General features: G+C 48.2%; 41 protein-coding genes, 1 long non-coding RNA gene, 2 other non-coding genes and 1 pseudogene across 56 annotated transcripts; 27 read left to right on the forward strand and 18 right to left on the reverse strand.

Annotated features, from left to right (window-relative positions):
• Positions 1-5505: 5505 nt before the first annotated feature.
• Positions 5506-5578, forward strand: TRNAE-CUC. The gene has a single exon. It is a non-coding gene; the product is annotated as a tRNA-Glu (tRNA).
• Positions 5579-11070: 5492 nt separating this feature from the next.
• On the reverse strand, positions 11071-13991 carry LOC112891751. The gene is made up of 3 exons (XM_025958695.1): positions 13900-13991; positions 11239-12087; positions 11071-11126 (listed from the first exon to the last, which is right to left on the reverse strand). The coding sequence occupies exons 1-3, from the start codon at positions 13922-13924 to the stop codon at positions 11071-11073; spliced, it is 930 nt and encodes a 309-aa protein (XP_025814480.1). The 5' UTR covers positions 13925-13991.
• Positions 13992-16567: 2576 nt separating this feature from the next.
• On the forward strand, positions 16568-16640 carry TRNAE-CUC. Its single transcript has one exon. It is a non-coding gene; the product is annotated as a tRNA-Glu (tRNA).
• A 3465-nt stretch (positions 16641-20105) lies between these two features.
• Positions 20106-29251, forward strand: LOC112894152 (TBC1 domain family member 8B-like). The gene is made up of 18 exons (XM_025961775.1): positions 20106-20463; positions 20941-21010; positions 21103-21621; positions 21701-21886; positions 21974-22087; positions 22709-22767; positions 22880-22946; positions 23065-23116; positions 23213-23305; positions 23662-23745; positions 23850-24262; positions 24983-25044; positions 26253-26322; positions 26582-26662; positions 26745-26846; positions 27220-27359; positions 27561-27678; positions 28738-29251. The coding sequence occupies exons 1-18, from the start codon at positions 20420-20422 to the stop codon at positions 28993-28995; spliced, it is 2532 nt and encodes an 843-aa protein (XP_025817560.1). The 5' UTR covers positions 20106-20419; the 3' UTR covers positions 28996-29251.
• Positions 29252-33011: 3760 nt separating this feature from the next.
• On the forward strand, positions 33012-33452 carry LOC112891761 (vegetative cell wall protein gp1-like). The gene has a single exon (XM_025958706.1). It carries the CDS (start codon positions 33012-33014, stop codon positions 33450-33452), a length of 441 nt encoding a protein of 146 aa, XP_025814491.1.
• An 8780-nt stretch (positions 33453-42232) lies between these two features.
• LOC112895705 (zinc finger CCCH domain-containing protein 11) lies at positions 42233-46300 on the reverse strand. Its single transcript, XM_025963691.1, has 8 exons — positions 45934-46300; positions 45722-45806; positions 45218-45358; positions 45037-45125; positions 44281-44469; positions 44026-44156; positions 43850-43952; positions 42233-42757 (listed from the first exon to the last, which is right to left on the reverse strand). The coding sequence occupies exons 1-8, from the start codon at positions 46108-46110 to the stop codon at positions 42572-42574; spliced, it is 1101 nt and encodes a 366-aa protein (XP_025819476.1). The 5' UTR covers positions 46111-46300; the 3' UTR covers positions 42233-42571.
• A 2069-nt stretch (positions 46301-48369) lies between these two features.
• LOC112891570 (40S ribosomal protein S23) lies at positions 48370-50302 on the forward strand. The gene is made up of 4 exons (XM_025958466.1): positions 48370-48528; positions 49457-49612; positions 49693-49819; positions 49916-50302. Exons 1-4 carry the CDS (start codon positions 48524-48526, stop codon positions 50054-50056), a joined length of 429 nt encoding a protein of 142 aa, XP_025814251.1. The 5' UTR covers positions 48370-48523; the 3' UTR covers positions 50057-50302.
• Positions 50303-51482: 1180 nt separating this feature from the next.
• On the forward strand, positions 51483-53794 carry LOC112893171 (nuclear transcription factor Y subunit B-3-like). The gene is made up of 8 exons (XM_025960358.1): positions 51483-51642; positions 51752-51972; positions 52090-52219; positions 52369-52374; positions 52891-52983; positions 53055-53105; positions 53231-53283; positions 53491-53794. Exons 2-7 carry the CDS (start codon positions 51782-51784, stop codon positions 53249-53251), a joined length of 492 nt encoding a protein of 163 aa, XP_025816143.1. The 5' UTR covers positions 51483-51642; positions 51752-51781; the 3' UTR covers positions 53252-53283; positions 53491-53794.
• An 836-nt stretch (positions 53795-54630) lies between these two features.
• On the reverse strand, positions 54631-63334 carry LOC112893170 (V-type proton ATPase subunit a1). The gene is made up of 18 exons (XM_025960357.1): positions 62954-63334; positions 61894-61938; positions 60631-60753; positions 60403-60510; positions 59983-60096; positions 59730-59903; positions 59366-59503; positions 59097-59204; positions 58861-58968; positions 58615-58763; positions 58010-58163; positions 57264-57424; positions 56440-56646; positions 56170-56353; positions 55998-56081; positions 55591-55784; positions 55446-55505; positions 54631-55296 (listed from the first exon to the last, which is right to left on the reverse strand). The coding sequence occupies exons 1-18, from the start codon at positions 63092-63094 to the stop codon at positions 55092-55094; spliced, it is 2457 nt and encodes an 818-aa protein (XP_025816142.1). The 5' UTR covers positions 63095-63334; the 3' UTR covers positions 54631-55091.
• Positions 63335-66515: 3181 nt separating this feature from the next.
• On the forward strand, positions 66516-72472 carry LOC112895625 (interactor of constitutive active ROPs 2, chloroplastic-like). Of its 3 annotated transcripts, XM_025963604.1 has the most exons (5): positions 66516-66607; positions 66971-67084; positions 68062-68151; positions 69381-69519; positions 70901-72472. In XM_025963604.1, the coding sequence occupies exons 3-5, from the start codon at positions 68129-68131 to the stop codon at positions 72239-72241; spliced, it is 1503 nt and encodes a 500-aa protein (XP_025819389.1). In that variant the 5' UTR covers positions 66516-66607; positions 66971-67084; positions 68062-68128; the 3' UTR covers positions 72242-72472. The 3 variants fall into 3 exon arrangements, with proteins under 3 accessions (XP_025819389.1, XP_025819388.1, XP_025819387.1); XM_025963603.1 differs by lacking the exon at positions 66516-66607 and having other exon boundaries at positions 66888-67084; XM_025963602.1 differs by lacking the exons at positions 66516-66607; positions 66971-67084; positions 68062-68151 and adding an exon at positions 68682-69275.
• On the forward strand, positions 70114-70702 carry LOC112895627. Its single transcript, XR_003229238.1, has 3 exons — positions 70114-70157; positions 70238-70454; positions 70603-70702. It is a non-coding gene; the product is annotated as an uncharacterized LOC112895627 (long non-coding RNA).
• A 5327-nt stretch (positions 72473-77799) lies between the features above and the next one.
• Positions 77800-81679, forward strand: LOC112893640 (protein IQ-DOMAIN 1-like). Of its 6 annotated transcripts, none has more exons than XM_025961072.1 (6): positions 77800-78008; positions 79097-79218; positions 79312-79692; positions 80113-80334; positions 80502-80621; positions 80750-81679. In XM_025961072.1, the coding sequence occupies exons 2-6, from the start codon at positions 79141-79143 to the stop codon at positions 81443-81445; spliced, it is 1497 nt and encodes a 498-aa protein (XP_025816857.1). In that variant the 5' UTR covers positions 77800-78008; positions 79097-79140; the 3' UTR covers positions 81446-81679. The 6 variants fall into 6 exon arrangements, with proteins under 6 accessions (XP_025816857.1, XP_025816858.1, XP_025816856.1 ...); XM_025961073.1 differs by having other exon boundaries at positions 77800-78005; positions 79095-79218; XM_025961071.1 differs by having other exon boundaries at positions 77800-77984.
• A 584-nt stretch (positions 81680-82263) lies between these two features.
• Positions 82264-88491, forward strand: LOC112895798 (coatomer subunit delta-3-like). Its single transcript, XM_025963788.1, has 12 exons — positions 82264-82397; positions 83397-83454; positions 83643-83682; positions 84079-84302; positions 84641-84883; positions 85461-85593; positions 85890-86203; positions 86496-86682; positions 86753-86906; positions 87372-87434; positions 87523-87619; positions 88164-88491. The coding sequence occupies exons 2-12, from the start codon at positions 83452-83454 to the stop codon at positions 88251-88253; spliced, it is 1548 nt and encodes a 515-aa protein (XP_025819573.1). The 5' UTR covers positions 82264-82397; positions 83397-83451; the 3' UTR covers positions 88254-88491.
• A 433-nt stretch (positions 88492-88924) lies between these two features.
• LOC112895799 (ATP-dependent Clp protease adapter protein ClpS-like) lies at positions 88925-90119 on the forward strand. The gene is made up of 3 exons (XM_025963789.1): positions 88925-89409; positions 89552-89661; positions 89795-90119. The coding sequence occupies exons 1-3, from the start codon at positions 89076-89078 to the stop codon at positions 89876-89878; spliced, it is 528 nt and encodes a 175-aa protein (XP_025819574.1). The 5' UTR covers positions 88925-89075; the 3' UTR covers positions 89879-90119.
• Positions 90120-90476: 357 nt separating this feature from the next.
• LOC112893079 (serine carboxypeptidase-like 27) lies at positions 90477-95082 on the forward strand. Its single transcript, XM_025960240.1, has 9 exons — positions 90477-92023; positions 92136-92231; positions 92337-92429; positions 92529-92614; positions 92704-92964; positions 93771-93898; positions 93974-94069; positions 94494-94599; positions 94695-95082. Exons 1-9 carry the CDS (start codon positions 91663-91665, stop codon positions 94836-94838), a joined length of 1371 nt encoding a protein of 456 aa, XP_025816025.1. The 5' UTR covers positions 90477-91662; the 3' UTR covers positions 94839-95082.
• Positions 95083-95581: 499 nt separating this feature from the next.
• LOC112893081 (uncharacterized protein At4g08330, chloroplastic-like) lies at positions 95582-97677 on the reverse strand. Its single transcript, XM_025960242.1, has 2 exons — positions 96924-97677; positions 95582-96424 (listed from the first exon to the last, which is right to left on the reverse strand). Exons 1-2 carry the CDS (start codon positions 96977-96979, stop codon positions 95983-95985), a joined length of 498 nt encoding a protein of 165 aa, XP_025816027.1. The 5' UTR covers positions 96980-97677; the 3' UTR covers positions 95582-95982.
• Positions 97678-98081: 404 nt separating this feature from the next.
• LOC112893080 lies at positions 98082-100787 on the reverse strand. Its single transcript, XM_025960241.1, has 3 exons — positions 100343-100787; positions 99895-100240; positions 98082-98456 (listed from the first exon to the last, which is right to left on the reverse strand). Exons 1-3 carry the CDS (start codon positions 100672-100674, stop codon positions 98391-98393), a joined length of 744 nt encoding a protein of 247 aa, XP_025816026.1. The 5' UTR covers positions 100675-100787; the 3' UTR covers positions 98082-98390.
• Positions 100788-104715: 3928 nt separating this feature from the next.
• LOC112892148 (carboxy-terminal domain RNA polymerase II polypeptide A small phosphatase 1-like) lies at positions 104716-107722 on the forward strand. The gene is made up of 6 exons (XM_025959246.1): positions 104716-105176; positions 105985-106113; positions 106202-106322; positions 106413-106494; positions 107024-107177; positions 107266-107722. Exons 1-6 carry the CDS (start codon positions 104859-104861, stop codon positions 107398-107400), a joined length of 939 nt encoding a protein of 312 aa, XP_025815031.1. The 5' UTR covers positions 104716-104858; the 3' UTR covers positions 107401-107722.
• Positions 107723-107871: 149 nt separating this feature from the next.
• Positions 107872-110090, reverse strand: LOC112892147 (pentatricopeptide repeat-containing protein At5g39980, chloroplastic). The gene has a single exon (XM_025959245.1). It carries the CDS (start codon positions 110041-110043, stop codon positions 108061-108063), a length of 1983 nt encoding a protein of 660 aa, XP_025815030.1. The 5' UTR covers positions 110044-110090; the 3' UTR covers positions 107872-108060.
• Positions 110091-111226: 1136 nt separating this feature from the next.
• LOC112892146 (shaggy-related protein kinase theta-like) lies at positions 111227-116141 on the reverse strand. 2 transcript variants are annotated; one of them, XM_025959244.1, is made up of 8 exons: positions 115697-116141; positions 114756-115361; positions 113817-114111; positions 113446-113725; positions 113068-113175; positions 112471-112749; positions 112103-112246; positions 111227-111776 (listed from the first exon to the last, which is right to left on the reverse strand). In XM_025959244.1, exons 1-8 carry the CDS (start codon positions 115977-115979, stop codon positions 111603-111605), a joined length of 2169 nt encoding a protein of 722 aa, XP_025815029.1. In that variant the 5' UTR covers positions 115980-116141; the 3' UTR covers positions 111227-111602. The 2 variants fall into 2 exon arrangements, 1 of the variants encoding a protein (XP_025815029.1); XR_003228671.1 differs by having other exon boundaries at positions 111634-111776; positions 112476-112749.
• Positions 116142-130203: 14062 nt separating this feature from the next.
• LOC112891789 (probable 2-oxoglutarate-dependent dioxygenase At3g111800) lies at positions 130204-134466 on the reverse strand. The gene is made up of 4 exons (XM_025958749.1): positions 134315-134466; positions 133365-133916; positions 131829-132162; positions 130204-130780 (listed from the first exon to the last, which is right to left on the reverse strand). Exons 2-4 carry the CDS (start codon positions 133898-133900, stop codon positions 130508-130510), a joined length of 1143 nt encoding a protein of 380 aa, XP_025814534.1. The 5' UTR covers positions 133901-133916; positions 134315-134466; the 3' UTR covers positions 130204-130507.
• Positions 134467-138423: 3957 nt separating this feature from the next.
• LOC112894191 (calcium-dependent protein kinase 3) lies at positions 138424-144048 on the reverse strand. The gene is made up of 7 exons (XM_025961820.1): positions 143214-144048; positions 141387-141530; positions 141161-141313; positions 140280-140395; positions 139999-140166; positions 138986-139216; positions 138424-138894 (listed from the first exon to the last, which is right to left on the reverse strand). Exons 1-7 carry the CDS (start codon positions 143869-143871, stop codon positions 138745-138747), a joined length of 1620 nt encoding a protein of 539 aa, XP_025817605.1. The 5' UTR covers positions 143872-144048; the 3' UTR covers positions 138424-138744.
• Positions 144049-147007: 2959 nt separating this feature from the next.
• Positions 147008-150305, forward strand: LOC112895492 (selT-like protein). Its single transcript, XM_025963443.1, has 4 exons — positions 147008-147275; positions 147382-147452; positions 148786-149101; positions 149940-150305. Exons 1-4 carry the CDS (start codon positions 147099-147101, stop codon positions 150108-150110), a joined length of 735 nt encoding a protein of 244 aa, XP_025819228.1. The 5' UTR covers positions 147008-147098; the 3' UTR covers positions 150111-150305.
• Positions 150306-150995: 690 nt separating this feature from the next.
• On the forward strand, positions 150996-153590 carry LOC112893785 (probable phytol kinase 2, chloroplastic). Its single transcript, XM_025961279.1, has 6 exons — positions 150996-151366; positions 152366-152433; positions 152506-152637; positions 152730-152845; positions 153044-153158; positions 153234-153590. The coding sequence occupies exons 1-6, from the start codon at positions 151043-151045 to the stop codon at positions 153409-153411; spliced, it is 933 nt and encodes a 310-aa protein (XP_025817064.1). The 5' UTR covers positions 150996-151042; the 3' UTR covers positions 153412-153590.
• Positions 153591-156029: 2439 nt separating this feature from the next.
• On the forward strand, positions 156030-157928 carry LOC112894799 (ammonium transporter 2 member 2). Its single transcript, XM_025962613.1, has 3 exons — positions 156030-156701; positions 156786-157071; positions 157183-157928. The coding sequence occupies exons 1-3, from the start codon at positions 156030-156032 to the stop codon at positions 157737-157739; spliced, it is 1515 nt and encodes a 504-aa protein (XP_025818398.1). The 3' UTR covers positions 157740-157928.
• Positions 157929-158413: 485 nt separating this feature from the next.
• On the forward strand, positions 158414-160557 carry LOC112894318 (ammonium transporter 2 member 3). Its single transcript, XM_025961985.1, has 3 exons — positions 158414-159193; positions 159461-159746; positions 159950-160557. The coding sequence occupies exons 1-3, from the start codon at positions 158543-158545 to the stop codon at positions 160504-160506; spliced, it is 1494 nt and encodes a 497-aa protein (XP_025817770.1). The 5' UTR covers positions 158414-158542; the 3' UTR covers positions 160507-160557.
• Positions 160558-160879: 322 nt separating this feature from the next.
• LOC112894319 (BAG family molecular chaperone regulator 4) lies at positions 160880-164263 on the reverse strand. Its single transcript, XM_025961986.1, has 4 exons — positions 163686-164263; positions 162636-162898; positions 162396-162542; positions 160880-161265 (listed from the first exon to the last, which is right to left on the reverse strand). Exons 1-4 carry the CDS (start codon positions 163858-163860, stop codon positions 161068-161070), a joined length of 783 nt encoding a protein of 260 aa, XP_025817771.1. The 5' UTR covers positions 163861-164263; the 3' UTR covers positions 160880-161067.
• Positions 164264-168980: 4717 nt separating this feature from the next.
• On the forward strand, positions 168981-169652 carry LOC112895718 (transcription factor LAX PANICLE 1-like). The gene has a single exon (XM_025963715.1). The coding sequence runs from the start codon at positions 168981-168983 to the stop codon at positions 169650-169652; it is 672 nt and encodes a 223-aa protein (XP_025819500.1).
• A 4542-nt stretch (positions 169653-174194) lies between these two features.
• LOC112894735 (RING-H2 finger protein ATL66-like) lies at positions 174195-175164 on the forward strand. Its single transcript, XM_025962537.1, has one exon. The coding sequence runs from the start codon at positions 174400-174402 to the stop codon at positions 174949-174951; it is 552 nt and encodes a 183-aa protein (XP_025818322.1). The 5' UTR covers positions 174195-174399; the 3' UTR covers positions 174952-175164.
• Positions 175165-178549: 3385 nt separating this feature from the next.
• LOC112893798 (protein trichome birefringence-like 28) lies at positions 178550-184211 on the reverse strand. The gene is made up of 5 exons (XM_025961295.1): positions 183169-184211; positions 182885-183056; positions 182318-182517; positions 182071-182226; positions 178550-179215 (listed from the first exon to the last, which is right to left on the reverse strand). Exons 1-5 carry the CDS (start codon positions 183843-183845, stop codon positions 178846-178848), a joined length of 1575 nt encoding a protein of 524 aa, XP_025817080.1. The 5' UTR covers positions 183846-184211; the 3' UTR covers positions 178550-178845.
• Positions 184212-191196: 6985 nt separating this feature from the next.
• On the forward strand, positions 191197-193215 carry LOC112893799 (gibberellin 2-beta-dioxygenase 6). Of its 2 annotated transcripts, none has more exons than XM_025961297.1 (2): positions 191197-192158; positions 192660-193215. In XM_025961297.1, the coding sequence occupies exons 1-2, from the start codon at positions 191289-191291 to the stop codon at positions 193032-193034; spliced, it is 1245 nt and encodes a 414-aa protein (XP_025817082.1). In that variant the 5' UTR covers positions 191197-191288; the 3' UTR covers positions 193035-193215. The 2 variants fall into 2 exon arrangements, with proteins under 2 accessions (XP_025817082.1, XP_025817083.1); XM_025961298.1 differs by having other exon boundaries at positions 192714-193215.
• Positions 193216-195872: 2657 nt separating this feature from the next.
• On the forward strand, positions 195873-199961 carry LOC112893800 (zinc finger HIT domain-containing protein 3). Its single transcript, XM_025961299.1, has 8 exons — positions 195873-196093; positions 196992-197023; positions 197278-197343; positions 197863-197931; positions 198284-198394; positions 198938-199026; positions 199399-199449; positions 199559-199961. Exons 1-8 carry the CDS (start codon positions 196020-196022, stop codon positions 199586-199588), a joined length of 522 nt encoding a protein of 173 aa, XP_025817084.1. The 5' UTR covers positions 195873-196019; the 3' UTR covers positions 199589-199961.
• Positions 199962-200704: 743 nt separating this feature from the next.
• Positions 200705-203042, forward strand: LOC112893797. The gene has a single exon (XM_025961294.1). It carries the CDS (start codon positions 201007-201009, stop codon positions 202747-202749), a length of 1743 nt encoding a protein of 580 aa, XP_025817079.1. The 5' UTR covers positions 200705-201006; the 3' UTR covers positions 202750-203042.
• A 633-nt stretch (positions 203043-203675) lies between these two features.
• Positions 203676-207294, reverse strand: LOC112891351 (internal alternative NAD(P)H-ubiquinone oxidoreductase A1, mitochondrial-like). The gene is made up of 8 exons (XM_025958181.1): positions 206755-207294; positions 205685-205901; positions 205354-205514; positions 205205-205270; positions 204823-204986; positions 204527-204641; positions 204102-204281; positions 203676-204014 (listed from the first exon to the last, which is right to left on the reverse strand). The coding sequence occupies exons 1-8, from the start codon at positions 207181-207183 to the stop codon at positions 203862-203864; spliced, it is 1485 nt and encodes a 494-aa protein (XP_025813966.1). The 5' UTR covers positions 207184-207294; the 3' UTR covers positions 203676-203861.
• A 413-nt stretch (positions 207295-207707) lies between these two features.
• LOC112891350 (UPF0051 protein slr0074) lies at positions 207708-210987 on the forward strand. Its single transcript, XM_025958180.1, has 2 exons — positions 207708-209188; positions 210499-210987. The coding sequence occupies exons 1-2, from the start codon at positions 207779-207781 to the stop codon at positions 210715-210717; spliced, it is 1629 nt and encodes a 542-aa protein (XP_025813965.1). The 5' UTR covers positions 207708-207778; the 3' UTR covers positions 210718-210987.
• Positions 210988-211568: 581 nt separating this feature from the next.
• On the forward strand, positions 211569-214135 carry LOC112895851 (probable metal-nicotianamine transporter YSL18). The gene is made up of 6 exons (XM_025963849.1): positions 211569-211902; positions 212017-212183; positions 212273-212370; positions 212451-212585; positions 212709-212898; positions 212997-214135. The coding sequence occupies exons 1-6, from the start codon at positions 211569-211571 to the stop codon at positions 214107-214109; spliced, it is 2037 nt and encodes a 678-aa protein (XP_025819634.1). The 3' UTR covers positions 214110-214135.
• A 279-nt stretch (positions 214136-214414) lies between these two features.
• LOC112894353 (sorting and assembly machinery component 50 homolog) lies at positions 214415-218998 on the reverse strand. Its single transcript, XM_025962036.1, has 4 exons — positions 218437-218998; positions 216375-216857; positions 214981-215496; positions 214415-214876 (listed from the first exon to the last, which is right to left on the reverse strand). Exons 1-4 carry the CDS (start codon positions 218947-218949, stop codon positions 214793-214795), a joined length of 1596 nt encoding a protein of 531 aa, XP_025817821.1. The 5' UTR covers positions 218950-218998; the 3' UTR covers positions 214415-214792.
• An 877-nt stretch (positions 218999-219875) lies between these two features.
• LOC112891764 lies at positions 219876-221213 on the forward strand. The gene has a single exon (XM_025958715.1). It carries the CDS (start codon positions 219876-219878, stop codon positions 221010-221012), a length of 1137 nt encoding a protein of 378 aa, XP_025814500.1. The 3' UTR covers positions 221013-221213.
• A 7232-nt stretch (positions 221214-228445) lies between these two features.
• Positions 228446-229656, reverse strand: LOC112895278. Its single transcript, XM_025963222.1, has 4 exons — positions 229583-229656; positions 229405-229497; positions 228936-229037; positions 228446-228853 (listed from the first exon to the last, which is right to left on the reverse strand). The coding sequence occupies exons 1-4, from the start codon at positions 229637-229639 to the stop codon at positions 228458-228460; spliced, it is 648 nt and encodes a 215-aa protein (XP_025819007.1). The 5' UTR covers positions 229640-229656; the 3' UTR covers positions 228446-228457.
• On the reverse strand, positions 229641-230440 carry LOC112891778. The gene is made up of 4 exons (XM_025958735.1): positions 230242-230440; positions 229897-230144; positions 229686-229801; positions 229641-229653 (listed from the first exon to the last, which is right to left on the reverse strand). Exons 2-4 carry the CDS (start codon positions 230092-230094, stop codon positions 229641-229643), a joined length of 327 nt encoding a protein of 108 aa, XP_025814520.1. The 5' UTR covers positions 230095-230144; positions 230242-230440.
• Positions 230441-237644: 7204 nt separating this feature from the next.
• Positions 237645-238396, reverse strand: LOC112891788. Its single transcript, XM_025958748.1, has 2 exons — positions 238157-238396; positions 237645-238065 (listed from the first exon to the last, which is right to left on the reverse strand). Exons 1-2 carry the CDS (start codon positions 238394-238396, stop codon positions 237781-237783), a joined length of 525 nt encoding a protein of 174 aa, XP_025814533.1. The 3' UTR covers positions 237645-237780.
• Positions 238397-242660: 4264 nt separating this feature from the next.
• LOC112894643 lies at positions 242661-243736 on the reverse strand (annotated as a pseudogene).
• Positions 243737-247997: 4261 nt separating this feature from the next.
• On the forward strand, positions 247998-249957 carry LOC112894639 (serine/threonine-protein phosphatase 6 regulatory ankyrin repeat subunit A-like). The gene is made up of 2 exons (XM_025962406.1): positions 247998-248859; positions 249235-249957. Exons 1-2 carry the CDS (start codon positions 248107-248109, stop codon positions 249697-249699), a joined length of 1218 nt encoding a protein of 405 aa, XP_025818191.1. The 5' UTR covers positions 247998-248106; the 3' UTR covers positions 249700-249957.
• A 125-nt stretch (positions 249958-250082) lies between these two features.
• Positions 250083-254184, reverse strand: LOC112894640 (thioredoxin-like fold domain-containing protein MRL7 homolog, chloroplastic). 4 transcript variants are annotated; one of them, XM_025962407.1, is made up of 5 exons: positions 253418-254184; positions 252208-252292; positions 252015-252126; positions 250519-250691; positions 250083-250419 (listed from the first exon to the last, which is right to left on the reverse strand). In XM_025962407.1, exons 1-4 carry the CDS (start codon positions 254101-254103, stop codon positions 250591-250593), a joined length of 984 nt encoding a protein of 327 aa, XP_025818192.1. In that variant the 5' UTR covers positions 254104-254184; the 3' UTR covers positions 250083-250419; positions 250519-250590. The 4 variants fall into 4 exon arrangements, with proteins under 4 accessions (XP_025818192.1, XP_025818193.1, XP_025818194.1 ...); XM_025962408.1 differs by having other exon boundaries at positions 250083-250409; positions 250516-250691; XM_025962409.1 differs by having other exon boundaries at positions 250083-250412; positions 250516-250691.
• A 2391-nt stretch (positions 254185-256575) lies between these two features.
• LOC112894641 (protein G1-like7) lies at positions 256576-257651 on the forward strand. The gene has a single exon (XM_025962412.1). The coding sequence runs from the start codon at positions 256875-256877 to the stop codon at positions 257508-257510; it is 636 nt and encodes a 211-aa protein (XP_025818197.1). The 5' UTR covers positions 256576-256874; the 3' UTR covers positions 257511-257651.
• Positions 257652-266373: the final 8722 nt, after the last annotated feature.

The raw sequence follows: 266373 nt of genomic DNA on the forward strand, positions 1-266373 counted from the left end.
GCATGGTGAAGATTTCCTGTTCTCTGCAAACACACACGGGTCCAAGCAACAGACATTGTTAGCCGATCGAATTGGCCGCGAAAGGTAAGGGACTCCTAAAGCTTGACGTGATTCTAAGGCAAGAGAAGGCATGCCGGACGGCATGATGGGTTTACTGTTGGAGAATAGAAACGCTGGTCTGGAGCTGGAACGCCCTGTCGCTGCCGGCCACCCCAATACCCCATGTCGGAGCAGAAACGAAACGGGACGCATCGTCAGTTCGTCACGCATGCCCTCTGGGTTTGCTGAGGTGGGGATGCCGGGTGCCCGAGCGAGCCACGTGATCCCTGGCGCCGAAAAGGCGCGGGGCAATGTGATCGGGTTCAGGGAGAATTTGTCTCGCAGTACCTGTCACGGTAATTCCTGCTGGTACCTTGCATGCGAGTTCATGAAAACGTTGTCTGCAGCCAAGTATATATATCAGAATTATTTTTTACGGATCTGAAATCAGTGGGTGCGTTCTGCCTGTCAGGTAGCCTCGCTTCTTTTTTCAGTTTGCAAAAGCACCAGATGTGAAAGCGCCATGCGTATATGTATCATGTATGCTGCCGGTCGGATCGAGCTTTTGCGAAAGGCGCCAATGATCTGAAATCCTGTCTGCAATTCTTTATTTCAGGCATCTTTACAATGTACTACTATCATTGCAATCTCTGAAAAAAATGTGCTCCTACTAGGACAACTTTACCATGCATGCTCCACTCGTCGATGTCATCAAATGACAAGAATCAGGACCCTGATGAAAAACACATTTTTTTTCCTGCCAAATTTGCCTTGCTTGGTCACGAAGGTTGTTAGCTCACCAAATTTCTTGACCACTGGGGTCTCCAAAATGTAACACAGCTAAGAGCTTGCTTCTTCAGTCTTCGGCAGGCTGGAACCTGCATTCAACCCACAGCTGCTGAGTCTGCCGGTACGAGCTGAAGCTGTCGCCGGAGAGAAGCCGTGGACGTTCGTCCACCGCTGCGCCACATCCGCACGACAGTCAGCGGGTGGCCGTCGGCCATGCCGCTTTCGCGCCCACGACGGCTAGAAATGAGACACCTGAGCGCCGCCAAACGGAGGAATCGGAGCGAGAGACGGCGAGAGTTGCCGCCTGCTGGTGACTGATCGCCTTTTGCCTGCTCGCGAGCCAGTGGAGCACGCTGTCGGTGCGTCTCTATCACCGTCAGGTAGAGGGCAAGCTAGCGTCGCCGGCCTGCGAGGGGGCCTCGGTGGTTAGCCGCACGTGCTCCTCGTCCATCGGGGGCCCTCCGGCCTCCGGCCATGGCCTGGGCCTGCGTTGCTTTGCCGCTGCCCGGCCGCCACCCGCCAGCTCGACTGACAGCGAGCTTAACATCGGTTTGGAATTCCTTTTGCGATCAGCAATTCAGCAGGGAAAGGGAGATTATCATGAGCCTCCTTTTGGCCTAATAGAAATGCTGAGTGCGTGTAGAAATTAAGAAACTGCACCTCGAAATTCAGAGAACAATGCACACAGGACCTGTGATTGGTCGGGTTAGATAAAGCAGCGTTCACACTCGACCAAAAGATAGACGACCGAGTGATCACCACCTCGCAGCATCGTTTCTAGAACCCAGAGCCCGGCCTCCCTGTGATTAGGTGCTCCATCATTGCAAGGGCTTTCTTTATTAGGTGCTCGGATCTTCGGCGCCGGTTCACCGGATTCTTCAGTTACGCGGAGAGGCCGGAGGCCTTGTTAAACCCGCAGCCGTGCGACGGTGTGCTTGCCACTAAAGAAATGGCGCTGGGATAGAATGTTCCGAGCCACAGTTGTTTATACGCCAAGACTAGGATCACCACCGGCCTGCTGCAGCGGGGACGAACCGCCCGAGCAGTTGACAATCTCTCACGAGACGAGATCGGCGTGGCCGCAGCGCGAGAGAATGAGAGATCGCATCGCGGCCGCGCCTTGCCCCCCGCATGTCTCGCACGCCGCCCGATCAATCAGGCCGCGGGAGTCGTCGCAAAATTGGTGGCGAAGAACTGGGCCGCACGATGGGGTTATTGGGCGGGGGGAGAGAGGGAGACCAGACGCCGGAGTCAAGAGGCGACGCCACCTAGCTCCGCGGCGCCCAACCAACCACCCTCCCCCTCTCCTCGCTGAATCTCTCCCGTTTCCGACGGGGTTTTTCTATGCCGCGTACGGGAGCTGCCGCCGAAACCATAGGAAAAATGTCGAGCGCGTTCGTTCCTGCTGTTTCCTGTGTGCTTCGGCGACTATGTGGCAACTGGCAAGCAGACCGAACGATTATTCTACTCGAGATCAGACACACGGATCAGTAATCTATATCATACTTTGGATGCGCTAAGCACATGGCTGATGACAACTTTCTGACGGTTGTTTACCTGCTGCCCCCTGCCTAAAACCTAAAGGAGGCATTCATTCTGCACATCGGCGTCTGCTCCGTGGTACGATCGTTAGGAGGAACCGAGCTGATCGGCATTATGACTCCCATTTCAAATCATCAGTGCCCGACCGAGCTTCCGGCTGCTCTCCGCCGAGGGGGGACGATAAGGGTCTTGTCAGTGCGCTGGTAGCTCATCGTTTTCAGAGGTTAATGGGCGCTAACAAACTTCGTGACGTCCAGGTGTTCGTTCCCACATGTAAGAAAGGCTTGGAAAATCTCCTGAGCAAGATTGTACTGAGCACATCGACATCAGTACGGCTACGATGAGCGTCCTATCTTATAGAGATGGAAAGAAGGGAGAGGTGCAGGCTAATGCAGGGAGCACTGGAGCGAGCAGTACATGTAGCTGCATAATTTTGACAGCCACTGGGAGATGGTTAGCGTATCTTAGTCATACAGGCAGTGTGTGTGTAGGGGGGTACCACACGATTCATGGATGAAGTGGACACTTCCTTGCTCGCACACATCATCAAGTTGGGTTGGGGGCTACAACCATTTGAAGGAATAAACAATTATATGAGGCTGGCGTCAGGATACAATGCAGTCAGGTTTTGGCGTCTGTATAGCGGTTTTAGGTGTATATTGTCTTTTTGATCAGGTCAAGCCAGGACAGATTAAGACTCTCTAGTGCGTATGCATGGGCTACCTCTCTGGTCAAGCGTACAGTTCATTCCTGGCTGCTAAACCGTGTCCGATTCACCTTCCAAGGATATTTGCACGAAAGCTGTATCCAATCAGGAAATAAAGGTACAGGCTATCGAAAGAGAAGCTGTGATCTCTTTAGACCCTGTATTTTTCTCTGCATTTCTCTGCCTACATTCTCCCTTCTTAATATAAAGATGTACAAACCTTCTGCATATTTGAGGAAAAGAAAACCCAGACGTCGATTTTTGAAAAAAATAAAGAAATAATAGTTGACACGAACGATCTTCAGACTGTATGCGTTACTGACTTGCTGTATCGCCAAAATTTGAAAATATGAAGCAACATCGAATGGAAAGCAAGCATTATGCACGACCGTTACAGTCGTGATGGATGAATGCCAACTGACCAATGACTCTCTTTCTCGATTTTGTGGTGTGGCTCCACTATGGAAGCAGACACATTGCACCCTTTGATCCTCATGTTTGTTGTCTAGTCTCAGTTTTCAGATTACGCGTAAGATTCTAGTGGTTTGTGCATGTCATAATCACTTGAATTGGACTAAAGGTGTGCGATACTTGTTCAGCTTTATCTAAAAAGAATCCCTCCATGATGTTATAAAATTTGTCTTATAGTTGGCTACTGATCAGCTCCCTTGCCGCCTGAATAAATGCCTGGTGACCAGCTCCCTACTGTTCAAGAAAGCAGCTAGCGAACCCTTCTCCGTTCACTCTGCAGTAAACACCTGAAATCGGCAGCATCATTCTCTAGCACTTGAGGTAAAGAACTGGAATTAAAAGAAGCTGACAAGTACGCTGTCTTTGTTCCGGCACTGCTGCTGAGAGCAATCCGTTAGCGTAAACCTGCTTCTTCCTTATCCTCCGTTCGGCATCTCCCGCTAAGACTGTCTCCAGCAGCGTTCTGTAAAACGTTCTGTACTCTATATATAGAGAAAGATTCCGTTCTCTATTGCTCCAGCAGCGTTCTCTAAATGGTCCTCTAAAATAGAGAACGCTACAGGTTTCCTCTATATATAGAGATTCTCTCTTCTCTTCTCTATTTTTCCTTTACGTTTCAAACACTGAATTAAATAAAAATAAAATATGTCCATAGCGTTTGAGGTATGATAAATACGTACTTACAAAAATTTGGAACAAAATATGTTTCTAATATAGGGTTTAATGTATAGAGAATGAGATTTAGAGAACGTTGTTGGAGAGAAATGAGATATAGAGGAGAGAATCTTGTAGAGAATTCTGTAAATGAAGGATGTAGAGGATGGGATTTGGAGAATATCGCTGGAGACAGCCTAACACAGGTGGTTACGGTACAAGACACGTGGACTACAGCGACGCGAGCATGGAAAGCATTTGGAATTTGGATGGCCCGATCACACCCACTCGCCGTTGTCGCCGTCGCCGTCGCCGTCCGTCCCGCGACCTGTCCGTTCGCACGCAGTACAACCCGCGCCGTTGCTTTCCTTCTCGCGATCAACTTGTAGGTCAGGGATTCAGCTGGGCGAAACGCCATCCGGTCGCTGGAGCGACAGCATAGAACGTGGGACTAGCACTGTAATCTAAGGCTCTGATGAGACCTTGGCCAGAGCAGTCTGCGTCCGCACGTCCCTTTCCGAACAGAAGATTTCCTGAGCCAAGAACAAGGCACCCCCTGGTTTGTTCCTGGTAAATCCTATCCCTACCTTTCACGAATATCTTTGTTGTCTGCTGCAGAAAAACTCAGAAACATGCTGCCTCTCTTGTTGCATTCCTTAGCTGCTTTTTGCTGGCAAGTGGGATCGGGTTGTTTTCTCGCTTCTTTCTTTGTTTATTGTTTATTGTTTTTTTTTTTGCCGAGATTTGCTGTCCTGAGATGTGTGAGTTTCATGTAAGCAAATTTTGAGAAGCTAGTATGGTGGTATGAACCCTATCACATTTGACTGGCAAGGGTTTCTGAGGGCTCCCCTTTGCTCAAAACAATGATGCTGTACCGGTTCGACGAGAACCCGGCGCTACCAAGATGATCTGAACGTAGTGAAAGACTTTCGATCCGTTTGTTAGGAAAAGGGAGCTTCGATTAAGACGTCGATTCCATCCCGTGCCATTTCTTTATTTCAAGGAAAAGCTTAATCTCGCTGGCGCAGAGCAGCGAGGCACTGACAAGGCTTGACAGAGCTCGGTAGTGTGCAAAATGATTAAACTTTAGTAGTTCTACCGTTATCTCTAGCGGAGAGCTTTCTTTTCCCTAGTGGAGTGAGTATAATCGGGGTATCCTTTTGCTCCTTTTATTTGTTTATTGTTATTTTAAGGTGGATGGATCATCCGTTGATGCGTCCCTGTTTACCAAAAAGAAATGTGCTTGATACAATGGACAATAAGAGATATTGAGAAAAATATAAAACTAATCCAACGTAACAACATCCGTTGTAGTCTAGCTGGTTAGGATACTCGGCTCTCACCCGAGAGACCCGGGTTCGAGTCCCGGCAACGGAAATTTTTTGACTCCTTTTGCTTCCGTTTTATTTCTTTTCTTGGAACTGCTTTTGCTTCCGGCAGTCAGGGCGGCTCCTCCGTTGAACGCAGAAGTTCAGCCAAGGCGCCAAGCAGTCGAAGGCCAGGAGGTTGGCGGTGGCCTGGGAGCTGACGCGAAGCCAACGTGTACGACCGCTGTTGCTGCTAGTGTGCGGCGCAGGGATAGATGTTCGAAGAGTTCTGTGCGTACGAAGACGCTAGGAAAAGATGTGTGCTCACGTATCCCTCAAGCACGATAGGCCCACGTATCCCGCAGCAGCCCAAAACTTGACCAGCGCAGTAGCAAGGACCAAGGAGGCTTCAGGACAATTCGGTGTCTCAGGCAAATAATTTGGGATTTTACTTCACCAAGAGTCTGGATCTACAAGAGACCATCAACAGTCTGACACGTCCGAATACCGGACTGACTAATCGGATGATTAAGAGACGGGATATCTATTCACTATTTCTTCGCGTGCATACTTTTATGATGTGGAATGCAATGTGCTCAGCTGCTCAGCTTGGCTAGTTACCGATTAATCGCAAGTAGAACCGTACTTTCAGTCAATTTGTTAGTAAATTGCTTGCCTCCACTCTCCAATGTCTATAGGTACCTACAGGATCAGCAGAACAATTGCCCTCCCGTTCAAACCCCCTTTCCCACAGCAAAACTTTTAATGCATAATTGCATTCAAAACCACATTGCAAATTACCATTATATTTTGAACGCTTTCACGCATGACAGCGCATTTCAAATGCTCGCCAAAGAGCCCACCCGTTCGCAGAGCAAATTAAGCATTCATCGATTAAAAAAAACTGCCAAACATAATGCCGCCGGTAACGAATACTCCCTCCGTTCCAAATTGTAGATCGTTTTGACAAATCTAAATTAATAGATTTTGCTATGCATCTAGATATATTATCAAAACGAACTACAATTTGAAACGGAGAAAGTAGTTTGGAGACACTGCCGTTGCTAGACAGGAGAAGCTAGCTACAGTGATTTCCTTACTAGTGTAAGGAGGCAACAGCAACCAGCAGCATAACAGAAACGAGAGACCTCAGTCGAACACCTCGAGCGCGTCGTACTCCGGGTCGGAGATGGCGCCAGCCATGACGGTGGCCGGAGTGAGGTTGCCATCGGCCTCCAGGAAGAGACGCACCAGGTTCTTGGAGTAGCCGCTCACCAGTGCCGCGCCCTCCTGCGCTGCCACAACAGGCATCGACGCCTTGGACGTTCCCACGTTCCAGAACACCACCTCCGGCTCCGCGAAACCCTCGGCGCTGAACTGGTTGCTGATGCTCTGGTACTCCGTGACCCACGCCGCCGCGGGGCCGGCCCACCCGTCGAAGTCCATGTCGCTCAGCACGAACACCCTCTTCACCATCATGTCCTTGCGCAGCCTGCCCGCCACCGCCGTGCTCAGGATCTTACTGAACACGCCCTGCAAGTTGGCTCCCTTCTTGCGCGGACCGAGGGCCGCCACCAGCGGCTGCAGCTTCACCTTGAGGTTGGCGCCGTGCAGCTTGTGCAGCTGGTGCGTCTCCTCGAAGGTGATCACCCTCCCCTTCCACGGCTCCTGGCTCAGCTCCGAGATCAAGAGCCCAAGTGCCAAAACTTAATATTAGTGGCACGTTACTCAGAATCTTAACATAATCTAGTTCATGACAAATCAATCTAATGCGGAATAAATGGTAATCATTATACCAGCATTAGCAGTAGCAGCAGTCATTTACGCCTGATCCGTAGAGGAAATAGGCGTTCTTGTCGGTGTAGGAGATGCAGCAGCGAATCAGCGTCCTCCGGGCGCCAACGAGAGTGCTTGGTCTTCCAAACCCCTCCAGTGCCCTTAGCGATCGGACTAGCGGTGGCTACGGTTTTAGATTTTTATGATTGGGTGATTAAGGTGCTAACCACAACCTTATATTTACAAGCACCGTGGGGCTGGGGGCCAGCCTCTGGAAGCAGGCCTAATGGGCCTGCTGATCACAGCCCATTAGGGTTTTATCATTAGATTTCCTTAATCGCGTTTAGATGGTTTAAACGCTTTCTTAATAGTGAAGATCACAAATATTTTAACTGAAATTTATTTCCAACATTCTTCCACTTGATCGAACGGTTAAGGCTAATGTTCGTATCATATTAATGTTCACTCTTAGTAGTAACAGAAAGTACCAGACCAATGCGTCGTCAGTAGCTTGATGCACTACTGGGACCCTATTACCCACAGTCTCACTGAAACATCTCGGTAGAACGCTTATTCGTTAGTTGGGAGTTATAATGGCCCTAAACCAGGATCTAAAGACTATCCACCAAACCCATATTAGTAACGTGCTGCTTAAACACGTTCGGTGGTAAGCCTTTAGTGAGCGGATCCGCTAACATAGAATTAGTTCTTATGTGCTCAATCTTAATGGTTCGATCCTGGCATCTTTCTTTCACAACACGATACTTAAGGTCAATGTGTTTGGAAGCACCACTTGACTTGTCGTTACTCGAAAAGAATACTGTAGACTGATTATCGCAGTATAACGTTATAGGTTCCGTAATGCTGTCAATTACCTTGAGGCCCGGAATAAAATTCTTAAGCCAAACAGTCTGTCCAGTTGCTTCATAGCATGCCACAAATTCAGCTTGCATCGTCGACGCTGCAACTAAACTTTGCTTAGAGCTTTTTCATGATATAGCTCCACCAGCTAACGTGTAGATATATCCTGATGTAGATTTCCTACTATCCACACATCCAGCAAAGTCAGCATCAGTATAACCCACAACTTCAAGATTATCTGATCTTCTGTTTGTGAGCATGAAGTCTTTAGTGCCTTGGCAGTAACGTAATGCCTTCTTGACACCAACCCAGTGGACCTTTCCGGGATTTTTCAGATATCTTCCAAACATTCCGGTAGCAAAAAGCCAAGTCAGGACGCGTACAGACTTGTGCATACATCAGGCTTCCGACAGCTGAAGCATAAGGTATGTCCTTCATCTCATCTGATTCCAATTGGTTCTTAGGATATTGGGCTTCACTAAACTTATCACCCTTCGCTAATGGAACATGTGTGGCCTTACTCTTATCCATATTAAATCTCTTAAGCATTTTCTCAATATATGCTTTTTGAGACAATTCTAGTACTCCTTTGGTCCTATCTCGGTGTATCTCAATACCCAGAACATAAGAGACTTCACCAAGATCTTTCATATCAAAATTGGATGAAATAAATCCCTTTGTCTCCTGCAGCATACGCTTATCGCTGCTCGCTAATAGGATATCATCCACATAAAGCACTAGAATTATAAATTTACCACCCTTTATCTTAGTGTAGATACAATTATCCATATCATTCTCCTTAAATTCGAATTTCTTAATCACTTGATCGAATTTAAGGTTCCACTGTCTTGACGCTTGCTTAAACCCGTAAATAGATTTCTTAAGTCTGCATCCTAAATGTTCCTTGCCCTTCACAACAAAACCTTTCGGTTGTGCTATGAAGATGGTCTCATCCAAATCACCATTAAGGAACGCAGTTTTAACATCCATCTGATGTAGCTCTAAGTCATAATAAGCTACTAGCGCCATAACGATTCTGAATGAATCTTTTTTAGACACAGGGGAGAAAGTTTCATTATAATCAACCCCTTCCTTTTGTGTAAAACCTTTAGCTACAAGTCTTGCTTTGAATCGTTCGACATTCCCTTTAGAATCACGTTTAGTCTTGTAGACCCATTTACAGCCTACTGGATTGACTCCATTTGGAATATCTACCAGATCCCAAACATCATTGGAACTCATGGACTAAAGCTCTTTTTTCATGGCCTCAACCCATTTGGCAGAGTTCTCACATGATACTGCCTCTCTAAACGAGTTAGAATCATCAGCTTTCCCAATATCATACATGTCTTCACTTAAGTATGTCTCATAATCGGGGAAAACTGTCTGTTTCCTAGCCCGCTGTGATCTTCTTAATGGTTCAACGGGCTGAGGTGCTGGTTGAGGTGCAGTCTGAGGCACCAAGATAGGGTTCTCATCTCCAGCATTAGGCGCCATTTGCTCAGCTTGTTTTTCGCTCGCAGGCTCAGGAGCTACTTCAACATGCGGAGCAGCACTAGTACTCTGAACAGGAGGCGTAATCTGAACAGATGGTGTACTCTGAACGGAAGGGAACAAACAGCGGCACTAACTGAGGTGTTATTGTTTCTTGAATTACCGAGATGGGAAGCTCAACTCGTATTTCTTCAAGATTAATTTTCCCTTCTCGAAAAGCTCCCACTGATTCCTGCATTCTCTAGGAATACAGCCTGCCTGGTCTCAACGAACTTAATAAGGCAATCAGGATAGTAGAATCGGTATCCCTTAGACTTATCAGGGTATCCGATGAAATAGCAGCTCACCGTCTTATCTTCTAATTTCTTTTGCTGTGGATTAAATAACTTAGTTTCGGCTGGACAACCCCACACACGCAAATAATTAAGCGATGGTTTCTTCCCAAACCACAACTCATAAGGTGTTTTTGGCACGGATTTGGAAGAAACATGATTAAGTATGTGCGCAGCTGTTTTTAATGCTTCCATCCACAGATCCACAGAAAAAGTAGAATAACTAAGCATGCTACGTACCATGTCCATTAGTGTACGATTACGACGCTCAGCAACTCCGTTTTGCTGTGGTTCGCCCGGCATACTGTGCTGGGCCTTTATACCATTCTCTTCAAGATACTTAGCGAATGGTCCGGGTATTTGGCTGAATGGAGCATGTCTCCCATAATATTCACCACCTCGATCCGATCTCACTAATTTAATAGTGATATTATGCTGATTTTCCACTTCAGCCTTGAATATTTTGAATTTATCTAATGACTCGGATCGATCATGAATGGGGTAAATATAACCATAATGAGAGAAGTCATCTGTGAAAGTAATGAACGAGTCAAAACCATCAACAGACTTTACTGGGAACGAGCCACAAATATCAGTATGAATTATTTCTAATAGGCCCGAACTCCGAGTAGCTCCTTTCTTAATTATCTTAGTGAATTTCCCCTTAATACAATCAACGCATTGTTGATCTAAGTTTGAGAGATCTAATGAATGAAATATCTCTTCTCTTATGAGACGCTCAATTCTCCCCCTCGAAATGTGGCCCAAACGACAATGCCACAATTTTGAAGAAGTCTCATCATCATGCTTACGCTTATGCGATACATCATCCACATTCATTGCAGAATAAACATTATCAAGAGAGAGCAAATAAAGATCGCCTTGCAAATGATCAAGGCCTACACTTAAATTATGAAATTTAATGTTGCACACAGAGTTGCCAAACTCACAAATATGCCCCGAGTTATCTAAACGCGAAATAGAAATAAGGTTTCTCTTCAAACTGAGAACACAAAGAACATCATGCAAACTAAGGTTGAAGCCGCCTGGTAACTCCAAATCGAAGCTCCCAATGCCTTCAACCTTCACTTCATTGCCATCAGCCACTCTTAGGCTTTGCTCCCCCTTTCTTATAGTTCGGATCGAACTGAATACCTGCAGTGAATTGGAAATGTGCACAGTGGCACCTGAGTCAATCCACCAAGTATTAGGAGAAAATTCACTAAGAACGATTCATCAATAAAAGATACATAATCAGTAATTGTACCTTTGTTCTTAAGCCACTTCTTAAATCCATGGCATTCCTTCTGCTCATATTTAGGTGACTTGCAGAACTTGCACAGCCTCTCATTAGAGGTCTTCTTACGTGACACGGCCTTGCTCTTATGGCCGTTAAAATTTTTCTTATGCTGCCTGCTGCTGCCAAACTTAACCTGATGCTTAGGAGTGTTGCTCATGCTAACACGCCCAAAGCGCTCGCTGACCATGTTGACAGCATCCTTCATCCTTTCAGCTTTCTGCCTTTCTTCTTCCTCAACACAGTAGCTAATGAGCTCAGCCATGCTCCAAGTCGTCTTCTGAGTGTTGTAGCTTATTTTGAAGGGACTGTACTGTACTGGCAGAGAAGTCATGATGAAGTGCACCAGAAAACCATCAGAGATAGCCATATCCAGTGTCTTCAGCTTATTTGCCATGTGACACATGCTCATAATGTGCTCCCTGATTCCACTGTGCCCATCATACCGTGAAGTCAGCATTTTCATGATCAGGGTGCTAGCATAAGTCTTGTAAGAACTTTTAAAGTTCTCCTCCACCTTGGCAAGGTATGCCTTGGCGCTCAGATCATTACCATTCTGATCCTTATCAGAAATAGCACCACAGATGGCCGGAGTGATTGTGTTCTTAATGATCATGTTGGCCATCCTGTCTGATCTCTCCCACTTTTCAATGGCAGTACGATCACCATTGGAATCAGCGAGCTCTGCTGGCTTGTCTCGACGTAAGGCGAGATCATACTCGCACACAGCAATGGCAACATTAACATATTTATACCACCTTGGATAGTTGGTGCCATTCAGGGGCTCAATGGATTTCAGGTAGCCCGTCACAGTGTTCACTGAAAATCATCAGAATAATAACTTCATTAAACTCATAATTAAGATGCGCATAAGAAGTATGAAATTAACCCTACGATGGTCTGATTAAAATCATACATAAATTTCAATTTGCATCACCGATGGAGAAAACAAATGAAATTTATCACTAAAACTCATAATTAAATCAACGATGATCAGAATTAATTACAAGTGCTCTAAATAAATTTCCCGATGGTTCCATTTAAATAGAGTGCATCTTAATTGCTTATGGTGGATGAACATAATTTTCAGCGAATAAATGCAACTAAAACATGATTAAAAGCATTCACATAACTTATGGAAATTAATTAACATAATGCTGGTAATAATAAGTGCAACAGAAATAATTAAAGCCTTTAAACATAACAGCAATTAACTTGAGCTTTAAACATAAGAAACAGTAAATAAATGGCTTTAAACATTACCCGGGCTAAAACTCGTAAACAGCACAAAACATCCCCTCTGCACACGCAGCCCAATCTGCGCATTTGGCCCATTTGGCCCATCGCGTGAAAACCCTAATGCGGGTGTATGTGGACGGTCCATTCCAATCGGACGCTCAGGAACTCATGGCAACTCACATAAATACATTCCAGTCGGAACAAACCCTACTACGGCCTCACTTCACTCCATCTCTTTCCCGGGCACGGCCGCCGCTTAGGCACGCGGGTGGCGCCGCGCAGGCGGAGAGGCGGTGCTGCGCAGCACGGGCTGGGCGAGCGGGGCGCTGCGCAGGTGACCGGGCGGTGCGCAGGCGGTGCTGGCCAGGCGCGGGCGGTCAGTGCGCAGGCGGTACGCTGGCGCGCAGGTGGCCGGGCCGCAGCGTGCTCACGCGTAGGTGGCCGCCTGAGGGGTGCTGCGCAGGCGGGTGGCCGGGCCGCAGCATGCTGGCGCGCAGGTGGCCGCCCGAGCGGTGCTGCGCAGGTGGCGCGCGGGCTGGCGCGCAGGTGGCCGAGCTGCGCAGCGGGCCCTGCGCAGGCGGTGCAGGCCCCAGCAGCGCGCCGAGCGATGCGGGCGCGCAGGTGCTGCGCAGGCGGGCTCTGCGGTCGCGAGCGCCGCACGCTGTTCATGCGCGCAGAGCTCCGCGTTCTCATGGCCACACATGTAGTTTCTTCTTCAATCTTAATGTTAGGGTTCATCACGGGATTTAGGGATTTCTTAAATCGATCTAAAATTTGCATTCCCCTTCTTCTCAAATGCTTACTGATGCATCTAATTTCATGATTTTGGATCTAATTTTACGGAAATTAGACATGAACAGAGATCTAATTTGGGGAACAGATTAAGTAGAAGTAAGCCCTAACCTTAATTGCATAGCTTAATCATCAATTTGTCTCGGTTTAACCATGAATTAGTATAAATATTAAACATTTGCATCTAATCCGAGGCACTTTGCATTAACAGATCAAGATTAAACTTAAACTTGACATAAACCGAATTAGATTAGATCTAATCTCGTGATCAGAAATCTAATTAACCATGATTTAGATCTAATCAAGCATGATTAACACATAAAAGCCTTTCTGCAGGAACTAATTGCGACTAAAACATGAATCAAACTTAACTGTGCAATAGGATCTAATCTGCACAGCACTTTTGCATCTTAAACTGATGAAAATAGAGGCATAAACATGTCTAAAAAAATTGACCGTGCATGACTAGGTTAAGATGGCTCTTGATACCGATTGTTAGAAGTGCCAAAACTTAATATTAGTGGCACGTTACTCAGAATCTTAACATAACCTACTTCATGACAAATCAATCTAATGCGGAATAAATGGTAATCATTATACCAGCGTTAGCAGTAGCAGCAGCCATTTACGCCTGATCCGTAGAGGAAGTAGGCGTTCTTGTCGGTGTAGGAGATGCAGCAGCGACTCAGCGTCCTCCGGACGCCAACGGGAGTGCTTGGTCTTCCAAACCCCTCCAGTGCTCTTAGCGATCAGACTAGCGGTGGCTAAGATTTTAGATTTTTATGATTGGGTGATTAAGGTGCTAACCACACCGTGGGGTTGGGGGCCAGCCTCTGAAAACAGGCCTAATGGGCCTGCTGATCACAGCCCATTAGGGTTTTATCATTAGATTTCCTTAATCGCGTTTAGATGGTTTAAACGTTTCCTTAACAGTGAAGATCACAGATGTCTTAACTGAAATTTATTTCCAACACCAGCGCAATGGCGGCCGAGGTCGCAGGGTATGTGGCGGGACCAGTGAGCCCGCACACCGCGATGCAATTGTCCAGCCGGCCCTACGCGGCTAGCGCGGACACCATGCTGCGCCACTGGAGCTCCGCCGCCCCGTCGTGCTCCCCCTTGAGAGCCTCGGCGATCATATCGTGCGGCAGCACCGCGCATGCAGCCACCCTCGCGTGGCCCGTGCGCACCTCGTCGAAGAAGCCGCTCACGCGGGGCTTGTCGCGCTTCTGGAATGCCTCCTTGTACGTGTGCATCGCGACGGACGCCACGCGCGCGTTACGGAAGGTCGTCCCACTTGCCAGCGTTCATGTACACCTCCAGGAGCTCGAGCACCTTGCGAAGCGGCACCAGCACCTCGCGACGGAGCTGGTTGTGGACGCGGTAGGTGTAGTGCTTGTTGGAGAGGTTGAGGTACTCCTGGTTCGACTCGCGCGGGAAGATGCGGCGAGCGATGGCCTCACAGAGCAGGGTCGAGCGGTCGTAGGATGAGCGGAGCGACGGGCACCACTTGGCCTCGAGCCCGATCTTGGCGGTGTCCCCAGCGCGCAGGTGTTCGATGTCGGACTTGAGCAGCTCAGCGAACGTGTCGGCGACGCGGTCGTAGAGGTGGCGGAAGGCCTCGTCGGTGGCGTAGCGAGCGAGCGCAGCCTGCGCGAGCTGCGCCTCCTTGTTGAGCCTCCCCTTGGCAGTGGCCGTCGCCCTTGCGGTTGTCGTCGTCGCGGGGGCCGCGGAGGACGAGGTAGAGGATCTCGGGGAGGTCCTTGAGGCACCCGAACCTGGCGAGGTTGGCGGCGAGGGTGAGCGGGTGGCACGCACGCATCCAGAGCGCCGCGGCGTAGAAGCCGTCCCTGTCGGACTTGCCGAGGCCGCGGACGCCCCGAAGGTGGCAGACGAGCTTGAGCGCGGTGCGTGCGTCGCGGGACCAGGCTGCGTCGAGGAGCGCGGCGAGGTCGGCGTCGGAGGTGACGCCGGGAACGATCTGGAAGAAGAAGTCGACGCAGGGGTCCCCGGAGGAGGCGTACGCGAGCGGCCGCCCGACCTCCTTCTCCGTCGCCGGTCCTGGCGCAGGCGAATCTTCGTCCATGGATGAGTTCTTGTCGGACGGGTAGTCGGGGAACGAGCCGTAGGTCGGCTTCGGCTGTGGCTTGGGATCAGCGTTGAAGGCGACGGCGACGGGCGGGCCTACGAGGGTGGAGGCTGGGGCCATGGCGTCGGCCGCGGAGGGGTTGCGAATTGTGGTAGGGTTTAAGATCGAGACAGAAAGAGAGGCAGGGGTTGGAGGCTGGAAGAGTGGAAGGCGATTGGAGATGAGATGGCTGCGCCAGATTGGAACGAGATTTATGGGCGGCGCCTACGTGGGTGTGGCGAGCAAGAAAGGCCGGCGAAAACGCTGCGTGATACAACTGACTTCAAGCCTGGGATCCTCTGTGATGATGTCGGTTGTGGGGCCACCTAGTGTTTCCATTTGCTGTGTAGTTCCATCAAAAGTTTCGTTTCTTCAATAAGCTCGGCATTGTGCATGCCCGGCACCCGGGCTATTGGATCGCTGAAAAATATGGCAAGAGGATCCAAGATTTAGAAATGGGATTCAAGTTCTGCCGCGGTGATAAGTTTAGCATAAGAGTAAGTACATTGGAGCCTTCTAATAGACGGTCTCATATAATAATATATCATCTTAAAACGACTGATCTTAAAACGACTAAACAGACAACTTAATAAGTTGTTATTTTTATTATAGTAATATTATATCCCTTAATTTGTGAGATAAAAAAGAAAAAAAATATGGTGGGTAGCATGATAACAACAACTCGTATAATGGTGAGTAAACAGTTTTATTATTCTATTGTTCTTAATTTTAATCTATGAAATGATTATTTTACGAAGCAACCATCTCGTTTTCTCTCTGCTACCACTCTCCTCCACATCATCGAGACCGTGAGATGATCGAACCAATCCAACTGGCTAGCGAGCTGATCCTCCATATAGAGATGCAAACTATCGAGGTGAAATACTACACAATCAAACGGATACGCGGGTGGGATGTCTGCGAGCAACACCTACCGATCATCTTGACACACTTCGCCGCCGTAGACTCAGTCAAAGATACTAATCTGGAAGGCCTACGATCTGAGGTTGGACTTTGGACAGAAGTACAGAACTCAACTCGCAGTGCTGCAGAAGCGGCAACATCCAACCAACGAGTGCAGGCGATGAAATGCAGTACTATAAGAATGAATACTATTGAGAAACACATTGAACTAAAGCTTCCGTTGTAGTCTAGCTGGTTAGGATACTCGGCTCTCACCCGAGAGACCCGGGTTCGAGTCCCGGCAACGGAAATTTTTTTTAACTATGCTTTATTTTTTTCCTTTTTTCATCATGGCTGGTTCCAGCTTGCTGATGTCATCGTGGCTACAGCCGTTAACAATTGACCGTTCAGCCATACTGCAGCCTACTCAGCGGTGCGACCTGGGAATTGGGAAACTCTCAGGCTGTTTGGCGTGCCTATAGATGACAAAAAGGCCCGAGGCGCGACAACCCGGTCGGAAGCTTGAGTTTTTGGTCCGGCCTAAGCACGGCATGCCCGGATGGTTATCGTGCATGGGCCGGCCCGGCCCGGTATGGCATGCTGTGTTTGGTCGGGCCGTGACATGCTTGGTCGCCAGTGCAGCACGGCAGGCGGCACAGACACCGCTCAATATTTAAGATCGGCCTCTTAACAGCCCGCATAATACTTCAATCCTACCGGTCCACCAAATATCTTCTCTCCAAACCCTAACTGGCTAACTCCCACTCTCCCATGCACTTCTCATTTTTTGTCTCCCTTATCCGTTTTGTCGCATCCCGTCCACCGCCGTGGGCGCCTCGGCTCATTGCTCACCGGCCCGATCCTCCCCTCCCCTCCCCACCGAGCTCTGGCCTCAGACCCATCCTTTCCTTCTCGACTTCTCCGGCGGGCAGTGTGGCGGGCGTAGGCGGCTGCCAGTGGGCGCGGCGGCGTCGGCAGGCGCGGCGGTCAACGGGTGGCGGATGGCACGGGCATGACGGATGCCCCGTGCTTTTCGGGCTGGCATGATACGAAATGGGCCCGTGGACTTTTGCTTGGGCCGAGGACGCGGCACAACATGGCCCGATAGCCTGGTCATGCCGGGCCTAGCCCGATCCGTTCGTGCTCGGGTCAGCCCGGGTCCATGCTGGGCCGTGCAGGGTGGCCCGAATGGTCATCTATAGGCGTGCCCTGTCCTTGAGTCGATCTAGTTAAGGTCGATCCGATAAGCTCTCAGACTGCGGCAGCGCCTTCCTTTCCTCCTCCGTTTGCTCATCCTCAGCGTCCGTTTAGTTGCACGGCGCCTGCCGACAAGACCCGTAGAAATGCTCCCGCAGTCCCGATGATGTTGCCGGTGGCCGGTGCCGGACATGCACGTCAGGCCCGTATAACGCATGGCGCGAGGGGCTCGCCCCCAAATTTAAAGGTCCCATAATTAGCAATTAGTCTACCTAAGCCTCAATTACTTCCCACAAACCCACTACTTCAACATGCACATGAATCTCACCGAGATGCACGATGCGATCGACGGTAAGCGTGAGGGCCGTATCGCCGAGTACAGGTACTGCTGTCCTGAGGCTTCCTCATGCTGCGAATCAGGTCCATCAATGATCCGTTCTTGGAATCTTGCCGCGGTCATGCACCCTACTCTCATCTAAATATTCTAATTTCTTATTTCTCAATTATGATGCCACCGTGTCATGTCTAGCTTAATTTTGGCTTTGTCCTATTTGTGAATTACTTTGTCATGTCTTCTAGAGTTAAGAGATTGGAAGTGCTTGTGTAGTCCTCAAATCGCAAGAAGCATAAATGGATTTGAATTTTTCTCAAAGGCATGAATTCCCTATGATAGTTCTTAGGATTACAAAACGCATAAAGTTATATGATGAAATTAAAATGCATTTTTATTATGTATTTTTTAGATTTGGAGACTATATTTTATATTCGCACCACGGCCTCCAAAACTTTGGTACGGCCATGATGTCACCGACTCGCGACGGTGGTGCCGCCTCAAGGCTCGTCTCGCCGCTGCTACGGAGTTGCAAGCATCCACCAACGAGCACCGCCATATGGTACACCTCGAGTACACGCCGCGGGGGCTACCTCAGCGCATCATACATCACTGATAAACCGTGCTGCTCTTCTCGACGGGCAGGAGGAGTGCGGGGGACTCCTTGGATTTGGAAAGACAGAGGAATCACGACCAGCGCTCCTTTGTTCTACAAGCACGCTGCTGCAGGAAGCGGCCTTCGCCGATGCATCATCACTCGCACAAACAAAAAGGAAAAAATCATGCCGAGTGCCCGAAGCACGGCCGCTACAAGCCCCGAGAGAAGGCCGGCCCGGAGACCGGCGTGCCTAGGTGGGCTCTCACTTTCTCGCCAGGACGGCCGCTGGTCCACAGGTGTCCTGCCCCATGCTTGCTGGAGCGGCCAGTGATCTCCCATTCTCATGGGTTCTCTGTCTGGATCGCTGCTCATTTGCCAGTGCTCCGGTTAGCCTGTACGGAGTACGTTTGCCGTGCAGGTCGTGTGCTCGTGCAACATCGTTCCGTTAATAAATTATAAACGAGCGCGACAGGACGGGACTGGCTGAGAGGTGGAGTTTGTCCGGGACTTCCGGTGCCCAAATCCGCCTGCCAACGGACGAGAAGGGTTGGGACTTGGGAGCACGGTTCCGTGTCACACTGTAGTAGGTCACGGCACGCGCACGGTCCGGACGGAGTGGTCGTTGGAGCTGCCGCCTGCGAGCCTAGGGCCTGAGCGGTGGTTGGACCTTGGACGAGCACAAGTGCAGAACAGCCAGCGGCGTAAGCACGATCAGGTAACGTCCGGCTCCGCCATGACAAGTCGAACTAGCAGCCTGACACGTCGGATCTTACCTCTGTGGCTATATTTAACAAACACGACAAGAATGAAAATGACAGTGCCCGTCTGCTCGATAAATATAGCATCAAGTTCCGGATCGCGTCGATGGCCTCCCTCCCAACAGCTGCAGTGGATGTGGATCGTTGTTGTTTGGATGACGCTGCCGCAAGTAGCGTACGGAAAGATGAAAAGCGGTTAGCAGTTACAGTAAAATTGAAGACGTTTGAGGCGCCGAAAGTGGCCGTAGAGGCTGCAGTACTGCACCGCTAGCTGTGCCTGCGGCCTGCCTGCTTCAGATGTCTGCTTGCCTGGGCTGGGAGGACCCAGCAGTAGCCCTGCTCTCTCGCGTGATGGATCCCCCAGCCTGCCCCTGCTGCGGCAGGAGGCACGTACCCATCATTTGGATTTGGGACCGACATGCAAGCCAAGTGATTGTTCTGCGAGCTCACCGACGGGACTCGTCCGCAGTGGTGCGTGATCACCGACGTGTGGAGCCGGAACCGCACTTCAGTAACCCAACTGCGCTTTGAAGTACTGCAGAGGATCCTCTTCCCACCCTCACACGCACGCTGGAAAATACTCCAGCTATTTTTGTGTGAGGCACGTACGAGCATTGTACAAATTTTAACTCCAGAAATTCAGACCACAGAAACGAGCACAGCTACACCTGACACGGAGAATCGGGATCTCGGCGTGTCACTGAACACCGAACCCGCCCATGTCGACGAAGCAGAACAGGCCACGAGGGCGGCCGGGGTCACTCCCAAGTGCCCGTCTTCCCAATCTCCATGCACCCGGAACCCCAGATTAATTACAACCAAAGAGGCGAGAGAAAAGCCACATAAAAAATGGCAAAAAGTAAGGGGAAAAGTTGAAAAATATTTAAGGCGCTCCTCCGATTCCCCAACTCCCCAGTAGGCGGTAGCCAGGCGGGCGCTCCGCGGTTGCACGCTGCCACGCAGATCAAATCTCAAATCTCAGCGGCAGCGCTGCCGCAGTACAATAATCGGGGTCGCAGCCGACCCTTGAGCTCGAATCGCACTCCACTCCAGTCCTCACTCCCGCACCGTACGCTTCGCTTTTGCCCGCCTACGCCAGCACCACCGGCCGACGCCGTCGCTGAGTTCGCCGGAGGCAGACGACCAGGAGGGTGGTGGTAGGGCGGGGGGTACGGCGCTGGGTGGCCGACGCCGCGGGAGAGGAGATGAAGGCCAAGGCCCTCCCCTTCATCGCCTTCGAGCACAAGCGGTTCGTTCCCGACTCACCCAGCCCGCCAGCCGCGCGCATCTCGGCGACGCGTTGGTTGGTCTATGCTGCTTCGGGTTTTATTTTTTTTTCGCGGAGTTCCTGCTCGAGACTTCCGCTCGTGTGTTTCGGAGATATTTTTGGCTTTCGCGGGGATCTCGATCCGGGGCGAGATATTAGGGGGCCGAATTTGGGCAATGCAGCGCCTAGATCTCCGCATTTCTGACTTGATGGATTACTTTTGTTTTCAAAATGTTCGAATTGTGGTTCTGTGATGCTTTTGCAGGATCTGAGTGATGCGAAAATGTCGATTACTTTTCCATACTAGTACAAATGAATTCTTAAGCTAAATTTAGTGGGCGTGATGGGTTTTAGCAAATTGATTTGTCCCGGGTCTCTGATAAAGAGCACTGTACTTCATTGTTGCGGCATTGACTATCACTAGTACATTTCTGACTGACGCATTGGGTGGTGGTACAGGGACGCTTATGGTTTTGCTGTGCGGCCACAGCACCTGCAGCGGTACAGAGAGTATGCAAATATCTACAAGGTGGAAGAGCAGCCCCCCTGCCGGATTCCTACATTTTGCACCATGTTATTTCATCTTGCTGAGTTGCATATATTGTGCTGTTGGCTCTGCAGGAGGAGGAAGAGGAGAGGTCCGAGAGATGGAAGAATTTTCTGGATCGGCAGGCTGAGGATGGAGAATCATCTGGAGAGGACGTCAAGGTTGCACCTTCCAACGAGGATGATGGACCTCCTGGCAAGAATGCTGAGGATGCCAGGCCAGATGAGAAAACATTGAGGCAGCAAAGACCACATAAGATCCAGATATGGTCTGAAATCAGGCCCTCTTTGGGCCACATCGGGGAGATGATGAACTCACGTGTCAAGAAAAAGCAATTTTCTTCTGTTAAAGAGGGGTACACGGGGGATGAACTGCACCCTGATAATCCTGAAGAGAGCAAACCATCGGAGGATTCTGATGATGAGTTTTATGACGTAGAGAAGGTTGATCCTAGCCAAGAAGTGCCTGCAGCTGACATTGCCAATGCTGACTCAGGTACAAATAGAGGTGCAGACCAAGAAGATTATTATCCTTGGAAGGAAGAATTAGAATGTTTGGTCCGGGATGGGCTTCCAATGGCTCTGAGAGGAGAGGTACATATTGCATTTTTCTAGAACCAGAATTGATGTATTTTCTACTAAAATAACAAATCCTTTTGATTTGTGGAGACAGCTGTGGCAAGCTTTTATTGGTATTGGAGCTCGTCGGGTGAAAGGGTACTATGAGGGTCTCCTTGCAGCGGATGATGAAAAAGAAGACAGCAAATGTTCCGATTCTCCAACTAGGGAGGGTGGTAATGGAAAACCAAAAGCATCTCAACCATTTTCTTCTGAAAAGTGGAAAGGGCAAATAGAGAAGGTATGTGGATCATTATGATTTTTTTTACTCTAAAGGGAATACAATATTTCATTTGTTAATGTCATCTTTTACTGTGGAGCCTTTTAGGATTTGCCTAGAACATTTCCAGGGCATCCCGCACTAGATGAGGATGGTAGAAATGCATTAAGACGCTTGCTCACAGCTTATGCTAGACACAATCCATCAGTTGGTTACTGCCAGGTACATCTCTTCCCTAATGCTTATCGTATTGTTTTTCATGTCAATGATGCTGTAAGCTTGTTGGGGGAGTTTTCAGGTGTAATCTCATCGAAATATTGGTATCTGAAGTCTAAAAACATGGCCCACCGTATGGACTATGATAGATATACCCTTCAAACTTTTAATGAAAAAGCGAAATCGATCATGGCTAAATCACATATAATCTTGTATTTTTTTTGAAATAACTTGTTTTGTTGCTGTTACTATTTACTCTTTCTTTTTCTCTCAAACTGGAAGGAGAACTGCCTGCCAATATATTAAGAAGAAGTAAAACACAATATCAAAGTACAAAGCCAAAACCAGCTTATAGACATTGGGCCCACTTTGGCTCGAACCCGGGTGACGCATGTCATGGGTCCACCTCCCTGTGCAATGGTTGCAGGGTCCCAGGCTGCCAAAGAAGCAAGCCCTGGTGAGCTTCCTGCCCTTGACAGGTTTAGGTGGGCTCATGCTTAAAGCTAAATCAGGGGGGTGTCCTCCCCCCCGAGTCTAGGGTTTTTTATTTTATAATATAATCATCAAACGTTTGCACTCGCATGCACTGACTACTCAATGCTAAAACTAGTCCTAAAAATAATGCAGGCAATGAACTTCTTTGCGGGTTTGTTACTTCTACTGATGCCAGAGGAGAATGCATTTTGGTAGGTTCTGTAGTACAACTACGATGTTTCATGTTATTTCAGCTGAAATATTGATTGCATAATTGTACTGCTGAACTAAACTCCTTTTTGTATGTTTTCATGGGGTCCACAGGGCATTGACAGGCATTATGGATGACTATTTTGATGGTTACTTCTCTGAAGAAATGATCGAATCTCAGGTATTATAAATTTCCCTTTTCTTTATTATAATGCTTGCATGCTATTGGGTGGTTCACTGGTTTGACCTTTAATCTTCTTTGTTTATTTTACATTATCTGCATTTTGGTTTCCCCATAGGTGGATCAGCTTGTTTTAGAGGAGTTAGTCCGAGAGAGATTCCCAAAACTAGGTGACTTATTCCTTCGATATTTCATTATTTTACCTTATGGCTTAATGATATGTTAATAACACAAGTTTCACAAGAACATTCATGTACTTTTTACAGTAAATCATCTTGATTACCTTGGTGTACAAGTTGCATGGGTTACTGGACCATGGTTCCTATCTATTTTCATGAACATGCTTCCCTGGGAAAGTGGTAAGCTTTGTTTTGTGCTTTTCGAAACACTATCCTTTTCTTTTCAAAATGATATGTCCTCTGCTCTTGCAATATCTATGTTTCTTGAGAATCGCCATTCAAACTATGGGACCTTTTGAGAGATCACTAGTGCTACTGCAATACTGTCACAGTGTCACTTTCTACCCTCATTAGTTGCAGTGTTCCATTAAATATATCTGTGTAAGGTCTACCACCAACTTTTTCCTAGATTTGGTGTCTTCTTGATCTGTGCCACTAAGCTTGGACTAATATTCTGTATTTAGAGTGCATTATGAGTTTACTATTATCTTCTCTATAATCATGCTAACCATTTTGTTGCTATTTAAAACTTTCAGTTCTTCGTGTTTGGGATGTGCTTCTCTTTGAGGGAAACCGTGTGATGCTCTTCCGGACAGCCCTTGCACTGATGGAGTTGTATGGTACTGGGGTCCCTCTTTTGCTTTATTGACGCCAAACCTAACAAATATCTCGGAAGTTAGGTCATGGATGGAGGCTTATTAGTTATTACCAATGCTAATTGCAGGTCCTGCACTTGTGACAACAAAAGATGCTGGGGATGCTGTAACCCTTTTGCAATCTTTAGCTGGCTCTACTTTTGATAGTAGCCAGCTTGTTTTAACAGCTTGCATGGGATATCAAGCTATAGGTGAAGCCAGGCTGCAAGAACTGAGGAATAAACACCGGCCATCTGTTATCTCTTCAATGGAACAGAGAGCAAGAGGCCTTCGTGTCTGGAGGGACACCAACAGTCTTGCATCTAAACTATATAATTTCAAACGTGAAACTGAACCCTTGGTGTCATTATCAGAAGAACAGTCAAATGACTCAACAGATGGCGATAGGAACCAAGAAACCAGTTCTGGTAATATGAATGATATGTATCGTGGTCTCACTATCAACTCTGAGATTGATTCTTTGCCTGATCCTAAAGACCAGGTATCCTTCTCATTATACTAAACTTTTTTTTTTCGTCTCCAAATTGTAAAGCTGTGCTTTCATTGAACTTAAGCGACAGACTAATAAAACATTTCCATTAGTTACGTTATTCGTTGTTCAGTCTATTTATGCGGAAGTTTATATGGTTCCATGCACACTTAGCCTTTGAGAAAGCTGTTCACAATTTACATCCATCCTTTTTTTTGTTTTTGCTGGATATCTTATCTGAACGATAAGATGGGTGGTCAAAAAAGTAATAGATGTTACTTTTCACTTTTGTTAGAGCAAACTGCTTTTTTATGAAGTAGGTGACTTAACTATTCCTGAAATAAAATTGAATGGCATCCAGTAGTTTACATATCCAACAAGGACTACTGTTCATAATCTTATAGTCTATCCTGCATTTTCTTGGTATGATAATTTATGCAAATGCATCTGGGCATTACCGGCTTACCGCAAAGCGATAGAACTCCTGGCCCAATTAATGTAGTTCTTATAGTTAGCATGCTACCGGGCACCATATCCCCGGGGAATTATAGTTACAGGTTATGTATTGTGTGAGCATTTTGTAGCAACTTTTGCAACCTGTATACTCCATCATTGTAAAGAAATATGTAGATCAGTCTTGATTTCCTGTCTATTTTTCTCCTTGAATTTATACTTAAATAGTAGCTTTTTCCTTAAAAATCTAAAAATTTATATTTGGTTGTATTTTCTCAGGTGGTCTGGCTGAAGGGAGAATTGTGCCAATTGCTAGAGGAGAGAAGATCAGCTGTTCTGAGGTTAGTTTCAAATATTCAAGACTGTGACCTTTAGGTTGCTTGAGTCATTTCCTGTCCATAAAAATATGAACAAACATTACATGCACCATTTTAAGTAATTATTTTTGGAACTTAGGTCAATCAGTGATGGTTCCTGTCATATTTACCACTGGCTGGCTGCACGTCATTGTTCTGTAGCTAAACCTTGAATTTTTTTTTCTCACCGCAATCACCATGCTCTAGTAGCCCACTAGTGAGAGCTCATCTAGATGTATTCTACATATGTGCGTAAGTTAGTCAAGTTTGATGATTTTTTCAGTCAAAATTAGTTGAGCTTACATGTTTATTTTTCTTTATCGAACACATGGAAGATCTGCGTATCTTTGTATTAGAGAGAAGCTTACATGTTTATCATGGATACTGTTATTGTAAAATACTATAGTCATGGACGTACTCAAAATCATCAGAACTATATACTATAACTCTAGTTGTGCCGGTTTGTCTCCTAAAGTGGTAAGAAAATGGTCCTTGCATATCGTTTACTTGCAACCTTGGGTCCACATGGCCACTATTTCATGGGTTAACAGGAGAGGGGGACGAAGATGGGGCATATGTTCCTTAGAAGTGATCTTCAACTTTCTTCCATGAAAGCCTTTCACCAAGGGATGGTGAAAATAGAGGATACAGGGCACTTTTAGATGTAAGTGAAGGTAAATAGGGAAGGTTTCGTGATATTGTACTTGGGAAATATGTTGATTACTCAATGTTGTGATCAAAATATTTATGCCAAAAGTCCTTGTTCTATAGTTGAGTAGGCTACATCATCTGCTTTACAAAATGGTCTTGATCATCACTGGTTTGCAAGCCAGAAATATAGTCTGCATCTGTTGTTCCATTAATATCAATATTTCAGTAACTAAAGAGTAAAGTATACTAAGGATTCATGGACAAGGTCATTTTATTGGCGCAGAAAAGGTGGATATGTATGCTCTTCCTCATTGTCAGGATGCGTTTATGTTTTTGTTTACCAATTTAGAGTGGAAAATGCAATCCTTTCTATGCGGTGGTACAGAAAGAGTCATAGCTATATCTTCATACAGTGCCTGCCCCATTAGTGTGCCCTGCATTTTACAAGAGTCAGTCTCTTTGGTCAGTACTCACAAGGATTAAACATGAGTGCTTATTTACTTGCATATTGAATTAACTTTTTTTTAATTATCTTTATCTAGGGCTGATGAATTAGAGACAGCACTGATGGAAATGGTTAAGCAAGATAACAGACGTGAACTTAGTGCAAAGGTAACTACAAAAGATGTTTTTTCATCTCTGTTTGGCTGTGTTGATTTTTCTTTTTGAGACCATGTTTGCTGAATTTGTTGGGATCTTGCATGTTAAACCTGAAGTTTGCAAAATAGTATCATATCTTTTCGCAGCCAATTTATCTGTTAGAATATCCTGTTTAATTAACAGTTATTAGTAAAGTAGCTAACCTTTCTAGATGAAAATTTCTTGGTTCCTTGGAATATAATTGTTTCTATATTTGCCTGTCAATTCCTAGGTCGAGCAGTTGGAACAAGAGTTATCAGAGCTAAGGCAAGCTCTATCAGACAAGCAGGAACAGGAGCAAGCAATGCTTCAGGTACAATTCTTATCCATATGCTGCTCTAAACCTTGTTACCACTATATCATATGCAGCTACCCACCAACTAGGTCAATTGCAGATCCTGATGCGTGTGGAGCAAGAACAGAAAGTCACAGAGGATGCCCGCATCTGCGCTGAGCAAGATGCTGCTTCTCAGAAATATGCTGCGCATGTTCTCCAGGTTAATTCCGTTTGAGCTAGAATCCATGCTGTTGTGTTTGCATGCTTATTATATGTCTTGATCTGACTGCCATGTTTGCTTGTGTGACAACTGGTCTTTTTTTTTTGTATAGCAACTGGAAGATAGCTTTGAGTTTATAATAGCCTTTACAATACCTTGCTTTTTCCTGCTCTCGAAAAACTGTTCCTACTGGATTTGTTGATATTTATATGAAGCTATGCGTTGCAGTACACATGCTCTGATATCTAGGTTCCTTTAAAAAGCTACAATGGCCTTTGCCATAAATGGTTTTTCCTGCTCTGAAGAATAAAGCAAGTCAATTTTCTTTGTTCAGCTTATAGTTTGCTGCTTGTGTACTTGGTTATGTGTACAGGAGAAGTACGAGGAAGCAATGGCTTCACTTGCACAAATGGAGAACAGAGCAGTTATGGCGGAAACAATGCTAGAGGCAACGCTTCAGTACCAATCTGGTCAGCAGAAAGCACAGCTGCCGTCTCCTTCTCCTTCTCCAAGGTACCATTGACCAGATCGGTACTCATAATGACCAATTTGTTGAACTTGTCCATTCCCTTTTTTCAATAAGAATTTTTTTCCCAAATGCAAGTAAATGTGATTTGACCTACTAATCTTTCCTTGTGAAATGTTCCACTCATTTTCTGTTGTGGTTCTCCACTGCTAACCTTACACTGCTGCTTAATTTTTCATTCCTTGAAGAACCCCAACACGAGATGGATCACCTGGTCAAGCGAACCAAGATTCATCACAGGAGTTCCAGCCTAGAAGAATAAGTTTGCTTGCTCCATTTTCCCACGGCTGGCGAGACAAGAACAAGGTACTGTCTTTTGGTTGGTGGATTATGATTTACTGGATATTAGATAATCCTTTTATTGCAGTGCAGTATCACACTTATACTAGTAAATTATTTACTCAAACTCCTAAGTTGGGGACATCAAAATCTCACTCCTCTAACAGTTTTTTTTCCTTTTTTCTGTAAAGATGTCAGGAGCTCTGCATTGCGTTAATTAGAAGAAAGCAGTTGCGACATAAAAAACAAACAGTAGCATTGCTAACTAAAGCAAAGATAACGACACTAGAAAAAATAACTAAGGGATTAATAAAACTAAACACAATACACAATAACCGACCAGAACAGCAACATAAGCTAATCTGAGAGTAGAAAAACTCTTTGCCTGTTCCCCACATGCTCGTTGATACGGAAGAAAACCTGATCCGTGACAGGGCATTTTCGTTTTGGGAAATTTTGCTCAAGTCTTAAACTTGCTGTGAGGAGGTAATAGTGTGATAAGGTACTAAAGTTTTGTGTGTCTATCACTCTATTGTCAGACTGATCTTCCAGCTGACTGCAAAAGGAGTAAAACATTTCACTGTCTTGTTTCTAGAATTTGTGAGCCCAATAGTGTGGTACCTGAAAGATGCTGTGAGTGTTATATCTTCCTGTCATTAAGAATGTCGTTCAGAAAGATAGAACTTGCCATGAGTTGTCTTGCTGCTTGCAATCTAAAAAAATTATGTATGCTATAAGATAACTTAAACTGTAATTTTTATAAGTTCAGACTACTATTATACTGAAGTTCTTCCAAACTGATTCAACCTGCTATTGACCGTGGTGAATATAAGTTTGGACTGCTATTATACTGAAGTTCTTCCTACCTCCTGGTAAACATTTTAGAGGGGTTGGCTTCTGCCATATTCTGGAGAAAGGCCTTTGCTTCTTGTTACTTTTCTTCGAGATTCTTGGAGTGTTCTTATATATTTTGATTTGTCACATATAAGCTTTAGACTTTACCTCATCTAGGATAATTGGACTTTTGATTTGTCACATACTTTGCCTGATTTGAAGTTATTTGTACCCTGCCTTGGTTCGTCACAGGGCAAGCAGAACGGCACTGATGAGTCAACAAATGGCAAGCTGAATAATAACACTGGAAGGGTTGAAACACCCAAGAAGTACGATGAAAGGCAGGGTGACTCGCCAAAAGAGGATGAAGAAAGAATAGAAACACCCAAACGAGAGAGCGAGCCCAGATTAGAGGTGCCCAAAATGGATGGCGATATACCAAGTGTGGAAAGGAGCACAAAAGATATGGACGGGCAGGAAGATCAGTTGGAGGAAATAAAATTGGATTGACGTCCTCTGGCTGGTCTGCACCAATGTTGTTAAGTCACAACATAAGGTGCCATTTTTAAAATTATGTATTGGTGTATTTAGTTTCCCCCACTTTTACCTTCTTTTAGGTTTATAGATTCTTTGGACTGTCACTTGAGGGGAGAGAACGAATAAGTTATGTTTTGCCTGTTAATTTTGTCGATTGGCTGTAAGTTATCAATACACATGAAAGAAACGCACCAAATAGAAGGTAAATTACAAAGCAGTTCATGGAACATATTGCTCTCGGCTGTAAACACCTTACAGAAAGCGTAGCGTTGTTCTGGTGACTTTCTGGCTGCCTTTATCATTTTGCTGGCTACTGCATCTGCACTGATGTACTATGATCGGGGCTCTGCCTGTCTTACATGACTGGTAATGTTCTCACTTCTCCCCATCTGTTTTTTCCATTCGGTACAGGCAACTGCGTGGTTCTATGTAAAGCACGGCGTGGCGATACCATGGTAACAATGGTCGCCGCACGAGCCAATTGCACAAGCGTTTGCTTTACTCTATCGTGCTTCCTTTTAAAAGAGCACTCGGAATACTTTTTTTTTCTTAACAGGTTCACTGTCAGATGTCAATATCTTCGAATGTAAAAAATGATGCGGCATCCTGATTGAGCATGTGCCTTTCGTGCGTGCGTGCGTGCATTCGGACGAGTGGTGTCACGTCCTGCCAGCACTTTCGTGTCCGGGCTGGGCTTTACATGGACAACACGCCAGCACAACGCCCCACCTGAAAGCTCCTCATACGGGGCACCAGTCGCCACTCACCAGTGGCTAGTCCATCCAAGGTGCTTCAAGTTTCTTTCCGTTCCCATTGATCACTTGTTTTGTAAGTTGTAACCAATCGAAAAGCTCTTCCACGTACATTTCCAGGTTAAATGCTGTAGATACCGTAGTAAATAGTATCAGGGCAAGACAAGGTTGATGTGATGCTTTCATATCTCTCTGAGCACAGACAACATCAGGAAGAACTTTCTTGACTAGAGGTGGATTCACAAGCATTCCATTATTTCCCTTTTACATACTACCCCGTAAGAAAACAAAGCACTGCAAAAAGTTCAATACGCACCGATCCACAATTTGAAAGCTAGATTGCCTTTCGTCTCCGGTGCTGCCGCGCGTACAGAAGATGACAACGACGTGGCCACGGTTCCTCGAACGGTGCGGAAAAACTTCGCGTCCCACCTGACCACACCGATCGCGACGCCCACGCGGCTCCTGGCAGTACTACCCTACCGTGCCGGGCGTGCGGGGCTCACAGCTTCACCCCACTCCAAAAGGGAGGAGGCGAGGAGCGCAGTCGCCGCTCGCCACGCAGGACGCAGCAGCAGCCTGCTCACTCACCGATCACCTTAAATGCACCCAAAATAGGGGCCACCGCGGCACGGCCACCCCACCCGCTCGCACTAGCGCTGGTAATCGAGTGCCCCCCATCCATCCTCCAACCACCTCCTCCAACGCACCCATCCATTTTCGCCATGTGATGCATGCTCTCCCAACAAAACTGCCGCATCCCCTGCAGGTAGTCTGACAAAAAAGGTTGTCCCGTGCGACGCGGGCTCTGAACGGCAATAATTTCGCCATCCGCGTCCGACAGGCTCTGTCAGTGGCCACATGTGTTGCTGCTCGCAGCCTTTAAGAGTTTCAGGCAAAACCTATAACAGCGTCCCAATTAGCGCATTAGTTAACGCAAAAGCGCTGTCACCACTTGGCCAGTCACAGCACAAATCTAGTCCAAGAAAGGGGCGCCGTAGCATCTGCATTTGCCAATTTGCCATGAGGCTAATCCATCCATAATAATCCTGTTAGCTGCTCACTGGCCCGCCTGTCCCTTCACGGATGCTTCAGAGATTTTTTTAACCGCTGCTGCCTCATGCTGGAGGGAGGGAAGAGGCAGTGATGAGTTGAGGAAATGAAGCGTGCTGAGAGAGTGAGAAACTGATAGTGAATTAGTGATAGTGATGCTCCTCCCACTCGCAACGAGACGAAGGCAAGCACATGGCTGAAAACAAAACAAGTCTTGCAACTTTATTCCCGGACCCCAGCGCCTGGAGTAAACATTAGAACGCGCGTTCCCGCATCCCAACGCAACATGTCTGAAAACCCCGGCTATAAAATCCAGACTCATCCCTCCCTCCCCAACCCAGGCATCCTCCATCCAGCTCTCGCCTTCTCCACTCCACCAGCAAGCAGCAGCGCAGGCCACCAGGAGCTAAGCAGAAGCTCACGAGCTAGAGAGGAAGGAGGAGGAGAAGAAGCTAGCAATGGAGTACGGGTACCCCTACAACGGCTGCGGCGGCAACAAGGAGAAGAGGCCGCCGCTCAAGCGGGGGCAGCTCAAGCTGCAGATCGCCAGGACCCTGCTGGGCAGCCTCGTGGCGCCGGGCGCCAAGAACAGGGACCGCACTACCGCAGCTTCGGGAGATAAGCAAAGCAGAGCAGTGCTTGCAGTGGCCGCTATCTGAGGATATGCATCCCGTGGCCCTTGACATAGGATTGTGCAGACTGAAGAGTTTTTGGCTTTCTCTTTAATTAGGTGCCTGTTGGTGCTAAGTTTTGCCCCCTTTAGGTCTTCTCCCCCTTGTGCTCACCTTCAGGTTCTTAGCTGCTGGAACGCAGCTCAGAACTCTCCTCTTAGTGAACTAAGCAATGCAAAGAGAGAGGTTACTGTTCATTGTTCTTGTGTATGGACTGCGAAATCCTAACACTATAAGATGGTTTTGGTGTTAATTGGCTGGGTGCGTTACTTCAGAACTGCATTTTAGCAGTTGAGTTGAAGGCAAACAGGCAGGGGATCTTCCCCCTTTTCCCCTGTGTCTGTCTCCGTCGTCCAGCTGCCGAACTGAGTAACTGTACAAGTACTTGTGCCTTCTTCGGCGCTGAATGGTGCGGTTCAGACGTTCAGTTGGCCGCATCACCCACAAAACGCGCCGGCCTCTCCGCCTCCGGGCCTCTCGGCACGGCCGTCTGAATGGATGGATGGATGGCCATCACTCATCAGAGAGCTGTGAGCTGACACGACCGACTGGGTTCTCAGCAACTGGAACTAATTCTGCTTATCTGATGATTGCAATAAACTAATGCTGTGCACATAACAAAAGACTAGGGTACCTGGTGTGGCTTTTCTGGCGATGCAGATCAACACGCATTTGTTGTAACAGCGTATCTAACCATTTTGTTATTGAGATGCAAATCTTATTGTAGAGATCTCAACAGTGCGAGGATAATAGCATCTAAACTGCACCATGTTTGATTTGTTCAGTGCTACTGGATCTAGTCTCTTTTAGAACATTCACAAAGCCTATATAAAAGAGAGCTCAGTCTCTTTGACAACATTTACAAAGTAAACTAAACTAAAATAAAAAAAGAAGCATTATTCTTTTACGAACCTAAGTGGGGCAAGATGTCCGCCTGAAACTCATTATTCGATCAATCGAGTGCGGTGCGTGGCACCAAATTACGCGCGATGCTTTTTAGGGCAAGCACAGGCCAAAAAAATTGACATTATTGAAATGTGTTTTGATAATAAACGAACTAATGACATCCTCATGTGTCAAATCTAAACGCTTTTATACATATATTAACACTTGAAGTAATTGTGTAAATATTTTCTAAAAAAATGCAGCTAGTTATTTTCAAAACACTCAAGATTTGTCACAAGCCAAGAGAACATTGTGAGAAAATTCCTTATTTAATGACTCAATTTCTTTCTTGGTCCTGAAAAATTTCACTGCCTTATATGACCTCCAATTTATCTTTTGTTCCTCCTACGACACTACCATGTGTTTGATACATGGACTCCGTGAAGTAGACTGAAAATACTAATTTGCCCTTCTAATCAACGTGAACTATTTTTCTTCCCATTTTCCTATGTTGGTCGGGAGCATTTGGCCATGGCGCCATTCGGACTGCCGGCTCGGGAGCTCCGGCCATGGCAACCGCGGCTTCCGCGCCGCCGGCCATGGCGACCCCGGCCTGCGAGCCCCAGCCATGGCGTGCGCAGCCTCTGCGTCGCCGACCTGGGTCCCCCGGCCTACACGCGCCCCCGGCCTGCAGCCTCCGCCCTCCGCTCCGCCGGCCTGCGAGCCCCCGGCCATGGCGCCCGCGGCATCCGCGCCATCGACCTGGATCCCCGCGGCCTCTGCACCAACGGGTGGGCGCCCACAGCCTCCGTTGCCGGCTCGAGCGGCCTCCACTCCGCTGGCCAAGGCACCCGCGGCCTCGCGCCGCCGGCCTGGTTCCTCGCGGCTCCGCGCCGCCGCCGACCCGAGCGCCCTACGCCCGCCGCAGCCGCCGCGCTACCGGCAGCCGGAGCACCCACCGCGGCCGCCGGCCGGGGCGCTCGCGGCTTCCACGCTGCTGGCCAAGGCGCTCGTGGCCTCCGCATCCCTGGCCTTGGACTCGGGTGAATCTCATCGGCAAGGCCTCTAGTCGATGGGGTTGAGTGTGCTCAACTGCTCAGGGGCAATTTCGTCCATTTTTTAGATTCTGACATGAGCCCCGTGGAAACTAACAGAAATATGAGATGCAGTGGACGGCAGCGAGGAACAAAATCAAAATTCAGGGTCGTGCAAGGCAGCGAAATTTTTTTAAGCTCAACGAAGGAATTGAGTCATCTTTTGATGTCAAATAAGAAATTAAGCATGTGGTTGATGGGACTCGACAGTTGACAAATCATGCCGTTATCTCTACTTTGAACCTGATCGGCAGAGATTGCTATGCTACAGTTGTGGTTGTAGCAGCTAGCAGCCATCAACAACGCTTGTCACGCTCTTTAACTTATTTCAAATATTACGCTGTCCTTTAACACCTGCGAAGTAAAAAAAAAAGAATTTTTTACCATGCAGTTATAACTTATTTACTCAAGAGGGTGAACGTTTCGGATTTGCAAGGCCATGCGAAAAAGGGAAAAAAGGAACTGGCGGTTGTCGCTTCACTAATGAAATTCGAAATATCCCGTCCTAGAAAAAAGAAGTACGAGAAATAAACTCCGGAGCACGTAGCACTAGCATAGCACGTAGCATGAGATTAATTTTCTTAAACTCTAACTGCCACGAGGCCAGTCCCTCCCTAATCTTCTTGGTTGCTCATTGGCCTGCCCGTCCCCTTTATGGATGCTCTGCCGGATGAGGTGAGGAGAAAGGCGAATGGGAGCCGAGAGTGAGAAGGGACGCTGCAGCTAATCCCACTCGCTCACAAGTTGCAAGAGAGACAAGGACAACCACCATATACATGGCTCAAAACAATGTGAAATTTTATTCCCGGACCCCACTACCCCAGCACCTGGCGTGAACAAAGGAGAACGCGCGTTTCCATCTTCAAAAGCAACATGTCTGAGAACTCCGGCTACAAAAATGCACCTCCACGCTCCTGCCTCAAGGCAAGCAAGCAAGCAGCACCGCAGGCCACCGGGAGCTAGCAGGAGCTCACGCACTGACCGAGCGGTCAGCGGTAGAGGAAGGAGGCAAGCGGAGGAGCGATGGAGTACGGGTACCCCTGCAATGGCTGCGGCTGCAACAAGGAGAAGAGGCCGCCGCTCAAGAGGGGGCAGCTCAAGCTGCAGATCGCCAGGACCCTGCTGGGCGGCCTCGTGGCGCCGGCCGGCGCCAAGAACAGGGATCGTAGCTTTGGGAGATAAGCAGTGGTAGCAGGAGCAGCTAGCTTAGCTATGTGTAGATGTATCCATCTGTGGTGCTTGACATTAGGGATTGTGCAAACTGATGAGTTTTGTTCTCTTCGATTTGGTGCCTACTGACGCAAAGTTTTGCCGCTTCGGTTCCCCTTCCCCTTTGGCTCACCTTCACTTCAGGTTCTTGGCTCCTGGAACACCCAACCAGCTTAGAGTCCTCTCTGTTCTTGGGTGAAGCGATGTAGAGACAGAGAGGTCTACGATTCCGTGATGCTCTTGTGTTAGAAGCTCCGAAAGTTGCTGTGCGATAACATGGCTCCGATGGTAACTTCAATTGTGCTTAATTTCAGAACTGTATTGTAGTTGAGCCGATGGGACTTGCTTTCCCCTCCGCTGCTCTCTCGTCGTGCTGCCCAGCTTCGCTGAACTGAGAATCCGATGTGGAAGTGGAAGTGGGGAACTGCTCGTCTGCTCCCCTCATCCTCTGCACCCAAGTTTGCCGGCGTCCGCCGCGCCGAACCATCAGATTCATTTGGCCGCGGAACAACGGCTCCGGCCTCCATCCTGCCGCGCGCCAGGGCAGGCACGCGTGCCTCACTGTTCACCTTAATCCATTCTCAGACTCGGGAGCATGAATGAGACTTGCCGGGCGCTGCCCCCTGCCTCGTGCCTGGTGATCGGCTGCCAGTGCCACCCGTGCCCTGATCGTGCGGCCCTGGACCTGATCTGGAATAGTGTAGCGTAGCGTATCCAGGTGATCCTGTGCAATCCCACTCCCACCACGCCACTGGATCTCGATTCTCCTCTACCAGTGGAGCCACCTCTGCATACTTCCATGGTGATCTTATGCGTATCTAATCATTTCATATCGAGTTCGAAATCTTATGGGGCATCAGTGCTAGATACTACTGTAGATAGTACCCGAGATCTCAACGGTGCAAAGAAATCCCTCAAAAGCGAATTTCATATCTGTTTAATCTGATACTGTCGATACTGGAGGGCTTAAACAAAGCCGATATGTCCCTAACTCGGTCACTCCCCTGCTAATCATCGTCCAGAGATCGAAGCTAGGAACAGCGGGTGGTGCCTGCTCTGGAAAATTCGCAGGCCACAAGAAAAATCAGGATAAGGCGATAGTTTTCCGTATAAATACAGCAAAGTAATGCGACGGTTAATCATTAACCATCATGTATCACATCGCCACGCAGGAATATCACTACTGCAACCAGAGCATGGCGGTAGGAAGCTGCAACTAGTGTAGTGTCGTTGGATCTTAGTGGCCGCTTTGAGCAATGATTAGGATCACGAGTTAGGCTAAAAGATATCGACATAGCCTAATAGAACATTCACTGGAAATTACTATGAAAAGAGCATGGCGTTTCGAATATAAAAAATACTTGTATGTTATGAAAGCAAGTAATTTTCATCATGAATCTCTTTAAGCCAATCGTATTCATGTGAATGACAAAAATTTCTAAAATGACTTATATTTAAGGTATGTGATAAAATATAGTATATATGCACTTGCGATATATTTTATATATTTTTTCCTCTTGTCTCTCCTACATGGTATCTAAAACATTTAAAATATCTATAAAATGCACATCAGATCATTAAAATACATGTAATATAATCCACAATGTTTTTAAGAGAAATATTTAAGTACTTTACATGTAATGTGCTGGTATTCATGTGACCTTCTCACAAGGTTTGGTTCGGTTACTGCAGAAGAAGGTAGCAGGCAATTATCCATTCAAAAATACCAGGAGGGTTTTAATTTTTAAAAATGAATAGTTTATCAATAATTAGTCAAACTAAAGTTTATTTAGTGTAGAAAACTATTCTTTGCACACTATTTAAATTTTAACTATAAACAATATATTATATCAGAAAAAAGGGTCAAAGTGTGACCTTGAAAATCACCAAAAAAAATTCATATTCTCTTAAACGAAGAGACTAGCACTAGTCCTATAAAGAGGCGCCTGAGAGCATCATGTGCTAGCATTGGCATTTATCATGACATTAGGTCGCCTAATCTCTAATTGCCATGAGGCTAATCCCTCCCTAATCCTGTTTTTTGCTCATTGGCCCGCTTGTCCTTCATGGATGCTTCGAAGATCTCTGAGCATGCGAGGTAAAGGTAGTGGGGAATCAGAGCTGCGAGTAAGTCAAAGTGACACCTTCCCCACTAGCAACAGAGACCACCACATGCTCAAAATAAGCATGCAACTTTATTCCCGGACCCCAGCAGATGGATATGATTAACAAAGAAGAACGCGCGTTCCCATCTCCCAACGCAACATGTCTGAAATCTCCGGCTATAAAATGGTCGCTACCCTGCACACTCCATCCCAAGCCAGCCAGCCAGCTCTCGCCTTCTCCACCAGCAGCGCAGCGCAGGCCACCGGGAGCTACCAGAAGCTCACGCACAGAGCGAGCGGCCAGCGAGAGAGAAAGGAAGCCGAAGAATCTAGCAATGGAGTACGGGTACCCCTACAACGGCTGCGGCGGCAACAAGGAGAAGAGGCCGCCGCTCAAGCGGGGGCAGCTCAAGCTGCAGATCGCCAAGACCCTGCTGGGCAACCTGGTGCCGGCCGGCGCCGGCGCCGCCAACAGGGAGCGCAGCTTCGGGAGATGAGCAAGCTGCTGCTAGCTGATCGATACTTCAGCTGTATGGTGTGTTGCGCTTGACATAGAGAATGTGCAAACTGATTAGTTTTTAGTTTCCTTTCTTCTTTAATTTGGCAGCTGTTGGTGCCAAGTTTCGCTCCTTTGGTTTTCCCCTTTTGCTCACTTTCAGGTTTTAAGCTGCTTGAGCGCAGCTTAGAGCTCTGTTCTTGGGTGAAGCGATGTGGAGAGAGATGTGCATACTCTTCGTTGTTTCATGTATGGTCAGAAGCAATCTATGGTAGCATGATTTTGATGGTAATTGGGCTTTTAATTTCCAAAACCGTGCTGAAATTCAGACCGAGTTGGCTGGTAACCGTTTCTGGACCGTTCGGCCATCTGCTTAACGGGATTCATAAACAGAGGGGTGGCTGCTCTGAACTGAATTCGGAAACACAGGGGTGACATGAGCCTGCCGGGCCCGCGGCTCGCATCACCAATCAACCTGTTGATATACTACAGGTCAAACACAATTGGGCATGGTCAGCGTTTAGCCCAACAACGGAAGCTAAGATGACGTGGCATGGTCAGCGTAAAGCCCCACGCCTCGGAGGCGGCGGGCCTGTAGGCAGGCGAGCGCGGCAGCGACGCCGGCCGGCGACGACCGCGGAGGCATACAGGAACTCCATCTCCTCGTCCGCGTCCGCCGCCGACTTCATGTGCAGCAGAGCACCACCATCCGCCGCCGCGAAGGTTCTAGAAGCTTCCACTTGCTCGGTGCGGTGGCCGGTGGGAGACCAGGAAGGAGAAAAGGGCGCTCCCTATACTACCCTGGGCGCTAATATCAGCCGTGCAAGTGTGATCCGACGGCCCGGAACCACCCAGGGGTGGACGGTATTTCATTTACCGTCAACCCCCGGGGGCGCTACGCCACCGGCGCGCCGCCGCGTTCCGGCCGCTCCATGCGTGGAACGGTGTTGAGCTCATCGCCGACCGGGCGGAGGGATCATGTGCGGTGGCGGTGCCTCGTAGGAGACCGCGCGCTCGGCCGTGTCCGAGAGGGGGAGAGGGAGTGCACGCAGACGGAGGCCGCGCCCGTGCGGGATGTTCTGAGCGTGCTGCAGCTGGAGAGCGATTGGAGAGCCTCCTCACCTCGGCCTCTCCCATGCTGTTCGTCCGTCGCCACCAGCGGCCGCCGGCTGGCACCTGTTCTGCACTGCAACGCCGGCAAGGAAACGTTGCAACGCCCCTGCTAACGGTGCAGGCACTGACGGACGAGTCTTCCCTGACTTTGCCCCGGTCACTAACACATGGGCCTGGCCCCGCGCGTCAGTGAATCCCAAATGCAGAGGGACCAAAGTCAGAGGAACCTTTTCCGGCACTGACACGCATGCTCACTCATGTTTCCTGAAGAGGAAGGTGTCCTTCGATTCGGTGCATGTGCGTCCTGTTCGACTACGGCAGCCGCCCTTGCGCGGCCTCGAGGGTTGTGACTTGCTTGTAATTCATACCCCGGTGACCCGGTGCAGTTCAGAACTTCACTGTTCCGGTGGTCTCTATGCTCTACAAGTGTCAAGTGGTATGGCTGGCCTTTGTGTTGATGTTAACCAACCTGCACTTGTCTGTATCTGATATGATAATTAAACATTGTTCTGCAAATCTTATATGCAGAATCTCAGCAGATCTTTGATATGTACTAGATATCGGAGATCTCAGCTGTACGAGAGAGAAGGGAAAAAAATCCATCAAAAGCTCTTCATATTTGTTCGATATTTGGTTGTAGACATTTACTTGTGAATGTTCAAGATCGAGGTTTTTTTTTAATCTAAAAAAAATGTTCGATATATGGTACAAATATATATACTACTGTTAATCATTAACCATCATGCTAACAAACTTGGCTGTTATCATGTAGTATCACGATGCCAGGAAGGAAAACAACTTTTGTTGGATTAGGATTTAGGAATAATATGCGCAATGATTAGGAGCACTAAGCTAGGCTGAAAGATAACTCAGGGTGATATATGGAGATGCTAGTGAAATCTGCGTCTGTGATAAAGATCTTGTAATATCAACTATTTGTGATTCTCGGTTCGCATTATTCCCTCTTATCTCTTTTACTTGTATCATCCACCGCATCAAAAAAGGTCCCTAAAAAGTTAAAAACACCCCCCTTTATCATTACCTTTTGAAATTACATGGTTATCGTTTTGGGCAAATGTGACTAAGCCTTTTCTAATAACTTAATCACATTCACATGAAGTCTATATACTTTTTTCATAGCCTACAGTATACTAATAATAATATGATCATATATTCTGTCTCTAAGCCTCGGCAACAAACCCATCATATATGATCAAATAGTGTAGAACCCACATGATGTTGATTATAAGTTATGAAATTATAAGCAGTTGCCACTTGCCAGTACTAGTATCTTTTTTTTTTTCCTTTTGATGAAAAATAAAATCCAGCACTACTATCGTTAAGGAAACAGAATGGCATCTGGGAACCCAACCCACTGGCTGAAACCCATGTTGGCTTGTTTTTTCCCATTTCCACGGGCGACGATGACACGGCAGCATGTGACGCCGGCCCGTGAGGTCACGCGCACGTCGTACAATCTCTCCGGATTAGCACACTTTATCTGGGAAAGATTTTAGCTGCAAGTTTATTGAAGCACCCCCAGCCGGCCTTCTTCCTTTCTCGGTTTCTCTCGAACAGTTCCATGGTACTGTTCAGAGAATCCGAACTAACGCACTGCGAAACATGAGATGCGCCGAACCGGCAAGTCGGCAACCGCGACCGGCCACGCACCATGCTCGCCGTTGACGGCTTGACCAATGACCAGCACCCCATTGTTCCTCATCCGTCCACCTTGGCCGCCGCCGGCGGCGAATCGGCGCGGCGAGGATCCGAGGCTCGCCAGGCGTGCACTCTGCGTCCCGTGCGTCTCCCCTGCCTTGCCTTTTCCTCCCTTATTTATACCCGGCTACGGATGGGGGGTTAGTGCCAGGTTGCAACTTTGCAAGAAAGCCAGCCAGCTCTTCACCAAGCACACAGCACACTGCTCCAGCTTGCTGGTGTGGTGCTCGTCGCCACTCAGTAGACCACGCCTGCAGCAGCTAGTGTCTTCGTAGTGAATGGCAACTGCTAGCAGCGATGCCGCTCCGGCCATCAGACGGTGCATCAGCAAGACGCCGTCAGGGAACCCGCTGCCCCGGAGGGGAAAGGTCAAGGAGAGGATCGTCAGGGACATCGCGGGTGCGCTGGCCACGGCGGCGGCCCTCGCCTGCGACAGGACGGCCGTCGCCGGCAAGAAAGACGCCGGGGCCAAGAAGAAATAATCAGAGACAACTAGAGAGACAGGAGTCTGCTAGTCGTAGGTGCTAACTGTACGTAGATCTTGTTGTGTCGAGACCGATGCTCGCAGCACCTGGTGGTTAACCGGGCGGGAGGTAAGGTTGCCTTTTTGTGTGCTTATCTGTTTAGCTAAGAAATGTTTGGTTTTGGTCAGGGAAGTGCACTTGTTACGGTGGTACGTAATAGCTAAGAAATGTTTAGCTAGTAATGTGCTGAACGTGTCTTCTGTTGGGTGTCCAAGCAAGCTTATGGTTGATGGTTGTTGTGTCAAGTTGAGTAGCTCGTAATCAGGGTGTGTGTTGTGTGTAACTGTGCAAGTACTAAACAGGAAGGGTCGACGAGCATTATGTTCTGATATTTCTTGTGTTTTATATGTATGTAACCAAGCATGATAACGAAGATGTTGTTGTGTGTCTAATGCTGTGGCAAGCATAACAGTTGAGCTGAGACTGATGATGACCTGACGAGACGAGCAGAGGTTCTGATGAGATATAAATCATCATCGCCTCAAAAAAGATATAAATCAGCAGGGCGACGGCGGCATCAATTACCGCTGGACCGGAGATTATATCAGTTGGGGGTGGGCGACGGGATTTGGGCAGTTCCGTCGTCATTTCGCTTTGCGCGGGTAGGATCAGGATGCAAGTTATATATATTTTAATTATTGGATCGATCTAAAAATTTAATAAAATAAATTAGAATAGTATCATGCATAAATAAGAAATAAAATAGAGTCACATGCTATCATAATTAATTAGCTGATAAAAAATAATATTAGATACCGCTCGCATCGTTAGCAGTGCCGCACGGTCAGTTAGGTGGCCGACGATAGCTGCCCATGCCCAGGGTCCAAGATCTCACGGTCACGGCCGCCGTGCTGCCGGTGCCGGTGCGTGATATCCGTGGCCCTGGCCCGCTTTTGCACGAGCAGCATATCCTCCAGTCCAACCGGCCGGTCGGTCGGGTAGCGCCGGCCAAGCTGAAGCGCATCTCCAACAGCAGAGCCCAACACCTTTCTGCAGAATTAACCATCACACGCACAGATTGATTCGAGCCGGAATCGAGACAAGTAAATTCCTTCATTGCCGAACACAGGCAGCTATCCTGGAAAAAAAAAAATAAAGCGCCGACTCAGAGGTCCTCGCATCGAAGTTACTACAAGCTTTGGCCGTGTCGTGCCTATCCGTGAATGGTTCGGCAAATCGACAGGAGCAACATGCAGGCGTTGACGAAAAAGGAGATCTATGTTCCGATTATCATTGATGCGAATCATCAGCCTGATCTTATCAGCAAAATCTTGTGCAAGTCAAGGTTCGCAAGATCAGCAAAAACGTCAATGCTATATATCTTAGAATGAGGCAGCCAATTTGTTAAATACTTCAATGCAATAGGAATTTACATAATCATTTTTTGGACACAATGGATGGGGAAAATGTATACAAGTTCACAGCAAGAAACAGTACGTGTTCAATTAAAAAAAAGCATTGTGATGCTATTTTTCGCAGAAAGGAAAAGGATAATCAGAATGGGTTGCTGATAAAAGACAGTGCAGAGCTGCAGATTACTCACGTCGCCGACTGAAAAAAAATCAACAAACTAACTTCATTGTGACTCATCACTGTGTAACGATCGGATCAAAATTTTGCTCACGAGTCCAAAGTCAACAAAAATAATGTAGTCCTGTTATTCACAAGTAGCAGCATATCTCCCAAAAGGGTTACAGGATAAAAGGGCACACGGCAAACATCAATTGTCATGTAATCATAACACTGGGCGTCATCCGTTGATCATTGCTCCCTCGAGATAGCAAGTGAACATTGACACATTGTCTCCTAGAAATCAATTCCACTTGCATCTATGCTCCACCTCCTTTCCGTTTCCAATAGCAACTAGATTGGTTTGAGGAGCCAAAAATAGAGAGCACTTCTCAACAATCTTCCATAATACTACTTGCTCAAGATGATGTTCCCTCGCCAGGCTCTCGGATTTGGATGGAAGTTCTCGAGAGGCTTGCTTCAAGTTCATTTAATTCATCAATGTCCAAGTCGTCATCAACATCGATATCTTCATCATCTGGTTCCTCAACCTCCTTGCCATTAGAAGTTGATGAACTTGGACCTGCATCCTGACTTTTCTTGCTCTGTCGTCACATGGGAGGCAAAATATATATTAGAATAGATCTATAGAGAAAATAGACATTGTGCCAGTTTGCAAACCAGCCTTCATATAGATATACTATCAAAGCATCTGTCAAATTCCATGCTAAAACATGCAGCCAATGCCAGGTATGAAAGCAGTTTGCCTTTAACTAGAAATTAGGTAACAAGGACAATTTCACAAAAAAAAGGTAACAAGGATAAGAAAACGAAATTAGATAACAAAAGTTCCTTTTCTAGAATACACATTTCAATTCATTAAGCTGACATAAATGTGATATCAGATCCATGACTTGATCATCTTTCTGATATAGCTTGTGAAAATTATCAAAGTAGTAAGACATTCTATCTGAGAATAATATCAGGTGTGAGAAAAATAAATCTCTGTGCAGTCCATAGAATCTGTGCAGAATAAGATGCTGGGTTACTTCTAGTTCTTTGATTCTTAAATGCATCCGAAGATTATGTACCAAACTTCTATATGAGTCTTCACAAATAAATGGCGACCTGTGGATTTGTTTGGTGCTCACTATGAACAGTTACAGAAATTAAATTTCCTGAGTCTAGACACTAATTACATAGATCCATTTCAGATGTTTTGATCATCTATCACATGGAGAGCGAAGGGGAAAAAAAAAGAGGGGGGGGGGACTTCCAAGGCTCAGCTAAGACCAATGAACTAAGTCTAGATCTGAACCAGCAACATCCACTTTATGTTTTGAACATTTTAGAGGTCAAGATTATGCATGGATATAGGATGGATATGGTAAATCATGTGAGGACCAAGAAAGGTTTGTTTCTTGAGCAGTTGAGCCTACTCATTCTTGTGTTGCTCCATTAAGATACAGAACATGTCCATGATAATTAGTTTCAGCGGAAACCGGCATGACATATACCACTTTGCATCCGTTTGGGTGGGCGGTGGGATAATTTGTGTTTTGTGGGCAAGGGGTGGGGCAAGGACCAGGTGCTTAGGTCTTCTTCACACAGTCAAATTATTGTCGTACTAACCTATCAGCACTTTGACCATGCCTACTAAAAATGGAACAAATATCATCAAAGGAAGGTAAATTTACCGATTCTGCGTTGGCCTCAGACTCTTCCTCTCTCTCATAAACTTCATATGCTTCCGCATCATCAACGAACACACTTGCATCAGCCATGAACAACTCACGACCGCTGGAAACAAGTACAGCCACATTTAGTACATCAAGAAGGGCAGAAAACAATTAGCTAAAGAAAAAGAGGTTACCTCATGCGATCATTCTTAGCCCTCTCTGCCTTCAAGGCAGCTTGGCCAGCTTCTCTTTCTTCTGCCTTCTTCCTCTTCCATTCCATGAATAATTCCGTGGTCATAGGGGTGGTAGTCTTTGTCTTTTTACGCTGAGAAACCAACACGACAAGACAATATGTAATCACAGCATTAAAGGAATCCAATTACACAAAAGAAATGGGGGAAACAGGAACTTCAAAGTTCCAGAGAAGATGCCTATTACAGTTCATTTACCTGATCTTCAATCTCATCTTCAATAGCTATCTTTTCACTCTCTTCCTCCAGTAAGGCCTTCATTTGGGATTTTAGTATATATCCAGGCGGAAGGGCATGCCTGTAGTGGCAATCTTTACCACCATTTGGGCAAACCCAAAACCAGCCGTACTGTTTCTTCTCCACGGCATCAAGGAAGTACTTACAGACCTGCACAGAACAAACAAATTACCAAAAATGCGTTCCTATTTAACAACAGTTTGCAGACCGAGTACACAAGGCACTACTGTAAATGAATTACCAACTGATGCCAAAGAAACAGTTGTAATACCACGTTTCTAGAGAAAACAAACAACATCATATAAAGAAACGAAACGCTGATTATGAAAGCTATAGCTCAGTCACAATAAAAACTGGAACACTAGTTCAGATGTGCCTTTACATTAGATATCATGGCATGGTAAATCTTTTCAAAATTGCACTCATGAAAAATATATCCAGTGCATATACATTTGCATTCAGTTAGTCAGCATATCACAAATATGAAGCTTTTCTACCAAATGGCAACCCACTAGTATGTTAAGTCACTTAATTATGATTTCAACTCATGAATGTTTCAGACGTAATAATCAAGATGGCTAACAACAATTCTAACAAGTCTAAAACTTGAGAAATTTAGATATGAGCATAACATGCAAAGGAACATAGAAGGGGATGCATCATTTGACAGGAATGAATTACAGACTGATTCCAAAATAGGCTTAGAGTAGTGCGTACAATATCAGTAGGTTTGTTCTGCTGATACTCTGTCTTCTTCGATTCAACAACCTTCTCGAGAGTCTCCTGATCCCAGTCCTCCATGGTTTCTGACCATAACAAATAGCATATGAATTTATCCAAAACCATTTGAATAGAAGAAGGTGATAGCCTAATCATGTTTGAACGTTTGGTCCAATACCTGCATCACGCTTGTCTGTGTAGATATCAATCTTTTCACCCTTCCTCTGGACATTCAGGTCATGTGAGAACTTACACTTAAAACCCTTCTGGCACTGGCCAGCCTTGAAGAACTCGCACAATATTGACTTGGGATCAACACCTGCAGGACATATTTTGAGGCATCAGCATTTGTCGGACTGTCACCAGCATAGCAGCCACAACGCGTAAAACACTAAAACTCCCAGTTGCCCTAATAAATTGCTATGTGTTTGTCCACCCTACAGGGCATGAAAGAGCCCTAAGGTGTTGGGATTTCACAATGCACAACTTACACTGAACAAATTAAGCAAACCCTTTCAAACAATGACGCTAACATTGCGCAGACCACTTTTTGGTACTAAAAGTGACATCAAAAGGAACTGTGTGTCATTCATTCCATCCACATGTAAACCGAAACGAACTATACATCATATATAGGATGGGGCTACTCAAGACGCCTAAGCGCAATGAGAAGATGCCTTACCAACTGGGACCTTGGGCTGGCTGACGGCGACCTTGAACAGATCATTGAGCTCCTTCTCGCGCGCCTTCTCCTCCTCCTTCTTTTTCTGCACACAAACATCCACATCCACATCCACATCAAAGAAAAGAAGAAACATCAAGAGAGCTAGGCAATCGGAGGAAGAAGCGACGGAAGCGCCCGCGAGGGCTCTCGATCTGAGCGTTCTCTGGTACCTTGGCGGCAGTCTTGGTCGGGTCGGGCTTGGGCTGGACGGCCTGGTGCAGGGACTGGACGTACTTCTGGACGTTCTTGCTCTTGTTCTTGTTCTTGAGCCCGAAGGTCTTGTCCTCCACGACCTTCTGCTTCTTCGCCAGCTCCGCCTTCGACGGGGCGGCCTTCTTCGGCGGCATCCTGTCCCGCGGCTCCGATTCCCGCTGTCGCGAAGGTCGGGTTGGGTTCGGGAGCGGGTGGCGGGAGGAGGAGGAAGCGGCGGCGAGGGAAGGAGAGGAGGGTTTCGTGGGTTTGGGGCTGCCTGTGAGGAAGGGGAAGCCGGAGGCGGAGGCGGAGGCGAGGAGGAAGTTTCTAGAGATGGTGGAGGTCACGTGGCAATGTGAGGAAACGGGATTGGATGGTGGTTGTGGATATTGGGCCGCCCGGTGAGGGCTTCTTGACGGGCACGCTGGGCCTTCGGCCTTGCTAGGGTCAGAACGAAGTGTACATATTTTCAAATTTCTCCGTTTTTTTAACGGCTTGCCATATTTATTATTAAAAAAGCCCTTATGTTTTGCCACTGCCCTGGCCTTTATTGGAGGTCAAAACTAGGCAGACGCCTCAGTAATCAAAGCTAGGACTTAGAGGATCCAACCCATTGACCCTCTCACTGAGCTAACGCTCAGTTTCTAACAGCTTGCCATATTGAAATGTTTGCCCGCAGAAAATGGCATTTGTCGTGCTATAGGATTCAGCGGTAGGGTATAGCATGCCTTTTCTACTGCAATAGGCAGCGGTTCCGCGAAACCGCTATAATTCCACTATAGCACTACTATAACCTGCTATTTAAAACATTACTTTGACAATATATTCCGATTTACATGTACATCATAATTTTTTCATATACACTCTTGTAAAAATGCTTACTTGAGTCCACATTTGAAAAAACATAATACATATATGCACAGTCGTTCCTATGGTCACATTCACGTACACCCTACTCCTTTTAGCATCTATAAGAGATTGGGTCAAACATGATTTTCGGTGCAAAATCATTACCAACATCTCACAACCGATTAGCACATCACCTATCACTTTAAGAATTGCACAATTTACTCCTAGAATAAATTCAAGACTCCGGATGGGCATGTGATCCATGCACTCGTATCATAATTTGAGTCCACATTATATTTGTATACAAGCGAAAATCCCATCCATCATGTACTATTTCTAGAGTCAAAGTGCAAGCCTTGGTGTCAAAGTGAAACACTCATACCCATGTTAAAAAGAGAACAATTTCGTCAATGAGGAAAGAAAATAAAATATTAATTAATTGGCCTATCCTAAATGATATATATTTAAAAATAGAGAGAGTATAATTCACTTATAAAACAACTAATATTATTTTAGATCTAAAGTGGCATATGGGGGGGTAGTAGCGATATCTTTCCTGATCAAGAAAAAACGGTGCTATAACACTTTAGGCATTTTTGGTAGGGCTTCGGCTCCTAAAAAATAGCTCCGGTTCCGGCTTCTCTGGTAGAGCTGAAACCATTTTGAAAAAATACAAAGAAAGTATGAAATAACCACAATACCCTTCTTTTTTATTCTTCTTATTTATTTTCCTTTCTTCCCTTCTTTTTCTATCTTATCCTTTCTTCCCTTCCCGCCCGATCTGCATCCTCCCCACCCCTCGACGTCCGCGGGCTGCGGCAGGCCGCCTCCTCCGCCTCGGGCTAGCACCGGCGGCCGCCGCCTCCTCCGCTATGGCTCGCCGCCGCCCGGCTTCCCTCTCGCCCCGCCACGCCCTGGGCCACGGGCTCCCGCCGCTACCCGGCCTCCCGTCCCGCCCCACCGCGCCTTGGGCTCCCACCGCCGCCTAGCCTCATACAGCCGGCGCGGCGGGCCGAGGAGTAGTGGCCGGCCGCCGTGAGGAGGCGTATGGTCTGTTTGGTTGCCTGCCGACAGCGCCACACCGCACCTAAGGTGCGGTGGCCGATTTGACCACCGCACCTGCGGCGCGAGATGTGTGGCGTGGCGCGGCGTCCGAGGCAGGCAACCAAACACGCCTGTAGTGCGCGCAGGGGGAGAAGGGGAGGTTTAAAGGTATTAGGCAAGATGGAAGAGCCGGAGACCGTGCGAAGCCACCTATTGTGGCTTCTCCTTCACCAGATAAAATTTTGAAACTTCATCACCGCAGCCGCGTGCGTGCACCCTGTTTGAGAGGGCTCGAGGAACCGGTTTGGTGGAGGCCTGCTGCCAAAGGCTCTTTTATATCACGTCCGCGGCGCTATTCACCACGAGCCAAATTTCAAATCCGCAGGCTGGCCCACAAATCCAGAGCCTTTCTGTGTGTCGACGTGGCAGACCAGGTTCACCGCGCCAATCAGCCTCCACTCAGCATCGGAACCGTTGGTTCCCTAGAAGCACGGATCACAAAGCAGGAACCAGCACAGCCAAACCCTAAACACCAAAGCCGCCGCATATAAATTTTGTCACCTCCCCTCTTCTCCCTTCTCTTGCAGCCGCCGCCGCTCCCAGCCCGTGCTCCGCTCCTCGCCGCCGCCGCCGCCGCACCTCCGCCGCGAAGCGCTTCGGAACACTTCCGTCAACATGGGGTAGCTCACTCTCTCCTATTCGCGCTCTTTTGATCTCTTCGTGTCACCGTCTGTTTTCTGGCCTTAGCGATTATGAATCCAGTGTGGTTTGGTGTGTCTGCACCTAGTAGCGTGATGTGTTCTTGCCCTGATGCGCACTATACTACGTGATTTCCATGCTTTGTTGCGGATTTTATCCCTGTCTGACTGTGTATTGAAAATTAGTTGATTATTAAGTCCGATGAACCAAGCTTATTGACGGTCCAGTGCTGATCAGATTCAAAAACGTCAGTGCTAAACATACTCATAAGCGATAATAATCCGTTGCTGCCGTGTAGAGATATCTTTCTTGATCCGGTTACTTGGATCTGGGAAGTTATGCGTGGTAGCATACACTTATTTCTTCTGTAACATTTCACAAAGTCGTCATTGGTGCCGTGAAACATTTTGTATGTGGTTTACCGAATTTTGTCCTTGAAGAGTTCAATCCATCCAAGAGTCAACCATTAGGCAATTCCAGTAAAAATGTAGTAGTGGTGGAGTGGTGCTCTTTAAGTTTCGTGTTCTGAAGAATTATTCTATTGTACAGTGAGGTGATAGAACTTCAAGTCTCTTTATTAAAACTATTATTTGTTGGTAATTGGTTATAGATAAATGTGGCAGCATCTGGAGTTTTATGCTTAGATACAACTTTTTTGCTCATTTCAAGCTATGCCAACTGTTGATTGATTCTGATGTTGTGATCAGGAATTTTGACCAGGGCTTTTTTCTGTTATTGATTATTATAACTATTGTGTATCAACCTGATGGACCCTAAAAATGCTTTTTCCTAGCACACTGCTATTAGGTATTTTGCTTGGATGGACTGCCAATTGTAGCATGGTAGTATTTTTGTGGTTGTGCTGTCTGCTTTAGCTGTGAATATTCATGTTTAAGTTGTCTTATACAGGAAGACGCGTGGTATGGGAGCTGGGCGCAAGCTCAAGACCCACCGCAGGAACCAGAGGTGGGCTGACAAAGCATACAAGAAGAGCCATTTGGGCAATGAGTGGAAGAAACCCTTTGCTGGGTCATCTCATGCCAAGGGCATCGTTCTGGAGAAGATGTAAGCATATGCTGAAACTTTGTTATTTTTTACACCTCACTTTGAATGCAACTGAGCAAATGACACTGATTCAATTGCAGTGGTATTGAGGCCAAACAGCCAAACTCTGCTATCCGTAAGTGTGCTCGTGTTCAGCTTGTGAAGAATGGCAAGAAGATTGCTGCTTTCGTGCCAAATGATGGTTGCTTGAACTACATCGAGGAAAATGTATTCTTCATCCAGAGCTCTTTAAGTTTCAATGCTTGTCTCGAAACCTATGGTGCATCAAAAATATGACTTGTCTTTCCTTGTGTCTCTGTCCAGGATGAGGTGTTGATTGCTGGATTTGGTCGTAAGGGTCACGCCGTGGGAGATATTCCTGGTGTCCGGTTCAAGGTCGTCAAGGTCTCGGGTGTGTCTCTGCTTGCCCTTTTCAAGGAGAAGAAGGAGAAGCCAAGGTCTTAGATTGCTCTCAACACTCGATATCAGCAAGCATGGAGTAGAAAGTTTGAAGGCTTTAGATGTTTAAGAATGGCTGCTTGCTATGTTTACAGCGCACCCTTGCAGTTGTTAACCTAAGATTGTGTTGGTGAAAACTTCCTGTCAGACTTTGCTTATGTTAAGAGAATAGTACTATCGTGAGTTTTGTTCACCGAGAATGTTGGTAGCTTGCCTTATTTGGACACATCCATATCTGGTTTTTGCGATCCATATCTGATCATTTTGCGTTGAGGTTACATTGCTCCCTGGTTCTCAGCGCAATTCGTTCCATTGCTTGTACTCGAACCGGTGCTCATACTTTTCCTGTGATGGGGTGCCTATGTTGTGATAAAACACTGTCTGGGATGCAGCTTATGGTGTGATAAAACAATGTCTGGGATGCAATGGTGATTTCGCAATAGGGAAAAATGCTTTGCACCTTGAGGCTCTAACCATAACAATTTTTGTTCTACTCGTTGAATTCTACTAATGATTGGATTGTGATACATGATTATCTTGAAAGCTATACAGATGTTTGGATGCAAGTGACAGCTTATAACACCACTCCTGAAATTCACCTTACAACAATCCTGGAAAATTGGGGCTTGCTAGGTTACAACCATGTCTCTCTATCCTTGTCATACTTTGGTGACATTACCTCGGACTCTAACCCTAACCTTGCTAGATTCGAAGAATATGGAACCCAACTTGAATTTCCACGTTGAGGGGCAGCCTAGAATTTAGAGTGTGTGAATTGAAGAAAGTACTGAAATCATTGAAATTAAGTACAAGTTTTGTTATGACACTTCATCTGTGGAACGTTGGGTTAGAGAAACGAGGCGATGCATCATCGTTTCGCTGCTAACAATTTTGTATGGTTTTGGCAGTAGAATAAACTGATTCATCACCATATCATCCCTCACAACACAGTTAAAGTCTAAATTAACGAGGAATAGATTCATCCCACTAAAAATCAATGGATAGCTGACCATTTCATTATAGATAAGTTGATTCCTCATAAGGCATTTGGCTGATTGGTTCCATAGACCTTGACTCCTATTCAAATTTGCTATAATGATGCGGAGAATTAGCAAAATAATCCTGTCAATTGGTATGGCAAGTCTTTTAAATTGTTGTGCGGTTCAATCTCTCAACAAAAATTATTCAAAACAAAATCTCTCAACAAAAATTGACATGTTCAATTACATTCCAACCCTGCAAAAAACAAGATATCACAATCCAAAGTTTTCTCATTTTTCTTTAAAGAATTGAAATATTTTTTTGAAAATAATAAAAAAACTGCTATAGCATCTAACCCCGCGGGTCCATGGGCATATCTATGGGCCCACCGGCCCAGGGCCCACTCCCCTCCTTGTCCCTATTTGCAGCTGACGAACGGCCCGGATACCCCGGCCTCCTCCATCGAACCCACCCGGACCGCCTCCTCTTCTCCAGCGTCCGATCACCATTCCCCACCTCTCCTCTCTCCGCGGCCACCTCCTCCCTCACTCTTTCTCCTCCCTTCTCCCTTCTCTCCCCTCCTCGCCTCCCCGCGCGCGCGTTTTTATAAGGTACGTACGGCGCGTCAACACGCTGCCCGCCCGCCACCTGCCGATTCCCGGCGGCGCCTCTGAGCTCTGACGCGATCGATGCCGTGTGGCTTCGTCTTGGTGGATCTAGGGTTTCGGCGGAGGCGCCCGGTCCCAGGCGATGGCGGACGACGGCGGGAGCCACGAGGGCGGCGGCGGCGGCGGCGTCCGGGAGCAGGACCGGTTCCTGCCCATCGCCAACATCAGCCGCATCATGAAGAAGGCCGTACCGGCTAACGGCAAGATCGCCAAGGACGCCAAGGAGACCCTGCAGGAGTGCGTCTCCGAGTTCATCTCCTTCGTCACCAGCGAGTGAGTTGACACGGCCCGGTAGCGTAGCCCCTCGGCCTTGTATCAGGTTGGCTTCTCTCCCTTTTCTTCCGAGATGATTCTGATTTGTGCGGCGGCGGCGCCGGTGGGTGCTTGCAGGGCCAGCGACAAGTGCCAGAAGGAGAAGCGCAAGACCATCAACGGCGACGATCTGCTCTGGGCGATGGCTACGCTCGGATTCGAGGAGTACGTCGAGCCCCTCAAGATGTACCTACAAAAGTACAGAGAGGTCAGTGGTGGCTCCTGCTCGCGGTTGTGTAGATGGGGATCTTCTTCTATATCTTTTTTTCTTCTTTTTTTTAATGTTTTTGTGCATCTGTCTCATGACGCTTCTCTGTCCTCGCATATTATCTTCTGGGGACCGGCTGGTGACTGCAGATGGAGGTATGTGGTCTTCATACGCTTATTTAATTTATCCATCAAAGCAGCACTTGTTTGCCTTTGCTTCCGCTGAACTGTGTAGTCTGCACAACCTATTCAGGTTCAGGTTATTGAGGTACAACCTCTTAGAAAATATTTGGCAGTTGGCAGGAAATGCACATAACTAGCTTTGAGGAATGCAAACTAGCAAGCATTACACCTGAATATATCCTTATCGTGGTTAGTATGCTGTCTAGGAAAGGTACCTGATGGTTTGTATGCCGTCTAGTAAGGTACCTGCAGGCAAGAAGCCAATAATATACGAGCAATAAATTGTAGATGCTAGTTCTAAGAAAGATTGCATAGATGATCTATTTGTTTTTGATAAATTGCCTATTCTTTGTTGGGCTGCTTGGGCTACCAAGCAAGCTTCGTTGCTACTAGTATGGTTGCTGTGAGCAATTTTATAGTTTCATATAATATTTGCACATCCAAGATGCAATGTAATACTGATCACAATTTCTCGCTAAATTCTGGTAGGGTGATAGTAAGTTGTCTACAAAGGCTGGTGAGGGCTCTGTAAAGAAGGATGCAATTAGTCCCCATGGTGGCACCAGTAGCTCAAGTAACCAGGTTAGCATTTTTAACTTGTATGGATCTCCTCCCAGTTATTCCCGAAACTGACCTAATCATGTTACCTGCAGTTGGTTCAGCATGGAGTTTACAACCAAGGGATGGGCTATATGCAACCACAGGTAATAAAATATATCATTCTTTCACTTGTCAGTAAACACTGCTAGTAAATATCTGATACTAAACATGGCACAAAATTTTAACCATTGCATTATTTCACTGACAATTTTTCCATGTACACACTCAGTACCATAATGGGGATACCTAAAGGGCAAAAACTGAAGACAGCAGCAATTTATGGTAATTTTATTGCCCCCTGAATTACCTGTGCATTTTTTTTTCATGACATTCACAAATTTTTTATTCTCTTTTGAAATCTGTATTTGTTTAACAATGGAACCTAAAGATGCATCTTTCAGCTCTAAAGCAGAAAATTCTCTTGACACCCTTTGCATAAATCCTGCTTATTTTCTTGGATCTGACAATTGCTTTTCTCTCTTTCTCCAGTGGTTATCCATCATCTAGGGAAGTCGCCGCATTGCTTCTATGTTTATTGGCAGAAAATTGAAGGCACCTAAAAAGGGTGTTTAACTTTTGCTATGGCTGCCTATCAGATGTAAATTGGCTTCCTTGAGAGTAGTTCGCCTATAATGGTTGAGCGCTTGCTTTTGTCTGTATATTCAGAATGATTTGACCGTTGCTATTTTGGCAGCCTTTTACATTCACAGATCTGTATTGTGGAGCATAAATATAATGTAGTAGTCCTAGGAGCAAATAATGGTGATTAACATACAGGTCTGCTATCAGCCTATGCTCATTTTCTGGAACCTTATTCCCGCTAGGTTGTCCCTCCGATCAGAATGTGAGGCTTGCCTAAATCCTAGTTGACGCGGCCGTGAGTTCTATGATGTGCGTTGCAGGGCTGCTATAAGCATTTCCACTGGTGGCACTGGGTTTTTACGGCAGAAGTTTAGGTGCTCCTGCAACTTAGTTCTCTACCGTGCTACCAACGCCTCTGAAAGTGAATAAAAATTTCCAAGAAAGACATATAAAGGAATATATCATATGCTCATCTATGTCCAAGCAGTTTTGAGCTTTATCCCTTCTTGCTCACCACCTACAGTCTAAACCTCCCATTGCGCTAACCCATCTCTAAAGTGGTGTAAGAAATTTCAGGGACTGTAAGTGCTTGAGGTGTAGGGGTTTTAAAAACTTCCCTAGCTTGCAGTGTTTTTTTTTTTGCCAGTTTTACTTTACTAGACTATTTTATAGTGGTATAGATCGGAGCAAGACACGTATATTGTGGTATTTAATCCAACCATCGCTAAAATTTGCAATGTGACAACGTTCCTGTCACGCCCGTCCCGGAAAGACGTCAGCCACGCATCATGGAAATAAGGAAAAAAATGTTTCCCAATAACTCTATAACTTAAAATCCACAACATACAGTCCAATTTTGAAACTTTTCAGTGAAATGTGGCCGATATTGCCATCCCTGTTAAGATGCTGCTGCTCAGCAGCTATACAAATAATACAATGGCGGGCATCAATATTTCTAGGTGATATACAGAAATGACAGTTTTGCGACTGAAATGTGAATACTCAAAAATTAAACTTCCAAACAATACAGCAGACAAACGAGCAGCGTTTAAAAGAATAAGCACAAGAATAAATATTTATTTGAATCGTAAAACAATACAGTAAAATATTTGTCATGCCTTTCTTCCAGCCTCGGCGCAAGAATGGCCAAAAAAGTTGTTTCCATTTAAGTTGTAAGGGCCAGTCACTTCGATAAAATTTAAAGCTAAAAGTAGGTGGGGGCAAATCTACATTTCTATCCTTTCTGTTAGCAACTATAATCTGCATCTCCGTTGGAGGAACTGTACGATGAACCTGCCCTCTACAATATGGCTGTAAACTTACAAAACCTCCTTCCCGACGCTGGCAATCTCAATGACGACTGCACGCATGTGCTGGGAAGAAGTCCGGCGGTCTGACAAAACACTGTGTATTGGGAAAACCCATCTCGCCCACAAAGTTCCACTGCCGTGCTCCAAAAATTTGCAAGAAACGAACTGAATCTCCTTACACGCTGAAATTCAAATGCATCAGTCTTCGTCGTCTGCTAGCAGAGCAAATGAAAATGGCTTGAACTTGTAGCCATCCCCATGGTAGAACTTGTTCATAAATTCAACCCAGTGCAGACGCAATGCATGCAGAAAGGCACTCAGTGTCTCCATCATGAGCAATATGAAGGCAGTAGCAAAAGCAAAAACTACGAGTCCCGCTGACTTCACGATAAGACTATCATACCTATGAATAATAAAGAATCAAGAAGTGAGCGATCATTAAATTTTGTGCATCATGCCAGTATAAATAAAGAACTTTGATATAAGGTTTCCACATATGAGATGCAGACAATATATATGGAGTTTGTCCGAGTTGAGGAAGAAGGTGCTTACCCCCAGGCAAGTAGCAGCAGCTTCTCATAGAAAACTGTTGACAGCTCTGAATGTGCCAAGCTGGAACGGATGAACAATACACAGAAGTGAGCAGTAGAACTGGGAGAAATAAAAATTTGGTCGTAAAACATCACAAGAGGCAAACCTCAGGGCCCAAAGTCGAAGATAAGATGCAGTATTTGAAACTGCACCGAGTACAAACTCAATGGAATGTATCATTTGATGCACAAAGACTTCACTGAAATTGAAATCATCATGACGTGCTCGGGCTGAATCAGGTTCAGAATCTGGATCCATTTCAGATGTCCCTAGGAAACGATAGGTGTGACCTTGAAATCTCTGCATCCAGGTATGAAAATTAGTAATTCACCTTGCATACTTGAAAAGAGAAGGTATTTCAGTTTGGTTCTCATAAACATTGATCATTTACTTTGAATGTTTGAGAAATTTTCGGGATGCCCTAATTAGTTGGCATGGTAAAAAAGGAACCTAGTATAGAAAGTTGCCAATATGTTACCCAAGTAAATTTTCCATGTCACTATATCAACATACCTCCTTGTGAAGTTTCTTCAAGATAAAAGGCTTTGGGAAGAGCATCCATGGGACAGCTACCAAAGCCATAAGCAACAAAAGTATCTGAAAGGGAAAAGCAGATAAGTTATCACATAAAGGGTGTTGGAAATACAGAGTATTCTATTCTAAGGAGGAGGGCATTTTATTGAACCTGGAGTTCCTTTTGGCCCCAAAACAGTTGATTTTCTCCAAGATCTCCAGCAGGATCAAGGAACATATATATCATTACGTGATAAAGATCAGCTTGAGAGCCCGTGCACCATTTGATGAGAATCAGTAGTGCTAAGTAACCAAAAAGGCTATTCAGAAAAATCATCTGTGGTATGAATTGATACCTGAAAAATGTGAATAGTTAAAAATACTGCAATTTCCCCTCTAATCGGTTACATCTGAACAGAAGATACAAAAGAATATACAATACCTTATGTCAAGGGCATTTCCATGAAACCGCGCATCAAAATAACTTAATACAATTCCCAAGTTCATCTGGGCAACACCCATTAGTATAGACATCTTCATCTTCAATGAATTTAGAAAGGGTAGCTCAGACCGACTTCCACGCCAACTTGGGTCCACCCCAAAAGGATAGGGATCACGGACTTTGATGAGACCAGCAGTATGTGCATCACTGAAGCACACAGGTTAGGAGTTAGATCTTCCAGAACAAAACATTTGGCACATGGTTATCTCACACCATTACTCAAGGAGGTCCAACATTTCATTAACTACGAGGCTACATTCAGAAAAGGAATAAACAAGCGCATAAAACTCTACAAACATGCAACAAAACAGCATTGACATAAAGTGATTAATGTCATTGCAACATGGGGACAAAATGAAGATACAGTGATTATTGTCATAGCAAGATACTGTGACCCCAAAAAGTAGGGATTTAGATCATCCAGCAACCAGCAAAACAGAATACGATGGATTTTCCTTTTACTAGAAATCTCATTGATGTGAGTATTAACATGTAGAATGTGACTCTCTCTATCCTCGTTCTATTAATCCACTTATTTAAAGATCTCAAAAACAATGAAGTGAAGGATTTGATTACTCAATATTAGATTGGAATGTATTCACAGTAATTCTTAAAAAAAAATCTACTACGAAGTCCAAGAGAAGAGAAGCCAATGCTGACTCTTAATTAACAAATAGTATAGCTTAGGTGATTTCCCAGCATTTTTAGAAACTCCAGAGAACAATTGTCCCATTAAAACTTGAACACACAAATAGCAGACATACCTGCAGCTTTTTTCCCGGCACTCATAGGCAGATTTGCCAAATATATGGAATGGAACTGAGAAGAACTCATTGTATATAAGGCCACAGTATATTGAGAATATTGCCATCAGAAGAATAACATATCGTCCACCAAATGCCATCTCCATAAAGCTGCCAAGTTTCTGAAATAAGTAATTGACAGAGGTTAAGCAAACTCACATACACAATGTGGAATAAATGGCAAGATGCCAAGCTCAGAGTAAGTTTCTCAAAGATACACTTAAAGCAACCAATAGCTTCCAAAAAATATCATATTTATTAAGGAAACTTTTTTAATGCACAAAATTATACTAAGACTTTAAACAGACAACTGTCGCCCAAGCCAGAAGCCCCAGAACACCTATTTACTGGGTTCCTGCATGCAGATATGTTGCACTGGATCTCGTCTACATTATAAGAGGAATTTTCTTGACTTTTATGAAAATATGTCAGGTTATCTGCCATATTTCTGAACGAGTCCTTTGACATAACAGGTCCCTTGTGCCTTTATACCACTACTATCAGAAATGAGGTACATGTCCAAGAAACAATAGGGAGTAGACTATTTTTCCATTTTAAGAATATTATTCAGTTGCTCAAATTCCTTTGTAATATTTGCTCAAACTAGAGATTAAGAAACTATTTCATACAGTAATAACACGATACAAGATTTGTTTCTAATGGCTATGCAAAAGAAAGAAAGAAGGACCAAATTCAACCGAGTATACCTGTGAGGAGAGTTTCTTCTCACGAAGTATAAGAACCAAAGCTCCTAGTAACAGACATATCCCATGACCCCAATCTCCAAACATAACAGCAAAAAGAAATGGGAATGTCACAACAGAATATACAGCTGGATTAGCTTCCTGATATCGAGCAACACTGCAACCAAAAATATCACAATCAATTCAGTGTGGAAGATTCATGGTGAAACTATCATAACAAGTATTTCTCTTTCATAAGAGAATGGTAAACAAAGATTAAGTACATAAAAGCATTCCCAGACAAGAGCAATCACATCAAGCACATATTCAAATAACTCCCAAGGTTTCAAGAAATAATAAGCCTTGTAAGATCAGCAATACTGAAAACTCTAGGAAAACACTGAACACTAACAACCTCAATATAAGCCAAAAAAAAAGGGTCCTGGCAATGCAGCAAGTATACCTGCTTTCCAAAAGGTAAATGAATTAATTCTTAGCATTTACTTGATAACTTTAATTTGTTTTCTTAGCATTTAGTGATAATTAATAATCAAGTTCCAAAAGGCCAAAGGCAAAAGAACAACCAAAAAAAATATTTATCATGCTGGTCTTGACATCTTTGTACATACCCATATGCATCAACAATTTCCTGGAAAGCATTGGTAAATTTATCAGTTCGAAAATATGTAGGTGGTGATTCAAGGGTGTCCATCTCATGAAATATTGTTCCAACTTGTGAATTGCTGTGAAGTGTTGCACGCTGCAAACAATCCTTGATCTGAAACGCAAGTTCAAAGTAAGAAACATCTTCTAAAGCTTTTGTTCTGAAAAAAAGGAATGGCCACAACAATTGAAACAAATGTATAGTTGCTGACCTGAGATTTAGCAAATATAGGACACCATCCTTCTCCAACAAGGCATTTCTTTGTCACATCAAAGTTTAACATGTTCAGCGTGTCATATACAGCTTTCTCCTTTTTAACCTAAAAGGAATACAAAAATGTTACGATTCACAATTCTTCCATGTACCAGCACGGAAAAAAACCATAGACCTTATAGGGGTGAAAAGGTACAGAAAGAGAAAATGAGAAAATGGCATTTACTTTATTACCATGATTGTCCACCTCCACAATTGTGATCCTACTGACTCGAGCGCTTTGTTTCTGTGTTGGATTCCAGCATCTAAGGTAACTTCCAGGTCAGAGAGGCGTGCGGATACCTGACAGAAGTCATAAAATTGTAAGTTACTATCATCGAAGGCTCAAAACACTCCAATGATATAGTATGAGGGAGAATAAAATAAAACATCAAATGATGTGTTGCATTTCAAATTGCCCAAATGAATTGATGAACCAGGGTGCAAACAGGGAACTAAAATACCTCATTGAAAATCTGTCTCTGCTTGATCATCTCCTCAGGAACAGGGTAGCAACTTGCTCCAAATGAATCACAAATCTTTAGTATCTTTGCTTTTGCTTGTTCCCCAGAAAAGAAAACTACAAAAACAGTTTTCTCTACCTGTCAAAACATCAAAACATTTTCAGATGTTTTGAAGGTATCAAATGAACTGCACCACACAAAGTTGGATTTCTAAACTAGAATATGTATTGATTTGGGCAGAACCAAATGAAAATTTGAATAGAGCGCAGCTAGTGCAATCAGTAAATAATTTGAGACAAATTTAGCAAAATATTTAACTCAATATACACAGGAATTAGCAAGGGCAAACCATGATTAATCAGACCTCTTCACCAGATATGGGATCAGTTACAGGTTCCCCTGCAGGCGCCTGATTGAATAGCATATTTCCTCTTGTAGCTCGGAAAAGCATCCGTTCAAAAGCCAGTGCCTTAGACTTCAATATCATCCCACTAACAAACCTCACCCCAGAATTTCCAGAAGATCCTTGATGCACTCCCTGGCAACAGTTTGGTTTATGATAATGGAACAGGAAAATGGAATAATGCTAACTTTATGGATCAGAGCAGAAATAAGACCTGTTCGAGCAAATAGGCATTTCCCTCATCCACTTCCCTGTCATATATGTTTTCATCTAGCTCCTGCTCAGCTGAAGCTGCATGGTTGTGAGAAGAAGCAAGGATGCCACCTGCCTGCAAGATGTTGTTTGAGAAAACATGGAACAGAAAGAAGAGCAAACACACTATTTAAATCAAAGTCAATGTTTTACTGGCAATTGATAATGAAGGCATGCTCGCCAAGTAATATTACAGTTCATAGGTTAAAAAAAAGGCACCAATACGGTATTTTTCTGGCATGTTTCATCTGTTCACAAGAAAAATCACTAGGGCTACCAATGCGGTCATAAATATACTAGTGCAGATCTTTTATCTCCATTGAATATACGTAGGAAATACATGGATTGATAGTTCCATATTCAACAAGAATCGAGATACAACCTTTGTCAAGACCAGCTTGAATTCAAGAAGTTCATTGTATGTCTGTTGTAGCTTATCACTGTTGGTAATCATCTCAAGCAGCTCATGCTCATGCTCACCCAATCTTGCCTAGAGGACCAACAAGAACAAGTGTTTATTTCACCAAAGCATACTATTTATTGTCAATTAGATCAGCTACTTTTGAAAAACACATAAGATTTTCTGTTATAGGGAAGATTATTAATGCACCTCTAGCTCCTCCAGATCAATATCAGGTTCAAGTGCAGGTCGAACCGAAGATCTTACACCTGCCTTGTTGATCTGGTCACTGAAAAATCTTAGTTTACGTGACATTTCTGCACATCTCTTTACCTGTAGGGGAATTATGGAGGTTTGTCAATATAAAAAAGTTATTCGGAACCAGATATCTTTTTTTTAGATGGGATCAGGAAGTTGGTGTACATGAAAACTCTATAAAGGAAAGCAACAGCCCAAACAAAAAGTTACATTATTGATCATTTCATCATTCTAATTGTGCTAAATATAGAAAAGAGTACTTAGTGCCATGAGCATACTAACTTTATTGGAAATAATAAGTTCCATTACTGATGACTTCATCATCCTATTCCAATTTTCCATCATCTACTCAATCTGTACTCTGTGCCATTAGCGTACTTCAAAAGACAACTCGAGTGGACATACAGTACTCATAATACCAAATAGAGCCATGGCTTATTTATATAATAGTATCCGTAATACGATGACATGTATTTTTTATCCCTTCCCCAACAAGATTCATGTCTCATATATATAATACCAAAATCCTTGTTTTATTAGTTGCTTCCAACAGTTCTCAAAAACAAAAAGGGAAAGAAATATTAGTCAATATAATCCTATATGTTCTCTATAGTTGTCTAATGAAAAGCAATATTCATTGTTAATATTTTAAAAGTAAAACACCCAATCCATGATGCTTGCTTGCACTTGTACTAGAGAACAGAATGATCATAATTAATGTGCCTCTGGGGTGAGGGGGGGGGGGGGACAAACTTAGCTGATGATACTTATTTTTCAGGGAAAGAAACTAACAAGGACACAGCTCATAGCATGGCTAACAGCAAATTGCTTTCTATTTAATATTTATTGTGTTCCATTTAAATTCCAACAAATCAAATAAAACTTGCCAAAAATATTTCTCACTATGTAATTCCCTTGTAATGCCCCATCTTGTTAATTCTTAAGAAACTAGTAATCTGACTGCACATCGAATAGTCTGAGCTAACCAAAGCAGTGCTATCTCAGTAGTACATAATCATAACACCCAAAGTAAACATCATTTTCAATAAATAAGAATACATGCTTGAAGAATAAAACAAAATAAAATATGATTTCCAAACTCCTTGTTCAAGTCAAGGAATTTCTGCAGTAGAATAAAAAGATAGGTGCAGGCAAAGTAAGGTCATCAACACAAAAATGAAAACGTGAAACGAAGAATACAGTAAGCTGGAATACCTGGTTGACAAATATACGCTGGAAAGGACTCTTATCCTCATTCAACTGCAGCAGATAATAAAATAAATCAGCAAAACCCATTATGGCAGCAAACACAAACACAAACAGACTTAAAAAAAAGTAGGCTCTATCCCCACCCAGTGATGGCACCATATACAGTAACAAAGTTTTCTACAGTGACATCATAACAACAAAGTCAACAAATACTGCCTCTTCAAATAAAGCCACTAGCTGAAATGAATTAACAAGGAAAATATCGTTTTGAAGCCACCCATCCTTCTAATTAGCCCCCTCAAACAACATTGCAACAAATTAATAATGCACCTGATTCCTCAAAATAATAATCAAGCATGATGGTAATAGGCTGGTACATAAAAAGTTTGTAAAACTAAGAAAGTAAAAAAAGCTTTACGCATACATGGTTTGAACACCCATTCTCAAAATAGAAAAGGGACGCCATTACTCATTTCATTGAACCAGTATATCAGTATGATTTGCTCTATTTCAAGGCATGCAACTATGTTGTTCATAGTATTGTGTTGATGACCTCTAATGATTTGTTTGTGCAGACTGTCACAAAAGACACAGTGGCAATTCATTTGCTTACACTGGCTCAAGTTAGTACAGACGTATACTATGAATATTCAAATGAAGCTAAAGCACACTGATCCAATGCCACGCTTGTCATGAAAACCTCTGCAGCTCTACCACATTAACCCATTCACGTGAACCTGAGGCCTCAACGAGACTGCCAGGTCCGTGCCCTCCAATAGTCCAATCTAAAACAACCACCCACGCTAACCGATCATTGCAGGTGCACAAACAAGCTCAAACATGAAACACGCGCCAAACCGGGATCCAATGACACCCGAGATCAAACACTATCCCTCCAATTCGACCACGGCCTAGAGCTGGATCCAACAGACCGCATAGCGTGACGCGCGCGGGCGGGGTCTGGAGAGAGATCACGACTCCCGAGGCTGGATCAGGCAGATCCGAGCGAGAACGCGAGAGGCGGAGAGGCTAGCGAGGAGCGGCGGGAGCGAGGGAGGGTACTCACGTCCTTGAACTGGAGAAGGCCGAGCTCGCCGAGGTAGGTGACGGCGACGCGCGCGCTCTCTGCAGGGATGATGAGCTGCACGAAGCACATCTTCTCGGACCGCAGGTGGTCCATCGGGGGCAGCCGGTCGAACACCCCCATCCCGCCCGCCCGCCGGAGCGGAGCGCGCCCTCCCGAAGCTTCCAGAAGGCGCCGCGAGCGCTAGGAGGACGACGACGCGGTGCGGTGGTCGGGTGGCGCCTCAGATCTGAGGGGGTCGGCCAAATTCTATTCTCCACTCTATTCTACGAGTGCGCAACTGCCATGAGACCCATCGCGGGGGAGGAACGGGAGGGAGGAAGCGGCTCGGAAGGGAGGCGCGCCGTGGCTGGCCCGTGGGCCCGACTCTGGTGGGCGCGGACCGGCCGGTGTTGCATTCGGTTGGTCGCTCGGCCCCCCGGGTTTGGTGGTTTTTACGCGAGTGACCCTGTCGGTCCCGCGTTTCTAGGACTGGGCCTGCCTACTCAAAGTCGAGGCTAGACGACGACAGGCGTGAATGGAACGCAAAGGCCGAGCTGGCGAGCGCGATCCAGATGGGTTGGGCCCTGCCGAATAAGGTGGTGATCTTTGTTGCGAATATGGTGGCGGCCCTGTTGTGTGTGGCTAGTGGGCGGAATATAATACGGGCCGTATCAGATTCATTGAGATTGGTTGGCCCATTTGCAGATTCTGGCTTGAGAATTACGAACCCGAATCTGGCTGCTCCGTCTGTCCATTGTCGAACGATGAACTGAAGCGTTCTCCGACGCAAAATCTGTGAGTTGATCACCCAATTTGAGGCGCCCATTCGTGCAGGACGGGGCATCCTCGACCTCGACGTCTCGGTTCACGTTATGTCGTGTGTGTTAGTTACAAAATTGCTTTCGCGGCGTCTCCTCAGTACGTTCCGGTTAAGTTTTTGACTAGAGGAATTCTTACGAGGTGCTCCGTTGCTCCGGTCCACATTCTCCGCTGCTCCCACTGATTGACCATGATGGTTCTGTGGCTCCCTTGTCAATGCGTCTAGTCCAAGCACAATTCTCACTTTCACGAGTCTATGTCAGGAGTTCAGGACCGTTCAATTTTCACCACTTGGCCGGCAGCTCTGCACTAAACTGGTGGCACCAGTTCGTCTCTTCCTCGTCTGAACGGAAAACCGCAACGTCAAGCCAGAAAAGGCTCTGAGCCTCTGACTTGGAACGGGATGTGCTGCTGGAACCTTACCGTCTTAGGCTTTGAGCAGATACTCTCCCCGGACGGAATGACCACCTCGCGAAAACGACGCGCGATTCGCCGATGCAGTGAGCAACGTAGACAGACGAGGGCCGCCGCTGCACCCACTGCCTCGCCAGTGGAGCTCTAAGCTGCACGGGGGCTCGAGGCTACAGGCCCGAGCGACGTCTGATGCCGACCCAGCAGCGATCGAAAGCCCTTGCTCACGACGCCGACGTACTACTAGTCTACTACTACGTGACGCCGACCGTCGAGCACGTCCGCATGATTAGCTGAGTGCCACGCCGCACGCACGCCGGCCGGCCGTATCTTCTCCGCCATTACTCCGGTGGTTGCTAACAGAGCGGGAGGAGGGGTCGGCGTCGCGATGGAGACACCGCGCGCGAGCGGGGGCGGCGGGCGTATTGAATGCGTTCGTCCGCGGCACGCGCGGGCGGTGGTGGGCGGCGACGGAGCGAGCTGGACGGACGGACGTAGGTGTCCGCCGAGCAGTGGATACGACGGCAAGCAAGTCGAGTACGACGCGCACCCGCTGCCGGCAGCTGCGTGGTCGACGCGATCCTGTGCTGGGGATGGAGACCGCGGCCAGGCAGAGTCGCTTTCAGATGACCGTGTAAAGGGCATGTTTCTTTTCTACGCTCTACACTTTAGACTCCTCGTATCAAAGAGAATCTTGATATTTAGAAGTATTAAATAAAATCTGTTTATAAAACTTTTTACACAGCTGGGTGCTAATTCGCGAGATAAATTTAATGAGCCTAATTAATCCATAATTTGCCACAGTTATGCTACAGTAATGATCCGCTAATCATGGACTAATATACCTCATTAGATTCGTCTCGCGAATTAGCCCTGGGGTTCTGCAATTAGTTTTGTAATTAGACTTTATTTAATATTTCTAAATGATAATATTCTCTTTGATGTGATCACTCCAAACTTTAGGCGCCTGCGAACGAGCGCACCCGAAATCGATCCCAAATTCTCGATGCGTATCGGCCTATCGGGTATGATCAGTCAGTAAAAGCATTGCCTTCCGTCTGCAGGCAGCATGCCGTGCGACTTCAGATCGGCGCGTAGGTGGAAGAGGCCACTAGGTAGAAACACGCAGGTAACTTCATCGAGGTCAGTACATCTCGGGAATTCACCCCGTGGAGTCACGTCCGCCTGTAACTAGCGACACGGCCGGCCCCGGCGTGCGCTTTTCCGAAAGGATGGCTCGTCACAGGCGCGCGGGACTCTCCCGCGACCGGCGTTCACATGCGCGCCGGCCGATCGCGCCGGCTTGGCGCCTACCCCCGCACCCGGCCGCGCGCCGCGAGGCACGCCGGGGGCACCGGGCGATCGGGGCACGGGCCCCCGCCGCGCGCGTCGCTTGTACGCTAGCCCGATGCGCCGTCACGCGCGCCTGCTGCGACGAGTGGTCCGCCGCGCCGAGCGAGCTCGGAAGTAAGATACTTGTCGTGTTACGGACGCGAGCTGGGGGTGCTCTTGGCTGACTGGCTCCCTGCTCTGACCGGTCTCCTTGTCGCCCGCTCGTGTGACCGTATCGTACCGGTGGGGGCACCCCCGGCACGCACGCCAGAATGCTAGAGCACAAAACCGTGGATTTGCTGGTCCTTTCTGGCGGTAAGAATGCCACTGTGGATCTAACAAAGAAAATAAACTACTGCTGGATAAAAATGTCACCTGCTGGTTCTTTTTTTTTTTATCTCGAATAGTACCTGCATTTGCCATCGGGGACGTGACGACGTGTGTACATCGCGGAAAACACAGCAGCGAGATTGCACCTACGCTCAGGATTCAGGAAGGAAGTGTTGGAGATGGAACCCTTGTGTTAACTTTGATCATTTCTTCAAAAAAAAACTTTGATCACGCCGCTGCCACGTGCTGCGGCGGTGCGGTGCCAGCTTACACGCTTTCCCATCCTTTGAGCCGTACGCCACAAAGCATCACCAGTCATCAAGTGGCCAACACGGGCCGATCATTATGATCAAGCGACCTCTGAGGGAGCGCAACGGCAGCATCGGCGAGCGTTGAAGTTCCTCGCAAAATATTGGCACAAAATCGTCAGGTAGGGATACGGATACCTCGCGCTCCATCTGATTTTCTCTCACGGGAGAGGGAGCGCGGAGCGGAACGGAATGATTGTCTCTCGTCTCGCCGCTGCAGCCTTCTCAGAAATCCTGACGACCTGTCTGCTATCCGACTTACTTAAAGAAGATGGCATCCTACATCCCGGACCTATGCAGCGCAGGTGCCTCCAATGCCTCCTATCCACACCTCCGTCTCCTTTGGGCAATGGCTTCCCGGTCTCAGAGCATGATATAGAGGCGGCGGCGAAGAGGAAGGAGAAGACGAAAGCCGTCTTCGTCGAGTGTGGATTTTCCACTCTGCAGAAGTGAGGTGAGGCTGCTGCTTCTTCCATTAGCCATGTCCAGAGTCACTCCTGAGCATGCATCCCATCACATCATGGGCGGTTGCACCATGCAAGCATGGCCGATCGGCCGATCCAATGAATCAGGCCCCGGATGCTCGCGTTGCGTTGCCACCTCTCTGCTGGAACTGGTCCAAAAGTTCAGAGCTATAGTTTGCCATCCGGTTCAGAATGCATCCTCGTTGGAGGAACCATCTCCACTTTCACTTTCCTCACAAAATTAACCTGTCAAAGTCTCGCACCTACTAGGCTACTACCTGCCTGGCTTAGCTCACAAGCTTACAGCGTACTCCTCCTCCTCCTCCTCCTCCTCCTCCTACTTATCCATCCAGGTACAGACAAGCTGTAAAGCTTTGGATCATCGCCAAGCCTTTGTCTCATCGCCTCCACGCATCCGAAGCTAGCCCAGCTCATGCGCGTGGCTATCAAGAGTTAGTTATCCAGAGGTACGTGAACCTAATACAGCAGCAGCAACTCGCGTCTCTTCTCCTGGCTGTTTGTTGCGGTGCTTCTGTTGATCAACAAAAAGGTAGCCGTATCCGGGGGCGTGGTTGCCAATTCGGCCATCTCAAAGCAGACTCCCAAGTCCCAACTACTTATGCACCAGCATGATTCCAGGCCGCGGTGTCGAGTGTGGCCGGCGCCGCCTGCCTTTTGTTTTGTGCGTGTGTGGGGCGGCGTTGAGTAAGGGGAAAGACTAAGCGAGCGGGGGAGCGGGAGGGAGGGAGATCGAGAGCGAACAAAAGGGGAAGCCGTGGAGTGGTGGGTTCTCGCTTGCTTCAGGCCTACCTTTCTGCAGCCTTAAGCTTGGTGGTTGTAGTGGCGCGCGTATAATGCGCTAGCTATCCTCCGCCGAGGGACCGACCGGACCGGGCCGGACCATCCATGCCCATGCCATGCCCATGTACATGGCCTCTCCCTCTACAGAGCTCTACTAGTAGCAGATAGCGATCATGGGTCATGAGCCATGACCAGAGTCCAGAGCCAAGCCACCACCCGTGGCGAATTGGAGCTTAAAGAATCGGATTGCGCGCACGGCCAACCTCACCATGTGTTCCCCGGTTTAAGGATGCCAGTCAGTTTGGTGCTAGGATTTGTTTAGAGGCCACACGGCTGTCCCTGTCGTTGGCTAAGTGGTTGGAGGACTAGTTAGTGCCAGATTAGACGGGCAAGCCAGCAGCCAATTCCACCGTGTTGTCCATTATTTAGTTGCTTTGCCTTTGCGCGCGTGAAGATAGGTGCAGACACAGGCAGAGAGAGAGAGATAGCTAGCTAGCTAGCTCCGCCGTCGCCATTGCTGCTGCATAGCTCCATAGCTCGATTGGCTTCTCTGTCGTCTCTCCTGCCGGCGCTCTAGCTCGTCCATGGCAGAGAGAGCGGGAGCTAGCTGACGACCCCGCTCTCGTGTTTTGTCCCCTTGCAGCTTTCCTCCTGGAGCCGTGGTGGCGCAGCGGCTCTGAGCCTGAGCTTCGGGAATAAAAGATATCGCCATGCAGGCAGCGGCCAAGGCAAGGTTCGTCCCGTTTGCCTCATTTCATCCCCCTTCCGTGCTAAATTCCATGTGCCCTCTGATGATTGCTGCATATGCATGCTTTGTTTATCCCTCTCCTTTGCATCAATCCTGGCGATGTTAGATTCTCCTCTCCAAGTCAATGTGTTTGCATATGCACCGTGGCTCTCTCTCTGATCTGATCACCACACTTCAGTTTGGCAATTAGTCCCATGTTCTATTGGAGCACGCACGAGCTATGAGCCTATGACTGTACACGTCTCACAAAAGTTCAGGGAGAACTGTTCATACTCGATACTCCTTGCTCAATGATAGCAAAAGAGGAAAAAAGAAAAAGACTCCGAGCAGCCGCAGCTGCAGCACTGAGTTTACCAGCGGCGAGCTGCGAGATGGAATTATGCCATTGGGCGGCTCTAAACTACACTCTCCCCCTCATCACCATCTGTCTGTCCTGCCTTTCCATTTATTTTTATCTTTTCACGGAGCCGAGGAGGAGGAAGCGACCAAGTTTTCAAATCAGGGCCGCATGTGACCGTGACTGTTCGCAGATAGCTCCATGCGCAAGGGCTGTCCCGTTCTTGAGCTCGGAGCCAAGGACGACAGGCAGGTCCACTTGTTGCCTAACCCGCATCTGTAAAGCAAAGCCTGTCCTCCCTCTCTCATCTCCCTCTGCCCTTTTGATCCCGCCCGTGCTTGCCTACCCGGCGGAGGGGATTATGTTAAGCTAATGCGGCGGCCCCCTTTCCTCGGCTCGGTGTTTGCTCCTCCCCTCCTCTTCTTATCGGCCTCTGGCGCTTTCCGGGCCTCGGATTCTTTGTTGCGCTCCCCCATTGCGCCCTGCTGCTTCTTCGCTTTGCATCTGGGTTGAGCTGGAGCATCGATCCGCCTTGCTCGGCGGAGGCGGCTTCAGCTAGAATCCACCGCTCTTTGGTTTGGTTTCCCCCCATCAGAGCTTTGAATCGGTTCTACTTTGTTTGCATTTTGGAGTCTCCCAAAGCAAAAGTTTTCCCCTTTTTTGCTTGCATTTGACATGAGGAGAGACGCTGAGATTTCCCACCTGTTCTAAGCATGCTATCCCTGAACAAAATGCATTTCCTCAAGTTGTATTCCAGCAGCAACAGCTCCAGGTAATGTTGCTGCTTCGGGTTGTGAGTTTGCCTTGCCTGCCCTTGTGTGATTTCTGAGGTCCCTCTGATTCAACATGACGCCGTTGTTTTCTTTTGGCTGCGAAGGAATGGCTCCGCGGAACACCCCACCCGGACGTCCTCCCAGGGAAGCAACAAGGCCGGCCGGACGGGGAGGATGGCCGAGTCGCCCACCGGGCTCAGCCCCAAGGTCGACCGCCGCTCGGCGATGAGTGCCGAGAGAGAGGTAAAATGGCGAAAAAACCCTGCTCTGAAGTTGCTCGATTTCGGAATGCGGTTTCATTAAGTTCGCCTGGAAAAAGATAAAGCAAGCTTAATTGTTGCTGTTTGGTAGTACTAGTACGTCGGTGGTGTCATATCAGGGGCACCGCCCAATTAAGTTCGTGACAAGTTTTTGAAATGCCGTTAACTGTTCTTGAATGCCTCGAATTTATGTACCATTTCTCATGGTTCATTTGATTAGACAGTACTGCTACCTATATCCGTCTATCTCTGATACTCCCCGTCTCAGGATGCGTTGGTTTCGCAGGGTATAAAGTTTAGTGGTGTCACGTCAAAGAGAATCTTGTCATTTAGAAGTATTAAATAAAATCTAATTACAAAACTAATTGCAGAACCCAGGGCTAATTCGCAAGACGAATCTAATAAGATATATTAGTCCATGATTAGCGGGTGATTACTGTAGCATCACTGTGTCAAATTATGGATTAATTAGGCTCATTAAATTTGTTTCGCGAATTAGCATCCATCTATGCAAAAAGTTTTATAAACAGATTTTATTTAATACTTCTAGCAAGATTCTCTTTGATGTGACGGGTCTAAATTTTACGGGAGAGGAAACGAACACACCCTCGCACACCCTCGGTAAGTAGCAGTTGGGGTCTTGCTCGGTCTCTCTGGATGGAGCAAACTGCCAATTAGACTGAAACTGACATGTTTAATAGGTACTTAGCTGAATCAGATGGTCCAGGATATTGAATGGCTAGCAAATCCTTAGAAATAATGGAAGCTCGTCCTCGTGTTGCTACCAAACTGGCGAATTATGATGAGTTCGTGGTACCAGTTCTGCTACCAGTCGTGTCTCTGCAACCAACGGCAAAACAGGCGTGTCTGAACTGATGCAAACTCTTGTTCGGGACCGGCAACCCGTAATTGACACCGGTGTGTGTTTATTCTATCTGTACTGATTATGATCCTGACAAACGCCCGGAAAGTAGGCGGACTATGTAGATGGTTGCACATTTCAAGCACACTGGTAGGTAGTTATCTGTGCTAATATGCCATCATGCTAGTCCTTTTTCTGGTGCAGAACACTAATCAGGGTTATCAGCTAGCGTCTGGTAGCAAGATTATTGGCAAATTCCCAACATTTGGGGAACTACGATCTTGTCTAGATGCTAGAGAAGGGCTAGAAAGTTAACACACAAGCAGGCAAGCAGCATTTCTCACAACCACTGCATTTCTCACTAGTGTCTCCCTGGCTAAACATGTCACTGAGGAAATCAGATCATCACCCTTCTTTTTCAAATGGTTCTCCGGGAGTACTACTGTTACCATAAGTGATATTGTCGGCATTAATTTGTCCTTGTATGTAATGAAATCACCAGAAAAGGAGGCCACCGACGACGAAGCTGTCAGAGCTGGAGTCCCAGCTGTCGCAGCTGCAGGACGAGCTCAAGAAGGCCAAGGAGCAGCTCCACTCCTCCGAGGTCTCCAGGAAGCGGGCCCTGCAGGAGGCCGACGACGCCAGGGCGCAGGCCACCGCGGCGTCCGCGCAGGTGCGCAACTCCGAGGCCCAGCTCGCCGAGCTCTCGTCGGCAGAGGAGGCCCGCCTCCTGGAGCTGCGCCGGCTGTCGCAGGAGCGCGATCGGTCGTGGCAGTCGGAGCTGGAGGCCTTGCAGAAGCAGCACGCCGCGGACTCGGCCGCGCTGGCCGCCGCGATGGGGGAGGTGCACCGCCTGCGCGTGCAGCTCGCGGCCGCGGCGCGCGCCGACCGCCGGCAGGACGTGGTGGATGCTCTGGCCACCATCGACGAGCTCAGGGTCAAGCTCAAGGCGAGCGAGGAGGCCGAGGCGCAGGCGCGCGCCATGCACGAGGAGTGCAAGCAGCAGCTGGAGGCGAGCCGGGCCACGATCGACTCGCTGCTCACCGACGGCTCCAAGCTGATGGACTCGTTCAGCCTCGTGGTCAAGGAGCTCGAGGAGTCGCGCGCCAAGGTCAAGGCTCTCGAGGAGGAGGTCGCGGAGGCGTCATCAAGGATCGCCAGCGAGCGCTGCAATTGCTCGGGCTCGGAGGCCGCCGAGCTGAGGTCGGAATTGGAGGCCGCGGAGGCCAGGTATCAAGAAGAGAAGATCCTTAGCACCGTGGAGACGCAGTGCGCGTACGAGCTCATGGATCAGATAAAGACCGAGTCCGACCTGCGGCACGGCAAGCTCGCCGCGGCGCTCGAGAGCGCCAAGTCCGAGGTCATCTTCCTCAAGGCGAGCCTGTTCGACAAGGAGTCCGAGCTGCGGCGCGCCCTGGACGCGAACAAGAAGCTACAGTCCGAGGCAAGAACGGACAGCTCGGCTGACGCGCTGAAGGAGCAGCTGCAGGGCGCGCTGCAGGAGAACGGGCAGCTGAAGCAGGAGCTGCATCAGTACGAGTCCGAGAAGGGCTCCGCGGCCGCGAGGACGCCGGAGGCCGACGCGGTGGAGGCGGCGAAGAAAGGGGAGATGGAGACCGAGCTGCGCCGCCTGCGGGTGCAGGCCGAGCAGTGGCGCAAGGCCGCGGAGACGGCCATGGCGCTGCTGACGGTGGGCAAGGGCGGGAACGGCAAGGTCGTGGAGCGGAGCGAGTCCTTGGAGGGCGGCAAGTACGCGGGCCTGTGCGAGGACTTGGACGACGACGCGGCGGCGAGGAAGAACGGCAACGTGCTGAGGAGGATCAGCGGGATGTGGAAGAAATGAGAGGGGCGATCGGCCAGCTGAGCGGCGGCGGCGGCAGCGGCGGCGTGGCTTGTACTGCTGCTCCAGGGAGCCCTGGGTCTCTCAGGTGTAATCGTTTTGCCGGTGCGTGTGGTGTAAAAAACATAGTACAGTGCTGTACTGGTTGGGGTAAACGTGCTCATAGCTGTATTATACAACGTGGTATATGGAGGATCAATTCATCCGGGTGTGCAGGTCGTGGTAGGGGTCTCTTATAGTTGCATTCAAAAGTGTCTAGCCATCAAGAATTCGATTGATGTTTTTTTTCCTTTTGAAAATGGAAATCCCATTTATTCACTTCGATTCACGGGTTCTAGTTTTCAGAAAGAGAGGATCCTTTTTTATTCGTGAGGAGAAATGGTTCGGCCCAGCTCATGTGTGCATCACCGCCCATGGGCCGGCACAATTGTCCACTACTTACCTAAGGCCTGCATCCCCCGCAGTTCTGGAGAAAGGGGCCCAAAGTTTTCATCATCGTCCCCGACGGCGCACGCACGGACAGTGACGCCCTCGTGCCATGATGGCATGATGCTGCCATCAATCCATCATCATGATTCACGAAGCGTACAATATGATGGTACTCCTGGACCGAGCTCTGTTTAGTTCGAAGGGCTAAATTTCAGTTCTATCATATTAAAAAAAATTTGCTATTCAGAAATATTAAATGAAATCTGTTTATTAAACTTTTTTTACAGATAGGTGCTAACTCACAAGACAAATTTAATAAGCCTAATTAATCTATAATTTGTTACAGTGATGCTACAGTAGTCATTCGCTAATTATAGATTAATATATCTCATTAGATTCGTCTAGCGAATTAACCAATAAGTTCTGCAAATAGTTTTGTAATTAGACTTTATTTAATGCTCTAAATGACAAAATTCACCTTGATGTGATGGGCTAAACTTTAGACCCTATTTGATCCGGCAGGGCTAAACTTTAATCCTGTTACATTAAATATTTAATTACTAATTAGAAATATTAAATGTAGATTAGTGACAAAATTAATTGCATAATCCATATATTAATTCGCGAGATGAATCTATTAATTAATTCATGATTAGCCTATATGATGCTACAATAAATATATGCTAATCTTGAATTAGCTAGGCTTAATAGATTTATCTTGGGAACTAGTTCTAAGCTTTTGCAGTTAGTTTTATAATTAGCTCATATTTAGAGCATGCTTGGAGGAACTGAAATTGAATGCTAAATTTTAGCACATATTAGCACTCATGCACGTGCTAGAGTTTTTAAGTATTAGGTAAAGTTTAGTCCACCCCATTAGCATTTCTGTTTACATGAGGTAGTGCTAAAGTTTAGCACTTTCACTGTTAGCACTTGGATCTAAAGTAGATTTTATCCTTCTAATTCGTATCGAAACATAAGATAATTTGACTGGGATAAATTTTAGTCCTTATAATCCAAGCAGACCTAATGCTACCCAGCGGTCAACTTCCACCAAAAGCAAACACCCAATTATTCTCTTCCCCATCATAGATGATTCACCAGAGCAGCAATGACCGTCTGTTCTTTGGGCAGAATGATCGACGATTCGACGAGCCAGGATCACCGCCGCTCCTTTCGGGGCTTTGGTTGGAGCAATCACTAGGGGACAAGTCTATCACTGCTAGGCTGCTAGCCGAGCACTGCAGCAACAGTGCTATGAGCTGAACAGTCTACAGCACGTAGCTCCCCCACAGGCCTCGGCCCCGCACCCAACGACCTCAGGAGGAGCTCAGGAGGCAGGAGCGGAAGCCCATGGGACGCCCTGCTCCGCCCCGACACCTGCAACGTCCTGTCAGATGGCTGCACCTGATCGATCCAAGTGGATGGAGGCGCCCCGTCAGCGAACAGTTCGTAGTGGCGCGCCGTTGGTGGTGGCGGTACGTGGTCTCACATGAAATCCATGGCCCTACGCTCCCTACCCTATCCAGTGAGTCAGTGACCAGTGCGGCTCTGCTACTACACCCACGGGATCACTGATCAGTGGACGGACGGGCTCCTTTTTCTGGAGAGGTGGTTGTTGGGCGCACATGCTTGGCGATCTTGGGCTGTTGATCTGAATTGTTCATAGTACCATGAAACGGTTTGATTATTATAGCTGGAAAACTGCGATTTTTCTATAGGGACGATACATCTGGACTCTTCCGGATGAACAGATCCTAACTTGAAATTAATCTGAAAAACAGAAACAAAGAAAGTTCCTAATGAGTTCTCGAGATAATGGACGTGATCTCACGTTGAACAAGCTGGACCACCTACTAGTCACCATTTTAATCTTAACGCATGTCATCTGAGGGTTTCAGCCAAGATGTCACGAGAATAATTTAGAGAGATGTTCTGAAGACGTAACAAGCTCATAATGCAGTTCAATATATTTATTTCTAGCTTCAAATCCCCGTCTCCTGTAGCTGTCGTCACCGTGCATCGGTTTGAATAAGAAGACGTCAAAAGGAAATTTTGTTAGCGCACGAAAAAAAAAGAATTATGAAACAATTGGGGTCGAAGAAATCAGAGTTCCTCCTGTGGGCTGGCCAGTGAAGCTAACAACAGATGGGACTGGAGCACAATGTCCCCTTTGCCACTCCACCGGGGACACATGCCGAGAATTCTGCCATCCAACGTGATCCCTAGCCACATGCAAGGGCACGTACAAACTTTCTCATCTTGCTCCCACAAGTAAGGATGGGAAATGGATAGTGGATATTCGAATTATCCGATATTCGTATCCGTGGATATCCGTATTCGTATTCGTTTCTAATATGGAAGGTAAAATGGATGTATTCGTATCCGATTTGCAGATCTGGATTCGGATCCGGATATCCGAATTTCAGACGGATACAGATGTGAAAGCGGATACGCAGCCTCCCGCCGTGCTCGCGCACTCGCGCCGGCGTCGCTGCGCTATTCAGGGTTTCCCGCGCTGCATTCCCGCCCGGCCGTCGTGCGCGCGCGAAAATCTGACCTTGCGCACCATCACTAGCCCATCCATCCGGCCGTTCCCATTCAACCATTCTATTCTCCGGTTCCAAAATTCCCCAGCCCTTGCAGCTCGCACCCTACCTGCTCGGCGTCGGCGACGCCTCAGCGCGCCTTTGCAGCTGTTGCTGGCACCTCTGCTCCGTGCTGGCGTGCTCCCAAGTTCCTCTCCCGGTGGCCACAATGGTGGGCCGCGGCTCCACTCCCACAGCAACCCTCCCCCTTCCTGCTGTGACAGTCAAGAGCATAGCGCCAATTTGATTCGAGGTCGAGGCCAAGCCTGCTTGAAGGCCTATCGAGCATTGGTGGCCCCTCCTCCCGCTTCCCCTTCAGATCTGCTGCTCAACCAGCAAAGGTGACTTTCTGATTTTATTATTGCTTTTGGGTGATGACTACTTCTCGGCCTTGGGAGTTGGGACTAGCAAATAGCAATGTAGCATCATCTTGCAAATGAATGCTATCTGACGAACATAAAAAATATAGAGAGATATTTGGAGTAGGCAACAACTAGTCTAATTTTTATTTTCTCTTTTCTTTTGACACCGTTGTTTTGAAGAAATTTATTTCTTGAATTAGCTGCCACAGTATTGTTCGTTGATATATTTTTCTAGATTGAAATTAGCTACCAGCGGATGGTTCTTGTACCATTGATTGCATTCTGTAATAGACTTTCTCATCTAAATGATAGTAATAATATTTGATCCGATCTATCTCTCTATTGTCTAACTACAGATTCAAGCTCATCAATAACCATGGTTTAAAGAAGGGCGAGGTCATCGAGAAATAAGCAGGTGTGTGAATTCCAGTGGAGTTAAGCATGAGAAAGTGAATTTATGAGAGTTTGTAATTTTTTTCTTGCAGTCTACAAGTAATATCTAAATCCGATTCCATACATATCCGATCAGCTTCCATCCTTACCCACGAGTTACGTGACTCGCGTGCAAGACGAGTCACGGTAACAAATTGCTAGGTAGCCTCCGTTAGCTCCTGGCCACGTTGCAGACAATCATCTGATCACCTCCATACTACCGTGTCGCTTTACGATCCTGGTACGAAAAAACTCGATTTCTGAACAGCCGGCTAAAAGTAAAAATGCCGATGTGCATGCTGTATTTTAAAAAGACACTGAATCTGACCAATCATCAACACGGCCACACGGGAACCACTATCACTCGCTGATTGAGTAGCCGAAAGCTGCGCCCCGGTGAACGGCTCCCTAGCCTAGCAGATCGGCGCCGAAGCCGTGCACTGATCTGACGGCACACGGTCACGTGCTACTGCTACCCCGGAGGCCCGGACACCCCGGCGCCGCGTACGTGTCGCTCCAGAATCTCCCTCAACCACTGGCCGTCTGGCCGTCTGGCAGGGCAGGCCAGCCGCCCGCCCAAACGATCGCGCGCGCGTACGAATACGCAGTAACGTACCCGTGGACCGATCGGCGTTTGCTCCGGCGGCCTCCGCGGCGGCGACGGAACATGAAGGTTCGGCGACTCGGCGGGCGTACAACGGTGAAAAGGCGCCCGCGGCCGTGGGGTAAAGAGTAAAGGTTGCCGGGCGGCCGCCACCCAATCTGTCATTCCGCACGTGCGAGCGCACCGGGAACCGAGGGCGGAGGGCAAGAGGCGACGGCCGCTCGAGTTGGCAAGATCCGGCATCCGGGTCACCGCGCCGAGGCTGGCGGGCGGAGTAAACAACTCACGCAAGCAACGGATCTCATCTCATCTCATCCTCAGTCCTCACTGACACCAACGCTATTCTAATCATATGATGTGCCATCGCCGCCCGTTCCATCGGCTTTGTCCTCTACTCCTCGTCTCCTCCCGCTCGGCTCTCGAAAGTAAAGGATGGCAGGCAGGCAAAAAACTGCGAAACGTACAAAGGCCAGCCAGCCAGCAGCGTTTTACAGGTACTGCATGTCTGCATCAACTGATAAAGCTGTAAAAAACGGCCGAGCGAAGCCTTTTCAGGCTTTTCCAATCCGGGGACGTTTTGTGACCGAGTTGTAAATGCCCTCATTCAACACGGCATTTAACCGGAGCAAGTTGGAACGGTGCCGGTGGGCCCCTTTGACCGATGAAAATACGTAGCCGTGCATTACAGGTGGGTCTTGCTCGCAGTTACTAAGTACTTGTGGGCGCCTGGGGGGTACTTCCGTACCGTGGTTGCCCGCTACACGGTGCCGGAGCAACCCCCGCCTGCGTCCATGACGCGTGGGCCACGAGCCGGCGGCCGGCCAGCTGCCGCCGCGCAGCTGGGTTGAATCCGACCAGCCGGAGCCACAGCGCACAGCCAGGCGGCCATCGGCTGAGCCAACGTCTTCTGGTCGTACTACCACTCTACCAGTCGTCGCAACCGGCTAACGTCTTCTGCCGCGACCGGTCCGCGGCCACGCGGGGCCCACCTGTCATGCTCCCCTCCCCGGGGCCCGCCACGCTGCCAATAAGAGGCAGCAGGGACAGCGCCATTCGGCTGGCACCGGGAGCGTGAGCGTGACCATCACGAGCGGGCGGGGAGCCGGGGGAGAGGAGATCGAGAGCGGCCCGTCGCGCCCCCCCCGCCCCCCCCCCCCCCCCACTCCGGTTGCCGGCCTCCCCCGCCGCCGTGGTACGCGGCTGCGGGCGGGGCCACGCGCCCGGGCGGGGTAAACAGCGCGGGACGGGGTCGCCGTCGGGGCGGTGGGGTGGGCGAATCGATCCTGCGTGCGGGGTTGGGCTGGCAGATAAAAGGGGGCGCCTTTGGACTGGTGAGGAAAGTGAGAAAAAAAAAGGTTGGGCTGCTTGCCCTTCCTTGCCTTTTGGTATTTTCTTTCCGTCTCCGGTTTATTTTTCCTTCGTCCTTGGATGGATGCGCTGGTCGCGGGTTTGATCTGACCAAGACGTAGAGGCGGTGGTAGAGGTCCGTGCGGTGGGGGGTGGCTTGCGAGGGAGACCAGAGTTAGGTCCATGGCGCCTTCAGTTGGGTGAGGAAGGTGAGGAGCTCAGGGCTTTCGGTGGCTTGTTGCTTGCTTTCGAGGTGAAAGCTTGCCTTTCCCGCGGTAAAAATCGGATCTTTTGGGGTTTTGCGCGCCGCTGTTTGATTCTTCTTGGCTGGCTTCGCCTGCGGCTTTGTTTTGGGGTTTTGCTTGCTTGGTTTCTTCGCGATTGTGGAAGAGGGGTAGCGGCGGGTGCCTCAGGTACAGCTGCGAGGGTTTCTCTGGGTCTGGGGCAACATCCACTCTTATCGTTTGTGATTCGACCTTCTGATGAGTTTTTGCGCCTGCTAAACGATCGATGGAGTTCGAGAGTCGAAGGGTAGGAAGCGCCACACGAAGCTTGTTTTGTGTGCAAAACAGGCGCCTTTCTTTTGTAAGGAAGTTGCCATTTATGGCGAAGAATTGTGCGTTGGCGAATGTTTTGTGTTCATTCTCTGTTTGTAAACCTGTGGGCTCAATACCGTCTGTTTTTCTCCTTGATTCAGTTAAGTCTGTGGTGTGTTGGTGTCGGGATCCCGTTGTTATCCTGCTAGTTCGTGGTGAATACTGGATTCTCTTTTTCTCTTTGTCTGTTCGACATCTGAGCAGCTTCAAGCTGATTTTGTCGTTGATTTGTGGTTGAACCTCTCTTATTTAGCATATCTTTTGGTATTATGAGTTTTTGTTGAATTTTACTCCTGATGCATGAATTATGGTACAGCGAGTAGAAGAACACTTAATAGAACTGCTGCTCTTTAGTATTTTACTACTGATCTAGCCGTGTGCTCGATCATGTTTTTGTTTTATTCCAAAGATTAGATTCCGCTGGCCAAGTATTCTAGTTTCCGCCTTATTTTTTAGTAGAGTCAATCTTACTGAACATTTGATATGTTCTGTACTTGCAGGCTTGCAGCCGAGACATTGAAGACACAGTAATAGAACGCAAAGAATGGGTAAGAAGGGAAAGTGGTTTAGTGCTGTGAAGAAAGTCTTCGGCTCCTCCGCTCCAGATGGAAAGGAAGCAAAGGTATGTCAAAATTCCCTAATTCACAGGAAAAATGATCCACTTGTCATCAAAGTCTTATCATTTCGATCTGTATGATCTTTGGCTACTACGAAGGCTGAGAAGGCGGACAAGTCAAAATCCAGGAGGAGATGGCCATTTAGAAAGTCGAGGCACTCTGATCCTTCTACCTCAACGGTGTCCGGGACTGCTCCAGTAGCTCCGTTGCCGCCGCCACCACCAATACAACTTACTCAGCCACACTCTCAGGAGATTAAAGATGTCAAGCCAGTTGAAACAGACAGTGAGCAGAACAAGCATGCATACTCTGTTGCCCTTGCATCCGCTGTTGCTGCTGAAGCTGCTGCAGTTGCTGCCCAGGCCGCTGCTGAGGTTGTCCGCCTCACAGCAGTTACCACGGCAGCACCAAAAATGCCTGTTACTTCAAGGGAAGAACTTGCTGCCATCAAGATTCAGACTGCCTTCAGGGGTTATCTGGTAATTCATCTGCACTTGTAGGTCATTTACTACTTGCTTCTGTTATCTTGTCAATGTTGTTGGACTAGCCATATAATAAGAAAATAAGATCTTGTGGCTGCTGTGGGTCACTGTCTTGAACTTATCGGCACATGAGACCATGCACGTGAGCTAACCGTTGGGTTCATATTTTGTATGACATCTGATTTGGTTGGTAAAGTGTTGCTGTCTAATTCATCATTGTGTCTTATGCGGACATCTAATTCATCATTGTGTATCTGTACGATTTGTTCTTTTTTTAATACAGCAAAGATTTTGCTTGTGGGTCATTTTCAAAGTTATATTTGTTTGATGTTTCCAATTTTATGGTACTTGAGAGATGTTAATACCAATGTAACAGCTGAAAAAAAGTTACTAAATTTGGTAAATATCCTTTTTTAGGCAAGGAGAGCATTGCGGGCACTAAGAGGGCTAGTTAGATTGAAGTCACTTGTCGATGGAAATGCCGTCAAGCGCCAAACTGCTCACACTTTGCATTGCACACAAACGATGACAAGAGTTCAAACTCAAATCTACTCTAGAAGGGTGAAGTTGGAGGAGGAAAAACAGGCTCTTCAAAGGCAGCTCCAATTGAAACATCAAAGGGAACTTGAGAAAATGAAGGTGAGCACACTATTCTGATGCCACAAACTTTTGGGAGGGAGTTAACGTTATACCGTAGTAATCAGAAGTAGATCTTTTCTTTGGATAGAGGATGGTAATCAAAATTTTGCAATCATAGAACAGTAGTCCTGATATAACAGAGCTGTGACACCTAACTTTCGTATCAGATTGATGAAGACTGGGATCACAGCCATCAATCCAAAGAACAAATTGAGGCCAGCCTAGTTATGAAACAAGAAGCTGCACTAAGACGAGAAAGAGCACTCGCATATGCATTTTCTCACCAGGCAAGTTGCCTCTTTCCTATATTATTTAACTTGTTGTACTAGTTCTTAATATTTGTAGCTGCATTGGCCTGTTCAATACATGTAGTTCTGTATCTCACTCTTTCGCCATTCTGTTTCTTCCCATGCAGTGGAGAAATTCGGGTCGAACAATAACCCCAACTTTCACGGAACCTGGGAATCCTAATTGGGGCTGGAGCTGGATGGAACGCTGGATGACAGCAAGACCTTGGGAGAGCCGATTGGCAGCATCAGACAAGGATCCTAAAGAGCGTTCTCTGACAAAGAATTCCAGCACCAGTTCTGTTCGAATGTCTGTACCCCGTGCCATCTCAATCCAGAGGCCAGCAACACCAAACAAGTCGAGCCGTCCACCAAGCCGGCAATCACCTTCAACACCTCCATCGAAGGCACCATCTACCTCAGGAAAGACCAGGCCTGCAAGTCCAAGGAGCAGCTGGCTGTACAGGGAAGATGACCTGAGGAGCATCACGAGCATACGCTCTGAACGCCCAAGGAGGCAGAGCATAGGCGGAGGCTCAGTCCGGGATGATGCAAGCCTGACTAGCACACCACCTCTCCCCAGTTATATGCAGTCGACAGAGTCTGCGAGGGCAAAGTCTCGATACCGCAGCTTATTGACTGAGAAGCTTGAGGTTTCAGAGAGGGCACCTCTGGCCCATTCGGTTGTTAAGAAGCGCCTCTCCTTCCCGATCATCGACAAACCGAGCGGTCTACCGGTCGATAAGCCAAAGGAAAGAGTGAGGCGCCATTCAGACCCTCCGAAGGTCGATCCTGCAACGCTGAAGGATGCCCCAGTTGCCTGATCATGCCCTTGTGATTGTTAGGTTTCGTGCTGTTTTAACTCCATGATGTATTTTCTAAGTTAGATTGTTCTCTCTGTGTAATGTATGATCTGTCCGGGTTGATTTGACAATCGAGACAGTTCTAACTGTGTTTGCAGACATGGTTTTCTCCCTGTAGATTGATACTTACGTGTGATGCTAATAGTGTGTGCGATTGTCTTTCAATGTAGCGACAAAACGGTTTTCGATAGACTTTCTTAACGTGTGAAAATTGCAATATTTATCCATTCCAAAGAGCCATTGCCATTGCTATATCTGAATGTTCTTTGTGTAAGATATTATATGTGTGGTTTCGATGTACTAACTTGCGCGCGGGTGGCAATCCATGGGTTCCTGAACAGAAATCAATCTGATTTCTTCTGTATTAGCAGCAGCCACCAGATCGAAGCTAACAGCATCATGAGCAACGAGCGCTCTTCTGAAGTGGATTACATACAGCCATCTTCCCTGTTATGGATTTGGTATCCAAGCGATTCCCTGAATTTAATTCAAAGAAAGCAAGAACATCGTGGTGAGTCTAAAGATTCATCAGACCCAGATTTCACAAGGTTAGGAATTCCGTTCGCAAGTAACCAAACCTGAGCTACGAGCCTACAACGACGACGCATCGGAAGAACAGGGACGATTGAAAAAGAAAAGCCCAAGTCTAGTGTAAAGCCCATACTAAACTTGGGCCAACGCTATATTGGGCCGACATTACTCGTGCAGCTATAACGAATCATTTGATCATTTATTTATTTATGGCTTCCGAACGAAGCAACTTGAGCGCCAGCGCCAGCGCCAACGCCAACTGACGCGGTCCGGCGCGACCAGCTCGCCGCCCGCGGATAAATTCCCCACCCGCCAACTTCGCGGGCAAATCTCTCCGACGATCTCCGCCCCCGCGCCGAACGCGAACTCCGTCTAGATCCAGGTATGTTCGACCGCCAACCGCTCCTCTCCCCTTTCTTCTGTCGTCGTCCACCCCTGACCGGTGTGGGGTGGAGATCTAACCGGACTCGGGTTGATTCCTCCTTCTCTCGTTTAGGCTCGGCCTACTGCTTGGACGAATCGCTCGTTCCTTTTGTTTTGCGAAATTCTAATGTGTTTGATGGGACGAATGAGGCCATCCGGATTTGTGTGTTGCGTCGGAGTGCCAGTGCCTGTCTGTATCCCGTAATTTCCGTGGGTTGAGCTGAACCACAGTGGCCCCCACGTTTAACTCCGCCGATGATCCTGAAGCCCGTGCGCTGTTTGTTGTGTTATCGGTAGCTTCAGAATTTTGACCTGGACATTCCAAAATTTTGATATGTTGGTTTTGTGCTCAGAATTTAGCTTTAGTTTTGTAGGGGCTGTTGTATCTGACTTTTTTTTTATATATTGAAATGATATTGTATTTAGAGCCTAACCAACTAAAACCTTATTTGATTAGGGCATGATAAAACCAGCATAACATAATGGAAATCAGTTTTGCTATTGGTTAAGGTATGTTAAAACCTGGGAAACAAGAAGAAAAATCAGTTATGCTAAAACTCAAATTATTGGCTATATGAAAAAACTACCCCTACAATTTACAAATCCTCATTGTTGAGGTATATGACTATCAGTTATTCTCATGTTGTATTTTTCAAGGAACCATTCTCGTACTGTTGTAATTGAGATTTCTAAAAACTTCATTGGTCGTTCCCAGTCTTTCTTAAAAAAACATAGGCCCTGGAAAATATGTCAGCTTTCACTTATATGTTAATAATGGTTCACTCTTGTTGCATTTTACCAAGTTATGTGGTAGCTACGTGGAAATTGCATTAATTTTTATATGACTAAGTTCTCTGAGTAGTCTGAATGTTGTGTTTCTGCAGTTCTCATGAGTCTATCTGTTATATTGTTGAACATGGCTTTTTGTTGATAGAACTAATTACCCTCTTTTTTGCAGTTCAATTACTCGTTGATTCAGCTTTTATTATTCCTGGGTGACAAAACCATTGAAAATGGTATGATTGATTTGACGTTATATTGTTTTTTTCGTTATAACTAATTCACTTTGGTCCTGGTGCCTAGACATTCAGAGAGGGCATTGCACTGATAAATATGCATCATTCCTATAATCTTTGATGCATTTCGTGTTTTGGTATCCATAAGAATCTGATTGTTCAATCTTTTTCCTTTTTATGTATTACAGGTGGTCCTTGCAGCCTCTATAGTATCAAAATCTGGAAAAGGTAAGCGGCTTAGAATTGCCCGTTTATTAAATTTGAATAGTAATATATTATTGTTGATTCATAAATGCTATATCTTTGTTCCTCAGTACTTAACATTTTTTTGGTAACTTTTGTACCTGTAGCATATATCTTCTTCCTTGAACATTTAGCACTCTATTTACTTTTTAGCTATAGCATATTTGCGTGCGCGCGCATGTGTGTAGTCATGAGTCTATAGTTGTGTGAAAACAACACTTAATGGCCTTTCCCCAATAGGATTTATCCAGTAGATTTATGGGTTTCCTCTTATGCAGTTATTTTTTGTCAAGCTACCACCAACAATTTTTCTTTGTATTGTTTGCCCGACGAATTTTTTAATAGCAAATAATGTGTTGTCTCTGTTTTCTTCAACTGCAGCACTTGTTTCAAGACAATTTGTTGATATGTCTCGGAGCAGGGTCGAGGGACTGCTCGCAGCATTTCCAAAGTTGGTGGGAACTGGAAAGCAACACACCTATGTTGAGACTGAAAATGTCCGTTATGTTTATCAGCCTATTGAAGCCTTATATCTTCTAGTCATCACAAATAAGCAGAGTAACATTCTTGAAGACCTGGAGACACTGAGGCTGCTCTCTAAACTTGTATCCTGTCCCCAATTTGTGTTATATTCATACCATCAGCGGCTAGTTTACTGCTAAAAGATTTTGTAGTCAACACCAGAAAAAGGATTTATTTTTGCCATCTCTGTGTCATTTATTTTTGCTACACGGCTGGCATTATACCCATGTGTTGCTTTTGGAAAATAAAAGAGAAGATTATGCATGAACATACCCACCCTTTCGGTTTTGGAACAAAGGTCAAGGCATGAATCACTGTATTAGCACCAGTTGTCCTTGCTTATGACCTAACTATAAGCTTATAGCATTTGCATATTCAAAATGCTAATTCAATTCAGTGATTTCCTTGAACATATACAAAGGTACCTGAATACTCCCCCTCTTTGGACGAGGAAGGTGTCTGTAGAGCAGCATTTGACCTTGCTTCTGCTTTTGATGAAGCCATTTCCCTTGGAAACAAAGAAAATGTTACTGTTGCCCAAGTGAAACAGTATTGTGAGATGGAGAGCCATGAGGAGAAGCTGTACAAACTCGTCATGCAGAGCAAAATAAACGAAACTAAGGATCACATGAGGAAGAGAGTTACTGAGATTGAGAAAAGCAAGGTTTGCCCTATTCTATTTCCTAAAACATACACGCTTCTCTTAAATCTTGAACATCGAGGGATCTTTTTTCTTCTTGTAGACCTTTATACTGTTAAGTTGAAGTTTGGTAAACATTAGCATGAAAATTCTAAAAGATTTGAGTTCACACAAAATCTTTACTTATCTAAAAGCTAGTTAAAGAGCACGGTAGTCAGTAGTCACACAAAATAGCATGGGATTTAATTTAATAATAACTGTTTTCTACTAGATATATTCCAGTTCTGTAGCTGCTGATAAAGCACTGAAAGATAGGTAGTATTTCTCCCATCATTGTCGCATTCTTTTATCAAAAACATTGCCCTTTCTGTTGGTCTAAGTTTTCAATCCTGTAAGCATGGCAATAGCCATTATAACTTTCACCACTTTCATGCTTGCAATCCAGGTACTCTAGAAAAATTTAATATCCTCCAGCAGAAGTAAACATAGAAAACTACATGTGACTACCCGTGCTCTTTGACTGACTAGCAATGGTATGAAAACTTTTATATGCTAGATTGTGACTAGTATATAATATTGGAACTTGTTGGAATCTCTACAGATTGATAGAGGCAAGAATGAAAAAGCATTTGGCCCCCTGAGACCTCCAAACAGTTTTAGTGACATGAGCACTAAAGGCACTGGTCTAGGAGGAGATCCTATATTTGCTGACTTGTTCGCTCAAAAGCCCAAAGGTTAGTACCCAAGCAAACACATATGTAGAAATTCTGGTGCCGTTAATTTTTTTTATTGCCGGCATTAATGGTTATATAGTAGTTCTGATTTGCATTGTTGAGAATTGATGATAGTGGATTCTGAATTTTGTATCTTTTTTTTTAAAATGGTGTGAACTCTCAAATTCATCACAGAACTTTCAGGTGAATTCAAGCTCTCAGCTTTTAAGTGGATTTTGGAAAGGAACCCTCACTAATGAATGCATCTATTATGAGAAGCTATAATTTTATGTTGATCACTTATGATATTTGTACAGGGCTTCCTTCTGCTCCTGCTCCTGCTCCTGCCACTAGTAAAGTGGCTGGTGGTATGAAATTGGGCAAGGCAAAGAAGACAAATCAGTTCCTAGAATCTTTGAAAGCTGAAGGAGAACTCATTTCGGAGGACGCTCAACCAACTGGAATTCAGTCAGGACCGTCATCTATCCCACCAAGTGATCCTATCGCAGTTGCAATTGAAGAAAAGATCAATGTCACTGTTAAAAAAGATGGGGGGATTCATAATTTTGATATTCAAGGAACCCTTGCTCTCCAAGTTCTGAATGACACCGGCGGTTTTATCCAGTTGCAGGTCATTTTCTATACTTATTTTCTGGACCTTCTATTCGCTGAAGCTCTCTTTTTGTTTCTTCTTAATTGTACAATATAAAATGTTTGTTGCAGAAATTGTACTGTTTGTTCCATATGCCTTGAGATTCTTTCAAATTTATTTGAAATTTGTTGTGTATCCCTGCTATCATAAATATCATGTATATGATCACTATTACCTGCTTCCAAGGCCGTGTTTTGGTTAACAATATTTTTTTCTAATTAATAAAGTAGTTTTTAATTGGTGGATCATACTATATTTGCATGGTTTGCAGATTGAGAATCAAGATCTACCTGGACTTAGCTTCAAGACACACCCTTATATTAACAAAGAGCTGTTCAATAGTCAGAAATTTGTTGGGGCAAAAGATCCAAACAGGCCTTTCCCCAGTGGTCAAAATGAAACCCCTCTTGTGAAGTGGAGAATCCAGGAGTTGGATGAGTCATCTCTGCCGTTGTCAGGTATGTTTCAATTGTTTGCTGTAATTACTTGCAAATTTAGACTTGTATAACCTGTTTTTGCCACTTGCAGTCAATTGCTGGCCTTCAGTCTCTGGAAATGAAACATATGTAAACATTGAGTATGAAGCTTCTGAGATGTTTGATTTACATAACGTTGTCATTTCTATACCTCTGCCTGCACTCAGGGCGGCTCCAAGTGTTAGACAGATAGATGGAGAATGGAAGTATGTTTCAAAACCTTTACCTTCCTGTTTTAAATATTCTGGTAATGTGTATGTCTCAAGAATAACCTGTACAACCCAAATAATGCTAAGAGCTATAGGTTAAACGGCGCATCTGAAAGAAAACACATCCAACAAGTCTTTGGGTGCAAACATGGAGTTTAGGTTATATAAGAAAGGTGAAGCTGTTTGTTTTACAAGAAGTTGGAAGGCAGGTCATTACCTGTTTGTAATTTGGTATAAGTTATCTTTTTGCTGATTGAATACTGAGGTCCACAAAACTGTCTGTAGCCTCTGTTTACCATAATAATTCCTTCTAAAAGTGTTACAACTCAAAGTTTGCCTCTTTGAAACTGCTCTTTCTGGATTAAAATTTATCTCAGCACTCAGATGGTCTCTTTGTTTGCCTATTTAGCTGTTCTCTAGTTGCATATATTAACTTTTCTCTTTCTTTTTTTTTCTACGCAGGTATGACTCAAGAAACTCAGTGTTGGAATGGTCAATTATTCTTATTGACCAATCCAACCGCAGGTATATGATGCAATGCTATCTCACTATTTTTAGTTTCATGCAATGTCCGCAACGCTGTTGCTAATACTTCCTGTCCGTTCGTTTCCAGTGGTTCTATGGAATTTGCTGTTCCTGCATCTGACCCATCAACATTTTTTCCCATCTCGGTTGGTTTTTCTGCATCAAGCACCTTCAGTGATTTGAAGGTTGGTTACTTCTTGTTTCCATTGCATCTACTTGTTTACCTTCCTGATGATGTATGATATGGTTAGGAGCATAATGAGAGAGAAATTGGGGAGACAATCAGTTAGTTTAGAATTACATCTTGGAGTATAGAACATTACCCGTGGAGGCCTGTACCCACTCACTCAATACTCCATAAAATAGCACCTGAAACTCTTCCTTACCTTACACCAGATCCCCCCATTACTTTTGCCTTGTTTAATACTGCATAAGTGCATAACCTATACAACCTAAATAATTTCGTGGTCCTTGGCACCCAATATGGTCTGAGGAGGTTGAATTTATTGTTTAAGCACCAAATAAAGATCTCTTACCAATCCCCACTGCTTTGATGTCATGCTTTCTGCAATACAGTGTTCTGGTTGTTCACTGTCATTCTTTTTTCCCAACTGTAAACTTGATAAACTGTAAAGAGCATTTGTGGACTGTGTACTCTAATTCCTGAATTTTATGTTTCTTTCCCTACAATGTATAGTTCTCTTAGTTTTCTCCAAAATATCGTTTCAGGTTACTGCTGTTCTTCCGCTAAGGGAAGGTAGGCCTCCAAAATTTTCACAGAGGATTCGTTTGGTTACTGATAATTACATAGTCATTTGAGGCTGAGGGGTGGCTGCCTTCCAAACCTGAAGTCGATTTGTTTGATGTAATCGCGCGTAATTAAAGTGTATAGAAGCTAGAAATTTCTGCTGTAACCTTGGGCAGTCACTATGGATAAAAATTTGTTATACATAATGCATTTTTGTATCTACTTATTGCCAAATGTAGCACCGTGGTGGTATGCACTGGAACACACCTTTCTTTTCTTGAGAAAGTCACGACATTGCATTTGCCTTTACGCCTCTGATTTTAATCCCTTATGCCAAACAATTCGCACTTGATCGGGACTGCTGTGTTTGATTATGTATACATGTGGCTTCTGGAACTTCCATGACTCAGAAATTCACCCTGGCTTTCTTCGTCTCTGTCCGGAAGGAAAAATCATGGTCCGGTCTTTAACTCTTAACCAGCCAAGTGTGGTGCTTACTATGGTCGTGGCAAACGGGTGGCCACTCAGACATGAGCGCCTTGCCCTTGTTTTGTAGTATGAGTTTTTTGTACACTTGCAGTAATTGTACCACGGAGAGAGCAAGGCGTGAAGAATTGTAATTCCAGTTTCACTGATGCAATGCAATCCACAGGATCTAGAGTCTTCTCAAACGCTCCACCTGCCATTTTTTTTGGCATTATGTTTGCTTGAACCCTGAATAAATCTCGACATTGTCAAGCAAGAGCTTCTGCTTCTCCAAATCATCTCCCCTGAGCAACTACAGAGCAAGAAGCTTTCTGCCTAGGCTGCCTACATTGCCTCTCAACCTTATCGCTGCCTGTGTTCCCGAACACGAGGGCGTCGCCTGCTGGTTTGAAGTCTTCACGCTGGCAATGGCTATCAGCGGCCGAGCAGCCGCGTGCGCCGCGCTTGTCTTCCCGAGCACCGCGACCACCAGCACCCCGCTGCCCTCCACGGTCTCCGTGAACCCGAGAGCCCGGCATCGGACGATGGCGACTCCGGCGGGTGTTGCCGCGGTGCCGCACGCGAGCGGCGCTGGCGGCGCGGTGCTGGAGCGGCCGGCGTTTGACCAGTCCCAGCTCGACGCGCTCCCCGTTGCGGAGGAAGGAGGGGACCCCGGGAGGCTCAAGGTCGGGAGGCGCTCCGGGAGCGGCGACAGCTACAAGGTCTTGCTCGTCGACGACGCGCGCCACACCGAGCAGCACGGTAAGCACGCTGTACCCCCCGGGCCCGCCCTTGTCCTGAAACGAATCCGCCGCGCTGTTCTGGATTAATCCCAAGCAAGTCTTCTGAGCCCGAACTCACGTCTGCTCTCGACGCCGCCGTGCTCGCCTGTGTCTGTGTGCAGTGGAGAAGGCCTTGCCGCAGGTGGTGCCATCCATTACCGCCGAAGCCGCGCGGCAGCTCTTCCACGAGTCCCGCCTGAAAGGCGTCGCGGTTGTCATCGTCGCCGTCAAGGTATTTGCGAGTATCCACAGCGCAGGTTTCCCGGAGCTTCCGCCTCACAAGGATTCAGTATTGGTTAACGTTAACCTCGTTGCACCTGGTTATACGTGAAGGGATTCTTATTGCTACTTTGATGGTTGAACAGGAGCACGCCGAGTTCTACGCGCAGATGATGGTTCGTCAGGGACTCCGCTCTGCCATCGAGCCAGAATCGGACCTGGCGAGCTGAGCGCCCGTCGTCTGCTGTAGTAGCTTCCGTTGCTGTAGCCAGTAGTACTTGGAAGGAAGAAACAGTCGTACATCTGGAGTAGGGACGGAAGGAGTAGTTCGCTCTCTGTTTTTTGTCAGCCAGTTTCAGACATCCAAAGTTCTGCAGATTTTGTTACTTAATGTTGCAGCATTGAGGATGGTGTACCTTAAACAGACCGTTATTAGTTGCATCTATACACATTTTATGGGCTATTTGGTTATCCTCACTTCCGATGAACATTAACACGTGGTGTTGATTAATTTGTTAAAGGCTCATACAGCCATATATAGCTGTACTTAGCTCAATTTGCTAACAGATTAGTTCCCTGCTTCAAACAAAAAAAAGACAGAGTAACTCAGAAGGTGAACAGGTATGCTTAAACTAGCACACGAACGGTTTTAAAGGCTGTTTGGATGCCTGCCTAACACGCCACGCCACGCCACACATTTCGCGCCACAGGTGTGGCGGCCAAATCGGCCGCCGCACCTTAGGCGCAGTGTGGCGCCTAAGGCAGGCATCCAAACAGCCCTTTAAACTGAAATATCTAGCGTGGGGCTCGCTTAAAAGTTGAACAACCCATGCTTTTCTGACCGATGCAATGATGCGGAGTCCAGTCAGTGTCGCGACCGCTGCTCTGCTTCTCGACATCATCTCACTCTCCAACGCCTTGCTCTGTGGCTTGCATTACTGCTGCTCCGGCCTCCGGCTCCGGGCAATAGAGCCCCCGTCGCCTGAAGCCGCGAAGCGACCCTTCCTCTCCTCGTGTCGTGCTCCTCGTGGAGCTGGGGCACCACCTGCCTCGAGCGGTCGGACGAGACAAACAGCTCACGATCCCTCGCGTTGCTCAGCAGCCCGCGTGTTCGGTTTGGTTTCGATTAGTTTGCTCTCCCCCTTTTCCCAGCCTCCACGTTCACGCGTGCGCACGCGACGACATGGCGAGAGCAGATGCGATGCGATCCCCGGCCCTGCGAATTTTCAGCCGCCTCCCGCCCGGTTTCCCTCCAACCCCCACCCCCATGTGCCCCATTTCAGCAGCTCGGCTCGGCGCGGCTCTGCTCTCCCACGCGCCACCACCGGCACCGCCACAAGCACCACCGCGCCACTACTACGCCCTCCGACACCCCACTTGCCGCGCTGTAACACCTAGCAGCCTAGCACGCCGCGCTGGTGTGGACGCCGAGTTTTTTCTCCTAGAGGCGCGCGCGCGGCCAGGGCCGCGATACGGCGCGCGCTCTGATCCGGCGCTTTTGGCCCAGGGCGCGGCGCCTGAGCTGTACCCGTGCCAATCAATCATCGTGGCGGGTGAGGAAATCTCGGCACATTCGGCCTGTACTTTTCCCGCAACCACCGCCTTTCCCGGCACCGCGCGCTGGTCAGAGCAGAGCAGAGCCAGCGGATGAGGTCAGCTGCCTCCCTCCTCCTCCTCCCTTGACGATTAAGGGGACAACGCTCGGGCTCCCTGAGCTGTCCTCCGGTCAATGGGAGTGGCGGAGGGTGGCGTGCGGACCCAAAATCCCCACTCAAATCAAGGCAGCAACAGGGCAAACAATCCCCCTGTCCCTGGTCAGCAGCAGCAGCAGCTGTAGCTGGAGCGCCGTTGCGTTTGCGTAGTGGGCAAGTGCAGAGCACTGTGCTGGGTGCAGCCAGGCTCAGCTCAGCTCCGCTACTTCTCCAATCTCCAGTGCCTGAAGCTGATCTCTCCCGGGGGGGAGCTGCACTGCACTGGCAGCTTGCCTCTGCCCAGCCATTGGAGCTTGCCCCCAATGGCAATGGCTCGCGCGTTGGTGCTGCTGCTGGTGGTCTCAGCGGCAGCGGCGGCCGTGGCCACTGGCACCGCCGACCAGGAGAACGACCGGATCCGGGAGCTCCCGGGGCAGCCGCCCAACGTGGACTTCTCGCAGTACTCGGGCTACGTCACGGTGAACCCGGCGCGGGGGCGCGCGCTCTTCTACTGGCTCGTGGAGGCGGTGCCGGCGGCGGGGCCCATCGCGCCGCTCGTCCTCTGGCTCAACGGCGGGCCCGGGTGCTCGTCGGTCGGCTACGGCGCGTCCGAGGAGGTCGGCCCGTTCCGCATCAGGCCCGACGGCCAGACGCTCTACCTCAACCCCAATTCCTGGAACAAGGGTGGGTACATGTTCTTGAGCTCCGTTCGACTCTCAAGTCTCAATGTAGAGAGCAAGCAACGATGCAATGCTGGTGTTGGAAGTGGCTTATTTGTTTCGGGATGTGCTTGCAGCGGCCAATTTGCTCTTCTTGGAGTCGCCGGCCGGCGTTGGCTTCTCCTACTCGAATTCGTCGCTGGATCTGTACACCGCAGGAGACGCAAAGACAGGTAAAACTGAATCATGGCCATTCCTGCGCGAGCTGGGGCTGCTCACTTACCTTTGTTGATCAAGAATTCAGGTACCAACGTCTTGTACTTGCCTTTGTCTTGTAGCACTGGATTCCTATGCTTTTCTGGTGAATTGGTTGGAGAGATTTCCACAGTACAAGTACAGAGAGTTTTATATTGCTGGAGAAAGTTATGCAGGTAAAGTTTCAGTAAGAGAAGTTCTGAATTCTGTTTTGATTAGCTCCATTTAGGGTGAAAGAGTTCAATTGGGTGGCCTCTGATGTTTGCACTTTGCAGGACATTATGTTCCCCAATTAGCCCAGCTCATATATGAAAAGAACAAGGGCATTCAGAATCCCGCAATTAATTTTAAAGGATTTATGGTACACCTTTTGAGCCTTTTTTTTTTGCTTGTACTAGTTTTGGTTTATTTATGCTGGTTTCTGAAATTTGGTGGTTCCTGAAAATTAAGGTGGGGAATGCGGTTATTGATGACTACCATGACTACCTTGGCACGTTCGAGTTTTGGTGGACTCATGGTCTGATCTCTGACAAAACGTATCACAACTTGAAGGCAACATGCTTGCTTGAATCCTCACAGCACCCTTCGCCTGACTGTCTCAAGAACCTAAATCTAGCCAGTGCTGAAGAAGGCAATATTGATCCTTATAGTTTGAATACAAAGCCATGCAATGACACAGCCTCTCTCAAACTTGGCTTGGGTGGACGCTATGTAAGTGCTTTTCTGTTTCCTTTTCTGAGCTTCCATCAAGTAACCCTGTTGAAATATTGTTTCACAAATCTAGTTCCGGACTCCAATGTCTTAAATTGCTAAAATAAGTGATCCCATTTGCGTTTTCTTTTTTGTGGGCAGTGATCCCATTTGCTTATTAGGTACTATTTGCACTCAGCAGAAAGCAATGCAATATCAATCACCAGATGCTTACTGAAACTAACAGATGATCAAGCGTGGATGCAATTTACTTCAATATGATGTAGTAGCTCCATTTGAATATCAAATTATCGAGGAGACTGAATTAATTTACTGTCAATCCAATTGGTTCACTGTTAGTCTTGGGCTTTTTTTTTTGAAAGCTGTTAGTCTTGTGCTGTAGTAGTTCAGAAAAGCGTACAGAACAGTTATAGGTCCAACACAAAGGAAAACATTTTTTTTTGGCAACATCCACTGACAAATAAGTTACTTGGATGGAGTAAGCACATTCGCTAACTAGGAAATATGAAGTTTATGATTTCTGATTTAATTTTGGACAAGCTTGCATTTATGCACACAGTACAGTTACCAAACTCTGGCATCAACCTTTTTAAAAAATAGTCTGTGTCATCCGACACTTCACTTGGAAAACAAGGGTATTGGTCATTTTACGCTAGATATACATCTGTAGAATAAATGGATATATTTCTGCAAACTTCTATTGTGCATGAAAATGTGCCTTTTTTTTCCAATTCCCGTTTATTAACATTATTTCTATAGTTTGGCTCCTTTCTTTTCTATGTCTAGTGACTTATTTCCATCCACAGCCTTGGTTGTCCAGAGCTTATGACCCTTGCACCGAAAGATATGCAAGTATTTACTACAATCGGCCAGAAGTGCAGAAGGCATTACATGCAAATACAACCGGAATTCATTACCCTTGGCAAACATGCAGGTAGCTCACAAAATATCCCATGTAATTGGTATTCCTCTTCTGTACATGCTAACTCATTTACTCTCTCTATCACAGTGATATTGTCGGAACCTATTGGGCAGATTCCCCAAGATCCATGCTTCCAATCTACCAAGAACTGATAGCAGCTGGTATCAAGATATGGGTTTTCAGGTGAGTATAGTTTTAGCATCTTGTATCGTGTTGCATTACAGAGGAGGGATTTACTGAGTGTCCTCACATCTGGTACATGCTTTGGTCAGTTCAACATAAGTTCTATCAGTAAACATAGTTATTATATAGGTGCTTTCATGTTTTGTAATTGTACTTGTATTATCATCTACCATTTTATACTGGCATTGGGATACTGGTATAAATGGATGTTTTCTCCGGACATTTTAATTACTCATTAAAAGGGAGTCAGACGGATGAAAAGTCCTTGTTATCCAACTTTGTACCTGTCTCTCTTCAAGGAAAAACAACCTTTAAACCTTCCTTCGAAACTAAGTTCTCATAGCTGTAAAAAAATGCTTTGCGTAATCATGGATTGCATTGAACTATTGACTTAGCTATGTTTTTCCTTTTTAATCTTTTGCAGTGGGGATACAGATGCTGTAGTTCCTGTAACTGCAACAAGGTACTCGATAGACGCTCTCAAGCTTTCAACACTGGTAAATTGGTACCCTTGGTATGACCATGGGAAGGTCAGTAACAAGAGCATTTGACTTTATAAGCAAATTTTGTAGCAGAATAAATATTACAACTTAATATTGATTGTTAGTTTTATCTGATATTGCAGGTAGGAGGTTGGAGTCAAGTTTACAAAGGATTAACTCTCGTGACCGTAGCAGGTGCAGGCCATGAAGTCCCGTTGCACCGGCCTCGACAAGCTTTGATAATGTTCAGACACTTTTTGCAGAATAAACCAATGCCAACACAATAGCCATTTGAAGCAGAGTTACATTGTAAACTATCACAGTAAATTTTTTTCAATTTCTTTTTTTACTTGATTTAATTGTTTAACATATTATTCAATTATCTCGATTGAATGTATGTATGCCTTTTAGCTTATAGGGATACCTGAGATTTGTACTGCAGAAGCTTAAGAGCTCCTCTGTATATGATAATGATTTTTAGCAGTACCTCAGTCTTAGAATTTGCTTAAGAATATAATTGGCTTTCTGCTAGTTCTTTATCAATTTTTGTGTTTCTATATTCTTATGAAGAGCATCATCATTTGATCCAACTGAGGCACTACCTGTATGAACCTTCCTGGCCCTGAGCCCCTGATTGCATAAGCTTCTAGGGAGCATATCTGATGAAAACTAGCTAAGTGCTGGGAACTTGAAATTTTCAACAAAAATCATATTTGGAAGTTTTCAAAAATCTTGAGAAACTCACCATCCATAGATGAGGTTATGCCATACAAAAATTTCAAGTCCAAATCCCACTTGTGGAAATATGATGCTATACATATTTGTTTTCACGGGATAACCGTCCATGCTTCCAAGTCCTAATTTTCAGTGAGCTGGTGCATATCATAGTAACCTTGCTGGACAAATAAACTTAAATATTGTTTCGTGGGCAACAAATCTGATTCTACGATGCCACAGAAAATTCAAATACTCCTTAGTAAATTATATCACTATACTAATTCTTGCTCTTTTTTCCAGAAAGGAAAATAACTAGAAAGATAAATCATAAGCAGTTGATACATGCAAGTGAAGCAAGACTCCTCAAAATTGCAACCGTGGTGGATCACGAGTCATGACACAGTACAGATTCTATGGGATCAACTGACATACAGCAAACCTAATCATTTCCTAATACCAAGCAAAATTCAACAACCATGTCGCTGTACACTTCACAAATTTACAGAGGAAACGAAGAGCGCTACTGACAGCAAGATGTCTGAAAACAGCATGCAGTTTGTTACCCTCTGAAAAGTTCTCAGCTGTGACAAGCTCTTCCTTGGTGTATTTTCTCCTGCACTCACAAACTCACATCCCTGATAGCACAAAAATCGAATTCAACCAAGCTGGAAGAAAAGCACCCGGCAGCAAGCAACCCGACGCCATCTATCTTCATCATAGTGTGAAGGCAACAGCATCAGAATCGTCTGACGACGGCTGCAGCGCGCTGATCTTGATCACGTAACTCCTCTGGCTCGACGCGCTACTGCCGCTGCCGCTGCCACCGGAGCCCGAGCTCGCGCGCAGGTCGTCCGAGAAGGCGTCGCCGTCGCCGTCGCTGAGGCCGGAGTCCCTGTCTTCCTCGTCGTAGGCGTCGCCGATGCGGCCGCCGCACTTGCGGCAGAGCAGGCGCGAGCGCTTCCTGAGGAGGCCCCAGGCGCGCCTGGAGCGGAAGTAGGGCATGCAGGCGACCTCGTCGGTAAGCGTGAAGCGGCTCTCGTCGACGACGACGAAGGCGACCACGCCCTTCTTGATCTGCTTGCGGTACTTGGAGCCGATGCCCGCCGTGTCTCGCGCCGAGGAGCTCAGGTTCAGCGCGTAGCCGCAGTACCCGCAGCTGCCAGTGACATGCTGCCAGTCAGGAAAGGAAACCAAACATGTTGCAGGTGCAGAGAACGGGAATGCTGTGGCTTGACTCGAACACGTGTCGATTGTGCAAGGAATTAGGCAGTTGTATTACTCGTTTACTCTAATTAAAACCTTAGTCCTTAAGCGTTCGAGAAAACCCTTAGTCCTTAAGAAAAGAGTGAGGGCTTCCGCTTGCTCTTAGCAAGCCTGCAGAGCAGAGGCCAATATCGAGCGAAGGCAAATGATTGCAACCAATTCGCGATCAAACCGGACATAAGAATCGGATTATTCCACACAGTAAATCGCCAAACAGTACACAGCGAATCCGAAACAAAGCAAAGAGAAGGAATTGCAGTGAAGGCACAGTGAATCACAGTTTCAAGTGAGGATCGATCAAGAATGGATTCGAAGTTCTCTGACCCAGCGCGCACAAGATGAGAAGCGAGCGCGGCAGGAGAAACCGGGCGGGGATCGTGGAGGCATCGAACCTGTAGGTGACGTCCTTGATGGTGGAGGAGTAGCTGCTGTCGAGAGACCTCTCCATGGCGAGGCGAAGGCGACGGTGGCGCTCGCTTCGCTGGATGGTCCACTTTTCCCTCCTGCCGATCGGAGAGACAGAGGAGACGTGGGGGGAGGGAGAGCGGGGGCGACGAACGGCCGGGCTGGCTAAAAAGGCGGGGCGGTTGTTTGGTCGGGTCTCGCCAACGGACACGGGGGATCGGCCGTCTCCTGCCGCGCGCTTTTCCTCGGCGATTTGCTTTCGCGTGTGCCGCGGCTCATTGTATATTTGTATGCTCCACCTGGTGCTAATTAATCAATTATTTAATCAGGATCCTAGTCGATTAACTAGGCGGCGGCCAATCGGAACCGGCCAGCGCGCGCTGGGTTTAGCATGGGCGCTGGTGCTCCGCTCTGACCAGAGCGCCGTGTGCGGTGTGCTATTGCGGCGACGGCCGGGCCGGGCGGATATGGATGCCGAGGGCGGAGCGCGGGCGGTCCACCTGCATATCGAGCGCGCGCGCGTGCGCGTAGCGGAGGCGTGGGCGCGTGGCAACGTGACGTGAGTGCAGCGAAGAGAACCGAAGGGCACGACCGCACGACGCACGCTTATGCCCGGGGCGTGGCCGCGCGGCGCTATCCTCGTCGCGTCGTCTGCGCAACCGTGCGGCCGCGCACGCGAGACAACCGCCCCGGGGGCACGGGGGCGAGGCCGCCGCGAGAGTTGGGCGGCACGGCCGCGCCGGAGATCGTCGGGCTGACAGGCTCGAGGGGTCAAGGGCGGAGCGGCTGGAACTGTCGAAACCCACGGCCACGACGCGGCGGGCAGATCGGCACAGGCGCGACCGTGCGCCGCCAATTATTGGCGCAGGGGCGAGCTTATCGGCGTCGTCATGTGCGGAAGCGCGATGTGGTTGTGACTTGCTGTGGTTGGTGTGGCGAGAGGCTGAGGTGCCCGGTGAGGTTTGGCCAGCGTCTCCGTTTTGTCCCGTCAGCATCTGGCGCGTCGACGTTTCGCGATTTTCCTGCTCAAGTTCTCAGGCTTGAGCGTCGCTGCTGTTGCTCAAGATTGAGCATAGCATGGGAACCAGTCCTCGTTATGAGGAATGGTCAAGATACTCGACCCCTTCTTCCTAGTGGCAACATCATTGGGGGGTAGTAATCATTTCAAAGATGTCTCAGTTCCATACATCTATAAAGCGGAAGTGGGAGTTTTTGCCTTTCATTTCGGTGCTGACAGAAACAGAAGGCGCAGGTTCGGACAACGGGACAAGCACCTCAGCCGTGCATTTCGACATAACATTTGCATGTTGGCTGCTTATTACAGACTCGGAGAAGATCAGTGCGCTATCTTGTAAAGTAAACTGGGGGTTCATACAAACTCGGAGAAGATCAGCAGGCGGTCTTGTAAACTCGTATCTGCTGCTCAACAACGTCCACGCATATTGCAGAATGTCTCAGTCCTCGACCACGAAGATTATCCCATCATGTTTCTTTAAATGGTGAGTAGTGCGATCAACGACCTGCAAATGCACAAGTGCAGCTAGGTGAAGCAAATGCCACATTACGCACTGAACTTCAGATGTACAATGAAATGGGAAATTCCTCGTTCTGTCAATGAACACTAAGTGGCATGCAATGCAACGAGTTTATCCATAAAACAATGGAACAGTAAAGCCACAGAATTTCATTTCATCTCATAAGGATTTCACATCCTTGGCGAGTTGGCATATATTGGAAAACCAATAAGTAATGAGGATGTTTTAGTCCAAACGAAAATCCGAATTATACTGCAACTTGGGAGAAATAACAATTCAGAACCTTTGGTTGTGTTCCAACTTCAGCAGACAATAATTCAAACTAGGTTGTCGATCGTCATTCAGTTGCCGTCAGAATAGTTGGGACTCCGTCAGGTTTTCTGACTTGAGAAACACAAGAAATCTAGGAGTGGCACATTCTAGCTCGCATTAATTTACTTTGATAACGATCATTGTAACTATTAACACAGTATGAGCCAAGTGAAGTCTGTATTTAATTACGATACCAATACCTAAAATGCAGATAAGTGAAATATGAAAAGAACCAAGTATATTTACTGATAGATAGATAGCAGGCTATTTTTTTCTTCAATTGATTTATTATTCAGCCCGTCAAATCCAAGCTTACTTGCATACAGATACGAGACAAGAAAAAGTAATTTAAAACATATATGTGAAGGCTGAAAGAAAATAGAAATGAGAATATTGAATAAACAATCTACAGAAATGCAAAATCATCCTAATGCTTGCTGAACTGTCCAAAGAAATGTATGTTGCTTGAACAATATACGAAAGCACAAAATATCAAGAACTGCTAGATGAAATCTACAAAACAGAGACATTCATCTCACTTTTATCTATAGTACCGTATGAGCTACTTTTGAAGACACTTTGTTAGCACAGAGGATGGTGCATCCCAAGCAGTGTTACATTGTTACTGATGCCTAGGCTCGGTAAAATTCATGAGCATAGTACTGGCTCTGTTCAATTTTCGTAGGCATATTAGAATTTGGAAAAAAAAAAATCTTTAGAGGTATGCATTGACTATCAAGTTCTCTTATAATATGTCATCAATTGCTACAAAATCAATTTCGTATTACAATATATTTGAAATATGAGTCTATCGATAAGCTTTTATACATTAACCATGTATATAATTTGATTAATTGTTAGCCAACGATTACGAACTTTTCAAAATCCTAATACGTCTACTAAGGAGTGGATGACTGAGTACCGACACGTTCCTAGTTTTTTCTGGCCTAAACTCTATCACAGCTTCAAGTTATGTAACTTGTTCGCTACTGAGTATTGACACTAGAGAACTGCCAAAAATTTATAAAGAATAATGAGTAATGCACAATCCTTGTTCTCCCAGGATCAAAACGCAGCAACTGAACTACTAATTCAGTAACTTAGCACTCACGTTGGTGTTGCTCAGCTCCAGATTATAGAAATCCACTGCATCCGCCTTGAACAGAGGCCCGGCATGCCAAGTCCCCCTGTTCAGCTTGAGGAACTTGGGGCCGGAAACCCGGAAGACGCAGACCTCGGCTGGATCGGGAGGCAGATAGCAGTGACCTGCGGGAGACTGCAATGGTTTCCTCCCCTCCTGACCACTCTGGTCAGACGGCCCATCCACGATCGATGGCTTGGCCACTCCGAGGTACCAGTCCTGGCCACCGATGGAGCCCAGGCACTGGGTCACGCTGGCGTGGTGTGTGATGGTCGAGAACTTCAGCGGCCGGTCCTGCAATCGCATGATGTAGAACCTGCGACGGGAAGGGGCAAGGAAAAAAAAAAGCTCGAATCTCTGGTCAAGTCCGGACGACACGATTCGAAGTGGGTTTCGTGCGGAGATGCCGTGGGTTTACCTAGGGACGCCGCGGCTGAGGTCGAGCTGCGCATCGTGCGGGCTGAACTCGTCGCCGTCGGGGGAGGCGGCGATGACCTGTCCGAACGGCGCGAAGGACTCGGGCGTGGCCTCCACCGCCCGCAGCTTCACCACCCTCGCCGGCTCCTCCGCGTGCGCGCGTTCCATCTGCGCGGGCTGGGCGGCGCTGGCGCGCACGGCGGCGATGCGGGTGCTTAGCCTTGTAGCGTTGCGGGGGCGGGGTGGAGCCGGAGCAGAGGGAGAAGCGGCGGTGCGGCGGCAGCGGCAGACATGGAGGGGGATGCACCCGCGGCCCAGGCCCAGCGCCTGCATCACGGGTCCTTTTTGTGGCGGAAGCGGTGAGCTGCCCCGCCCCTGTGGCAGCCTACCGTGCCAGGGCCGGAGGTTCTCTGCTAGTTTCTGTGGCAACCGTGCACGGCGTGCTCGTGTTCGACATGGAACGGCTCTCTCCCACCCGTTTAGTCCTGTCCACTCATCTCTTGAACGCATCCCAAATTGCAATTTTGTGAACGTCTCGTGCGCCTGCGCCATGTGAAGAAGAACAGTGGTTTGACTGACCAGAATGGCCAAGAGCCTGATAGGATTTCAGGCCGATCAGTTTGATTCATTCATTTGCCAAGATTGTTTAAAAGTGTTGGTTCTATATCTACAACCGATCATTGATGTGCTGATTTCAACTTCTCAAAGTGGGTTCATTAAGAAGCGGTGTATACAAGATAATTTCCTGTATATCAGAAATCTTGCAAGAGCTTACCATCGAAAAAAAAAACACCAGCGCTAAAAATGGACATCTTCAAGGCATTTGATCTGATTTCCTGGGAATATTTGTTTCAGCTACAGGAAAAGAGGGGTTTTCCGTCAAGGTGGAGGGATTAGCTGGCTCTTATTTTCAGCTCCTCGACTTTCTCTGTGCTTCTCGATGGGGTTTCAGGGCCCACAATTGAACACAAGAGGGGCCTTCGTCAAGGCGATCCGCTGTCATCTTATCTTTTAATTTTGGCAATTGACACACTTCAAAATATTTTCAAGCTGGCAGCATATGAGGGCTGTCTTTCACCCATGCGTGGTCGACATGCCAAGCTTCATTTGTCACTTTATGCCGATGGTGCAGTTGTCTTTGTCAATCCAGTCAGAGAAGAGGTGCAGATGGTGGTTGAGATAATGAAAAAATTTGGAGATGCCACAGGACTAAGGATTAATTTGGAGAAAAGTTCGGTAGCGAGCATCTGCTGCCAAGACCTCGACATGGATGATGTTCTAAGCTCCTTCACTGGCCAACGAGTGGGGTTCCCGCTAACTTATCTGGGACTACCCTTAGTTCTCGGAAGACTTCAGCTTGTCCATGTACAGCGGGACAAGGCCCTAGCAAAATTGTCCGGTTGGCAATGCAAGCTATTGAACCCAGTGGACGAAGAGTGCTGGTTCGGTCCGTGCTTAGCTCCTTGCCTGTTTACTTGCTGACAGTGATCAAACCACCGAAGCAGTTCTTCAAAGCTTTCGATAAGGTGCGCAGACGGTTCTTATGGCCGGAAACCACAGCTGCATGAGAGTAAATGTAAAGTAAGCTGGACGCGGCTGCAAAGACCAATCAACAGAGGTGGTCTTAGGATCACTAACCTGAAAATTTTCAGTCGAGCCCTTAGGTTAAGATGGTTATGGTTTCAATGGAAACACCCAGATTGGCCTTGGGTAGGTAAGGAACTTCAAGTAAATAATGGTCACAAAGCAAGTTTCTGGCTGTCAAGCTGAGTGCAAGGCCTGGCCCCGGCACTCCTCTTTCCGGCTCTGTATAAGCACAACAAACGGAAGAATCGGACTGTCGCGGAAGCCTTGACCAATGATCAGTGGATAAGAGATGTGTCTCACGATTTAACTGTCCCTCTCATTGATGCATTGGTCCAGTTATGGGGTATGATTGAAGATGTGCCTTTTGACCTAAATAATTTGGAGCTTGACATGATTTTGTGGATAAGGACAGCCTCGGGAGATTACTCTGCTAAGTCTGCATACGAGTTGCAATTCAAGGGGGGGTATACGAGTTGCAATTCCAGGGGTTTTTATCTCCAAGTTTCCACATTTGGTGTGGAAGGTCTGGGCCCCTTCAAGATGCAAGATGCAAGTTCTTTATGTGGTTGCTTCTTCGGAACCGAATTTGGACAGCTGACAGGCTGCTTGCTCGAGAATGGTCAAATTCCTATTTCTGCCCTTTATGTTGGAGAAACCTATAGACAGCCCAACATCTTTTTCTGAGTGCCCGGCCTCGTGCTTTATCTGGCGATCGGTTGCGGCATGGATCATCTTCGGACCCGGGCAATTGGAAGGGTGACCTGGAGATTCTCTATTGGTTTACAGCTAGGTGCTCGGGTAATCCAAGGGAACAGTTCTGCTGCTCAATCCAAAGGGCTTGCCGTTTATTAGCGTCCCATCACGAGATGAGTGGACGGAACTGTAGAACCAATGAGACCGAGACGTGACGTCAGAACGGTTTTGGTCTAATGGTCTCCTCCAACTCCATTGCAGCTACGACTTCGTGTGGTCGGAGAACGTATGCAACCAGGACACGTCTAGTTGGTACTAGTTCTCTTTTTAAAAAGGACAAACAGAATACGAAAGCAGCCTCGTGCAATCAAACAAGCATCTGTACCACAGATTAAGAAATTCGGTATTTTTCAGTTTGCTAACTTGTCCAGCTAGTGTGTGGTGTTGCATGGTGCACTTTTAGGGGAAAAAACAGTGGGTTTGTCAATTGCCATTTTTTGGCACCAATAGTAAGAAACATTGTTTGTGTAGCATTACTGACCTTTTTTTACTTATTAGACTAATAATAGCTACTAATATACTAGGGGAACATATGTGTAGACAATGAATATGAGAACACGTAATGAATGTAGTTGAGGACCATATCAATAAATTCTGAATTCAAACACTTTTTCTAAAAAAAGGAGAATTCTCACTGCAACAACTTCCTCCATGGACATGAGCACTTCTGTTGAGTAGCCGGATTGAAGATATCATGGATATCATTAATCATCTGAAATAAGACTTGCAGTGGGCTATTTCTGCATTTTTTTTCACTTTACAATAACACGTGGCGGATGTTACTTGATCCCAGCTAGATGAGGTCCTCTGTCCCTGTCCAGTCGGCTTTGGTTAGGTACTTCGTGTGGCTGTACCAAACAACCATTTAAGTACTTAAATAGTATCATGGGCCCACACTTGTTCCTAGAACACAGAGGGGATCAAAGGTGCTTTGATATACTCTCCACGAAAAGAAATGTTGAGAAAGCAATGCTCTTGGTTCAGAGCACGTCATGTTCAGGGGAGGGAGAAAAGGAATATTTGTGCCGTGCCAGCTAAATTCTGTACTACTACTTGATTGTAACAATCATTCCTCCAACTTTATTGTTACAGGTTCATTTCCGAGGTGAGTACTCTGTATTGTTTGAACGGTCCAGCCTATCATTGGCTAAAACTTTTTTTTATTTTTTTCGAGGAGACTAAACCTTTTGTAATGCATGCCGTTAGTCCTGCAAAGACAATGTCAATCTTGATTGCTTTGAAGTTTAGCATATAGTACAAGACAAAAACATGTTACGGAAAATCAAAAAACTGGATTGAATTCTCTAGCATTTCCAGCTGTACGAACAAAATGGGTCAACATCACTGTACCACCACCATAGATATTTCCATCCATCGTAGCAAAGCGAATAACGCGGGAGAACATCGTGTTATAACCACTTAGTGTGCTACCGTGTTATCATTTTAAATTTGTGCATCTACGTTGCTAAAAAATTTCTAACAAAAATATGAATGGACAGTTCATGTCACATTCTACCATCATGCAAAAATTAAGATGCAACGGAAACTTATACAAGATGCAATAAAAATAAAATCAGTATGTCGGGTTGCAACTGTTCATTTCAGACCCGTAACCCGCTACTATTCATCAGGCTGATTTCTCTTTTTTATTTCTCATCGCACAAGTTTCAATTGCATCACAAATTTTGCATGATGGTAGATGCTTGCATACTTTATCCATTTATATTTTTATTAAAATTTTAGATGCACGTATAAAGATATTATCGTGTTTGATAACACTTAACACCGGAGATGTTCTCATAACGTGGAGGCAGAGTCGTAGGGAGAGCAGAGGCATCAAGCCAGAACTCGTATCAGCGAAATGCGAAAAAAAAAAACTGAAAACTGCGCGTGCGCGTACGATAATTACCACCCGCGGCACCTCGGCGGTCCAGCTGTACAATCCCTGACAGGTGGGGCCGCTGAATCTACCACCAATCACCAGTACTCTATTCCGCTAAGCACACCCGGACACAAAAACACCACGTACACGGGCGTGCGCGCGGAGACCGACCACCACCACCACCTCCTCCGGTTGCCTCCGGCCTCGCCTCCCCCTTCCGTCCCTCCTCCTTCCCCGCTCGAGCCTCAACGACTGCCCGCCCCCACGTGGGCGCGAAAGCTCGTCGCCGGAGGCCATGGCGGCGGCGGAGGTGTACTCGCCGACCGCGGCGGCGGCGGCGCAGCAGCAGCAGCGGGGGAAGGCGGCGTCGCAGGCGTGGCGGGCGGTGGTGGGGTGGATCGGCTTCGTCCTCCAGGTCCTGCTCCAGATCCTCCGGGGCACCCCATCCTGCGCCCAGCTCCTGTCCTTCGTCGGCTTCCGCTACCCCCTCCTCTCCGGGCCCGCGGCCTCCGAGCCGTCGCCGGAGGTGGCCTTCATGCCGCTCCGCTCCGAGATCCCAGCTGACGTGGCCCCTGCACCAGAGGCTCCACCTGAGCCTCTTGGCCGCCTCACGGTACGAAGATTCGGTTTTTGATTGGATTCGCTGGAGTTTTGGGTGTCTGGGGTGGGGAAAATGGCGCCTTTGGGAGGTATATGGGTGTCAATTGGATACTATGGTTGACTTGGGACGGTGGGAAGTGCCTGCTGATCTTATTGGAGGATGCTTCGGTATTTGGGGATGATTGAGAGTGGTTGATTGAGGTTAATCCAGAGGGTTGACAGCTTAATTCAGGTAGTTGAATTGATTGTGTTACTGTAGAATAATTAGTATCTCGACTATGTAGCAGGCCTTCGTTGAGGATTATTATGTGTTAATGACTTGCTAGCATGGGCAATTAGTTGCTGCAATTGCAAAACAAGTTCTTGCTTTATGGTAGTACGGTTGCATTATCTCCTCTCTGAATTGGGGGTAATATGTTTCCCATGATCTTCTTTTGAAGCTTTGGGAAATAGTTTCAGAACACTGGTTCTCTGATTTTATGTGTAGGTGGGTAGATACTTGAACTTGCCATCATTATTAGACATCTTGATAGGAGCTGGATTATGAGATACTATCATACCAGCTGCTTATGGATGATCCAATACATGGGCTGTTATACTGTAAGATATGCTCATATTGGCAAAGAACTTTAATCTCACGCCAATGTAAACGATTAAAGTTATACCGGTATTGCTTCACATAATGGAGCCAAAACTGAAATGATAGTTATATTAATGTTAAGCAGTACTACCTGATCGGTTTGAAATAGAGTCTGTTTGAACAATTTTCTCTTGTGTTTCTGCATCGAATATTTCTGACAACGTTAGGGTTATCCGTGTAGGTAGTGCTTGATTTGGATGAGACTTTAGTTTCTGCATATGAATCATCTAGTCTTCCGGCTATTGTACGCACCCAAGCTGTTGAAGCAGGATTACATTGCTTTGACATGGAATGTATATCATCTGACAAGGTACCAAACTTCTACCTTTGCTACCTCGCTACGCTTAATCATTTGAATCACAACTCATAAATGAGCTTTGCTTGTGTAAACTTTAAAGGATGTTGAAGGAAAACAGAAGGTGAATCACGTGACTGTTTTTGAGCGCCCTGGTTTGCATGAGTTCTTGCAGAAAACTAGTGAATTTGCAGACCTTATCCTTTTTACAGCAGGTTTAGAAGGTATGTTGGCTGCTCTTATTTTTCTTCACCAAATTAGTCCGACCAATTTTGGCACACAACCTCACTCAACCTATCCACACTTGTCCTCAGGTTATGCTAGACCTTTAGTTGACCGCATAGATGTTCACAACAGATTCAGACTCCGTCTCTATCGGCCATCAACTGTCACCACGTATGTTACATTACCTTTTCTATCAATGCAAATCATGTGTACCACCTCTGTGTTATTGTTGCTGCATATTCATGCGTTGAGAACTGTTTCCTTGCTTATTGGGGATGTGTGCAAAATTAGTTAGCACTCCAGCACCTTTCTAAATGGAAAAAAAAAGTAGATCATAGCCATGCTTGTACACAGCTATTAATGATGATTTTCATATTATGCACACCAAGTGTTTCTACACTCCAAAAATTTTACAACATGTGCAATGTGCTCTTGGGCTGTCTTCATCTATCGTTTGTTGCCTGTGTTTTTCATCATTGTTTCTGCTAAGTTGCTTCCTGAGATTGTTTTAGAAATGAACCATGGATGCTTCCTTTAGCATGCATTGTTGTGTTGATTCACTGAATTGCTCAAACGTAATATGCCTGTTTCTTGATCTTCTCTCTTCCTGCTTGACTCATTATATTGGTCTGGACCATACTTCTTTGCCAATAACCTTAACAGTTATTTTTTCTTATATCAATGGGTTGCATGATTGCAGGGAATACAGAGAACATGTGAAAGATCTTTCTTGTGTGTCAAAAGATTTCTGCAGAATCGTGATTGTCGACAACAATCCATTCAGTTTCATTCTTCAGCCTTTGAATGGAATACCTTGTGTTCCATTTTCAGCTGGACAGCATTCTGATGATCAGGTAACTGGTGATGAGCACCGATCCTTCAGTGGATCTGAACTTCAACTCTCTAAGATTATACTGATTTTTCCTTGTTTAAACATTTCAGCTCATGACGGTTATATTTCCACTTCTGAAGCATCTTTCACTCCAGAAAGATGTCCGACCTGTATTGCACGAAAGGTTTCATATGCCAGAATGGTTCCAAAAGCATGGGATCCCCCAAACTAATCAGGCAGTGTAAGTTCTGTTGCCGCCCTATGAAACTGTTTTGATGAAGGTTGAAGTGACTACCACGCCATAATTCCCTTAAGAGGGGGAGCACTTGTACATTATCTATATTCATTTAGGGTTCCTGATAAATCGAGTCACTGTTCATATGGAGTTGCCACATCCGAAGATAAGAAAATTGTAATGTAGCATAACGTCAGATTTGTATTTGTGTAGTGGAGCATTTTTATATCAATTAATTGTTGTATATCAGCTCTTGTTGTAAAATTTGATTGCTGACAGTTCAGATAGTCTAATGAACAGTTCATGGGTCAACGACATCAAAGCTTACACCATGAGAACAAATGTCCTGGACATTTTTATCACCATTCCATCCACACTAATGTATTTCTGAATCTAACTATTTGGTATGTTATCATAAATATTAGTCCAAGCTCAACAATTAGTGCATATGTTATCATAAATATTGGTCCAAGCCCAATAATTAGTGCTGGTAGCATGTTGGATCCCTGTATTATTCATTCACAAAAGGAAGGAAGAAAGAAAACAAACACTAGGAGAAGCTACATACGCCAATTACAGGCAACTTTTTGTCAGTGCTCTTTAATATTTTATCTGAAACATTGTCGTCAACAGATTCTCTGGACGTAATAATAGCGGGACATGGAGCATTTTATCTGAATTTCTGGACATCAAAACCGTTGGGGCTCCTTATCTGGCTGATTATCTGGGATGCCTTATCAAACTTGTATGATCTCTCGTAGATGCCGGCAGCCACAAGGTAAAGCTCCCTCTTTTCGATGTTTGGGTCATGGCTAAGCTCGCCGACCAGCGTCTCCAGCGCCTCGAAGTCCTTCTGAGCTCCAAGAAGGCTGATCATCTGGAAGTGCACCCGATCTGAGAACACGCAGCCTTCCTCCCTCATTGCCTGGTATAGTGCCGCGGCCTTGTCGAATTCCTTCAGCTTACCATAAGCATTCATCGCGGTGGCAATCGTCTCCGAGTCCGGCAACTGGCCCAACTTCCTCATTTCATCAAACACCTCGATCACATTCCGGTGCCTCCGGTTCTTGGCAAACAAGTCCATCATGGCTCTGTGCACCGACGAGTCCTTGATCTCGCCGGTGCTGGCTGCACGACGGAACAGCCATGCGGCCTCTTCCACGCGACCGGCGCTCGCCAAGATTTTGATGGCTGTCTCCTTGGGGATGCTGTCCTGGTCTTTCAGGTCGCGCAACAACCGCTTGGCCTGCGAAACAAGCCCGGCACGCTCATAGCCCACTACCATTGTCTGGTACAGCACCGGGTCGATCTCCGTGCCGGCTTCCCGCAGCTTCTCAAACAGCTTGGCAGCGCGGTCGAGCTTCCCGGCCTTCACCCATATGGAGAGCATGGTGGAGTAAGTGATGGCGTTGGGCTGGACGCCGTTGGCCTGCATGTCCTGCACCAAGCTCCCGGCTTTCTCGTCCTCCAGCGACTTGCCGTAGATGGCAATCATGGTGTTGTACGTCACCACGTTCGGTTTGACGCTGTTGCCAGCGCCACCATTGCCATCGGAAGCGATGCGCATGAGACTGAACAGGTGAACCGCCTCGCCGAACAGCCCGGCGTCGCCGTAGACGCGGAGCATGGTGTTGTAGGTGACCACACTCGGCGCCACGCCGGCCCGGCGCATGTTCCAGAACAGCCGGTCCGCCTCGCGCGCGAGGTCGAGCTGCCCGTACGCGTTGAGCACGATGTTGAACACCGAGAGGTCCGGCTTGACGCGCGCCACGGCGCGCATGTGCGAGAAGAGCGACACGGCCGCGAGGTGCCGCCCGCGGCGCGCCAGCGCGGCGAGGATCGGGGAGTAGGACTCCGCGTCGGGCGCGACGCCGTCGGCGGGCATGTCGTGGAGCAGCAGCCGCTTGGCGTCGCGGAGCAGGTCGGACTTGCAGTAGGCGGCGACGGCGGCGTTGTAGGCCTTGCGGTCGGGCCTGATCCCCGCGCCCCGCAGCCGGGAGAAGAGCGCGAGCGCCTTGGGCGCGTCGCCGCCGCGGAGGGCAAGGTGGATGAGGTTGGAGAAGAGGATGAGGTCCGGGGCCACGGCGTCGTCCTCCATGAGCGGCAGGAAGGTGAGCGCGTGGTCGAGGTGGCCCGCGCGGGTGAGCGCCGCCAGGAGTGTGGAGTAGGAGAACGCGTCGGGGGTCACGCCCCTGTCCCGCATCTCGAGAAGGAGGCCGGAGGCGAGGCGGAGCTTGCCAGCGCGGCAGGCGGAGCGGAGGAGGAGGTTGTAGGGGATGAGGAGCGCGGGGGCCGTGAGGTCCGGTGCGAGGAGGTCGAGCAGCGCGACGCCGCGGCGCGGGTCGGGGAGGCGGGAAAGGAGCGCGCCGAGGAGGCGCGCGGAGACGGGGCGGTGCGGGGCGAGTACGGCTGCCAGGTCGGCCGCCGTCCGCGCGGCGGAGAGCGCGGCCACGAGTGCGGGGACGTCGAGGGCGCGGTCCTCGTGCTGGCGCTGCTGGAGCTCGGCGGCGGACTTGTGGCGGTGATGGAGGGGGTGGGAGGTGGGGAGGTTGGGGTTCAGCCAGACGGATTTCGCTGCCGGGACGCGGCGCGGGGAAGGGGAGGACAGCGCGGCGGCTGTGGCCGTGGCCGCAGACGCAGCAGTGGGAGGCATGGGCCGTGGGCGTGCGCAGCCTCGTGGGAGCGGGAGTGGCGGTGGCGGTGGCGCGGCAGGGGAGAAACGGATAGGAGATTTTTGCCGTTGGTGGGGACGTATCGCATCGGCAGACAGAGTAGGATTTTTATTTACAGAAAACCCCCTAAACTGGATTTTTATTACATAAAACCCCTAATCGGATCGCGATTACTGATCGCGATCCAATTATTTACTGAAACCCCCCAAGTTGGATCGCGATTATTAATCGCGATCCGATTATTTGCATAAACACCCCTATTTGTGGCCATATTTTTTACAAACTAGTCCCTTCTGTTCTCTTCTCTCACACGGCGACGCAGCGCTCTCTTTCCCGTCCGCCGCCGGCGAGATAGATTTGCTGGCAAGCTGCGCCCAGTGGCACCTTCTCGTCGTCGTGGCCGTACTCATGCTCCGTCACCCAACCTTCCTCCTCTCCTTCGCCCACTCCATGCTCCACGCCCTCCTCTCCTCCTCCCCTTCTCCGCCCCGGGCGGCGGCGGGCAGGCGATGCGGTCAGGGGTTTCGACGGGGATCGAGAGCTAGCGCCGGACAGCTGGATCATCAGTTTAGTGGGGAAGCACCGGAACGCCACGGTGGTCGTCGCGCGGTTCAGCCACACCATCGTCGTGCGCCCCGTGGTCGACCACCACGCCCCCGCTCGCTGGAGCTGCCCCAACTTCAGGTCCGACGACCCCGCTGCGCTTGAGGGCCGCTGTCTGGACGAGGCCGCGGAGATCCTTCGGAAGCTGAGGTAACATTGCACATTTTAGTTTGGTCATTGGTCTAGCGGAAAGGCTTGGATTCGAATGTGGGCCCTTTGCTTCCTTGCTTGCGTCTTGGATTTGATGGTAATTTAGTTGTTCGGAACATTGCGGGCTTGCGGCAACCTCGAAATTATGAAATTAGAGATCCAATAATCTTTTCAGATAAAAAAATTGAGGGCCATTCAGATGATTTTGCGATGCTTCAAGACCATAAGATGTTATGCTTGGTTTAAGTTCACCATATGTCGTTGAAAGGTAGAGGTTTAGATTAAAAACGCCGAGGTCACAGGATCAATGCCATGAACAACATACAGCAGGTCTGCCAAAAACGTAGAAGGCCATCCAAAGTTCCAAACTGTGGAAGCGCAAATGGACCATGGACTCGATAGAGGCACCAATGATGAAACCTTGGACAGTATTTTCTCATGTTATCATTAACGAATCAGATGGAGTACAAGGGTGGGCTTTCAACTGTACAGATACACACCGTGGAAAATTTCTGATATTTACATACACTGGTACACTCAGGAATCACTCACAGGGCAGGGGTTCCACGCCGAGAATTACCCTGAAGACAAAAAAAAAGAAAGAAAGAAAGAAGGAATCCTGTAACCACAAAGGGCTTCTACAGCAAAAGGAAAAGAGTAATGTTTCATGTTAAGGGAAACGAAATTTCTCAGGAACTTTACGAAGGCTCCAAATTAGGAGAAACACAGACTCATCCTTATGTGTGAAGAAAGCTGTCCCAAAGTAGAAGCAACGGACGGCTTCTCGTTAGTACGCAAAAGAAAGCCATGGATGCTGTAGTGCTTCATCGGCTGTTGGTCTTTTCCTGGGGTTTATTTGCAACAAATAGGATAGAAAATCAACAAATTCTGAATCAGGACATTGCAAGTGTCGTCGCAAGGAGGATTTCTCCGGGATCAAGTACTCTAGCTGATCTGTCTCCTGGATATAAATAAGACAATGCATGGATGTGTTAGCATCTACTGTTGTACAACCACTAGTGATCGATATCCACATAGTGAAACTTAAATTATAATGAGACTCCTAGTTCTGTAATCACTTAAACTGACAAAAGGCCATATAATTATGATTTCAGTGTATCAAACAAGAAGCCACATAAATATAAAGCGAGTTCAATATTTGGTTAAGCCAGGAAAAAGTGCAACTAAAACTGTGAATGTGAAGGAAATAATCAGAAGCAATTTGTCAAATATAGATTATTTGATTTCATAGGCTGGCAAGCAAGGATGAAAAAATAAGAATGTTACCTCATTCTTGATAAAAAGATCATAATCATCAGTGAAATACTTCTGCGTCTCCTGTCCCAGTTCTAGCATTTCCATGTCGATTGGACCGATTATACCAATCATTTGAGTAAGCATCATGGGCACAGGCTCATTAGGAAATAATACCTGTTGTGTGTAAAGACAGAAGTCATAACTCATCCATGGAAAAGAATAACCCCAACACTAAAAAAGGACATAAATTTCATACATTTCTAATTCAAGTTGCAGTTATATGTTGGTATAGTATTCAAACAAGATAGGAGGCTTTAAAATTGCCAAGATACTATAAAGACCAGTGCGTATCAATCCTATAAGCTGCCAAGCGTATCAAGTAAACAAAACATACTTACCTCACCAGTGTATAGTTCAGCAAGGATGCAACCAAGAGACCAAATATCAATCCTCTGATCATATGGTAGGCCCAGAATGACCTCAGGAGCTCGATATGAGCGTGATTGGACATAGAGGCATAAGTTATCTGTCAAGAAGCAACTACTTCCCAGATCAATGACTTTAATTTCACATCTGCTGTAGCTTTTGATAAGAATATTCTCTGGCTTCAAGTCACAATGAATGATATTCAAATGGTGCAAGTAAACCAACGCATCTAAGCATTGCCGAGCTATAACCTACAAGAAAGGGAAACTTTCAAATTGCTAGAACTTTATAACTTTCCGGATGAAACTTAATAATACTCGACACTCAAAAGTGCTAGTCATATTTAGCAAAGCTACCATTTCAGGGTATCAAATAAGTTTGCTCAGTAACAGTCCAAAAGTTAAAAAATTGTGTGTTTAAACGTGTGACTTGTTAAATGGTTTTGGCTAAGGGGCTGACTACAGTGTGGAATGCAAATGCTTATTATGTACAGGCATGATCTCATTATAACTTTATAAGTAACTTCATGGAGAAGTAGAGAACATCTCAATGGAGGACGGATAACATACCTGTATCCTAGGCAAAGTAAAATACACCTCACCACCAGATTCCTGATTATATTTCTGAAACTCATAAAGATTTGCTCGTAATAGTTCAGTGACGATAAAGAGGTGTTCCTGTCAATATTTGCTTGCTGTCAGCACCACACAACGTCATCAGGATTGAAAAATTCCACTAAAATCTGCCACTGAACATGCTCACAAATAATCAAGTACACTAGTCAAAGTAAAAATGGTATATTGTCACAATAGATCCTTTTTAAGATACTGCAATATTCTCGAGACCTAGTCAACTAGAGTATATCCCTTGAGATGCCTTCTAAGGATCCAAACATGTTAAGTCAAAGGGAGTAACTTAGCCAATTGTCTCTCTTAGGAGGCATGTACCTGATGGTAGAAGTAGTCATAGAGGCGCAATACATGGTGCTCGTCTAGTGGATCATATTTGTTCACAAACTTCAGGAGTTTTATCTCATCCAAACTTTGGTCGAAGAAGTCCTTATCATTTTTAATTATTTTAAGGCAAACGTCCATTCCTGTCTGAAGATCATGTGCTTGCACGACCTTGCTGAATGCAGCCGACCCTAGATATTCGGTGACATAATATCTTCCAGCAATAACTGAATTCAAGACGATAGGAAAATCTTTGTTTTCTTCAAAGCCAGTCCTGCAGTGGATGCCTATTATATCAGTATAAAAATGGATCAAACAACATACAATTTAACAAAGGAAAATCAAAGAAAAAGGAGAGTGTGAACCTGTTCTTGCGGTGGATAATTCTCAATTCAAATACCTCATATTCTCGGTGAAAATTAGAGAGAGCAAGATCAATATTTGTCTCTAGATCTTCCTCAGCTTTAAGAGCAGTTGAATGTTGAATATCTGAATTTAACGGCCCAATATTTTGAAACTCATATGCATCATCACCACTTTCAGGGAAAGGTTGTACCCTATGACCTTCTTTCAGATATTCTTTATAACTGCTGCTTTTCAGATTTTTTTCACTGCTATCATCAAGCTCACCCTTGTCCGTGAAATCATGTACACCATGATCTATGAAATACATCAAGAGAGTTTGACCAGCACATGAGCAAAAGAAAACCTTTATCCGGGAGACCAGGATAAATGGACAACTGACACTAAATTACACACAAATACAGTGATGGACAAACATCATTTTAACTTGATTGATCAAATAGCAGGTTGGGCCTAGCTATGTTATGAAACAAGACCATCCTATTTGTATTGTTGGCCATCCTAGTTAGGTTCCAAAATGAAGAGCATTACCAGCGTAGGAAAACTCTGTTTCTCTCAAATTTCCAGATATCATTCCGAGAAGCATAATCTTAAAATCCATACCGAGGAACAGTAAATATTGAATATAAGAGCTGCTAATGTCTAGTATAACAACGTAAATATTACATTAAAGGGGCTGCTAATGTCTAAAATAGCATTTTTTTCTCCATTTATTAAACAACACATTAACCAAGTTGCAGCAGAGATTTGGCTATCACAAGACAACTCCTTGGTATCTAACCTCTTCATAAATAAATTCACATTATCTTCGGCCGTAAATTGGGTTAAAATGGACGAACCATTAACTGTATTGGCACCTAAGTTCAGCTGGAACCCCCAAATAAATGGAGTACAACTAGCTGAAAAGAGGAACTCTAGTTGAAGGCTTGAGAAGTACTTACTCGCAACAGCATCATTATCAAATGAACTGAGCATTTGAAGCTCCTTCTCCACAACACTCAGCTCTGAATCATCATCTCCTTGCCCAGGATCCCTCGACATATCGCACTCAAGCGCCACATCTCCACTCTGCTTGAACTGAAACCCATCCTGGGCACAATCATCCAGTATCTCTGTCTGGTCATCCATGATCTGGTATCTCCCGTACACGGTGGAGCTTGAGCTCCTGGCTACCTCAAGCCCGTCAATCTTGAGTCCCCCTCCGCAGCAACCACAGAGTGGCGATGAGCATGTGTACACCTCAGCGCACCCCTCACAGCGGTCACTGCCGATGTGTTCGTGACGGTGGCTGTGGCCTGCACCAAGCTTGCCTATTTCTACCTGTTCTGAGCCATCGTGAGCCCCGAGTACAAACTTGTCCTCCTCTTTGCCTTCGTCGTCCTCATCGTCCAGCTTGCTAGGGAAGAGGTGGTCGTCGTAGAGCCAACCCTCTTGGAAGAAGAGGTCGGTGGTGTCGTACTGGCGCGCAGTACCAAACTCCATCTCCGATGACGACGCGTCCGACTGCGAGTGCCGCGGCGACCATAGCCCATAGGGGTTCAACAGCCCTAATCGCCAGAGCGAATTTCGTTCAGAACAGGAAAAATGTGCAGAAATTCCGAACATTAAACGATTTACACTGAACCAAGCACAGAGACGGAAATTAAAGTGGCTCAGAGGTTTAACAATTCTCCTACAAAATCTAAGATATGAATTATGCTATAAAATTCATCCGCGCAGAAAAAACAATTCGTTGCTCCATCCATCAGCTCCGAATTGGGCCCAGAGCAAACCATAGCCGCGGAAATATCGGCGCACAGATCGAGACTGCGCGAGACACCCACGGAAAACAAGGAGAGGAGGGTTTAAGGCTAGCGACAAAAATGCCTCGTGCCTCGGGTACCTGAGGGCGTGGAGCGCATGCTGACGAAAGCGGACGAGGACGCCGAGCCGGAGCTGGAGCCGGGGCTCGCGGGCGCCGGCGTGCTAGCGCCGCCGCCGCCGCCTGAGGCGGAGGCGGAGCCGGGCATCCGGAGCGGCGGGAGCTGGGGATCTAATGCCGCGTGGCGGGCGCCCTCCCCGGCGGCGGCGCGCTCGAGGACGTCGTCGCGGAGCGCGGACGCGGCGCCCGCGAAGCCGTGGTCGGTGAGGAACGCCATGACCTGGTCCAGCCCCGGCGCCGCCATGCGCCTGCAGGGCGCGCGCGGTCGGTAGGGGTGGGGGGCGGTCTCGCTCAGGCGCGTGGGCGGCGCCGCGGTGAGGTAAGCGGTTGCGTCGCCATTGGGAGGGGCGGGCTTGGAAGCGAAGCGAGAGAGGACAGAGGAGTCTTCGAGTGAGAGGACCGGGCGAGACGGACGAAGGAGCCGAGGCAGGCAAGTCAGAGGGGAGAGAGAGCGAGCGAGGCGCACGGGACGGGATCGCACCTGCCGCGCGTCCTCCGCATAAAAAGGTCGCTGCGGTCGCGTTTCGGCCCAGCCCCTCCGCCGGCCGGCGGTTGGCCATGTGTAGACACACGCTAGACAGGCAGTACAGTATTGTTTAGCCCATCAGATTCTGTCACCCCGGGACACCTGTGTGTTGCTTGATGGCCAATTCCGCCATTATTAGTCTTAGTTAAGGTAAGGTTTTGCGACTTGAATGATTACTAAAGTGGTCTCGGAAAATTCAGCATATTTTGTAGAACAAGCTAATTACGCAACGTATTGGACATTGGGGGATTCAAATTGTAATTTTTCACGAATGCAAACGATGTTTTGAAATCAGAATGTTTTCGTTTTCTCTCCCCTGCGTGGATGGACTCTTTTTTTGAGGGGTTGCCAAATGCCAATCGCCAATTTTTTTTTGAAAAACCAATCACCAATTTCCAAATTCATCGATATAAATAATAGATGCGGTGGGGTTACTTGATCCTTTTGCTTTTCAATTTTTCAACGGGGGAAAAGGGAGAAGAGTCCGCGTGGAGCCCCTGCCCCCTATCGGCCTGGCGACGGGGGCCCCGTTCCAGTGGGCCTGCAGGAAAAGCCAACTGACCTGGCGGGGCCGCCCGGACGCCGCACCACCGGGCTCGGCCCCTCCCTCGCGCACCTTTCCATTTTTCCCCGCTGCCCGCGCCGGTGGGCGCGACGCGCGCGGGTGGTCGGGTGCAGAACGCGACGCGGGAGGAAAAGCGAGGCGAGGCCACCGCTCCGGCGCTCCCCGCGCCCAAACCCACCGCTCGAGCTCGGCAGATCCCCCGCCCCCTACCCCCGCTGCTACCACCACTTTTCAGGCCTTTTCACTGTGCCCGCCCGCGAAAATTATTAACCAGCGGCCTCACCGCACCGGCACTCACCCCACTCACCGCTCGACCTCGACCGCTCCCCAGACTGGAGAGCGAGCGCGGGCTCGGCACCGGAATACCGCATCGCGCTGGAGCAGCCCGTCGCCGTCCCCCTGGTCACGTACGCCACTTTTCCGTGATCTGCCTGCCGGGCCCGGGGTAGGGGACCAGACCGAGACCGAGACCGAGACCACCAACACCAATGCTCCGCGGCGCGCGGGCCGGCCGGCCGGTCGCGGTCGGGCTGGCCGCGACGCCAGTCACGCACGCAGGCCGGATCCAGATTCCGGACGCGCCGAGGTGGCCGCGGCCCGTGGGGATGTTGCGCCACTAGCGTCTCTAGCGCGTTGTCTGCTCTCGGCTTCAGTGCGCGAGCGATGATTGGCCATCATGCTCTCTCTGGAGTGTGAAGTGGCTACGATTGCTTCGGCTACCGCATCTCCATGTGAGCACGGAAACCTTGGCGCATGGCGGCACATCTCGAAAGCTAGTTTTGTTTCTAACCTAGTGTTCCGTAGCAGCGCGTGTCGCCATGCTTGTGCAAAAGTTTCACAGAAGCTGGTCTTTGATTAAACCACTGTGGTCACTCCCCCTTTGACGCGGCCTCGATAGCTTAAACATTTAGCCACAGAACAGAGTCTCTAAACTTTCTTTTCTGCTGAGTGCTGATGCTTTTATCAAGCTGCAGTCATTGTGACGAAACTACTAGCACTCTGCACTTCCCCTGTAAACTTACTTCTGAAACGTAAAGCAAACTTTGAGTGCAGCGACACCACCTGCTGCTTTTTCTTACCACGTGATGCGTGCTACATGTCTTCACTGCGTTTCAAGCACTGTGTTGGAGGGAGCACTTCTGGAGTCTCCCTTTCCACTCCCCGGCCCATCTTTTTCAGTGCAAATCCCAATCACCTGGTGCCGTCAGTGAGTGGGTGCTAAACATCCGATGGGATGGACTGTAGTTTGTACTTGTGTGTACACAACAGCAACTGCAGGCGAGCAGGTACGCATCATCAGCGCCTTGCGAGAGTGAGGCCATGGAACTTTCCGAGAAAGCAGCCTCGCCGTTGATGCTGACAAGCCCACCTAATGGCGCCCCGTATGCACCATACATTCCCATTGCTGTTGCTGGGAAGTGAAGCGATGACTGGCCGTGCAAGTGTAAGCAGGTGTGATGTCGGCGCGCTGCGATGACTGGGAAAATGGGAAAAATCCAGAAGTTCATCCTGGTGGTGATCAACAGAACTCGCATCATGCTCTAGTCAGAAGCAGAGATGATCAATACAGACCTAAGACCTTCTGATTTACGCTTAATTGGTTTCGCCATTGAGGACATTGGAATAAGGCAAGAGGAAGAGCTGCAGAAGATGAGGACACACATCGGTAGTGAACACTGAGAAGACTACAAAACATGCCGATCAACAAAGATCCACGGGTGATCATCAGCTAACCATCTGGATTCTGGAGGGTGTTAGGCGCACCTTCCTCAGACAGGACATCGGAAAGCGATAACTAATTGGCGCGGTAGTTGTGGAAAGAGCTCCCTTTTTCTTTCGATGCGAACGATTAATTAGAGAGTCGCTGGCTCACTTCTGCTTACCTCAGAGTCACAGTTTCAGGAGAATTTTTTTAAAGAAACTCCCATCATAATAGTGTCTCCTAGGCATGGATCAACGGATCTCAGATATTAATATTGAGATAAACAACAGGGTTCAGGGAGGGAGAAAGAGAAAAGAAGAGAGGTGGAGAAGACAACCATCAGTCGTGGTGGAGGTGCAGCTGGCCATGTCGACGGCGATGACACAGTCGAACATCGAGGTGGCCAGCGAGTCGGTGTACTGGATGCAGGGGCGGCGGGGGCGGTGCAGGGGTGATGGCGTTTCCCTCCACTTCAGCGCTCCTTAGATTTTTAGATTTTTCAATGGGTGAGTGGAACACGACGAACTTTGGCATACGTGCCCCTTGGCCCCACCTCTCATTTATAGCGCTATGCGACGGGGCCCACCAACCATATTTGTTTGGACGCCCTCGATCAGGGCACGATCAAGGGGTCCGGCTCGGTCCGCGACTGAGTCGGATGAGATCAATACTAACATTCTCCCCCTTGATCTCATCTTATACTTTCATACTTATTACTTATTTATTTTATTACTTGTACTTTACGTCTACTTCTCAATGAATTGATATATAGAGCATGCTGCATCATGATAGTTACTTCCGTACCATCAGACCCAACGACTACGATGCACCCATCCATCTCAAAATAAACACTAGGTCTCTTTGTAATAAAAAAATTATAGGCTCTACCATAGACCCATGTCGACTAAGTGTTCTCTGAACACATTAGGCGTTAAGCTTTTGGTGAGCGGATCCGCATGCACTTGCTTGTCCTTATACGTTCAATACTTTCAGTATGATTCTGCATTTTCTTCTTGACAATGTATCTCTTGATATCAATGTGTTTCGCAGCGCACTTGACTTGTTGCCATCGGAGCGAAATACTTAATTCCGAGCATGACTTTATCAACTTTAAGTGCCTGCTTGGTGGCCTCACATCATGTTATACTATAGCTATGCATCATTGATGATGCCGCAACTGTCTATTTGTTTTGTTTGGAGCTTTTCAACAATAAAACTCCAAACTGCGAATGTTAGCAACTACTGTGGATTTTACTACACATTTTGCAAAAGATGTGTCTTTGTACTCACAACTGTTCGAGAGTACTTGTTCTTCTTAACTTAGCATGAGGCCTGTCATACTTTGAAAAATTGCAAGACATTCTTAATTCCATTCCAGTGATCATAGCTGGACTGGACTTATCCCAAAACTGCCCGGATACTTGACCTACGTAAGGGTAAATTCTTACTTGAGCACTCTCTAAGCTTCGACAGCTGAAGCACATTATATTTGATCGATCACTTCCTAGTTTCTAGGACTTTAAAATTTCTCAAATCCATTACCCTTAGCTATAGAAGCAGACGTAGGTTTACTCGCATGCATACTATAGAATCTCTTCTAAGTATGCCTTTTGCGATAGTCTTAATACCTCTTTTCTTCTTTCTCGGTGAACTTCAATTCCTAAAATAAAAGAAGCTTCACCTAGATCTTTCATATCATTATTCAAGGATAAAACTTTTTCTTCTCCAAAAAGCAGATTAACATCACTACTAACGAGTAAGATATCATCCACAGACAGGATGAGAAAAATAAATTTCCCATTCTTAAGCTTTGCATAAACGCAATTGTCCTCCTCATTCTCCTTAAAAACCCAAATCCCCTTATCGTTTCATCAAACTTTAAATACCATTATCTGGAAGCTTATTTTAATCCATAAATAAATTTCTTTAGGCGGCATCTCATATGTTGTTTTCCTTCCACGATAAAACGTTTAGGTTGCGCCATGTGAATATTTGCATACAAATCCCCGTCAAGAAATATCGTCTTTACACCCATCTGATGTAACTATAAATCATAACGCGCCTAACGCCATCATAATTTTAAAAGAATCCTTGCGTAAGGATGGAAAAAAATCTTATTATAATCTATTTCTTCTGTTTGCGTGAAGCCTTTCACCGTAAGTCGCGCTTTCTATCTTCCGACATTCCTTTAGAGTCATATTTTTGCTTTGCAGATCCATTTGCAGCCTACTGTCTTGGCTCCTTTTAGAAATATCTTCTAAGTCCCCAACATTGTTGGTACTTATGGATCTTATTTCATCTTGCATGGCTTCAAGCCATTTCTGCAAATGAGCGCTTCTCATGGCTTCTTCAAATGAGGTGGGATCACCTTCCGTTTGAATTTTCTTGTTATTAACATGGACTTTTCTAACACTTTGAGACCTTTCGGGACCTCAACCTATGGCACATATTCCATATGGGGCTGTTGCAGCTCTTTCTTATGTGCGACAACAGTTTCTATCGGCTCCTGAACGACAGGTTTCTTATTTTCATTCATTGTTCCCATGTGAGAACTATCAACAGGTGTTGTTACTTTAGTGTCTTGCACTTTCAATGTAACAGCAACAGGTATCGAGAGGAAACAACTCTTGAATCATCGGAGTGGGAAAGTGTACCCGCTTCTCTTCAAGGCTAATTTCTTGCAGTCGCTCCCTCTGACCATCTCATCCTCCAAGACAGCATGTCTCGTTTCTACAAACAATAAAATGACAACTTACTATCTTGAAATCTAGCTTTCCAATATTTTGGGTTACATACTCGATTGAGAATATGAATGCCAGTTTTTTTATGCCTCCATCCACAAACTTAGGAGTAACTTATCATACTTCTCACTATATCCATATTGGTTGTGTCTTTCAGCTATTCCATTCTGTTGAGGCACATCCAGTATAAATACTGGCCAACTACGCTATCTTTCTATTGGAACTGTAAAAGGATCCAGAAATTTAGCTATTTATTTGCATAGGGATATCAATATCATGACCGTTGTACTCCCCCGACGGTCATAGTCATTGTTTATTGATCATCCTTCTCTTCAATACATATTATGCATTGCATTCTATCTAAAGTACAGGGGAATGAAGAGTGTCTTTTCTTAACTGATCTCACGATGGAGAGTATCTTTCTTAAGTAATCTCACAATCCTCCCCTTGGAAACATGGCATAAACTTTACTGCCATAATTTCGAAAACTATTCAAAATTCTCGTGAACGAGGAGATATTTATTACTTACTTCATTCATACTCTTTACTCATTCCACTTCAAGGACTTTATAAGGTCCTTTATTATCGATACTTCTGCAAGTCATGCTCGTATATTTTTCTTATCTTTTGATTTGTATACCACTTCCTTTTTCCTGAAACTCATTCCAGATCAATATGATACTACAAGGAAGGGATCGAATAATTCATTTATTACTGATGTGCTCAGCTCGGTTGATAGATTCAACCAGTCAAGTATTAATATATCCCTTTCTTTTCAATCCATGTCTAATGACTCCATCTTAGTAGCCATATTATGCATTCAAAGAATGTTCATTCTACCATTACTAATTACTAGATTACTTCGCAACGAGCTACTCAATTAGAGTGCCCTCATACGTTTGTAAAGAGTCAGTTGATTGACTCTCCTCCTTAAGATTTAGCAATGGTGCAATTTGGGATTGCTCCTCTTATGTCCTTAACCCATTGAGTGCTTAATGACCATGACACAATAGAACTGTACGGTCGATTATAGGATAGCATGAGAGCACCCTAAACTTCTCTCGCTGTGTGGGATATACTAATAGCACATGAGTCGTCACAAACTTCTCCTGGCATGCAGGATATGAATAGCAAGGACAATGCCAAAACTTCTCTCGCCATGCGGAAAAATTCCTATACGGAACGTAAAAGCCAGAATTGGCTCTCAGGACATAGGCAGTGTTTGAAAATCTAAGCCATCCAAATCAGAAATAAATCCAAATACTTTGTAAAACACATGTTTAATCCAACATTGGTCAAATTAGCCATGCATCTGACTATTGCAACAAACTTTAGTCATAATGATAGAAACATTCACTTACACTTCATTTTCCAATTAAATCTTCCAGTTGGTTCCAATTTAATCAGAAAATTAATGAACTAACAATAGTAAAATCATACTAAACTTATTATGGCCCCAAGGCCCTTTTCATGTACCCCAGCAAAATAGCCCTTTGGCTTGCAGCCGAGTAATCTCAAGCATTGATGGAAATCAACGGTTGCCCGTCATACAATATTCTTCTACATTAATTCTACATCACCGTTGAGCAGAAATAGAACTAATGCGTTGTCATTTTCTCTTGAGTAAACATACAATGTTCTTCACCGATGAGCAGAAAAAGGAATAATGCATGAAAAACTCATCAATAAAACTTATAATACTACTATTATCAATGTTGGTTAGAAAATAACAATATCATAATTAACTTGAATAAACTATAACTACTCTTCCAATTAAATTGACCCGTTGATTCTAATTTAATTGAAAAATTAATCATAAACATTATAGCAATGGAAACATGAAAAAATTCTGAGGATAAACTTGTTCAGAAACTTTTCTAACTTATCTACTCTCTAGATAATTTACCCAGTTGGTTCAAAATTAAATAGAGATCGGCCCTTTGCGCCCGTGCAGCTCGGCGTGCAGCCCAGCCCAGCGGCGGCGGCTCGCGCGCTCGGCTCAACTCGGCTTGGCGGCCCAGCAGCCGCTCGGCCTGCCCGCGCGCCGCGCGCTCCCGCGTCCCAGGCCGCAACCTGGGCCTAGGCCGGGAAACCTCTCTTCCGTCTAGACCCCACCTGGGCCGAGCTTGGGCCGGAAGCAGCCCAGTGGCTCCTGGCCGCTGATCTCGATCGGACGGCTGTCCGGCTTCCTCGCCGGATCAAAACCCAGTCGGTGGGCCGGCTCCCCAAACCCTAGCTCACTTCTCTCCTCTCCCCCTTTCTCAACTCCTCTGTGAGGCGAGTGGTGGCAGAGGGAGATTACGGCGTCGCCGCAGGCCCCCTCGCCGGCATGCGCGCTCACACGTGCGTGAGCGCGCCGCCGTCAAGCGGCCTTGCGATGGTGCCCTGGCCCCGAGCGCGGAACCCCGAGTCCTGAGCCGGTGCGCCGGCGACGCGACATCGAGCAGCGGCTCGGCTCAACTTCCCACGCGGCGTCGAGCGACAGCCGGCGGCGACATAACCAAGTAAGTCCCGCTGGTCCTCCCGCCTTCTAGGGTCAGGGTTTGGTTTACTTTCTTTCTTTCTTCTTTGATTTGGATCGAAATTTTCTTTTGTCTCTGTTTCTTTCGATTCGAGATCGAATCCCCTTTCTTTCTTCCCCGAGTAGATCGATGCACCAGGGAGGCGACTGATACCAATGTTAGAACTATTAGGATCTCATAGGCATGGATCAACGGGTTTCAGACATTAACATTGAGATAAACAACAGAGTTTAGGTCTAGATTACATAACCGAGGGAGGGAGAAAGAGAAAAGGAGAGAGGCGGAGAAGGCAACCACCAGTCGTGGTGGAGGTGCAGCTGGCCATGTCAATGGTGATGACATAGTCGAACCTCGAGGTGGCTGGCGAGTCGGTGGAGTGGACGCAGGGGCGGCGGCGGCGCGGTGCAGGAGTGACGGCGCTTCCCGCCGCTTCACCCCTCCTTAGATTGGTAGGGTTTTTCGGTGGGTGAGCGGGCACGACGAACTTTGGCATGCGTGCCCCTGGCCCCCACCTCTCTTTTATAGCGCTGCGCGACGGGGCTCACCAATCGTGTTCAGGTTGGGCGCCCCCGATCAGGGCGCGATCAAGGGGTCCATCGACCCAGTCGAATAAGATCAACAGTAACAAATAGTTGTATCAACCAAGGAGAAAATAATGCACCGGGAGGATAATGATTGTACTGGCACCGCACTGTCCAACTGAAGAAAACACGCTCAGCTTTGGCCCTGTGGTTGGTGATGAATGATGGATGGGGAGTGCACTTAATTCTAATTCCTTGTTTGGGCCACTAGCCTCCAGGGCTACCTACGCGCATTTTCAGGTCCCATGTACCAGTTGTAGTGAATGCCAAAAGCGAGGAAAAGAGGACGTGATAGCGTTGCTCTAAAGTTCTAGTATGCGAATACAGAATACTGGATGTTAGCAATGGGATCGTCAGGCACTTTGCTTAATTGGTGCCTGATGCTTTTTTGTGATCCAAGTACCTTTCGGAGACAAAAGCGAATCTACCCTCGAGTTCCTAAAAATGCGAACCATTTCAGTCAGGTCCTGAGTGTATCTTTTTGGACCACGCAATAGTACCAGATACTAGATCCTAGCTAAGGTTCCAAGATTCATGCGTGGCTGCATTGTGTTGGAGAAATAAATGCGAACTCAAAAGGCAGCTCGTGGAATCGCCTCAACTTTGGGCTGACCGAGACCAGAACCGTAAAGATTTTCAAATTCCAACTCTTATAAGTCTCGATCAAACAGAAACTGGAACGGCAATTGCTTCATCAGCGGATAAAAACATTTTGGTTCTGCTACATAGTAGCTCAAGGGCAGGCTGCACTCGGCTCGAACGAGCTGTGCGGCTCCTGGCGGCGGCGGTCGTGTGCGCCAGAGAACGACGTTGAAGTCCGCGAGAGGTGACGTGATGCGGAAACAGCAACGCGGTTGCGGCACGCCCGAGCACCGGCTGCGGCCTGCAGTTGAATCGGCGAGGCACGGAAACCGGGAGGAAATCAGATGGAGAACGGTGGGAATGGTCGCCCGAGACGTTGGGGGTTCTCCTTTCCTTGCAAGGCCCGATCGCTCTGGAGCGGATTTGCTTTCAGATGACGAGGAGGAGGCCGCGAATTGAACCAAGGAAGTGAAGGAAATGGGCAGTAAGTTCCACCGAAAGTCCGAGGCTGTTGGCTTTTGCAATTCCCTCCTGATGCTCATATCCTGTTACTGCTACTTTTTACTTTATTTTGTTGCTTGAATTTCACTTTCACTTTCTTGTTATATTGTCTTTACTCTTTAGTGTAGTCGTACTAACGGACAAGTTAATAAAGTAATAAAAAGAAGGCTACAAGGTCCTTATCCCCTGAGATTTCTGTGGCCTTGAGGCAAACGTGGGACGAAGATGCAGCGCAGAATGGTCCTTTCTCGGACAAGATCGCATGAGTGCACCTTATAACTTTTTGACCCCCACCACCCCCCCCCCCCCCCCCCCCCCTCCTCCTGAATAATGAGCTTCGCAAGGTACAAGGTCAGAGTTCACAAGGTATCTGGGTCAAGATTTTACGAAAGAGAGATCGGATATATCTGAGGCTCTGATGTGAACTACACCTAAATTAAATACTAAAAGGTGTACTAGACGTTTCCATGACTGACGATCAGCAAATAGCCATTGCAGGAAAGCAGTACTGGTCTTTTTGAAGAGTACCACAGCGTCACAATCGAAGCGTTTGCACGGACAGACAGGAGAGTATAATGCATTCCGAGCAGTAGATGGGGTTTTCTTGCCTACATTTTTTGTTAGGAGATACTCCTAGATCTGGCAGATGAGTTGAGTGCCCAGATGGAATCTATGGCCTCAGTGTTTTACCGTGCGCAGTCCTGCTGCTTTTTCTTTAGAAAAATGTTAACCACGTTCTTGGGCCGGAATTTTTGGCCCAATTGTCAAATTTTAGGCACAATTTCAGGCTTTGTTTATACTTAGGCTTACTATGTTTGACCCAATGTAAAATGCGTATGTCCAGAGACCTTTTCTCTAAATTCACCGACTATATACATACACACAATACAAGCCGCGGTGGCTATATGTCAGGCGCGTGATAATTCCACAAGTATCACTGAAGGATATTATACGGGCTAATTAGGATAATTTTGGCCCATGTAAACGGATTGGTTGCTGTTGTGCGGGCTGACTGCTATTGTTGGTGCTACTCTTGCTTGCTAGCGATAAAGAATAAGCAGGTCCATTCACATACATGTGCATGAGTGCTATCAGGCTAACTATGAGATTGACGCCATGTTAGATTATTAGTTGTTTGCACGTTGCATGCATGCAAATGATCCACCTTTTTTTCTTTTTATGTTTTATTTTTCTTTTCCATCTATTTTTCTACTTCCTTTTGTTTCTCATGTTCTTCTCTTCTATTTCCTATAAGCATGCTTGTTCATATACATATGCGTATGCATACGTATTATCAGGCTAAATAGATATTGACGTCATGTTAGATTATTAATTATCCATGCATGATGCATGCATGCAAATGATCCGTATTTTTTTCTTTTATGTTTTATTTTTCTTTTCTATCTATTTTCTATTTCTCTTTATTTCTCATATTCTTTTCTTATATTTCTTATTTCTTTTTTCTTTGAAATTTTCCTTTACTTCTTTTCTCACTAATCCATTACGTATTTGTTTATTCATTTATTCTCTTCCTTTATTTTATATTTTATATTTATTTTCTTTGTCTATTTATTTCTCTTATCTTTTCTCTTTTCTATCTCCTCCTTCCATTTTTATTTCCCTTTCTTTTCTAATCCTTTGTATCTATTTATTTATTCTCTCTTCCTTTCTTTTTTGATTATATAACTTATGTATATAATCTTTATTTGAATTTATAGTTTATTATTTTTATAATTTATATCAGTCATGTTTTTTATATAATCAAATGTCAACAGATTTATACTTACGTATTACTATAGTGTAAAACTATTTGTTCACATTTAAATACGAGTTATCCTTGACTTATTTAGCGCGCGCGCGCACACACACACACATATATATATATATATATGCTTATCAAAATAATTTTTTGCAATATTGATGCATTATTATTCATGTAAATTTATTTTTCTATGTGTAACTAATTTATTCGTAATACCAAACTATTTGTTCACTTATATAGACTAAATTGTTCGGTGATATTGATTCATTTATTTGTTATATTCATTTTCCATTAGTTATCCTATACAATATTTAATATTTTATTCATAGTATATTATTATTTATTCATTATGTTTAATGTTTTGGTCGTACAAAATAATCATTTGTTCATTTTGTTAAAATATTTATTTTCAGTAGTCGAAATTAATTAATATTATAAAAATATTATGTAAATATAGACAAGTGTGGTCTTATTTTGAAGATCGTGTTATAAGAAAGATAATAATCTGTAATAAATAGGCCACCTTCAGCCCATAACATCTTAGCGGGGAGCGGCAGCTTCAGGCGATAGAGGTGGTTTGTATGATCTGGAGTGATGCCTAGCTACCCCAATACAAGAGCGCAAAGAAGAATATCATCGTGGACGAGAGAGATACAACTCTTGTGATATTATGGCCCATAGGCCTAATAATATACCTAAACGGGCCTGTAAGCCCATGAAAGATTCAGCTAAGAAATAAGAAAAAGCCACGTAGAGAGAGAGAGAGTTCTATTGCCATATTATTTAGCAAAGCATAATAGAGGCTTCTCCACCACCAATAGTAATCTCCAAATAGAGGTCCCATTTCCTTTTGTTTTCTTCTTCTCAAGATTTTTTTCCGCTTTCCCCTCTAAGCAACTTCTTCAAACATGGAGTTCAATCGTTGGAGATCAACTCATCTTGAATGAGCTGCAAGTTGAATGGCCTCTGTTCATTGATCAAGTGAATACGGCCCGTGTAAAATTGAAATAAATACATATAGTTTAAGTTCTTAGGAAATGGCTATTGGAACTAAACTCCTCAACATTTAAAATCTCCCTCAACTTCAACGAAAAAGACTTGGGTCCAGATCATACTAAAACGAAGTATAACAACTATCAGATTCACTAGCAGAGAGACAGAGACCAATCAATAAGTACCGATGATTGGTCGAATTGGATTAACAATGTCATCAACTAATAAGGCCTTTTTGGTCTTTGACGGAGGGAACTAAATGATTATTTGGAGTTACTAAATTTCAATTCCAACCAAAAGCTTTGAGAAAACAATTGCAATCCAACCCCATGCTTGCAAAAGGCAATACGAATTATCCAACGGAGGAGTGATGTGTGCCTGTATGATGAATTGCTACATGGCCAGCACTTCGGTGCTTAAAAAAAAGAAAGATATTCTTTTGTCCTACGTTGAGAAGATAGCACCTAACTATAATATTTTCCTCCGTTGAAAAACTGATGAAACGAACCGACCTGTCATCTTTTTTTTATTACCACAAGGTACGAGCAATTATGAGACAAGAATATTTTCGAATCATCCCCGAATTTGCGGTGCGTTGGGCAGACGGCCGGAAAACAGAGTTTCCTCAGGAGCTGACCACCGATAAACTAATGATCGCCCACATCATGGTGACAAGAAAGCGCCACGATCTATCGCACGGTGCGGTGCGCTCGGGCGCCGGCCCGCTGGCGTGCGCGATGACGCACGGCACCGGCCGGGGAGGTCGGCGTGGGGGTTTGGTCAAACGCTTGCCTTGCCTCAACGTCACACACAGGAGTGTTTCTGCTGCTGCCGCCGCCCACGTGCAGGGCGGCGCACGTAAATCCAACCCACGCCGCTCGAGCGTGATTCTAGCAGCCGCGAGCGCGCTGGTCGACCGGCCGCGCGGGTGCCCGAACGACGATGTTTTGGGGCCCGATGACGACGAGCCACGCATTTTCCCACTTGAGCACGTACGCATCTGGTTTGGAGGCATGCACATTTCATTCCCACTTCACTGATGGAGCTGGCTGTGGGCATGGGTGACAGTAGTGAGACTGAGCGAGACTGTGAGAGCTACTAGCTCGTGGAGGTGGCCAGTCGCCTGTCTGCCCGGTGCAAGTGGTTTTCGATCGAGTCAGGATAGACGCACATGTGGAATTGCCGCTGATGGCTGACTGCTCGAGCCAACTACTGGTATTGTTAGTAGTAGGGCCGCCGGCCTGTAGGAGGGGAGAAAGGATAACAGGCCGGCAGGCGCATTCCGTAGAAAGCGGATGCTCTTTTGGCCGGCCGGCCGGCCGGCCGGTGCGTTCTTGAGCTGCTGCGCCGACGTGGATTCGTTGCCTAACCCAACTTTAGCGCCTTTCCACGGTCTACCTCACTGTGTGTTGTCCGTACCTCATCAGCGCTCAGCTCCAAATCAAAGCCTCTCCAGTCTCCACTGTCACCGGCCGGGCATCGTTCCTATACTCATCATATTCTCCATGTGTGGGCACCTCTGACTTTGATCGATCGGGACCTCAGCGTCAGCAGCATGCGTCCCATCGATACCTCCTCCGATCCATTGTCGAGAACACGTGCTGCAACTAACAACTCCTGTGAAGATATGTACTACCACCACGGTACTAGCCTAGCTAGCTAGCTATACAGAGGGAGTCAGTCAGGAGCCCCTGCATGACCTCGAAGTGCATGCATGGCAGTTGAAACGGATCGGAATATATGCCAATAAAATAAAATGTTCCAAGTGCAGGGGCTAGGCATGATATGACGTGCGTTCCAGATCAGTGCGCGAGGCATATAATCCTGAGCCGCTCATCAAAAGATCTGGATAGAGTTGATCAGCCAGCAAAAGCATATTATTTCATTTCATTTGTGTATATGCATGCATCGATATTGCCCAGACGACAGCAGTGTTACGTGATCCAGTAGGTCCAAATGCACGTGACAGAAAACTGGCCACTGCACCATCGAGTAAATGAGGAACCTGATGCTTCGATTCAGTTTGCTGACCAACATGCACATACACAGTGTACGGCTACTGATGCAGCAGCCAGCAAGCATACGATTATAGTAAGCGTGGTAGCAATGGTAGGTCGGGTCGGTCTTACACATGCGTTATTACAATCAGATTATACACACGGGGCCGGGGCAGAGAAGCTCCGAATTAATACTAGTTGCGACGATTAGGATACATACACGCCGTTGATTATTACTAGTAACTGGGATCGAAGCATGCAGCGCTACTAGCTAATTAAGCTGGCCAGTCGTCGACCTAGCTAATTTTCTGGCGATGCCTGGCCCTTGAGAGCCTCGATCTGCGCCTTGCCGTTGGCGCCCTTCTTCCTGATGTAGAGCCTGTACTCGTCGAAGGTCATCGGCGGGTAGAGCGGCGCCGCCGGCCCGCCGCCCGCGGCCGCGGCCAGCTCCGGCGCCGGGGAGATGGGGACGTCGCCCTTGGGGTTGTAGAAGAGCGCGAGGGAGATGCGCTCCTCCCTGGCGTTCACGATCACCCGGTGCTCCACGCTCTTGTACAGGGAGTTGCTCAGTATCTGTACATGAACGGATTTAATAGTAATTGTATAATAATATGAACAGTAACATGCTTACATTGAAACCCAACAGGAAAGTTGAAGTATTTTTATCACGTAAACAGTAGCATGCATAATTCAAATTGGAAGTAGAGGATTGATCTGGTCTGGAGTTGAAGTTTGTTTGTTACGCGGTTACAGTACATGTGTACATGTGGAGCAGGGACTAGATAACTGACCCTGCATTCAAGTGGAAATATCTCTAGGGGGCTACCGGCCGGTGCACGGGACGACCGGCGATAGATGAACTGGCGCTGCGCCGGTGCATGTGCTTTCGGCCGGTGGCGCGATCCGTCGGTCGCCGCCGTAACATGCGTGCGTGTCTGCCCACGGTAGCTCGCTGCTTCATCAGCACGGCAAGCCTATACGATTGCGCTAGAGATCACCGCCCATGCATGTGTTCTCATGCATGATGGCGTCGGGGCTGCGCGAAAGATCGCCGGCCGGCCGGCCGCCCGCAAGAGTTGAAGCCCATCATATCTAATACTATCTGTTGGAAGTCAACTACTGGAGGAATTAGTTTAAGGTTTTTTAGAGCAGAATGAGTGCTGTTCTGACATACACATATGTGTAGCCAAGATCCATCGGATCGTTTCACTCTTTAATTATATTTATTTCGATCTTAAATTTCAACCGGCCGGGGTGACCGGCGCCGGCGGTACGTGTACGAGCGCAGCACGCGCGCGAGAACCGATACAAGACAAATGCTTCACGTTTGTGCGACGCAACAGGTAGGTATTCGTGACGGTCACGATCACGATCTTCGTCGCCGACTAGCACTGCCCCTCTAGGTGGAGCTACATGCACGACTAGATCGAGAGGGGTGTCATTATTATTGAGCTCTATTATTTCTAGAAGCCGGACGACGACGCGCGCGCACGCTATAGTAGAAGTAGAGATAGCTCGATCATTAGGCCAACGTGCAGCAGGTGCGTGCACCGCCCTTAGGAGGTATCTATCCTATCTACTTGTAGCAGACAGTAATAGCGGGGCGCGCGCGGTTAGTTACCTGGACTTGGTCGCCGACGTTGACGATGAAGGCGTCGCGGACGGGCTGCACGGTGACCCACTCCCCGGCGCCGCGGCGGACCTGCAGGCCGCGGACGTGCTCGTCGGCGAGGAGCACGGTGAGGACGCCCGGGTCCGAGTGCGCCGAGAGCCCCAGCGTCAGGTCCGGCTGCGGGCACCGCGGGTAGTAGTTGGCGCGCAGGGTCGCGCCGCACCCCGCCCCGCCGAACGCCCGCTGGAGGTGCGCCTCCTCCAGCCCCAGGCTCACGGACAGCACCCGCATCAGCAGCTCGCACAGCCGCACCACCGACCGGCCGTACTCCTCCGACACCTCCCTGCACATATATAAATATATATATATATATATGCATCCATCAGTACAAATAACATACACGCTGGTGCTGCTGGGCGCTGGCCTGTTTTTACTGCAGTGATCGAGGTCGATCGGTACATGATTGGCAGTTTGGCATGCATGGAGTGACTAGCTACGAGGAGCACGCACGGTCTACCACGACAGGGATACCCTTCTTTCTGATTTTAGCATGAGCACGACCGTCGGTCCGTGCAGGGCTACTATAGGCTTGGAATTGTATTCGCTCTGTGGCTCTGGACATTTTGCATGAAAGCACCATCGACCTACCTTTTCGTTTCATGCACGTGCTGTATTTCGGGTGCTGACTCATCACTGTGGTGTCACTTATTTTCAATGGAGCAAGTGTTATCTACTACATTTTTGGGCTCCACGCAATGACTAGGGAACGGTCGAGCTGCAATGGCCGGAGAGAAGCACGGCATGGGCAGGGACAGTTATATTTATTTTTCAGAACAATCAGTGCACTGTGTTCTGTGGTAAAACATGGCCAAAATGCAATTCAACGTACATATATATGTTTTATGAAGGCTAGCAAAGTTCTTTAAGTATAGTTGTGTGATTTTCACGGTGTTTCATTCAAAATCATTTTTATTTTGTTTCTAGTGATGATTTCCTTTTCTTCCACGACATGCTTCCTTTTTATTAGTATATGCAAACAACATATTGTGAATATTAAACAAAAAGGTCAGCAGTAACAAGCCAATTATAACTAGGTTTAAAAGCATACTCTATCTATAGAAAAATAATAAATTATGTGCTCGTGCCCCAATCACGAATTATTCTATCTGCTAGCAGATGATTGAAAATTTGGACTAATTATCCGCGTAATCGTACGAATTACTATAAGGTCGTCCAAATTCCGAGTTCAACTCGATCCATATAACATGCTCAAAAACAAGAAAAAAGTTAATCTCAGACGTCGCACGGTTCAATTCATCAAACCTGCTCTTCCTAAGGAAAAAATATCGATTTAGGTTTAACTCTTGCTTGAATCCAGAAATTATTTCATGTGTTCTAAACGGGAGGTTCGTGTTACCTAGCCCCTAGAGATGAACGCAGCATGTGCACGACAACATCGCAGCTAAATGCACATGGGCGAGCTATAACTAGCAGCTGCTTAGGATCTGGAAAAATGAGTATGAAAATAATGCAGAGCACGCATACTTGCAGTTGCCGGGGTTGGCCGGCCAGAACTTGGGCGGGCTCTTGGCGGCCTCCGGCGCGAGGTGGAGGAAGAAGTAATCGCCCCAGTCCAGGACGGCGCCCTTCTGGACGCCGAGCCGGCTGCCGTAGCCCTCGTACGTGCGCGGCGAGTTGGCGTAGCGCTGCTTCTCCGCGAGCGAGCGGCGGAAGAAGCCGCGCCAGGCCTCCCGCGCCGCGCGCATCAGCTCGGGGCGCACCCCGTGGTTGACGACCTGGAAGAACCCCCACTCCCGGCAGGCGGCCGCGACGGCCTCCGTGACGGCGCTGCCGAGGCCGACGGCGGCGCCGTCCGCCAGCAGCTCGCCGAGGTCGACCACCGGAATGCTGACGTCGTCCGAGAGGTCCTTCTCCAGCTGTGCTTCCGCCGCCGGCGGCGGCGGCACGGGGCGGTCGCACGGCTGCTTGACGTAGCAGCGCGGGATGGCGGAGAGGCCGCTCTCGGCGAGCGCCTGCACGCGCACGACGGGCTCCGGCCACTCCTGCATGCAGTCCGCCATCTCCGTACGCCGCGGCCTGCGCAGCAACAGCGACGAGAAGAAATTAACGGTCGGCCCGGCCTGATCGACGACGAGAGCGATCGAGGGGGTACTACAGTGGCAGCCCGATATATAGCTACAGTGAGAAACGAGCTGACTGCATATGTGTTAGTTCCACGCGCGCGCGCGCGCGGAACAGGAGTGGGGAAACACGAGGGGACCGGTCTAGACGACGACGATCCCGGCCGTTAGCTCGCGCGACGCGAGGAAATCAGACGGGACAGGGCACGAGATGGGATCATGGGAATGCCGGCGACCACTCGTGTGGGGTGTGTGGCGTAGCGAGGGTGGAGGTATGGACGCGTGCTGTGCCAACAAGAACACGGTCGATCGAGCTAGAACAACACAAGAAAGGGTGGGCTGCAGAGGACGTACTGGGACAGGTAAACCTTGATGAGTTCTATAGCTGATCGAGCTGAGCCTGCGGCTTGCTGCTTCGATCGCTTAGCGAGCACCAAGAGAGGGGTATATATAGCCGGGATATGGAGAGAGAGACATCTTCGAAATGAAATGCCAGATAGAGAGTGGGGGAGATGAGAGAGAATAAAGGGGGGAGGGGGAGGGAGAAGCGAAAAACTTATCTGGCTGTTCTGCTTTGGTTTGCTTAATTTGTTTTCTGTTCTGGCCGGGCTGACAATTCGCTGCCCTCACCTCACCTGGTCTGGTCGACCGGTTGGTTGGCCGTGGCCGCGGCGGGGGCGCGAGGTGCACAGCTGGGCACCGCAGCGACCGAAAAGGTGGAAACGTGTTTTTTGTGCGGATTTCGGTCCGGATCCGCTGCGGCTGATGCGGACCGACCACTGTGGGGCGCAGCTGGACTCGGGTACGGTCTCTCCACCGGCCCGATCGAGGCTTCCACGGCGAGCGCGTGTATGTACGTGCTGCTTCTGAGCGCGTATCTCTACATCCTGCCGCGTGATTCGGACACCTTGATTGCCTGCAGCTAGCATGCTCCTCTAATGTATTGTCTTCATATGTCCAAGACGGTGGTGGCTTAAAAAAAATTGCAATTTACTATGTAAAGTACATATACATCGAGTCTGTCCGTAGAAGGATAATTGAGCCAAAAATTTGTGAAGTGGCGCTCATGTTTGTCCCAAAATCGTTTCATGGAATCCTAAAATCACAACTCCACCGTCCTTGCATGCCACCACACATAACTATTATTTCTCAGCATGTCATCTATTTCTTTTATCCTTTAATTTTTAAATCAATTATTCTAATACGTCATACATATACCATACTCCCTCCCTCCTGTAATATAAGATATAAGATATTCTAGCAATTCTAAGACTGATTAAAGGAGAGAACAAGCAAAAGGCATGTAGTGTAGTGGTCACAAGAGCCTCAGTGTTCGAAGATGCTCATAGAGGTAAGGGTTTGCGTACGTGTATTCATCAGGGTGAGTGTTCGTGCGTTATGAGTATCTGAGTTGTACCGTGTAATTAAAAAAAGATTAAGAGAGAGAACAAAATGCGCATGTACCCTTCGAGAGCTCTTTATTTCCTAGCCATAATTAAAGTTGTTTCTAAGATTAAGCAAGGAGGAAAGAATAGAAAAGATATGCAACTAAGAGCTAAGGAAAATTAAATAATTTTCTTTAATATTTATCAAAAATTATAAAATACTTTATATTAGATTATAAATTTTAAACCATTCAATACTTTATATTTCACAATAGAAGGAGTATTTAATGTTTGTGGGCCACGCATACACACGTATTACCATTTCGACCGGGTGGAGTGTATCCATCCTTTCCAATTAGTGCCTGGTTTGCCGCGGCATGCATATCCATCCTTCCCAAATTGATCGGAAGCGATCGCATTCCGCACATACTGCCCCATTCTGGTATTCTTGTGATCTTATCGTGTTGCCTTCGGTCGTCGTCGTGATCCCCTTGCCTGCTCGCCGCATGGGCCGAGTGACGGTTACATTAATGGATGTTATGGAGTTGCTTAATTAGGAGACACGGAGCCTCCTAACTGACGGCGACACCATCTCCAATTCTCCACATGGCACATAGGAACTGTACAGAGCTACGGAGAGCAATCAAAGGGCCAAGCGCCGACGGAGTTAATGGCGGCCGGCCGGCCGGCCGGTCGCCGCAATGCGCTGTAGGCTTTGTCTGAGGACGACGGACGAAGCTTGGGGATAGGTGTAGCGCGACCGAGACGACAGGTTGACAGAAGCCGCCAGCGGCAGCGGGAGAGCCGGAGTGGAGAGGCAGGAGCGGCGCCGTGGCGACACGTGGATGTGACCCGTCAGGGTTTTTGTCGCGGTCCCATGCAGTATTTCGGATTTGTGTGCTGATGCGGCCGAGCTGTCCGGTCTACTTCATAGCCCTGATTCCTATATACCGTCGGTCCGCCGCAATCGCAAAGCTATTTGCTAGTATCAGACAAAACAGGCCGTCGGCAGCCTGACGAGCTTGCCCCGATCGGAGGAGATGGAAGCTGTTCCGGGCGCGAAGAGAAAATCCTGAGCGTATCCATCGTGCATGATCGAGCACTCTTCGACCCCGTGACACGCGATGGTGATCTCGGTTTTGCGCCAGCGGCGTGGCATGCTGCGTGTCGCTGCCCGGCCGAGAGCAGCGCGACTGAAGCATGGCGTCCTGTTCCGGCATGGGCAGCCGTGCGTAGCTCCTCGTGCGACAATTCCCCGGGAGATTGGCACGGATCCGACCGGGGCCGGGACGATCAGTGCATTGAACTCGCTCAACGCGACCGGGGGTCGAACTTAACGCAGCCATGCCCCGACCCGTCACGTTTCGACAATGGGCGTAACTGCCTCGCCGATAGGCATCACCGGTCGGCCGCCACATGGCGCCGTGCGGGCCGGAGCCACCGGCGCCGCTGTTAACCTGTCGGCAAAGATGACAGCAGCCGCATGCCCGCATTGATTCAACCGGGGGCCTCTGACGACGACCGGATTGATTGGTAGCAGGCTCCTCCGGTCCCTACCCCATTCATGTACCGTCGCATCCGCAAATGCATCTTATATATTCGTGGCAGGCAGCCGCAATGCGTAAGATATAGTAGCGTCCGCGGCAAAGCGGGGCGCACCGGACGGCGACGCGCCGCGTGGCCTGGCCGCTCGCGAGAGAGAAAGCCGCGTCCGCCGGTGGCATATGCAGCGGAGCCAATGGCGGCGCGGCACCAGCGGCGGCGGCAGCGAGTATGAGCCAGCCAATAGGCGCAGCGCCGCAACGCGCGCCGCCGCGGAGCCCCCGTGGGAACGGAATGTGCACGATTGGCTGCCGACAACCCGCGGACGAAGCGCGCGCGCGTCCACTAGCCAAGCCCACTGGCCGCTGGGCAATTCCTTTGCCTTTGGGGAATTAGGGGCGCGTTCTGGCGGCGCGCCGCACGCACGCACAGGCGGCCGGACAGGCACCGCGGGCCAGTGGGCCGGTCGCTGCCAGCGCCAGCGCCAGCTGCGTCGCCGCTAGGCGCCAGCTCTAGCTCGCGCTCCCGGCGCACGTTGCGGCTGCGGCCTCGCGCTTTCCCCCCTCCTCTGCGATTTGACGTCGGCCGGCGCGCGCGGCAGGGGAGGCCCGCGCCGCTGCCGCACGACGCGCTGTCTGCGGGCGCTGTGCTGACGGGTGGTCGGGTGGAGGAGAGCGTGTGGTGGATGAGGTAGTAGCGCCAGTGGCGAGTGATGACTTCACCCCGAGTCAACTTTTACATGGCTGACCGTGCCACTCCGAGGCCGTGCGCGCCGGCCTGCTCGTACAACCTCCCACCTTCGTAACACAGGTCGCGGCCGCTTTTTGACGGCGGCGGTAGCAGATAAGTTGATGATACTACTACTCGTGCTGGCGCAGATGTTCCACGATAGTTGGTACGGTGCGGTTCGAGTAGGCAGCCACATCCCACAGCCTGCTTGCTGCCGCTCTGCAGCGGCGTGGCACGGCACGGCAGCTCGGGTCCGGTTTAGTTGGGCGCAGCGAACAACGAACGGCACATGGATGTTGTGCCGTGGTGGAAAAGCATTGAGCGCACACGGATTTGTCCGGCCATGGGTGAAGGACGGAGTTTTTTTTTTTCTTTCAGAAAGGGGTTTTCCCCTGGCCTGCAGAAGTGCAGATGCCTGTCAAATGGAGCCGTATGCTTCCCGCCCGGAATTCGGCCACATTGGCCTTACCAAATTATGCTCCACGGCTGGTGCGGCCAGGGGTTTGTGCACTCCAGCATGGTGCACCAGTGATGAAGCATTACCCTGAGGCGGAATTCGTTCACGTGTCTGAATGCCGGCGGCCATCGGTCACCGGCTTCTCGGTCACGAGAGCATCAGGGTCAGAGCAATTTGCTTGGCAAATAGAGCGGCATCCGATATTGTCTGCGTTCTGCACCCGCCCAGCGTACTAGGTGAACATCGAATTGCATCATATCTTACTTACATTTCGGCATCACATTGCGGGTAGGCCGCCACTCACTCGCACATTCGGCATTTGCCGATGCAAGCAGCACATAAAAGTGAACTTTGCCACTGCCATGACGCTAGGTCAACAAACTGCATTTCAAGACTGTAAAACATTGTGTTGTACAACACTCGGCATCAGGTGCCACGGGATCAAACTGGAGAAAGCAGGCGCACAGCATTTGGTACAACATTCGGGCTCGGTGCTCGTCAGCGAAACCGGGAGGGCTAATTACACAGGTAAGCCAATCAGGAGGGTTCACCTATCTAAATTTTCACGCAAGATGATCATGGGAAAAAAGGAGGGCCAAAGATCTGCTGCTTAGTGGGGGCGGCCAAGGGCCTAACTACATGCACACATATATGGATGCTGGTCGCAGTTTTCACTCAACACCCAATTTTACCGAACCATCCTTTATAAGCTTCATGCTAAGGCTGTTAAATCTTCCTCTTGAGTAGTGCCGGGACGCCTTTCTCCAATCTGTACCAGTCTTCATCATTGCTACGAATTCGTCATAGCTAATCTTGCCATCCTGCATATGTAATTAGAGAGGATACTCATTCAGATGAAGGGAGAACCAAAATATGGTAGTATCAGATATGAGAGTATAATACTATAATGACCTTATCAGTGTCAACTTCGTGCAATATGTCATTCACCACTTCCATGCTATCAGCTGCTCCATCATCCACTAGAGCCTCTCGAAGCTCCTCAGGCTCAATGAAGCCATTGCCATCCTTGTCAAAAAATAGGAAAGCCCGCCGAAGGTGCTCGTCATTTGCCATCCTTTGCAAATGAAGAGAGACAGCCAAAAATTCTCCATAATCTAGTGCCCCCCTACCATTTGTATCCACCTGAATGCAACAACAGTTGTCAAAGATGTGCAGTGTATACAACTCAACAGAAGAAGTGCAGAGTGTACAATTCAACAAGTCACAATTCAATAATCTACCCTCCTCTTGCTACCTTGTTCCTGTCACATAACGACCAAGCTACATCAATACAACTATCAAACCAAGACAAGCCAAAGATCCTCACGTGATATCACAAATCATTTGGATCTATTATCGAACTGAATGCACCAGAGAACTCATAAATCAACTCCCACAAAAAGAACCTTTGCAGATGGCGTTCAAGGAGGTATTGGAGCCAAAAGTATATAACGAGTAAGGTGACACTCTCAACTTCTCAATTCAACTACCAATGAGTGTGCAATAACTTCTTTTAACTACACGAGCAAAACACATTGGTTTGAGACAAGGACATTCATCTCAGAAAATAGCTGTTTGACAGAATCGTCCCAACTTGCCTGAACCCTGCAATAAGCAGTCAACTAGTTCCTATACGTTGGCACTGGCATTACTAGCTGAACTAGTTCAAACGGTCTATTTGACCTCACTAGGGTATGCTCGGGTCAGATGGATATTTGATACTATAAAGATTATGAAGTTGGTTCAATATGTCTTTCTGTGAAATTACCTATCATGTCTGTAGTTCTTCAGGGTATACATATTTCTTATACCATTTTTATTAACATTTAGTTTGTTCACCACCTAAAGATTCTTCCATGGAAATACAGAATTCTAATCTTGATTGTTTCTATGAAGATGGGAGGAGGATTCTTTGAAATACTTACAGCTTCAATGAGCATCTGCACTTCTGATTCCGCAAGATGAGAACCAAGTTTTGCTATTCCGGTCTTTAGTTCTTCATAAGATACAATCCCATCATTGTCAGTGTCCATAGTCTTGAACATCTCCTTTATGTCTTCAACTTCCTCAGCAGACAAATGATCAGCAATGACCTGGTGAAATACATAAACCAGATCTTGTCAGTCAATTTTTCATTCCTATGGTTGAGATAAGAAAGAATTGAACTTCCACTAGGATGAAAAGGCTAAGTGAGCAAGATACAGACCCTTAGAGCCCTTCTTTTGAATCGATTCATCCTAGAAAATTGTTTGAGCCTCGACTTCACAATATCACCAAGAGGAACATTAGGAGCCTTCTTTGCATTTTGAAGCCAAGGATGTTCTGTTATTTTTTTTAAAAAAAGAAAACAATGTCAAGGTTCCTCAAAGAAAAATGACAAAATAAGGCTAAAAAAGTATTTATACCGTAACAGCATATTTACGGCAGGAAAACAGATTAAAAAGGGTCTAGAAAAATTGTTAAAAAAACATGATTTGTGCTACAGATATTGTCCTACTCAAAAAGATAGTTCCATATAAACATCAAGCTGTAAAGAGCACCTCCCTTTTGATCCAAACATTTCTTAGGTTTTAGGCTTTTAGCACTAATATTCATAAAAAGCCAAAGCAACGACAGTGCACACCATGACTAAATTTGGCCCAAGTCTAACATATTAAATGTTCAATATGTCATAAACTGTCTGATAAACAGAAAAAGGTTGAAGCTAATTTACCATGTTCTAAGCATAGTTCATTCTTTTACATAACTTGGCATGCTATTGAATTGGAATACCTCTTTCTTTTCGGGGAAAACGTTGAATAGAATACTACTGTTTCAAAGTTAATGCTGCAAACATTTCAATCAGATCCTGCAGAACAGCCGGACATAAAGATAACCTAAGCCTAGCTACCACCTCAGCAATGGAAATGATGTCAAGTCAAACTGGACACTATCACAGTGTTACACTGTTGGAAGGAACCACAAAAAAGAAAAGTAGTGAAAGCTTTATGCTTCACTGATTAAAGACTGATGAACCTGACCATTTCAAGTCATATTGGAAATATAGAAGTAGCATATTAGGGCCTGCTTTCTTTAGTATGGACATACCAAGAACCTGCTTTGCAGTTAACCTGAGCTTTGGATCAGGCTCCAACATGTGTCGAACTAGATCTTTTGCATTGTCTGAAACATTAGGCCAGGGTTCGCGCTTAAAGTCAATATTTCCACGAAGTATGGCCTGTGCCACCCCTTGTTCAGTCTCTGCAATTTTTCAAGGTCAGGGTTGTGACAGAGAGTAAATATAAGAAAATTACTAGTTCAACAAAGAAATTACCAGCCCAAAATGGAGGAACTCCACATAATAAAATATACAAGATAACTCCCGCACTCCATATGTCTATCTCTGGCCCATAGTTTCTCTTCAATACTTCGGGAGCCATGTAATAGGGGCTTCCCACAATTTCTGAGAACTTTTCACCTAAAAAAGTAAAACAATAAGATAAGGTAAGACAAGATAAACTAGAGTTTGGTTGTATGGTAGACATGCGTGTACAGCAAGTTTGTAAAATCAGCAACACCGTAATTAGCGACATCCCAAAGGAGGGCTATACCAGTAATGAGGTTTAAATGCATACACTCTATCGCCTTTTCAATAAGAGATAAAAGAAACACTTTATCTTAAAGCTTAGTCAGTGATTAGGCACAAAAATCATAATCAATGGTGGCATGTTGAGATCCTCAACTTTCATGAAGTACTCACCGAATAGTTCCAAGATGTACAAACGTTCCACGGATAGGTAGAAAGTAGAAACAAATGCATAATTTCCAGTAGCCTCTACTGTGTGGGGATGGGTAATACTTTTTACAGTAACTTAGAGATGTTCCATAGGGAACAGAGCACATAAAAAAGAAGCAAGTGGAAATGGCATCATGACAATTCTGTTGAATAATGTATAGAAAGCAAGCTAATATCACAGCAGAGGGGGGAGGTGGAGCAGTGAAGATCATTGCATGAAAGAGGGGACTGGAGCTGGAATATCGGTCGAAATGGGGAAGAAATATCAGGTTAAGAGAGAAGGGAAAGAGCTCATGGGAAAGGACCGCAGGGAAGGGCAAAATTGTCAGTGTTAACAGCATCTAGACCTAAATTGAAACTTGACAGGAGTGGAACAAGATGAACTGATATAACTTTAGATGGTATTAGAGTGTACCAACCTCTTTTAATGATACATAACCTGAAGAGGTGATCTTTCAGTGGTTTTTCCTTAAAACAAAGTGTGTGTAGTAAGAGATAAATCTGTTCCAAGAGCTGACTACTCGAATGAGTCAGTTAAGTCGGAGTAGACAGTTCCTGGTGTGTAGGAAATGGAGGTTTAGCTGCAAACCTAGATAGTAACAATAGCAAAATAACCATTGCAACTGTATTCGGAAATTTCCATTGATATTAAATACTGCTAACTGCGTTATGAATTATTATCCTGAAAGTGTAAGAATGTACAGCACATCCACTCCTAAAATATATTTACTAAGTGCTCACATGCACATTGGAGAAAGAGTGTTTTGGTAAAATGAACACGATAGTAATAACTAAATTTCACAACAAAGGCACCACTAGTTGGTCATCATAATCCCCAAAATGGTGGACCACACTACAACCATCCTAAAGCCTTGACATACCAACCAGGACCAACCAGGCAACCACTGAGCCCACAGCAATATGTTCATTCTTCAACAAACCAAAATGTTCTGTAAAGGGAAGAAAGGGCACGATTGAACTAATGTTCTGTAATATATCATCAGCACCTTCAACATATCCTGATAAAAGGAGCTGTTAACAGTATCCCCTGGAGTACTGGACCACTCTCGATTCTCAAATCTGCCTTCAAAAGTTTTACTTTCGAGGCTATTCACAACTACAGTTGCATTCACTACCCTGCTCAAATTGCTGCTGCTAATCCAGAGATGCCAATGAAAGAACTGTTTCGCATTACACAGCTAACTAATCACATGTTTCCTGAATTCCAGCTTAGAAACTGCATTTTGCTACACTGAACTCCGCTGCCCAGTTCTCCCCGAACACCCCCACTAAAATCACAAATCCCGGGCGCGCGCACGAAAAATTCTCCCAAATCGGGAAAGGATCTTGGTTGGGGTGACTCACCAGGCTTGAAGAAAATGGAGAGGCCGAAGTCGATGGCCTTGAGCGGCGAGTTCTCCTTCTTGTTCGCGAAGAGGAAGTTCTCGGGCTTGAGGTCGCGGTGGATCACGCCGTGGCGGTGGCAGAGCTGCACGACCTCGACGATGGTGCGGGTGACGTTGGCTGCGGCGCGCTCCGTGTAGTGCCCCCGCGCGACGATACGGTCGAAGAGCTCGCCGCCCTCGCAGAGCTCCATGACGAGGTGAACGGCGCCCTCGTCCTCGCACGCCTCCCGCAGGGACACGATGCTGGGGCTCTTGGGCAGGTGGCGCATGATGGCGACCTCCCGGCGCACGTCCTCGACGTCGACGGCCGTCCGCAGCTTCCGCTTGGAGATGGACTTGCAGGCGAGCAGCTCCTTGGTGTCCCGATCCATGCACAGGTACGTGACCCCGAACTCCCCGCGCCCGAGCTCCCGGTCCAGGACGTACTTGTCGTCGATCCCGGTGACCTCGCAGCCCTCCTCGCCCAGCACCGCGAGCCGCTTCTGCCCTCCGCCTCCCCCGGCGGCGCCGTTCCGTGGCTGGTGCGGCTTCTTCTTCGCGTTGTTGGATGCGGGGAAGTGCGAGGAGCTGACGTCCTCCCGCGCGACGGCGGCCGGCGAGCGGCAGCAGTTCCCCATGGCCGCGCGAGATCAGGAGGCGGGAGGCTAGGGTTTGAGCGGCATTGGGGCGCTGGGGTGGTGGGGGAGAGGAGCAAGGAAGGATACGGCCTGCGGAGAGAGAGAGGGGAGGCAGAGGGGGGGAGTAGAGGAAGAGAGTAGAGAGCAGTAACTGTGCGGGCTAACGGTATGGACAAGGCGCTGGGGACGGAGCGCTGGGGACGCGGAGCCGGCGGCAGCTTTTAGGCCGAGGGGGGCGGGACGGGGGAGGCCGGAGGGGAACATTCTCACGTGGCATCTCGGCGTGTGCGCGGAGGGTCACTGCCATGTGGGCCCTGTGTGGTTTTGTGGGTGCGCTTTGGGTGGTGCCCTGGTGGAGGGGAGTTTGGCTGCGCTCCGGGGCTCGGACGGCGCGGGCGTGGCGATAGCAAAGAGGGAAATGGCGCTACCCTTTTTTTCTTATTATTTTTTTGAACTTGTAAAATAAAATAAAATAAACCTCCTTGATAGTTACTTGAGAATACATTGATTATAATTTTTATAGTTGGTGTACTGTATTTTAAACTGACGTTTCATCAAAAGTTAAATTGGGCATTATTTTAGAGAAGAAAGAATCATATGTGCTCTCCTATCTCTCCATCCCCATGTAATTTAGATCAATAATGCGTGGTGCTTGCTTAAAGACCTGATTGATGTCTGCGGACGTTGTCTCGCAGAAACTACCCTATCCAGGTGGTCTTATTCAAATGGACACTGCAAGATAAAAAAAAAATCCACTCATGCCACCATCCTTTCAGAAAATACCAAAAGTCGTATTTTTCATGCCACTTAGTCACGGAAGAAGGCACCCAATTTTTGTGATCGAAATGGCGTGTGCGACTTGTACGCCAAAACTTTGGCTTACTCTCTAGCTTATCTACCGCTTGACTCAACCCCTGGACGAGAGGATTAGTTTATGCTATCCTATGCTGTAGATTCAGACTCCTTTGTTGGAAATGCCAAAATCCCAACAAATCCATGGACCTTTTCCAACCACCAGTAGAAGCTTCTTCCCCGGGTAAACTGTAAGGCCTCGCGCCAAATTTCAATGCATCGTGACGAGCAACAAAAAGACAAGGTGTGTTTTTGCGATTTTGTTTCCTAGTACAGTGCTAATTAAGAGAGTTTCACGTGTGTTGCAGTACAATACATCTAAACACCTTCCCTCAGCTGCAAAACAGACCAGGGAGTACCGAAGCACGCAGCTGCACTGCGCAGGGAGAGGGAGAGGAGAAGGAGAAGGAGAAGGAGAAGGCGAGCTCCGACTCCGGCCAAACCAGCCACGTTCCCGACGCCAGGGGGCGAGAGCGACGGCTCGACGAAAGCAGGCCACGCTTCGATGCCAACTCCTCTCTCGGTAAAGAAAAAGAAAGCACTGCAAGAGCAAAGGGGCAAAGCTGTGTGGCTGCCATGGCTATCTTGGCCGCGGGGGCACACAGCGAGATCCTCGAAAGCAGCGTGGAGGCGTCGCCGTCGCTCACCCGGGTGGGTGGAATTCAAAAGCAGGATCGGCTGCATCCGTAGGCAGATTCTGCGCGTCTGCGGCGTCTGGGTGCTGGCCTTGTATGAACACGGCACCGCCAGGCCAGGACCAGGACCCAAGCCTCGACGCCGGAGGCAGCAGCAGCACTCACATCTCTATCGGGGAGAAAGAAGTCAAGACGCCAAGGCTGCTGCTGCTGCGCCTTGCCTTGCCTGTGTGTACAGCAGTCAGCAGGGGGGCAGCCGGGCAGGCTAGGCAGGTGGCAGCAGGATCGGTACTGGAGGTGTGTGGTCATCTGATTCTGAATTTCTGATCAGTTCCCGGGAGCGGCAGGTCAGCAGGTGACGGCCAACTGACCAGTAACCAACCGGTCGTAAGCAGGCTCGTACGTAGCTCGCGATGGAAATTGGATCTCGGCGAGAGGAAGGTCCGTCCGTCCTATCTGTATCTGGCCTGTACCAACCTTTGCTTAAAAGCAGCAGGCTAGCTGCTGTTGCCTCTGGCCGGGGCTCCACTTTGTGCTCCCTTTTTCCCTTGGATGCCATCATGCACGCAGGCTGCAACGCAACCCTGTTCGCCTACTAATCTACTCCTTCACTAGCTAACCTCTACCAAGAGTCCAAGACCCTCTCCTCTTTAATCATTGGCCGGCCCTCTCGGACGCAACGTGGCAGGGAACTCGCATCCTCCGCCGTGCCATTCTATCATGTCAGACCAAAGGTTCATGCCGGGTGCCGTTGCAGTTGCAGCTCAATCAAGTGAAGAAACGGCAGGTAATAGGAGAGGGACCGGAGGGCGCGCATCAAATCTACCGTTCGGTCGTCCACCGGAACAAGGAGCCGGCCATGTGCGCGATCGTGAACCGGGGCACTGTTCCTGCCCTCCGTGCCCGGCAGGGTGCGCCTCACACTACACGGCAGTACTGGGCTACGGCCTACGGCCGATTCTTGGCACGCGGAGACGATCAATGCCGTGCACTTGCGTGCGATGCCGCGTACCCAAGGGTGGGGCGCGCGCGCGGCCATTGAAGCCGCCGGGCTAGAATGATTGGGTTGGTGCCTCTGCAGAGCGCGGCGCTCTGTCACGAGGTTGTCGAAGGCGCTGCGTAGTGGTACGTAACGGCCGGTGCTGCCTGCGCGTGTGGCCCATGGGAGGACGTAGTAGCAGCAGACAATGCTGCCAGCCCGTGTGAACGGAGTACGTACCTACGCTTGTCGATCGCGTCTGGGCCGTGGTGTCGCTGTCCGTGCTAAGAATCCGGGTCGCTGTAACGTCGTGAAAGTTACAGTGACGATCGGTGCGGCTCGGCTCTGCTGACTGCTGAGCAAAGTCAAGTCCTGAGATTGCTCACCTTACATTTTTTTTTACACTTTACCTTTTTTTTCAGGGTACTAGATTGCCTTTTTTAAAGGGCTCCATCACTTTGTGCAAGTTAGGCCGCTTGCGGGTCGTTGTCTGATTTTCCTTTTGGGCCGGGCCATCAAGTTAGGCCGACCCGAGGTGACTACTAACTAACCACTGGGCCAAGACTGGATAGACGACTCAGGCCTCCGTCTCTCCTCCTCTCTGGGCCGAAGCCTCGACCGTTCTAGCCCGGCCCGCCGCGTCAAAATTCCTAGCTTCCTGTGGTCGTCGGCTCGTCGCCAAGTCCGTTCGTTCCCGTTCGTCAGTTCTCTTCCTCTTCTTCCCCCGGGGAGAGGAGCAGCAGGGCAGCAGCGCAGCCGCGATGGACCGCGTCCAGCTCGTGCTCATGGGCCTCCCCATCCTCCTCTTCTGCTCCGACGTCGTTACCCTCTTCGCGCCGCTGCCGCCGGCGGCCCCGCAGCCCGACCACCAGTCGCGCCCGGGCCCCGACGCCGTCCAGCCCGGCGACCCCTCCGCCGCCGACGCTTCTGCGCAGGCGGTCAGTATCGGTCCGCCACCTGATTCGGTGATTCGGTTCCCGATCTGATGATGTGAACTGGCGCGACTCATGTGGTTGTTCCGGCTCTCTTTTTACCCCATCGCAGGAGCCGCAGGTGGATGGACCTGGCTCCGGCACCACCGTCGACTTGAAGTTTTGCGCCTCCTGCTCGTACAGGTAATTACATGCACATCTTGTTACTGTTGAGTTGCTGAATTGGCATGGGGTTGGGGAAATGGATGGTGATGGTACATGGTAGTAGTTACTGAGTGGGAGGTCAAATCCTTGATATTTTGGTTGATTTACTAGGCTGGAAGGTCGTATAAGTATGCAGGCATGCTTAACGCCGTTGACCATACTGAAATATAGTTCTTCAGACCACTATACCCGTTAAATTCCATCTGGGAATTTTATTGTGCAATTCCCCAAGTCAAACACATGACAATTAAGCTTGTCTTTGTTGGAGCGATGTGTTGATCTCAGGTCTCAAAGGCATCATCATCTCGGGAATGAGCTTGGCAGGGCTAAGATCACTACGCCTGGTGGGCATGCCAAAATTTCTTAAATAGGTCTTCAAAGAGAACTGGAATTAGTATTAGGTCTTCAAAGAGAGCTGAAAATTGGTATTGTGTCACAAGTTCTATTCCTGTCTTACCTTTGGCTGTATTCTTTTAAGACAATATAACAGTAGCTGATGGCTGTGTTAGATATGCTTCCCAGCTGATACCGGCTAGCCAGGCTACTGATTTACATGCATTCATCTCACTCTCATACCTGTTGTGCTCTTCAACCTGTTGTGGACATCAGACATATTATGTCTACGAAATTTCTCTAGAAGTCCATAAGCATGAACTACTCTCAGGGAATGGAATACTTCTTAGGTCTAACTCTTGTTCCTGATCTTATTTGCATCCAACTGCACTGTTGAATTATATGGGAGCCAGGTAAAACAGTAAATGCAGTGCACAACTACTTGATCCAGAAACACTAAAAAAATTGACAAGAATTATAACATTTTTATGGACTTATTGGGGCTTTTGGCCTTGATGGTGCATACTGTTCTGTACTTCTGTTAGAAAAAGGTAATCGGACTTGCATTTGTATACCATTAATTTCTTCGTTCCATGCCCTAATTGTGATCTGCATGTAGCTAAGAGAAAATCTAATAAAAAGGTACAATATGTGTGCTGAATGTATCTTCTCATGCCATCCCTTGGAAAGAACATTGAACCTTACTTCGGTATTATAAACAGGTGTACATATGTTGGGTGCAAAACCTCTTTATCCACATGCTTTAATAGAAGTCTACTAGAATGTGATGTTATGATATTTGCAGTTATGTTTCTATTATTTTCTTTACTCTTTATCATGCTCTTTCTTCCAAAAAAAAAGAAAAGCCACCATGCTTTGTTCTTGAATGAATGACTAAATTTTCTTGCCCTTGCTTAGTTACCCCTCCTATGGATTGATTGTATAAGGTAGGTTGCTGATTTCAAGTCAAATTGTGTAGGGGGACTGCAATGACCATGAAGCGGATGCTGGAAACCTCATTTCCTGGGATTCATGTTGTGTTGGAAAATTATCCTCCACCATTCCCCAAACGTGCACTCAGCAAAGCTGTTCCTCTTCTTCAAGTTGGAGCCATGGCAACATTAATGGCTGGTGATCAGATCTTCCCTAGATTTGGAATGGTTCCGCCTCCATGGTACTACTCATTGCGTGCTAATAGATTTGGAACCATGGCATCAATCTGGCTGTTTGGCAATTTCGCTCAGTCATTTCTACAGAGCTCTGGTGCCTTTGAAGTTTATTGCAATGGGCAGCTGGTAGGTTCCCTATGGATACACCTAACTTGGATGGACTGTTATTCAGCATTATTTTCATGTTATTTGCAACGTTATATTGTCTCGTAAAGCATTTTGAGATATCTTATTTCCTTTTGATAGAAGTTGGTAACATTCTCGAACCTTCAATGTTAAAGTAAGACCTGAGTTAAACTAGACTATCTTGCTGAATCCCTGCATTAAAATGCAGAGGTTTGGTAACATTGTGGCACAGTTATCAGTTGTTGCTAGCAAAACTTTGGAAAAAAAAGTCGAATTACTTTAGACAAAAAAAGAGCATGTGTGTTACGTTGGTTTGTATCCACATCTGTGCCAAGACTCTCTTCAAGTCAAAGTACTAATCTGTCCAAATTTTACTATGTCATCATTACTGAAGTCTGCTATAGTTGCACTTATGTTTTGTCTAGTACTGTAGTAGTTGTCAACATGAGATTGGAATCGGTACTGTAAATATAACAAACAAAGAACTAGGGTCAATTGTTTAGATGAGATTGGAATACGTTGGATCAGTAATAGCAGATACATGTTAGCCTGTTCTAAAATGACACAAGTGAATGCAATGGCCTGCAACCATGTTTTCCCTTCATATAAAACTGCAAGCTTATTAAGGAAGTTTATTTTTCTTATGCGGTCCACCTGGACCATTCATACAAGTATATGATGTGCAGTCATAGACTTGGTTCTTTTAAATGGAACTATAACCTTGCTCTGCTTCTCATAGTTGGAGCGGTTCATAATTTTTCCTTTTCCGAAACTGATTTTCTTATGCAGCCGATTTGGATATGCCATGCTTATGCTAGCGTTTTGCTCCAATTTTCAGGTTTTCTCAAAACTGTCTGAGCAGAGGTTTCCCAGTGAGCTTGAGCTGCAGGAGCTCATTGGCAGCAGGATACCAGATTCTCAGGAACCCGTTGGCAACAAGAAACCGGATTCTCAGGATCTGGTCTTAGATGATGGCAATGATGATGATGATGATCCCGCTATACTCTAGTTTCACACATTTTGTTACTAAATAGACATAACTTATTGAGAGTGTCGCAACTTGTTCCCAAACACACAATGTCTTAGAATTCTAGACTTTATTTCCCCCACTTATGTACATGTTATACCGTGGCTATGTAATAACAAGGTTGAAGTCATGTGAACTCTGAACTACCCGAGATTGCAATGACGGAAGTGTGCCCAACTCCCTGCATATTCCTGGAGTTCGCAAAGCCCTGACGACTACGCTAGCTCGGTTCAAACTTCAAACACATGTTTGACCGATCTTGTGCTCGCGCTCGCGCACGCCTCTCCTCGTCTGCTCTGCCGAGCACAATCGCGACCAAGCGTTTAAGCAAAAAAAAAAAAACAATCGCGTTCGCGTCCAAGCCTCCGCCACCGCGGCACACATTGGCACAGGATGGCAGCATTTTCCTGGCCATACTCCAAAGTCCAAACACATGTTTTACTTCGTGGGCAATCCACTGGCGGCGCTAAGTTTTCGTTTTTTTGGACCCAGCGAGCTCATCGTGCCCGTCGTCTGCGCAGAAATTATGTTTTGGAACCATACGTTCCAGCACAAGCGGGTCCCTTCCCTTCATGATAGATGCCTTCCAAAGTTCCAATTTATGTTGAGACCTTTGTTTTCAAGGCCGAACTAAGCTACACACATTTCAACTCGCAGCGAAGCTGAGGATTTAAATTCAAACTGTGTTTGCGTGTTTATGTTTAAAATATTATAAACAAGGCACATAAACTTCCTATTTCCCCCGTAAATTTTGGCAGTAATTCGTGGTCTCTGGCTGCTACTTTTTCCTCGCCACGTCCTTGACTACTCTGGAGTACGGCGGCGTCCGCGGCTCTGCCCATAACTCCAACGCCAGGGTCGTCATCACTCATCAATCATCAGACAGACCGGCCGCACGAGGGGGGCCGGGAGGGATGCTCAGTCTCGGCGCCCACGTCTCGGCGCTGCCCCCCTGCCCGCCCCACGCTCCCCTCCTCTACTCCAGACGCCTCTCGCCGTCGCCCACCGCCCCCCCCGCGGCCGCCGCCTCCGCGCCTCGCTCGCTCTGCTTCCTCCGCCGCGGCCGCAGCCGTTTCGCGGCGGAGCGGACGCGGAGGCCCACCATGGCCGAGGCGATCCCGCTGGAGGCCGCCGGAGGTCTGGCCCACGACCTCGGGTCCGCAGCCGTCACGGCGAGCGTCGCCCTCGCGCTCCTCAAATTCTTCGAGGAGCTCGCCAAGCGCGGCGTCTTCGACCAGGTAACCGCCCGTCCGTGTGACTGACCCCTCCCTCCTGCGCTCATCTTCGCCAATTTAGCGCGTGTACGAGACTACCAGTACTAGTGTCAGAATTTTCAGTTACTGGTGCTAGCAGTAAGGAAGCCATGCTGCATTACTTTGATAAACGAATTGAACAGAAACGAGTTGAGAATAGTTCCTATTCTGTCAGTTCTGCTCGTCTGAAGTACAACTTGCATGTTCAAACTACACAGTGATTCATTCGCTTGTTGCTGCTAAAGTTACAGAAGCTGTGAGTATCACATCATCACCATCAGTCCAGTGACGTACCACGGTACTCGAGCCAGAATCTTTTGTAACCAGTACATGCAGCAAGGAAGCCGTTGTTTCATTGGGTTGTATTTGTAACTATGCAGAGTGAGTTTTTTTTTTGAGGGCACTATGACGAGTGAGTTGGTGGGAGTCGGTACTGTCCTGTGAACTGTGCTTGTCAAAAGTGTAATTTTAGTAAGTATGGATGAAGTGAGTCATTGGTCCGTGCTTTTACAGAATTTTAAGAGTATCACTGCAATAAGGATTTGCAGATTTGAAGTGGACGCAGGACAGGAGCCCTACACTGCCAAGTGCTTAGTACTAGCTGTGCCTTTCAGAAGTATTTGTCGAATTGTTACTGTGAGGTAGGATATTTTAGGTGGAATTGTCGATGAACTAGTAGCCAAATCCCACACAAAATGCCTATGGTAGAAAGATATTGTGTAGTGCTGAACGATGAGTTTAGTTCAATATATTTTTAGTTAGAACAAGAATACGAAATGACAGTTCAGCAGTTGTTATTCATTAATCACATTTACAAAGAGTGAAAAAAGTTCAAATTATATTGTTGCAAGAAAAAAACTTTGAGAACCTTTGGAGTTACACCCAGTTTTTTTTTCGAACGACGCAGGACACCCAGTTTTTCAACAGTCCAAGGCTGACTCAAAGTGCATTGTGTATTGAAAATTTTGCTTTAATTTTGTGTAGAAACTCAGCAGGAAACTTGTTCATATAAGTGTTGGGCTGGTGTTCTTGCTCTTTTGGCCTCTTTTCAGGTAATAACATTCTCAGATGCCCAAGTACGGTATATCGTCATTCTGGTGTTCAGATACTGACATTTCATACAGCTCTGGAACATATGCTCCTTTCCTTGCTGCGCTAGCACCAGGGGTTAACATTATAAGGATGCTTCTACTGGGGCTGGGACTAGTGAAAAATGAAGCTATGGTTAAATCAATGAGCCGCTCTGGAGATCATAGGTTCAGTTGCAACCCATAGTTGGTCATTGATTTGATTTCTGCTCACACCTGTTCTTATTTTGATGCTTTAACTGAATTTCACTTGAATGCAGGGAACTTCTCAAGGGACCACTGTATTATGCTACCACTATAACTTTTGCCACTTCTGTCTTATGGAGAAGCTCACCAATTGCAATAGCAGTTATATGCAACTTATGTGCTGGGGATGGTATGCCCATAGATCTGCATTTGACTCTTTACATCCTAGAGTAAACCTATCTCATGCAGCATAGTTGGGTAGCTCTTTCACATTGTTATTGTAATCTGTACAGCATTAATTTCCTCCTTTGTTCTTGATAAAAGCTGATATTCTAAATAGTTTAGTGCTAACCAACATGAGATTTTGCCCCTATATATGCATTCCCAGGTATAGCTGATGTATTGGGGAGACGTCTAGGTAAAGAAAAGCTTCCATACAACCCCAACAAATCATATGCTGGAAGCATAGCAATGGCGGTCGCTGGTTTTCTGGCTTCAGTTGGGTAATGTCTGATCAATTATTGAATTCTCCGTTGCATCTGCTTCTTTTTTTAAACAATCAGACTCATATTATTCAGGTACATGCATTACTTCCACACTTTTGGTTTTATTGAGGAAACATGGAACATGGCGTTAGGCTTCCTTGTGGTGTCTATAGCTGCAACACTCGTTGAATCACACCCAATCAGCACAGAACTGGATGATAATTTGACTGTTCCTGTGACATCATTTCTAGTTGGTAGCCTCATTTTCTGATGTTTAGCCTCAAAGGGCAGCTGAGATGGTTTTCTCTATCATGTTCTAACATGTAAAAGATTACGGACAGTTGTAAATTGTGAGAATTGTACTTTGAGTACGGTGGATATATTTTATATGGTGTCTATAGCTGCAACATTCGTTGAATCACACCCAATCAGCACAGAACTGGACAATAATTTGACTGTTCCTTTAACATCATTCCTAGTTAGTAGCCTCATTTTCATGATGTTTAGCCTCAAAGGGCAGATGAGATGTTTTTCTGTGTCATGCTCTAACATGTAAAAGATTGCGAACAGTTGTGATTTGTGAGAACTATACCTTGAGTACGGTGAATATATTTTCTGTTTATTAACTAGAATTGCACGTCTTAATATCTCAAGTCACACTGGTCACAAATTCTTTCAATAGACATACATGTGTCAAACTTTAAAAACTTTGATTTCTAACTTTTTTTTTCAAAATATTTAGATTGTGAACATGAAAAATCATGTGTATATTTGTTTCAGAAGTATCGGTTTTTATAATTATATTACAAAAAAAATAGTGATCAAAATTGCTTCCTAATGCCTCATTGCTATCGAAAATGTCTTGCAATTGTGACCGGAGCGAGCATACACTACTTCCTGTTCAGATGGCATGTAAACTTATAAAGCATATGATCCTTTGGCATGTGTATTTTTCTTGTCCACCCAGACAGTTCATTACATATTTTTCAGTTGTAGTTCATTACATGTCTCCAAATGAACAATATCAAATATTTATTATTGTTGCACTAGTCTCAAAAGGTTAGACACTTTTTACATCATTGAAGTAAGGAAACCAAACATAATTCTCTTGATGAGCAATGTTATAATGTTATTCCTGTTTGGCGAAGCAATGTTGTCAAATGATCCATGCACGGATGTACCCAAATGGTGCACTGCATCTGTTCAGCTATTATCAGTTTACCTGACCAAGGAAGCTAGGATTTTGTTATCCCAAGTGGCAAGGCTCTTTCTGCCGCAAGATATTAACGGTTGTAATCAGTTCCTCTGCTCTGATAACTCTGAGGTTTAAACTTTAAACCCACTTGCTGGGATGTTAATCCGGGAATGCCGTACAAGAGGTGGACATCCCTCCCAGCATTTCAGCAACCTGGCTAGCACCGAGCGTGCCTTATCACTTCTTCTGAACTCCATGTTGGCCTGTTGGGACTTTACATCTGCGTATTTCTGTTGGATCGCGGATCAAATCATTACCGTATTGAGTAATTTGTTCCTTGGAATTCGGCACAGCATACATTTGTGCGCCGTATACAGTCCACATAACCCAAGTTGTGGTTACAAAAATAGAACGGTGACACGCTGGTAACAGCCAGAGGCCGTCGAGGGCCAATCCTTGGCTGTTTCTTCATGCTCACCCTAACACTGCCTCCAACTCCAATGCTTTTACGATAAAAAAGATGAAGCCTCCATTTCGAGGACCTTTGAACTCCGATAAAAAAAACCAAAGGATCTGGAAGGATGTACAGAGTGTGTTGCACCTCATTCTAGCCCTGGTGCAAAGCTGTAAGTTGCTTTGCCCTGCAGGGAATCTGCAAGAGCTGGAGCTCTTAACAGAAAAGCTGAAACACTTGGCTCAACTTCCTGGAAGTTTAGCAGCATAGCTGGAGAGCTGCAGATGGAGTTGATGGCCTTTCTGATGGCGACTGGAGTCAGGCTCCATCCCACCTGGCTGGTTTGCTGCAGAAGATCGGTACCGGCCTCCTGGAGAGCTGATCCAGTTCCAAGACAAACACCTTCACCTGAAGTTCGCCGCCCAACCGAAGAAGCTGAACCTGAAGGGGGGATGCCCCTGGCTTTCTTCTGTAATGTTGCGTCGTGTGCCCTGCGCGGCCTGGACTTCTTTTGAGTTTGTTCTGAGAACCTGATGCTGTAACCGCTTAAACGGTCCTGCTTTCTAAGTATGGCTGGGGTGGGACCACCCTTTAAAAAAAAACAAAGGATCTTTGAACTGGGAATATACTGAATGGTCCGATCGCATCACCCTCCCATGGCACAAATCTTCAGACTTAACGAGCTGTGATTGTGACTAGTCCAATTGCATCTCTCCGGCTTGGCTGGTTCCTGCTTAAGCCCTGAACGTGAAAACTTGAGGCCGCTAGGACGCAGCCATTACCATCAAAACCACCCTCCTATGCCTCATACTGTTCAAGCCTCCTGAGAACTTCACAAAAAACTGTTCGATTCCTACAGGATCTTTTTTTAAAAAAAAAGAAACCCCGCCGGCACATTTACAGTATTTATCCATATGCGACCTCAATGAACAACATGTCCCAAAAGTTTAATTCTAGGAAGAGAACTACAGCCCACTAGGCAGAGGTAGAGCTGCCCGGTTTGACCCGGAAACAGGCTACGGTTCCCCACATCTCGTCCCCACCAGACGTCGTCGGTTCCAGCGCGCGTCCCGTCTCACGAGCTCTGGCTCAAAGCGTATTCAAACCCAACCTGCACTAGATTACCCCAAAAAAATCACCGTCTCAGCTGGGGGCCGAGCGCTATTAAACGCCCACTTTGCGCGCCATTGTTCATCACGTACCCCTCGCGCAAAGCTTCTGCTCCAACACGGACCAGCCGATGCACGTCGCGTCCACCAGAATGGCGTCGCCGCCGGAGCCGGGGCCGTACATGCCGGACCTCCCGGGGGTGCCGGCGTGGCTGAACAAGGGCGACAACGCGTGGCAGCTGGTGGCGGCCACCTTCGTGGGCATCCAGTCCATGCCGGGGCTCGTCGTGCTCTACGGCAGCATCGTGAAGAAGAAGTGGGCCGTCAACTCCGCCTTCATGGCGATGTACGCGTACGCGTCCACGCTCATCGTCTGGGTGCTCGTCGGCTTCCGCATGGCGTTCGGCGAGCGCCTACTCCCGTTCTGGGCCAAGGCCGGGCCCGCGCTCACGCAGGACTTCCTCGTCCACCGTGCCGTGTTCCCGGCCACGGCGCACTACGGCCGCGGCGGCGTGCTCGAGACGCCGCGCACCGAGCCCTACTATGCCGAGGCGTCGCTGGTGCTGTTCGAGTTCGAGTTCGCCGCCATCACGCTGGTGCTGCTCGCCGGGTCGCTCCTCGGCCGCATGAACATCAAGGCCTGGATGGCGTTCACGCCGCTGTGGCTGCTCTTCTCCTACACCGTCGGCGCCTTCAGCCTCTGGGGCGGCGGCTTCCTCTACCAGTGGGGCGTCATCGACTACTCCGGCGGATACGTCATCCACCTCTCCTCCGGCATTGCAGGCTTCACCGCCGCTTACTGGGTAGCTAACCTCGTGCACACTTGCTGCTGCGTCCTAACTGTGCACAGCAACTATCTGCACCAGTTCACAACGTGATACTGACAGGTGGGCCCGAGGCTGAAGAGCGACAGGGACAGGTTCTCGCCGAACAACATCCTGCTCATGATCGCCGGCGGTGGTCTGCTGTGGCTGGGCTGGGCCGGGTTCAACGGTGGCGCGCCGTACTCCCCCAACGTGACCGCGTCCGTGGCGGTGCTCAACACCAACGTCAGCGCCGCGACGAGCCTCCTGACCTGGACCTGCCTCGACGTCATCTTCTTCGGCAAGCCCTCGGTGATCGGCGCCGTGCAGGGCATGATGACCGGGCTTGTCTGCATCACCCCCGGCGCAGGTAGCGAAGCCTAGTTTCATCTCGAAATTGAACACCGTGACGTTACGTGTCCGCCATTCGAAGACAAGCGCATGATCTGGGTGTTGGCCCTTTTGCTTTTGCATGGCGCAGGGCTGGTGCACACGTGGTCGGCGATGCTGATGGGCGTGTCCGCGGGCTGCATCCCGTGGATCACCATGATGATCCTGCACAAGAAATCCTCCTTCCTCATGAAGGTCGACGACACCCTGGCCGTGTTCCACACCCACGCCGTCGCGGGCGTGCTCGGGGGCGTCCTCACGGGCCTCCTGGCGACCCCGGAGCTCTGCGCGCTCGACTCCCCCATCCCGGGCGCGCGCGGCGTCTTCTACGGCGGCGGCATCGTGCAGATCGGCAAGCAGCTCGGCGGCGCGCTCTTCGTCACCGTCTGGAACCTGGTGGTCACCAGCGCCATCCTCCTGTGCATCGGCCTCTTCATCCCGCTCCGCATGCCCGACGACCAGCTCATGATCGGCGACGACGCGGCGCATGGCGAGGAGGCCTACGCGCTCTGGGGTGACGGCGAGAAGTTCGACCTGACGCGCCCGGAGACCACCAGGACCGGTGGTGCCTCCGGCGCGGCGAGGGAGGACACCGTGGAGCAGCGGCTCACCAGCATGGGTGCCAGAGGCGTCACCATTCAGCTGTAGCTCTATCTATTTCTATCGCTTGACTGGCCATTGGCCCTCGTCTTTCTGATCTACAACAAGCTTGTTCCTTTGATGTTCAGTGTTAGCAGATGTACGCCATCGTAATTGCCTTTCCTGTTAATTAGATTAGTTTGTTTTGAATGAGCTGAACATTGATAAGCATCAGTGTCCTTCGTCTTTAACTATGGCTCAGGGCTCGTTAATTTCTCAAGATCTGGTGTATGTGGTTTTACAAATTTGGGTACTTTTCTTAAATCATGAGATTTCATTACACTATAGAGCAGTTTTCTTGCAGATTTGAAAGATTATAGTTGACTAGTCGAGTAAAATTCTAACGGTCCCAGTAACAGATCATTGGAATCTTTCTTTTTATTAGAGATCATTGAAATCTTAAGAAAAGAAATGGACAGCTGGAACAAGAAGACGACTGTAAACAATGTGGAAAATAGCATTCTCTGCCTCATGAGTTCTCGACAATGTCAGGAACTTTTGGGGAAATCAGGAGAGAGAGAAAACCATGAAGAAGAGAAATTGGACACGGAAGCTAAAGAATATAGGCCACTTGAGCCTCCTGACTGACCCGCCGGAGGCCCCGATTCCCACCGGCCTGCCGTTGGCGTTGGCTCATGCGGCTCACGAACTCTCCCCGAAAAATTTCACCAACCACCTGTCACGGGCGTCGCCGCGTCGCGTGCGTCTATTAAACCACGCCGGCGAGGAGCCGCGTCGCGGTGCGCACCTCCGTCACGCCGCGGCTCGCCGTAGAGTTTCATCGGCCGTCACCCGTGCGCCGGCAGCCGGAAATGGCCGCGCCTCCTCAGCCGGGCCCCTACGCGCCCGACCTCCCGGCGGTGCCGGCGTGGCTGAACAAGGGCGACAACGCGTGGCAGCTGACGGCGGCGACGTTCGTGGGCATCCAGTCCATGCCGGGGCTCGTCGTGCTCTACGGCAGCATCGTGAAGAAGAAGTGGGCCGTCAACTCCGCCTTCATGGCGCTGTACGCGTACGCGTCCACGCTCATCGTCTGGGTGCTCGTCGGCTTCCGCATGGCGTTTGGCGACCGGCTGCTCCCGTTCTGGGGGAAGGCCGGCCCGGCGCTGGCGGAGGGCTTCCTCACCGCGCGCGCATCGTTCCCGGCCACGGCGCGCCACGGCGCAGACGGGGCGCTCGTGGCGCCGCGCACGGAGCCCTACTACCCGGAGGCGACGCTGGTGCTGTTCGAGTTCGAGATGGCCGCCATCACGCTGGTGCTGCTCGCCGGGTCGCTCCTCGGGCGCATGAACATCAGGGCGTGGATGGCGTTCACGCCGCTGTGGCTGCTCCTCTCGTACACCATCTGCGCCTTCAGCCTCTGGGGCGGCGGCTTCCTCTACCAGTGGGGCGTCATCGACTACTCCGGCGGATACGTCGTCCACCTCTCCTCCGGCGTCGCCGGCTTCACTGCCGCCTACTGGGTACGTGTAGACGTGTACACCGGCGACAAGCCCTGCGGTTTCGTTCGTCTGAATTTCGTTGGATCTTGCGGTGGTCCGGTCATTGGTCAGGGTAGGGAACTAGGGATTAGGCACGACGCCCATACGCGGGAGCATACAGTCAGCTTGGACTGTCGCGTCCTAGCCAATCAGCGAGCAATTGGAATTGCTCTTGGTACTTGGTAGGACATGAATCCCGTCTGGTACGCTGCTAACCAGGGGATGGGCGACTAACTGAGATTCTGGCAGGTGGGCCCAAGGCTGAAGAGCGACAGGGAGAGGTTCGCGCCGAACAACATCCTGCTCATGATCGCCGGCGGCGGGCTGCTGTGGCTGGGATGGGCCGGGTTCAACGGCGGCGCGCCCTACGCCCCCAACATCACGGCGTCCGTGGCCGTGCTCAACACCAACGTCAGCGCCGCGACGAGCCTCCTGACCTGGACCTGCCTCGACGTCATCTTCTTCGGCAAGCCCTCGGTGATCGGCGCCGTGCAGGGCATGATGACCGGGCTTGTCTGCGTCACCGCCGGTGCAGGTAACTTATTTTCTTCTCGAATTGTGACTCGTTGTCTAGTCTGGAGAAGTACGTTACACTACATGCAACGTAGTGGTTGCTAAATTATGAGCCAGAGCTTATAGTTGAACTGGCTGCATCCTTATCATTTTTTTAGTGCATTACACTACTAAAATTTTGGAATTTACAAATTGCATTGGTTTGCACCACGCACATGTATGCAGGGCTGGTGCACACATGGGCGGCCATACTGATGGGCGTCTGCGCAGGCAGCGTGCCGTGGGTCACCATGATGATCCTCCACAAGAGGTCCGCCCTGCTCCAGAAGGTGGACGACACGCTCGCCGTCTTCCACACGCACGCCGTCGCGGGGCTCCTCGGCGGCGTCCTCACGGGCCTCCTCGCCACACCGGACCTCATGGCGCTCCACTCGCACCTCCCGGGCGCGCGCGGCGCCTTCTACGGCGGCGGCGTCGCGCAGGTGGGCAAGCAGCTCGGCGGCGCGCTCTTCGTCGTCGCCTGGAACGTCGTGGTCACCACGGGCATCATCCTGGCCGTCGCCCTCGTCGTCCCGCTGCGCATGCCCGACGAGCAGCTCAGGATTGGCGACGACGCCGCGCACGGGGAGGAGGCCTACGCGCTCTGGGGCGACGGCGAGAGGTTCGACTTGACACGCAATGAAGCGGCGAGGACCGGAGCGTGGGGCAACGGCGTCCGGGAGGAGACGGTGGACCACCGGCTGGCTGGCACGGGAGCCAGGGGCCTCACCATACAGTTGTAGCAGATTAGCAGAACGGGCGAGTTTTGTTGCTATACACAGCCATGGTGCTCCGTAGTCCGTACTGCTGTGCTGAACTGGATCATTTTGTCGCAAGAACATAAAATTTGAAGGATAACAAAATGTAACATAAACAAGAAATTCGAGGTTTATTCTTTGTTAATAGACATTTTTTACCCTACCGTACTAAGATTTGGATGACCAGACAACAGTTACTCTTAGCTCTGCTTTCGACTAAATCCAGAGGAAGCTATGATAGAAAGAGCATGTACATAGCACAAACTCGCACACGGACGAGCTAATGCTCCAAAGGATCTGGAAAGAGATGCTGTCATTACTCATTACCCTTGCAGAAGCCAGCCAGGACAGTGGGAGCTGATTGAAAATACGAGCCTCAAATGAGCGATGCATTTCCCACGGTATCATTTGGTATCATTCACAGGCAGTGGGAACAGCAAAAGGCATCCAACGTGGTGCATATACACAACGCCTTGCTGCCAGTTAAAGGACCGTCCATACTGACCTCTCACAAGATCCATGATACATCAATAGCTTCATCAGAGCCTAGTCGAACTGTTCCCAATCAGTGTTGACTTGGGTCGAAGAAACACGTGGCGGGGGTGCGCTCAAGCTGCCCATGCCGTTCTCGAACGTCTCCCACTGCGTCGTCACTGAAACAGCTTTGTTGTGATCGGTGAAGGGGTTTGCATTTCTAGCTTTCAGCTTGTCCAAGGTCTCCACGAGGGACTGGATACGGCGCACCTGAGATGTTGAACACAAAGTTCAATCAGGCAACTGTTATCATTTCCATGACTGAATTTTCTTGACTGTAATGAAATGGTTTTCTCCATAGAGAACAAGCAAAGACTGCCAAAAGTTGTGCACATGCATACAACCTGCTAACTGTATGATATACTCAACCAACACATTGTGCTTATGAAAGTTCCAAACATAACTTCAAACAATCCTAGGTTATGCTTCAAAATGCATAATGTGTTCAATTAATTAACCTTTTCCTCAATGTTATTCATTACAGGTTATAAGCCAGAAAAATAAAATGTATATGAGGAGATTGCACAGGCTATAAATGTAACTTCTTATGTTCGCACAACTTTGAAAATAATTGTTGGACCCAATTTTGCATAACTGGAATAAGCTGAGGATTTATATAGCAGTATAACACCGTATCAAGGACCCAATGTTTGTGTAGAACCTAAAGTTAGGACGAAACAGCCAGCTAAGTCCCATGTTTTTTCGAGATGGGCCAACAGATAAGGTCAAACTAGCAAAATCTGGCCATGAAGAAATTTATAAGCTGGAAAAGTAAATACACTGTCTATAGAGAACGTGGGGCAAACACATACGAGTTCACTACACAAACTGCAAAAACTAGTCATCAGAAGGCCTTGTTAAACTATTAACCACAATTACTCCTGAAACCATACTACAAGTTAGAAACTCTACTGAATGGCAAAGTCAAATGCTTGAAGTTCCCTATATAGACTTTCAAGGTTCCAGATCACGATGATCACCAAAAGTTGCAAGGTTAATAGTTTGAAGCTTTATGCAGTCCTCATTCTTAGGATATATATATATATATATATATATATGACAATCATCCATTACTTCAGGAACAACTGGTATCTGGCAGGCCTCTAGAGCAACTTATACGAATGTAAGATAAGATACTATTGCGATTTGTACTTCAGCCAGGAAAAAACAATGGGAAGAAAAATGACTGTAAGATCACATCATGTCATGTATACAACTACTAACTTGAATATAATCTATTTTGAGAGCATTGCATCAAAATGCTTCAGCCCTTGTAAATGCATTCTCATCGAACAGGTAGCACTAGTGAAAATAGCAGCAGGAAGTGTTTAGTTGTGTACCTCAGCCTTTCTCTGCGCCCTTGCTTCTCCTTCAGCTTCGATGCCATCGAGTTTCAGCAGCTGCATCATAAGCAACTCCGTCAAGACGAGAAATTCTTTATCCTCAACCTTTCTCCCTCCAAGCACGCTCCTCTCCAAGTCGCACACCTATTAAAGAAAAACAGCATCACTGCATCAGCACCAGAAAGCATATGACACATTATTGATCCAACAAATAAGTCTGAAGGATTGTTCCTCCACCTTAGCAGAGAGCTTATCTACTTCAACTCTGACACGAGCAACGGCTTGACATGCCTTCATCATGCTCTCATCCATAATCACTGGCTCAGCCTTCTGCTCCACAGTGGCAGGGGCAGGCTTCTCAAGAAGAAGCAACTTTGCTCCATCCTTGACACCTGCTGCGTGCAGGAACTCACTGTCACTCTTCTCCTTGCCACGGAAGAAAAGCCTCTGCCTCTCAGGTTCCACGCCAGTAGTCTGAACAAGGATCCTCTTCAGCTCACCTTCATAAAAGTTACAGAGTGCTTATTAGGGTATTGTAATTCAGAACCTTCAAGCAACCAATGCAGAAGCAACAATCATGTATGCATGTCTAAAGGTTATTTGGGGATAAGCGATCTGTTCAGCTACTTTGTAAAGCTAAAATGAATACAGATTGACTGCCAAAATTAATGATCCCCGAGCTGGTAAAGAGCTCAGATACTTACACAACAGCCCTAGGAAAGGTAAGGGTTTGTCCTATTGCCCATGAGGATATAAGCTAGCGTGGTCCAATTGATTTGATCATCACAGCAAAAAAGTAGCTATTAATGTAAAAATTGAACACAATTATTTGTGAACCTAGTGGTGAACAGTGAGGCTAACAACTAATCACTACAGCATAAGAAGTAACCCGTGCTTATAATACAGAGATAGATCGTCAAAAGGATTGGTACGAAAAGCTAAAAACTACGCCGCGCTTGCCTGTCCTGTCCAGCAAGGTAAACTTACCGGAGCAGGGCCATGACCAACTTATCAAGTACGCAAGCACTTACGGTCTCAATTTGAATATTTAAGACCTCTCTGTTCTTCGTCTAGGGCTCTAGGCTCGCCTAGTTATGAATGAGGTCATCTAAATCAATCGCTGGAGAACGAGCTGAAGAATCTTATAGATTGAAGTAAATAAACTAATCAACTAGATTGCCGCTTGACCGTTCAAGATCCAAACCTCAAGCCCTTCTCTGCTTCACCAATGTGAATACGCGACAGACGGGAAGGGATCAGAACACGAAGAGGGGGCGCGTGGCGTACCGAAGGTGGCCTGCGCCGGCACGACGACCTCGCGGAAGGTGGCGCCGTACGAGACCCTGATCCTGATGGCGGGGCCGGCGGCCTCGCCGTCCCTGCGCTGCACCAGCATCCCGCCCGGCCGGACCTCCCACTCGCTCTCGGCGTCCCTCCCGCCCGACGATCTGCCGCTCATCATCCCGCCTCTCGTCGGCAACGCCTTTATCGCCCCGCTCGCCTCGGCGACCGACCGAACCACCGGGTTAGGGCCCGCGCTGAGCGCGAAAGCGACGGGGTGAGGGAAAAGAGGTTTGGTGGCGCGTGGCTTTTGCGAAGGGTGGCGGGGCGGCCTCCCGGGTGCCTTCCCTCCCGGAGAAGCAAGGGAGGTGGAGGAAGGCGGCGGCGGGATGGGGGAGGAAGGGGGGTCGGTGGTGGGTTGGGTTGCAGGTGGGAGGGAGGGAGTAGAGGATTTTGCGATTTGCGGAGAGGCTTGCCGCAAGTACACAAGAGCTTTGGATTCTCGCGAGGTGCGGGACGATGGAGGGAGGACGGCAAAGGGGAACAGAACTGGCTCGGCTCGGGGTGGATGTCGTGTGCTGCTGACTCCGCCGTGTCCGCCGTGGATAGGACGGTCCCCCCGAGGTCGAGGGGGAATTGTTGTGGGGTCGGCGAGGGCCGGGCCTCGCTTGGGCTCAGCCGCTCAGACGGGCCACTCGCTGGGGCCGGCCTCAGACGGCCTGCCTCGTGGCATGATGGGTCAAGCGCCGAGCCGAACTCTCTACAGGTCTCCACAAGTCGCCAAATCTCAAAAAAAAAAAAAAAGACGCCCAGTCGCCTGAGCAGGTAAACAGGATTCCGTTAACAGCTTCGACAGGATGATGATCACGTGAAATTTGGAGGATATCCTACACTTCGTGCCAAGATTTTCGTCGAACTCTTACGTTTGCAATGGGGTCCTAATAAGTGGCTATCCCCGCACAGACAAACCATTATTTTACAAATTAGTCCTTTTTTTTACTCTGCATATTGACGTCCGAAAGGTCCTTGTGCCGTCCGGGCACTAACAAATAGGATACCAAGCTGTGTGGATAAACCCATCACGACGGCTTAGACCTGTTTGTTTGAGCTTAAATAAGATGTAGATTATACAAACTAACTTAAATAATCTGTAAAGGAAACAAACAGGCAGCTTATTTGCTCAGATTATATAATCTAGAGTCAAAAACACCATAATCTCATAAGCTAGTCAAGTGGAGCTTATTTCAACTTATTTCTACCCAAAAGACCCACTACCCATGGCAAAGAGGAGCAAATTACCCGCAATTACCATTGGGTCCCACCAGCCCACTCCCTCCTCCCCTCCCCACGCGCCCCTCTCCCTGGCTGGCTCCCCACGCTAAGGTCATTGTTGTCTTTACACGTCTAGGATAAATAAGCTGGGCCAAATAAGTTAGGCAAACAAACAGTAAGACTCAGCTTATTTAATTCAAAAAAAATAAGCTAAATTATATAAGCTACCAAATGAGTTGGATAGTATAATCTATAAGTCCAAACAAACAGGCCGTTAGTTGTCAGGTGCGACAAATCCACGGTGCGGTGTTGTCACCATTCGTCGATTCCTCCCTTTTTCTTTTCTTCTCCTCCCCGGACTAAGTGGACGCTTCCGGCAAGCAGCAAAAAACTGAACTCCGTATCTGCATTTGTCCAGCTCTCTACCACAAGAAAAAAGAAAAAGGGAACACATGTGTACGAAGCACAGATTCATTGTGTTTGGTGCAACAACTACGTGGCCTCGTTGGACTCAAAGCATGTTTTTTTGGCCAAACTCAAAGCATAGTTGCTTGTTCGGTGATAATGTAAGCAGGGCCTGTTGGAGTTTGACATGGACGATACAGTTAGGGTTTTGCAATCGCTAGGTGGGGCCAAGTATATTTTTTAATCACCTTAATTAGCATAATCATAATGAGTGTATTGCGGAAAGTAAGGATGCAAATGGATAATCAATAGTATTTTTTATCAGCTAATTAATTATGATAGTATGCCACTCTAATTTATTTTTTCTCTTAAATTATTTACACAGAATGACATTTTAGTTTATTTTATTAATTTTTTAATCGATCCAATAATATGAAATATATACAACTTGTATCCGTAGATCCGGACAGATATTTCAGACTAGGATAAAGTGTGTGATGCCTATCTAGATAAGTGTTCGTCCCTCGAGAGTGTTGCCGTTAGCGATAGAATAGGATATATACAATATACAGTACTAGTGATGTCAGTGGATTATAGGAATATTCAATCGGGCCCTTCGGAAGGTCACGTGTTCCGTGGTTGGCGTGTATGGCAGGACGGCAAGGTCGGTGGCAGGTCGGTGGAAGAATAAGGCTGAAATAAACATTGGAAGGGGAGCACAGCACCATTCAAAAACCAGAGCTACGACGTCTAGCTCGTGAATTCCGTGCAGATGAATACTAGACGATGAACAAGAATGTTCTGATCCTGATCCCTCCATCCCTGCTCGGTTCCCTTCCATCCGAGCTTGCAAAGTGCAAAGTTGCTGGTTCGGAGCCTGCCAAGCCGTGGGCCGATTTGATAATGGTGGGCCGGAGTTGTGGATCGAGCGAGCAATAAAAAGGCCGTTACGGAGCGGGAGCACGCGGGGCTCGGCCCGCGGGCGCCGGTGTTTGAACGGATCGGACGGGACGGAGGTCGCGGCGTCGTCGTCGTTGCCCGCCCGGCGAGCAACCGAGCAACCGAGATGCGCGCGCGATGGAAGGTCGGGGAAAGCCGCCGGCCGTACCGCTCGGACGCAGTGGGGTCATGAGCGTTGGGCGCCGTGTCGCACGCACGGTCGCCAGAGACCCAGACGCGAGCGAAATCTTGCCGGCGCGCCGTCCGCGTGCAGGCGCGCGCACGAACCGCCCACGGAGCACGGCACACGGCACCGGGAAACTTCAGACTTGCACGCTCGCTCGGGCGAGCGTGCAGCCAGGGTCGCCCGCACTGCGCCAGCGAGAGAGAGCGAAGGGAAGGCTTCGATCGGGAGGAAGTCAGTGAGCGAGACACGAGACGAGGCTGGGGGGGGGGGGGAGTACGTACGAGCGCGGGGGACGCGACGCGACGCGACGGACGGGACGGGCACGTACGCGGCTGGGCCCCGCGCGGCCGGCCGGGCCTTCCTATCATGAGCTCATGAGCACTGCGCTGCCGCAGGGCGGGAGCAGGTAGGGGGCGATCCATCCATCTCCGCGCTCACTGCTGAACCGTCACGGCCGGCCGGCCACGTCGCGTCACACAGTCACCACCCCTACCCACGCAACGCAACCCTAGCGACCGCGTGTACGTACACAGGAATGTCACATGGCGATCCATTCGCCTCACGCCCCCTGAACTGACGCGACGCCGGGGCTGCCCGTACGCGTACGGACCCGGGTTCTCGCTGGATGGGCGCCACGCCACTGTTCAGGGAGACTGGGACGTCACGGCCAGCGGCCACCCAGTAGAAGTTCGGTGCGCGCGGTAGGTGTTCGCGCGCAGGCGCAGGCGCTCCTGATTGGGAATCCCGTGCTTCTCGCAACGACGGGGTCACGCTAATCCTCGCCGGACAATTCACAAGCCCGCACGGCCGGGTTTCCATTCCCAACGCTGGTGACTGGTCTGATGATGATGATGAGAGAAACAAAGCCTTGCGCTGCTTGCCTGCTCTGCTTGTGCACAACTGAATTGATGGATCAGCAGCCGATGCAGGGCAAGTACGTGTGCAAGAAAATCTGATCTCCCGAAGGGGGGGATGGATGTACTGTGCACGTGTACGGAGACCATTTTCTTTCACCTTCTTTTCTCAGCTAGAGTGATTGAGTGACTGTAGCTCCCCTCTGCCTAGCTTGCCTTTGTTTATCGTGAGGTGACAGGCCTAGGTAGCTCTACTTTCTGCTCGATCGCCACGGCACGAGAGGGGCTCTGGTCTGGCGTGTAGCTGTCTCCTCGCGGCCAGTCGGAGGAGAGGACGGAGCCAAAGATTACGCCAGGCTAGGGGCGCCGGGCGCGGCTGGGCACTGTTCCTCTGCTATGGAGTATATACTAGGATAGAACCACGTACGACGCGCGTACGTGTACCGCGTGCATGTCAGTATGCCACACGGGCTTCTATTTCCAAGAAGTGTACTCGCGCGCACGTACGATTGGGAGATTTGCTTGGGAGTTTGAACATCTCCGTGCATGCGTCTCGGATGGAACAAGAAGTTTCGAGCATGTCAAATGTGCGGCGCCTTAAATTTCGCCTGAAATGGAAGTTAAAATTTTGGGCATCTCATGGTACCACTGATGAGCTAGGATGATCGGTAAATGGGCGTTGTCTTCAACGAGTTATCATCAGAAGCTGATCGCCAGAGCTACACACACAAATTCCAGGAAGCCGAACAAGATGTGAAGGGACCTGAGGTGAAGGTACCTGGAGGCGAATCAGCGGGAAGTATTATTCTATGCTGTCTCTTTGCCTCATCTCCGGGGATGTGTTGCCTCTCGGGTGGTCATGTGTGCAAGGTGGATGTGACACCGGTACCAATCATGTGATCTCGCAATTGTTTTCGCATGGCCACATGATAAAAAGAGTGTACTGTTCCCTGGAACCCTAGCTAGACCGTCTCTTTCCACCACCAATGCCGCCCTAGACTCTAGAGGCCCCTTTCGATCATTCACTACTCTACTATGCGTGCATGGCTGCTGGAAAGAGGAGAGAGCTATCCGTTCGTGTACGTACTTATTCAGGGCACGAAGGTCGTCGCGTTTGTGACCTGTACATGATTGTCTACATCACCACATATTTACGTACAAGTGGACTTACTTACACCATATGCACCAAAAGTAGATCGGTTCCATTCTCAAACTGTTGTCTTTTAGTACCTAGCATAGTTTGCCCCTCTTTGGAACAAAATAGGTTTAACGAATTTGAATCTTGTCAAAGACGAAATGGTCACATGAACCCTTTTGAGTACAAAACAGGGAATATATAGTCAAAGAAATCTTGTAGTATTCATGCTGTTCTCGGATAATTGCTATTGTTAGCTTAATTTTACAGTTGCCTAAAAGAAACACTTTGCACTTATATGCCCATCAAATTCATTCTCATGTGTTTAGTCATCTAGTTCGTACTTTGCATGTGCTTAATTGCTGATACGCTTCCATGCAATTCCATGCTGAGTATATATACCCACCATGGGCTGCTTCCAAACCCATAGCTCTAGGGCTGAAACCAGCAAAGGCAACAGCAAAGTTGTATGTAGTGGCTGCTCACCTAGGCGTCCACGCATCCTAGCTATGGAACCATATCACTACCAGCAAGCCGTGTATGACCCACGCGGTTTCCCCATGATCCACCCGCAGCCCTACCTCCACCACCCGGCGGCGGCCGGCGCCCTCAGCGACACCAGGGTGCGCGGCGGCGGGGGCGGCGGCGGCGTGCGGCGGCGCCCGGGGGCCAAGCTCTCGACGGACCCGCAGAGCGTGGCGGCGCGCGAGCGGCGGCACCGGATCAGCGACCGCTTCCGCGTGCTCCGCAGCCTCGTCCCCGGCGGCAGCAAGATGGACACGGTGTCCATGCTGGAGCAGGCCATCCACTACGTCAAGTTCCTCAAGGCGCAGGTCAGCCTGCACCAGGCCGCGCTCATGCAGCACGAGGAAGGATGCCCTGCGGAGCTCGCCGCCGCGTACTCCGCCGTGGCCGGTGCCGGCGAGTTGACGCTCGCATCAAGCTGCAGGGCCGCCGCATGCGAGGAGGTGGTGATGCAGCTCCAGCAGGTCCCGCTGCAGGAAGCGATGAGCTACGACGTCAGTGCTCCTCGGCTGCACGGGCTCGACCCAGGGCCGCAGATGAGTGGTGGGCACGAGCTGCCTCCGCTGCCTTCTTGCGTCTTCGTCGAGGAGCCTGCGGCCTGCTACTCTGCGTGTGACCTCGACGAGGGGGAGACTGATCTGCACGGATCTTATTAGCATAAGTAATTAAGTAGCCAGTAGCGGTGCGGTTAGTAAGGTAGTTTCCGTACGATCGTGTCTGGTAGTAGTATCTCCATTGAGAGCAAAAAAGCCTAATCAAGCACTCCATGAATTAACAGTCAGTCGACTAGTGTTCTCAGAGCATGCATGCATGGCTTCGATCTGTACTTCTGCTACTCTGATGACCAATGATCACAGACGATAGACCGCAGCCGCATCCATGTTTCCTACATATCTAGCTAGCTAGTTTCCTGTTTTATATGCTAGCTTAATATGTCGTCCTTCTAATAAAAATATTACTTGCTAGTTTCCTGTTTTCTTTGATCCCTTTCTTCAGATTTTACAAAGGAGAACTCCACCGTACCATCGACGTCATATATCAAATATTGTCGCAAAAAAATCGTTTAGAAAATATATCGTTGCAAGTAAAAATATCATTACCTTCATGAGGATGCAAAAGAATCATACTGCCTCTCTATCCAAAACATATGCTGTTTTATACTTCATCACCAGAATTAATGGTGTGTGCCTGCCCCTGCTTCAATCTCATTGACTGTTGAAGAATTAAGAAGAGTACGTAGTCTATGCAAGTCATGAGACATAAAACCAATCCAATTATTGGGTGAAATAAAGAAGCAATGCAACTAAGAGACTCAAAATAGGATAGCGTGATTATATAAACTGTCTTGAAAGAGCGACTTTATTCATGACGATGGAGCTTCGAAAGCTAAAACAGGTTATTATATATATTTTGGATCCGAGTGAGTATCAAACAAGGGAGACGAGATCTTCATTTTTCCGGTTAACTAAAATTTAGTGTTGTCTAATGTCCATTTATTTCTAAGTGATCTGTTATCTAAGCTGCGTTTTAAGCCTATCGAAGTTTCAGTATGAGTGCTGTATGTACGAGTAGCTCACTAGCTATATTACCGTTCATGCCACTGTTATCCACATAATAGATAATAATATCTCGAGTGCGCAGATTATAACACATTATTCAACACTAATATGGCTCCACATGTTGTAAGTGTATTGTTAGACGTTCATTCATCCGTATTGAAATGCAATATAGAGTAACTACTGCTCCCAAAATTTATTTGACACTACATTTTTTAAACGGACTGGCAGACGATCTACCCGTTATATTAAAACCCCGGAAGAGCTCGATGGGCCAAAGTACAGAAGCGAAAAAAGACCAGAAAAAGGGAGGAAGCAAAGCTTTTGTTTCTCCTTGTCAATTTTCCCTATCGTATAAACAAAATACTAGCATAATTAGGGCTCATCTGGTAGGTCTTCAGGTTCGTAGAAACGATCCGGATTCTTCTTGGATACATTGCTCTGGTGATTCTCCATCACTTTTGTATAGACGTTTGGCAGGGATTCTAGAGTCGTATCTTAAAGGAAAATGAGCAAGAAGGGATCCGACCTTGTAGTGTTACAAAAGAGAACCATTTCAGGTGACTCAAGAAATGTTTCAACTTCTAGCATGCTTGGAAGGGATTCTCGAGAATCTAAAACATAAGTATAACTTGGAGCCCGTTTGGCTAGGCTCCTCCTGAGAGGCTACTCTGGCTCCTCTATTTTTTTTATAAAAACGGCTGCTCATACAAAACATTTTATATTGCTCGTCAGGAGGAGCCGGAGCCTGTTCCGGTAGAAATCATGCCAAACATGACCTGGCGGCGGTGCAAACTCTCGCCTGCCGGTCGGAGGGTGTGGGCTCCAAGCACGGTGCCCAAGTGTACGCGCTAGATGATCCCCGCAGGCCGCATCCGCGTGCAGTGCTCGGACTGTGTGAGAATAAAGGCTTCGCTTCCTTGATGAGGACGGCGACGTCCATCCACCCGTGCGATATATTTGTTGTGATCAGAGCCAAAGATTTTGGCAGAACCGGCGCTATGTTAGGGCGCGGCAGACGTGATGTTTTAGGGCGTTTAAAATATATATGCCATGGCAAACACATTACACATATATAGCTAGGTTAGCAGCTATTCCTAATTTCATATATATTCATGTCTGCCCGCCTCGGTTGGCGAGACCTTCAGCTACCTGCAGCAGCAGTGCCCTGCGGCTGTGCCCGGTGAGCCAGCTCTCGCTTGCAGAGTTGCAGGTTCCTTGGCAGCGCACGGGCTGCCTGTGCCGTGCCGCTGGCTCTGTGCCGGGGCCGGCCGCAGCAGGGGGGCCGGCCGGAGTGGCCGGTGGACGGTCTTATTGGCTGGGTGAGACAATAAACTTTGGCCACGACATTCACCGCGCGACTGAAAAAACATTGTATGTCGGAAAAAAACTTATTTATCTCCGGCGACAAATGGAAATTGATATTCATCTCTCAGAAATAATGGAAAAGATATCGGCTTAAGTTATTCACTCATTAGCGCATCAGTTAAGGGCTGATCAATGGGAGGTGCCAGAGGAAGGGAGTTCCCCATCCTGTGGGCGCACAATGGATGATCTCCTGAGCTCTCTTGAAGTTTTGTCCATGGATGAAAAGGGAAGAGGAGAAAATGAAGAGGAGAAGCGGAAGAGGGAAAGAGAGAGAGGAAGAGAGGGGTTGATGAGGCCCCCTCCTCCTTCCTTCCCTCATCTTGCACCGAAACCTCTACAATCACCACACTTGTATCAGAGTAGAATAGCATCTTTAGATGAACATACATACTCCATTCATGTAAATAACCTGAATAATCAAAATAGAGTTGTACTTGGTTCTTGCCTCAAATCAAGTGTTTATTGTCTCAGTGACTACTTACCCATCCCAAAAGGAATGCAATCTAATTTTTATCCTAAATCAGGCAATATATATATATATATATATATATGAAAAATTCATTCTACATGCACTTGTAGCTACTCTCACGTATGTATCTCATGATGTAGGATGTATCTGACCCAACGAAGAGCATGTATATGAAGTATTTGATCATATATATATATATATATATATATATATATATATATATATCTGTCTTAAGTTTGACTAATTTTAATAGAGTACGGAATCAACATTTCTAACACCAAATAAATATCTTCATATTCATCTTGAAATATATTTTCATAGTATATATTTAGTGTTATATATACATTTTGATAATATTTTTATAAACTTGATCAAACCTAAATACTTTGATTTAGAATAAAACTAGAATTCCATTGTTTTTTATGGTCTGTCCCGACAGGTGTGAAGCACACGCATGCGCGCTGTGTTTAGTTCATGAGCACACTATCCTGGCTCGGGTCTTGAAAAAGGAATCCCGTGAACATGGATCTCAGTGGAGGCACAGATTTGGCGTTTCTCCTGGGTCTAGCCGCCGCGCTGCTCAGGTGGTGCACGAGCGCTAGGCCTGGCAGGCTGGCACGTTGTTTTTTTTTCTTAGGACCGACCATGCTGCCACCATTGCTTCCCTGTGGGACAGAAAACGATGGCATGATCGGCATGAAGACCTCAGGGTGAACCATACAGGTGCCGAAGAATATGAATATGTGCCCTGCACAAACCGATGATCACAATGATGCTGCCAGGTGGGTAACCGCACGGAAAGCCGTTGGATCCGGCTGTGAACATGTGCTGTTCATGACGATCCACGGCCGACCCGTGGCTCATCGTTGCTTTACCACGGCAGGGAACAGCAGCTGCGTGCCCCCTTTGTTGCATCCTCCATCGGTGCCTAGCAGTTTGGCAGGCCAGTGCCCTGTTGTGATCAGCAGGTCCTTTACCTACCCAACCTATTCATCATGCTGGCATGCTGCACTGCATCATTCCTGTTTTAACACTGTGGCAGTTACCATCAGCCTCATCAGAAAGGTCCCTTTCAGTATTCCCCTACCTGTTCTGATCCAGACCAGAGTGTTCGAGGTAAAACCCCATGTGCCTTGTTACAAGATAAGGATCATCGCATGGAGATAAGTTCGTGCGAAGTGCTCTTTAAATACTACTGCTTGAGAACGTTCGTGCGAAGTACAGTCTGCTCCCACTTAGTTTACTGATATACTAAGTGTGATTCTTTCAGAACTTTCCAGACGCCGGCAGGGGCAGCATCCATAGGTAGGCGACCAACCTTCCATCAGGTCAATGCGCTTCTGAAGAAACGTCGCGGTTTATGCTGATAACGACCACACTTTCTTCAACTGCTAGTGGCAAATTCAGACCGTGCTTGGGCCCGACTTTCAGTACCTCGCCAGGGAATTGAGCAGCAGCATCAATCAGATTAACACGATCTAACAGGGCCGCCCTTTTCAAACAAGAAAGCTAAAGAAAGAAAATTCCGATGCTTCCATAAGTGCCATAGTGACCGGCAAATCACACGCAGCTGCAAATTGTGCAATTGCATCAAGAGAGCAACTGGTCGGCTAGTCCGGTAGGTAACATGCATAGAATCTCTATCCTTTTGTGTCCCACTCTACATGAACACGACCGACCCAGCAGTCGTTAGCACGTTTCCTGGCCAGGAGCGTTCGTCAAACCTTTACAACGAGACGGAATTTAGCAGACGGTCACGGCAAATCGCCTGCCGAAAAAGTTTAGAACCACCTCGATCCCTCACACCCGCCCGGGCCGCCCATTTGAAGCGCGCGCTGGGACCCGAGGCCGCTCGCCGCCCAGCCCACAGAAGCAACGCGACGCCGAGTCGCCGACGCGAGGCGACGCGAGCACCCTTTCTTTTTTTTTGTTCAGGTCCGCTCAAGAGCGAGCGACGAGAGAAACTGACGGCCGCGGCAGTTTCCAGGCGCCGGGAGCGAGAGCCGCCGCATGGCAGCGCAGGAGGCGCTGCGGTGGCGCTACGGCGACGTGGACGACGGCAACTTCGCCGTGCGCGGCCGCGGGGTGCTGGTGCTCGTGGCGCTCTTCGGCGTCCTCGTCTGCTTCGTCGCCGTCTGCCTCTACCTCCGCTGGGCGTGCCACCGCTACAACGACCGCCGCGACTCCGCGGACGTGCTGCCGAGGTGGTACACCGCGTCGTCGGCCTCCTCCGCGGCGCAGCCGGCCGCCGCCTCATCGGTGGCCGCCGGCCTCGACGACGCCGCGATCGCGGGCCTGCCCGTGACGCCGTACCTGCCCGCGGCAGGCGGCGCGGCGGACGACGCGGCGCAGTGCTGCCCCATCTGCCTCGGCGAGCTCGCTGAGGGCGACAAGGTGAAGGCGCTGCCGGTGTGCGGGCACGGCTTCCACCCGGAATGCGTGGACGCGTGGCTGCGGGCCCGGGCGAGCTGCCCTCTGTGCCGGGCCTCCCTTCTCGCGGCCGCGGCAACCACCAAACCACCAGGCGACGACGTCGGCGTCGGAGGCGAAGCTGCCGTCTGATAATTCCTCGCGGCAACCGTGCGCGGAGCAGCACGAGCGCGCCCGGTGCCGTTCAGGCCGGCCGCATTCCGTCGCGCCGGCCGGTCGTGTTCAGGCCGCCGGCGGTGGAAGCTTTCATCTGTGTACGGCACTGTAAAAATCTCGCGACGTGGCGTTTTGCCCACTTCATTTTTCGCAGAAACGAAACAAAGTTGCGTCCTTCCGTGGCCGTTCCAGGATCGAGATCTCGGCCGATGCGATGACGTTCTGTAGTTACATGCCACCATCTCGGAGGTGAGCGCTGCCATTGCTGCGGCGACACGTTCGCTTTCGGTTGCAGAGGAGGCCAAGAGGAGGTCGAACGCGGTGTTTCGATGCAGCACACGCTCCGTGGCCGCCGTACGACGGATGCGGCACACCTGCTGCTGCAGGATCGGTCGCTACACCGGTCCAAGATTACCTGGCCGTCGTTCTGGAGCTCTCGGCTAGTCGGTTTGTCCAGCTGGCCTGCGTTTGATTGAGCTCACGTGAGTTCTGCCATGATGATTTGGATTTTGTAGGTCAGCGGAACAGCATGTTTTTTTTAATAAAGGCTCAGCGCTGCCGCGGATCATATAAGGAGGAGATCAGATGGACAGCATGAGCGTTGCGTTTTGGGGAGAACCGCGGGCCTGCGCTGTTGCAGATAAAGGGTCTCTTTGGGACTGCTTTACTTCACCAAATTTGACTTCGCTTTGCGAAACTGTAGCCAAACACCCTCAGCTTCACCAGCTCAGCTTCACCAAAAAACGTGAAGTTAGCTCCAACTTCACGAAATCCATGAAGCGGCCAAAAGGATACTTCACGAGTAGTCATTTTGAACTCTCTCGTGAAGTTGGGGGAAAATTACCCACCAATACCACTGATTACACACCTGAAACGTTTTTCTTTCTATCGTCTATCCCACCCGCGCCCCCCACCATCTTCCTCCCTCTGTCTGCTCCCATCCCTCTGTTTCCTCCCATCCCTCAAAACCTGCCGGCCATGTCCACCGGCGGGGGCCGGCCACGGCGCGGGGGGCGTGGCCGGCCACGGCGCGGGGGGCGCGGCGGGCGCGGGAAGCGCGGCTGGCAGGGGCGTGGGGTTCCACGGCGTGGGGGGTGCGGCTGGCCACGGCGCGGGGGGCGCGGGCGGGAGCGGCTGGCAGGTGCGGCGCGGGCGGCGCGGCTGGCAGGGGCGGCGCGGGCGGGCGCGGCTGGCGGGGGCGGGCGCGGGCCACGTGGCCCAGGGCGCGGCGGTCGCGGGAGGAAGCAGGGGCGGCGCGGGAGGAATGTACATCGTAAATGAAATCATCTCATATATTGTTCAAGGGCATAAGAGACTTTTCCAATCCAAATCTCTTTTTTCTAAAGCTGAAGTTGGTCTGCTAGCCAAACACTTTCAAAAACTCTGCAACTTCAAAGCTGAGCTACTCTGCTGTGAAGTTCATGAAGCTGAGCTGCGATTTGTGAAGCAGAGCAGTCCCAGACAGGCCCAAAAGTTTTTTAAAAAGTTGAAGCGATGTTAGTGATGTGTTCTGCTTTGGGCTTGTACTGCTTAACGGCCCGGAAATTGAAATCCAATGTGGGCCGAAGCAACAATAAATTTGTGTCCAGCCCAGTAACTGAGAAAATAGTAAAGCAGGCTACGGACGCGTTAGTTTTGAAATTTCCATGTGACCCAAATCTTGACAGGTCGCTGGGATCTCGCTCGCTCCCACCACTAGGCGGATTCCTTTTTTTCAAACCAAAAAGAAAAATACCAAAACCTCCAGGGTCAGGGACTCCAGATTCGTAAATTTCCGGCCATGGAAAGCAAGTTCCAGGGTTGAGCAAGGACAGATCCTGAGAACAGACTCTGCCCCTGCTGCAACTTTGGGCGGCTCGATGTGGGCAACCGCAAAAAGAAGGGTACCAATTCAAATATCTCTGGCCCCTCTCGATAAGTTGCCGTCAAAAACACGCCCCAGGGCGAAGGCAAATTCACAGCAGAAAGTCAGAAACGGAACAGCAGAGCCCTCCGCCCTTCCGCCAGAACTCAATTTCTTTTTTTTAAAAAAAAAGCGCGAGAAAAACAGATCTCAGTTTCAGAAACCGGAATCGCCAGGAACTAGCTCGTTGAAGGGACGACGTCACGACGGCACCGGATGGCCGGAGGAACACAAAAACGAAACGCATCGAACCATGGAGATGGAGAAACGGCGCCGGAGGGCTCGTCTGCAGCAAGATTTGGGAGGTTTTTGCAGCACATCAGGGCTTTTATAGAGCGGCGGGCGGCGGCGGCGCGGGGAAGCCGCGATGCGGCGCGTGCGCTAGGTTTACTGATTGAATTGTGCGTGATTCCTGACGCCAGTGCGGACTGGGCTTATCATTTTGAGACGCACGCTTGTATTTTTAGGAAATGAGCCCAGCCCATGCGTCCTAAGCGCGTTCCTTCTTTTTTTGCGTTACAGGCCTTCCTAATTTTTTTACGGCCCACTGTGAACTAGTAACTGGCCTTCTTTTTAGCTTTTGTGAATCTTGACATAGCAACATATATAGAAGGAACCTGGTCATTTTTTCTTACGGATTAAGATAGGCGTCTAGTAGACTCGAGTTGAAGGCCTTGTTATGTTGGAAAGGGGTTGGCAGTGAACATAGTTCAATTCCCCCACTCCCTCTCGATCCATGGATATCTACGTCAAACCAAACATGGCCTAAATATGAGCAAGGCTTAGTCCTTGGCATCAGCAACATACTTGCATACACGCTACTTGCTACCATAATAATAGAACGAAAGGAGGCTTTCTAGGCGTGCTGCTGCTGCTCCATATAAGCTGCGCTCCAGAACTACCAGAATAATTGTTTTGATCAATTTAATCTTCTAACTGTGCCTTAGTGCTTCTGACCTAGTAGCATTCCGTTCAGTCTTTGTACACGGCAGATCAGGAGTTCAGGACCGTGACCCCTGTCCGGCTTATTACGACATTGACGAATTCTGAATCGCTGATCTGCTGAAGAACGAGTATTCAGCATTCAGTAGTCAGTGCTTTGTAGGGTGGTTAGCCGCCACTGAAAGTACACGCTACGTCCCCTGATATCAAATTTCAGCAGCACTTCTCGAGCTAACGTTTACTCGTTTTCTTTCTCCAAGAAAGATCATGCTACGTCCATCTTTTCTCCCTCGCGTCAGTACCGCACTTCTCTGACACCTGTCGGTCAATCACAGGTCCAACTCTGCAGGACAAAGGGAGATACGGCAGCCCTTGAACGCCAAAAAGCAGCTCAGATCTTGTCCGGATCGATCTACAGTAGTCCGTCCGGACCATCAATGGCGCACGCTCATGCCCACGTCCCTCAAGCTCAAGCTGGTGCCTATTCCTCGTTCTCTCGTCGACGTCCGCTAGCCTTTTTCCAGGTGGAACATGGCGCTGTACAGCGAGAGAATCAGACAAGACGATCACCTAAAAGATCCTCCAACTCCCTTCACCTTTCGATCTGCCTCCCATGTAAAGCCTGACGAAAGAGTGCGCGTCGACAAGACAAACCACACAAACCTGCGCGCGGAGAGGCCCCCCACGAGGGCACGACTCTGCCCGCCGGTGGACGCACGCGAGTGTCCGTTTCCATGTAAACCATTTCTGTTGGTCTCTTTCACTTCAGCTTTTCTTTTTCCCCCTGTAATGTACAGTTCGTTGATCTGGGGTGATTAGCCTCACAGCCCATTTTTTACAGTCTCTTTTCACTTAACCTACCACCCCTAAAGAAATAAAGCCATCTTTCGACAGGTGAAGAAGAAGGCAAGAGAGAGTGTGAAGAAAAGGAGGAGAAAAATTCTTTTCAGAACCGATGGTGTCGTATAACCAGCCGCCATCCATGCCAGCCCAAGCCTATGAATCGAATTGGTAACCTGAAGGTTTTAGCTAAACTGGATTGCTGGCCGGGACATTATCCGGGTGTAGAGCACGAGGTTCCAGATGTCGGGCACGCCGGGGAGGCACCAGTGGATGCAGTCGGCGTAGGTGCCGGGGTCGGCCTGCTCCTCCGGCCCCAGCACCTTCCCCTGCCGGATGGTGTGCACCGAGGTGTGCCCGTCCTTGCGCCGCTCCGACATGGTGGTGATGTCCACGAAGGTGATGGGCACCCGGGGCGACGCCGCGCGGGAGACGTTCTTCGCCTCGTGGAACATGTCCCAGTCCATGCCCAGCCACAGCGGGCCGTGCCAGTCCAGCAGCGGCATCGTCTCCTTGGCGCACCGGATCCCGTCAGGGTTACCCCACACCTGCGGGCTGTTCCGAACACACAAGAAAAGGAAAGCAAATCCGTCAGTTTGAGTTCGCCAAAATTTGTAAAAATTTGCTTAGAATTCACGGCACAATAACATAGCGAGGGTAAAAGGAGTGAACTAGTAGGAATGTTGATTACGAATTTGTACGCGTAGCGTGTACGTTGGGTTGCCAAATACGTGCATTGTGCAGGATGGTACGTCGTTTGTAAGTGCTCTGTGGTTGGGCGAGCGTCAACAGTGTCTTTCGACGTGACATCCCTCCAACAACTCCAGGCTAGGTAAGTGCTCCGTCCTTGGACGCAATCACGACAGAAACACGCTACAATTTCGATGCAGCTAGGCACGCCAAAAGCCTCGTCCTTGTTACTGAGCTTTCCACCTCAAGGGCAAAGCTTTAGCTGCTAAAATCTCCGCAGACTGCAGCCGGCCAGTGACAACACGCAATGACTTGCAGGGGCGGATCCGCGCCCCTACCCCGGTACAACCAATGGAGCCCCCTAAAATTCCTCCAACAATTTTCAACCATGAATAAAGAGGAGGAAGAAGAAAAAGAGAGGAGGGAGGAAGAAGAGGAGGAAAATAACCACCCCCTAAATTCACATCCTAAATTCACCACTGGTGACTTGTTCATTCATCCACTAGATCTGAATCTTTGGACAGTCCTTCTGGCTATCTACTCCATACTGCCTTCTTGCATAAAACAAACCACCAAAGAGGAAGAATCTTCCGGCTTAAAAAAGGTTAAAATAGTCGGCCAATTCAAAGTGGTTTGCTTCACGGAACCTAAACATCTATCAGCTTCCTGATAGGTCACCCTCTATCTTTTTATTTTCTTCCAGGAAGCTTTAGGTGAGCTTTCGTAAGGCGTCATCCGTGGGGGGCAGCTAAGCCAGATCATTGTCAGTGCATTGTCAGTGGCGATAGGTAACCAACGCAAACCTTCCGTTTGACCCAACTAGTAGCCGAGCCACGTTTGGCCATTCGGTTGTCAGCGTGATGAAGCCAATAATTCATCACGGACAGTTCCTATGCAGACTCTAATATTAGTATTAGTATAAACTGGAGTAGCTTGATAGTTGATATAGGGAGATGCCCATTCGATATACCTGGATCCGAATAGTTTAGAACTCTGGAGCTGACTCTTGAGAGAAGATTGAGCTTTGAGCCTGAGCTACGCAACTAGAAAAAGCAAAGCGTCAGGTGCAAGTAGGATTATCGTCAGATGAGGAGACTTTCATCCACCTTCCAGTCTTCAGGCCCCAACGTGACCACAGGCAGGTTTGATAACCAGACCGGCTTAAAAACTGCTCTCTGTGAGATCCTAAAATTCCGGCCACTGGATAAGAAAGCAGCATCTCAGAAATTCAGAACGGCGCACCAACCGGCGACACTCGCCGCCGGTCGTCGGCGCGATTCATCACGGATCGCGGCTGCCGCCGCCGCCGCCGGCGAAGCGGGAATCGACCTGGAAGCTTCGGCGCCTCAGATCCGTGCGAATAATTCGATCGCCCATGTGATCGGACAGGTACGCGCAAGCACAAACAGGTCGCACCCTGTAGCTCTCCCGCGACGGTACTCCCACCAGCACTAGTAGTATAATTTCCTTCCGATTGCAGCATGCCTGGACAGCGAGCGGAATACAATACAGTACCCCCGTACTATTCGGCCGATAGGGGACACCCCCGTTTGATTGGACTTTAATGGACCAGCTGGTCAGTTTCGTGACGCAAGTCTCTTGACCCCCCCGTAAAGTTCTTGGAGAACTGGGAAGAGAGGACGGTGCCGATCCAAGTAATAACGTCTAAAAAGTCGCGGTCGCCGTCTGTGATCGTGCCAAAAGGTTACGCTGCTGGTGAAGTCTACATGCGACAGCAGATGTCTAGTGCCACCGTGCTCCTCCTTGGGATCGGTAATACTCTACAGTGCTGACCCACTCTGAAGCTCGATGCGATCGTCCCTGGTGCCACTCCCGCGTGGCCGTGTGCCTCTAGATTAAAGCTACACAAAATCAGATCTATACTTCTATCCTGGCATGGTGTGCTATCATACACGTAGAATATTACGCACGAAACGTCAAACCATCGGTGTAAACCAAATCTGGTTTACAAGCCAGCTGCTACTATTGTACGCGCCGTGCCAGGACAACGCCCGATCGAGATTCCACGCGCCACGCCATCAATCATCGATGGCTGCGCTGCTGCTGCTGCTGCTGCTGATGGCGTCGCGTCAGGCGCACTGTTCGCGAGCTACGTTTACGTTCCTCGCGCCGAGCCCGGGCGGAGCAGCTAGCTAGCGATTTGCACAGAAATGGCCGAACAGGCTCGCGCGGCCACCGCCGCACGGGCACCTACGGGCTAGCTAGTGGCCAGGCGCGAGCCCCGGGTGGGCCCCATGCCCCCGGGTTCTGACATTTCAAACTCCCAGGGATAACGACCGCCCTGGCCGGACGCGGCGGGCCCTTTCCCTCGACATGGACTTGTCAGACGGGGCCGTTCCGCCCACGGGAACCGACCGCGCCAGTCGGCCCGGCGGCGCCCACTCCGCCACCAAACCGTGCAGGATCTGGTCAGGCTCGCTCGCCTCTCCGGCGGGCAGGGGCGGCAGGGTGACCGAGCCGTGTACCGTGCCATCCCGCCACGGGCGCGCGTCCATGTACCTTTTCGTCCCCACACGCGTCGGGACGTTAAGAGGTTGTAGGAGTTACAGCGAGCCAGCGGTACGTTTCTGAACTGTTGGGCAGTTGCGCGCGTGCGCTGTGTAGTAGGTCGGGCGTGGGGGAGCTGTACTGTGGAACGGGACGCAATTATTGAATACCACGCGAGAGGATGGCTAAGCTAGTGGAGGAGGAGGCGGTACCTGAGGTGGAGAGGGGACATGCTCATGAAGAAGACGGACGTGCGCGCCGGGTCGACGTTCTCGTTCACCCACCTCGCCCACGTCGTCAGCACCTTGCGGTACGCCTCGATGCGCACCACCTCGTCGTGCTCCTCCCAGCTCTGCCCGCCCGGCCTCCTGCGAGCGATCGCACGCACGTCAGCGGGTGGTGCACCGCGCGGCGCGCACAGTACATAGATAGTAGCATCCAGCCACCGAGGGCACGTACATGACTTTCATGTTGAGCGTGTTCATCCACCAGATGTAGGTGTTGAAGACGAGGTAGTCGACGCCGCGCCAGTTCTCGGCGTGCGCCGCGATCGTGTCCGCCTTGATGATCCGGTCCTGGATGCTGTGGATCTTGGGGTCGTCCGAGTTCGACTCCACCAGGAACGGCGCCCAGTAGAACTCCACCGTCGCGTTGAACGCCTGCACGCACGCACCAAACGTTGTTCAATCAGTTCGGGCTGGCCCAGTTCAGTTTTCTTTTTTCCTTTTCAACGATCGAGGAGATACTGTAATATAATTCTCTGGTTGGTTAGTTAGTTTCGTCCACGAACAAGACCGGCGGCCGGGTCAGAAACGGCCCGTGTCCAGGAAGGTTGTTGCACCTAGCCGTCACCTACGACAGGCACGTCACGGTTTGAAAAACCGGTGCGTGGAAACTGGAGCGCAGTGTATATCCCGCAGGCCGTAGGGCAGCCGTGGGGCCCCGCTAGTACCAGCTGGCGACGGTTGCCCTCGGCGGCACGAACCCTAAAGGCAGAAAGGAGGACGGGGACGGCGGCGTACGCACCCAGGCGTGGAAGACGACGCGCTGGCCCTCCCAGCTGACGTACTTCTTCCCCGGCGGGCTCGCCGACTGCAGCAGGCACACCATGGACTCCCACTGGTTCCGGTTCAGCGAGTCCCCCACGAACATGAACCGCTTCCCCCGGAGCCTCTCCATGAACAGCTTCGCGTCGAACCTGCGGTGGAATCGATGGAATAAAGCCTCGCCGTTAATGCATGCGCGCCCAGGCCCAGCCAGCCGTCTCTGTCCGACCGGTGAATTCGGCTGCCCGCGGGCTCGCGACGTACCTGGGCATGGAGCAGTGCTTGGGCTGCCACCGCCACTTCTGGTAGGTGTCGTCGCGGCGGCCGTTCTTCATGCACGTCACCTGCGACGTCAGGAACTGGCACTCGTCCTCCCGGTACAGCGGGTAGCTCGTGTTGTCGAACACCCACCGGCCCTTGGACAGGTCGCACGTCTCCGGCACGCCAAGCGCCGGCGGCACCACCGTCTTCCTCGCCGCGCGCTGCCGCCTCGCCTTCTTCGGCTTCTTGCCGGCCTTCTTCTTGATCTTGGCATCGACCTTCTTCTGCGGCGTCTCGACCGCCGGCGCCGGCTCCGCCGTCACCGCGTGCTGCTTCGGCTTCTCCTGGTCGCCGCGGTGCAGCACGGCGGCGGGCTTCTCCGAGGATGAGATGTCCCGGCGGGGCACCACCACGACCTTCTGCCGGCCGGCCGAGGCCACGTCCGCTGCTGGCACCGCTGGCGCGGGCACGCTCGCGAGCGGCTCGTACGTGAGCGACCGGATGTCCTCGCCGTACATGACGATGACGCAGAGGACGAAGAAGACGCTCGCCACGTAGACCGGCAGCCGCCCGCCCCTGCGCAGCGACGCCACGGCGTGCTTCCCGCCGAACGCGTCGGCCCCGGCGCCCGCGCCCGCGCCCGCGAGCGACGACGACTTGCGCCGCCCCACGAAGTTCATGGCGCCCGCCCGCCCGCCCGCCCGCACCTCGATCGCTACCCACACCTAGGCACCTAGCTAGCTCTTCTCCCCTCTCCCGATCTCCCCGCGGTGCGCGCCGCCCGGCTAGTTCGCGCGCTTGGACCGATCGAGCAGAAAGCTGGGGAGGGATCGAGCTGGCTCAGGGAAGCCGGCGCTTGGGGTCTTTATGGATTGGCGAGCCCGGGCGGGGAGAGTCAGCACAGGGGGCTGCGGATTTGGTGAGGGGACGCCATCTCCTCCTATATCCTGATGCTTCCCTCCCCCTTCTCTTCTTCCCCGGCGCCAGGGCGTTGAACGAGCAAGCAAGCGGGATCGATTGGATGGGTGATGCCGGGAAAGGACTCGTTTTTATTCCTTGACAAATTCCTAGTCGCCGCGACCTGGCCAGACGAGGCGAGGCATGGACAAACGTGGTACAGCACGTCACCAGCGTATCTGGACTTGTTTAATTCCAATCACAGTACTTCTTCGTGCACACAGCACCGTGTTAATTAAAGTAGGAATTTAATTGTGTACACACTTGTAAACATTATTGATGAGCATCATCTGCTTGTATGGTAACTCATTCGCGTTAAATTTAAAAAAAAACTGCAAAAGTTAATTTCGACGATGAGCTAGTGGCAGATGATGCCCGTATGGTTCACCGATTTATCTATCTTCGTGAGGTCAACGAGGTAAGTAGATGGTACATGGACAGGCTGATGATTCTTGAATCATGTTTTTTTTTGAAAAACCTTCTTGAATCATGATGATGGTGTCGATGATGAGATGGTCAGAGCAACATGCACACGCCTCTTTTTTCGAAGGTAGGAAAACATGCACACGCACCACATGTAAACATGGGGTGTTTGAGAGAGGAGCAGCCGCGAGTTTTTGATCTCTCCCGCTGTCTCCGACTCTTGCTTCGTCTGGTAGATAGAATAATGCGTGCCACTCCAGCTAACGTTCTGTACTCCTACTACGTGCTAGCGCACGCCGGGCTAACGACCGGTCTGAGACTTCTGGAAACGAAGTAGTTGCGCCGATGTGACGATGATTTCTGCGCAGGGCGGGGATGCAGGACGTGGCGGCGGCGGATCCGGATCGCTGTTCCTGATTCGTGTAGCTAGGGATCGTCAGTTGAGGAAAGGAAAAGATAGTTTTCAGAGCAAGCGTTTCCCACGTGTACGTTCTGGATGAGCAGAGCTTTAGTCTAGTACAGTGCGCACTGTTGTTGTTGTTTTTTTTTGTGAAGGAATGTCAAATTGTCGCACGGAAGTACAGACGGCATCCTATCACTACGGATGGCCTGGAAATTGTTGAATTGTTATTGTTGCTTCATATATAGCCCCTTTCTTTTCCCGCCACATCAAGAGGCTATCACAAATTGTGACACTGGAGGTATAAAATCTGGTACACACGGTACATTTTTTTTTTATACCTAGATACGAAAGTCCAAGTTATAATTTTGGTACCACATGGTACATCTTGATGGACCATAAAAGGATTTATTCGTTCACTATAAAAGCACCATGCAGTACATATAGTTTACATAGATGGTAAAAGGGAAGATGTGTACCTCACCATCATTCTTTACCCCATGATCATGCATCCACCACCACCTAGTTCACTTCAGTTCCGCTTATATGGCCACGGAAGCACTCCGTTTGAAGAAGAAAGGTCACACCGGCAGTTGGTATTTCAGCCGCTTCAGCTTTTGAACGCACCATTATGCTTCGCTCCACGACATTTTTGCCGCAAAGGTATTGCCCATGAGTCACAAGAGACGACGGAATGACAGAATTGCTGGCGGTTCCCCTCTGCTCTGTCGCTTCTATTATGAGACGTCCGCTACCACCAAGTGCCAATTAAGCCTGAAAGAGGGGGCCGCTCCCCAAATCATGCAACGGTGCGTGCACTAGTATATTCTGCGAGCAGTCGTGCTCCCTATGTGCCAATAATCCCCATTCTGACCCTGTCTTCCTCAGGAGACGTGTTCGCTCGCCAGGCCTGAAACCCGGGGCGTGCTTCAGCAAGACACCACGCCCGCGGAGCGCCGCCATTGGCTCGGCGCGCGACCAGCTCGCGATTACTTCGCGGGGCGGGCTTGCGTTGCGATGCGAAAGGAGGCGAACGGTAAGAGAAGCCCATCAGAATTTGCGAGGAAACAGCAGGCAGCAAGCGGCGTACATTCATTCGCGGCTCGCTCGTGCGACGTTTCTGAAGTCGGACTGCGCGGGTACGGCATCCTTTTCGACAGCAAGGCGCCACCAAGAGCCCCCCATGGCGGCGTCGCTTCGGCTGTGGCGCCGGAGAAAAGGATGGAAGCGGCGTTGCCCTGCCCGGCGGCAGCCCCCCGCCGAGCACGCATTATTTCTCCTCTGTGCTCTGTGCTGTGCTTCTCTCCATTCGTCTTCGTCTGCGGTTTCTGGTGGACTGATTGGTTGGTGTCCATGTCCATCATTCATCCACTCTCTCCTTGTTCAGTAAGACAGTAACGGACCGGAACGGGAAATCTGCAGCACCACCACAGGTAGCTGATGGAACACTCTGAACCGACCAGAAACGAAGGGAGCCCGCTACTGGGAGTTTCCACGCCCCTGGGTTTCCTAGTCTCATTGGACCAGCAACGCCTCGGGGATCTAGCGCCATGATTGGCACCTAAACTCTTGTCAAATCCCATTGGCTGCCCGCACAGTACCAAGCAACAGCGTCGCATGCCACTCAGTCGCCACGCTCGCGAATGTCCTCCTGCGCTCCTACTACATCATCACCTTGTGCTCGGGGCCTCCTGTGACCCCCAAATTGCCATTATTTTTTTGGCGGTTTACGGAAGCTGTCTGGCCACCTACCAGATGATTATTACCGCGTCGTCCAAAATCCTCCCTGCTAAAAACAGCGACGTCCCTGCAACGGCCGCGCTGCTTTATTTGGATTCAGAGGATCGCGCGTGCCTTGGACACCCGGCCTGCCTGCAGATTGTTTGGTTTCGGTTGTTCATTTGGGGTCTGCGGAGTTGGTTGGCACGGCCCCCAAATCGGAGAGAGACTGCTGCAGCAGACGCCACTGCACAAGTGGAATCCTGAGGAATCTCCATTGCTTCCCTTCCAGCCTTCCTTTCCCCGTCTCGTTTTTTTCTCTCTCTCTGGTTGGAGTTTTAACCTGAACGTCATGTTTAGGTTCTTTTTCCCGGAACAATGTCGTGTTTATGATTCGAGAGCGATTTGCGATTGTTTACAGACCAAGGGGCAGTAGTGGACGACAATATCAAAGAGCACAATTCGTACGTGCAGGCTTGTCTCCGCTGCCAATCGAGCGTCGGAACAAATTGCTCAGTCAGGAAGATTCCGCACAACGCGGCAGGACTTTGCAACCTTCCTTTACGCCGAACAACTTGGGATCTTCTTTGTGTTTTAGAATGCGCCATGAAGATGTAGGCATGTAGCCATCACGAACACGAAAGGCAGAGGCTGATGAGGCCGGCAGACCACGAGCACGCGACGATTTGACCGGTTGGACGGACGCGTCTGGAGCCTGGCGGATACTCGCGCCCGTTGCTGTCCCGGGTGAAGAACTGAAGACTGATCGCGCTTCCTGCCTCAGCTGGCGACACGGCCGCCTCCGTCCGTCGCCGTGCGGCCGGCCGGAGAGCGCAGCCGTGGGCCACGGAGCATGCCTATGATTATTGATTAAGGCTTGTCAACCGCCCGAGCATGCAATAGTAGACGGGTTGTCGCCTCAGTTTCAGCGCCGGGGATGGCCGACTCGCCTGTCCCTTGCGCCGCTCTGGGCGGACACGGCGGCTGCGTAGGTTCGCGGTGGGGAGGGGGAGGGCAGGCCTGCGGCTGGTCCGTCGCCCGTTGGTGCGCCGTGGCGGGTGCTGGCTCCGTGCCCGGCTTGGTACTTGGTTTGCCCGTGAAGTTCGGGTCTGTAGTCGCGATCACGCCCATGCCGCCATGCGTGTGCCTGGGCCCTGCCTGGGTCACCGAACATGAAAATTACTAAGGATGTGTTCGTTTCCTGAGGTCTAAAGTTTAGAGGGGTCATATCAAAAAGAATCTTGTCATTTAGAAGTATTAAATAAAATCTAATTACAAAACTAATTGCAGAACTCCAGGGCTAATTCGCGAGACGAATCTAATAAGGTATATTAGTCCATGATTAGCGGACGATTACTGTAGCATCACTGTGGTAAATTATGGATTAATTAGGCTCATTAAATTTGTCTCGCGAATTAGCACCCATCTGTGCAAAAAGTTTTGTAATTAGATTTTATTTAATACTTCTAAATGACAAGATTCTCTTTGATGTGATGGGTCTAAAATTTAGAGGGCAGGAAACGAACACTCTCTAAGGCTGCCTTTAGATGTCGATATTGGACCTTGGAATTGGGAATTGGTATTGGATACCTCCAGTACCTGCTCTTTAGATGGTTTGGAATTTGGAACTCAAAACCAATCTCAATACCAACCGGTATTCACCGCACCTACAATCCGTCGCCCGTAATATCGACCTTGCCCCTCGGTTTTGCGAGAAATTTGCCTCGCCCTCGAAAAGAAGCAGCCGTACCTCCTCCGCTCTACCAACGAAGCTCGCCGGCAGCGGCGTCCCTTCTCTTCTTCCTCACTGGCATCATCGCCCCCTTCCCCTTCTTCCTTGCCAGCAACGGCTTCTCTTCTTTCTTGCCGGCGGTGGCGCTCCCTTCCCCTTCTTCCTTGCCAGCAGCGGCGCCCCCATTCCCTTCTTCCTCGAGCGGATCCGGCAGGACCGAGGCGCGCCGCTCCCTCCCATGCCTCCCTCCTTCGTGCGAGCCGCGTGCGCTCTCCCCCTGCCTCCATCCTCCGCCGAGCCGAGCCACGCCACCCCCCTCCCCTCTGTTTGTCGGCGAGATGCGCCGCCCCTCCCTGCCTCCGTCCACCGGTGGGACGCGCCGCCCCTCTGTCTCCCTCTACCGGCAGGATGTGCCGCCCCTCTCCTACCTCCGTCCACGGCGTGGCGAGCCGCACTCCATGGCCTCTCCCATGTCTGGGAATCTCCATCTCCCACCTCTCATCTCCATGGACGGCGCGATGAGCTTGGCTCGGTAGATGGTCGGACGGTGGAGAAGAGGTACATGACTAAAATTTCATTTCATCCTTCTGCACATCTAAGGAATTGAATTGGGATGTTTTGAAGGATTCCGAAAGGCAATGCATAGTTATCCAAACAACAAAATTCAAATTGTGGTTCAATGCAATGCCATAGCTAATTTGATATTGAAACCAATTCAATATCAAGGTCTCCAGTATTGACATCCAAACGCAGCCCAAGCGTTTCGCAGGCTAGGTATAGGAATAGGAAGGAAAGGTGGGTACGGAGATAAAAGCATTCACCGGTTTTGCCTGAGTGAAGCCGGGGCAACAACCGTGCGCGCCATGCTGCCGTTTGCCAGCCCTTCACTGCTTGCTGATGCATCAACTTTGCCGTTTTTAGCGATAACTTTTCCTGTGAGCCCCACCACGGACGAGTCACGGGCTCCAGGTTGCAATGCCGAATTTCCCATGAATTTCAAATGAGGAAAAGGGGGGACGCGATTAAACAGTATGGAACAGCATCACAAATGGATTAGGAATAGGAAACAGGGTTCCATCAGTGTTGCTTGATGGCAACCGCACTGCAATTCTGCAAGCATCGCCTTGATCCCTCGAGTGCCTAACTCAAGCTTGGACCGTGCATCCCTTGGTCCTGAATTCGGCTTCCCGACCCAACAACAACAAACTGTGGTGGGAATGTGTGTTTGGACCCCCAATACATCAGTTGGGCCTTGGTGCTACTGGTATATTTCTTCTCGGGCCTCATTCCTTCCTAACGAAATTTCAGCCTATCGTAATTGTAAGTTATTGCTGCATGATCATATTTTTTGAAAAGAACTGCATGATCATATATATGCTCTTTTTTTAACGAGGAATCATATATATACTCCGATACCTGAATAATTGTACCTCTCGCTTCTTCTTCTTTTTTTTGAACTTAATTCTTTTTTTTTTGCATGACAACTCTGGTGACCACAAGTATTAAGATACTTGCAGACCGTCGACTCCGACCTAACACACGAGGACACAATTATTTTTCTGACGAGCTGGAGTTCCACATCGCTAGAGGCAAAGCTTGTTTCCTGGGAGATGTTTCAGGTGCCGGAGCCGGTTTTCTTGTCTTCCCTCTGCCATTCCTTTCAACACGAAGCTGGCAAATCCCTCGCGATCGCGACCGGCTACGCGATTCTGAAAAGATCGCACATCTAATCACGCAAAGGACACTCGCAAACCTTTTCTTTTCCTTCGAATAATAAAGCACTCGATACTAGTAGTACATGACTGAATCACTGAACACGATTCTGACAAGGCACTAAAGTTGACATGCCGCTGCACACGTTTCCATATTTTGAGCACCCCTGCATCTGCATGCCCACAGAAAGTACTTTGTTTCATCAGAAAACGCGAAAGGCGAGCCTCCGGCCCTGTGATGGAATTTTGAGCTGCATGTTCAGATGCCGGACCTGCTTTCTCTGCATCTCTGTGCCCACCATCTTCGGCATCTGCGACTCTGCGAGTGCCATGTCCATGTCCTAACCCCCACAGGAGAGTAATTTAACCGAGAGACGCCAGAGGCAGACAAGTTTTGCCGTGTCAAGATGGCACTGGCACGTACGGTACCGTAGGCGGTAGACCGGAACGTGCAAAGTCCAACTCAGCAAGGCAGCAATTTTCCTCGCCTCGTGCGCTGTCCGATTCAACGGAAGCACCTGCGTGGCGTTCCAGCTGGTCGAATGTTGATGGATGGAGCAATGATTCCGACACAGATGGTTTAGAGGCTAGAGCAAGTATTTTCTCAAAAAAAAAACAGAGAGAGAAGTGATTCGCTTAGCAAGCTAATCCTCCTTCCCCCCTATTTTTGCCCTAGTAATGTGAGCCAGGAAATGCGACTAGATCAGTCCCTCACGGCAGCTTAACTGCTTAAGGATGAAGTAATCAGTGAGGTCAAGTGTTGACGGCTCACGCATTTATTTCTCTCAATCACGAATGTATTCAGATATTTTACACATTGCCGAAGAAAGCAGCTCTTGTTGAAATATTAGTATGCAAAAGAAAAAAACAAAGCAGCAGAATTCAGTGATTTGAGGGGAGTTGTTGAGGAGCCCTGTAAGCCGTGCTCCGGCCCACCTGCCAGCTTCACGGGTCCACCAGGTCGCTGGCTCACCGCAATCCGCAAAAGTGGCCCACCACCGGGCCAACAGCTGGGCCCACAGAACCAGATCAACACGACTCACATAAAGGCCGCCGCCTCCTTCCCACGCTGCAAACGGCGCCCAACAAACCAGCACACGCGTTTCCCAATTCCCACCAAAAGCACCTCCTCTGTTTCGCTGATTGCCTGCGCTGCGACCCCGCCGCTCCGGCCGTCTCCATGGCCTCCTCCTCCTCCACCGCCGCCGCCGCCACAGCCACCGCCATGTCTAGGACCGCCTCCGGAGGGAGCGCGCTTCCGGGCCCTCCGCCGCCAACGCCGTCGAACCACCACGCGGGGCCGTCCTCCGCGGCCGCTGGGGGCACGGACGCCGCGCTCTCTGCTTTCCTGCACCGCCTGCTCCTCTCCTCCCCGGCTCCGCAGCTCCGGTCGCCGCTCGCCGCTCGGTCGCGGGCGTCGCCCTCGCTCCCGCCTCTCGTCTCGCTCGAGGCCCCCGACCACCGCGCCTTCCGCGACGCCGCCGACGTGGGCTACTTCCACCTCACCGGCCACGGCCTCCCTTCCGAGCTACCGTCCTCCGCGCTCGCCCAGCTCTCCCAAATCGACGCGTCCTCGCGACGGGAGTCGAATCTTCGCGCGCTCGGATTCTCCGAGGAGGAGGAAGAGGAGGAGCAGGACCCGGACGGCGCCGCCGATGACCACGCCGTGGTGTTCGACGCCTGCGAGGGGGACATGGACGCGCTCCCGGCTGCGGCGGAGTACGCGCGGCGGATGAGGGACGTGGGCATGCGGGTGGTGGCGCTGCTGTCCGGGTACCCTGACGCGGGATTCCGGGAGGAGCCGTTCGCGGAGGGGAGGAGGAAGGCGAGGTGCCTCGTGTGGGCTTCCAAGGTTTCCACCGGCGATACTGCTCCTCCGGCCGCAGGGAAGGCGAAGGCGTACCCGTACGTCGTGGGCCTTCACTGCCAATGGGAGGCGTCCGGGAAGGAAGCGGCACCGGCGAGCTGGGTGATGAACGACGGCGGCGAGTGGGTGGCAGTTGGCGCCCGCGACGGCGCGCTCCTTGTCACCATCGGCGACATTGCTCAGGTACTTGCGTGCAAATCTCTCAGTTTGACTAATGCGAAAATCATAGGATATCCAATGAACATTCCAACTGAAATTTGCAATAGAATCTTAAGAAAAAAAATAATAGAAGAGATTACATAAGCACTGTTGCTATTCTTGTTGGTTTGGTCAAAATTTAGATGCCAGTTTAGTGCTCTGGTACACGCTAGAGGTTTTTAGTGCTACTGCAACAGAACGTACAAAAACCAGACTCAGACACGGAGAGCATCCATTTTGTTTATGCAACGGCATCAATTGCTAAAGCAGGTTGCGCATCAGCGATTCAGGATCGCCGCTCAATTTTAGTTTTTGACCCGGTTAAGAAATCAGGCCCCATGTCTGCATCAGCTGGTATATCACTCACTGATCACCGCTCAGTTTGGCGCACTTAGACACATAAATTAGTCAAACGTCCCCGCTTTTCAAACGCAAAAGCGACCATCATGTATCATATCAGCTATTTTTCCAATCTTCACTCTTCAGGCAGCAGTAGCACTCATCTTTTGTTGCCATGATTCCTTTTGGCTCGCGTGCCAGGTGTGGAGCAATGGCAAGTTGAAGAAAGTGAGAGGGATGGCTCGCCCCACCTCCGCACCCATGGACACGCAGCATGACGAGACTGACCGCTTGTCGCTGACGGTCCTCATCACTCTGTCTCTGGACAACATCATCTCGCCCTTGGTCCCGCTCTCCAATGCCGCCGGAGAAGGCGAAGACGACCGCGACGACGAGGCATATGGTGCCGGAGCCGACGGAGATGGATGGAGGTTTCACTCTTTCCTGCTGGAGGACTATGCGTGGAGGGTGTATCACCAGCGGCTTCAGTTCAAGGATCCATTGGTCCGGTACCGGATATGAAATTGCCAGGGTGATCTGTAGCTTTGTTTTTTTCGTTGGTGTGCCATGTACACTCATGTGTGACTTTGTGTTGTGATCTACTGTTTGGCTTTGGAGTGGTTTGAGCACGAGTACACGACATGAGCAAGGAATTGCCTGACTTGATGATTTTAACTGAGAAACTCATCGTCGCATTACTTTCTTTTTTCTCTGTCTCACCTTATCTCTATATTTCGTATCTGCCTGCAACAACCCAACTGTGCCTGTAGAAGCCTTGGAGAAATGAAAAATGTAAATGGACGAAGCGGTTAAATAAAAATGAATCGGTGCTGAATTTAACTGCTTAGAGCTTGTGGTTCCAGACTTCGAACTAGAAATATACAGACACTGCAGGAAAGAAAATGATGTGGCCCGGCAGTAATCCTGACGAAGAGATTGATCCCCAATTTAACACTGTGAATAAGCTATCTGTGAGCATTGACATCACAAATGTGCGCCTCTCAAATGCTCCCGGTGATTTCATTTTTTTCTTCTACACTGCTTTATTTCGATCACTACTGATGTATAGACTCTGTATTCTATCTGTGTCCCTTTTTGGCATGGGAGACAAGGTTAGGAGACATGTCAAATTTAAGGTAGGATTTCATGCCACAAATTCTACTAATATTTAATTACTTCTCAGGGAAGTAAACATGACATCATCCATATGCCCTACTGCTCTCTTTACTATCCAACTTGGCGCTTATTTACTTTTAGCTCAAAATTATATAAGATTAGAGACCGCCCTTAATTATAAAGACTAAAATTTAAGATTCTTTACCACATGTACCCTTTGTTCTTTCCCAGAGGATTTGCACGACAAACAACTTTGTACTTGTTCCGAGGATTATCTCACCACATCGAGTTTCTAACCCTGGGATGCAATACAACAAACCTTAAAAACCTGACCATTGATATAAGGCTCCATTTGGATCATTTCATTTTGAAGAATTGAAATCTACTTAATAGAATAGGCTATTTATCTTAAAATATGATATTCCACAACTTTCCAAAGTGTATATATATATAAAAGCTTATCTTAAATTTATAGGAATGAGAGATGAAAATTGATTGTATAGATGCTCATGTTATGTTTATAATGTACAACTTATAACATACTCTTCGACTCGCTTCCTATAGCAGAAGTGCAGTACATATGTATTTGTGTTATATGACCAACAATAATATACAAATATATTTCACATACAACTATATTAGCTTAATTAATTTATATCTAAATTATGATTATTAGAATGGAATTCCTTCCAATGATCCAAATAGGGTCTAAGGAAGATGCTCCTTCAGTGCCAAGAGATATGCAGCTCTGCTCGCCCTAACATCAACTTTAAAACTCAATGTGCCCAACATCAACTTCAAATTCATTGTGTGGCCGCGGATAGGCACCCTGTAATTAGGCATCGGAAATGTCATGCAATATTTAAAATATTGCCTAGCACCAGGATGACGGAGGAATGCTCATTCTCCTGCACTAGCTGTAGCTGCTGCATGGTTCAGTTTCTCTACCAATCCTCGAGAGGTGGAGCCGTTGTTTTTGCTTGTCCCAGTTGCTATTGTTTGCGACAAAATTGACCTTTTTGCTTTCTTTTTACTTTTACTACGCTGATGAATTCAAACTGCAGCAGTAGAACATTTAGGTGATTATTTGTAGGAAAAAAAATCTTTTTACCTCCTAAACTTAGGACGAATTTATGTTTTCTCTCTGGACAATGAAATCGTCTGCCTGGACTCCTCGGACTCGCGGTACCGGACACATGACCTCCCTAACTGGTTTCTCTCGGTGGGGTTTCTCCTTTTCTTTTATGTTTAACTGAATTTTTAAAAATTATAGTAAATAAAAAAAGCATAAAATAATAAATCCAATTTTGTTAGACTCCACGTGAGTAGATCTATGCAATGAACATGTGATATGATATAACTTAGTAAAACAATTTTGTTGTACTTTTAGATATATAATTTTCTATAATTAATTCATATCTACAGTTCGTGGTCCAATTATGATAAAATTTTTATGGTGGGCTAATAATTATATGATGGATCTGTAGTAAAAATGGATCCTGTATTTTTGAGCAACTCAATTCCAAGCTATATCAAAGACTCTTCAGTTGCTCAAGCATACATGATCCGACGAGTATGAAATTTTTATGACAGGTCAAGCATATAATGATTAGCTCATCATAAAATTTTTACCATAACTAGACCACAGAAACTGTATATATGGATTAATTATAGAAAATTATATATATCTAAAAGTACAATAATTTTTTTACTAAATTATACCATATAATATATTTACTGCATAGATCTACTTACGTGGAGTCCAACAAAATTGGAATTTTTATTTTATAGTTTTTTTATTTACTATGATTTTTTAAAGATTCAGTCAAAATAAATATAAAAAAAGAGAAAATCCACTGAGAGAAACCAGCCATGAAGATTATATGTTCTGTATCGCAAGTTTGAGAAGTCCAGCGGATGGTTTCATTGTTTAGGAAGGAAACGCGGATTTATCCTAAGGTTCAGCGAGGTAAAAATGATTTCCTTCTTTTAGGAAGCTCGCGCGAATCTCACAAATTTCACCCATTTCGGTCCACGGGCCATTTTAAAGTAGTGCGCAGCCTACAGCCCACGCCGAACCTTTTTTTTTGAGAGGGCCCACGCCGAACGTCGTGGTATATTGTTGTATGGGCCGCGATAGGCTTACCACCGACTGGCCCGTGTAAAAACGAAGCGCGCTACAGCCCACGCCGGGTCGCACGCATTCGTGAGCGGTGAGCAGTTAGGGATTGCCCCGCCGCCCAGCCCAAGCAACACACTACCCGTCGGCGGCCGTCGGAGTCCCACCACCATCCTCTCCCCGCCGCGGCAGCCACCTCACCTGAAGAAGGCGCGGCGGTGCTGGTCGCCGCTTCCCCTGGGGAACGAGCTCCTGCGGAGTTTGGTCAGGATATGGGAGGTGGGAGCTGCAGCGTCTGCAAGGAGGCGCCGTCAAAGTACAAGTGCCCCTCCTGCCGCACGCCCTAGTGAGTCCACCCACAAGCCTTCTCTGCCGTATTGCGTGGTTATATCTGCTCGTGCCAAGCGTAGGGCTTGGTGTTTCAGTAGACGAGTATCTGGGCTATCTCGGTTGGGTGAAATCGGTGTTGATTCGGGCCAAGGTTACGGTATCAGTGCAATTTCTTCTTCGAGGATCATGGATTGGTCTTCTGCTTTTTGGGGAAAAAGGAGCAAGGGTTGGCTAGGGTTCATGGAACAAAGTGATTGGACCTTTCTGGATTAGGAACACCTGAAATTTGCTTTTAGCCTCTGGCTCCAGATTCTAGATTACTGTCCGTACATACAATCAGTTCAGAAACAAATATGGCTACAATTCCAGCATTAAGACGACAGGTGCTGGGTTGATGCTTATCTTATGCTTGGTGGGAATTTGGAGCAGATCAGTACGACGCACTAACTCAGAAATGCTGCATTAATCGAAGAAGTAAATGTCTGCAACTTTTCCTAAATGAAAGTTGTGCAGGCGTGCAGACATGTACCTGCAACTGCAGGAAACATAAACTTGACCCTCTGAGTCCTGTATCACAAATTTGGCTTTAGTCCGTGTCTGTACCTTGTGTCATTTTTACCTACCGATAGCCTTTATTTAGAATTACAACTTAAGGATATCACCATCCGTTTCAGCCTTCAGGTAATGTAATTGGTCGTTCTTAACTCATCTGATAATTAAATCAAGTCACATTGTTTTACTTGCTATCACTTTAGGCCCATATAAAATTATGCCCAAAAAAATCTACATGAATGTTCATATTTTGGTACTGGATATATGCTATGCTACAAATTAACTGAAAGCATTACCTGTCAACCTTTTCCCCTTTTCTTTTAATAGTTGAACCTAATATACCATCTCATTATCCCTTGCAGCTGCTCTGTCACATGCTTTAAAAAGCACAAAGGTACTTCTGTGTTATCCTTACCTTGCTATTAGCCTTAAATTTCTTCAGTGGTTTAATATTTTCTTACAAGACTAAAGCGTACCTTGCAGTTTGCCAGCCTAAAATTTCGAATGATTTAATATATTCTACAAGACTAAAGAGTAGTTTTGAGTGCTTTTATACTGTCATAACCCTTTGGTCTTCCCTCCCCCCTCCTATCACCAAATTTTATCATTTCTCTCGGTTGTATGCTAAATATTGCCTTTTCTTTGCAGAGGAATCATGCCAAAAGACATTGGTTCAGGACGAAAATAGCAAGTCACCGCTGCAGGAGGAAGTTAGTGAGTGCTCTAGCTTTTGGGATATAATTATTGGGATGTAATTGCTTTCTTAACGTACCAGGGAGCGGGGACTCATTCTAGTTACAACAGGAGTATGATGTGTAATCCCGACTGTTATTTGAATGGGCTTGTCCCTATTTATTACTTATCACTTTGACAACTTCCTTGAGTGTAGATATCAGCTTTTGCTAGTTCATTAAACAACAGGGTACATGTGTTCTATTAGGGAGTTAACGTTTTCTTGACAACCATAGTGTAATGTCTCGCTTCAAAGGTAATTTATTTTGTTAGAGGAAGAAAACTTGCTTACTCTTTATTTTGTTAGAGGAAGAAAACTTGCTTACTAAGTTACTATTGGTGTCCTAAATATCTGCAGCATTTATTGACCCGAATAAAAGGGCTCAAACCAGTATGCTCTGTTTATGAGCCCATGCTGTACTAGAAGGTGTTTTGTAATAGTTGGAATAATTGCTATCGCAACCTATAAGAATCTATGGTAACGTCCTCTATTTTTTGCAGCACGGAGCTCTGGGTTGGTGGAAGATGGAACAAAGTGCCCTAATGACAAGGATCAACATCCCTCTTTATGTAAATACTTATACCACATACTGTTCCCTGTTTTGAGTTTGTCTTTTTGTTCCATAATTGCATTTGGTATTTTTCACTAAAATTGGTTAAGATCAGACTTAATATACTATAATCATATTCCCAATATGAACGTTTAAGGCACTGCCAACAGCCACGTCAAACTCTATACAATGGGGCCATACTCTTTCTTTAATCACATTAATTTAAAATGGTTATCTAAAGTATAATGCATAATGCTATTGTTGCTTCATTATGTGCTTGCAATAATTGTAGCTCCTTATTTTTCTGCTGCACCAAACACCACATGCCCTGCAAAATCTTGCAATAATTGTAGCTCCTTATTTTTCTGCAGCACCAAACACCACATGCCCTGCAAAATCTCCAAATACTGTATGCCCTATAAAAGCTCTTGAAGTTGAGGACCCAAGCTGGCTTGTTGACAACAATAGACTAAGGTCTTTAGGTATGGCCTGCCGTACCACCAAGGCACCAAGTTTGACTATGTATTACATTTTTAGGCACTTCATGTTATGTTAATATTGTTGTCATGTGGATTAGTTATTAAATAACTGAAAGGAAGGATACCATCATACTAGAATCAGAATGCCCCCTCAACATCTCATACATTTACCCCAACTTAATGAACATCCCATTTTCGAACCGATGTATACATCTCCAGTTGCAGTTATGTTGACATATATAAAAACAATTTGTGAATATTACTTAAGCGGCTAATCTAAGGAAACTTTTATGGGATATCTTACACTAACCATGATTAAATAAGTTCTGAACTTCTGATCCTTCACGCATGATGCGTAAAGTCATTTATTTTTTTCTTTATCTTCTAGAATGCTACTTTATTCACCCTTTAAGATGTTTAGTAAACTCCCGTCCTCACCTGGAATGCTCGAAGTGCAAGTGCTGAATTCATGAATGCCCAAGTTATCAAAGGCTAAGTGCAGCTTTCTTTATGTATGTTTTTACATGAACTTCCTATCTTTCACAGCGGAAGTGAAAGAGATCCGAGATGCTTTGAGGGATCCTGAACTGCAGAAAATGATACTTAAAATTGATGGGTCTTCGGAACCAGAAAAGGTCAGTCTTCATAGTTCATTCACCTATGAAAATTGCTAAGTTTGCAATGTGTTTGTATTCATATCTCCTGCTGGCTGCCCAAATAGCACTTGACGTACCTATCATAGTGCATCTGATTCAAAACAAAACACTCAGAACGAATATGGGTGTAGAATTCTTTCCTTCACCCCATGGGAATAGTATACGTCACCTCTATTTTTCATCCTTTGTCACGACTACGATTTATATATGAATAGTTGACAAAATCCAAATAGGCCCACGCCGCTTAAATTGACAGCAGTAGATATGGGTCTAAGCTACTCACATATATTTCTTGATTTTTGGAGTTTTCTTTTATTCACTAAGTCTACCCTCTCATTAATTTGTCTGTAGGAATTGGAGAAAGTGATGGAAGGTCAAGCTTTTCGCCAGTTCACCGATAAGGTCTTCAGTCATCTCAGTTTGCCTCGCCTTTTGATCTTCTCATTTCCATGGAAAAATTCTGAACATAATAAACCAAACTTTTATAAACCATATTACTCCTGCACTGCAGATTCTCGACATTGTCAGTCCACAAGAATGATCGCCTATCCTGTTTGGTGGAACCCCAACGCCGGAGAAAATAGAGGCATCCAGGCAAACAAGGGAAGGCAGAGCACCTCATCGCTGTTTTTAATTTCCAGGATGGGGTTACCTAGTGAATGGAATTTATGGTTACTGCAAGAAAACTCAGTTACCAAAGAAATTTCCTAGTTGGTAGCATCCTACATTTCGGTTCAGCGACCTGTCCAAGCTCTATGTTAGTGTCGTATAGACAGCGACTCTATACTATACTGACTCTGTGGAGAGGATGCTGGGAAGAAAAATAATGGGCGGATGCTTCCACTGACCTCCGTATTTCTCCTTCATGCTCTTTGACAGATGTGAGCTAAGTTGAACGTCAATGCCTGCGAAAATTCTTGCCATAATCTTTGTTTTCGACCCTTTGTTTTCTGAAAATCTTGTTTTCACCCTGGCATCGTATTATGTAGGAGCCATTGCTCTAGGAATTTTGGAGTTGGGTCTCATTTACCCTTCCTAGCAATGCGCAGTTAGATTTAAGGAAAAACTACTACGTCCCTTTCCAGATGACCAGAAAGCATATTGTTAAAGGCTAAATCCATTTATCTTGTACTACCTCTATCCTATAATATAATATTTTTAGATTTTTTTAAGTCAAATCTTTTAAATTTTTAACTATAACTATAAATGTGGTAAAAAGACCATAAAGATTGATGATATAAAAATAATATTAATTTATTATTTATAATGAAATCATATCATAACATATAATATTTTCTATTTAATTTTTTTATTTTTGAAGATATTATTGGTTAAAGATGAAATTGTTTGACTTTAACTTGATCAAAAAGTTATTATATTTTATGGCGGAGATAGTACAGCATAGGCACAACACATACTTTACATCATCTCTCGCTCTTCGTGCTGTAAAAATTGCCCGTATGAAGCAAGAGGGGGCCGTTCCTTTGCACAGCACATTACGTCGTTCCGTTGGCCGTTGAGCCATGGAGGTAAAAAGAGTGTAAAACTGCGGGTGAAATGACCAGCGGTTAACCAGTTTCTGGCCTGGATTACGGTTTTAACTGTCGTGGAAATGGAATACCCTTTCCACCGCGACAGCGCACACACAGCAGATATAACACGCCCTCGCCCTATTGGGCCTCTTGCCGCCCCCCACCCCATGGCCGCGCGCCCCCCACCCCATTCGCCGCCGCCGCTCCCCTCCTCGTCGGCGGCCGCGCCCTGCCGCTTTGCTGCCCGCTAATCTCCAGCGAGGGCGTGCGAAGGATCCTCTGCCCATGACCTGGGCTCCGGCGCCGCGTCCGCGCGCCAAGATAGGGTTTGCTTCCTGCAGACTGCGGCACCGGTGAGGCGGCAAGGCAAGGCGGCGGCCCGGTCGGGAAGCGAGGGGTAGGGCTCTAGGGCGCGGCTCGCCGTCGGATGGAAGCCGATGAGGCCGCGGGGAGCAGCAGGAGGATGGATCTGAACCTTTACCTCGGTCTCCCCCGCGCCCCGCGCCCGCGCCGCTCTGACCTCGGCTCCGACCTCGCCCTCAGCACCCCGATGCCCTCTTCCCCGTCGTCCTCCGCCGCGTCCGTCGACGCGCCGCCGCCGCCGCCGGAGGCCCTGCACCCGCCGTACTCCCCCTCCCGCGCTGACCTCTCCCCTCCGCCGCCAGAGGTGTACTCCCCCTACAACCCCGAGGACTCGCCTGTTCCGGACGCGCATCTGTACATGCCACCTCCGGAAACGCTCATCCCCGGGCTTCAAAACATGCCGCCTCCAGAGCCGCTCATCCCCGGGCTCCGAGACGAACTTGGGTACGCCTTCCAGCCGCCGCCGCCGCCGCCGCTGGTGCGGGCCAGCGAACTGCTGGGGTGGGAGGACCGGCCTTCCTCGTCAACGGCCTCCTCATCTTTCTTCCCAGAATCTGCCGCCCAGTACAGGCGGCTGCTCGAGCAAACTGGAAGCCGGTGGCTTCGCACGAGACGGTTCAGGTCTGACCTTCCACCCCTCAGCTCCGAGGCTCGCCCCTCTGGGCTGGATGCCGCTATACGTATACCGGCGCCCCAGCATGAGCCTGCAGCTGATACTGCTGAAATAAATAAGGTGGCTGCCAATGGCTCAGAATTAGGTGCCTCGGAAGAGTCCATGGAGGAGCGCGGCAAGACTGCCTCCACGTTCGAGTGTAACATATGCTTTGAGATGGCAAGTGAGCCTGTAGTCACTTCCTGTGGTCATCTATTCTGCTGGCCGTGCTTGTATCAGTGGTTGAATGTTTACTCCAACCACAAGGAATGCCCAGTCTGCAAAGGTGAGGTTACGGAGGCAAATATTACTCCTATATATGGTAGAGGGAATTCGGATGGAGAAAAGACTCTGGAAGATGGCAAGCCACAAGGTCCGACGATCCCGCCAAGGCCACATGGAAATCGCCTTGAAAGCTTCAGGCAACAATTCCACCATATGCGACCAATCTCAAGAAGGCTTGGTGAGGCTCATGGGATACTGTCATCGTGGAGGCGCCTTCTGGACCAGCAGATTATGAATAGTGTGAGTAGGTTTGAAGGCCCATCTGAATCAGCTGCGCAGGAAATAAATGACAGTGCTCAACATGCTACTCGCCTAAGCAGGTTGGCATTGGCCACAAGGATGAGAGCAAGGCGACTGCAGAGAGAAGCTGAGAGCCACCCTGATGGTTCCTCCACTAGCCCTGATACTGGTTTGACGGGAACCAATGCATCAGAACCATCGAGACGTGGTCCAACACCACGTGTATCAGACAGATTTGAATTGTTGGAGCATCTTACCTATATTGGCATTGCAAACACAGAAAGACTGGCCAGTGCCATGAGTGACCTTAGAAGAAGTGCCATAAGTGACCTTAGAAGAATAGCTTCACCAAGCCAATTTGGAGGATCTGCTTCATCATCAAATCCTCAAAATAATGAGCCAGCAGTTGATGGAATTCATGTTGCTGGAGCACCTTCTGCAGACCAAGCATCTAATTCAAGCACTGTTGCAGTGATACAGGGGGATGCTGGTATCTCAGAGAGTGCTGGAGAACCTAGCAATGCAGGTTCTTCGAGGTCCCTGAGGAGGAGAGGGAGGAGCAATGCCTTAGGGTCGTTGGATGTGGATGGTGGGGGCCCCCAACGGAACAAGAGGCGCAGAATGAACTGAGCCCTCTTGATATCAAGTGTTGTTCCAAACCTCACTTGGCCTCCGTTGCTGATTTCAGTCGCATTTCATAACTTTGGGTGTTATCTGCTGCATTATAGCATGTTGTTGTTTCTTCTTTTTACCGGTTTATTAATAGGTATCAGTGAAACAGCTCCTTGCTCAGCTTGCTCTGTAGCCTGTACCCCCTTCAATTTCAGAATCGAGTTGTTGTTTTTGCCATCTATAGAGGAAATTTAACTGTGTTGTTGTTTGAAACGATTTTTGGGTTCATAGATTGAACGCTCGATTCCACATTCTTTGCAGTACCATTTTGCGAACTGAGTCATTCAAATGGAGATATTATTTATGCACCGATTTTTAGCCAGGGGAGATCTATTAAACATACTGTATATAGTAAATGTGTGAAAGCTGTGAGAATGGACTGCCTTTGTCGTTTGAACAAGGTACAGGCCTGATCTTATGTGTTAATGTTGTTTATCTAGGTGCATAAAAACTATATATGTACCTAGAAAAGTCAAAACAACCTATAATTTGGAATGAAGGGAGTGCTTTCCCCATCACATCAATGAAGTTACTTCTATTATGACATCATTCCGTTCAGTGCTTACTGATGGTTCGGGCTACAGAGAAAGCAATGCCCTGCCTTGAACGTGTGCTCTATGCATTATTTGCATTGAGCAGGAGAGGAGGTAAATTTGCCTCATAGCCTTCACACTATAACCTTTGGCAAGCTTAGCAGTTTTCTGAACATTCATTGACAAGTTGACCCACCTGTTCAAACACAGCTTTCTTTGAACATTGTGCACCTGACTTTTCCAATATTGTTTTTTCCTCCTGGTTCAACTTATTTACTGCCAACAAATTCATCAATTTGCCCAGTGAATGTTCCTCAAAATTGTACGCAAGCATTATACATTCATGACACGTGAGTAACGGTGGTTTCCTCATATTTATTCACAATTTACCTTTGAATTGTGCTTTCCGAACTTACAAGTAGACAACTAACAGGGATAAAGACAAAAGTGGATAAATAAAGAGAAAAAAACAAGTGACCATGAGCTATATAACACTGTATCGAACTTATAGTGGACAGACATCAACGTACAGGAACTCTAGATGCGGCTTATGTCACGGCCAAACAATAGCGTGGTCAGCCAATTGATAGCCACATAGAACCTATTCCTCCAGCTAACAACACGAGTTAAGTACGCCGAGCGCCAGATAATAAAGCTCACAAATCCTGCAAGAGATATCCCCTTCGATTCCTGCCGATGGAGAGAGAAATTTGTTTCAGTAAACCCATGAGCAGCTAGTGAACTGTTAGAGGCTGCAAATAGAGAACATCACCCGACCTTGCTTTGCCTCAGATCGACGAGAGCTTTGTATCTTCCAACAGTTGCCATGCTGCCTAGATGCTTGTACACAAAGGGCGGCCCTGGATCAGCTTCGGCCTCAGAGTTTGCATGCCCTCCACCAGCTTTCATGGTACGGTTGAGCAGACTGGCGAGGTATTTTCCTTGCCGTTCTGCAACCTGCTCAAGCACAAGAGGAATGGAAAAAGAATTATCTTAACAACGATTCTTCTGAAAGAGAATAACTAAGTCATAGAAATGTGAAAGAGGAACCAAAATATCTGCCAGTTAATTTTGATGCAGATCCGTTTGTTTATCTTTCTTTTTCATTTTCCACCCTGTTTTACCTGGCGCTATAGAAAGAACTCTGTTTGGGCATGCTTTATGACTAGCTTGGCCGGCAGCAAGATGGTTCATGAAACTACCTGGGCAAGAGCTGGGAGAACATCCTTGCCAGTGCTTTCGAGAAATCCACTGCAGTCACCAATAGCATACACATCGCGAACAGAAGGAACTCGTAACCACTCGTCTACACCAATCCTGCAAACATTGAAAAAACTGTTGAAGGTCCTAGGACAGAACATGATGCGTGAATATGTTATCAGCATATGCCTACACCCACACTGCATGCATCCCCCACACTCAAAAACTACGGAAGATGGCAATACGACCCAAATTATGGCGCAAAGACACAATATATGATCGTACCAATTTATTATACCTTCCACAAGGTGACTTAGGAAATGGCAATGACTTGACAAATGGTGATGCACCAACCCCGGTAGACCATACTAGCAAACCATAAGGAACCTCCTCTCCGTTGTCAAGGATTAGTTTGTTAGGTTGTACATCCTTAACAATTCCTTGCACAAGCCTAACACCCGACTGGTGGGTAAGCATACACACACAAAAAAGTTATTTATCAACATACAAATAATTTAGAAAAACAACATGCAATCCATTATTAGGTTAATCACAGCCATATATGGCTATGAGATTCTCAGCATGCTATCTTTGGAAACAGGATTCTCCTAAATCTTGGCCTGTTGAAGCTTTAAAGCCAAAAATGATATGACAATAAATGTTGAGAAGATATTAATAACCTTAATTAATTGGTCTGTAGCATATTGCCTGAGGCGAACATCAAAGGATGACAATATCTCATTTGCCTGAAATGAAAGGAAAAATTAGCTGATATGTGAGTTCCCAGTTAGAAGTTAAAAGGCAAACATAGAAAAACAACAGCACAAACCTCAATCAGGGTCACACGGATATAATCCTTCACATGTGAATAACGTTGTTTAACATCTCGCATGATGAAATCACTAAGTTCACCACTAAATTCCACCCCTGTTGGACCACCTCCAACAACAACACAGTGCAATAGTCTACGCTTTTCTTCCTCTGAAAGTCCTATTTAGCCACATAGCTTTGGTCTATCAGTGCTCATCAATAATAAAGTGGATAACATTAGGTTTGAGCAGGCAAGGTAACTTTTGTTTTTTTCCAGCTGAAAGATACTTGTATCCTAAATTTCAATTGATTATCACATATAAGATGTCCAATGAATAAGACAGCCATACCAGGTACGTCAGACAACATCAGATTGAGAAGGAGCCTTCTGCGGATCTCTTGAGCATGGTGAACTTCCCGTAGAAAGATTGCATGTTCGGTAACACCACGTATCCCAAAAGTTAATGCCTCAGCTCCGCATGCAAAAACCAGCTTGTCATAAGCAACCTTGAATTTCCTTGGTTCCAATGTATCTTTCTCACCATCTGTAACTGTCTCGCAATCAATCTAAATGCAAAGGGAGGCAAATAAATATACAGAACTGGGGCATAGAGAAAAATAAATGATGGTAGGAAAAGTTCGTGTAATATCCATCTAATTAACCGAGTAAAGTTAATACACAGTCTATAACTCTTCCTATATAAATATCCATAAAACAACAATTTTTTTGTTCTCTTTTTGGTGTGCATGTACATGTCTACTTGACTTTGATCATTCTGAGGCACCTAGCCACGTGGTATCAGCAGGGATTCTTTAGGTTACACATCAGATCTTTGATGGCATTGACTCTTTGATCCAGCAAAGATTGTCAAGTGAATTAGAAGCTATGCACATATTAATCAATGGCATCACAAGAACCAGTAAAATGACCAGGTGCCTAATGTGGGTCAGTATGACCAGATGCGTACCAGATGGTCAGTATGCATGCAGACTGTCGATTTTTTATACTCATATAATCATTTTAGGGTTAACAATCGATCCAATGCTTGGTACATACAAAGATCCACACTAACTAGTGAGAAAGCGATCCTGAACTTTTCACTTAAAAGATAAAAATGTTGTGGCGAAAGGCAGCATAGCAGCCGCACATTCACACAGACTGCTAAAGTGCTAAGCTGCAAAGCATGGTAGGTGGATCATGGTGAAGATGAGTAGAGCTAAGATTCCTCCTTTTCCTCTGCCCAACTAAACCCCGGACATCTCAATCACCCATCTCCTGAAAGGTCAAAAGCAATTATGCACAGCACTAGCATAAATGCACTTTGGGAATTTCTCCGAGAATCCGGGAACACAGACGCGTGTGAAAGCATCACCACCTGGTAGGATGGACACACAACTACCCAGAATCGGGGGATCTCACCGTGTGGGCGTCGGGGTTGACGCCGGTGCAGCGGGCGAGGAGGAAGTAGGAGCCCGGCGACTTGGACACGGCGGGCTGGATGCGCGCGACCGGCTCGGCGATGGAGCGGAACTCGAGCGTGCCGACGCAGGTGGAGGCGAGCAGCGGCGTGAACACCATGTGGTTGCGCGGCGCGACGCAGACGACGTCGTAGCCGCTCGTGTCGAGGTCCTTCAGGAGGCGCGACCCCGCCCACCCGGTCCCCAGCACCACCACCCTCGCCTTCTCCCCCTTCACCGTCGGCCCCAGCCCAGGGAACCCCCTCCTCGCCTCATCCCGCGCAGCCGCCGCCGCAGCGGTGGAGAAGGGCGCCCAAGTTTGGTGGTGGTGGTAAGCGGAAGCGCCGCGCGCGTGTCGGGTGAGCGAGCGCAGCAGGGAGGAGGCGGCCATGGCTGGCGCGCGAGAGAGAGGTGAAGCGTGATGGCCACAGCGAAAAATGAGGCGACTTTAACGAGCGCATCTGGTTGGGCGTTGAACGGCGGCCGTCGCGGGTGGGCCGGTGGGCGGTCCCGTTCGATCCGCAGCCGCAGGCCTGAGATCGGGAAGGGCTGGGCGGCTCGAACCGATCACCTCTTGACGGCTCTGATCCGTTCTAGATCGAGCCGGGCCCAAGCCGAGGCCGAGGCCGCTTTCGCCGCCGCGGCGCTTGCGGTTGGATAGAAATGGGCGAGCCCGGCCCCGGAATCTCGACGAATTTCCTCCGGTCGCCGCCACGCGTCGCGAACCACATCCAGTGCCGTGCCCCTGCCTCTCGGCCGCCACACGACCCATCCCCCACCCGCGTACCCCCTGCCCGGACAGCGCCCACCAACGCCGGCCTCCCACGCGCCCCGCCCACGCGTGCGCGCACCGTGCGCCCGTTCCACGGCTCCACCAGCTCAACAACCCCTGGTTGTCCCGGACTCCCGGTCCCCCCCGTCTCTCTCTCTCTCCCCCCATCGTCGACCCATCCCCAATTGGCCTCGCCTCGCCTCGCCGCCGCACCATGGCCGCCGCCTCCTCCACCTCCCTCCTCTCGCCGTGCGCCCTCACCGCCAGGCTTGGGGTGGGGCACGCGTCCTATGGCCCCGGGCGCCGCGCCAGCGTGCGCCGGCGCGGGCGCCTCTCGGTGGTGGCCGTGCAGACGGGCCCGCAGAAGCCGTCCCCGTCGTCGTCCCAGCCCGCCGCGGCGGGGGACGAAGCGGACGCGCTGCAGAAGCTGCTGAAGCAGGAGTACAAGTACGGGTTCGTCTCCGACTTCGAGTCCTTCTCCATCCCCAAGGGGCTCTCGGAGGCCACCGTCCGCCGCATCTCGGAGCTCAAGGCGGAGCCCGCGTGGATGCTCGACTTCCGCCTCGCCGCCTACCGCCGCTTCCTCACCATGGTCGAGCCCACCTGGAGCGACAACGAGTACGCGCCCGTGGACCTGCAATCCATCTGCTACTACTCCGCGCCCAAGACCAAGCCCAAGCTCAACAGCCTCGACGAGGTCGACCCGGAGCTGCTCAAGACCTTCGACCGCCTCGGCATCCCGCTCACCGAGCAAAAGCGCCTCACCAACGTTGCCGTCGACGCCGTCATCGACTCCACCTCAATCGCCACCACCCACCGCGAGGCGCTCATGGCCAAGGGCGTCATCTTCTGCTCCATCTCCGAGGCCATCCGCGAGTACCCGGACCTTGTCAGGCGCTACCTCGGCAGCATCGTGCCGCCAGGCGACAACTACTATGCCGCCCTCAATTCCGCCGTGTTCAGCGATGGGTCCTTCTGCTACGTGCCCAAGGACACGGTCTGCCCCATGGAAATCTCAACCTACTTCAGGATCAACGACAAGGAGACCGGGCAGTTTGAGAGGACTCTGATTGTGGCTGATGAGAGAAGCACGGTTAGCTATTTGGAAGGCTGTACTGCCCCGGCATACGATTCGAATCAGCTCCATGCTGCAGTTGTGGAGCTTGTGTGTGAGGAGGGGGCAGAGATTAAGTACTCCACCGTGCAAAATTGGTACTCTGGTGATGAGGAGGGGAAAGGAGGCATTTATAATTTTGTGACGAAGAGGGGACGGTGCAAGGGTCGTGGTTCGAAGATCTCTTGGACACAGGTTGAGACAGGTTCCGCTATCACATGGAAGTACCCAAGCGTGGAGCTTGTTGGGGATGACACTGTTGGCGAGTTCTACTCGGTTGCTCTTACAAAGGATTGCCAACAAGCAGACACGGGGACAAAAATGATCCACAAGGGTAAGAATTCACGCAGCCGGATTATATCCAAGGGTATCTCTGCAGGGAAATCAAGAAATTGCTACCGTGGCCTGGTCCAGATGAACTCTGGTGCAGAGAATGCTTATAATTCTTCACAGTGTGATTCATTGCTGATTGGTGATAATGCTGCTGCGAATACCTATCCCACCATTCAGGTAACAGACTCTTCCTTTTTGCTTGCTTTGCAGTATAAGGGTCAGTTGATGTGTCAGATACTGATATGACAAGCTTTTAATGCTCCATTTTACAACATGTATGCAGTATACAATTACCATCCTTGCATAAATTGGGAAGCACATAGACAGATAGAATCTGTGCAAAATTGTCACTTGAAACATGGTGAAGGAAAAAGTGATCATTTGATTAAATTTAGGGTACCGTATGAATCTCCTTAGGATGGTCTAACTTGACTCAACAATATTTCTACAGCGATTCTGTTGAAATACATGGCATGATTAATGCTGTCCTGCTTCTGTGATGATCCTTTACCTTGTAGTCAACTGTTGATCTAGTCTGTTTGATCAAATCTTATAAATTCTTGCAGTAGTAAGGAAAGGAAGAAAAGTTATAAATTGTCGCATTCATTTGTGGAGAAACATAAAAGTTGTTTTGATATAACAGCTGGATGATCAAATGACTATAGGAAAGTTGATCTGATATTATAATGTTATATAACATGCTCTCTTCTCGCTTCCCAATTCTTAATTTCCTAAAGGGAGTCATGGCGCAAATTTCCATATGAGTCTAGAAAAGTAGGGATTGTATTTGTGTGGTGCAAGTAACATGGTTTGTGGCAAGTAATACAATTGGATTATTCATGACCAGGTCTTCTTATGTGGAAATAGCAAGGAAAGATGAGTTGCCTTTTATGTTTGACTTCCAAGCTATCGATGCAGTATCAGATGCTTGTTGTGGTCACAATCATGAAGTTTGTAGTTTTGTCTTAGCACTTAGCTAGCCGGGGAAAATTTACCAGATGTGGTCATAATCATGAAGTGAATAGTTTTAATAAGTACTTAGCTAGCCGGTGAAATCCATGAGTTCATAGTCGGTATATATCAAATATACCCACTTCAATTTTTTATATACAACTGTTCATTCAGTAGCTTTTTAGTGTCAATTTTAATTATAGTATCTTAGTGCTGTCACTCTAAATGTGGATTTCGGAAAATGCAGTTACAATTCAGGAACATAGTTAGGAGTCTAGTGCTCTAGGAAAGCTGAAGCAAATGCACGTGCTCTTTTTCACAATCTTGTGAATTTGTGATGCATTGGGAACATATTGAATTCAATTTGATTATGAATGCAAGTTATCTGGACATATTAAACTGGATGCTCATAACATGACATATCCTCCCGCTCCTTGAATTTCTTCCTAGCACAGATTGCAAATTCATGCTGAACATAACTTCATATGTTTCTCCCCCTGTACCATATGGATTTGACATAACCTTGCTTGTAACAGGTTGGTTGCACCAGTGGCCGTGTGGAGCATGAGGCAAGCACTTCCAAAATCGGAGAGGACCAGCTGTTTTATTTCCAGCAAAGAGGGGTAGACCATGAAAAGGCTGTTGCCGCCATGATTGGTGGATTCTGCCGAGCTGTTTTCGAGCACCTTCCCTATGAGTTTGCGCAGGAGGTGGACGCACTCATGAACCTGAAACTCGAGGGATCGGTTGGCTAATTTGTCAGCTCAGCACAACTCTGTGTAATACTGCATCATAACCAAGTTACCTAGAAAATCCATGTGTACAGCAGTACGAGAAGAATAAAGTGCATGATAAGTGGACATTTCCTAGCTTGTTGTAATACTGAATGTTGATGTTGTCCATGGCAGTGAAGATAGCAGTTGTGCCTGCTTCTCTTCTGTTCGCCCATTTTCGCTACTGCTGTAAGCGAGCTCTTGTTGGCTCGCCAATACAAGAAATGGAAGTTCACGTTCGTCTATACAAGAGCTGGAAGTTTTCGTGTCCGTGTGATCGAAACTATCTTCTGTTCGTGCACCTGACTCGTACCATTGCATCATCCCTGGTCCAATTCTTCTTCCTGTGGCTGTGGGGAAGTTTTGTGCCAACGGAAACACCGACGAGCGTTTACATGTCTCGTTTCGTGTCACAGTACGATATGGTTCGTGGTGATACAATTTGTTTAATGAGAAAAGATAACAAACCGTGACACCTCTAGTCTCGTTGAAATCTTCTCGGTACATCACTACATGTACAACCGCGACGTTCTGTTCAATATTCATCTCGCCATTTCATTGATCAACTCTTCAACAGACTACAGCACTTAGCGACGAGAGTAATTACCACTTCATTTACTTTTCTGGCACACCACATTATAGCCCGTTAATAATAGTAAGCGCCCAAGCCAAAAGCACGCGACCGATCGGCCTCTCATTCTTTCCCTTGCCTCCAATCGACCGCGGGAGCTGCCCGGCCGTCGAACCTACATGCATTGGCCGTTTCGCACTCTCACCGACGATCCGGGAGCGAGGCGACGCGGAGCGTGCGGAGGAGCGGGAGGAGCAGGAGGATGGAGTCGATCGGCGACCCGCGGGAGGGCCCGTCGACGGAGCGCGTGTTCGAGGTGAAGACCATCCCGCCGTGGCCGGAGCAGGTGACGGCGCGCGCCGTGGCGGTGAGCCTGGCGCTGGGCGTGGCGCTCAGCGGCGTCATGATGAACCTCGTGTTCACGTCGGGGATCATCCCGTCGCTCAACATCTTCGCGGCGCTGCTGGGGTTCTTCCTCCTCAAGGCGTGGACGGGCCTGCTCGGCCAGATCGGCGTGCCGCACCGCCCCTTCACCCGCCAGGAGAATGCCGTCGTCCAGACCTGCGTCGTCGCCTGCGCCAGCATGACATACAGCGGTACGCGATCCGGCACATCCTCCGGGTCCGGGGTCTCCTCCCGTGTTCTCGTGAATATCGCCGGCGGAGACGCCCCGCGTCGCGTTCTATCCTTTGTGCGCTGCGTGTGATCAGGCGGATTCGGGTCGTACCTGCTCGGGATGGACCGGAAGACGGCGGATGAGACGTCCACCGCGAACATCCCCGGATCGAACATCAGCGAGCCGACGCTCGCCCGGACGATGGCCTTCTTCTTCCTCGTCAGCTTCGTCGGCCTCCTCGTCATCGTCCCCATGAGGAAGGTACGCATGCTCTAATCGATCAACCATCATCACGCATCAAACGACGGGACATCGATCGACGCTAATCACACCGGCCGGCCGGCGAACAGACTATGATCATCCGCCACCGGCTCACGTTCCCGAGCGGCTCGGCCACGGCGCACCTCATCAACAGCTTCCACAGCCCCCATGGTGTCGTGCAGGCCAAGTGAGTAGCGCATCATTTTCAGGTTTGGTGATAGGCTCCGTGAATTCGAGGAGCTGATGGGCATGCGCTTTTGATCGCAGGAAGCAGATGACGCTCGTCGTCCAGTCGTGCCTGGGCAGCTTGCTCTGGTCCATCTTCCAGTGGTTCTACACCGGAGGACCCAGCTGCGGCTTCACCGCCTTCCCGACGTTCGGGCTCACCGCCTTCAATCGCGGGTAAAGGATCTGTGAATTGGGTGACAAAGTTTGCACATTCCATTACATCAGAGTTCGTTTGATTGGAGTCAAATAAATTGAGTTTCCATTTGCAATGACAGCATTGTTTTCCGGTGCCTGCAGATTCTACATCAACATGAACGGAACCTACGTCGGCGTGGGCATGATCAGCCCCTACCTGATAAACATCTCGATGCTCGTCGGGTCCATCATCTCCTGGGGGTTCATGTGGCCATACCTCCTAAGCAAAAAAGGCGAATGGTACGAGGCCAATCTCCAGGAGACCAGTCTGAAGGGCCTCAACGGCTACAAGGTGAGAATTGCCACTCAGAACCATGCGTGATTGGTAACCAAGAAGATGGTGGCGTCAGATCTATCGTGTCTTCATTTTCCCGTGTTGCGATCGCGCAGGTGTTTGGCGCCATAGCCATGATCCTCGGCGACGGCATCCTCCAGCTCATCGTGATCTCGCTGCGGACCATACACACAATGCGCCACCACCAGGTGGCGGCGGCGGAGACGATGAGGTCCTTCTCCGACGTGGACGCCACGCCGCGGCCGGTGCTCAGCTTCGACGACCGCCGCCGGACGCAGGTGTTCCTGAGGGAGCACATCCCCAGCACCTTCGCCATCGGCGGCTACGTCGTGCTGGCGGCCCTGTCGTCCGTCGCCGTCCCGCTCATCTACAGGCAGGTGCGGTTCTACCACGTGGCGGCGGCGTACGCGTTCGCGCCGCTCCTGGCCTTCTGCAATGCCTACGGCACGGGCGTCGCCGAGACCAACTTCTCGGCGCAGTACAACAAGCTGGTGATCCTGCTGTTCGCGTCGTGGATCGGCGCCAGGAACGGCGGGATCGTCGGGAGCCTCGTCATCTGCGGCGTGGTGTCGTCCGTGGTGTCCACGGCCTCCGACTTCATGTCCGACTTCAAGACGGGGTACCTCACGCTGACCTCGCCGCGGGCCACGTTCGTGAGCCAGGTGATCGGCACCGCGCTGGGCTGCGTCGTCAACCCCATCGTCTTCAACGTGTTCCACCACTTCTACGAGTCGAGCCCCAACAAGGGGTACGAGGCGCCGCTGGCCAAGGTGTACCGCGCCATCGCCGTGCTGGGCGCCGGCGACCACGAGCTGCCCAAGCACTGCCTCGCCATCAGCGTCGCCTTCTTCGGGCTGGCGCTGGCGGTGAGCGCCGTCCGCGAGCTGGCGGTGCACAACAGGTGGTCCGCGCAGCACTACATCCCGAGCGTCACCGGCATGGCCATCTCGTTCCTGCTGGTCCCGGCCGTGTCCATCGACATGTGCGTGGGGAGCCTGATCCTGTTCGCGTGGAGCAGAGCGGACAAGGAGGGCGCGCAGGTGTTCGCGCCGGTGTTCGCGTCCGGGCTCATCTGCGGGGACGGGCTCTTCTCCATCCCCTACGCGCTGCTCACCAGGTACGATGTGACGCCGCCCATGTGCGTCAAGTTCATCAGCAGAGTGCAGAACAAGATGCTGGACGACTACATGAGTAAGGCATCCCGATGAACGCACTTTCGACATGCTGCTTGGCCTGTACATTCATTCCTGCTGTCAGGTTGTAGTTATAGCCTGTGAGGTGAAGATTTGCTCGTTTTATGTAGAGTGACAAGATCGAGTTTCTTGTGATTTTTGAACAGCTAAAGCTAATCTTGTAAACTACTGCATTCAACATCAGTTTTGTATTAATCTGATAGTAAAAGTGAGGCCACCTGTTAAATGAGTGGTCCAACTTGGATGATAGATACCAATCAATCCAGGTGATAAAACACAAATAAGACGCCAAGAAATGAATCATATGACAGATTCCAGAGACTGCTGCAGACCTCCCATGGTGCAAGGCCGCCAACATATTACATATCCGTATTGTTCTATTGTGCATGAGACAATACCCGTTATCATGTTTCCTCTTTCTGGTTCTAATGCTCAAGAACGAGCCTGATAAGATGAGTGTTACCTCTTCTGGTTCTAATGCTCAAGAACGAGCCTGATAAGATGAGTGTTACCTCTTCTGGTTCTAATGCTCAAGAACGAGCGTGATACAAGAGACCAAATCATCTGATGATGGATTTGCTAGATCCTACTTGTTAAGAAGATGTTTCAGTGAGAAAAACAGAAAATGAAAATGGCTCATCGCAACAAGGCAGGACATTCTTCGGGCAGGCATAAGCAGCTGTAGAAACACATTTGTACTACATTGGCGACGAGAAGCTGAACTGGATCCCAGTCTTCCCAAGATCGTGCTCAAATTGCTTCAAAATACAACAGTAGTTTACCTGGACATAGGAATATCAACAGAATGGATCAGTCGCCACTCACAAAATATGCATCCATGATCATTTATATATGAAATTTCAATAAGACCTAAAAACATACATACCTCCACCCGGAAAAGCATAGTGGGTATGATGATACCAACACCAGCTGAGCTCCTAAATGCGCGCCCAAACTCAGAAAATGAGAAATTCCTGAACTCACTCTCAGACAACTTGGCGAGATTTCCAGCAGTTAGGAATGCATGGCCATGTATGCCAGCATCCCGGAATAACTTTAAGGGCAAGTCAAATGATAGATCAGCAAATGCAGAGACCGCGAAATCACCTCCCAAATAATCCTGTCCTGGAGAGTCTGCAGAATCATCCATAACAGATTCACTTGGAACAAATCTCCGGACTTCTGTAGGGCCAATTGCTCTTGTTTTGAAACCCAATAGAGAAGTTAAACCACCAAGGCTGCATACTGGAGAAGAATGCCCTCCCAGGAAAAATCTATCAGGAACAGATGAAGGTGATCCCCAAAACCCCCTTCCCAATGGTAAAACCACCCCTGCTGATATGCCAGCATTTAGGGCAGCATTGTAAAAGCCGAATGGAACAGCTCCACGAATATCAAACTCCTGGGTAAAGGGGGAAAAAAGGATTTCAGGTGACAATGTTTAACAGTGCACCAACATGACCAATAATTAGATACTAGCACACACATCATCTGAACTGCCAGTAACCATTCATGATTTAGACCCTAGATCTTGTTAGAAAACTTTAACCTTTGTTCTATTGCATATACACAATTGAAATGGGAATGTACCTTTTCCATAGAGAAACCTTTAACCACATCATAGTAGCATGCATGATTCATTAAAAAATAGAAATAATAGATTAAGTGAAATAAAAACAATCATACAAGATCCAACTTATTACAAGAACACTTAAACCAGTTCATGGGCACAGCTGAAAATTGGATCAGTTGTTGAGAAACCAAAACTAAACTAGAAGTGTACTAGGATCAGTACTAACTGCTAAGAAAATGCTCTGTTGGGATATGGGGGCCATAAATTTAAGGATGCCCACCATCACACAAAAGGTTCACTTCAGAATAAAATAAGTATTGGGTATTATAGCTAATTAAAATGCTGCACTGTCAGTACCGACTAAAACCCATTAAATTTTATACCTCTGGCTCTTCTGGGAATCACTTTCCATATGTTTTTGCAGACTTAAGTACTAATCCACTGTGATAAGAGTCTGTATAAAAAAACTTGGATACTTTGATCTAAGAATGCAGTCTGACTAAACAGTAATACTGGTATGCAAGTGCAAAATTCATTCCTTGAGTTCGTGGCTTCATGCTTTATTTCTCAGGTAGCTCACTAGCAGCAGTATAGAAACAAACTGGACCAACTTTATATTCATCAAACTAAAAGCAAGGATGCAATAAGGAAAGATTAGACAAACTTTGCATAGAAAAGTAAACAGAAGAAGCTGCTTGGGGAAGAACCTGGCGGAAGAATCTCAATCCTTTGCTGCCCCATAGACCACCAACTTGTGATGTCGAGACAAATGCATATCCTTTGGTTGGCCTAAGATGAGAATCCCTTTGATCAATTGTATATGTATACTTCATTGCAGAAAGAAGGTTATGTCCTAACTGCTTTCTTATGGATTTTGATGCCATTTGTGAAGGATCAGTTAAGGTACGCCAAGTCAGCTTATAAGATAAGTTATGGTGCATGGTCGAAAGCAAACCAAAGGATAGGCCAAGCAGACACTCCTTGTATGATGAGAATTCCAGCCAATCATGAGACAACAATGATGCCCGAGCCATCAAGGGAGTTGGTATTGATCTAAATCTGGGCAAGGACACCCCAACACCTATCTCTGATGACTGGTCCCACCCATATGCTCCCGAAGCATTCCAGATGTCACCATAACCAAATATGTTCTCCAGTCTGAGAGAACCTTCAACTGACCATGACTTTGCCTAAACATAAAATCAAGCCATTCAATAAATCCTTCAGCTATTAGGTTGCCAATGGTACGAGTCCAATAAGCTCAACTTTAGCATGGCATGAAAAAAGGCTTAACCAAAGTTAATGAAACGAGGGTATCTTGTAGAGCAAAATGCCAGCTGTTATCATTATGTACAGAGTTCAGGAGGGAATTGTGCTTATCCGGTTATTTGGTTCTCTTTTAAAATGCTACAATTTAAATCATAAGGTTTATATTCCGTGAAGAGTAATATACAGTAAGCAACTTAACTGCAAGATTCTATTGCTAAAGGATAGGACAAATCTAAATCCTACTTTTGTTAGAGAATGATGAATCTTTGCAAATGAATGATGAATATACAGAAACAGTTCAAATCCATCAAGTCATCAACTCAGATCGATTATAAAAACCTATTTGGAATCACCATTGATTGGTTAGTTCTATAACTTCCATATCATGGGTATACATCATAAACTTGAATTTCCACACAAACTAAAATGTTTGCATATTTCTTCTTTCTTAAAACTACAATGTGATTATCAAACGACAAATCAAGTGCCGCAGAAACAATATGAATCAGAAAAACAGATTTGACTTTTCGATATCGTAATGTTTTCCAAATATTTTAAATCATATTATCACAATGACCTCGATGCTCTAATCAAACACAACAAAAGCCTTCCAAAAGTTTTCTTCTAAACTAAAACTCATATATCTTCAATCGGAACAGTACATAAATAGCTGGGCACTGAGGTAGAGTGTTGGACCATGATCAAGCAACTTAGTGGAGAAGTGGGCCCATGGACCTATTGGCAGAACAGCAGAGCCACAGATCTAGCATTGTCAAGTAAAACTTGGATGGCACAGTATCCAGCTCAAGCAAAGTTTAGAACACCACATAGTAATTTAGTAATCATGGAAAGATGCACACCAGCAATAACTGAAGCATACGCATAGTACAAAATCCAAATCATAGCATACCTGGGATTTAAATTTTTAATTTTCCAGAATTTATATCTCCAGTACATCACTAACTGAAGAACCGAGCTAAGCATACAATTTGCGTATTTCAAGAATAGTAAGCCTGTGAATCTCACATTGTTTGCCTAAACGTCCATTTAGGCCGACTGCACACTGCACAGCGCATAATCACTAGTTCACTGCACGATGGCCACTCGTGTTTGCCTAAAGCCCTAAATGGCCATTTAGTCTGACCAATGGGCCGTCCTAAACGTCCATTTAGGCCGACTGCACACTGCACAGCGCATAATCACTAGTTCACTGCACGATGGCAACTCGTGTTTGCCTAAAGCCCTAAATGGCCATTTAGTCTGACCAATGGGCCGTTTTGTCCAGCTAATTGGCTAAACCATGGGTGAGTGACTGTTCCAATTAGCGTTAGGTGAAGTGGTGAACACTGGAATCTCCACATTTACTCTATAGGTAAACAACATAATACAAACAAAACCTCTAAACATAGTGCAATGCGCTTCATCTCGTTCAATTCTCAGTGTCTACCCTGTGCGGTGAACAATCATTTGAACAATTCCGAGTGCTCAGTGCTCACTCACCTCCGGCTTGGAGAAGAAGCCGACGCTTGCATCGATGGGATTCGCCTCCACGACTTCGATATGGACGTTAGTGGTGCCGGGAAGCTCGGGAGGGCCAGCATCCAGGGTGACATGGACGGAATCGAACACTTCGAGGCCCCTGAGGCGCGCGTTGGCGATGATGGCGGCGCGCACCAGGTCCTGCACGGTGGCGGCGGAGCGGATGAGTTCCACAACTTCCGCCTCTATGAGCGCGTCGCGGGTTTTGGTGTTGCCCTCGATGATGACGTCGTGGACGCGGATGCCAACAGGGGCGTCCGACAGCCGCTGGAACACCGCTTCAATTTTCTCCCTCTCCGCCGCTTCCGCCGCCGGCCCGTCCAGCTCCTCCTCCTCCTCATACTCCTCGTCAGCAGCTTCCGCATTGGGTTCCCCGATGTCAGGGTGCGTGGGTGCCTTCACGGCTTCGCTGACGGACTTGTCAGGTGCAGGGTTTGGTGCTTGATCGAAGGTAGAATCTGCCGCGATCGCCATGGCTGGGGCTTGAGGGAAGCCGGAGGGGAGCAGTGTGATTGTGCGAAGGGAATCCTTCGCCAGTTGGATGGAAATTGAGGAGGTCCTTGTTGCTTTATACGGCCCATGTGCATTTCATTATGGGCCTCCGCTATTGGAGAAACTACAGCCCAAGACTTGCCCAAATTTTCGATCACGCCTGGCCGGTCAGAGCACAAAATCAACGATGAAACTTCCTCTCAAAATTCAATGAATCGTCGTTCATAGTTTTTTGTTTTTCAATTTGGAAGGCTCATTTAGGATTCTGGATGAAAGTTCAAAAGTTGGAATTCAGTGTTACCAAAAATTTCAAGGTGAAAGTTAAACACCACAAAGTCTTCTGAAGTTCAAATGTCACGAGCAAATGGTTCATGTAATAGCGAGGAACGATGTGATTCCTCAAATTAATCTTTCATGAAATGATCTTCTGATTAACGATCCTATCCTAGTATGTATCGCCAGAGGCCGTGCATTTGCAACATCACTGAACAGCGCCGATCTTGCCCTTGCCACCGAGCAGATGACACCCGCACTTTACTACGAACAGGTTGCACAGAAACGAGAAACCCTCCCTCTGGGATCCTCTCGTTTTCTTTTGGCCACGATCGTCTCCTTCCTTTCGGCAACCTCCGCCATTAAGAAGCTCTCGAGCACACTCACGGGAGCGAGCAAAGAAGCTCTGACACGCCACCATACTTGACGCTACAGCCCAACCGCCGCTCCTGCAACTTTTCGCGGGAAAGCATTGCCGGCGGCACCGGCTCAACGGCTAAGCTGCAGCCTTCGCGTGCACTCTTAAACGTCCTTAAACGTCCCCGGCCCGGCCTCCACGCAGTATGCCGGCGGCGATGCATGGTCGCGCGCAGTAGCTACAGTTTCTGCTCCGCCTCTGGCCCGCGTCGAGCTCCATGGATCATATCAGTATCATCACCAAGCGCGCCGCGGAGAGGGAGTGCAATGCCGACGGGCAGCCGCCCGCGCCGGCGCCGCTGCTCGACTCGCCGCTCCCCACGCCGCGGCGGTCGTGCGCCTCGGTCGACGCGTCCCGCCTGCGCTGCCGCCGCGGCGCGTCGCCGCTACGGACGCATGTGCCGTTCTCCTGGGAGAGCTCCCCCGGCGTGCCCAAGAACAACAGCGCGTGCGGCAGGGATACGCACAAGAAGGCGCCGGCGCCGATGCCGCCGCCGAGGCCGCCGCCCGGGCGCCCGCAGCCGTGCCTCGCCAGGAACAGCTACTACGGCAACACGAGCGAGGCGAGCAGCGACGACGACGACAGGTCCTTCTCCGACGCGCTGGACAGGATCTCCTCGCCCGAGCGGACCGGCTCGTTCGACCGGGTCACGTCGAAGCGCTTCGAGGACATCTTTGTCGGCCGCGCCACGAGCTTCGCCAAGGACCGGGCCCGCCACCCTGCCGCGGAAGCCGCCGACTTCTCGGCCTCGGGCAGGCATCCAAGGCAGCCGCGTCGGGGCAGCACGCGCCGCGGCCACGACGGAGAGGACCGCCGGTGGACGCCTAGGCTGCTCAACGACAACGTCCCCATGCAGCTGATGCAGCGGATCAGGATGGACGCGGAGGCCGAGGAGAGGACCCCAAGAGCCTGCGGGCTCATGGTGTTCTTCCCCTGGAGCGCAAAGCCAGCGGTGTGCGCGTTCAGGGGGAGCCTCGCGCCGGCGGCCAACTCCCCTTCACCGCGATCCCACAGCCGCAGGATCACCACCACCACCACACTACGTGACGTCATAAAGGAAGATAACGAAGCCACCGGCGGCGACTTGCTGCAGCCGCGTGGCGAGAAGAAGAGGGGCCGTGAGGACGTGCAGCCGAGCCGCGGATGGGGCGTGTCGTCGTTGCTGGACACGAGCAAGAAGTACTGCACCGATGCCCGGAAGGCTCTGAGCAAGCTCTCCATCGGGCTCGGAGCGGACAGCGGCAGCCCGAGGGTTAGCAGCGAGAGGAGGGGCGGCAGGCTGCACGACGGTTTCTCATCAACGCCGGCGACGCCCGCGAAGCTGACGCCGCAGCTGAAGGCTAGCAGGAACTGATGCGTCTTGACAGCAGAAATTATCTGCACATATATATATGCTGAATACGCATTCGATGCTCTGATCTCCTGACAGCTAGAATAAACGTCTAATGCCATGATATTTATACTCCCCATTCGATCTTGTGGTACTTGTTCTTACTGTTTTGTTGTAATCGTGTGAAGGAACTGTCGTTGTAGCCTGTACCCTGCAGTGCAATGTTTGCTGTCCGAACTGATCTTGTACTTGTTAGATTGAAAGTAGATTATGTTTTCTGAAACTAGTATCAATGTGTATAATCTATTTAGCAATATGAAGTCTAAGCATTATTAGATGCTCAAAAAAAAAAAGAAGGCTAAGCATTGGCCGCACGTATTGTGTGTCCTTTTTTTTTCCTTCTAGGGAATTTTCTCTGGTGTCAGACTTGTGCCATTGCCCCTAGTGTTGTTTAGACTCTGTGAAGGCGGTTTACCCGCTTGACCTTCGATTTCTTTCAGCGCCTATATTCTCTCTGCGCCTCACGACCTCAGCATTTATGGAGCACTTCTATCTACAGTCCACGCCAACAAAATAGACCTGCCATCGCCAAGCTTGGCCGCTAGGTTCCTCGAACCCGTCCCCTTCGATTCGTCCACACGCTACGTTGTTCCCAACAATGGAGGCTCGGAGGAAGGCCGCCCTGTGCCGTGCCCTCCTGGTGCTCCTCGTCGTCGCCGCCGGTGAGCCCCGCCGCCATGCTCGATCGGTGCGCTTCAGGTGACGAGCTCGGGTTTTTCATGCATGTGATCTCTGTCGCAGGCGCAGCGGTGTCGACCGCGCAGGGCGACCACTGCTGGAAGGACGACGACCACCACCCGATCTGCGTCACCGACGACTGCAGGATGACCTGCAAGGATCACGGCCACGAGGACGGCCGCTGCAACTGGACGTGGGGGCGCCTGCTGCCCCACTGCCAGTGCCAGTTGGCGAACTGCAATTAGACGGGGGCCTGCCCGGCGCGGCACAGCTGCCTCATTGGTGGTGATTGCCTCGTCGGCCGGTCGACGAGCGGCTGCGGCCTCGCGACGACGAGCTGCCTGAAGCGATCGATCCGTGCGTCGATCGACGCGTCGAGCGCGTACTTGTGTTACCCCTGTGCCGCGCCACTGTCTGTCATGCCATCGCAGGCACGTAAATTACCAGATAGCCCTTGGACGCTTCTTTTAATTTCTTGTGTCAGCTATTGGTGCTAGTATTCAGATTTAATCACAATTTTGGAAGTTATACGGCTCAACATGAGAGCAAGGAAATAACAATCAATGACTTTTAGTGGAAAAGGCATCTAAAAGAAAACGGTTTGCAAGTGATTTAGTATGTAGAAGATCTGTTAGTTCACTGGTACAGAAACAACCTCTAGTCTCGATTGGGAACCATTTTAGTCTCGGTTTTCCAACCAGAACAACCAATCCAATCCAGGGCTACAGAGTCCCCGTTCCGGTTACGGCAATGGGACTGCAACTGGGACTAAAAGGTCACTCACGCTAAAAAAATTATATGGTCTGCAGGACTTGAACTAAGACCTCTTGCCTCACGCATAGCTTTCTTGCCACCCCACCTACACAACACACGTAACTCTAGTTGGGATGCTTTCATTTTGAACTAACCCGTGGATGACTCTTTGGTCCTGTATTGGGGGTGCGCCTTAGGTGATGGCCTAAGGCTAGGGACTCTATTTGTGTAAAAGAGGCTAAGTTAGAGGGTCTTTGGGCTTATTTATGAGGTTTAAGAACTTAGTTGCAGCATTTAGGGACCTATTTATAAGTTTTGGGGGCTCTTTTGTAAATTTTAAGAATTTTTTTAAATATTCAACCCCACCAATAGAATTAATATAAACTACCGGATAGAGCCCTAAAGCTTGGAGGAGGAACTTTTATCCATTTGCTCTCTTATTCACTTGCTTGCTCTCTTCTTCACTCTAAGGTTGCTGCATTGAGTTTGAGTTCTCTTCCTCTCAATCTGTCTGGTTTCGGCTGGTCCAAAAGCAAAGCAACAGAGGTGCCCAGCATGGTCTCAGCAAACAACATTCGATGGCACAAAAAAGATCAAGAAAGTTATCTAGAGAGATGATATTGATAATATAACCTTTGCATTTGGAAAAGCAGAAAGTTGGATGGATGAGCTAAAAAAAAGTCACCATCGCCAACTTCGCAAAGCAGCGAAGCTGGCAGGTACCTCCGTGCGGGGAGCAAAAGCAAGGCCGCCACCTTCGGCAACCCATATCGCCGACCTCCACGGCGAGCTTGGAAACTCCGCGACAAGCACCGACATTCACGGCAAACTCGAACCTCCGCTACAAGCAGCAATTTTCACTGCGAGCTCAACGTCACTGACAAGATAAACAATTACAACATTCAAACACCAAACGAAGGTTAAATTACAGCAATTCCACCTCCCCACTCAAAATACTCTAATCCTACCACCTTCGTTGTTTTCCTTTGTGCTCTGCAAATGTAAAAAAGCGCAGGACAACCGCACAAGGCAACGTGGGAACCTTCGGTTGGCAAAGGGCCAAAGGTGCTGGTGGCCGTGCAGGCCCGAGCAGCGAAGCTGCCACGTTCGTCCGTCGGCGACGTCGAGCGAAGCCGCCGAGCAAGCAGCAAGGCGTCAACCACCCGAAGCTTCCAAGCTGCAGATCGACATGACGTCCAGCACCTCCGCACAAGAGTGGCGCAAAGCCTCAGCGACGAGCAGTTCTTCCTGCAAATCACAATCGAAGGTTAAGGCCACATGTAGCATGGGACAGCAGCGCGGAGCATGGCTGCCTCCTGCCAGTGGCAAGCTGTCCGGCAAGGCAACTACAACAAGCTAACTAGGAAAGGAGACTGGAGGCGCTGCCGCGAGCGGCGAGCCTCGACGGCGGCGGACTGGTTCCAATGCGGCGCATTCTGACTGTCATTTGCAAATTGCAAGCATCAAGCCACCAATCACATGTGCAGCAGTTCTAACGAGCAGTAACTATTTTTGCTGAAGCTTCGATCCTATCAACTATACCACGCTGCACTAACGAGCGAGCAACAGCTCTATTTTTGCTCTTTGCAGGACCAATCAGAGAAGCAGGCTCAATCGCCCAATGACCTTCGAGCGGGAAAATATTATCAGCTTCGGTGTCGTGCTCATGGATTCAGCGAGCACTTTTTCCTGCAAATCTTGGTCGAAGGTCAAGACCACGAGATATCTTGAGTCTACGAGCGCCTATTGCAGTGCTATATCATCTGCTTAAGCTGTGGATTCTGGACAAAAAATTTATGAATCGAAGGTGCCAGGCAAGATTGCAGGCATCAATATCATCACCACATCACCTTCGATACCTCCGCTCGCAGCCGACGTGACCAGATGACACCGCTCGCCAGCGAAGGACATCCGTCCACCCGCCACCTCGATTAGCTATCTCGATTAATTATTATTAGCTAACCTGGTTTCTCATGCGAAGCTTTTAGGCAAGGATGAAGGCCACGAGCTTTTCAGTAACACCTTCGATCGTTCATGTGGAAGCTATGCAAGAAGCCACGGCCGCAAAAACAAAAGCAAGGCAGTAACCTTCGGCAAGCGAAGCTAGCGATCGAAGCTGCTCAGCTTCTACATATGGTGCACCTTTCCCATCTCTTGGCGATGATATTTTTTATCATCAAACAAACCATCGAAACTGGCTGGACCAGACAATATACTTTACCAATCATATGCAACACCTTCGATCCTCAAAAGTGCTTTGGCTTTATTTCTCAGCAATACTAATCACAGAAGTTATATCAAAGGCCATTGCCTTCTTGGTATTATGTCTCTATTGATCTTTGGAGAAGGTTACCATTTTCAGAGGCCATGACAAAGGTTATCGGCTTGCTGATTCTTTATCACTAATGATGATAAAAAAACTTTAAAATCCATTTTCATCTTATTTATTGAAATTTTTTCACTAACCTCTATATTTGCAGGGTGTATTCTTTAAACAACTTCGCTTATTATTTATTTTTTATTGTATTTGCATGTTTTAAGTTCTCTTAAGCTTATAGTTCTCCAACTAAGTTTGTTCTACATAATGAAATTAACTCACTAACCCCTCTTTTGAGGATAATTTCTTTTTCAAAAATGCAGAGTTATCTTATTTGGCTTTTTGGAGAAGGATATGACTTTATTAGTTTTCTACCTTCATTGACCTAGAGAAGGTCAGAGTTTCTGGAGAAGGTTATGACTTTATTGGTTTTCTATCTTCATTAACCTAGAGAAGGTCAGAGCTCTTGAAGAAGATTATGGCGAAGGTTATCACCATATTGATTTTCAAATCTCTATTAACCATCAGAGAAGGTTATGGCCTTTATTGACCTCCAGAGAAGGTTGGGACGAAAATTTCTGACTTAATTGGCTTTTCTTAGTCATGAATGCGGGCTCTCTTCAAGCAAAGAACCTTCAAAGAAAAGAATATATTTCAAAAATTGAAGTTTGAAGGTTCTCGATGGACCAAGTCATTTATAGGACGATTGTTGCTCACCTTAGATCATGTTCTCTCCAAACAAGCAACCTTCAGAAGCAAAGAACATATTTCGGAAATTGAGATTAGAAGGTCCTTAAGGGACCAAGTCATTTACAAGCATTCTTGACTGACCTTACATCACTATTTTTTCAAGCTAAGAACCTCTACAAGCAAAGAATGTGCTAGAGAACTCCAAGCAAAACATCTCGAAGGTACCACACATAGAGATGCTTATCTACCTTGCGATGCTTAACTTCTTTTGTCTAAGTATTTCAGCTTATATTAGGTCGAAGCAACGAAGAGTTGCAAACATGGACCGTCGCATCTTGAATGCTCCAATTGTGTAAGTTAGCAAAGTTTATGCAAACTTTGCATACTTATTTAGAAGTGCAATAAGCACTTGAATGGCAAAGGGCTTCCAGACCTAAGAGTCTTGAAGCCAAAACACCTTATGACCTCTAATCCAGACTTTATCCAAAACACTCAACTAGAAAAGCTATTTTTGAAAGTTTACATTTCTTATACAATAAAATTTGCCTTCACTAACATGCAGATTTTCTTCAAGGCAAGCACTCCTTCTCCGGCTTAGGCTAACCCCTTTATGCGACCTTCGTATTCATTTTGCAGGAATATTGATTTTCATCCCAAATCTAAGTGCTTGATACATTGATTTTCACAGTATCAAGAGATGTCTCTTATTGACCTCCGGCTCTTACTAGCTATTGGATTGGTTTCTTTTGGTGTTCATCAGCCATTGACTTCCATTATAATGATATTCATCAATAGTTCAATTCCATCTTAACAACGGCAATTCATCCGCTCTAGTATTCAAGAGCACTGTCTTGACCTTCGGTCCTTATCAGCTCCAAGGATCTGGAGTTGGCGAACCTTGACATACCCTTGCAAATGCATCCATCTCCATTCATACACATCAAAAGCATACATCAAATCATCTCATTGTATGAACACATCATCATGCATGGCAAAAAAAGAATAAGCTTCGAGGAGCTAATAGGCTTGTGACCTCAAAAGAAAGCCAAGGGGCTATCGATCCTAAGGGATGCGAAGTCAAAACACCTCCGGCTAAGAGAAAGAAAAGTGCAACAAGCACAAAAAGGCCAAGGGGTTATCGATCCTAAAGGATGCGAAGCTGAAACACCTTCGGCTAAGAAAAAGAAAAGTGCAATAAGCACAAAAAATCCAAGAGGCTATCGATCCTAAGGGATACGAAGCCAAAACACATTCGGCCAAGAAAAAGAAAAGTGCAAAAAATACTTGTGTTTATGGATAACTTCAAGAAATGGTCGCTGAACCATTCTACACCCGTTGCAAATATATCACCTCTTTCAGGTACAAATTGTCAAATCAACTTCACCTAAGTTGTAGATTCGACCAAGTCTGGTACTCAAAGTTTCATCCCCGCCACTACTCTGGCTCGAGGGGTTCGCCGTCACCTTCGGCATCACCTCCAACTCCGACCTGAGGAGCTCGTGGTCACCTTGGACTTCATCATCATGACCTTCAGCATTGCCGTGGACCTCGCCCCCATCGCCACTTCGGCTCAAGGGGCTCGCCGGGACCTTCAGCATCGCCCCTCCAGCTTGAGGAGCTTGTGATCACCTTTGACTTCATCACCATAACCTTCGGCATGGCCTCTGACTTCGGCTCGAGGAGCTCATGGTCACCTTCGACTTCATCGCCATAACCTTCGGCATCGCCTCCGGCTCCGGCTTGAGGAGCTCGCCGTCACCTTCAGCATCGTCAATGACTCCGTCTCGGCCGATACTCCGGCTCGAAGGGCTCGCTGGAACCTTTGGCATCGCCTCCGACTCCGTCTTGAGGAGCTCACCTTCACCTTCGGCATCACCAACGACTCCACCTCAGCGATACTCCAGCTCGAGAGGCTCGCCGTCACCTTCAGCACCATCAATGACCCCACCTCAGCCGATACTCCAGCTCGAGGGGCTCGCCATAACCTTTGGCATCATCAAGGACTCCGCTCTCGCAGGTACTTCGGCTTGAGGGGCTCGCCATGACCTTTGGCATCATCACGACTTCGCCCTCGACACCACTTCGGTTCGAGGGGCTCGCTGGGACCTTCGTCTTCACCTCCGATATCGCCCTCGATGTCACTTCGGCTTGAGGGGCTCGCCGGGACCTTCGGCTTCACCTCCGGCGTCAGCCCATTATCGCCTTAAATGGCTTGAGTGCCTGACAGCTACGCCACCTCACTACAAGAAATCTTAGCTTTTATGACAAACCGAATCTGTCATGTAAAGTAAGCAATTGGTCATAAAAAGTAAGTTATGACCAAAATCCCCGCGTCACAGTGTCGTCACAAAACGACCGTCACATAAAGTACCTCGTGACGGTTTTATGGTCAACGGTCACAAAATGTCTGTATCTTTTGTGACGGAGGGTTTGTAGCGTCACATATTGTTTCCTTTTATGACGAGTACTTCTGTCATATATTAGCTAGTCAACGCATCACATTATGTACGAGTCGTCACAAATGCTAAGACGAAGAACAAGTTTCGATGGTTTTTTGTGACATCGCAGTGTCGTCATGTATAGTTTTTGTAGATTATGTGACACTTATATTTTGTCATGTTTTGTACTGGTTCGTATGCTATTTACAGACATTTGCAGACGAGTCTGTGGCGTCACACTAGTCTTTCATCACAGCATACAAAAGCATAATTAATACACATATATCAGCCATCATCCACAGGATTGACACCACAATTCTCAAATCATTCAGAATTCACAGGTCAACACAATTCACTGAAGCCTTCATGGATACACATGTTCCAACCATAAACTTGCAGCATACTTATTCAACCACATAGTTCCAGGTTCAACCACACATGTTCCAACCACAAAGTTCGAAGCACAGACTAAGTTAAAGCAATGTAGCAAAAGCTTAGACAAAGGCCTCATCCTCAGAAACTGCAGTCATACCTCAATCTTTCTGAAGTCTCAGGACAGCTCGCAGCAGCGCATTAGTCTCCTCAAACCTGCTAGTCATCCCCCTCACTTCCTCTTGGGTCTGCCGCAGCAAGTTTTGGTTTTCTTCAAGTGCGTCCTGCTGAGCTTGAAGTTGTGCCTGCAACTCTTCCCGCTTCCTAGCAGCTTCCTCTCTTTCAGCTTGGAGGGTTGCCTCAAACTCAGCTCGGATGCGTGCTTGTGCTGCTGTTGATGAGGACTGAGCATTCTTTGATGGTCGAGGGGCACCAATGTTAGGAAGAAATGTGGATGAGCGGCTGATCTCGCTAAGAGTTTCATCAACAATCTTGGTGGGAGATTTTTTTTCTTCTCCTTCTTCTGGCTCTCTATCCTTCTCTGCCACCATCCGTTCCTACATAAAGAGAATGCAGTTAATAACAAGGCCAGGCACGTACTTGAGTACAATAGATGTATCAAATCATTTTGGAACTTACATATATTTCATTGGCAAGAGGAGTGCGACCATTTTTGGAACTTTTCATACATTCCCCAAAGAACTCTACAGCATCTGGATCGCTGTTGTTGTACTTAGGCCTCTGCAGCATGTAAAAGCCTTGGATGACTTTGAAGCACACATCTCAGTTTGCATTGCATAGTAATAAAAGGATCCAGCCGAAAACCAGGCAATCAGTGTGCATACAGAACAAAATAATCACATACAGTACAAGAAGCAAAATGTTTAGTATCAGAAAGAGCCTTGCCCTTTTCATCCATCTTTCTGAGTTTCCCTGTGCAAATAAATTCCAAAAGGAAAAACACTACAAATAGCTATTCAGTAGAGGAAAAACACTACAAATATCCATGAACTACATTTTCCTTTGCAACATAACAAGAGCTTAAAGATGTTGAACATACAACCGAAAAGCACCCCAAAAGTGCCCCAAGTGAAAGCAATAGTATTACCAGGCTGTATCGATAGGCTATGTAGGACCTAGAACCAGTTTTTTGGTGAAGCTGCACCTTGGATCGGTTTACTTTATTCTTCGCAGATTTCTCCTGCACCACAAATGCAATACAAACTTCTAATTGACAGGCATAGTTTGATTGCATGTTAACAAAAGCAGTGATGCAGGCCATGGACCTGATTCTTTGGGTCACACCAGTACTTTATGAGCTCGATCCACTCCTCTGTCTTCATTTTAGGTGGAGGTTCTTTGGCCAACAGCTGTTCCATTGTGAGGGACTCGTCGAAGTACTTCCTTTTTAGGTGATACCTCTGCTGCTTTACTCCCTTCTTAATGATATCAGTGCATGCAGATTTGCTTGGTCCATCATTCTTAACATCCACATCCAACCTATTCTGCAGTCACACAAATCATTTATTTGACAAAATTTCTTACATGGGAGTAGAGCTAGTAATGAAAGAAAGTAGTTGAAGTGAATTAGGTGTCTCACCGCCACTTTATCAAGCACTTTTTGTACTTCTACTGGCCCCCCATCTTTTTCATAAAGCTTCCAAGATGTGTAGATAGGCAGCTTGTCTCTAAGAGCTACACCAGTTTCTGATGCCAGCTTCGCTGCTTGAAGTGGGACATCAGGTCTTTTCTTCCCTTCAGCCACTTGGATAGGCAGCTTGTTTCCTCTCTTTATCATCTTCTCTAAGCCAAGCCCTATGGTTTTCTTGCGGACTTCCTTTCGGGGCGCTGCATTGGCAAATAACATGCAAAATGGGTTATTATAGCAGCCACAAATGTAGATATTGAATGTAGATAATAGGGGTTGGAAACACATATTGATTACCAGGAACAAAGTCACCAACTGGTTCTCCTTCAATTGTATGACCCTCTGAATCGGCATCAACTTGGTCATTTGCGTCATTGATGTCATTGCTTTGCCTAGAGCTCTGTACACCTGGCGAGGTTTCTACAGGAACTGATTGGTTAACACTAGTCGTGGGAGTAACTTGTGGAAACACGGTAAGGATGGGTGTAGGAGTAGGAGTACTATGCTCAGTGTTTCCACTAGGCGTAGATATGGGTGGACTGGTGCTAGGTAATCTAGAAGCACTGGAAATCGGATTAGTTTTAGGGTTGGCTTTCGAAGCGGTCTTAGCAGGCAAGCGCAATCTTTCCCTAGGTGGTGGACGGCCTCCTGGCGATGCCATGGCTGCCTGCTGCCTAGTCAATCTGGTAGGCGTGCACGGTGGTAGCTGGTTTGCATCCTTAGGTGGTGGACGGCCTCCAGGCGATGCCATGGCTGCCTGTTGCCTAGTCAATCTGGTAGGCGTGCACGGTGGTAGCTGGTTTGCATCCTTAGGTGGTGGACGGCCTCCAGGCGATGCCATGGCTGCCTGTTGCCTAGTCAATCTGGTAGGCGTGCACGGTGGCAACTGGTTTGCATCCCTAGGTGGTGGACGGCCTGCAGGCAATGCCATGGCTGCCTGTTGCCTAGTCAATCTGGTAGGCGTGCACGGTGGCAGCTGGTTTGCATCCCTAGGTGGTGGACGGCCTCGAGTACGCCTGGCTGCCTGTTTCCTAGTAAATTTGGTAGGCGAGCACGGTGGCAGCTGGTTTGCAGCCGGCATATGTGCCGTCTTTTGCTTCTTAGTGCGAGTTCCTGGAACCATCGCTCGTACCTGCCAAGAGAAACATGCATCTTATCGATTAAGGATAATGAGTGAAGTACATTAAATGACTACAATGAAGTACATGATTGAAAAAGACTAACTACATACTTGTTAATTGGCCTAGTAATGCATCTCACCTCAGTATTATCCTCATGTTTTAGGTCATCATCGTAGTCATCATCACTGTCACATTGGTTATCAATGTCAGAGGATGGGTCATATTCATTGTCAGACTCTATTGTCTTCCCCATGCACTTTTCCTTTTTCGAAAAAACATCTCTAACATCCTGAGCTAGTATTGGAATACCCAGAGACGCAAAAATTTCCTGGACCTCCCTTACCCTTTCATCCCTTTCCAGCTCGTACTGAGTTTTTTTCATTTCTTACTTAGTTTCATGAAATGGACAGAGAGCAGAAACTGGATTCAGTTTCTGTAAAAGAGATGCAAAAGAACTAACAAATCAGTATTCTTTAAAATGTTAGGAAGAAGAAAAAATAACAATTAACAGAATGTAAGATTACCAAGCAATGGAGGAGAAGGGGGAACTAACAAATCAGTATTCAGACTGTAACTTTTCTGAACATTTCTAGACTGCAATTACCAAGCAATGGAGGAGAAGGGGGAAGCAGACTACCTTTGGAGGAGGAGGAAGCAGACTATAGCCGGCGTTGAGGAGTGCACGTGGATGCCTTCGGTGCGCCTCTGTCCGAGCAAAGTTCAGGATGTCGACGGGGCTCTCCGGCCTCTGGCGTTGACGTGGACGTCGTCCGCGCTGGGCGCCGCTAAGTGGCGGGGAGGTAGGAGGAGGCCATGCTCGTTGACGTTGCGGGGTTGAGTGACAGCGGGCCGGGGGTGGTGGGTCGGCGCGGCAGCGGGGGTGATGGGTCGGCGTGGCAGCAGGGGCTTGAGGGACAGCGGGGGTGGTGGCTCGTTGACGTTGCGGGGTTGAGTGACAGCGGGCCGGGGGTGGTGGGTCGGCGCGGCAGCGCGGGTGGTTGGTCGGCGCGGCAGCGGGCCGGGGCTGGAGGGACGGCGGGGGTGGTGTGTCGGCGAGGAGAGGGGACGGCGGGGGTGGTGTGTCGGCGAGGAGAGGGGACCAAGGATTGGGGATTTTTCCCCTATCCCTAGCCGGGGGAGAGGATAAGGCGAGGGGGGATTTGGATGGCTTGAGCGGGAGGTGGGGCGGGTCCCGTGTGTCGGCGAGCGGGATAGCGCGGGAGAGAGCCAGGTGCGGCAGCGAAAATTTGGCCCTGGCGGGTGGGCCCGGATTGTCAGTGACCCTTTGAGTTGTATTAGGATTTCAAACCGATTTTTAGGCCTAGTAAACGATTGAAAATGAAATGAACGTATAAAACAAAAATGTTCAACTCATCCAGTTCTACATTTTTGGTTTTGGCTATTTTTTCATTTGAACTTTTTTTGACAGTTTCAAATTTGAATTTCAAATTTGACGGTCTATGGACTAAAAATTGGTGTGCTAAATACTTTCAAAATAAAAAGTGATGAACACAAAGATTGCACATCTCATCAAAATGAACACTTTTGTTTTGGTAGTTAGTTCATTCGAGAAAGTGGCGGTAAGTTTGTTCATAAAAATTACAAGTCTCACTAATAGTTTCATAGTTTCATGAGGCTATATGAGAGATTGTTCCCTCGACTTGTAAATCGTTCAAACTTTGGAACATCAAAATATGATCAAAATCAACAAAAAAAATTTGAATGATCATGATTTTACAAATTTTTAGAAAAAAAGCATCAGATTTCGAGAGTATGTAGGAGAAAAATTTGTTACAAGATTTAGACATGAACATCTGGGCCCACATGTCATTGATACGCTGGACAACCTGGCCACTGTGTGCCCGCTTGGCCACTGGTCATTGTGTTGCCGCTTGGCCACTGCCTGTAGGCATCAGGCCGGCCCAACTGGCCTGCTTGCCTTGGCGCCCCTCCCCTCACCCTGCAGGCTTGCCGGCGAGTAGCACCTGCACTCACCGGCCTCGCCGCCCCTCACCTCCAGCAGCCGCCGCCCCTCCCCTCAGCTGCATCTGGCGCCCACCCCCTCAGCTCCAGCAGCCGCCGCCCCTCCCCTCAGCTGCATCTGGCGCCCACCCCTCAGCTCCAGCAGCCGCCGCCCCTCCCCTCACGTGCATCTGGCGCCCACCCCTCAGCTCCAGCAGCCGCCGGCCGTCCCCTCACCTGCACTGTGGTACGTGGAGACTAGGGGTCCAACCCACGGTGGATCTTCACCAGCAAAACGAGCTGCTCCACCCCCTCCAGCATCCACGCGCGGCAACCACACCCCCACAAGGTGAGTTCAGTGATGTGTACCTCTGTCAATTTACCATTTTTTCTTGTACTGTTTGAACTTTAGTCCAGGGATTTAAGATGGATTTGTTACTCTTTGCACCTAATTTATCCAGGTCAAGATGGATAGAAGTTGGATTTATACAAGTGCACCATTTTCGCCGGCCTTTTTGTCTGGTGTTCAACACTTCATGGGAATATGTCAGAGCTAGATGTACTAGTGCAGATGAGAAAATCAAGTGCCCATGCCGAAAGTGCTTGAACCAGAAAGAGAAAAGCCTAGATGATGTGCACGAGGATATCGAGCTCAATGGTATGTCGAGGTGCTATATTAGGTGGGCCCATCATGGAGAGGAAGACGATGATGTTGGACAAGATGATGATGGAGAACTCGCTGATCTACCTGAAGATATGTCATGTAATGGAACTGACCAAGGCCAGGCACCACTTGATGAGGAAGGACAAGCTGAAGATGTCATAGATGACGGTGCAAGGGGAGTTCAGGGGTTGATTCAAGATTTGCGCGACGCAGCAAGCCATGGCCTCGGTGGTAACTTATATAAACAACTCATGGAAGAGGCAAAGCGTGAACTTTATCCAGGTTGCACCGAGGAGAGTAGGCTATCTTTCATGATTAAACTGCTGCATATAAAAGTGTACAATCGGATAACAACATCTGGGTTCGATGCATTCCTTGAGTTGCTTTCTTCAACTTTGAAGAATGTGCCCGGAATTCCTAAGTCATATAACGAGATGAAAGCTGTGCTTCGGAAGCTTGGTTTTGGTTATGTTTCTATTGATGCGTGCAAGTATGATTGTGCCTTGTTTTGGAAGGACCATGAAGGCGATGATCATTGCCCAGTTTGTGGCTTCACAAGATGGAAAGTGAACAAGGAGGGCAGAAAGAAAGTTCCTCACAAGGTCCTCCGTTACTTTCCAATAATTCCACGCCTTCAAAGGCTTTTCATGTCAAAGCAGCGGGCACAATATGCAAGATGGCACAAGGAAAAGAGGGTACCCGTTGAAAATGAAATGAGACATCCTGCTGATGGGGAAGCTTGGAAAGATTTTGATGAGACTTTCAAGTCTTTTGTAGATGATCCCCGCAATTTGAGGTTAGCCATTGCTACTGATGGATTTAACCCCATTTGGTCAGATGAGCAATTCATATAGCATATGGCCAGTGTTAGTGGTACCATAACAATTTTCCACCCTGGATGTGCATGGACCAATCCAATTATATGCTTGCTTTACTAATTCCAGGCAAAAAATCACCAGGCAAAGATTTCCATGTGTTTATGCAGCCTTTGATAGCAGACCTGATGGAGCTTTGGAAGGGTGTAAAAACTTATGATGCAGTTGAAGGCAAAGACTTTAGCCTGCGTGCAGCGATTCTGTTTGGAATCCATGACTACCCTGCATTGGGCACCATGTCAGGCAGAACCACTAAGGGTTACTTTGCATGTGTATACTGTGATGAGAATCCATGCTCCGAATGTCTTAGAAACAAAATTGGTTTCATAAACCATAGACGTTTCCTCCCTAACGACATGCTTGGAGGACAAACAAATCTTTCAATGGCAAGCATGAAAAAAGAGAGCAGCCAAGGAAATTTAACTGCAGATGAGGTTATGGCAAGGTTGGATTCAGTTTGCTATGTTCCAGGCAAGAATCCAGATAAGCCAAAACCAAGAAAACGATGCCGTAATGTAGATGAACCAGTATGGCATCTGAAGGTTAGCTTGTATGATTTACCATACTGGTCAAAATTGAAGCTACAGCACAACCTTGATGTTATGCACATAGAGAAAAACATATGTGAAGCCATTTTGTCAACTCTGCTTAATATCCCAAATAAGACAAAGGACACCATCGCTGCTAGACTAGATTTGGAGGATAGAGGTATAAGAAAGAGCTTCATTTGCTAGATGACAGTGGTAGTTCATCATCAAAGCCAAGAGCTTGTTACGTTCTAAAACCAGAAGACAAGAAGAAGTTCATGCAATTTGTGAGCAATGTTAAGTTTCCAGATGGCTATGCCTCCAATATATCAAGATGTGTCATATGGAGGGAGGAGGATCAATCCATGGGCTGAAAAACACATGACTGTCATATAATGCTGCAGCATATTTTACCAGCTGGCCTTCGTGGTTTGGTGCGCAAAGATGTATATGAAGTAATTGCTGAATTGGGTAGGTTTTTTAGACAACTTTGCTCCAAAACTATAAAGGTTGATGCACTACACCAGATGAAGGAAGATATTGTGCTTATCATTTGCAAGCTAGAGAAAATCTATCCTCCAGCATTTTTCGATGTTATGGTTCACCTAGCAGTACACTTACCTGATGAGGCACTCCTTAGGGGACCGGTGCAGTATGGATGGATGTATCCCATTGAGAGAAGGTTGGGCACCTTTAAGCGTTTCGTTCGCAATCAAGCAAGACCAGAAGGATCTATTGTGGAGGCATACACTGCCTATGAGTGTATGACCCAGTGCTCAACATATTTCAGTGACATCATTAGTAGGTTCACTAGGCCTGAAAGAAACTTAGATGGACAAGAGAACATCTCACCCAATGGTTACTCTATTTTTGATCATGGTATTAACCTGTTGGGTGCTTCAAATCTTCATTACCAAGACAAAGACATAGACTCCATGGTTTGGTTTGTTCTAAATAACTGCGAAGAAGTTGACGAATACAAAGAGTGAGTAATTCCTGCTATTGCAACCATCTTTATTCAATACTAGTGTCACAAAATAACTAATTACCTTCTTCCTTTGCAGCATGTATAGGGCACAATTAGAACAAGAAGAGGTCAACAATGTTGAAAAAAAGATGTCAACACAATTCGCTACATGGTTGGAGAATCATGTGTGTTCTACTTTCTACAGCATGACTTCATCATTTATGATCCAATACATTTTCAAATTTACTAATTCTGTATGTTTTTTACCGGCAGATTACCAAATTGAAATATGAAGGCACAACACTTGTTGACGAAGACTTGTACTCACTAGCATGTGGGCCGGATCCGCGAGTGCGTTCGTACACAGCCTGTATAATCAATGAGGTACGGTACCACACTAAGGCTCGTGATGAACATAGGAAGACACAGAACTCCACCATCAAGTGCCCAGGTACTCACGGTGATGACACAATGAACTTCTATGGGACAATCGTAGACATTATTGAGCTGAGTTACAGTAAGAACAGCAAAGGGAGTAGAACTGTTATCTTATTACGATGTGAATGGTACCATCTTGGGGGAAGGACATACCAGATGAAAGATGATGGTTACTTCAAGAGCATAAACATCACAGGCCGATGGTATAAGGATGATCCTTTCATTATGGCCACAGATGCTACACAGGTATTTTTCTTGGAAGATACAAAATTAGGGCCATGTTGGCGAGTGCTACAAGAATTTGGCCACCGACATATATTTGATGTCGAAGAGTCCGACACAAACCAACCAATCCATGAACAAGTACAAATGAGATCTCAAGAGGCATACCAAGAGGAGCATATTTCATCTAGAGATGGTGCAGTGAGAGACATTCCTCCAGATATGGATTTGTTGCACATGGATAATGAACCAGGCAGCCCTATTAGTAGAGACCTCGTCGAGAGCATCCGTCGACAAAAACATATTGCTCAAGGTGATGAAGCAGACCGCGAAGATGAAGATGAAACCTACCTTGAGTACCATAGTCCAGAAGAAGGCAATACTTCAGGAGAAGACAGTGATGTTGATTGACCTTTGCATTTCTAGACATATGTGAACCATGCATGAACTTTTCTGTTATTGACTTTGTTGTATTTCAATTATGCTACTACATTTGTATCTGAATTATGAGATTGCAAGACCTTATATGCAATGTTTCTGTTTTCAGTGTATACTTCATGTGTGATGCAGGTTACAATAGAGTGTCCAGATTTCATTTACATGATGTGTGTGTATATATATGGGGACTTCATGTGTCATGCCCAGAATCTGTCATAAAATGGATTTCTGGGTTTTTATGACCCCAAGGCCATGTCATGGAATGTACATAATTTGTCACAAAATGTATTGGCCGGAAGTAACATACATTCTGCCAATATTTCGTCACGCACAAATTTGCTAAATACACTATTCCATTTCCTTCCTTTTCATTTCTTGCTTGCCTGAATGCAAGCCCATCCAATATTGGCACATAATGTTTCATACATGAACTGATTTGCATTGCTTCAAAAAAGAACCAGTTTGCATTGCTTGACCATCGACCAGATTGCAATGCTAGAAAATGCACCACCTTGTTCTTACATTACAAAAGTGAAGACCAACTGCACCAGATTGCATTGTTCATACTACACTGCAACCATCACCTACAAAGACTAAAATACATTATGCAGTGAACTTGACTTCACTGCCTGCCTGCAACATACATCAACACACAGCCAAGACCAACTACTAAAACAGACATCAAAAGGTTGAACTTGCACGCAAGATTGTCCACCTTGGCCTCAATCTGTAGTTCACCAGCCCGCATATTCATGACCATTCTCCCAGATGATGCATCTGCTACCTCTTCAGCTTCATCACCAATGTCCACTGCCAGGGGGAATTTGTGGATTGCGACAATGCCAAGCTCCTCCAGCTTATCCAAATACTGCCTTTGGAAATTATAGAACCCGCAAAGCTTAGGAAACTACAACAATAACAAAACAATTTCATTAACCATAGCTGGATAAACAGGGATGAAGAACTTCTCAGCTCAAATCATACAAGTGGATGCTCACTGAGTTCCGTGGACATTTGAAGAACACACGCAGGTAGTTCTCGGTCGTGTCCTTCCCTGACCGCCTCTCTATGACCCTCGCCATCCCACAGTCAGGGCATGGGATCAAGGGGAGTCCAGTCTCCTTACCAAGAGGATATGGCTGCAGCTCCCACATCGAGCTTGGCTCCAGATGGCGCTCAACCATCCTGGACGCTCCACTGCCCCTCGATTGAGTAGCCGAGCTACCCCACTTGGACATGGCGCCGTCGTCGCCGTCGCCGCCACAGCAGTCTCCTGGAACTGTCCAGCGCTGTCACCTGGGGAGAGGGGGAGCCGGCTCCGCCCAGAGGCAGCACGACGGCGGCCGTGCTCTACCACCCGACCGACGCTCGCCCAGAGGCCCACCCGCACGCCGAGCTCAGACCGCCCTGCTCTGCCTGCCCGCATGCACTGGCCTCACGCCCGGGTCCGCCCACCCCCACGCCCTGGCCTCACACCAGAGGCCACCTGCTCCGCCCGCCCGCACATCGAGATCCGCCGCCGCCCTGGCGTCCCGCCGAGATCCGCCACCCGCCGCGCTCCACCAGGCCGCCCCCCAAGCTCGGCCTACCCGCCCGCAACGCTACACCAACCCACCCACCGCCGGCATCCGCGCTCGGCAGCCGCGGTCCGCTCACCCGGACGCTGCCCGCCCGCCGCCTGAACACCGCCCGCCGCTGTGTGGGAGTGGGGAATTTTGGGGAACGATTCGAAATGGCCAAGTTCCACTTCTGTTCGGGATCATGTTATAATTAACAAACAATGACGTACAGAAAAGGTCACAAAAAACCACTTCATATCGTCATTAAAACCATAACAGACGATCGGCTACTCTGGTTGACATTTTGTGACGACACCGGGCATCTTTATGTGACCAAAAGAAGAGATTGGTCATAAATAGTTCAAGGGCTCATGAATTTATGACGACATAGATTTTGTCGTCATCTAATGTTACAATATATGACGATATTTGTCCTCGTCATGAGGACTTTTGTCATAAAAAATCATAATTCTTGTAGTGCCTTCGACTGCTGCTTCAGCCTCTACGTCATCTATGTCAACTACTTCAACTACAAGTGAAGCTTATCTCATGAGCACCAGCCAAGAGGGACTGGGGGTGTACTGGAGGACCAGTTCATCTCAGATGATGGAGTCTTGTCCAGCGCTCGTGAGAGAAGACTTGAAGATGTTGCAGCAACCTTCGACCACGGCTACTCCAACTACATTGGCTCATGGAGCAGAGCCTACTGTGGGGGTGTGTCAGACCCGGGGCCACGGGACTGGATACATAACGTAGTTTAAAGAGGTTTAAGAGATTAAGCCCGTCTTATCTCTTGTTTATCTCGTTTATCTCTTATTTATCCCGTTTAAGTAGGAGATAGAGCTAACCGGTACAGAGGGAATCTACTCGAGATATGTTCTGGTATGATTCCCTAGCTGGTGTTGGTTAGTATCTTTATAACCCTAGCCTCTCGGATATATAAGGGAGGTCAGGGACCCCTCTCAAAACATGATATCTAGGTTATTCTACACCTAAGGCAATACAAACCACTACAGGACGTAGGGTATTACGCACCTAGCGGCCCGAACCTGTCTAAGCTTTGTGTTTCTTGTACCTTCGAGTTCCTGATCTCGGCGTTCCCTCACCCAAATTCTACCACCTTGGGTATACCCCTCGGTGGGCAGCCGGTTAAACACCGACAGGGTGTACTGGAGGACCAGTTCATCTCGGACTTCGGATTTCTATCCAAAACTCAGAAAAGAAGCCACTCGCCGATCGAAGGTCAAGAGCGAAGCCGCCCTTGAAATCAAAGCTCTATAGGGTTTAAAGCTGACACTTATGTAAATCAAAGCATGTGCTTACTCTTTTTCTATGCCCTTTTTTCCCGATGGGCTTTTGGCGCACATGTGCGGGTTGCAAAGGACTTTCCTTGCAACTCAAGTTCGGATTATGGACACGCCTCTTTTAACAGGATCGGCTACTTAGTCTTATTGTGCCGGCTAAGACCGAGTAGCTGAGGGGCTACCGTTGGGGGTGCGGCTTAGGCCATCACCGGATCCCCTTTGTGTAAAAGAGGCTAAGTTACAGGGGTATTGGGGCTTGTTTATGAGGTCTAAGGACTCAGTTACAGCATCCAGGGATCTATTTGTAAGTCTTGGGTGCTCTTTTATAAATCTCAGGGATCTTCTTGTAATATTCGACCCCACCAATAGAATAAATATAAACTACCGATCTCCTACTCCCTATAAATAGAGCCCTAGAACTTGGAGGAGTGAACTTTTACCCATTTGCTCTCTCGCTCACTTGCTTGCTCTCTCACTCACTCTAAGTTTGCTACGTTGAGCTTGAGTTCCCTTACTCTCAATTTGTCTCGTTTCGGCTCGTCCGAACCCAACATCCCAGTTTGTAACACCAACCGGTACTAAATGACACTTTAGTCCCGGTTACCCAACATCCCAGTTTGTAACACCAACTGGTACTAAATGACACTTTAGTCCCGGTTGGAGGTTCCAACTGGAACCGACTTATAGTCATGGTTAGTGACACCAACCAATATTAAAGCGGAACTTTTAATTTCGGTTGGAGGCTCGAACTGGGATTAAAGATCCCTGCCGCCCTAGCCGTTGGACCAGGAAGTCTACGTTAGTCCCGGACCCAACATTGACCGGGACAAATATTAAAGATGAAAGATCCGTTCTGCATTAGTAGTTGTATTGAAAGCTTTGCTTGCGCCATAGGTCCTAGCAAAAAGACATCATTTAGAGCTTGTTCAATTAATCCCCTTTAAAAGAGGATTAGGAGGATTTTGACTTATTAGGGATTCGATCCCTCCCTACTCACTCCAATTCCCTCCAAGCCGAGCAAGCCCTTATGCTGTTAGACTTAAACTCGGCTCGAAGATGTGATGCACATAATTATAGACACTAATGATGCCACCGGGTATGCGATCCTCCTGTATGCAGCAGCCTGCTGGGGCATTTCACGGCCAGTGGCCAGTGCTCAAAGCGCCGTTTCTAGAATCTGTCCTCGAAGCCTTTTCCCTGCGCTCGCCTCGATCTGGCACGGATCCAACGGCCTCCAGGAACTTTTTTACCGTGCACGGATCAGCAGGCGGCCGGAGGGGAAAGGGGGCAGCGACTCGGTGAGAAAGCAGCAGCAGCACTGGTGCACCTCTGCTCCGGCGCGACATCCAGTGATGAGCCGGGAGCCACAGCAAAAGGCTGTCGAGCCGCGGCCCCTCCTTCACAGCTCGTTTCGTAGCAGCACGCGGCTGGGGAGGGGGTTGGCAGGAGAGGGATTGCGAGAGATCGCCGGGCCGTGGGTATTGCGCCCTCGCCGCGCAAGCTCGGGCGCGCCCCAGCCCCCAAGCCAAGCGCAAGGCTCCACCCGCAACCGGCGGCGCCTCCGCTCGCTGGCCGGTGGCGGGTGGCGACGGCGACCAGGTGGCCGGTGTCGCCGCGCCGCTTGGCCTGCTCCCGTCGCGCGCGCACGTACAGGTGTGGCGCCTGCCGACTCCATGTGGCAGTGTGCCGTGAGCGTTGCTAGAATGCTACATGGGCGGCCAGCGGGAGCACTCCCATTCCGCTGCCTTCTCGCCATTGTCGTCATCACTCATCATAACCGGTGCAGATGACGTAAAGAGAGTGAGAGAGAGCACTGCCATAATGCCATTCCGGTTCGGCAGATCAGATTACGATTTACCAACGAGGATCCGACAAAGGGAACGGTCACTGTCATTTTGAGTAGTCAGAGCATGGAAGCGTAGAGCAGGGGCAAACAGTGGAAGAATCGCACTACAGTACAAGCATCGGTCCAATCTCCGACTTGGAGCTTTCCCGGAGGCTCCAACTAAAATCCTGAAAGGTGCCTCTTGGAAAAAAGGAGGCGCTGTTATCATTATCTGAAAAATTGGAGTTCATTTTCTTCTGCAGCAAGTACTGTGCTCCAACGGCAACTTTGCCCACCGTATCGCATTCAATTCAAACGCCGCACGAACGCTCGTTTGAAAAGAAAAGAGCAAGAGGGATTTCTTTCTCCGCCTGGCGCTGCAAATGATTTGCTACCGTTGCGCGATGGGGTACGGCGAGCAGCAGCTTTCTAGAAACTTTGGCAGCACCCCCTTAGCAGGTCGGAGGTCACCAGACATTTCAAAAATGGAATCGTCACAAGTGCAAGCATGCATTCCTAATCCTAACAGTCAATTTGACACAATTACCTTGTTTCAAATTTCACGCAACTACGACAGATACACTCCAATTATATCTCAACGGGTACTTAATAACTAGTCGCATTTATCTATCTTTTACTCAAAGTTATTTAGGAGTACTCCGTATCAAATCAAACAACCCCAGATCTTCCTGCAGCATATAGCTTACTAGCTTAGCAAAGAAAAGGAGAAGCCAGAGAAGCAAGGAAACAAACAACTGTTCTAAATCCTACAGCAACAGCCAAGATTAGAGGCGTTGGTTAGCAAACAAAATGCTAGAAAAACTGCAAATGGCCACATTCATATTTAGCAATCAATCAACACTAGGCTAACGAGTAAGATTAACAGCTACTACACACAAGACCCGTTTCTTGTCTCAAGTTTGAAACTTGGAGGAAGAAAGCATTCGGTAGTTATGAGATCGTGACCTCTCGGATCTGGACCGTCAGACGTCCGGCGGCGAGCAGTCGGGGCACCGGACGAGGCCGTTCTCGTTGCAGCCGGCGCAGGTGCGGAAGCCGCCGCCGCCCTTGACGCTGTACCGCTTGTGGCTGCCGTTGCAGCTGCCGCAGAGCACGTAGCGCTCGCCGCCGCACCGGCCGCAGGCGGCCAGGGAGGCGGCGACGGCGCCGGCCACTACGCGGCGGAGCTCGCCGGCCTCGTGGAGGCGGCGGACCTCGTCGGCGCCGCCGAGGTGGCGGCCACCGACGAAGACCTGCGGGAGCGTGACCCGCCGCGGGGAGGCGAGGCGCGGGAGGAGCGCCGAGAGCTCCTCGAGGTAGCGCGGGTCCATGGCGAGGTCGCGCTCGTCGACGGCGACGCGGAGCCCGCGCAGGATGGCGCGCACGGCGCGGCAGTCCTCGTAGGTGCTGCGGACCACGTGGAGCGAGGTGAAGTAGAGCACGACGCGGTCGGCGCCGGCGCCGGCGGACGGCGGCGCCTGGAGGGTGCGGAGCGCGCGGAGGGCCGAGGCCGCGACGCGGACGCGGTGGAAGACGCGGACGGTGGAGGAGGAAGGGGAGCAGGGCGCGGCGGGCGGCGGGGAGGGCGTGGCGGCCGTCGGAGAGGAGCAGCGCCTGGAGGTCCTTGAGGGAAGGGGACGAGAAGGACAGGCGCGGGGAGGCGGCGGCGGCGACGAGCGCTGTGGAGGACGAAGAGGAGGTGGAGGTGGCCGAGGAGGGGGAGGTGGAGGAAGGGCGCGTCTTCACCCAGGGCAGCCACATGGGGGAAGCGGAGGCCGGAGATGGGGACGAGGAGGCGGGGATTTGTTCGGTTTTTCAGGTTGGGGGCGGAGGGGAGGGGGAGTACGCGGCGGCCGGGTTGCTGTTGTGGCCCTCGGAGTTTTTTTGGCATGCTCTGTTTTTGCGCTCGGATTTCAGGTGTTAGGTTTGGGATTTGAAAGGGAGTGCAGTTTTCCTTTTTAGCCCTTGAAACTTTCAGGTTTCCCTTTCACACGGGGAGGAAATCTCTTTTTTATATATATGTAGAACATGGAAAATATTTCCGCCCTTTGCAACTTGTACAAATCGTTTTAATTGCTTGGTATAGGATCCTAGGGGTACATCGGTTGTTGTATAAAGAAACATTTTTTCTTCTTGTGTTTGGCAAGTTTAGAGTACCTTGGGCAAGGACATCAAGGACAGAACCAACCCAAAGCTGACATAGCTTAATAAAGCAACAAAGTCAACTTGGGAGCCTAACCTGATAAATTAACTAGGGTAAACGCCGCCGAAGTGCGGACGATTTACTTTTCCTGTTTTGTGCACATGGCTTGTAATTTACATAAGATAGTGGAGAAAAATTACATGAAACAAATTGACCGATGATGCACAAAACATATACAAAGCAGTTGGTAGTTGCATCATCTAAGCTATGCCGATGCCCTAGACTATGTCGCATCATGTACTTTTATTATTTTTGTTTTACCTTAATGTAATTACACGCAGCTCTTCTAAGTACCCTTAAAAAACAATGACGACGCTCCACGAATATTTGTCAAACCTTTTCACCAGAAATGGCGATGCCTGATGAACCTTCCGACATACTGTGCAACTTTGATGGGAAAAGAGGGCTCACAGGGAGGACGCGGGAGAGGAGGGGGCGCGGTGGCCGGTGCTGATTCGCAGAAAGCATGGCCCAGCGTGTGCGTGTCTTCTTCCCTCTTGTTTATACAGGGAGCAGTGATCAGGGGTACCCCTGCTGTTTCTTAATGGCAAACATGTGAGAGCTTACCCCTCCGTCCATTGAATATTTCAGTCCAAACCTCGTGGGTCACCTTACCCGTGTGCCTAGCAATGAAGCCTGGAGTGGGGTGTCAGGGTGTGCCTGAATCAAAACCTAATCACAGAACTGAGGGGTGTTAGTGAAAAGAGCTTAATTAGCCTTGTGACCTTGTCAAATCCTAATCATGTACTCTTCGGTACAGTGATGAAATTTTCCCAAATTTGCACTACCTGTCTAGCTTCACACCTTGCATCCTCATTTTCTTTGGACTACTTAGCTGTAGCCTTGTAGGAGTACTATGGCATGCTTGCTCAGGCAAGGTAGGTACTCCTCTCAACGGGTGTACTCTTCTCCGGCACCGTAGGACACAGCGACTCATGGCATGCTGGCTTTACCGGCAAGCATACGAGTATTCGGCACTGCGAAATTATTGCGTGTCTCCGTCTCCGCGTACGTGCAGTAGCACAATCGACGAAGCAACAGGGGCATGCGCGCTGGTCCACAGTTTTTTGTTTTCAGATTGATTTTTTGTCTGGATTTCCAGCTTCTTCCCTGAACCGCCTCTGCAAGACTGCAACGGCCGTCAGCTGGCAACTACCGAACTGCCGCTGTTGGAAGAGAATGCTTCCAAGCAACGGGTGATCAATGGTGAACGGAGAGTGAGCGGCAACTGGCAACCAACAGCAGGGAGCAGGCACTGTTTGTCATGGCGGTTTCTCTGGTTCCAACTTCCGGGAGGTACTGTCGATTTTGAAGAACGCAGAAACGAAGGACAGTCTTGGGCGAGGTCACCACCGGACATGGGAAGCCGTGCTTACTGCCCGGCCGATTCAAGTTGCATTGTCCATGGGCTCCACAGACCACAGCAACAACAGCACGCGCACTTTCATGGCCTCCTGGTCCTGCCCCTGCCGCCACCGGCCACCACCATGTCAAGGAAGAATATGCCGCGTGCTCCGTCCACGTGACGGTGGGTGCCGGGAAAGAGGAAAGGCTGCGCGCACTGCAAAGGCTTCCCCGAGAGTCGAGACCCTGTGCTAGTGTGCTGTGCATAGAAGCTTGGACCTCACGTCCTCACCTCACCTTGACATGCATCATGCGGCACACGCTGACACGCAGATGATGGGGTGCAGATGCCGTGAGATTATTTGGTGGTGAGCAGTGCTAGCCGAAAAGAGAAGTTGACTCGACCTCGCTTTTGCCAACCAAAACCTGCCGCGGGCATGTGCTAACGCTGCTGCGTGCTGCCTGCCGCCGCCAACGACTCGGATGACCTAAGGATCCAGCCATTTATTTTTATTTTTAGTTCGTATCATATCATATTTAAATATTTAGATACTAATTAGAGGATTAAATATGGTCTAACTATAAAACTAATTGAATAAATAGAGAATAATTCATATCTATTAAAACTAATTAATCCATCATTAGTATGTATTTACTGTAGCACAATATTATCAAATTATGGACTGATTAAACTTAATAGATTTTTCTCGCGAATTAGCCTCCATTTTTGCAATTAATTTTATAATTAATTTATATTTAATACTTCTAATTGATATTCTCCTTCAATGCGACGGGCCCGGAACAAACAGGGCCATTCTCCGCGGGACATCGCGGTCGGCCAGCAGATTGGGGGACTAGCGGGTACGTACGTTGCTGCTGGGATGGCGCCACGGCGGCCAGTGCCAGGACCGTGCCGCGCTCGTGTCTTGCTCTCGCGTGAAGATGCCGAGTCCTAACTCCTGACGCGTCACTTTGCTCCCAAGTTGTCGGGTCTAACTGATCCAAGCTGACCAGCATTGCTTTTGATTCAGAGCATAGACTGTAGGACGGTGTGAGTGCTAGTAGCCCTGTGCCTGAGTGCCTCTGTCCTTGCACGATTACGTACCTTGTTGTTGCAGCAATGTCACTTCAATCTTTTGCTAAGCAATAAGCCAATAACATCACTGCTTTTTGGGAGGAACAAATGAGACTCTTCTCAACCACTGGTCCGACAGTTCCTCCTCTGCAGTCCGCCGAAGTAAAGCTCCGACTAAAGGTAAAAGGCCCATTTGTGGGAAGTGGATCGGTCGGCCCAGGATGAACTCGGCCTGCAAATTCATAGCCCACCACGTAGTCAGTCGTCGTCCGAAACTCTGAACCTTGATGAGATGGATGGAACAGTCAAAGCAGAATTGCAGACAGGCACAGCTCCCTCTGCTTCTGACCGGATGAGGCTTGATAAGCAAATTTATCAATAGATTACTGACGACACACAACCAGTGCATGATAAACTGGTTAACCGTAATGATGCTACGCAAAAGGAAAAAAAGGGACTCGAACCCGGCTATTGCTTGGAAGGCACTTATCCTAACCGTTGGACTCCAAACGCTTTGATATCCGAATTCCTCATTGTCCTTAGAGCAAGGATTGCAGAGAGTCCGAAGCGTGTCTCATCGGGTGGCTGCTGGTTCTACCCTGTAGATAACGTGGGGATTGGGTCACTAAACTCCGAGCTTGCACATGAGGTCATGACACGCTCAGATTTCTCTCCCGTAACTCTGCCATATATGCTACGGAATATGACATTTTTTTTGGTTAGCCCAAGCATTTCATGGAGGCAGAGTTCTACTGCTTCCACATGACGTACGGTGCATAAAAACGAGGGGGGTCAGAGTCGTTGCCTAGCGCCAGGAGGGTATTTTCCTACTCCCGACCGGGCCTGCGCAGGCGCGTCTCGCCAAGCCGCGCGTATTTGTGCCGCGAGATGCCGGAGGGAGCACGCACAGGCTGCGGACGCGGCCAAGCCCCTGCTTTGTGCCGATTCGTGCGCGACAAACCCCAATTTGAGGGGGAGCGCGTCGGCACATGGCTGCCTGCCTGCCTACCCGCGGCGAGGGAGGCGACGCCGGCCGGCCGGGGGCAAGGTCACGAGCGCACTGTAGTCAGCCGTGCGCGCTGGCTGCTTGCTCCCCCGGCGTGACTCGCCACCCGTTTGCTCGGCCGCTAGCGTGTTCGGACCGGGCGGCCGGGCCTGCTGCGATCGTTGCGCTGCTCCTGCTCCATCATTCCCTCATGGTCCCATTGGCCTATCATGCAATCCAGGGACACACCGTCCGGATCCGTGGAGCCTGCACGGGACTGCAGGCACAGCTGTGTTCATGAGAGTTACTAATCCGGTATGGCTTATGAGCATGAAACAAGTGTTACTAGTAGTGAGCGAGCAGTGTGGTCTCACGTCCTCACTGGCTTAGGTTTTCGCTTTACAAATGGCGCAACGGCAATGTGTTAGGAACTGAGGACAGTCAGAAGCGGCGATGAGGCTGCTCACGCAAACGCAGTCGGTCCGGCGCAGAAGATCTACATTCTCTCCGCGCCCATCCAGCGTGACATCAAAAGCGTCGTCCTAGGTCGGCTTAGCCAGCCACCATTCCATGCTGCCTTCCACTTCCACCGCCGCCCCATCCCGCACTCGCTCCTTTCCTCCAGCAGGCAGCACCTCCGCTTCTTCCAAGAAATGGCCGCGGCGGAACCAGCGTCCTCGGCAGCCGCTGAGCGGCTGCTGGAGGTGTCGGAGGAGGAGGTGGTGATCGACTTCAAGCCCGACGCCAAGTGCCGCGCCGACCTCCGCCTCCGCTCGCTGCACCCGACCCTCCCCGTCGCCTTCAAGGTCCAGACCTCCTCCCCGCTCAAGTTCCTCGTCAGCCCGCCGCGCGGCGCCGTGCAGCCGCTCTCCTCGGCGTCCCTCCGCGTCGTGCTCCGCCCGCAGGCGCACCCGCCTCCGTCGTTCCCGCGCTCCCGCGCCGACCGCTTCCTCGTCCTCTCCTCGCTCTCCGCCGCGCACCTCGACGCCGCGGGCGCCACCGACGATACCGGCGGCGTCAGCGCCGTCCGCCTCCGCGTGTTCTTCGGCGGGCCGTACCTGCTCCGCCTCGCCGCGGACGCCGGGGACGCCGCGGCCGTGCGCCTCATCCTGCGCCGGCAGCCGCACCTGCTGCCGTTCCTCGAGCCCCAGCCCGCGGCGCCCGACGCCGCCGAGCAGTGGGCGCCGCTGCACGCGGCAGCCGCGAGAGGGGACTGCGGGGAGGTGAGGCGGCTGGGACCCGAGGCGCTGGCCGCGCGCGACCGCGAGGGGAGGACGGTCCTGCACGCCGCGGCCGCCGCCGGCGAGGCGGAGGCGGTGGCCGTGCTGGTGGACATGGGCGCCGACACATCGGCGGCCGACGCGCGCGGGAGGACGCCGATGGACGTGGCCCGCGAGAAGGGATACGTAAGCGGCTCGATCGAGTCCACCTGCTTGTCCTTCTTACTGTCCTCTACCATACGTCCATACCAACACTCGCGCAGGGAATTCAGATGCCGCTTCTTTAACCGGACATGACTCACCATAACAAACCTTGGGTAAATTGCATATACTAATCCGTCACTAACGAACACAACACAAGAAGAGACACAAGGAATCCATGGACCAGATGGAGCTTGGCTTATGCGAGCCGCGTCGCTGTGCTCGTGAACACACGCATGATAGGAGTAGGACGACGAGTCGACGACGAACGATAGGAAATAGCTAGTCTGCTAGTGCAATGTCATTGCTATTTTGTCCATTAATGTAACGGCACGCTGCTGTTTGTTTTGGTGGGTGCAGCAAGAAGTGGTGGACGTGCTGGAACGGTGGGAGCTGGTCATGACGGCGGCGAGGCGCGGCGACCTCCAGAGCCTCGAGACCCTGCTGGGCAAGCGCGCGGGGGTCCGCGGCCGCGACCAGTACGGCCTGACGGCGCTCCACCTGGCGGCGATCAAGGGCCACAGCGACGCGGTCGCCTTGCTGGCGGGGTCGGGGTGCATGGACATCGAGTGCGAGGACGTGGAAGGGCACAGGCCGCTGCACCTCGCCGTCGAGGGCGGCCACGCCGAGGCCGTGGAGCTGCTGCTCGACATGGGCGCCGACGTCAACGCCAGGACCAGGCGCGGCGCCACGCCGCTCCAGATGGCGGAGGCCATGGGGTACGAGGCAATCGCCCAACTCCTGTGCGGCAGGGGGGCGGAGGTGGCCGCTGCGCCGGCGTTGTGCGTCGCGTCCTCGTCTTCGTCGTCCATTTCGTGCGCCTGAACTTCTCGCTGGGTTCAGTTCGCAAATGTTCCAAGGACACGATACGGCACTGTATAGTCCACAGATGTGTTTGTTCTGTTTTATTGGAGAGAATATCATGCGGTGTTACCATGCAATTGCAATTATTTACATGTTGACATTATGTTGTTTATGTAGGGAAAAACATTTACTGTTCTGATTCATTCATCGTATTATTGTTCCACTTTAAAAGCATACAGGTAATAACATTTCGCATAACATGAAACTAGTTAACCACCTACTGCACTTGCGCGGACTTACCAGTTCTTCATCCGAATTTAAGTCTAGCACAAAAGGAAAACAGTTTATATACCGCAAGAAGTATTCAAATTCTGTGAAGATTTTGTTCAGTAAAAGGGGGGAACTGAAGTAAACTATGCTCAATGACATAGTTTGCAATTAACTTTGCAACCTTATAAATAAATATGTCTATGGTGAAAGTGAACTAAGCACTCTTCGCGTACTATCTAGAATGTCATAGCGACAACTAAAAGCTCTGTTCTGTTAGACTATACTACTACTCGTCAAAATACATGATTTAGTCCACAACTTCCCTACTCCATGTATAAGACTACGACTTCCCTACTCGGGACAACCAACATTGAGATGGTTTTTCTTGGTTTTGTTTAGGTATATTCATTCCACACTCTCCGGGCACCATGTCCTGGAAAATGATCGAATAGGAGGAGCTTCTTCTTCCCGGATCGGATAAATACAGAGAATCAAACGTCAAATTGAATAAAAACCAGCAATATTAATGTTTTCAATCAGCAGTAGGGCAAACACTGAAATACTTACCGGAGAGCATTAGGGACTAGCACCGAGCCATCAAGTCGAGAATAGGACACTAAGCCAGCTTTTTTTATACAGGAGCTAGAGGGAAGCCACGGCTTCAGGATTAACGCAAGGTGGCCTCTTTGCATTGTAGTAAAAATGGGCAATCATTTGAACTAGCTCCTCTGAGGTCCTTAACTCTGTAAAATGACGAGTGTGAAAGACAATCACATTATGACCCAGTATCGTTAAAAAAGGGTGATGAAAGCAGAGGTGGGTGAAAAAGTTAGCAATTTATTAATCACCACCTTATTTTTCAACAATAAACCTCATACTGAACATAAACACCAATGCTGTTGAAATTTTCCTTGTCAAGGGACTTAATATAATATAAGTTCTTGGGGACTTCCTTTTCAAGGAAAATAGATTGAGAAACAGAATAGAGATAGATGGTGGGATCTGCTTGTCATTTTGACATAGAAGAGGGAGGGGATAGCTCTGCAGATAATGTGGCCAGAAACAGGGACTGATGAGTTGATCCTCTCCACGACCCATGGTCCTTGTATGGCATCCACGCCAGTGAGATGTATATGGTCCTTGTATGGCATCCACGCCAGTGAGATGTATTATTAGGGAACTCCTCTACCTAGTCAGAGTACAGAAGCAGAACTATCCCCATCTGAGTTCCTCAATTCTTCTCTGTATCTTGAGGTGCCCATGCCAAAAAAAAATAAAAAATCCTCATCCTGATCAGGTGCTGCTCCAGGAGATCAGTGCAACTTCTTAGCACAATGGTGCTTATTGAGTTGCATGCACCAACCAATTCAACCCAAAAGCTTAAGCTGATGGGAAGAGGAGGGCAATTCACTTGCACTTCAACACTCCCCCTCACGTGCAGGCTCTGCTAGGCCTCAAACGTGGAAATAGGAGTCGGCTGCAATTATATTATTTAATTGCGCCTGTCAGGATTCGAACTCGAGACTTCTGGCTTTGATACCATATTGAGTTGCATGTACCAACCAATTCAACCCAAAAGCTTAAGCTGATGGGAAGAGGAGGGCAATTCACTTATACTTCAACAGTGCTGCTTGCGTAGAGCAATTGGCCTGTATCTGTTAAATATCTAGGACTGATATTTGGTGGATTCAATTTGGATTGGTCCCTTGTGTTGGTTCTTAACTTCTGATCCATTTGGATTCTTGATTGTTCTGTGCATCAGTGTGATCTTGCACAGATTATATTCAGCAACTATCATGCTTCAATGTCTGGTGACTTAGTGTGAGACTAATCTCCACCCATCTTACTTATCACTGTTGTTCTGATGCGAACTAGTATATTCCAACTAGAGTACTAGTGTATATTCTTGGTAAATCAGAACAGGAGCAATAAATAAGGCGGAATGGGCATTAGTCTCACAGTGTGATGACACTCAAAGGTGTCAGGTGGTGAATTTTACTGAATTTTCACAATGACGATTCGAGACACATAAGGGGCTGCTAGCTTACCGTGCTAGTTGGACATACCTTTTTCTCTGTATAAGATCTTGTTTCCCCTAAGGAACAATAACTGTGGACATTCTCTTACTTGAAGCGCATAAGCCAAATCTCTCTCAATATTTATATCAACTTTCACAGTCTGAAAACATAATAAAACTTAGCATCTGCACAAACACCAGAGTAACCTTGCCAAATATCAAATGTTACCAGTCATACTCACCCGAGGAGGTAATCGATCTTTAGCATTCCAGTATACCTTAGCAGCCTTTTCCAATTCTTGAAGAAACTTCCAATTGTCAGCAGCCCTGCAAAGCACAACATTACACACGGTTCAATACTAAACTATCAAATAGTTCAGCAAAGAAACTAATAAAATTTTAATTTTCACGGAGCAGCTCAAAGCATCATAACGAATTTCAGAAATTGAAGCCTGTTCCTTTGTCAGTCCCAGACTCCCAGGCCGGTTCTAAATTTTCACGGGTCGTCAATTTGACAATTCACAGACAACGCAATTACAATGAGAAAAGCTGAAAGGGTCGTCAATTTGACAATTCACAGACAACGCAATTACAATGAGAAAAGCTGAAATGATGCGTGAATTGCATAGTGCCGACGTTTATGTATCAAAATTAACAGGGGCGGACCCAGGGCCCGGCGACCCTGGGCACCGGCCCAGGCTCCACGGTTTAGCAGACACTCACTGAAATAGTTTATGTGATCGTTGATATGTTCCAATAAAGCTGCTGGTCGTGCCGAATACGCTGAACACCGGTCCAATCCTGTTGCGTGCATGTGTGACAATATCTGCTGGCTGCCCCTGATGCATGGCTGGCTGCTGGGTTAAAGCTGCCGGTGAGCAGCATGTTTAGGTGCAGGGCAAGACCATCTATCAATCTGTCTAACACAAAAGCTCTAAATTCTAATGATAAGCATGAGCTAACGAAGTAAAGGGCAGGCACCATTGCACGTCTGTAGGTTGCTACATCTTGACTTCAACAATCGATTTATTGGTGTTCTAAAATCTCATGAAAAGCACTAAATAGTTTGATACATTGAGCTGATACGAAACTGCTATTCTTCAATAGGTTTCAGAACATTAATACTTGAAAAATATGGCTACCTCATACCCGTATGGTTGCATTGCATGATGTCTTCTTTGGAGATATATTATTGGATTTTTTTGTGGCGAATTTTTAACGTTCAATGTAATTTTGTGTCGCATTGAGGCAATTGCTGTAATTTCTCCTTTTTCTTAATCGATACATATTCTCATGTGTAATAAATGACGATTTTAGTTTCAAAATTATCGTGAGGCTGTCAATTTTACTCATAATAGTGCTCGATATGTTTATGTGCACCTATTTTGGCCCAGGCTCCAGAAATTTTCTAGGTCCGCCACTGAAAATTAGACAGGGACTGATGATTTATACCTGTTGTAGCGCTCGAAGACTAGGACAACTAGGGGGCTGGGATGGAATGCGAAGCTCTCCCACTCCAAGCAATTGATTTCCTTGACCCATCCCTCGTCGACCTCCCCTTCCCAATCGATCTCCACCCCGTCCACCGTCACGTTCCTGATCGAATGCTTGTCGAAATACTCCGACGCCCGGATCCCCCACCCGACGTCAGCGTCCAGCGGCCAGCTGGGGTCCTCCTCCTCCACCACAGGCTTCTGCTCCTCCTCTCCCAACTCCTCGCCCTCCTCCTCATCCGGGACCTGCTCCTCGTCCTTCCACTTCAGGATGTCGCCCTTGCCCTCGAGAACCTCCGGGTCGCGCTCCCGGATGGAGGCGAAGACCTGCTCCAGGCGGCCGCGGACGAAGTCCTCCACGGCCGCCGCCTCGCTGCGGCGCCCGCGGCGCGGCTTCCGGGGTTTGGTCGTGGCAAACCCTGCGTCGGTGGGGCGCTCCGGGTTTCGGCTGCGGGCCTCGTGAGTGGGCTTTGGTGGTTCCGGGTCCGGGGTCGGCTTGGGAGGCCGTGAAGCCGGAGAAGGCGGCGGAGGAGCGGATGAAGCGAAGATGGGTTTGCGGCGTCGGCCATGGCTTCCGCCGATGGGGTTCAAGCTGACGGCGGGGGCCGAGGGTTTAAGGGCGGTGAGGGTGGGGAGACGAAGCATCGCGCGTGGGAGTGGGGGAGAACGGGCACCGACGAGCGGCTGGGTTTCGCCGGCCGGCTGCTGCAGCCCGCGCTATCCGAGCGACGGTTTCTACTCCGCCGTTGGGTTGCGTTGTGTGTACGCCCTTCGTCAATCTGGGCCTAAAGAAGACCAGGATGGGCCATATCTAGGCCTTTGTTTTAAGGCCCAACCTTAGTCGAATTTTTAAGTGGCCCTCCTACTCTCTTTTCCTTCAAAGTCCAAAACAGGATGATTGTGTTCGTCTAAACAAAAAAACGAAAACACGATAATGGTCTACGTCGCTCTGCAGCTGCAACCCTAATCCTCTCCAAGTCTGCAGTGATGTTGTCCACCTCCCATCAGGCGTGGCGTGGACGGCCATGCCGATGAACATGCGCGGCGTGTCAGAGCAACGCACTTGGGCTCGATCGCCGGGGCGGCCATCAGGTCAGGATCAGCGCCGGCGACAGGAACTTCGGTCTCAGGCAGAGAGGCCGGCAGCTCGATCGGCTTCGCGCGGCACGGGGTCAAAACTCTGATGCGCTGGCGTGCCCACCGCTGCGCGCCTGACTGGTCCCCCAGTCAAAGGAGCTACTCCAGGAGGCTAGAGGGAGCCAGGGAGGGAGAACTCATTTGCCAACAATGCTCGTCAGAGGGGTAGGCCATGGCTCAAGTGACAAGTCGGAGTACGGGTTACTTAAGTTCAGCAACAGGTATTTTTCCATAAAATAATTGAACAGATACAGCTCCTTTTAAAATATGTTAGCAAAATACTAGATTGAGAAGAACGTGATGGTTTTTACCTACAGTGTTCAATCCAGTCTTGCTCGAGTTGCTTGGGTGCCATTGTAATATCCTTAATGTTTCTCCTGCTCAGACGAGTTTTGGTTTTGGCACAACTATTTGTGCATGGAGGGTCTCTAGCACCTCATTGTGTTGTATGGAATGAGCCAAGTGATGCTTGAGGCTAATTATAACTACATTGAGTTGTAAAAGGGCATGAGGGGAATATCAAAGCACCTAACTTGTAGGGGTGAGAGATTGTAAGGAATTCATATGTATCTTGGTACTTGAAAACCTCCTAAGTTGCAGTCTTGCAGATGAATGTAAGCTTTTGCAGTTTGCACTAATTTTCAAGAGGGGTATTCGTTTAAAGATTCTGTAATTTGAAATGAACTTTATGCGCAGAACTCACAAGTCACAAGTTATCTTGCTATGAAGTAATATACAAGAGAAAAAACAAGGAAGAAATTATAAACAACGGAGAATTGTCGATACTCTTGTTGCTAATTGTAAGTTTTGTCAATTATTTTTCCATTTTTATTTGATATTCTTTGACAGGATAGAGAGTCGCAAAATATAACTGACGTTTTCTTAAATAAAATGCTTCTTACATTTTTCACATTGATTGATATATCATAAATATCTAAAAATACCCAAGTTTAAATATTTCTGACATAATCTACCCTTACTCCCTCTTCCAGTCTTCCTCATCTTTCCTTATTTGCGCTAACGTAACTTTGATGTTTGAAAATTCATTTAGGTGTAAATTGCATCAATGTAATCTTGGTGATTGATTGGGAGGCACCATAGCCTCTTCCCCTTTTTTCCCGTATTGCGTCCTAAACATGTAGAAATGCTTAACTTGTGGAAGAAGGGAGTATCTCAAAGTAAATTTAGAAAAAAAACATTCTCTTTAAATCCTCTTATTTCCAAGACTTGAACAAAGATACATCGATGTGTTTCCAAACCTAGAAAACAGGCAAATATTCATATAGACACGGAGATGAGTATAAGACCAGTCTCGATGCATAATTTCATTGCATAGTTACCAAGACTAAGAACTAGGTAATTGTGCCAGCCGAGTGTCATGAGGATAAAACTCCTCTCACATCTGGTGAAACTCTCCTCATAAATGATCTTGCCAAGTCAGCAAAATTGCTGATGTGACATAGAATTTAATGCTTATAAAATTCTTCATGAAACTCCATTAAAATTAGCCTAACAGGGACGGGAGAGAGTGAGAGCTAGGTCACAAAACACAAGCATAAGAAATATCCAGATTGACTATTAAATAAATGACATGCATGGCTGTAATTATTGATGGATTGACATAAACATGAAGAGAAATTCATGTGTAGTTATGGTGTAGGGCCTGGAACACCAGGATTTATTTCATCGTATGTTTCACGTGCCATGTACATCATGTGCTTCCAAACCAGTGAAGCACGCATAAGAGCTGATTTTGTACCGGCGCTGAGGCATAATGTGAAAGACAAATCCATAGCTAGTTGACCTTCCACTTGGGGTATTGATTCTATGCTACTGTCTACAGTATCTACCTCGCATGCACTACGTATAAATGTATAATACACGCCACACGTACGTGGTGTCCGTACGTGCGGATTCTTTCGGTATGGATGGGGGCCACCCAGGCGAATGGCCCGTCAGCCTCACACCCCTCCGCTCTCTCTCCAGTAACATTCATCTCCCCTTCGCTCCCCGTCGCTCTCCGGCTCCGCTCCCCCGCCCCCTTCCCTTTCCAACGTCCCATCTCGATCCACCCCGTCGCGGCCCCTGGATCTCTGCTTTACCGCACCCCGCGCCCCGGTGCGCGTCCACTCAGCGCGATCGCCCGCTCCATCGATCGATCGCTCGCTGCTACGAGCTCCGCTAGCTCGCAGCTGCGCTTCTGATCCTTCGTGCTCCCTCAGTCGTCGCTGGCTCGCTCGCTTGCTTGCTAGCTCTCTCTCCTAGCTATAGCTGCTTGCATGGATCCATCCGGGCCTGGCCCGTCGTCGGCCGTGGGCGGAGGCGGTGGCGGTGGTGACGCGCCGGCCGTGGCGCCGCAGCAGCGGCCGGCGCAGCTGAGCAGGTACGAGTCGCAGAAGCGGCGGGACTGGAACACGTTCCTGCAGTACCTGCGGAACCACCGGCCGCCGCTGACGCTGGCGCGGTGCAGCGGCGCGCACGTGATCGAGTTCCTCAGGTACCTGGACCAGTTCGGCAAGACCAAGGTGCACGCCGCCGGGTGCGCCTACTACGGCCAGCCCGCGCCGCCGGGGCCCTGCCCGTGCCCGCTGCGGCAGGCCTGGGGCTCCCTCGACGCGCTTATCGGTCGCCTGCGCGCCGCGTACGAGGAGAGCGGCGGCACGCCCGAGTCCAACCCCTTCGCCGCACGCGCCGTGCGGATCTACCTCCGCGAGGTGCGCGACTCGCAGGCCAAGGCGCGCGGCATCCCCTACGAGAAGAAGAAGCGCAAGCGCGCGCAGCGGCAGGCCGCCGAGCCGTCGTCGAGCTCGTCCGCCGCTGCTGCCGGCGGGAGCGGGAGCATCGGCAGAGCTGCAGCTGCGACGGCCGCCGCTCACCAGGCTGGAGGGGGCAGCGCTGCACCGAGCAACACCTGAGTACAGTAGACCTGCAGATCTTGTTTAATTATCGTCTCCGCATCGCAAGATTTGAACTTTCTTCTACTTTTATTTGCTATATATATGATTTGCGTTGCTTCTTTCTCTGCCCATTTCATCCTTTCTTAGCTGGGTTTTGGATCCCCCCCCCCCCCCTTTTCCGATTTATTGGGTCAAGTATATGGCTAGAAATTGGAGTAGTATGTAGCTGAAAGGGGAAGTGCAGGCGATTAGTCGGTGCAAGTGCAAGTGTGCAAGTATGTGTTCATGTTCTGATATATATATATATATACATATATATATACACACTTTTTATTAGGTAGATACGTCCTACATTATAAGAGATATATATAAGATATACGTAGAAGTAGCTACAGGCACGTGTAGAATAGATTATATATATATATATTCTTTTGGTAAAGCAACGCAACGAAGATTTGAGGCCATGTTAGTGGCTTTCTAGCTAGTAGCTTGCTAATAACATTTGATCTCAATCTTTATGTTATGATGCACCCAAACGCATCATTGTACTAGCTAGCTAGTATATACAGTAGCAGCTGTCTATCTTTTCGCAAGCATTTCTTGCGTGTGTTCCTTTGCTGAACCAAATTCTTTGCGTGTGTTTCTCTTCGCATTTCATTTCTCTCCTGTGGATGAACGGAGCTGTTCAAATGGGGAGCCATACAGTCACACGAAGCCGGCATTGATGGCGGTGCTCCCTCCTTCCCGGGCACGCATGGCGCACGCCCCTTTTACGGGCGCTACAGTGTTCTTCCCGGCTGCCCTATCTCTCACTGACCCAGTCCTCTCCTCCATCTGACCAGCTGACCAACTCCCATTTACCATGTACGTGCATGCTCGCTCGAGCACAAGTTCGGCGGAGCAGCAGCGGCAGGAGCGAGGTCAGAGGGGCGCGTGCATGTGCCACCAGCTAGCTCGATCTCGTGGTTTTTAATGGCGACGAGAAGGAATGGGTGGGAGGGAGGGAGAGAGCGGGGAAGCCGGCTGGGCATGCACGCGCGAGGGGATTTGGCCTTAAATAGAAAAGGGCGAGGGGAGGCGGAGGAGATCGATCTGATCCCTGCGCTGGTCCCCGGCCGGCGGACTGTTGGCCGGATGGGACTGTAGACTACGGATCGTCGCAGCAGCAGCAGCACGCCCATGGCACGGCGTGCAGGCGCAGCACTGAATCTCTCTGACCACACGTGCATTCGGCTCACTCACTGCATGCCGCCATCTGTTTCTCACGCGCCGCTTGATCCGTGCGTTGTACCTCGCCGCCAGAAGCACGCAGGCATGAGGCATCCATCTGCCCCGTGCCAGTGCGCGACCGTGGTCCTTTGATTGTGGATTTGCATGCCAAGCGTCCTCTCAACCTCTTTTTGTTCCTAAGTCTTTCACACACACTATATTAAGTTACATAGTTCTACGTAATTGAACGGTGAACCTTCGCTCGTTTCTCTTTTAGTTTTCGATTCCAAAGTTATCTGTTTATTACCGCTCGCTTCCAAACGAGGATTTCAACCCTGATGGGTAGAGGAGGAGTCATGCACCCACGACTCAACAATGGTGCTTTCAAACGAGGATAGATAACTTCTGATTGTGGATTTTTTAGTAGGGCTACATACTTGAATGGTGGATTTTCATTTCTCGCTTTGTTTTCTATGTCTCTCAAGTTACCATTTTTACCACCCACTTCTTTCTTTGTTGGTGTTGAGAGTTTTATCCATTTATGTAATTAATATCGAACTATTTGTAAACATGTTAAACTCTTTTTTCTCTTAAATGATTCAGCAATGCTCCCGCTTTTCTTTCGGGGAAAAACCACCCACTTCTGGATGTGGATTTTTAGATGAGCTAGGGAAGCCTTAACTTTACCGGCCTTTGCACCAACTAGAGATGCACACAACCATTAACATTATAATAAACATCTAAATTAATAGCCATTAACCTTACAGTGAACCTCTAAATAAGTTTTTTTAGTGTAAACATCTAAATAAGTAGACACCAGGATTTGAATCCCGGTGTGCCACACCAATGATGCTTCCAAATGAGGATAGATACCTGAAATCTCTCTAGAGCCTATAACCACATCCTCCAGTAATCCGTTTCTTGTTGTCTACATGATCTGATTAGCATTTCTTGTTTTCCACGTGACCTCACTGACTGAGTGCTTGCATTGCTATCAGTTTCAGATAGCGAGGACGAATATGAACAGTGGTTGGTCACCACGGGTGTTAGCTTAGCTTTTCTGAAAGAAATCGGTGCTTGTAGCCTAAGAAATCGGTGCTTGTAGCCTAAGAGGGGGAGCAGGTGAATTAGGCCAACTTAAAACCTTAACCTTTGGCTCAAATTAATTAGCACAAAAAATAAGCTAAAATATATTATCTAGATGTGCAATTAGGGTTCAACTAGCGTGAAAATCTCATCCCAAAGAGTTTTGCAACTTATAATCAATCCTAGCAAGATACTACACTAAGAATGTAAAGGTATACAAAATTGCAATAAGAAATGCGGAAGCTTAGAAGGGAATGAGGGTAACAAACTCTCGATACGAAGATTTATCCCGTGGTATTGGTAGGCACAAGGTCACCTCTAGTCCACGTTGTTGAAGCACTCAATAAGAGCATTGCTTTCCGGTTACCGAGTCTCTTCCGGGACTCTTCTTGACTCGCCACCAAAGCTTAGCCACCAAGGCTCTCGTCAAGTCCTCGGTCATCTCGATGCTATCTTCACTGAGGAGCTTCTCCACGAAGGAGGGGGTTCTCCACATCCCCGCACAAAGTCGTCGTTGACACTCCACACCAAGCTGCAAGGTCGATGACTTGCCAGCGAGCCAAAGACTCCAATGGACCGGTATACCGAGGTACAACTTGTGGTTCACTCAAGCACCAGCACACAAGGCAGCAGCGCGTTGCTCTCTCACTCTCTCTAGAGCTAATCCTAACACTAATACTCTCAAAGCTTGTGCTAAACCTAAGGATGTGATGAATGAGCTCTTAGGTGGCTTGGAGAACTTCTTCAGAATGTGGGTAGCTTCACACGAACTCCAGCAGTCTCAAATGATCTGGGGTGAGAACTTATATAGGCTAGAGATCCACTTCTAGCCGTTGCTTATTTTTCTGCCGAAAAGGCTAAAGCGTCGGTTAAACCGCTCATAGCCATCAGTTTAACGGGTCACTCTTAATATGTATACTAGCCGTTGAAACTCTCTCTACCACTCCTGAGCTTGCTTGCGTCATTGCACTGATGCATTGTCGGTTTAACTAGTCCTGAAGGATTTGTTCCTTGAAGCCTTCTGTTGCTTGAGATGCTCTCTGCAATAGTAAACTACCAATGCACTGACACCTTCTTTTTCACAGTTAGTTCAATTGGTGCCTCTGTGTTTCTTCACTTGATCATCATGGCACTCACTGATGCACCAACGTATTCAACCGATGCTCTGTTGGTTAAACCGATACTACTAGCTTGATCATAGTAGCATCTTCGCAATGCACCGGTTCAGTTCATTTTTAAGGGTGTCGGTTTAACCGGTCGCCCATTTTCTGCTGCATTTTGTCCAAATCATCGTTGTGGTCATCTTTGGTATTTTGACTGCAATTTGGACTGTATTGTATATGGATTGGACTCCATCCATATAACCTAGAAATCCTACAAACTTGAGCTTGTGAACTCATTAGTTCCATTAACTATATTATCACACAATCATCAAAACTACGGTAATGATATGATGGGACCATGTTTCTTGCACTTTCCCTCTCACTTTGTCGACAAAGGGCTGTGTGGGTCTAGCGGACCCTTGCTCATGTCCACACTCGGCCCGGGAGGAAATCAGGAAAAGACGACGACCCGCGCGCGCTGCTCCCCGCGGCCTTCGTGTCCTGTGTTCCTGTCCATTCCCAGTATCACCACCGGCCCGGTGCGCGGGCCTCTCCGAGCTCGCGGCGCGCCACTGTATAATCCGCGCAGGGCATGCACGCCCGGCCGCAACTTGGCTGCCCGCCTGCCGCCTGCCTGCCACCGCCGTCTTATCCTTTTCTAGTTTTTTCTCGCGTCGGTGCCATGCGTCGCCATTGCTCCGCCGCGCGCGTCCGGCCCCACCGTGGAATTTCACTATAGCCAGCCACCAGCGACCTCCTCATCGATCGATCACAGGCGACCCGTGTTGGATCGGAGTCTCACATGTCAGGTCTTGTCTGAAATTATTGTGCATATAGACGAATACTATACCTTCTTATAATAGCCTCCCCTGGCTTGCACCATATTGGGCAAGACAAAGGCTTAACCACTTCTAGTACTGTTGGAATCTTGAATTTCTTGCGTTTTTTCTGTGCCTGTAGTGTACAAGCTAGTAACTACAGTACCGCAGCATGCAATCATGCAGCAGGCTCGATCATCACCAGCTTGTCCACGCATGCATTGTCTGATGTAGCGTCGATCCATCTTCTATAGCTAGTACTGCTCTAATTCTAAAAAATATAATGTACGCGGATTATTGGCCGGGTGTGCTTCATTATATGTTCGATTACTTAATCCTTTAATTTCTTTCTTCAGGGGAGAATTATATCTCTCAGGAACGGCAGGCATAATTCATTGCATTGGATTCTTCATCAGCGATGACAGTGTTGCCATTTTATTTATTATAACAGCCAATATAAAATGTTTTGGTTGGATGGCATCTACTATTTGTTAGTACTTTGACTGCATCAGCAGAAAACTTAAGGAACTGAATTTATATAACTGTATTTCAGTACTGTTCTCTGATGGTTATCTGTTGTAACAGCATAACATCATCTAGTACTGTTTCTTCTACTTATTAAGTCATATATGAGCACACGCTGGATGCTCTTGTTCCACAATGCATAATCTAAAGTGCATTCTATAATCTGGTGTGCAATAGTGTGGTGGCTTATAGATAGGTACGGCTACTGTGTGCTGCTTGCCTTCCTTATTCCATTTGCTGCCTCCTCATTTTTTCGAGTTCACTGGTGCTTGAATCAATCTCATACTATACTAATAATTTACTTTACAATTAATGTTTCACTATCACTTGTGTGAGCATATATGAGATATAGTGGTGATGATTCATAGAAGCAACAGAAGCTTGCAGCTTTTACACAAGAATAATTATACTGATGTGTGGTCAATTGAACAAGGAAAAGCACAAAGTTAAGCATTTTTTCCTGTTCTTAAAGTTGAGGAAGACAGTCTGACCCTACATCTATCATGACGCTCCTTCCTCAACCTATAAATTTAGTAGGATTTCTTGTTAGTCCCGTACACATCAAAGGGTACAGGCCAGCGGCCGGCTACTAGCTTACGATCACTGTGCTGGCTAAAGTTTTCTGCCAGTCAGCCAGCGTTGTCTGCAGAAGCAGCTGGCTTTAATTTCATACCTTACTAGAATTCTACTGGATGGATAGTTTAAAGTACTCCCCCGTCACAAAATACATCTACTTCTAGCATTCAAATTTTATCTCATAATATACCTATTTTAAGTTCCCAAGTGGGTTTTTTTTATGCCAGGTCTAAAATGCCCCTCCTTGCATGCAAATTAATTATGGCATGCAAGCTAAATAGAAATACCATAATTATTCTCTTAATTAGTGCATGGTAACTAAATAAGAGTAACATAGACTTTTACTCTCCATCCTTAATCTATCTGAAAAAGTTTAGAAGTAGCTATATTATAGGATAGAGGGAATATATATTTAACAGTTTGCAACATAACCCAGTTAATGTTGATAATTTCCCTGTGAAGATTCTTCAGTTAGAAGAGAAAGAGTTACTGCTAGCTTTAGAGTTTACTAGAATTCTAATGACAGCTTCACCCAACTCAGAAATTAGTGTCAGCACACAAATAAATATATATAATATTTGTAAGATCAGAAGTTAGGTGTGCTTCTGCTGATTTTGCAAGCAACCTTATTTTATGATCGTTTTTGTTTGCCTCTAATCAACAAGGACCTCCATCTTTTTGGTCAAAAGATTCATTTAGGAGATAACCATGGCACACACATAGGTGCTCAATATTCCAGAATAAATTAATTTTATGGGCAGCCTCTATTCACTTCACATTTCTGCAGCCCTATGTGCATACCACACTTTTACTGTACAAGTTATAGCCTTTTTCTTTTATGATCACTGAGGGTAAATAAGCACCTCTATATATATCATAATTTTTTGTAATTGTATTTTTAGTCCCACTAAAAAGACTTCCATTCATAATACATATGGAAATCTGTTTGACTGATGTTCATGTGTTTCTTCGTTCCTTCATCATTTTAATGCATGGGACAAATCCATTTGACAAATGCTTGACCAACTTGTTTGGCCATAATGTGGGAACCGCATAAGATTATGAAAATAACTGTACTGTTCAACTATTTATACATTAATAGATGTAATTCAACAAGTGGTCATGTTCCATTAATTTGTAATCTTGGAAGATTTTTTTTAGTGCTAACAAACGTAGTTCATGGCCAGAAAAAATTATTCTTTGACTACATAGGATTACTATCAATTTTTGTACCTGATATCCCTTACGGTTCTCAAGACGTACTGTCTGTTAGGAATGATGCTCTGAGTATATTGGCATGCAATAGCTATTAGGGAAAATATAAATATGTACTGAAATAGAAGCAAAAGGCCGGGACTTTATCCTTTTTCTTAGAAAAACTAAAATAGAAGCACACTTCTTTTTTGCGCCTATCCAAACCCTAGACCTCCCATTGATGCGCTCTGCAGTGCGTGCGATTTATTTGTTGCTCCCCCTTCAGAACCATGGCCAGGTAACAACATCAGAAAGTAATGCCTGGCAGTAAACCTTAATGGATTATATTATTTTGGCATCCCTAAATGTAGTTTTGTTTCATCTCAGACGAATTCAAGCTGCCTTGGACAAAACCTCGTCAGATAGTGGCTATGGTGATTGGTGAATACTATATTCAGCTTGAAATTATACATGCTGCCCTTGACACAAGAAAGTCGAAATATTTTCCTACCACACTAGTACACTAGAGACATATATTTATGATAACAGAATCATTAGTACAAAGTGTCATCAAACCTCGTAATTATGTAGCATGCATTATGCTCCCTTTAGTGCATCGCACCGCCCGGGCACTCGATATCTGAAGAATAAAAGTGGGGCAGGTTGAGATATGTTCGATCTCTCATTATTTTACTCGCATTCTGTGGTTGTTTCACAGCAAGCGTGTACGGATCAGTTTAAGCCTACAGAACTAAACGAATATAGATATCATCAGTTAGCAGGCAAATGGTCCATAGAAAAGATGTAAGCATCAGAGAAAAGGAGCCCAAGTGCGTAGGAATATTTCGCTCTTAAGAAATGTGACTGGAATAATTTTGCTGAAGCATGCATCATCATATCCATCTCTTTCCTTGCGTTACACGCATGCCAGCTTCAAATGATTTTTGAGGCATATGAACATGTTTCTTATATTATGCTATTTCAATCAACTTATGAATAATTAAGTGGTGCTCTTAACACTCAATGACAAATCAAATTTGGAAAGTTTTTATTTCTTATAATTCTTATAATATATCACTGCTGTTCTAAATGCTCAAGTACCCGCTGTATTATTATTGTTGAGCATATAAATACATAAACAAAAGTGCCAACAAAATCGATGTCCAAGATATTGACAAATACAGCTGCATGCGTGTGAAGTTGATTTATGCATTATAGTCAAAAGCTACATATAAACTTTAATTCAAAAACTAGTATATACATAGTGTAACTATAAAACTATAAATAGCTAGGAGCCTAGGAGTAGGTGTGATCGATTAAGGTAAATCTTGATATGAGCATTTTACCAAATACAAAGTTGATAGAGCTCTTGTGCAGGATGTGTTTACTCAAAGCCGACTTCATTCATTTATTTATTCCCATTAACACTGCATCGGCAGAGATCGTCTCGATTCAGAAACCAGAAGACCAAATGTAACACTCTAGCGTCGCACACAAGTGACATAATACATACAGTGTAACCATGGCATTGAGTTGTTCAAGGATCAAGGCTTCGAGAAGCCATGGCTTCTTTGGTCAGGGTCGTCGTCGTACTACCTTGCTACAGCTAGAACGCATGAGTGACAGATCTCAGCACGTACTGTGCTACAGTTTGAGTGCCGAATGGTAGCCAAAAAGCAGAGCTACGTGCATGCTAGTGCGCTGCTGGAGGAGACCGGGAGTACTCTATGTTGGCAAGAGCGCTTCATATGCATGCACAGTAGTAAGTAGATGTACGTGCTTCAGCTAAGCCCTAGAAAGAAATAGGTCGGTCAGGCTATCAGCTGGTGAGCTCCGATGAGCTAGCTGGAACGTACGTATAAGAGAGGTTAGAGCACTGGCACCGTCTTTGAAGTTTGAACGCGTGCACGCTGATCCTGATAACAGGCATTGCAGGTGATTACCATTACCCTGGCTGGTGGGGCCAGAGGGAATCATGGCCAACAAGGGCCCCCCGGCCGTGTGTGGCTTTCCCCTTTCAACAGCAACCAGCTCGTGAACGGCAGGGCAAGCACCGACAGGGACGACCGCAGTAGTCGTCGTCTGCGGCGCGCGGCCGCAAGGGCCACTCCCTGGGGGCTTCTCGATCAATCTCAGATCTCGGGCGCAGTCGCCATTGGTTTGGATGGCACTAGCAAGTATACTGAGCCATCGATCTCAATGCCCACTCACCGCCGATTTCTACGCGGATTGTCAAGAATGGCGTAGTGAACCAAGTGTCCTCTAGCTAAATTAGTGTTCATGAAGCTATCACAAGGTATTTTTGCTAACTCAAGCCCATCGCGGGCCCAATGTCTCACCGGCTGGGAAAGAAAGCCCTCGCCCCCACAT

This window comes from Panicum hallii, chromosome 5, assembly GCF_002211085.1.
Source record: "Panicum hallii strain FIL2 chromosome 5, PHallii_v3.1, whole genome shotgun sequence".
Taxonomy (NCBI): domain Eukaryota; kingdom Viridiplantae; phylum Streptophyta; class Magnoliopsida; order Poales; family Poaceae; genus Panicum; species Panicum hallii.

Bases quoted from the DNA above. Each gene is read 5' to 3' on its own strand.
- LOC112891751 (XM_025958695.1), bottom strand. From the start codon at position 13,924: ATGGCTGCTGCTACTGCTAACGCTG. The intron at 12,088-13,899 runs GTATAATGATTA...GATGATTTTCAG, and splicing joins TGCTGCTACTGCTAACGCTG to TGAACACTGTGACGGGCTAC. The intron at 11,127-11,238 runs GTACAATTACTG...AATTCACTGCAG, and splicing joins GAAGTGGCTTAAGAACAAAG to GTATTCAGTTCGATCCGAAC.
- LOC112894152 (XM_025961775.1), top strand. From the start codon at position 20,420: ATGAAGGCCAAGGCCCTCCCCTTCATCGCCTTCGAGCACAAGCG. The intron at 22,947-23,064 runs GTATTATAAATT...GTTTCCCCATAG, and splicing joins AAGAAATGATCGAATCTCAG to GTGGATCAGCTTGTTTTAGA. The intron at 26,847-27,219 runs GTTAATTCCGTT...TTATGTGTACAG, and splicing joins ATGCTGCGCATGTTCTCCAG to GAGAAGTACGAGGAAGCAAT.
- LOC112891761 (XM_025958706.1), top strand. From the start codon at position 33,012: ATGGCGTGCGCAGCCTCTGCGTCGCCGACCTGGGTCCCCCGGCCTACA.
- LOC112895705 (XM_025963691.1), bottom strand. From the start codon at position 46,110: ATGCCGCCGAAGAAGGCCGCCCCGTCGAAGGCGGAGCTGGCGAAGAAG. The intron at 45,359-45,721 runs GTAAGGCATCTT...TATGTCCTGCAG, and splicing joins CCAGCCCAAGGTCCCAGTTG to GTGTTGATCCCAAGTCAATA. The intron at 44,470-45,036 runs GTACGCACTACT...TGTTCTGTGCAG, and splicing joins AGAACAAACCTACTGATATT to GTCTGTAAGTACTTCCTTGA.
- LOC112891570 (XM_025958466.1), top strand. The intron at 49,613-49,692 runs GTAAGCATATGC...ATTCAATTGCAG, and splicing joins GGCATCGTTCTGGAGAAGAT to TGGTATTGAGGCCAAACAGC. The intron at 49,820-49,915 runs GTATTCTTCATC...GTCTCTGTCCAG, and splicing joins TGAACTACATCGAGGAAAAT to GATGAGGTGTTGATTGCTGG.
- LOC112893171 (XM_025960358.1), top strand. From the start codon at position 51,782: ATGGCGGACGACGGCGGGAGCCACGAGGGCGGCGGCGGCGGCGGCGTC. The intron at 52,984-53,054 runs GTTAGCATTTTT...TGTTACCTGCAG, and splicing joins CCAGTAGCTCAAGTAACCAG to TTGGTTCAGCATGGAGTTTA. The intron at 53,106-53,230 runs GTAATAAAATAT...GTACACACTCAG, and splicing joins TGGGCTATATGCAACCACAG to TACCATAATGGGGATACCTA.
- LOC112893170 (XM_025960357.1), bottom strand. From the start codon at position 63,094: ATGGGGGTGTTCGACCGGCTGCCCCCGATGGACCACCTGCGGTCCGAG. The intron at 61,939-62,953 runs GTGAGTACCCTC...TATCTGCTGCAG, and splicing joins GCCTTCTCCAGTTCAAGGAC to TTGAATGAGGATAAGAGTCC. The intron at 58,764-58,860 runs GTCAGCAACTAT...CTTGCGTTTCAG, and splicing joins CTATATTTGCTAAATCTCAG to ATCAAGGATTGTTTGCAGCG.
- LOC112895625 (XM_025963602.1), top strand. From the start codon at position 69,217: ATGCTATCCCTGAACAAAATGCATTTCCTCAAGTTGTATTCCAGCAGC. The intron at 69,276-69,380 runs GTAATGTTGCTG...TTGGCTGCGAAG, and splicing joins TCCAGCAGCAACAGCTCCAG to GAATGGCTCCGCGGAACACC. The intron at 69,520-70,900 runs GTAAAATGGCGA...TGAAATCACCAG, and splicing joins CGATGAGTGCCGAGAGAGAG to AAAAGGAGGCCACCGACGAC.
- LOC112893640 (XM_025961072.1), top strand. From the start codon at position 79,141: ATGGGTAAGAAGGGAAAGTGGTTTAGTGCTGTGAAGAAAGTCTTCGGC. The intron at 79,219-79,311 runs GTATGTCAAAAT...GCTACTACGAAG, and splicing joins CAGATGGAAAGGAAGCAAAG to GCTGAGAAGGCGGACAAGTC. The intron at 79,693-80,112 runs GTAATTCATCTG...ATCCTTTTTTAG, and splicing joins CTGCCTTCAGGGGTTATCTG to GCAAGGAGAGCATTGCGGGC.
- LOC112895798 (XM_025963788.1), top strand. The intron at 87,435-87,522 runs GTATATGATGCA...GTTCGTTTCCAG, and splicing joins ATTGACCAATCCAACCGCAG to TGGTTCTATGGAATTTGCTG. The intron at 87,620-88,163 runs GTTGGTTACTTC...ATATCGTTTCAG, and splicing joins GCACCTTCAGTGATTTGAAG to GTTACTGCTGTTCTTCCGCT.
- LOC112895799 (XM_025963789.1), top strand. From the start codon at position 89,076: ATGGCTATCAGCGGCCGAGCAGCCGCGTGCGCCGCGCTTGTCTTCCCG. The intron at 89,410-89,551 runs GTAAGCACGCTG...GTCTGTGTGCAG, and splicing joins GCGCCACACCGAGCAGCACG to TGGAGAAGGCCTTGCCGCAG. The intron at 89,662-89,794 runs GTATTTGCGAGT...ATGGTTGAACAG, and splicing joins TTGTCATCGTCGCCGTCAAG to GAGCACGCCGAGTTCTACGC.
- LOC112893079 (XM_025960240.1), top strand. From the start codon at position 91,663: ATGGCAATGGCTCGCGCGTTGGTGCTGCTGCTGGTGGTCTCAGCGGCA. The intron at 92,024-92,135 runs GTGGGTACATGT...ATGTGCTTGCAG, and splicing joins CCCCAATTCCTGGAACAAGG to CGGCCAATTTGCTCTTCTTG. The intron at 92,965-93,770 runs GTAAGTGCTTTT...TTCCATCCACAG, and splicing joins TTGGCTTGGGTGGACGCTAT to CCTTGGTTGTCCAGAGCTTA.
- LOC112893081 (XM_025960242.1), bottom strand. From the start codon at position 96,979: ATGGAGAGGTCTCTCGACAGCAGCTACTCCTCCACCATCAAGGACGTC. The intron at 96,425-96,923 runs GTTCGATGCCTC...TGTCACTGGCAG, and splicing joins ATCAAGGACGTCACCTACAG to CTGCGGGTACTGCGGCTACG.
- LOC112893080 (XM_025960241.1), bottom strand. From the start codon at position 100,674: ATGCAGGCGCTGGGCCTGGGCCGCGGGTGCATCCCCCTCCATGTCTGC. The intron at 100,241-100,342 runs GTAAACCCACGG...TTCCCGTCGCAG, and splicing joins CTCAGCCGCGGCGTCCCTAG to GTTCTACATCATGCGATTGC. The intron at 98,457-99,894 runs GTGAGTGCTAAG...GTGCATTTGCAG, and splicing joins TGGAGCTGAGCAACACCAAC to GTCGTTGATCGCACTACTCA.
- LOC112892148 (XM_025959246.1), top strand. From the start codon at position 104,859: ATGGCGGCGGCGGAGGTGTACTCGCCGACCGCGGCGGCGGCGGCGCAG. The intron at 105,177-105,984 runs GTACGAAGATTC...TTATCCGTGTAG, and splicing joins AGCCTCTTGGCCGCCTCACG to GTAGTGCTTGATTTGGATGA. The intron at 106,495-107,023 runs GTATGTTACATT...GCATGATTGCAG, and splicing joins CGGCCATCAACTGTCACCAC to GGAATACAGAGAACATGTGA.
- LOC112892147 (XM_025959245.1), bottom strand. From the start codon at position 110,043: ATGCCTCCCACTGCTGCGTCTGCGGCCACGGCCACAGCCGCCGCGCTG.
- LOC112892146 (XM_025959244.1), bottom strand. From the start codon at position 115,979: ATGGCGGCGCCGGGGCTGGACCAGGTCATGGCGTTCCTCACCGACCAC. The intron at 114,112-114,755 runs GTAAGTACTTCT...TGTATTTCATAG, and splicing joins TGATAATGATGCTGTTGCGA to ATCATGGTGTACATGATTTC. The intron at 113,176-113,445 runs GTACATGCCTCC...AAATATTGACAG, and splicing joins ATGACTACTTCTACCATCAG to GAACACCTCTTTATCGTCAC.
- LOC112891789 (XM_025958749.1), bottom strand. From the start codon at position 133,900: ATGGCGGACTGCATGCAGGAGTGGCCGGAGCCCGTCGTGCGCGTGCAG. The intron at 132,163-133,364 runs GTATGCGTGCTC...ATATATGTGCAG, and splicing joins GCCAACCCCGGCAACTGCAA to GGAGGTGTCGGAGGAGTACG. The intron at 130,781-131,828 runs GTAACTAACCGC...GTTCATGTACAG, and splicing joins ACGTCGGCGACCAAGTCCAG to ATACTGAGCAACTCCCTGTA.
- LOC112894191 (XM_025961820.1), bottom strand. From the start codon at position 143,871: ATGGGGAACTGCTGCCGCTCGCCGGCCGCCGTCGCGCGGGAGGACGTC. The intron at 141,314-141,386 runs GTAATTTCTTTG...GAAAAATTGCAG, and splicing joins AGTTCCTCCATTTTGGGCTG to AGACTGAACAAGGGGTGGCA. The intron at 140,167-140,279 runs GTCTGTATCTTG...GTATTTCACCAG, and splicing joins TCAAAAGAAGGGCTCTAAGG to GTCATTGCTGATCATTTGTC.
- LOC112895492 (XM_025963443.1), top strand. From the start codon at position 147,099: ATGGACCGCGTCCAGCTCGTGCTCATGGGCCTCCCCATCCTCCTCTTC. The intron at 147,276-147,381 runs GTCAGTATCGGT...ACCCCATCGCAG, and splicing joins CCGACGCTTCTGCGCAGGCG to GAGCCGCAGGTGGATGGACC. The intron at 147,453-148,785 runs GTAATTACATGC...CAAATTGTGTAG, and splicing joins TGCGCCTCCTGCTCGTACAG to GGGGACTGCAATGACCATGA.
- LOC112893785 (XM_025961279.1), top strand. From the start codon at position 151,043: ATGCTCAGTCTCGGCGCCCACGTCTCGGCGCTGCCCCCCTGCCCGCCC. The intron at 151,367-152,365 runs GTAACCGCCCGT...AATTTTGTGTAG, and splicing joins AGCGCGGCGTCTTCGACCAG to AAACTCAGCAGGAAACTTGT. The intron at 153,159-153,233 runs GTAATGTCTGAT...CATATTATTCAG, and splicing joins GGTTTTCTGGCTTCAGTTGG to GTACATGCATTACTTCCACA.
- LOC112894799 (XM_025962613.1), top strand. From the start codon at position 156,030: ATGCACGTCGCGTCCACCAGAATGGCGTCGCCGCCGGAGCCGGGGCCG. The intron at 156,702-156,785 runs GTAGCTAACCTC...TGATACTGACAG, and splicing joins GCTTCACCGCCGCTTACTGG to GTGGGCCCGAGGCTGAAGAG. The intron at 157,072-157,182 runs GTAGCGAAGCCT...TGCATGGCGCAG, and splicing joins CTGCATCACCCCCGGCGCAG to GGCTGGTGCACACGTGGTCG.
- LOC112894318 (XM_025961985.1), top strand. From the start codon at position 158,543: ATGGCCGCGCCTCCTCAGCCGGGCCCCTACGCGCCCGACCTCCCGGCG. The intron at 159,194-159,460 runs GTACGTGTAGAC...AGATTCTGGCAG, and splicing joins GCTTCACTGCCGCCTACTGG to GTGGGCCCAAGGCTGAAGAG. The intron at 159,747-159,949 runs GTAACTTATTTT...ACATGTATGCAG, and splicing joins CTGCGTCACCGCCGGTGCAG to GGCTGGTGCACACATGGGCG.
- LOC112894319 (XM_025961986.1), bottom strand. From the start codon at position 163,860: ATGATGAGCGGCAGATCGTCGGGCGGGAGGGACGCCGAGAGCGAGTGG. The intron at 162,543-162,635 runs GTGGAGGAACAA...TTTCTTTAATAG, and splicing joins TAGATAAGCTCTCTGCTAAG to GTGTGCGACTTGGAGAGGAG. The intron at 161,266-162,395 runs GTACACAACTAA...TCAACATCTCAG, and splicing joins GGGCGCAGAGAAAGGCTGAG to GTGCGCCGTATCCAGTCCCT.
- LOC112895718 (XM_025963715.1), top strand. From the start codon at position 168,981: ATGGAACCATATCACTACCAGCAAGCCGTGTATGACCCACGCGGTTTC.
- LOC112894735 (XM_025962537.1), top strand. From the start codon at position 174,400: ATGGCAGCGCAGGAGGCGCTGCGGTGGCGCTACGGCGACGTGGACGAC.
- LOC112893798 (XM_025961295.1), bottom strand. From the start codon at position 183,845: ATGAACTTCGTGGGGCGGCGCAAGTCGTCGTCGCTCGCGGGCGCGGGC. The intron at 183,057-183,168 runs GTACGTCGCGAG...ATTCCACCGCAG, and splicing joins AAGCACTGCTCCATGCCCAG to GTTCGACGCGAAGCTGTTCA. The intron at 182,227-182,317 runs GTACGTGCCCTC...GATCGCTCGCAG, and splicing joins ACGCTCAACATGAAAGTCAT to GAGGCCGGGCGGGCAGAGCT.
- LOC112893799 (XM_025961297.1), top strand. From the start codon at position 191,289: ATGGCCTCCTCCTCCTCCACCGCCGCCGCCGCCACAGCCACCGCCATG. The intron at 192,159-192,659 runs GTACTTGCGTGC...TTCACTCTTCAG, and splicing joins CCATCGGCGACATTGCTCAG to GCAGCAGTAGCACTCATCTT.
- LOC112893800 (XM_025961299.1), top strand. From the start codon at position 196,020: ATGGGAGGTGGGAGCTGCAGCGTCTGCAAGGAGGCGCCGTCAAAGTAC. The intron at 197,024-197,277 runs GTACTTCTGTGT...TTTTCTTTGCAG, and splicing joins ATGCTTTAAAAAGCACAAAG to AGGAATCATGCCAAAAGACA. The intron at 198,395-198,937 runs GTATGGCCTGCC...TATCTTTCACAG, and splicing joins CAATAGACTAAGGTCTTTAG to CGGAAGTGAAAGAGATCCGA.
- LOC112893797 (XM_025961294.1), top strand. From the start codon at position 201,007: ATGGAAGCCGATGAGGCCGCGGGGAGCAGCAGGAGGATGGATCTGAAC.
- LOC112891351 (XM_025958181.1), bottom strand. From the start codon at position 207,183: ATGGCCGCCTCCTCCCTGCTGCGCTCGCTCACCCGACACGCGCGCGGC. The intron at 204,282-204,526 runs GTAGTTTCATGA...GTGCTTGAGCAG, and splicing joins TTCTCCCAGCTCTTGCCCAG to GTTGCAGAACGGCAAGGAAA. The intron at 204,015-204,101 runs GTCGGGTGATGT...CTCCATCGGCAG, and splicing joins TCGATCTGAGGCAAAGCAAG to GAATCGAAGGGGATATCTCT.
- LOC112891350 (XM_025958180.1), top strand. From the start codon at position 207,779: ATGGCCGCCGCCTCCTCCACCTCCCTCCTCTCGCCGTGCGCCCTCACC. The intron at 209,189-210,498 runs GTAACAGACTCT...TGCTTGTAACAG, and splicing joins ATACCTATCCCACCATTCAG to GTTGGTTGCACCAGTGGCCG.
- LOC112895851 (XM_025963849.1), top strand. From the start codon at position 211,569: ATGGAGTCGATCGGCGACCCGCGGGAGGGCCCGTCGACGGAGCGCGTG. The intron at 212,184-212,272 runs GTACGCATGCTC...GCCGGCGAACAG, and splicing joins TCATCGTCCCCATGAGGAAG to ACTATGATCATCCGCCACCG. The intron at 212,371-212,450 runs GTGAGTAGCGCA...TTTTGATCGCAG, and splicing joins CATGGTGTCGTGCAGGCCAA to GAAGCAGATGACGCTCGTCG.
- LOC112894353 (XM_025962036.1), bottom strand. From the start codon at position 218,949: ATGGCGATCGCGGCAGATTCTACCTTCGATCAAGCACCAAACCCTGCA. The intron at 216,858-218,436 runs GTGAGTGAGCAC...TTTTATGTTTAG, and splicing joins GCTTCTTCTCCAAGCCGGAG to GCAAAGTCATGGTCAGTTGA. The intron at 214,877-214,980 runs GTATGTATGTTT...TCCTATGTCCAG, and splicing joins CTATGCTTTTCCGGGTGGAG to GTAAACTACTGTTGTATTTT.
- LOC112891764 (XM_025958715.1), top strand. From the start codon at position 219,876: ATGGATCATATCAGTATCATCACCAAGCGCGCCGCGGAGAGGGAGTGC.
- LOC112895278 (XM_025963222.1), bottom strand. From the start codon at position 229,639: ATGAAGACAGAGGAGTGGATCGAGCTCATAAAGTACTGGTGTGACCCA. The intron at 229,498-229,582 runs GTCCATGGCCTG...TTTGTGGTGCAG, and splicing joins GGTGTGACCCAAAGAATCAG to GAGAAATCTGCGAAGAATAA. The intron at 229,038-229,404 runs GTAATACTATTG...TACATGCTGCAG, and splicing joins TAGCCTATCGATACAGCCTG to AGGCCTAAGTACAACAACAG.
- LOC112891778 (XM_025958735.1), bottom strand. From the start codon at position 230,094: ATGATAAAGAGAGGAAACAAGCTGCCTATCCAAGTGGCTGAAGGGAAG. The intron at 229,802-229,896 runs GTGAGACACCTA...GTGTGACTGCAG, and splicing joins AAGTGCTTGATAAAGTGGCG to AATAGGTTGGATGTGGATGT.
- LOC112891788 (XM_025958748.1), bottom strand. From the start codon at position 238,396: ATGTCCAAGTGGGGTAGCTCGGCTACTCAATCGAGGGGCAGTGGAGCG. The intron at 238,066-238,156 runs GTGAGCATCCAC...TTATTGTTGTAG, and splicing joins TCAAATGTCCACGGAACTCA to TTTCCTAAGCTTTGCGGGTT.
- LOC112894639 (XM_025962406.1), top strand. From the start codon at position 248,107: ATGGCCGCGGCGGAACCAGCGTCCTCGGCAGCCGCTGAGCGGCTGCTG. The intron at 248,860-249,234 runs GTAAGCGGCTCG...TGGTGGGTGCAG, and splicing joins TGGCCCGCGAGAAGGGATAC to CAAGAAGTGGTGGACGTGCT.
- LOC112894640 (XM_025962407.1), bottom strand. From the start codon at position 254,103: ATGCTTCGTCTCCCCACCCTCACCGCCCTTAAACCCTCGGCCCCCGCC. The intron at 252,127-252,207 runs GTGAGTATGACT...TTATGTTTTCAG, and splicing joins AAGATCGATTACCTCCTCGG to ACTGTGAAAGTTGATATAAA. The intron at 250,692-252,014 runs GTATGTCCAACT...GTCATTTTACAG, and splicing joins GATCTTATACAGAGAAAAAG to AGTTAAGGACCTCAGAGGAG.
- LOC112894641 (XM_025962412.1), top strand. From the start codon at position 256,875: ATGGATCCATCCGGGCCTGGCCCGTCGTCGGCCGTGGGCGGAGGCGGT.